Source organism: Falco biarmicus, chromosome 12, assembly GCF_023638135.1.
Source record: "Falco biarmicus isolate bFalBia1 chromosome 12, bFalBia1.pri, whole genome shotgun sequence".
Taxonomy (NCBI): Eukaryota; Metazoa; Chordata; class Aves; order Falconiformes; family Falconidae; genus Falco; species Falco biarmicus.
Window position 1 is genome coordinate 31,954,875 of NC_079299.1, and position 288,358 is coordinate 32,243,232.

Genomic DNA, 288,358 nt, shown 5'->3' on the forward strand with positions numbered 1-288,358 from the left:
GGCAGGTAAAAAGTTGGAGAACTACGCTTACTCAAAATAATGTTATTTTGCTGCAAACTAGTGCACTGATATTTACTTCCAGCGGAGACGATGTTCAGGTAAGTTGTTCAATTGCCCTAGCTTATGGCTTAGTCCCATTGATTCTGCTGGATTTATTTCAAACAAAAAATATCTATGTCAAAATATTTGACAAAATAACTGATTTAATTCCTTCCCTCTCTATTCTTTGGCACTTAATTTGGGGGGGCAGGACGAAAGCAAGGGCAAGTGGGGAGTGAAGGGAAAAGGAAAGCTAAGAACAGCAGGAAGAGAGAAAACTATTTCAGCATGAACTTTTGCACAAAAAAGTGGAATTACGTTTGAAGACATTAGTTTCAGCGCACAGGAGAGGTGACATTTTAAAATAACTTTATTTTTGATCCTCTTTCAAAATCAGGGTTTAACATCATCAGAAATGAAATAAGAAACTTAACCAGCATATTTAGTTTTAAAAGCATTTAATGACATAGCATATATTTAACAGATAGGGTAAAAGTCTAGAGGTACAGTTCGATACAACTGAAAGCCAGTTCCAGTACTACTCTTGACTACAGGCCCAGTCATTGAAAGTTCATTCCTATTAAATGTAATTTTTGATTGTGCAGTAAGATGGAAATTTTTCATTACAATAGTTACAGTGACAGAGAAATGCACACTATGTATCAAAGAGCAAGGTAATGTAGCAAAATTATAACACACAGTGCTGCAGCTGACAAGCAAGTAACCATTTGAGTAACATTACTTTTCCAGTAAATGCTTCAGTTCCACTTTTACACTTATCCATGATTTTAAAGGGTTTATTATACATCTAGTCTTATTATACTTTGTACTAGAATTATCTGAAACATACAATATAATGTATTTCAGCAAAAAAAAAAAAATTTGAAATTACAGATTATTTAAAACTGTATCAGTCTGCTAATCCACCTTGTACACCAACATTCTTATCTGTCGTACTTGATGCAGAAAAGCTTCAGGTTGTGTTAATAACCAATGCCAGGATATAACTGGTTTGTCTGTAAGTCAATGCATACCTGCACTCTGTTACAGCAAAGATAATACACTATCATTTTAATAAATGTTAGAATTGTAATGGGAGGCTCTACTAGTCAAGACTCAGCATAACAACCTTAAATGGAAGTAAACGTTTTTGAAAATTTGTACATTGTTTTTTGATGTGCACAGTAGATTCGAAAGCACCGCTGCCTTGCATACCAATAGCACTAGGAGTGGGTTATTTTCCAAGACAGCCTCACAAAATTGAGGAACAGTTTAAATATTAAGATCTAATCTACATTAACTTCATTAAAAAAAAACAAAACAAAAACAAAAACAAACCCCCAAAACCTGGTCCTCCCTCTCCTACAGAAGCTGCCCAATGCACCTCATACATTTGTAACTTTAGATTCTTTTTTGTTGGCTTTTTATTTTAAAACGCTCTATAAATAAAAAAATGTCAATCACATTGAGGAACATGAGGCACAGAGAGTAACGTATTGGTTCTGAGCTCGCATGCTGGAATTCCACTGGAACGGTCAGAGAAGTGCAGTGTGTGGAGATGGAGTTCACTTCTTTTTACCAAAAAGGCTGAATCTTTTCTCTTTGTCTTTCTCTTTGTCCTTCTCCCGCTTGCCAGGGCTGGACTCGCTGGTTATTGTGACGCTGGCAGGCAGGGTCTGGGCACGGCTGGAGGCTGGAGTGCTCTGGGTGGTCGGGGACACTTCGATTTTATCAGAAGAGATAGCTGATGTGATGGCCTGAATCCACGTGTTCATCTCCTCCTTCAAGAAGCACCAAAGGCAGAAAGCTGTTACAATCTGCGTGTCACGCGCCCTCTCTAATTCACTCAGCATTGTGGAAGGGGAACAGACAGAAGTGGGAAATGAAAGGAAACACCGTCCTAACTCGTCATCTGGCACTCCTCTGGTTACGCACTGGCAGAAGGCATCTACTAGAAGCTGCACCTGAAAAGCCCAGCTGCCCAGGTGGTGCCAGTGGGAGCTGCTGAATCTACGCATTATGCACACGTATGCACAAGACTAAAGACCAGGAAATCAAAGCGCACCCCTGAGCTCTTAGCAGCTATTTTCTTCCTGCTGTACAAAAGATCAGATACCACATCTGTAATAAACAATATGAAAAACAAACTTACATCGTCTTTGGCTTGGAAGAGGTATTCGTTGCCATCAGTCAGTCTGTAAAGAAAAACAACCATCACGAATTTAGTTTAGCAGTAGTCACACTGCATCAACTCCTCCTTGCTTAGCTATGGTACGTAATCGGACTGAGACACACGGGACTGCACGGGACAGTCGTAACACCCACACGTGCACCAATACACCCCGACAACTCGTGGTTTGGTATCTTGCACTCAGGCAGACACAGCCACACACCCCACACGTTCGGGTCTCCAGACACGCTTATGACAGTGGATGTGTTCCAGTATGTCAGGAGGCACTGCAGAGGCTGCGATCTTCAGCAGCTGACGATTGCTGTTGCAGTACTTGCTCTTTCAGGCAGATCTTTTGGTTTTTTTGCAAAAGACAGTGTAAAACTTTATGTAATACTTCAAAAAGACAAAAGCCACAGGCAACACCCGGTTTTCACAGCTTTTGTGGAAACCTAGCAAAATTCTGCAGCTGCTCTGCTGTCATAACTACTGTGGTAGTGACTCTAAGAAACTACACTGTGTATTATCTATGAATAGCTGCCTCCTCACACTGAATGCCACAGTCTCCTTTCTCTTTTCCTTCTGTGCTGATTTGACTCAGATGGTTTAACTGGGATACATTTAACAATGTATGTGAAGATATATATTAACTAAAAAAAAAGACTGAACAACACAGGAGGCAGGGTCAGTGGGAGCAGTGTTGCAGGCTTCCTGATCTTCCCCCACAAAAGAAATAATTTTAAAATAATCTCTTTACAAAATGAAACTAATTATTAAATGGTAAAATACCAGCACAGACAGATACTAAGAAAAATATATTTCCTTCCTTTCTTCTTTAAAAAAATAAAGAAAAATTTTTCCAGCGTACTCTCCAGCGATCACAACTAGACATTTCTGTGAGAGATGTGCCTGCACACGAGGTCTGTGAAGACCTTAGTCATTGCAGAAGTGAACCTCTCAGATGTTCCACAACGTACCCTCTCTCAGCTGGGAGAGAGAGATTTGCCATGACAAGCTGGTGAACTCTCTGGGGACTCTCCTAATCAGAATGAGTAAAGAAAATATGCTACATGCCATTACCCGAGAGGCCTGCTGCAGGTGACAAGGTACTGTGAAAAGAAAGGCAATTGATTTTTCTGCTTAACTTTGTATTTGGAACAGCATATCTTTACATTATCAATTCAGAGATGTTTAAAATAGTATAAAGGATGAATCATATAGCTGCAGGCCTGTCCTTCAAGAAAGCTTAATTTCCCTAAATATTTGCTATATATTTCCCTATATATTTGCTATAAAGCAAATTTTCCCAGATATGGATTCTACCATCTCTAGAGGATTCCTCTATCAATATAAAACTACACGCTCCCCCTGCTCCCCAATCTCTATCTTGGAATACACAAACGGATCAGTTCATGAAGTGAGCCTCCTTTGGCAGAATTATTTAGTAGCTGTGTAATAGAAAAAAAAAAATTTAAATGTTGGCACTAAACGACTGATTGGTAAAACACACGCACAATTTTGGAACAAAAAGCCTTTTTTTTTTTAACCTCTGAACACAAAGGACTTCACGTATTTCAAAATTAGATGGTCTGTAACTAAGCTCTAGACCTGAAAACGTGATACATGTCTTCAGCAGTCTCCTACATTCATACTGAAAAATTAAACAATGGGCTTGATTTTGAAAAGAGCAGAACCACGAACATTCAGCTCTTTTCAATTACTTCCAGAAGGAGCAGCTGAAAAACCAACATTTTTAAATGCAGGCTCCTAACTTTAGGCATACATGTCTAGTCTTGTCCCAGCCATAAATAAAGTGCACTGATTATTTCAAACCTGTTTTGTGCTTGCTACCTTTGATAAATATACCATGTTTCAGTGTTGGGAAGAGCTTGTTCAGAAAAATAGATGCTGCAGTTAATATTCATGATCAGTTCTTAGGCTGGGTCCTCCCATGAATTCACACAGTGAACATACCCACCAGAGCTTTTACGGATGGCAAAATGTTTCAACAGGTTTACCTTAGCTTGAACACATGCTTTTTCTTTTTATAATCGACCGCTATTTCACAGACTGCTTCTTTCAAGCTGACAGGAATCTCGTTGTGGTAGGGGATGCCAGAAGCAGCAGCTTTCGAATCCTTGTAGAAGCCCATCTCTTGGTTGTTTATGACACAGTACACATTATGCCATGATCTTCAAGACACAGAAAACAACAGAAATATTTATCAATCTAATACTCTTACTTGCGGAACTGGAGAATCCAAACGATTATTTCTATAAGAAGTGGAGGCTCATTCAGTTTGAGGATGTGAATACATCCTACGCTGTCCTGTAAGCTGCAGACAGTGAATTCTCGCATAAAAGCACAACTTCAAGACAAAAGCACTGACTGTGAGCCAAATGGAATAGAGATTTCCAGCGCTCTGCAATAGCACACAAGCATATCCTAGCAGTGGGAGGACTGCTTGGCAGACTAGGCAGTTTGCATACGTGGGAGAGAAAATGATTGACCTTTTAATGACGGTGCCTTATTGTATAAGGAATTCTCATTGTGCTGCAAACTATCGAATGGATCAGATGTGAAATACTTGATTGTTACAAGTAGTCTTACTGGCATTATCAGCCTCATTCTCCAATACAGCTACAAAAGTCAATGATTACTGGAAATAAGGAGTCCCTAGATATTAGTATTGGTGGCTGTCACTACTTCAGAGTAGTCCTCTGGTGTGAACAACCCTAGGTCAAAAAAAATAATCATGGTAGTACTGTACTCATTTGCAACCTACACTCAGCTGTGCCGAGTATGTCGGTTCCTACCAAACCCTTAGAGATGTTGGTGGAGCTCACTGGCTTGCTAGTCAACATTTTCCTTGTCAGACAAGACATAAATCTGCTTCGCAGAGCTCTCTTGGGTCACAAAGGAGCCCAGTCTGCTTTTCCAGTGCAGACAGGAATCTCAGAATTTTGCCTGTTTGAGAACCGCAGGACTGGGTCCTTAGGAATGGAATCAACTATGGCACACAAATCATCTTCACCTGCATTTCTCTTCTGAACAGATTAGAGAGTAGGTGGGAAGTGCTAATGTGCAAACAGAAAATGTCAGAAGAATATGCACATTTCTATTCTCACACCTACGTGGTTTTCTTTTCTTGTAGTAACATACAACTTGAGAGATCTGGAATCAAATCCCACTACTGCCACAGATTCATCATGTGAAGTGGGAAACTCATGGCATCTTTACCCCTCAGTTTTCCACCCTCCAAATATGGGTAGCGCTGCATTTTCTACCACGCATCTTTAGATTGCAACTTCATCAAATATACTGTTCAGTCGTGCATATGCAGTTCCTACAACAACAGGAGCATAAGCCTGAAAGGTCTTTAGGAGCTGTGAGAAGACAACAGCAGCAGGGCTAACATTTACTGTCTTATGTCCTGGTGAGTTCGGACGCCGTTATCTGCGTTATGCACTGAGTACTTTACCTGCTCGAGGCTTTCTTGCTGTGCGTCTCCCATTCATGTTTGCGATGTAAGAAGCCCTCCATCTGAGCTGAAGGAATCTCCTGTGTTTTGGCTGGTAGGGTAGCAGCAGTCTGGGCCTGGATGGCCGTCTTGGCTTTGCGGTCTGCCGTTGGAGAAGGAACAGGACTAGACTCTTTCGAACTTGTCCTCTGCTCTGCAGCTCCATTGACCATTTCGTTTGTTTCTGCGGTTTCTGCCACCTAGGAACAGTGGGAAAAAATGTTCATCTAGAAGCCTCACACCACTGAGTTATCTTGCAGTTAATCTGTTTCCCTGCACAATGTGGCTGTGTATAAACTTTGCCTGGAGAATGACACAGGCCAGTAAGTTCTTTCTCACACTCCATGGAGACACAGAAGGCCAAGGAAATTAGAAGGTATGAATGGATTAGTACCCATTTTATAGGTGGAGAGACGGGAAAATAAGAGCAGCTAAACATCAGTGTGAATTTTACTGTGCTTTGCTCTGCTGGTCAATTCATATTCTTTTATATATTGTTATTCCTAAAATGAGAGCATTCAGTTCCGTTGCCAAGTACTCAAATGTTTGGAACAGTAACAATCACACTTTCTGCAAACCTAGAGGAACAGTAGAAGTTATACACATCAGCCACCTTAAATACATTTATGGCATTACTGGGATATTTCAAGTCCATAAAAGATATTAACTGTGAGTCAGCAGAAAAATATGTCAAAATTGCCCAGGAGCATTTACAAAAATGTGTGCAATTTATTGTTTCTGTAAAAGCTCCTTTCCCGCTTTCCCCATTCCCCTAGTGACACAACAAAATCAAAACATGCAGAAATTAGAAAAGATTACACCATGCATTTCATCTCCACCATCCCAGTTAGGATATTGGATCTTAAAGACAAGGGAAATGAGGTCACGTGTCAATTCATCAAGGTCTTTTTCAGACTTGCGTTATTAGGTGGATTGGATTTTTGTTAAAGGAACTGAAAACCACCACAGTCACACAACATCACACAGCTATTTACTCCCAAACAAAGACAGAACCAAGGCCTTGCCCATCACTTGCTTTGTTGATCGCGTTGCCTGTCGCACTGTGATCGAGATAGCCTAGAGAGCAGCCATGTTTCCAGCAGCTCTGACTGGTCAAGCTGTCGACGTCTTCAGGAGCCATTCATCCAAAAATCATTTAAATTGGAATCCTAATGGCTATAAGCTTTTGAAATGCAGCTTGGTCCCAGTTTTGGTGTGTTTTTTTCTTGTACCATTACTTTGACATGTAGAGCCGTTGGTAGCAGCTCAGGAGTTACACAACCAGTGTGTAGTATTATTATTATTAGCAAGTTACTAAAGCTTAGTGCTGCTAATGCTCTAGTAGATTACAAACGTTCTGGACTGGTTTTATGCAGACAAGCAGGTATTTGTGAATGGCACAATAATTAGACATTCCCACTTCTGCACATGGCCTGGACAATTCAAAAGCAGCCGAATTATTATGCAACAAACTAAATTTTGCCACCATTTGCTAGAACTTCTTATACCTGCCAAGTATACGTTATTGTACCTCACACCTTTGTACCTCACACATCGGCCTAGGAAGATCTAAGTGTCGACTTGCTATGAATATGGGAAGGATTGGTTAACTGCCTTTAAGCAATCTAAATCTCCAGAGTACAGACACTACACCACTAAAACAGGGAAAGAATCACAGCTCACATTCCAATTCAGTTGTTTTTTCACTCTGTCCCTAAAGACATGTAGCCTTACAGCCTAGTCTGCAAGAGAAAACATCTACGCTGCACTGTTATCCAGTGGAAGTAAAAATCAATGCTGCTTCTTCACAATTAATAAATCTAAGCCATCAAACCTCACTATTTGTATCCAAATCTCAAAACAGAACAAAAATGTTGCGTTAAAGGGGGGAGAGGGTAAATAAATAGATGAGGCTGAAGATTATCCAAACACTGCCAGCACAGCTACTATAACACAGGTAATGAAATAACCAGTGATTCACCAAAGAAAGCTCAATTAATCAACCACCGCCAGTGCTGATCACCAATGGCCAACAGACAGCGTTCAAGAAACAGGAGAGCCCTTGGCAAATCTTTCTGACCAGAGACAGTGCCTGAACCGCCAACTCTGCTTCTCAGCGGCTGGATCCCTGTCTAAGCCACATGAAGCCTTTGTGACCAGCAACCAGGAGTTACAGAGACCTCCGTACCTTATCTCAACAACTTCCATAAATGGCCCAGAACTACCTGTCACCTAAACCGATGCTGAAAGTAGCATGTTTGCTGTAGTGATACCGGAAAGATGTGAAATTACTGGTTTTGGGGTACCTATAACCACTAACCTGAAGCAAAAGAGGCCAGTTTCAAAACAGCTGCCACTGCACAGCTTCTAAACATGCTTTTATGGGAAATAACTTGTAATTCAGTGCTGCAGTTTGCAACCCTGTGTTTCTAAAAGATAACTGCCAACTTTAATCACACAATCAGACCTGTAACTTCTACTTAAAACTCAACTCTACTGATTGTAAAAGGGCTACGAAAGCCTTTCTGATGCTCTTTCAGGTTTTATTTCCTTTTCATGTGTTATCTACAATTAACAGAAAACAAGCAAAATGAATCTGAGTCATCAAAAGCTATGCGAAGAATGTGTCATGAAAATAGAGAAAAAACAGGAGCTAAACAAACTTTAATGGAAACATGCATCGGGCATGCAGAGACAACGCAACGGAGGACAAACATTAATAGCAAACTGTACTGTTACAACAAAACAGTTCTCACGTACATGAATTCAGTTTTCTTAATCGTGACTGAGAGGTTAGTTGCAAGTGCTTTAGTGGCTAAAGACTACTCTTGAGATACTTAAATCAGGACTGTAACATGCAACAAGACAGCTGGTGACAATGACTGGAGACATCCCTTCTATTCTCGTAGTGCATGAAGCAACTTTATATTCAGTTCACCAACTTAAGACTCTGCACCACAGCTTGAATAACAGAGATCTATTTGCCTTTTTCAGATGCAAAGAGATGACAGCCCGTATATTGCTCTGGCATAAGTACCACTTCAATGTTTTAAGCCAGTACCATAGGCTGTAATAAATAGGTGAAATCTTACACTTCTTGTGCCTGAAATGATGACCTTAATCAATAACTTAATTCATTTTTCTTCATCATAGAAGTGTAATTTTTATATGAAAGTGTACTAATACAAGTAAAAAAGTGCACCTATATAAAATGCTTTTACATACTACTTTTTAGCCAGAACACATCTAAAGGCTTCCCAGATGGTGGAGTCTGAAGCTACAGCTATACTGCTCTGAGAACTGTCATACTCTTACAGGCACAGAGAGCCAGCACTGGTGTAGGTAGTCACCAGATCATTTGCATAAATTTGTAACTTTTAAAGGCATTAAGAAGCTATATGTTGTTATCCTGACAAAAGAAAAAAAAAACAACACATGCATCATGAAGTGGAAAGACAAGTTACAGCAGCAGTACAATTACTGAAGCACATCCTTTCAATCACCTTTCTCACTTTGCAAGCTCAGCCAATACAGAACAATTCAGCTGCACCGCTCAGCTAGTTGTCAGAAGTCGAAATTCTGATCAACAGCAGCATATCTTGCACCTCAAATCAGAAATAACACAGCTGTGCACATCTGATGTATTGCAACAGAAGATTCAATGAACCGAGCTAAAAAGGTCTCGTGAAAGACTGAAGCGCAGATGGTGAAGATTAACATGGAAATGCTTTATGTATCATTGTATTAAAAAAAAAAAAAAAAAAAAAGCAGCACATGGGTGATGTATAAGGCTGTGGCAACCAACAAGATGATGACGATGATGATCTGGGATGTGCTTGCAGGCCACCTCACGTTCCTTGCCACAACTATATGTAATTCCATAAACATTAGAATGTACAATAGACAGCTCACTTCACAACTTAAAATTACAGATGAGCCAAAAGGCTTTAAATTAAAGAAGGAAAAGGGCAGAACTGCTCAGCATCCTGCAGCATTGACAGAGTCTGTGTGCAGACCCAAAAGTTACTGGGATGGGCTTTTTGAAAGATAAAGCTTATGCTGAAAGGCATTTCCTCCCCGAGCCCTAGACTGAGGCCGGTGTTTCCTTTGCAGTATGGGTAAGAGCTCGAATCTCCACCACTCTGAGCCCACCAGGAGCCCTTCCTGCACTTAGTATCACCTCAGAGAGTGAGGTTCAAAATCGTAAGAAAAAGAAGTGTCATTTTTCTCACCACTGAAAGCATTAATTGAAACAAGTAGGCTTTGCAGGAAGGTTATGGAGAGGTAAGGCAGTTTTCAACTACTGTGTGGCGTTAACTGTATATACATATTTACTGGTATTTTTATGGCTGCACATTAGGATTATTGGCATGCATCCTGACTCCACTGGGACATCCCCTATCAAGAAGGAATGAGTAAGGCATGGCCCATTCAGCCTCCATCTATACAAAATAAAGAGCTGGGATCTTAGACCAATGTATTTTATTTAGTTTTTAAAGATAAGTATCACAGTCTCTCCATAAGGGTCCGCACCCTGCTCTCATTTCTACCACTGTCTCTCTGATATCATAAATCAAATTGCTGTAGTGTGAATTAGACAGGACCAAGGCAAAACGGGGCCCCCAGAATAGCTGTTCAGCAAGATCACAACTCTTCATGAGGACTAAATACCAAGATAAATCTAGATACTAGTTTTTAATGTTTTATTTCACGTTTATTTTTATCTGCAGTCAATGAGTCCATTCTGCATGGAATGTTACACAACTAACCTTAAGGCTTTTATTTGTCGATAGTTACAACTCTCCCCTCCCTCCCAGCCTTTACTGCTGAGCTCACCTGCATGTATTATCTTTGGCCTTGTAAATAACTCGCTTGCTAATGCAGCTGATTTAATAATGTTGCCGTGCTGAAACCTGTTAGTATAACTCGATGCGTCATACCTGTCAGATTCTAGTTCTCTTCTTCATTATGATGTAATCTCATTAAATCTCAATTACTCATATAAAGGACGATTTAGCTGGAAAATCTTAATACTATTAGCGACATGAAAAACTCACAGTAAATAACATGAAATAAATGTGTCACCTTAAAGGAACTGAGTGTCAGTGGGGAGATTCAAATAAACAAGGATTAAAGTGAAGCAAATATATCTCCAAGGGGCTGCTAATTAAATAAAAGTCAACTGATGGGAAGGAAGAGAAAAGCAGCAGGGAAATCTGAAGTCAAAAGATTAAACCAGTACCAGTAAACCATACTGAAAAAAGGTGTCTTTTGCTGCAAATGATTCTGTATGTCACAGTCCAGACCACGACCGGTCATTGGCTGTCCGTCTGCTAATAAAGTTTTTGTAGTTTTGGTAGGTTTGGGAGCGGTAACTAACCCGTGGAGATTCCTGGTCTGATGGCAAACCATTTTGGGAAACCTGTTCTCCTTTTGTCCCATCCCTGTTGGGAGAGAAGAAAAAGAAGAGAAATTGTATTAAGTTCCTGAAAGTCACCCAGCTTTTTCACCAAAATGAGATCTTTTGACTGAACACTGCACACCTCAGAAATTCAAGCAAATTGCTAAAATCCTCAGGCCCAGCTGAATAACCCCAATGTTACATGAGATCAACCCAGACTTTTCTGACAGTTACCTTACAAATAAGCCTACTCCTATCACATAAGTAATTTTATAAATGTTAGTGTTCCATGGACACGGCTTGAATTCTACCTGTAACTGATGCTCATCAAAGAAAAAAGCCATGACTGTTCAGAAATCTTAATTCATAACATAGGGGGTGTAAAACCAGCATTCTTACTTTAGGGCCAGGTACACTTCAGCAGTTTTAACACTGCATCGTGATGAATAATTGGAACATTCAGCTTGGGAGTGAATTCAGGTGTCTGGAAAAGGTCCTGCCCCTGTAAACCAACAAGTCTTCTAGAAAGGGTCACATTACAAAACCATACAAGCTCCAGGCTCTCCCTTTACAGTAATTCTTCAGCCCAAGAATTCTGCCTGAAGAAACCACACGAAGCACGCAGCTCAGCTTCCCGCATCCTGGGCTTACCATTGCTGCTGGGAGTCTGCATCCTCTGCAACCTTTGGGCTGGGCTCTGGAGTGGGCGGCTGTCTCTTCCTCTCCTCTTCCTCTTGCTGTCGACGTACTTCCAGAAGTTCCAACTGAGAAATGCAACATTTTGTGCATTTAAAAGCACTGCACATTTTGCAGGAGCATTTCTAGAACTAAAAGTTACTCTGTACATTTTTCTGAAACATTATGGAAATTAAAGCTAATTGGAATAAAACTTGAAGGCATCAGTCTTTAAAAAATCATGCAAAGTTTGTTGCACTGAATTTGTCAGTAAAGACATACAGTATCAGACCCTTTAACATCAAGTGGAGTGCCCGGGCAGCAGCTCACCACTGTCCAAGTTTCTTTTCTAATTCATCCTATTAGAACAAAAAACACAAACAAGAAAGCAGCCCAAGCTATTAGAATATTGAAAAGTGACATCCTCTTGTCTGCTTGCCACACATAGAAATAGTGCTCCACATCTAAATCCCTGAAATTAACCACCTAAATAAAACCAGCCTGATTTTTGCGGATGCTGAGAAGCATCAAATTCATTTTGTCTGCAGCTGTGACACTCAGTGCGTGTGAAAAATCAAGCCACTTCAATTTTAATGTCTAAAGTAAAATTATTCTCCAAAGATGGTAACATGCTCTCCAAACATTAATTACTGACATGGCAGCTGTGCTCAAAATTTTTGGGGGCTTTTTTTTTCTTCTGCTTATTATGTCTTTCTAGGGGACAATAGAGCCTTGTACTGCAGCAGTCAAAACACAACAAACATTTTTGTTGAACCCCCCTCCCCTCACCACTGTCTCCTCGCACTGTCATCTTTAACCAAAAGTAATTTCAAGTGTATGGATCTGTGTCTTCTCCACTCAGAATCCCCCTTCCCTTTTAGCAGCACAACCCGTATGGCAGAGGGCTGGAGCAAACTGCTCTGCTCCTGCATTGGCTTCCGGGTCACCATCACTCCTGGGCCCGGACAGCTCTTGCTGACTACCAAGGTCATTTACCATTTGAGTTTTTTCCTTGCAGATTGTTGAGTTCAAACTAACCAGAGAGGGTTTTAGTATTGTTGGAACATGAAACTTCAGGCTCTGGGTGATTGGCTAAGGTTGGTCAACAAATGGAGATTAGGCTGGTGATGCTGGGCGTTATTCCGAACAATCAGCTGGCACCAATATGAAGGAGAACGAAGCCAAAACAGGTTATTCTCGCCCATAGCACTCACCGTGGTCAGTCTTTCCAGCGCTGCAAATCTCTCATCCCAAGTAGCTGCAGATTTTTCAAATGCTTCATGCCGCTTAATTAATTTTTCCACTTCATCAACACTTTGACCTATTTCACGACTAGACAGGTAGGGTTCCTGTCCCAGCAGCCAGGCCTCAGCCACACTTGCATCTCTTGAAAACTGGTGTACCTCCAAAACTGAGCAAAGAACGTACAGGTATCAGCACCATTAATGTCAAAAAAGTAAATGTATTTGGCTAAGTATTTTCCTTAACTAAGCTCACTAATCGTTTAAAAGACAGAAGATTATCCTGTTGGCTTGGCTTTGGGGAAAAAGAAAAAGTTAAAGCTCACCCTCACTCCTCCTACAGACTATTTCATTTTGCAAGTCCAGTGTTTCCTTTTTTGTTTCCACTAACTTCAGAGCAGAAAGCCTGTTATCTGCTGGTTTTCTTCCTCAGACTGCCCTGCCTACAGAACAGCTAGACTGTAGGCTGTAGTTCCCTGTGGCAAGCAGTATTTCTGTACTTTGTGTCTGTCTACAGTGCTACAGTCCCAGGTTTCCTTCCTTCTGTCTTCGCAGCTGAAAAAAAGCTTCCACTGTTTTTGTGAACTGGATCAAGCAATTTTGAAGAGTAACATGGCACAAACACCCAAACTGAGGGACAACTGCCCATGCTATTGTATTTCTTAAAGCCTGCTGAGGCTCAGAAAAAAACAAAGAATGTATACGTAGCGGCCCAGAACCCCACGAAACAACCACACTGCACTACATGTCTTGAGATCCTGGACAACTGCCTGCTGCAAAGGCCTCAGTCTGTTTATGAGATGTGGATCACCTTGTTAGGAGTATCAGAACTGGGTGGTTGCTGCTGGCATAAAACTTGCAAAACACTGCAACGCTTAAAAGTACACCTTTTGTCAGTAAACTGCTCATCAGCACCCTAGCCTCTCAGGTAACACTGGCACGTTACACGTGTGAGGTAGCAGGGCTTTACATCTCCCTATTTTTCAGTAGTGCATCCTTTGCAGATACACGGTTGGAATGTGACACCTGCAAAATATGGTAGATCTATCTCACCTAGCTCTAAGTTTGAGCATATAGACTAAGACCTTTGGTGCAGGTTTCCTGGTTTCAAATTCTCCATTATTTTACAATCAATAGGTGTGAATCTTAAAGCAATTACTGTACAAACACTTTCAAGCACTGTTAATAAAAAAGTAAGGAGCTGCAGTTGTCAACGCTCAGAAAGATGCAGTGAAGAGAAAGTTAGACATGGCTCTGCCCAAAAGAAATCCAAGGATGTCCTTACTCAGTCTCAGCCACTCCCATCTGTCTTCCCATTTGTCAATCATTTCTTTTCTCTTTTCTGTCAGCTGCAGCAGCTTCTCCTTGATCTGGATGAAGAGGAGAATGCAGGACTGTTACACAAGCACCAGACAGCAGGCTCACCCGACCACACCGCGTAAGCTGTTACCACCAGCAAAAGGCACTGACAAAATCCATTGTGCTAGATTGTCAGAAAGCGACTTAACACATGAATACAACAGCTGTTTTTCTTGTCAAAGTATAAATAAATATGACATTTGCATTAAAATATCACATTTGCATAAGCATTCAGTATCTGTTGAGAACTATGGCACCAAGAATATTTGATAAAAAAAGAGTATAATGGACAAATCTAAATGATGCAATCATGCATTTTATCTTCTGCCCTTTTCTACCTAATAATGCAAAATGTGCTGCTCATGACTTACAAAAAGATTGCAGCTACCTGTGCTAACAACATTGGCATGCCAGCATAAGCCCCTTGTTATTCTCAGGGTGGACACTGGCTAGCAGACCTCCCAGTGCCTGAGGAAATGTTTCTCCAAGGATACTCCACAGCACCGGTGTGTAAGGCAGGCACAGAAGATACCACCTCCCTGAGGGGACAGTACGTTATGACATTTGGTTACTCCCCCTCCACCAAGGGAGGCAGGAGGAAACATGGGTTAAGCCTCTATCCTCTGGCCTAGACAAATCAGAAAGTAAATCAAGGCCTTAAGCAGTTGGATACATTTTTCTCTTAACATTGCCTGGATTTACTCCCTGTGAGAGAAACTTTTTCCTGCCCCTTTCCCTAAGCAGGCCTTTTCGTAACATTCCAGTTCCCCTGTGCAGAATTCACGTTGTCTCCTGGCTACCTCTCCTCTTGTTCAAAGAAGTCACCTTTCCAAACAGCCATCCACGAGCCTTCTCTCTGCAGAACTGCGTGCAACAGCTTCTTTGCATTTCCTGGACTAAAAATGATACTTTAAATTTAGGTGCCATCTCTGCTACCCAGCATAAATTCACAGAGTTAAATTACACACTAATTCCACAATAACAAATAAGTGCAACAGTCCCTGAAGTCATGCATGTCATTATAAACACGCAGCTTATTAATCTGTAGATTCAACAATGCAAGTTTCTCCAACTGAAACAAAACCTATAGGCCAGCCGCACTGCAGCTGTTACATGTTCAGGAAGCACAGTACCTCCTCCGATGCGTAGTGTTTTCTTGCCAGAAGAGACTTGCCGAGCTCAATGCAGGTAGTAAAGCTGTCATTTCGGGCATCGATTTCGGCTTTGATACCCTGGTGATTGTTCATTAGTAGTTCAACAGATGAAACATCCCTACAATGACCAATCCATGGTTCAGAAACACATATTCCAGATCTAACAGTTGTTACATTTCAAAACTAGTAAACTAACCCACAACTGTATGATAAAAAAATTAATTCCTAGATTGTCTTTGTAGTTCAGGAAGCAAGATTGCTAGCAGCCTTTCCGTAGGAAAGGCACCATTCTGGTCCGAATCAGAGATCAAATAAAAACAAGTGTGTGAGAGAATCTCTTTGAACACAATTTAACATTGCAATTACTTCAGTAGCCCGCACAGCCTCTGCTGGGCAACGATGCAGAAAAGCAAGCTGCTACACCACCACTCACTTCTGACTGCCTCTCTCTCAATTTCTGGCTCAGTGATACCGAGTCTTATAGACGTTCACTCAGCTGACCCGCAGCCTTATCTTCTGATGGAGAACAAGATACTTCACATTACCTGGGCTTTTCTTGGGCTTCTATCTGTCGGATAACGTCTTCCATCCAAAGCATGAGATCACGAACCATGCTGAAGAAACGGAATTTGTCTCCCGTATCCACCAGTCTAACCCTGCGGCCCTCGCAGGCATCCAGCAGTGCCTTCCACGCTTCTAGGACCTCGTTTTCCCTCTTCTGGATGTCATCAGCTTTGTCTCCAGCATAGGCAGCCTGAAGGCGTGCAGCATCCTCCTGCAGCTGTCTCACCTGGCACGAGATGTAAGAGAAACACATTAGTTTTTGGATGCTTCAAGTTACAAATATGGTGATGTTTTAGCTGCCAATTCATCATCTGAATGGCTTTCTAAGGTCACTGTGAATATATTTGGCCTGTCAATACTAAAAAGGTTTGTTCTGTTACTATGTCAGTATGTCCCTGTAAGACTATTTCTTAGAGAAGACTGCTGGGTCAAGGGGCCCCCAAAATCGCAAAGATTTGCCACTGCCTAAACCTCCTGTAAATCTGGGTGCCAATACTAAGTGACTGTTTAAAGTCAGGGCAAAAGGAGACCATTTTCATAATCAAATTTTCTTCCTCTCACAAGTGACAATGCCACTCAGGAACTCCTCTATCAAAACCACTACTCCAGCTAGATGATTTTTCAAAAATCTAGATAATGACTTCAGAGAGAAGAAAATTTGGAAATTCAAAGATCCTTCTACTATTAGAAATCTCTTTTTCTTTCAAACACTGCATCAAATGCTATTTCTCGAGTGTTTCACATCTTTTTCAAGATAGGAAATAGTCTATTAGCTCATCTAATAATTTAATCTTATTTTTAAAACATCAAATTAAACAGCCTTCTAGCTACAGGCACAGAGATCATGCCACTGACATAATGATCCATCTCGGTGCTCTAGCTGTTTCACCCAAAAGTTATCCTAAGTGCTTTCACCACAGCTCTGTGCTATGATTACTTGTTCCTTCATTTAGGTTTTGATTATAATTACCTTTTTGAGAGACTGGGATTGGTGTTTTGTGAATATCTCCCATTTTATGTATTAAATCTACAGCCTCTGAAAGGAAAACACTTGAAAAATCAAATGCTTGCTATATCCCCTTTATTCTAGTGTAAACAAATATGTAAATTGCAACATAATCAAGAACTGGCAGGCAGCTTGGCCATAAAAGCTATCTTTTCTGCCCTACTGGGGATAAATGCAGTCAGTCATAACTCCTCCATTCCTTGAGTAACTTGTTCCCTTCCAAAATTCTCATTCTGGCAGCTGAATATTGTTTTTTGGTTTAGAATCCCTTGTGTGCTGTACAAGTGGCTGCTGCCTTCTATTTAACATACTTTAGCTTCAAAAGATTCAGAATTAGATCAAGTTTGGCTGCTTTTAAAAATCTTAGTCTGGACTATGTACTTTAAATCTCTTCAGACTGCTGTTAGGAAGCATCATAAAAAACAATATTTAAGTCAGAATGCCCAGACTCATAGCCAAACCAGAAAACCTCTGCGTAGGCCTTCAGGCTTCCCTTGCCTCTCAGAAAGGAAAAATAGAAAGTGCCTGACAGAACACAGTTTGACAGGGGCTTTTTGTGTGTTTTTTGAAAAAAAAAAACACCCAAACAAACCAAAAAACGCCATCCAGACTGACACATCCCTTCATATTTACACCTGTCCTCCAAGTATTCTTTGGAATATCATTCCTTCCATGGGACAGGATAGCTGTGTCTTGTTCACCAAGGTGAGCAGGGCGTAAGAAGCAGGGAAATCTAAGGTGGTTTCCAGCACAATTAACATAACACCTAAGAACAACGTTAAGGACAGAAAAATCTGAAACCTGTATTTCCTCTTACCCCTGGTATATTAAAAATTAATTACAGATTTAGTATCTGTTCAGCATCTTTCAGAAACTGACTAAAGAGACAGCAAGTTAAAGTCAAATGAACCCTTTTCCCTTCAAATGTAAGCTATTTTCCAATTGTATCAGCCACAGTGTACTGCTGGTGCTGCTGCCTGAGGTAATCAGAAAAAGGTCCTCTGAGGAGCTGAAGTGTGTTACCCTTGTGCCTCTCCATCCACTCTCCTCCTCTGCACACAGCAAGCTGAGACTGTCTGGAGCTGCTTTACTTTAAACTGATACAGAAGTTCTCTGCCTTTGCAAATTCTTCTTCAACCAAGGACAGGAACCGGAATGACGTTAAACAATTACCTACATATTCAAAAGTCTGTGCACTTATGGATGTCTATTTTAGATAAACTAATTAACGTAATGCAATGACAGAGAAGCAGAAAGACAGATAAAGTGACGCAGGTGAAGTTTTTCCCACAGAAATACACATAGACAGCAGCTGGCAGCACTCTGTCTCCCAGCCACGGAGGGACCAAGAGCAGGAGCAGAACTCTGCAGCTCCCGTTCCTATTCCCACAGACAGCACCATTCGCTTGCCACACACCTGGGTGCCGAGCGCCTGGATATCATGCTCAAACGTCGTGTGCATTCTCTGTAGTGTTTCCACTGTGTTTTGGTCTCTACCGAGCTCTTCAGGCAGTTTCTTATGTTTGTCTTGAATACGTCCTAAGATCTCCTTGGCATCATGGTAAAATTTGTGCAGTTCATAAGAGGCTGCTAGAATTTGTGTTCTCGTGTCAATGAGCTCCAGCAGATCAGCCCAGGCCTCATTAAGTCCGTCCTTCCACTCTGCAATTGTCGCAGCATCTGAATGTCCAGAGTTGATGAGTTCATCTGCCATGTGGTTAACGGTATCAACGCGCTCCTGTCCAATGTTTCCAGTGTCTCGGGCAAACTCTCGGAATCGCTCCTGCAGCATCTGAAATGCAGAAAACCAAAATCACGCAGTGCTGCAAGCGCAAACTGATCTGAGCAAACCAAGCAAGCCAGCCACCCATTTATATCAACCATCTACTGTGGGCATCATCCAGAAAAGGAAGGTCAACCTGCAGCCAGTCCAAAGAACTTACCGTTACATGTTCATAATCCTGTCCCAGCTCGTGGGATCCTGCCACCACTTCCCTTTCAGCAATCCATTGTTCCAGGTCATCCACCTCGCGGTTGAGCTGGAACAGCCTGTGTCTCTCATCCAGCTTGCCCCGTCTCTCTTCAGCCAGATCCTTCAGGCCTGCATATAGCTTATCCACTTTGGATTGGCGCATGCTGATGCGTTCACTGAAAAAAACCAAAGAGCACTGAGTCCTTTTTGTCTTTTATAAATAAAAGTAAATGGGAGAAAGCTACAAGGAATAAAAATCACTTGGGGTATTCAATCCACAGAATGTATGTCTGCTGCATGCATGAATTTGACTCAAATGTACTGGACCAGTCTTTTGCTGGCCCAGTTGACTGCACTAGCTGGAAAACTCTGCCCTGTACGTGTGGCACCCCCTCCGGCGTTAGAAAGTGAAGCTGGGAACAAAGCTCCCCATTTCTTTAACCACAGAGCACACCAGAGTCTTCTCCCAAAATTACAGACAGGATCGGAGCTGCTGAGGCAAGCAGCATTTCATTTTCATTTGAATTCCGTGTCAAAGTTCAGAAGCACTCGTGGGTTTCTTACTCCCTAAATCTCAGTATTTCTAGAAGTGATTAGTATTTCTACTTGCCGTCTCTTTTGCCTACATTTTGTCTGAGCCATGTAGCCAGATCAAATTGCCTTCCCTCTGCCTTGTAAAGTTGATTATGTTATTCCAGTACTCAGTCAGCTCAGCCAGGAAATTCACTCTCATCAGAAGCTATCGTGACCACAAGAGAGTGCTTTTGAGTTAAATAACAATCTTCCACCAGAGGTAGTGTGCCTTTCCTAAGACAGTCCTATCTTCCCATCTGTGAAGGCAGAGCAGTTCAATACATCGGCCTCACAGTCAAATCAGCCTTGCAATCAAAGCCAACGGAGAATTCTAGTCGCTTAGCTGCAGCTCTTACAGCGAAACAGTTCTTAAGCTTCCTGAATTCTCCCACAGGGAAAGCCATTTATGGAATCTGAGATAAATTTACCCAAACCAAGATGTTAATGTGCTTAAAGCATCGGATTCCAGTCTGATTCTACCAGAATCTCAAAGGGAGGAGGCAGATCTGGGGGAGCACTGCGCTAAGACAGAAGGATAAATGACTGTGACCCTGTGGGCTGGACATAAGCTGAAAGAGTGAACATGGACCCTTGTCTCTCAGGATTGCTGTACCTCTGTACGGTTCAGCAGTGCTGCAGACCTGACACTGCTGGCCTGTATAAAACAGTCAACAGACTTGTACTGAAGGTGTCACTATCCAGAAATTGGCAGCTGTTCAGGACCCTGCCTCTGGCCAAATCAATGCGGTCCAACATGCATCTTGAGCTGAGTAAGGATGAACTCCTCTTCCTCTGTATGCTGTTCTGAGCTACTTACTCTTTGCTGCAGTCTTTGTGTGTCAGAATGACCCAATGAAGGGACCAAGCTACTAAAAGAAATTGTGACCCAATTACATACGGCAGTTAATACCTTTCTGGGTGATTATCTGCCACCAAAGTTCTGCTGGTCTTCGAAAGCTGGTGCACAGTTTCAGCATAGTCTTCTACAGCTTGTTCCAAAATCTGGTGTTTCTTCAGCATGGACACTGCACTCTGTTCATCCTGCAATGGTGACAGAAAATGACAGTCAAGCCCCCCACTCCAGAGGAAGACACCACACAGCAAGTTCAACTCAGTGCGTGAGCAAAAAGTGGCAGCCAGAAACATTTATAAAGAACTGCTCCCAAGTACAGCTTGAAGACAAGTTGTTCTGACAATGGTGTATTAATAGTCGAGTTCACAGCAAATGGTATCCACAGAAAGCAAAATAACAAGTCAAAGAGTGAATGCAACCACCCCTCTGGGATGCAGAACAAAATTACATCAGCTGTGCATTGAGCATGTTGAATTTCCTCTTCTATGAAGCTCTTTGTGTGTTTACACAACACTGGTGATTGTGCAGGGCTCAGAAAAATGGAACAGTTTTAGGCACATCACTTCTCAGACTCTTCAATGACAGATTGGGTCAAAGAAAAGAAATCCTGCAGAGCCCATGCCAAAGGATTCTCCCCCAAAGTCCCTGAAGAAATTCCAGTCAAAATTTTCTAGGCGTTGTTATGATTAAGAAAAACAACCCCCGACTCTCAGTGTTAACTGGTATTGTCAATAAGCCTTTTCATTAAAATATTTTCCATGATGAACTATTTGAATTAATACTCCCTTCTGTCTGCATAGCTTAGATATAAAGAAGAAAATAAACCCTTTTTAACTGAAGAATGAACACCCAGAGAATGTGTTATACTGATACAAAACAAAACAAAGAGTTGTATTTTATCTGGGCAATGAACACAGTGCATTTATGTAAATCACAAGTAAGATACAGCACTCTAACACCGCCTTGAAAAACAGGAGTTCTCGTACTCTTTGGTATGGTCTGATGCTGTTCTGATTTGATGTCACTGCGAATAAAAGCTGGTGACTACTGGCACCAACTGACTGACCACCAGGCCCCGTTTCACAGACCCATGTGTTGTGTTGCCCCCAGTGATTCAAAACTAACAGAATCCTTGACCTAACAGGACTGTGTTGGTAACTCTGACCTTACAGCGAAGGCAGGCACACAGTTGCCATCCACAGTCTGAGGATGCTTCGCTGACTCAGTACAGCAAGGCCTATCCCCCCCACTATCAGAGATGCCACAACAGATAGAAGAGATGATCTTGAGGTTCCACAAGAGAATTAGATTTGTTTACGTTACCATTACATTAGCGACATCACAAATTATGTCACCTGCCCCCTCTAGCTAAGCAATTAAAATCAAAATAGTGTCACTGTGGAGCTGCCCACCTTGGCTTTCTCTTCTGACATCATGTAGAGCTCCTGCTCACTCATCCAGGCCTCAGCCTCAGCGGCATCAAAATAATACTGCTGTGCTCTGTGAGACTCCTCTAGGCGCTTGTGGCGTTTCTCCGTCTCCTCAATTAGGAGGTTCCACAGCTGCTGCAAGTCTGCAAGTCTCTGCTGAATTGCTTCAGCATTAGGGCTACTCTCTGTGATGATGTTTTGACTCCTCTCAAAAATATCATCGATACGAGGCTGATGTCCCTGGATTTCTTTCTGAAGGGTCTACACAGGAGAAAAGCAGACTGATGAGACACTGCATCAAACAAAAAAGAAATGGTCGTCAGGGTCTTAACTCCAGAAGGGCAGCAAAACAAATGCCATCAGCTCCCATGGACAAACTGGAGCTGTGCCCTCCCTGAGCATGCCACTGCCCAGTGATCACACCATCGCACCCACCGTTTTACCCCAAGCTGTTCCTTCCTGAATTAGTCAAAGAAATAACAGTTATGAGCTCTAACAGCAACCACTTACCTGATTTTTCTTTATTAGTAGCTGCACAGTCTGGAGGTTGTGTCCATGATCAGTAGATGTAGCTATAGGCATCCTCTCTCCAACCCACAACTGAAGTAAAAGAAGAAGAGCACACATGATTTCAAGCAACGCCAGATACAGTTTGGGCAGCAGAGAGAGGCTGGTGCATGCAAGATGCAAAAGCAGCATCACTCAAACATGCTATTGAAAGCCATGATCAAAGGGTTTCTTCCTGTGATAGCTCTGCAATAGGTGTGACATTTTCCTATTGCCTGGGGAATAGGATTTCTTTTATACTCACAATCTCATCTTCCACATCCCGGTTGAACTGGTGGATCTCTTTGGAGGCCAGCAGGTTTGCCTTTCTTTCATTCAAAGGTTCCAACAACTCCAAAAATTTCTTTTCTACAGTAAGGCGTTTGCCATCTACTTCATCTGTACTCTTCCCTTCTTGACTTAAAGCCCTTGCCTGGCTTTGCAGCTCCTCTATTTCCTTCTTACGAACATCCATTTGATTCTCTAACATCTAAACAGAAACATGCCAAAGAGGTCCTGAAAACGGGGGTAAAGGCAGCTGATACAACTAGGGTACGTCAGCAGCTTCATAAGAAGGAAGAACAGATGCTAGTCAGTAAGGATTTCCCACATTAATAATTACCATAGCATTCATACTGCAAGAACAGGGCTTGAATACAGATTCACCACTGGGGCCGCCTACTGAGATCCCTCAGTGATGCCTGCTTGTGTACAAGGGGAATCTGGCCAACACAGAAGAATCTCTTCTATCAGTCATTCACAAGTTACCCTGAACAACTCTGGAGCACAGCTAACTGCACACAAGAACTTCATTGCTCCCCGCTGCCCTCGCTACTCCTTGCTGCCCGTACAGCAGGGATCAGGGACCGACCAGCATCGGACAAGTTTGAGTTATAGGCAGGCAGCCACGTACAGAGAGGGAGTGACCAGTGACTGGAGGACTACAGCAGGAGACAGAATAGCGATATTAACGTGGGGAAGGAAGGCAGTACGAGGTAGAGATTGTATCAAGAAATTTACAACTGATTTTCCTTCTGGGTATATTTCTGGTTCTTCTTAAAGACACATGAAATAACAGGAAGACAGAAAAGCAAATAAATTATTTTCTAAACTGAAAGAATCCCCCTTCTATTCCTTTGAGTGCAGGTATCTGCTGTCTGCCCACTCTGCAAACTGGTGGTCCATTTACCTGCTGCTTCTTCAACAGGATGTTGACACTGGTGAGATCTTTTCCGTAGTCATCCGATTGAATTTGACTCTCCAAACCATTCAGCCACTTATCCAAATCAGCACAACTCTGGGTAAAAAGCTCCGCCTTGTTGGCATCAAAGAGACGCTGAGCCTTGGTCTGGGTAGTGGATTCAAGCTCTTCCCACATTTGATGGAGTCCTGTCAGCTTTTCTTTCACTACGGCTTCAGTCTCTGGTTTCTCTGCAATGAGCTGCATTCCCTCCTGCAAAGCAAAGAGCAACAAAATGGAACCTCCCCAGGAGCACTCACAGACTGCTAGTTAAATTATTCTGATTAGGAAGCACTCAGGACTCCTCATCTGCTGGCAGCATCAACCACTCATTTTCTATCTCCAATTATCCAGTGACTCCTTCCAGAACATCAGCTCCCAGGTCTGTCTGTTGCCAGGAAGAGGGTTTCTTGGCAATGGGAAGGTCAAGCAACGCCTCCTTTCTCTTCCCCACTACATGTTCCTTTGTGGGAGCTCCTGGGGACACTGCTCAGATAGGAGTGGAGCAGGCCACACGCCTGTGTGACAGCGGAGGAGGGAGCTGCAGCTGAACAAGCTGTGTCCAGCTTCTGTGGGCCACTTCAGTGGGAGAGCGGTGAAAATCCAGTGTAATGCTGGGAGAGGGAGCTCACGGCACCAAACCTGAGCTGTGGGACTGCAGAGGCCTATGTCGACGGGTTACAGCACTTACCGTGGGTCTAAGCTAGCATCAGAGAGGAACAACCTCCCTTGGGAAGCAGGAACCCTGTACCTAGCACCAGCAGAGCCCTTAGACTCAAGGCGTCTTTTTGCCTTTACAAAGATTCTATTAGTTTTGGCAATATTTTCTTAATTTGAATTATACTTCTACCTCTGCATCTGGGCAATGCTGACAAAAGACAAAACCTTTTCAGATGTGAATGCTACTCACAACCCAGCACATTTAATAGCTGTGACCACTGGTAACATTAACCCAATGATTGCTGGCTGTGCCTCGATATGCAACTTTGGCACTTTGCTGCAATCTGATTTTTTTTCAGAGGCTAAGGGTGAGGATGTATTAGCATCACTAAAAAAGTACTTCCAGTACTAAGAGCAGCCTTCTAATTACACCATTAAAGGGTACTGCTATTTGCAGATCACAGGAAAGCCTCTAATGGGATACAGAGTGCCAAAGTGGGAGAGGAAGCGAGCAATTAAGCTAACTTACACTGAACAGAAACCCACTGTCAGAGCTACAGACGAGACCTCCTTAGTGTTCCAGAGCTGCACATATGAGAAATGGGGGAAAAACCAGTACAGCTCATCACAGCATATTAAAGCCTTCAAACTAACTTGATACAGAGCTGTGAATCTTAATTAATCACAAAACTGGCTGTACTTTACCTCATGCACTAATTTTGCATGGGGAAAGGCAGCCCGATTGTAGTCTGGAATGAATGAAAACCAGCATGGGAGGCTAAATTCAGTTACTCACCCACATTCAGTTATTTCCCAGGAAGTACTTCTACTTTATCAGCTCAAATCACACTCACCCCTTTTACCCCTTGGGTATGAAAACTAGGTTATGCCGTACTACACAAATAATTAGCAACTTAGCCAATAACTATTCTTTGAGAATGTCTTGGATATAAAACATTTAACATCAATGAGGAGTGAAATGGGTTAGATGGAGACACAATATAATAGATACTTATTCTAAAATAACGAATTCTCCTTTTGCCTTAGCTGGAGAGACAATTCAAGAACCAGTCTGCAGAGGAACAGAATAGTGCGTAACCATCTTCGACAAAGATGAGGGCACTTTTCAGACTTTCTTTAGTTACCTTTTCAATCTTCTCCAGCCATTCTTTGTTGGATGCAAGTTCTGCCATAAACGCCTGATGCTTCAGCCATTTGCTGTGCAGGTTCCTAGCCTCATCATAGGACATATCCTGGGCTGTAAGCATCTTTTCATTGATCCAGAGTGAGAGCTGAAAAGGAAAATACACAGGTGTTTGTGAAAACATCTGTAGTGTGAAATAATGCGAAGTATCACAATGCCTCCAGATCAAGGAGAAAGAGATGCCTCTACAGAAGAGTTGTGTGAGATTCAGAGACTGCTTTTACTCAAGGTTCAGTCAAGGATCCACCTCTTTAACAGTAAAATTTAAACATCCATCTCCAATGTATTAATAACCCATGACTCAAGCAGAAAGGAATCAAGTCCATGACGAGCAAAATCAAACACACTGGCTTCACCCAGTTCAACCGCAAGAGAAACAGGTACGTGTGCCTTACACTGTGACCAATAAGTATTTTTGTGCTGCTTTTTCCTTGCAAGATTACTCAATGTGCTACTCAGGACCAGGACTTGAACGTCATCACCACGCCCCTGTGGAGCCGTACTAACTTCCTGAGGACACTGCAGAAGTACACACTAAGGAAGTAGCACACAAAAGGCAGTCTCCAGAATTAAACAGAGCCCCAAGGTAAATTTTTCAGGGAAACATTGAATGAGAAATTCTGTATTTCTACTCATGTTGAAAGTCTTAAGAATAGAGATGGTTTTGTACCATTAATTTACACCGCATTTGCACTTTTCCCCATAGTCTTTCCTCTATATAGGTATACATAAATAAACTTGTTTATTTGTCCAATCTCCAGTGCGGTTTTGGTACTTGAGGCTTTCCTTTTCACATTATATAAAACTCAAGACTGATTCCATTCTGATTTTCTGCAAATACAAAGGCACTGAGAACAATTTCCAGATCAACACTAGAGAAAATCAATACTTAAAAACATAGCTTATTCACCAAGGGCAAACAGAATGTGAAAATGATCATAGCAGCCAACATCAAATTTCCTCCTAGGGTAACTGCTTTATCTACCCCTTAGGTGTAGATAACAAACCACATTCATAGGAATGTTTATAGAATTCGAAAAAGATTCATTTTCTGCATATTTAGAGTCGCCTACCCAAGTGGAAAATGTCAAAACAAATCTAAGCTTTGTTTCTAGAATGCCACTTCAGCAACACACACCGTACTGCCAGGGCAGCACCCTGACAAGCAGAGTAACAGCACAGGTGAGACTTGCAATTTTCTGCTCTGTGCTCAGGATACAGGGCAAGAAATTCCATTTAGCGGTCACAAGGGAAACCTCAGAGCAATCAGAGAAACTCTTCATCTGATCTTGCTATCAAGTCTGAAGAGAAAAATGCTCATCAATAAAGACTTCTGTAGGCAGTGAAGTTTACAGTTATAACAGGCTGCCGTGCTACTTAACAATCAAAGGATATGTTAAGGATTACTACATAACCCAAAATTAGTGGGTTTACTTCTGCCTTTCCGGGTAGGAGACAGCTGCTATACCCTGCAAATTGCACTGCTTGTCCTTCGTTGTTTGCTTTTACTCAGTCACATCATTAGGTCTTCTGAGGATTTAAAAGTGCTTCCCAAGGAAAGGTTCATACTAACAGATGACTGAGATTAACAGGTGAACCGAGACACAGATGATACATGGTTGGTACACAGCCAGTGGCTGTCAGGATGGAACCCTCATTTCTGACTCTCCCAATGCTGGTATGCTCCTTCTGGTAACACAAAGCGCAAATAAAGCATTTAAGGGGTGACTATTAGAATCTAGGTTTTGTACTGCTATAGTCACTGGAAGTCAGTATCTTCAGTGCAGAAAAAAATTATTTAAAAAATAATACAGTAATTTCCTAAAACAGTGCCTCAGAGTGATGCTTGGAGTATTTATTTGTCCAGAAAACCATAAGTCAGTTGTTAACGTCAGCAGAGCTAAGCTGTGACGCTTCCTCCCATCCTTTGCACCTCTGCCATGAATTTTTGGTTCTGCTCTCAGCTCCCAGAAGACTGTTAACATTCTGCAATAAAAGCTAGGCATGAACTAAGAGAAATGCAGAGACAAAACCCTTGTAAATCTGGCAGAGCAACAAGGGAAGGTGAAAGAGCACTGGCTGCTGCTGCACTTCCCAGACATTGCAAATACCCAAGTTGACACAGCCTATCTTGCGGTGTAAGGTTCACAGACGTCTGTGCTGCATGACAAAACCTGCCGGCACACTCCATGAACAAGGCAGAAAACTTCTGACGTGTGGAGTCTCGCCAAATGCTTTCACTCTGGCGTCCCTAGAGAAATTAGCCCAGACAGTGCTGAGACTTCTAAGCACTTAGAGGGAAGATCAGCTTTAATCTCTTCGAAGGTGAGCTGTGAAAAAGCAGGAAGTCAAAGGAAACTAAATGGCAAAATTTATCACATCTCCTCTTCTCAGGATTTTCTGCTGTCACTCTTTATTTCACTCACTCCGCACATTTAACACACTCGTATTTATGAATGCGAGAAACAGACAAAAACCAGAAGCATCCCAGGATCAGCCTGCGACAGTGTATCCGACTGCTAAAAGCAAGGAAATCTGCTGTGCTTTCCCTCGCCTGTGACTGGGAGGACAGGTTTATCATTGCTGAGCTGCTGTTCCAAGCAGGATCCTGCCACCTCCTCGAGCCACCGACCCTGCTCACTGCCTCGCCTGAGCCAGAGGCAGGAAGGGGCGAGGGGGAGGAGGCCACACTCACAACAATGCTTCAGCACCAAGTGACTGATGAGGAAAGTGGCTGTCCTGGGGAAGGAGCACACTGCAGAAAACACTCTTCCTTTCCTCAAGTTACAGACGGACAGGAAGCCACCCCTAAGGCGGCGAGGCAGGAAGGCCAAAGGATTACTGCCAGGTGAAACAGAGACTGGCTCAAACCTTGTTTTCTAATGATTCTCAGCCTCATGGTCATCACTAATGAAAAAGCAAAGGGCGAACTACTTCCTTGGCTCCCTTCCAGCTCACAGGACAGTGGTGCTCCACTGCACAACCCCTCCAGCCCAACACAGGTTATCAGTAGGCACTTTGTCATCACCCTAATGCAAACTCCAAGTCTCATTATGGCTGTCTTCTCAGAAAACAAGCATTCAATTATCGTCAAGGCTAATGTCCTCTCAAAAAGGATTGCAGAAATTTGTAACATTTGGGTATTGTAAGTTCTATCTTTGAACCGTACAGTCGAGACATCCACGCTTTAGTGGCTGGAGAGAAACCATTGAGAGGCAAGGCATTCAGGCAGCCAGACACCAGAGCTTTTATGTTTTCCTTTTTCCTTCAATGATACAGGGGAAAAAACCAGATCCTAGGGAACACAACCACATTGACACAGTGGCTAGAAGAGCTCCAAGAGCCAGGGGAATTTTTGTACCAGAGATGTTACAGAGGAAGGAAGAAGCTGCTGCTAATAACAGCAGAATTTTTGCTAACCTGTCATGTTTTTACTACCAAGGAAGGAGAAATTTAAGCCAAGTTTATGGTTGACTTACACAATGCAGGAAAATAGATTGCATCTAGGCAACTGAGCAGTAAACATCATTTGCCCAGTTTATGACTGTCATTCTATTCATTTCTTGTACGAAATCTCAGCTGTGGGCAATTCCATTCAGACATACTGCAGTGACTTCCAGTCTCTTGTAGCTGGGTAAGAAGTGCAGCTAATGTAACAACTCTCGAATTTAAACACACAGCTCTGTCACAGCCAGCCCTTTTTGCAGGCTTCAGATAAGGATAGATGGTTTTTAATGCATGTCACAGGCAAGACCCTTCAGTGTCTGTCAGTACTGCATGAAATAACCTGAAATTTACTCAATTAATTCCTCATGCTAGGAACAAGATTATTCCTAACTTTAAAATGTTGCCTTCAGTGTAAACAGACCATGTAAGTCACTAGAAAATCTGGAAAGGATTTCTTGTTTTCAATGTTATAGTACTGCATTTTTAACACATGCAAACTATCAGATAAATAACACACTAAAAATGATCCAGTTTAATCCTGCTCCCCTCTTACTCCTAACCTCCTATTCTTCTGACTAACATTTTGTAGAAATCACTTGAAATCTCCTGCACCAGGCTGCACACATATATACAGCTGCAGACAAAGTCCTTAACGAGTTCAGTGCTAATCCCACCACTTTCCACATGATTAATTTACACCACAATAGAAAATCTTCACTTATTTTGTCAATTTCCCCTGTCTTCAGCTTAGATGACAAAAAGAAATGCAATTGATTGGGAAAAAAAACCCCAAAACTGAATTTTTGCAGATTAATTTTTGCAGGGTTTGGGGGGTGTGTGTGTATTTAATTGTTTACACTAAATAATACTGCATGACTTGACTGTAAAATGCTGAGTATACCAGTCCCCATAAAATATGGGGTAAGAATGCTCTTTCTGCAGGAGGCAGCTTTTAGTGGTAAAAGTGAAAGGACGTAATTTACCTCTTGGCAATCCTGAAGAAACTTTTGAAGATCCCTGTTATCTTTCAGTCTCATCAGAAGTTCACTGGCTGCTTCACGATTCTTCCTATGTCTAGTCAAAAAAGCAGAGAAAAAACCCTTGAAATGAGCACTTCATGCAAAACTCTCATCTGTTTGTTTTCTGTAGCCTCTTTGGGATACACATATTGAGTAATTATGTGGTGTGGGTTTTCTATTGCCTTTCAAATGGAGGACATTTTTGAAGCTGTGTTATTTAACGTGCTTACTTAAGTTCAGCATCTACTTGTTTTTGTGGCCAGTTAAATACACAGAGAAAATTTTGAAGTCAGTGGGGTTTCACAAGTGTTACGTACAGAGTTTGGCCCAATAATTTCAAGACCACAGGGAAGTTCAGACTGTTTGCCAAAAACCATAAGAAAAATATCTGCAAAATTGCAACAATAAGATCGCATGTGATGTGGCTCTTGCAAAGCGTGTACTTGCTGTAATGCTCTTCGTAATGTACCTCTGCTGTAGCTTAGCACCTCATTCTCCTGAGCAAAGCTGGCGTGGTTTACATAACCTTCCAAATGCTGTACTGAACAAACAGCGCAAGCAACACACAGGTGTGTTTCTGCAAATAGAAGCTTTATGCGCATTGGAACATATTCTCCAAAATGTTTAAGAGCAGACAGAAGAAAAGAAAAGGTTAGTCTAGAAGACTTATTTTTAATTCGTAACTGTTTGCCCCTTGAAGGATGGGTGAGTCATGCTGGCAGTCCCAAAGGCCTTGGTGGGTTCTTCAAATGGCACGGTGTCTGAAGAGCAGACTCCCAAGGTATCTCTGAACTTATTTTTAACTGATGTTTAATTTGGAGTAGTTATCCCTGTCCTTCGGTACTTTCATTATTTATGAGGCGATTTAGATGGAGAAGGCAAAGATAATTTTTATTTACTGCTAATTGCGTTAAGATCTATTCAGATTTCACTGTACAGGGTGTTAAAGTGAAATACTGCTGGTGTTTTTAATAACCTGAGATAAATAGAGAGTTGGAAATTCTTTTAAAAGGGTTGCAATTCACAATGTGATCTCACTACACACTGGCAATAGCTAAATAAATCCATGTTACTGGAAATCTCCAGAGACTCATGATATTCTAGAATGCTATAAATTACACGTTGATGACAAAAACTGGATTAAGACACCACGACTCCTGATCCACAATAAGTTACCAGAGTGAGCTCTCTGGCACAGTTAGAACACACAGAGCACTTAGGGATACGTTTTACGTAAAAGCAATAGGTCTGAAGGCCTTCACAGGACTTTACAGGACTACAAATTGCTTCTCTTTTGTCTCAACAGCTTCCTCTGAATAACCAGGCAAGCACCATCTACATAGCTGTAGGTCAAGAAAACTGATTTACAGATCTGATGGCAAGGAAAACATATGTACCCATCAAAGCAAGAGGCTGGAGTCCAAGCCCCGGTAGTCTTGAAGTTTTGACAGGCGTTATCAGAGGGCACAAAGGAAGGGATGCGTAAATTGTGCCTTAGGAAAAATCTCTATAATATAGCTAACATCATTGGGTTTGGTTCCACTCTTCCTTGGCTGGTTTTTATATGCCTGGGCAAACACAGCGCATTACTCAGTTGGCTAAAATGAAGGAAGGGATTGCTTGGGTGATTTTATTACGATGATTTCATAGATTTTAAGGCTAGATTACATTATAGACTCATGCATTCTGGAGAGGACACAAGTTACAAAATTAAAAGGAGACTTTTCATGACACTTATTTGAATACAGTTAAGAGTAAGCAGAGTTGTTCTTCCATTGTTTAAAAAAAACTAACAAAAGTATCTCCCAGAGAGTGCTGGAAATACTAACTTCAAGAACTTCGAAGGGAAACCATGCAGGGATATCAAACAGATGATGACACAGCATTTTTCTTTTTTTTTTTTTCCCCTCAGCATAACAAATATGATTTTTGGTACTCAGAACTATTTAACTGTAACAGGTTGGTCAGCTGTCCGAGATGAACTGGAGTGGGACTGAAAGATGAGTGTTTTCTGACAAAGAACAGGTCTGAACTGTAGTAAGTTTTAAACTGGATACTTGAAGATGTGGTTGTAGTATTTTGAGGATGGACAGTGCTGGAACAGGCAGGAATTCCTGTTATTTTCACAACAGAATTTATGTTATTTTTTATGGGAATAAAGGGCCTTAAAGAAGTCTTTTAGACTGCTCTCCTGCCCCAGACTGTCTGTATCAAAACATTATTAATCCCTTGTTCATGTTTCCCTAAATTCTTTAAAAGCTCCGATGACAGAGTTTTCAGAATTCTCTGTGCGTAACTTCCCCTACCACTAGGAAAGCTTCTCCTGCCCTCTACTACCAGTACGTCAGAAGGGCTTTAGGTAGAATGAACAAGCAGACAGACTGGAGAACAGAACCCCTTCATAACACAATTTTTTACCCAGATACTAGAAGAGTGTGGTGTTAAGGAGGCTGCCTGGTCACCCTGCTTCCCTGGCCATGCGTGCAGAGGCCCCAGCTGAGCTAGCCAGGCATGTCAGGGTGGTGGACAGGCTGGACTGCAGCTCTGCTGAAGGCTACAAGCACTTGGCCATGACTGAAGGGTGGAAAAAAGTGCAAACCTTACTGTTTAACTGCTGATTGCAGTTCTAACTATTAAAATCCTACTCTTCTGAGATGCACATGGCAGAGAAGGGCCAGAAACTCTGACTCTGTCACATCTAAGGTTGTCAATGACTGCTTTTTCATTTGCTAAAATAGTTTGTGGAAGAATATCCCACACTTGCACAAAAGAGTTTGCTCTACAGACTCTAATTATTTAGAATGATTTTGAATTCGTATGCCTGTTTACATAAATAATCATATATACGACTTACACCATAGCAGGGCCCAGGCCTGCCTTAAAAGGGGGCTTCCCCACGCATATACTGAAGAGGCAATCTCAGATCCAAAATGTCCAAGCTAAGCCAGATCTACACAGTAAAAGGGGATAGGGGATGTACCAGTCAGTTAAAACGTGGGGGCATCTTCCTTCTGTGGCAACATTACGAAGAATCTAAAACAGGAAAATGATATCTGTTCAGCACAAGAAGGTGTCTGACTCAAATTAATCCAAGGGCAGAGCACCAAGATTTGCCACAGCGTTCCCATGCTGTCTCCCCAGAAGCCCCTGAGAATGCTAACAATGCTGAAAACTGACAAAGTCACTTGTGGTTTAACTGTAAGCCTGTGGGTTTCTAAGTCTGTGCAGGAATAATAAATCTTACATAGCATGAATGCATCTGCCTGCTACGAATACTGAAATATATGCAAGGCAGTTTTAGCTTCTTTAGTTGTTCCAGCAAACAAGAGGCACTCTCCTTTCTGAATAGGCAAGAACAAAAATTACTTATGTTGCCTGTTGAGCAAACGTTGCACAAATGCAAAAGCTGATGAAAAACAGACCCAGATCACAATCTGAGTCAGACCTGCCACTGTCTTTAAATCTCACGTGCAGGCATGCAGACTAGGGCAGCCCTCTCACACTCTTCCGAAAGAAAATGGAGGAGACAGCACTTCCCCCAGCTGGCAGAAACAGCAGCAGAAGTCACCAAAGCAGTGAGAGTTGCACGGGAGAGACCAGCTTGTTTCCTAGCTGGAAAAGCTAGCTAGTGGTAAGCTTTATTCAAACCCATCTTCTCCTTCTCACATTTTCTCCATGTCCTTATTCTCATTTATTCTTCCCTGTGAACTCCGCTAAAAGATGGAAGTGTTTATCTCCTACTGCACAGCTCCACTTTGCTTCTGCCCTCTTCTCTCCTTCCTTAGCCTGATGCCTACCACGTCTATTTAGACGGTAACGGTTTTAAGGCAGGATCTGTCTGCTGTACCAACAGGCAGTAGGGTCTCCTCTGGAATAGCTTGAAAGCATGACTGTAAAAAACCACAATTAACAATACTAAAAATCTACAAAGAGCTCCATATGGGAAGTATGGAGCCACTGCACATATTTGTACTTGTTTGGTTTGGTCCTTTGTTATACGTCCAGGTGGAGCTTGGTTGGGTAAGCAATTTTTTTTTTTTGCAAAACCAAAGAGGCTTCCTTTGCTACCACTCCCACTACACCCAGCCCTAAGACTTTGTTCTTGAGGCTTATCAGCCTTACAGACTCAGAGAGCAATCACACGGATTTCCTGAATAGCAGTGCACCGGATGGTTTTTGCAGCACTCTGCATAAATAGCTCTGGAATTGAGGAAATGCGCTGGAAAAAAGCTGGCCTAAAAAAAGTAGTTTCTAGGACTTGCCTGTCATTTAGAGTAGGAACTCCAGCACATGTCCCACAGGCAGGACAGCCCAGCTGGCCGGCTGGAGGGCCACAGGACAATGGGGACACCAAGGAGTAGCTGTACTGGGGGGAAACAGTCACCAGAGCACCACAGCTGGGGCAGCAGGAACCTCTCTGCAGAGCACATGGAGCAGAGGCTGAAGCTGTCTCCCACTCCAGCCACCTCAGAAAGGGCTGCAATAAGCAGCTGACCGTTTGCTACTGTGTCCTTGGATGTTATCTTTTACTATTCCCACAGCTGCAGAAAGAAGACACCTGACCAGAAGGCCAGGATCAAGTCCTCCTGCTTATGAAGTGGATGGGAAAACTTACACCAGGGGTCATCGAAAGTCAGAGAGGGTAGATAAGGAAAATAAATTTCTTAGCTTTCACCTTGATTGCCTTCATATAATCTCCTCTCCCTGACCTTTGCAGATTATCTTTGGGATCTAAAGAGTCAAACTGGTTAGAGAGAGGATGAAAACGTGAGCTATCCTTGGGGTGAGGTTGTCAGAGGACTCAGAGGCCCCCAGCCAGCTCTGGCAACAAGAATACCCACCTTTCTTTAAGTCATGAGCCATAGCTGAAGTGGGTGCATACACAGCGGGGCATGTTTCCCAAAACAGGAAAGGCACATTTTCTGAACTACTTCAGTTTCTCCTTGGAGATAAAGGCATCTGGGGAACTGAGCTTACTGGCTGTGGGAGGATGCAAGTCTGACAGAAGGGTCGTCAGCAACATTTGACATAACAGTTCTGTATGAGCTTACTGCTGTGTTCTGATATCCAATGATTGAAAAGTGCCTTGAAAGACTCCAGTATTATTCAAACCAAAAGCAGAAAGAACCATGAATCATAGTCATCAAGACCAAACATTTGGTTTTCAAAGAAAAAGGAACTCTTAATGTTCTATAGCATCCATGCCACAGCTAAAGAGACAAAGCAAAAGACTTGTTCTAGGATGAAAGGCAGATTTGTACCAGTGTTTCCTAATCTGATTTCAGAAGGGCTGGACAAGTTGGAAAATGCGATCAAAGCCAAGCGGGTGGGGTAGATACCATGCCAATTACACTCTAGAAGAGCCACATTCCTTCCTCAGAGGATGGACAGGAATACATGATTACAAGTAAATCAGCTAGGAGGTAGCAGAGGAAAATAAGACTTGTGGAACCAGATATAGCTAACTGCTACAGCTTCCACTGTAATATAAAATCTGTTAATATGCCAAGAATTACATAGCAACATTCATATAGCCAAATTCTGGGTAGTGAGCTCATTACCTAGTAAGTTGCTAGAAAATGGGGAGAAGTAGTATTTAATTAAGATTAGCCCGGCACATTTTTGAAACATTACAGTTTCTGTTTTTCCACAGGACAAAGAAAACAGTCTGCAACAGACATTTTCTAACATGTTACTTGGCCTTTGGAATTTGGTAAAAGGTCATCTCTCAGAGAACGGGATTAAAGTATGAACAGCTACATTCTGCCATTATTCTGACCTTACCTGTCATCAATAGAGTCCACTTTCTCCTGGATTTTATCAGAGTTAATGTTCCCATCACTAACTAGCCTCCTGCCAGTCTCCACAACTGCATTGATCTTTTCTTCATTGGCATCCATTGTGGTCATGAAATCCTCCTGTTTTTTAATAGCAGCTTCTGCTCCTTCCAAGGTAGTGGGCATTTCCGTATGTGCCAAAACATACTCCTGTGATTAAAGCATAAAGCAGAGAGATAAAAGTATTACACTCAGGCTAGGCTGTCCGCTCCAACAACAGGTGCATCATATATGAAAAGAAATGTCTCCCAAGAACAGTTAGAAGTAAAATACAAAAGACATTATAGTTAAGAAAGGACAGTTCTCCTGTCAAACAACCTTGTTTGTTAATTGCTTGCAGTATATGGTGCCAACCTGTAGAAATGAAATAAGGTATATCTTGACTACTTGCCTGGTTATTAAGAAACGCTTCTGCTTGCTTGGTATCTCTGAGAAACAGCTGGTAGGCATGAGACTGGGAAAGGAGATTTTGCCTGTTCTCCCACATTTTGTGAAGCTCATTCCATCCAGTGTCTAAAGCTTGTAGGCGCTGGCGCAAGAACATGTACTGAGCATCAGTTTGCCCTTGTGTCACCATCTCACCCATGTCCCTCATTTTCTGATAGTCTTCCTCGTAATTGTTGATTTCATTCTTAATATTCTCATGTTGAGTGAGCAGCTTCTCAGCCTCTGTCAGTGTGTTTGGCATATCTTCGGATGCAATTGCCGTCTGTGTTCTGGACAGCCAAGACTGGAAGTCATCCAGATCTCTCAAGAACTGCTGCAGTTTGCTTGCCTCTCCGAGCGACTCCTCTCTGTTCTTGAGGGTGGTCTTCATTTCTTCCCATACATCGTTGATTTCTGCGAGCCGTGAAAGAATAGCCTGTGCCTGGTCAGGATGCTCTGATTCCAACTTTTCTGCCTCTTTTTGCAGGTCGCTTAGCTTGGCTTCAATGGCTACCAGGTCACGTTCCATGCCTGTCAGCTTCCTCTGCAGGGCCATCACTCCAGCTAGATCATTACCCAGATCTTGTGTGGATTCGATCACTTTGGTCTTTTCCCTGATCCAGGATTTGGTTTCATTACATTCAAGATGGTAGTTCTGGATACTCAGAGCAGAGAGCAAAGCATCCTTCTTCCTATCTACCAGTTCTCTGAATTGGCTCCATCTGAAATTTGTGAGGAGAGAAAAGGAGAGAAATTGAGATTTGCATATAATAAGGAAAAAGGATATGGCAACATTGCTGAGTGAGCAGTTGCTCACATGAGCTTGGTAAGCCATGAAATAACCTATTTGTGTTTTTTCAGTCCTTCTCATATCACCATTAGTTTTAGCAAAACAACCATTAACCAAGCTACGGCATACATTAGAATTTAACATGTACTAGGCAACACCAAGTCCTTAAAAGTATTTTTTCCTCAAATGAAAAATTGCTAGTTACACCTAATTCTCACACTAAATGTACTCTTCTTTGTTGATTTTGGAGCCTAAAAATAAGTGAATTTACAGGAAGTTAGAATGGTTTCTTTTCCATCGTAATAGTCATTACAGTAAATTTCCAGCTCTCAAATCAAGGTACTGATACACTCAGGACCTGACTGAATTCAATAGCAAAAGTCCATATGTGAATCAAATACTTGAAAGACACAGCTCTTTTTCCTTCTGAAACTTTTAAGGCCTACCTTGAAGATACTTCAAGTAAAACTATCAGAGTATCTTAAAAAAACATAAGAAACACAAGTGACCCCACAGTACTTGTTTCAGCCAGTGCCATGTTTACGAGCATGAGGCCTTTGCCTACCTTGTGTTGAGTTTATCTTGCTGTGCTTTGATCTCCTTCTCACTTGGATGGCCGCTGTGCATGAGCTGTCTAGCGATTTGGTTCACTACTGCAACACGGGATGCCTGATTGTTCATTTCTGGTTCTAAGCTTTCAAATCTGGAAGCAGGGGGAAAAAAAAAATATCACACAGGCATTAGAGAACCTGGGCCACAGGCAAGCTGAGAAAGGTAGCGGGCATAAAAAAAGCTTCCACCCAGTATTCCCCAAAGTTCCTGGTAAGGCATTCTCACCTGTGCTGGATCACTTCCAGGTCCTCCAACTTCTCTGGAATCTGCATATTATTGAGCCACTTCTCCTTTTCGTCAATCCAAAGCTCACAAGCATCTGCCTCACTGAACATCTTATAAAGGGCAAGGGTATCCTGCAAGGCCTGTTTACGCAGCCGTGTCAGCTCAGCAACCTCCTTGTATCTTTCCTCTATTCCAGACAACCTGCCTTGCACATCCAGAGATCCGGCATGTTCCTGTGGTAGAGCCTTTGCTTGCTCATGAAGCGAGTCAATGGTCGGCCGGTAGCTTGCAATCTCTTCAGCCACATCTTTGTGCTTCTTGACCAAGGACTGGGTGGAATATTCATCATGGCCAACATCATTGCTAGAGACAATTTTGAGGATGTCCAACATCCATGCATCAATGTCATCAGCGTCAGCCTGGAACTGGTGAAGCAGAGAGGCTTCCTCCAGACGCTTCTTCCTAATGGCAGATAACTGTTCCAAGTTAGCCCATTGCTCCCGGATATCCTTAATTCTTTCTCTGATTTTCTCAGACCCAAAATGCTCCTCCGCAATCATGTCTTCACCTTCTTTTATTGCCTGCTGAAAGTGGCCACTACGACCACTCATTTCGTCTTCAAACGCCTTATGTTTACTCAAGAGACGGACGACACTGGTTAGGTCCTTCCCATAGTCATCAGACGACAGGATCTGTTCCTTCTCCCTGATCCAACCCTCTTCTTCAGCCATTTCCCAGAAGAATTTCCAGAGGCGCCGGGACTCCTCCAAGCGGGCCCGGCGCTCAGCTGCGAGCTGGCACAGCTCTTGGTAACAGAACTCCATGTGAGCAACACGGTCCCTGATAACCTGCGGGTCGCACGGTTTGTAACCTGTTCAGATAGAGAATGTACGTTACAGCTTGGACTGAATCATTTTCACCCCTACAGCTGGAGCATACACAGAGTTCTTAACTCCTGTTTGTTCCATCTGTGAAGTTTATGCAAAAGAATGCATAGTCTCCTGAAAGTGACTGTGAACTATTCAAGCTCCGCCATACAGTAACACAGATCAGAAAACACTATTCTTTGCATAATGACACAACAGCTGCCAACCCCCTCTCCCCCCTGAAAGATATTGATGACTCTCTTCAGTGAAACAAAATTCACTACTCAGATTCACTCACACAACTGCAAAAAATGAACATCGTTTACTCTAGTTAATGACACTGGTTTAGTGGAATTGCTTGTATATAGCATAAATGGCAACAAATATCAGACTGGGTCCAACAGTCTGTATTGTTTGCATTAGAAACACAGGACAGAGAATTAATAGTGACTGCTATGAAGTTACAGCAGCTGCCGGCTAGAAGCGTGACGTCCCATGCAAACACAATGCCACAATGAATTCCTGAGCAGGTACCGGGACAAATTAATCATTGACACAGTGAATAAAGGAGGAACAAATGAAGCTGGATTCTCTGATTCTGAATTTAACCTAACGTGCCTTGCAGAACTAATGAGGCTCTTCTATAACCTCATATGTAATTAAGACAAAAGGAGGACATGTTGGCTGGTAGTTACCTTCTCCATCAGTGGCAAACTTCTGAGCAGATGCATTGACCCCTCTCACTCTCTCAGCCTGAATCGCAATGTCAGCTTCCACAAGAGCATGTTTCTGCAACAGGTCTTCAACTCCTAACAAATGTTTACCATAGTCTTGAGACAGCAGAAGCACCTGATCAAAATGTAAAAGACAAGTAAAACAGGCTGAAGGCCATAAGCTGTTTGTTTCTTAATGACTCCAGGCATTACACTGTGCTCTGTTGTTACACTGACTGAAGTCCAGAGAAACACCAGGCCTATATGGGGAGAGATTTCAAATGTATAGAGGCATCGATGATATGAATTTGAGCCAGTATTTTTAAAGTCACTAGCAGCCATAAAGAACGTGACTGCTTTTTAATGCAGTTTTACGTCTAGGATGATGAGAAGCAAAGTTAGCTCAGCAGGACCAATGAAAAACACTCAGTCCAGGTGCTGTGAGCTGCCACTGAGCTACACACATCTTTCTTTCCTCTGACAGCTTCCAAGTTCTGCTGGCTGATGGTCAAGAACAAAGCCCCGGTTCTTTCCCTTCCCAGATCCCAGGAGAACAGACAGGAAGAAATTCATCCTTTTTAAAGCACAGAGGTGAAGAGGTGACTTGTTCCCCATGTAAATTGTGGTGAAGAGAGATTATTTAATCCCTTTCACCAAAATCATCATCCCTACCCAAGCACTGTGACCAAATCCTCTGGCCCTTTTGAGACGTGTGTGAAGCTGAAAAGTGGCCTTTTATGGGAGTGAACTTGTTCTTTTTTCTTACTTGTTTTTAATCTTTCTTTTAAAAAAATCAACATAAGGTATAAGGAATTTGTTCACTGCTCTTGAATGTGGATCTTCTGCATTTGTCCATTAAACCAGATGGGCAAAATGAATCTTAAAAAGATTTACAAAAAAGGACATCTACTCCTCTCCAGACGTTTGGTCTACGTTCTGAAATGGCTAACACTTACCTTCATCTCATCCATCCAGTCCATAATGTACAGCATTTCCTGGAAAATCTTTTGCAGACCAAGATTCATCTCCAGCCGCTGTCTCCGTGCCCTGAGCAACTCCAGGAGATACTCCCATAGGCGTATAACGTTGTCCTTTCTCGCAGTAATGCGTTTGATATCGTGGTAATTTTCAGTCTCAAGCTCCTTTGCAACCGCAACCACGGCCTGGACTCGTTCTTCGTATGCTGCAATGTCCGTTTCAATGGCCTCATGCTTCTTTGTTGCAGCCTCTACCGCTGGAAGGTCAAAGCCAAAATTATCCTGTAAAGAAAGAGACGCTTCTTCAGTAATGGCTGCTGAGGAGAAAAGACCTACTGCTCCTGATCTCTGATTGCACAGCATACACTTGTTAGCAAATTTGGGATCTCAAAATGCTCTGAAAAGTCTTCCTTAATAGAATAAGAGACACTTCTGATAACCACTAATAATCACTCAGACAACCACTGATAAAACCAGAGATACTGTTTACTGCCTTTGGGGAAAAAATCATGGTGGCCACCAGGATTAGGCTGGGGCTTTGGATTTCTTTTAAGTTATCTCTATTATTAGAAAATAAAATTAATTCCTCCGCTAATTCCACTGAATTGACCAAAATATTCAGATAAAGAAGATATTGACTGTGGGTGGCTATTTCCACATCAATATCTTCTGAATACAGACTAATAGATTCAAGGAAGGTATAACCCAAATGCATTAAAGATAGGACATGCAGTAGATATACACTAAATATATATTTGCACACACATACAATAAATACAAATATACATAAATTCACTAAAATAGGAGGCACAGGGGAGTAAATGTTCTCTGTGCAAGAACTGTAGCCTATAATTACTCATGGGAACAATTTTAGTCATGCAGACAATTTCTGAAAGCAGCACCTGAGAAACGAGACGTTGATTTTCACTCAGCCAAGTTTCTCTCATAGCTGCCTTGCGATCAAATCTGCGTGCAAGTTGTTCCAGTTTCTCTTGTCTGATGAGCTCATTTCGCAGTGCCAGTTCTCTTTCATGTTCAGCTTTTTCCAGTCTTTCCCAGGCCTGAAGATGTGGAGAAAAAACATGGGTCTTCTAAACACACATTCTTACAGGATTATGATAAATCACATGTTTTTGCATGAAATCAGGACTGAAGTCACTACAGCCAGGTTTCACAGAACCAGCTTATTTATTTATATGCCAATAAATCTGGTTTGCACTGGCTGACCTTACACCTTGTTTACCAATATAAGCGTGTGGCTTCAAATTTGTTCTCAATCCATTCATTCATTTTCTGAGCAAGGAGTATAAGACTTGTTTATGTCAGATGCATTTTCTCAAGTTGATTTGTTTTTTGTCTCCCACAAAGCCTAAGCAAACCACCTGGCTTGAACATTTGATTAATTTAAAAACAAAAAAAATTTTTTTTGAGTGCTGCTCCCAAATAAGCAGATTCTATCCTCCTCCTTTAGGAAACAAGAATTACAGATTCATGCCCTTCTCACCTCTAAAATCAACATACAACTGTTGTTCTTCATTACATCCACTTTGGAAAAGAAAAAAACTGCAGAATTTGGTTACTTTTGGTGCATACCAATCCTTTTTTCCCCCAAAGTCAAAAGCCATTCACATGCATGACATCAGTATTACAAAAATAAAAGTCTTAAGCAGCATGCTGAAAGCCAGCTAATCACCTTTCAGATCTTCTTACAGACAACAAAAATACCCACAATTAAACACAAACTACCCTAAATTCTTCTAAATCCTAACAGATACGAAACTGCCTGAAACCCAAGTATTTCAGGCATTCACAGGCACAGGGGGTTAATGCAAACATGAGAGCTGTGCAGTTTACTACTCTCTAGGATGCAGACCGAGGCCACAGACACCCACGACAGCTGCTCTGGGAATGCCAAGCATGATCAAACACAAACGAGGAAAGCTCACAGTTTTGAGTTGTTTGTTATCCTTGAGAGAGCTTGTCAGCTCTGCTGCTGTTCTGCCAGCTGCACCAGCACAAAAAATGGCTGCATAAACCCCGAGCGGGAACCCACAAGATCAGTCATGGTGCCTCCTTCACTCTCCCACACTGCGGGCAGTGGGATGAGAGGGCTACTGTACCCTAGATATGGTGCTGCTTTCTGTCAATTAACTCTAATAGCCAGGACTGCTGAGGAGCAAGGCAGGGTGACTAGACCCATAACCAGAATGACTGAGCATTTTTCTAGTGCAGAAGATCTGACGGATGCTGAGGATACCCAGGGACTTGGTTCAGAACAGTTAGTGCCACCTGTAAGAAAAGGTCACCCCAACTCACCCACCCCTTATGGTTTCCCACATCAAGGCTGGAGATAGCAAAGATGTTTATTCCCAGCATGCCAAGAGAGAGACTGAAAGAAAACAACAAAATCCTGAGTTGCACAGGAGGAGCTGGCTTAGTTTACCTTGTTAATGTCAGAGATGAGTTTGCCCTCCCTTGGCATGTACACTTTCTGATTGTTTGCTCTCATTTTGCTTTGGATGGTAAAAAGCAGCACTTCTAGGTTTCCTTTTTCTGTAAATCTAAATGAAATTTTGCAAAAGAACAGAGTTACAATAAAGCTTTCATTGCTACTGAAGTATAATAAAGACTTCCTTAAAATATTGACATTATGCATGGAGCATTCAGATAAACACCTTTATCTTGTGTGAAAGCTGGAAGCAATTGAAATAGCCCACACGTCCCCTGGAACCAGTTGGGTCAAACAGCAAATGAAACTTCACAGAAGTCAGCTGTTTGTGTGTTTAGATTTAAACCCCCCCTGGGGGACAGAAGACTGCATTTTTTTTGTTCTACTACATGTGTTGTCCTAGTTTACTCTATCAACACAAGAAATGGAAGTTTTATTTAAAGCCCACTGTAGTCAATAAACTCTTCCCACTGTTTTCCCTGAGTCGTATGCCTGGGAAATAAACTCCATAGGCATTAGGGAATAGTCTGCAATTCTAGAAGATGTCTGGATACTCCATAATGTTTTAGATTTTGATTATTATCCACTAGAACTTATACTAAAAATAATAAACAGATCTGATATCACAATGTTAAAGAAACTTTCCAGAAATAAGTTGCCCAGTCTTGGCTATATCAGTTTTAGTAAGCATAGCTGTGTTTTACAAAGCCAGACACACTTCCTCTTGATTTTGGATAAGCAGTAAGGTTCTTTTAATAGCAGCAATAGTATTGGTATTATACACTGCTAGCAAGCATGACCGGTGACATTACTATGCTAGCATGGTATGCTATTACCACTCATAAGACAGGCATCTCAGTGAAGTGGCAGCTTCCAGGACTCTGAGATCCTGCAGGCGACACACTTGTTGTTGTTGTTGTTATCTGCACATTGAATAACATAAAGCAAACGGGCCCCGAGTAAAAAAGGATGACTCTGAGATCCTGCAGGCGACACACTTGTTGTTGTTGTTATCTGCACATTGAATAACATAAAGCAAACGGGCCCCGAGTAAAAAGGATGAGTGCCAATTAGAAATATATCTGGGTTTGTTCAGAAAAATAAATTCTTAAGCCAAGATTAAAATTACTTGGATGTGTTTGTTTTTAAGAAAATCAATGACTGACTAAACAAAACAAGACCACTGTTGGTTTAAGCTAAGATTAAAATTACTTGGGTGGTTTCTCTACTGTACGGTAAGTGTTGAATGCCTGCAGCTGCTGTTGCACACCAACTAGTGAGTTGGCAAATTTGCGATTGTTGAGAATGATAATGGTTTGCTCAATCCACTCAAGAAGGTCAGAAGCCAGCGATTCGTATTTTTCAATCATTTTCTCCGTTTCAATGGCATTGTCAAGCACCTGCAACAAGCAGCACAACATAACATGAGTAACAAAGGCAGTACTCTTCAGTCATTTAAATCCAACAAGCAACAGAAAAGAAACTGTTGGGAGACTTGACTTATGAATCAGACCACTCACTCCCGAGCGCCACAGGGGCTGGGATCCCTGAGGAATGAGGGCTTTGCATTTTTCAGCAGTGAATTCCCATGATCCCACGGCAATAGGGGGGCAGAGCTGAGGCTTACAAAAGGATTCATGTTCAGTCTGCCAGCTGTAAAGATGGGGGCAACTTTGCCAAAGGGCAGAGAATGACTGCACATTTTTTTAAATGAGGGACTTTTCTGGGCTCCAGAAGAGACAGAGGACCCAGAGGATGAAGAGCAGTTAATGAGAAAGGAAAAGCAAGCAGCAATGATGCCAAAGTAACAAGCAAAAATAAAACACTGGCCAAATGTTTTCTAATACAGGCACCTGGAAATTACTCCTCACAGTTGTCTGGAAATATTTAAACACATTCAAGAAAAGAAGTAAAACCTACCATATAGCGGATTCTTAAAAACTAATACCCAAGAGGGGGAAAAAAAAACCACCGCCCAAAAAACCCCTGAAAGATTTCATCTGCTTTATAAAAATTTCTAATTTCAATTTGCAAACCTTTCCAATACGTTTTCCTTCAACAGCTAAAGCCTTCATCTTGGAGAAGTAGTGGTAATATGTCACCACATAGGTGATGATTGACTTTTCATCGGGATGATCAACACTGATATCTGCAAATCAAACAAGAGGTGTCTTAGCATACTGAGGGTGCATGGGTTAAAACCACAAAGCTAATAATGCAACAAGGATGCATTCAGAAGTCAGAGAGATAGGTTCAGTGGCAGTGCAGCTCCTAAGATTTATGTCCTAATCAGAAACAAATTCAACAGCTTTAGATAGGCTCTGGATTACTTGGTGCTGTACAGTATTGAACTCTGTCACTAAGAAGTGCTGCTTTATCCCTTCGCCTTAGTGCAGCCTGTGGTTAAAGCACGTGTCTGTGGGTTAGGGGCCTTTGGGCCTTACAGTCAGACCTTGCCACAGCTCGTGCACGGCCACCTAACTTCTCTAGTGTCTATGTGCGTTGACAGAAGTACTGTTAATTGAGAACTTCAATTCTGTATCAGCATTTGGAAAGAGAAATTCAAACCTAATATTATGTCTGTCCAGGCAAATCTTCTGAGAGATACAGATGGAAAACAAGTAATTTCCTTTCCTGCAGCAATTCTGAGGCACTGGAAAACAAGCAAGAAGAAACTTGCCCAAACACATAGCCTCTATTTGCCCTGCGACAAGAAAGTTTCTTGTCCTAACACTGTGAGCACACCTTTCAATTCACGAGCATGTACAGCACTCTCACAAAAGCACAGGCTAAAACTCACTGACAGCCTGTGAAATAAGCTGCTAACTATTTGCTGAAATCCACATTATTCATCTTCCAGCTCACAGAGTGTTTCTCAGAGCAGATCAGAAGGATGCCTCTAACTGGAATGACCTGGTGTATACACAGCCAGTTCACTGATCTTGTCAGATAGGGGAAAATAAACACAGGATTAAGGGCTCTCTGCTCCTACTGCTCAGTCTTCTGCAGGAGACACCTTGCATTCTCTCCTCCTCTCTCTGGCTGTATCAACCAGGTGAGTCAGCAGCATCCAGCTGCTCTTTAACACAAAAAGCTATCACAAAGCTGAACCTTTCGACAAGGAGGGTGGGAGAAAACAGCCCTGAAGTGCTGAAACACTGCAGGAATTCTTACCCTCGGGGTCCAGGAGCTTAGTAAGACCAAGGTGTTGCTCTGCAAGGTTAAAAGCATTCTGCAGATTGTAGTGTGCATTTGATTTCTTCAGCTTGTCAAAATCAATCAGATCAGGCCTAGACAGGATGGAAAATTCTTTAGATTTCTCAAAGCACAGTGCAGGCACCCTCAAGTGAACAAATGAACCAAAATCTGCAATCCTCATAAAACCTGGCCCCTCACGCTACCAAGGTTTTGCTTGCCCAGTGATTCTGTGTATTTCAGTGGCAGTATTAAAGGAATGAAGTGATGCCTAGCACGTGCCATGGCAGAACCTAGCCCATGGGACAAAACGGAGAACAGCTTAATAGCAGTAAAGGTGACCCTGGAGAAGAAAGTAACAAAGTTGCGGTCACACAATCTCTCCTCAGGCCCATGTAAGTGTGCAAGCCATCCCAGTAACTTCACCTGAGCTTACCGACGAGCAGCAACCCCAGCTATGTCAGTCTATTTTGCCATCCCTGTGCAGAGATTTCTTTCCCCGCCAGGCTGCTGTTATGCATGGTTCCCCACTCCTGCCCCTGAGTTCTAGGCAACCAGACCCGATCATCGGCCACTCAGTAAAGTGCAGGTTTTCTTCCAACCTGGTCTGTCACAAACCAAAACAATCACGCATATAATTTATTCTTTTGAAACTAAACGCAACCTGTTTTGACTTGTGATGTGAGAAAACGTTGCCCAGATGAGCTCACAGTGACTGCAAGAGCTGTAAAGCTCTATAGCAAGGCAGATTGCTGTAAAACTCTCAGTAATTACTCTCAGTAATTCTTCAGCTTCCTCCTCTTCAGGTTTTAAAATCAAGCTGCAAGGCAACTGCCAAACCCAGTGCACATTGCAACAGTCCAAGCTTTCAAAATCCATAAAGACATTTACCCACACATACCTGTGCTTATGAATTAGTGCATTGAAAGCCATCCCATCCCTCCAGCTTGTCGTAAAGTTGTGAATGTTGACATTGGGGTAACTGGCAGAACCCAAAACAAAGAGAACACAATCAATATAGCATCCCTGCTGCAGCTCTGCACGCTGTCACTGAAAGCTGGTTGCAGGAGTGCTATGTACACTGCGAACCTAAGGGTGGGATATTACCATCCCATGACCGACGATCTATCATCATGACAGTTCTCTAGTCACAGACTGACACCAGAGGTAAGTGCATCTCACTTACTCTCATAAACCCCGTGTAATTGATATTCAATCCAGAGAAAAGCTCTAAACGTCCTTCAAAGTAATTTGAAGCTTGAAGCTACTGTTTTATAACTTCCTGCCCAACCTGCAGCCTGTGAAGTTTCCCTTCAAATCTAAAGCCTGCTCTTGATTCATCTGCTGGCAAACAATTATTTTCAGGTACTCAAAATATTAAGTTCAAGAGTGAAGCTGCACCAACTGCAGGAACAGAGAGGAGCAAAACCTCTTCTGATGGCTACAGGTACCACGGGAGCAGTGATACATTAAGTTCTCCTTGAAACTGTCTGCTGTCCTCAGGCATCTTCAAGGACTGACTCTCATCACTGTCTGACTTTTAAACAAAGCACATATGATAGCCAGCTTTGTGCCAAAATGGATAGGCAGATGCAAAATTAATTTGTTCGGTGATCTGGGTATTTGGCAAGTCTCCAAAAATTTCAGGGTGCTCACAAACCACTACCATAGAGTTTTCTTGGAAGAAGATGATGAAGTACCACTAGAACAATGCTGAAGTGCCCCAAGTCATCACAGGGGCCTCCAGGTTTCATGGGGGAAACATACTGAATCTCCACAAATGGATATTTAATTATGCAAGAAGGTTACTGTCAGAGAAAGACATTTTGGAAATACTTTCACATATATGGGAAGAGGGAAAAGCCAGTTGCAAACATCTGAGGCATCATTATTTCTTCAGAATAGGATGAAAAAGAGTCAGTATATTACTATATGTTCACAAATTATCAGATTGTTATGTTTATCACACAGCATTAATATAAGAAACTCAGAATTTTCTAACTTGTAAACAACAATTCACCTTTCTTAGTTGAATCTACTTAAGGAGAGATATGTGTTTGCCCACTTGAATTTATTTCAATGAAAACTCAAAATGCTGTAAGAGCTTTAGAAATAATGACTTAATCCACACTCACCCAGCTGTCTTCATCTGGCACCACAAAAGCAAAGCATCTTTAGCAGATTTCTTCTCCTTGTTGTCCTCAGTTTCAACACTGATGTCTTGGATCTAAAATTAACACAGAAGTATTAAGTGTTTCTCTTGAGAAAACACATTGTTTGCCTTTTTTGAAAAGATGAAAGAAATTAGATCAGAATATAAGTAACAAATCTACAATAACAGGCCGGGTGGAAGTAGGTGAACACTCTTCCTCATTTAAGAGCATTCATGTCAAAAGAAAGCTTCATCTGCCCTTATTTTACTGGAGGATTACTCTTTGTTTAGTCCATTGACTAAACAGTTTAAACTTCACAAGAAAATTTATCTCCAATTGTCAAGGCAAACCCTGCCCTATACCGCATTATGGTTTCCACCCTGCGAGAAGTCTCCCGCAGGAAGCTGAGAATATCCAGGAGCTGAGGGGTGCAGCACATAGGGGTCCTCCTGAGGGGATCCACAGGCAAAAGCTAAGCAGGAGTTTCATGGGAGCAAACAATTTTTTGTTTGTTGAATTCATGGGAACTTCAAGCTTGGAGAAAATAGTGTTTGCCCTTAGCAGTATAAAAACCATATATTCTCAAGTCTAGGCCGTTATATCCAGGTTTTTTTAAAAAAGGTCGGGGGAGGGGAAGGAAACCACTTTTTACTTCATATGGACAAATATATCTATTTCATTAATATAGTTCACTGCTTTTTAGAAAGAATATTGTAGCTTCAGCAGAGTTCCACCGCTGTCACTGAAAGTTAGGCAGACACTTTCATATTAGGAAAACAACCATGCAACACCAAAAGTAAGAGAATGTTAAATTTATTAAATATTTATTACTATGTTATTTATTATAAATGATATTTTTATTATATAAGTTATTACCCTTTCTGCAAAAAGAATTTCCAGCTTTTTTTAACTGAGGGCAAAGACCAACGAGCAATTTGCTGGAAAACAAGAAATCTCAGCCTTTAGCTGGGGCACTAAAACAATTCCTGTGGGCACCCTTAATTCACTTCAGTGCAAAATCAGCCAGGTTATCGATAATCACCACAGAGGTGAAGAGCAGCCAAGGGTAGAATTTCCTCCTAGGTCTACAAGAGCACATAGGTCTGTGACTGGAGCTTAGTATTTATTAGCAATTTAAAAATAAAACCATATGACTCTCCACACAGGAAACTCCCATTGGCTGCCACTACAGATCAGCAGCACCATGAAGACTGATTTATCTTCTCCCCTTAGCTCTGGAACATGTCCTGCCAGACACTAAGCACTTTCCACTCCCATCATCTCGGAGGGCCTGGGAGCATTCCACTCTTAAAAAGCACAATGAAGTTTGTTATAAACAAGTATGGAAAACTCAAATGTGTGTATATCTGTGTATGTATACATCTTTACCTGGAATCTCAGGATAATTGTCCAAATAAGGCCAAGTGTCAGCCTGTGATTCCCATCCACTATATCATGAGATCCCATGTTCTCTAGGTGCACTCTTTGCTCTTTCAGGAACTGGAGGGCTTTATCAACGTTCTCCAGGCAATGGATGCGCATCCTTCCTTTGGTTGGTTTAGGCTAGAAGGCAGAAGGGAGAACAGAAACGTGTATTACTGTAGATGGAAGGGAAAAAACCCAGAAAGTTGTTTGCTAACTCTTCAGTCCAGGCAGGTGAGTCCTCACATTGTCAACTCCTGGACAGCAACACTGTATGCATTTGTTCTTCAAATTCAATGAACAAAACCACTCCTTGCACCTTACAGCGCATTTACACACGGACAATGGTAGGATGTGTCAAAACCACGGTGGAAATGCCAACATCCTAGACCGCATACACCAGGCACCCATTCCATTTTCCTTTCAAAGTATTTTGCCTGCTTACTTTCTTCATTTTTTCTGTCTAGTATATCCATTCACTAGCTGGCAGATAAATTATTTTGTTAGGTTCATGCCACACCTATTACATTTTCCCAAGATGCTTTTTTTCTCCAGTACAAGTTCTTCAACACTTAAAAAGAAGATTCTGTAAAGATAAGGATATGCAACAAACAGATAACGGGCATATGGTATATGCACGCAATAGAGGGAACTGGTAATGAATGCTCCAGAGAGCATCTGTAAATATAGATACATACTCTCCAAAAAGGCAGCTCAGATTTGGACTGTTAGCTACTCAATAAAAGTCCCTGAGAAAGAAATGTCATTGTTTTTTTTCAGTCAGCTGAAGTAGGATAAATAGTATGAAAATAACAGAGATTTATTCCAAACAATTTCTTCATAGGAAAAGAAAGTAGAAACAATAATAATAAAAAAACAGCCACACCAATGTAACACAATTTTATGAAGGCCCAGTGCAAACAAAAAAAGCTGTGAATATATTAACAGCATGTAGAAGTCTACTAAAAAATTAAATAAAATTATAGCAACTCTGTTCTGCAGACAAGGACTATAGCTGAATAGCCCGTTCAGTGCGCACTAAGATGTTACCAAAGGTACTCAGCCAAGCTACTAATTGACATAATTCCCTTGTTTTCTGCAGTGAATGTAATTAACTGGCCACGGAAACAGCTCAGTCAAAATCACTGCCTCAGACTGCATTCAAGGGGAAGACTTTCCGCCCCAGCCATATTATGGACCCTAGAAACAGCAGCCTGCGTAACAGTGTATAAATGCTTGCTAGAAAGATGCCCTTCAGGACACATAAACCCCTGAGGTCATTAGTTTCACTTCAGCTTGCAGTTAGCACCGTTCTCCTCCAGAGGCTGGGTAACGATGTGGAGAAAGTCAACCCACCACTCCCCACAAGGGAGAAAATCAGGAACCTGCCACCGCTTCTGGGTATAAAAGTCCCTCCAAAGAGGCACAAATGGCACGCACACCCTATGCACATACGCCCCAAATGCTGCCTGTATCGAGTGAAGAGCCCTAGTGTAGCGTGAGTGGGAGCACGAATGAAGTTACATGGTTGGCTGAAACCAGCTGGAGGTCCCTCGCTATCGGTGGGGACAATGCAGGATCCATCCTTTCGCTGGTACCATCAGTCACCCAGAAGTGTGGTAAATTGGACCACAGGTTTAATTTAATCTTGCAATATATGGGTAGGAAGGCTGTTGCCAGGGCGGGAGAGGGAGCAGCCAGCTGCAGGGGAAGGTGGAGGAGCTGCCTGGCCCAGGACAGCTCAGCCCAGCCCATTGCCACACCTGAGAGCCTGAGATCAGCTTTACCAGGTGTGCTCACTTTTATGATGATGATCCCAAAACACAGGACTGACTGTGACTGTGGCCATTTCTAAGCAGCAGTGGCAGACCTGAACCTGCCCCCTTAACGCAGCCCTCCTCACCTACCTGAGCAGTAACTGCGCTGCCTCTAATGCCTCAAGTGACTGGGCAGAAAATGGTTTTTAAAACTTTGTGCTCTCAGAATCTCCACAGCACCAAGGTGGCAGAGCTAACACCCTTCACAACAGATGTTTTATGTAGTTCCCGAGACAGCCCGCTCCCACCCGCATTCTGTACAAAGACATGCTCCCCGATGAGGAGTCCAGCTTATTGGCAGGATTTTTTCTCCCACTAACACAATGGCTGTATGTGAAGCAGCAGAGCACACAGAGTAAACCTGAGCAGGACACTGCTCCCTGCAGAGCAGAGGCAGGCTGACATTATTTTTTTAGTGCTCCAGCACTTAGGTGTGTTTTCTGGGTCAGAAATTCCCTATTAGGGCTGTAACAGCTTATTTGCAGTTTCATCTAGGGCTGTTCAAACTGCAGTTTATTAACGGTCCGAGAAAGCACTTCAGACTTCTGCACAGACGAGAATGACAGTGCCACCTGGCCAGCCCCACAGGCAGGCCATACAGTTCAACCCACCATTCTGCAACAAAAAGAGGAAGAGGCATCCAAGTCCGGCTTGTACAAGGTGTGGCTGTACCTGCCACTCCCCTGCACAGCCTCAAGATGAGACACAGCGGGACATAACTTTCACATTTACTGGGCTAACATGGATCCAGATGTTAACCAGAGGGAAAGAAAGCCCAGTGAATCCATCGTTTATTGTATTTATCTAAAATCAGTCTTCACATTATCACAGCACATTATCAGGAAAATTTGTTTTACATCAAAAATCTTCCCTTTTCCAACAGAAAATGTGACAGAACTCACTACAGAGAATATGCTTAAATGGTTTGACATTTGAGCATCCAGGAATTGCAAAGAATTTCCTAATCCTTTATATATAGTTATGGAAGGAACTGAGCTAAATGCTTAATCTTATGCTGAAAATAAATCTGAGCTGTATTTCTCTGTTGGGGAGAAGCTGGTTAACAGTGTGTGCAAAAAAAATCACAACTGTCTTTTCTGCGTGGATTCTTTTCCACTTCGCTCAGTGCTACTATTGCATGCTATCAATTTCTTTCCAAACAGTGTGCTCTACACAGGACCTCATGTAGTAAGGTCTCAACTAAACACGGATTAAGAATCAAGCGGAGTAAAGACAGGAAGATGTAGATGTTGCTCTCACTGGATGCTCTCATTTTAAGTTCCTCCAACACACCTTCAAGGACTCTGGGTTTTCATCATCAGAAATCACAACAGCTTTTGAAAAATGCAGGGTTTGTGCAAATAAGGCTGGAGGCCTAAGAGAGCAAAGAGCAGTCCTGCTTTCCTGATTAGTATCTTAAAACCCAGATTCTGATCCACAGGCATACGGCTCCAGCTCCAGAATCTGAATCCCAGTTTCAAAAGCAAGAAAACAATTCCTGTTTGTTTTACTGCATCGGTAAACACAGCATATTACAAAAAACATCTAGGCTAGTTTCTGCATTTGTTTATTGCCTTCTTACCAATTGATGTTTCTTGTCTTGATTTCAAGCTCTCTGTATAAGATGCTGCCTTTAGATTTGTTTGTGTGTCATGGAGATGGCAGAACCTAATAAATACTAGCTAAAATAGATTTCAAAAGGCTGGAGAACATCAGCAAGTGGATGCTACGTGCCAATCCTCCTGGAATATTTCTGGTGTGTGTAATTGTCTCAAGGTTTAGTGCATTGCGTTATCTGTATCCTTGTTTGCAGAGGAAGGTGTGGTGGAATGTACTGTTCAAACAGAGACTGCTGTCCTCCATCCTGAGATAAGGAAGCTACCGAAAGAATTTGTGATGGTGCAGGCAGCTGCCAATGTGATACGCAGATGATGATGCAAGTGCAGACCCAGCATTCTCACCGGGTGGCTCCTGCACCCTCCCCACCCAAGCAGCTGAGTAAGCTCTGTTTGCATTTATCAAAACCAGGAGTGAAAAATGTAAATGAACCACACAGCAGGAGTCACGTGGCTGGTCTGAGCTTCACCGCTACTTGACACTGAAAAGTCAGATCTCGGCAGGCAGATACGAAGATTTAAACAGAGGTGGCACGGTTGCTTTCTGAATCCTCAAATAATGGGGCATGGCTGGTCTCAGTTATTCCTGTAGGAATAACATCTGCTACCTGCACTGAACACGTCAAACCAAATACCTCACTGAAGTAAATGATTTGGCATAGAGAGAAACATGTTTTGAGCAAATAGTAGTTGACAAACAGTGAGATTTGTTACCTCCATCCACACAATGCCTTCATCCACACAGGGTACTTCTATGCACGTTAGAGCTTCCTTACCCTCACAGATGCATTTAGAAAGCTCCCTCTCTTGCCTTACTGTACAGACAATACACTGTGGGCCATATGTTCAATTCATTAACCAGAGTCTTAAGCCATGGAGCTTCCATTAATAGGAGTGCTTGATGACAAGTGATTATACAGTTGCATCCTCTTGCAGCCTTAGGTCTTAGCTAAAGACCCGTATTTATTTGAAAAGATTGCTTTAAATCAGGTAGTTAAGAGCACAGCCATCATTTAAGGAACTGAAGGAAAAACTGATACCCAGCCATTTCCTGACACCCAGCCTTCCTGTCACACAGCAGCATTTTTCACAACAGGGATTTTCTTACTCACCACTCCCTTGTGCTGGTATCAAGGGGGCTCTCTCAGGATACCCAAAGAAAGTATTTGACCCATTTATTTGAATTCATTTTAGATATTCCCCTAACCAAAGAAAATCCAAGCCTTATCTATCCCAGTAAAATCAATTACATCCAGGGGCATTCCCGAGCAGTGGGGTGCCATGACAGCACAGCTAAAACTGCTGCAATGCTTCTTCCCAGGGCAAGCTTGGCCCTCTCCAACCAGCTGTCCTCTGCAACCCCCAGCACGCTCCGGGGAAGGGAAACGGGATGCTCCAGGCCTCGGGCCGGCGTGCAGCCTGCGCACAGCCACCTGCATCCGGCGGCTGTGTTTACTAGCACAGAAATGGGCCAGCTGGCCACAGTGCCCAGGAACGTTCCTCAGCCCATCTAAGTCTCCATTACTGAGATGGTCTAAGGGGCTGGAGAACATTTAGTGCTCTGTGCCTGTCAGATTCAGGAGCAGGGAATGAGCTGCTGGAAGCACTCAGTGTCTCACCAGCAAAGAACCTCTGAAGGAGACTTCCTTTGATTCCTACTGAAACCAACAGGAAGATATTTTAATGGTGTCTCCATCCAATTGAAGCAATAGACATTTTTTTTTTTTCTTTTATATGTAAAAAGCAGCTGAGGGAGCTGGGTTTGTTTAGCCTGGGGGGACCTTATTGTTCTCTATAACTATGTGAAAGGGGTTTGCAGGCAGGTGGGGTCAGTCCCTTCTCCCAGATCACAAGCGACAGGACAAGAGGGTACAGCCTCAAGTTGCACCAGGGGAGGTTTAGATCGGGTATCAGGGAAAATGTCTTCACCAGAAGGGTGGTCAAGCATTGGAACAGGCTGCCCAGGGAGGTGGTGGAGTCACCATCTCTGAAGGTGTTTAAAAACACATGTAGATGCAGTGCTTAGTGACATGGTTTAGTGGCGGGCTTGGCCGCGCTGGGCTAACAGTTGGATTTGACAATCTTAAAAGGTCTTTTCCAACCTAAATGATTCTATGACAAAGACATGTGCAGTGCTCGGTATTCAGTTTTGCCATACTTCAGCTGAGCCAAGGATTCACCAGAAAACCACCCAAAACCAAAACAAAACCACACAATAAATATTAATAAACACTTACAAGTCTCTCTCCTGAAAGAACTTCCAGAAGTTTGATGAGCATCCTTCCATCACGAAGGTCAGTGTACAAATCTGTAATTCTGCATGATACGCGTGCCAAATGGGAATTAACCCACTTTGTGAAAGTCTTCTTCTGAACTGCCTCACGTTCATCTGTTAGGAAAACGTCACAGTGTTACTCAAAATAAATCACGGTTTATGTACTTACATGAAAACAACATGTTCAAACATGTCTAATATTAAATGAAAGTAAGGCTTGTCTTCTTAGCACAATCATTGAGGAAACTGGGACTTTACGCTGAAAATCCATCTTCCTATTTTATGACATTTTCTAATGTCAGTGGGAATTTTACTGATTTTACACATTTTACTACCTATGGAATAAATCTGCACTACGGATTGCAGACTTACTTGCTGCTCAGATAAGCAGCTTTCTCAAGGTGTCAAGAGGTCTGTTATAGAGCTACAATGTAAAAGCCCCTTTGGATGGATCAAGCCGTCCAGTAATTTCGTTAAGAGTTATCTTCCACCACTGGAAGAACAGGCCAACTTCTGCTCTCAAATAAGCACACAAATCCACAATAGATCCCATAACAGATCCCCTGAAATACTAGAAGCCACTTTGGATTAGGATAGGTACAAAAGAGAGTAGAAACCAAGGCTTCCCATTTACTTTTCCCCCTTCTCATTACAATATTTATTTACAGATTCAACATTTGTAACTGTATTTACACAATGTCAGGATGAACTTTTCCATAACTGCATTTTTTAAGTAGACTTGCATTTATTTAAAGCCATATAAAAATAGGCTCTCTCCACCTTCCCTTCCCAGAGTCTTTCACAACTGTTTACACATTAAAGTACTGGCTATGAGAGCTCTCTTAATGCACAGGCTCACTACGGTCCACATTAACTCAGAAACTCCTGAACAGCTACCTGCCAAGCCGAGAAATCTCAGACAGAAAATATTATACATCTTTGCAGTTAAATTCTTTTGCCAAGGGCTTTGGATGAAACCCTTCCTTTTTAGCAAAAAGTCCTTTCGCTGAGCTGGGAACTACTACAGACCGAATCTGTCCAAACACAGGTGCTCATACTTGGACTGCTTTCCCAAGCAGCTGAGCACCTAAGCCTCCCATTGGTCTCTTTAAAGTTGTTGGCACATTTAGAAACAGGACATGAAGACTGGTAAATCCTAAATCAAAATTTAACGTGTCCAGTTCTGAAGTCTGAGCACGTTGTTTGAAACGCAGAAACTGTAACGACTGTGTAGATCAACGCAGAGTGTGTATCTGACTACCCAGGGTTTGAGTGGATGCTGTCCATCAAAAGGAAGGATGTCCCCCTTCCTGGCAGCGCAGTGTGGTGGGGCACAATCCCAGTGTGCTCATAACCAGTTAGAGCCTCCACACCTGCAGGACCTTGGGGACAGCAGCAAAAATCTGATCTTGGTGACAAGGAATGATAAAGAAGCTGAGGCCGAAGAGGATAGAAAGTTGGGAAACAAGTAAAATAAAAAAGATGGTAAGAAAAGAAATCATACAGTGGAATCTCACAAGGAGTGGGAAAGCAGACCAGCATTTTCAGTGACAATTTGCCCAATTACACAAACCCCACCCTAAGATTTCAGTTCCTCCCATGTACTTCTGAATTTATTCTTGCTACCCATGTGGTAGGATGTGACTAAAGCTAAGGCACTGAAACTATCTCATTTGCATCAGCTTTTACCTATCTCTAAAGGTGTTAAATTAAAAAAATGGGGCTTGGAAAGATGTAAAGGGTGGGTTTTGTGATAGAACATCAATACGCTTTCAATGAACTGACAGTTTGATCAGTCTTGTTTGTCCTCACTCTGTACGAAGCAGAGGATTGCTGTGATATAAGAAGCAAACAGGAAATCTGCAATAACTGCAGCTTGCTTTCCAGTGCACCAAGAGGAGCCAACGGCAGTTTTTCAAAAGCAGCAGCACGTGCACCCCCTGGTCGCACAAACCTCAGCCCCCACACTGCCCCAGAGCCCGACAGTGCTACACGATGTATGTGCCCTTTACTGCCAGAACAGCACAGCAGCGCTGGGCTCCACTGTGCTAATAAGCTCCGTGCGAACAGGAGAACAGCCAGCCGGTCAGAAAGCCCAAATCTTGTCGCAGCAAGGCAATACTAGAAAAATAAGTATTATCTTTGCAGTCAAAAGCTGCAGTGCCTCCTAATCATCTTGCAATTCATACCAGTGGTGTAACGACATAGCTCGTTCCACTTGGATCAAAGCAGAAAAAGTCCAGCTCATCCAACTAGTGGAAATAGTTGTCTATCCAAGTAATGATTTAAATATAGTGTCTACTAACCTTGAATATATATTTTATGGAGTATTTATAGCAAGTTCCTGGGAATGCTGTATCTGCATATCTGCTTGTCTAGTAATACATGCTTTTAGTTGAAGTATTTTTTTGAAATGAGTCACAGAAGAGAAGCCTTGCAATAGTTGGTGCTTTTTAAAGAAAATTCCAACAGAAATTACCACATCTTCATTCACCAGCTTGAACAAGCCCCAGAACAGCTCAGCAAGTTTATATAATCTCTGCAGTCTCTATACAGAAGCACAATATTCAGACATGCCTGTGGTTACATTCATCCCAAAGACAAATATGGATGTATAAGATCCTAAAAATAGAGTTGGATATACAAAATATTATGTAAAGCAAAAAAGCTATCAAATATCATAATGAAGTCATCCATTAAAAAATCTTTGGTCAAAAGTTATAGTTATCAACAATCCTCCCAATTTAGGATCATAATAATAGTAATGGGTGGGAAAAGAAAATCCATGTGGTCTTAGTAGAAGGAAGGGTCAGTGCCTAATTTTGAACAGATTAAAGACGTGATGCGGGAGACGCAGTGACATGCCAAGTCAGGTTCTGAGAACTTCGGTGCCGTTGTATTAACTGACACCAGCTTAGGATCTTCTGTTGCTGAAAACAGGTCAAAGGAAGTTCAGCAGATCAGCCAGCTCCAGGCAGCCCCTCCAGGAGGGGGAAGATGGGTCCCTCCTGCAGACAGCACCAACACGGCCCAGGGTCACTTTTCCAAAAAGGCTTTCCCACCCCAGCATGACTGGTGACCCTGAAAGAGGACGTGAATGTGCCTTCTTTAGGCAGTGGGGTTTCAGGGAAAAGCCCTGAGAAAGTTCCAGTGACTCCTTTTCTTCTGAGTGGCCTCAGAATCCTTAAGTGCACTGAATTAACAGTGAGGAAGAGGACGGGAATGGGAGCACAGCCTCCCCATCTACCTGGAGGCCCTCTGTGCTTTGGTAGCTGTTGCTTGGTGCCATTCCACGTGTTTTCTTTACTCTAGCTCAAACGCAGTTGCTGCCTCTCCCCTCAGCCTTCCCGTTTCCTCTGCCCTGCTCTCTGTGGTCCCCAATTTCCTGTTTACGGTGAGAGGTTGAAGGGTTCAGTTGGTTTTTCTGGCTCCTCAACCTCCGCACCCACCCCACGTGGTCTCATCTTTGCTCCTCTCACCTGATCCCCACCCATCCTCTGCAGCGCTGTCCCCCCACCCTGCTCGCCCCACTAAACACAGTGTGAAAATCTCTACTGAGACCGCAGCCGCGATGGTTTCAGCGCTGATTCCGTGTGCTGAGCCTACTGTCAGCTCTTCATACATGTCTGAGCAACTTCACTGCTGCAGCCATTAATGGCTTTTCGTTCTCTTCCCATCTCTCCTCCAATGCACAGCAAGAATGGCCAAGAGCAGCGTGATCCCTGGTTGCCCGGGTGCAGCACCCAGCCCCGTGGGAAAACCCTGCAGCACCGCACAAGAGCCAGGCTCCCACCTGCTCACTGCCAGCTTTTGGGGACAACCAGCAACTTATCTCAGAAAAATGCCACCAGAGAGACACAGCAGCTCTTTCAGTCTCCTAATGGGCCGGTCACCCAGGAAGGCCACCCTTTATCACGCACTTGGCACAGGCGAAGCGTGGCTCTCTAATTCCCCACTGACACTATTAGCAATAGAGACAGCAAAAGGGGGAAGGCACAGCCGCTCTTGCCCCCGCACCTATTAACTCCTGTTGTGCTCCCACAACGTGGGAAAGCAAAACAAGCCCGTTTTGAAAGTTGTGTGACTGGGGCTGGTCATGTTAAAACCTCTCCTGATTATTTCTACATGGTGTTTCATAATGACTGGAGGTTTTTGCAACACTTCTACCAACCCTTTCAAACTGATAAGCTGTATTTTTCTGCCCTAGGTTTTCAGGTTAAAGCATGCACAGAATTAAAACCGATGAATTTTGGTTATGTTTCAGAGAAAGAAACGTACATACAGAAAAGCAGTGCTTACCACTCTGACAATTCGGCTAAGCACAGCACACAACTATGACACCTTTAACATGCGGTGCTGTGCAAAAACAGTATGGGCCAGCTGCACCCATGAGTGACGATGCCAGGGATTTAACATCAGTGACAGGCCCTGAAGCACTATTATGATCTCAAGTGATCATTTTGACAAATGTCCTTCATACTTTCAAAAACACAGTTTTAGATGTTGAAGATTAATTAAAACTAGAGGATATGGGTGGAGCTCCAAGTGTCCTACAGCTTGCGAAAACATTTGTTTCCCAAGGGTAAAGAGAAATGCGCAACATGCAGAACATGCACAGCAGGAAAACGGAAGCCGGTCTAACAGCAGTATCGATAATACAGAATCCAACTTATCTTGAAGCAACACTGGGAAGGAAATTTCCTTTATGCGGAAACCCCCATGACAATACGACTAGCATACAGTGGCTCGCAAACTCCAGCTCTGTGATTGTGATAAACCAAGGACTGACTTTGTTTAGGAGTTTAGTAAATAAACTGGAGTTTGTACACTGAAATGCGCCTAAGCCAGGGCTGGATGGGATCACAGGCAGGCATCTAGCCCCTTCCCTGCTGGTGGAGAGTCACTCATTTCTTCCTCTGCTAATCTGATGAGATAAAAATCCCAACAAATACATAGTCAACCTTCTGAAAGACCAGAGCATCAGTTGCCAAATCCCCAGCGTGGGACAGCAGGAGTGGGGGGGGTCACATACACCATTCCCCCTTGGTCACACGCTCAACTCCACTGAGTTCACTCCAGTGAACTCAATGGGGCTGTGCCAGAATAATGGTGAATTTGTCTTAATAACTGCCCTGGAAAACGCACAGCTGCAGAGGCTGGCTGAGAGGAACGTGGGCCCCCGTGACCCCTTTGCTACTCCCACATGCCAGAAAGCGTTATCAGCCCCAGTCCCTTTGCATGACTGCAGCACTAACTGCTGCTGTGGCAAAGGTTACCTGTGTGGCTGCTTGTTTTCTAAAAACAGCTTGAAGTCAATCTGCTCCCTTCCATACCGGTCAAACCACATTTTCAACAAACTGACCTTGAACCTCTTTCAAACTGAATGGCAAATATGTTTGGCGCACACTGCTGCCAGCCCAGAGCAGGTAAAACTACTTCAAGCATCCAACAGCTCCTGCCAGCCCAGGACAGCAAACGCCTCTGCACCCAGTCAGATAAACAGCAAAGGGGGTGCTCTCAGAGGAGCTGAAATGCTACTGAAGAAAACGGAGAAATTAGAGCACAAAAGGCAAGCTGAAAGGAGCACCAAGTGTCTAAGGCTGCTGCTGGGCGCTTAGTGTGAGCGCAGCCGCCTTGGGACAGCCCAGCCGTCAGCAGCACTGAAATCCTCCCTGCTGAGCCCAGCGGCGCACAGCTTGCTCTATGCATCACCACTGTTCGCGGATCCCTGTAATACCTCAAGCAAGACAAATTAAGGATGAGTCTTAATCCCTAACTTCAAAAGCTCTGTCTCCGGCAGGTTTACATCTTTTTTGATTTTGAAAGTAATTTTTCCAGGTTAAAATTATTATTTTTCACTATAGCAAATGCAGCCAGTGTGCACCCTATGTGAAGCATTGCTAAACACACTGACTCAGACAAAGATCAGCTGAGCGTTGCTCCAGGCGCACACCACTTTTGCTGATAACCAATTATGCACAGCTTCCCAGAGCTCCCCAGATCGTAACCTACGTTAACCATGCAAAAGGAAAACAGAGCTTCATTTCACAGGACGATATTCCCATTTACTGCAAGTTTTCAGGGTGCAGGATATCACTCTACATTTTCTCATAGATGCAAGGACATGGAGTTAAATAGCCAGTAATCTTCACAGCTTCACAAATTCCAGCCATGCCTGGAAGTTTTTCAATTGAGGAAGATGCCTGGCAGAATGGCAGATGAGCTCCTGTGACCAGAATGTGGTGATCTAACAAGATTTTATCAGGAAACAACATGAATGCATGCACTGTGATAATCTTCACCACATTACAGTAGCAGACAACCAATTCTGAACATGAAATAATTCTAATACAGGTCTAATCTCTGTTGTTTCAGGCAGGCTTGAACACAGACTTATACAAAATAACTCCCCTATACACAGACCCCTCAGCAGATCAACAGGACCAAGCAAGAGCTCCTTCAGTCACCCTAGAACTGCCTTGAGGAAAAGAACACCACCAGTGGCTCCTGGTCCTTAAATTTCCTGTCCAAACTGAGGGCTGCGTGCTCAGAGGAAGGCTAGGGACTACCAGCAGCCTTGGCCTGCGATCCATGCTGGGGAAGGACGCTGAGGTTGGGGCTTGTGTGCTCCTGAGAGCCTAGCAGGACCCCACACTGGGGCGACACCCTCGGCTGGGACCCTCCGTGGGACTGCTGGCCTGCAGGGCTGTGGGGCAATGCACATCAGTCAACTGATGCAACGCTAAATATAACCCAAAGGGGGAAAAAAAGCATCTCTGTGTATCTGTACTGCATCAGCTGAGGAGAGAAACATCTGGTCGGGTAAACACGAAATGATGGCCTTTTCACAGGGTCCCCATACACTCTATATCAGTACACGTGGCAGTAAGAAGCCCAAGAGAACAATGCCTAAGCAATGCCTAAGCATGCACAGTCAGGCACAGAAAGTCTACATTCAAGTGTATCGGAATCAATCAACAGGGAAGAAAATTATGGAAGGAGGAAGGAACACTCACTCAGGAGGACTATTAGGTGTCTCTAGAAAAAAGGAAATAAAACTCATTTCAATATTCAAGTGTCCTATGACTCCCCTTTAGCAGTAAGGCAGTAACACTGAACAGTTGTGCTGCTTTTCTCCAGCTGCAGGTAACGGGTCAGGACTGAAAATGGGGGCTGACGAAAATGGACAAGAAGGAGCTTACTGTAGAAAACACAAGTCTGTAACACACATGTGCAGAGGTAAGCAACAGCCTAGAACGAAACCTGCAGGAAGTCAAACAAACACACACCTTCGACAAAAAACATGAAACATGTGGGTCCAATGCTTAGAAACAACAGGTGAACTTTAAAAAACCAGGCATCTCCATTTTTACTTCAATCTTGCAGACAGTTTAACATAGAAGAATGACTGCAGCTGATGGCTTTGATGCAAGTAGGACGTATTTGTTACGGTTATTTTATGACATGAAGTAATCTGTGGAGTGACTTCCCCATCAAAAACGGTGAGATTATGCCAAAGCTTTTACATGCTCAAACATGACTTGGACAAGAACCTGAATGCGAATGCTAAAGATGACAAAGCAACGAGGCGATTTTGTTCATGCTGTGTTTAGCTGGTGATTTTCATTAGGAGCAAAATCCTTGCTGCTTTCCCGACTCTGCTACACAGACACTATTGTTCAGAAGTCAGGGGTGTGTTTAGCAATCCATTCTCTTTTACTAGGAAGCACCGTCCAGCTTCTAAATCCTATTAAATATCTACCCTTCTCTATTAAACGCTACAGCATGTGACTACTTTCACTACTGAAAATGCTCTGAAAAGAAAAAAGGGAAAGCTACATAATGCAGCATGTGAAAAAACCCAATTCTGCTGCTTTCTCTCTTTGATGTCACTAAACCTCACTCACACAATAAAATGATGCACAGAACAATGCCCGGTAGCCAGCCAAGCATTACGGGGTGTGGAAGGGCAGGTCCCTTCATTGTCTTTATTTTTACACAGAGTTTATAGCAGTTTGGTGTCAGCAATACAAAAATAAACCTCCTGAAAGCCAGCTTCGGATTCATGTAGAAGGATGATTATGTTCATCTGTACAGTCTCCCACAGTAAATAAATGAAACATAAAAGCTATGTGGTTTAACAGATTAAATTGGTGGAAGAACTCAGCCTATTTCTTTTTTTATTATTATTAATTCAGAAGACAGAAGTGACATATATAAGCAGATTTAGAGAACATATGTGCTCAGCACTCCTTACATTGGTGTGAGCTATGTGAACTGCTTGTTTAACTTGAGGAAAACTGGAACACAAATTTGTGTAAATATCTCCCACATATTGACCACCAGCTCCTTGCTATGGAAAACACCGTCACACAGCCCGTTTCATAAACATTAACCATTCAGTTTTTTTCCCCTGGTACTCTAGGACACCAGCTGACTTCTTGTTCTTTTGTATGAAATGTAAAGCAGCTACAGAAATGCAACCTTTCTAGTGGATTATTAAAATGGTTTAACACTTCTAGGTGCTGCTCTTGAAAACACCTACACCCATCTTCCGGCTTCAAATATAACTACTGACGTTGTTGAAGTCCATTATGAGAAGAATGCTCAAGAGGACCAAGGCCTGATCCCCAAACTGCATTTGGAGAAAGATATTACAAAACCATCCTTACAGCAAAATAGTAAAATTACAGTTGAATAAAAGAATAAATTTATGGCCTAATAAGTGTGCAGTATAAAGTTCAAATGGACCTCCCTTAAAAACCAGCATGAAAACCACCTCAGCGTTGTCAGCATTTAACTTAAAGGACACAAATGCCTTATGGCTGATTTGATGCTAGTGGTTTACACTCACTGCCGTTTTTCCCTCTGCGTAAAAGACAAATCACTTCAGTTAAAAGGAGCATGGAAAAAGCATCGGCCTGTCCCAGGACACTGACTGCGAAATTCCCACAGAAGAACAATGAAAACCTGAGGTCACTGCACTATTTCAAGTGCACACAATCTTGTGGGGTCTTTGCTGTTTCCTTTAAAAAACATTATGAGCATAATGCAGGGAAGTGCCAGGGGGGTTCTGGGGAGGCAGGGGTGTAGTGCTGTTGTTTTCCATACTTGCCCAAACCACTGTCTGATTGGCAGCATTAGTGAGGGTAAGAGGAAGGCTTGGCACAGGCACTTCTCTACATAAGGTCCGTGTTATTTCTTCCCATTTTCAGCAAACCCAGCAGAATGAAAGATTTTTACAGTGGATTCCCGCTTGTCTATAGGAGAAAAAACAAGCGTAGGAAGAAGGAGTTGGTTTGGTTTTCTTTATGACTTCTGTTATTCTCTTTTCCTTTCAGTACTCCTCCCTCTCCTGCAGGTAATGCAACAGTACTCACAAAAGACAACGAGCACTCTGCTATTTCTACAACTCAACTATGTGACCAGACTAGGATCCTCCTTATCTGGGTATTTGGAAATATGAAATTGTAACTGTTAACCAGAGATGAGTCAGTAAGGGATGGGCATCAGGTCTCAGCATTCACTGTGAAGACAGCAGAATGGATGCTGAAATCCATCTTTTACAGAGCAAACCCAGACACTGTGGAGAGAAGCCTAGAGAGGCATGCACCACTCGGGAAGAAGACAACTTGCTGGTGCTGCAAGACTGTGTAATTCTGATGGGGTACCAAGAAGAAAGCTGTTACCATGAGAGTGTTCAGACACTGGATCCCCCACAGGCTGTGGGATCTCCATCCTCAGGGATATTCAAATCTCAACAAACCAAATCCCTAAGCAACCAGGTCTAACACTAAAGTTGACTCTGCTTTGAGCTGGTGTGCTGGACCAAATAAACTACTCGTCCAACTCAAAGTATTCTGTGATTCTGTGAATTTTAGCAAGCTTAAACAAGAATAGGACAGAAGACTGAACTGCTAGTATTCCTATGGAAACCCACTGAGGGATTTCAGAGAGCTCTGGGATCTTCTCTTTCATCTCAGGCACAAGTTGAGACATTACACGGAGAGAAAAGTCGAAGCTGTGGTATGTTTTGACCATGCTTCTTTAAAAACTCATTGCAATCAGAAAGAAGAATAGATGAAAGAAATGCCAAACCTTTGTTTGTTTCATGTTTAAATCTAATTTCACTTTAATGACAGAAAAGCATGAGTAGAAAATAAATAAATCTATGATGAATGAATTTAATCCTTTCAAAATATTAAACCTCTGTGCTAAGAGATGTTATCATTATAATTAATTGCTGTTAAATTATAATTTTCATTATCACAGACATTTTAAATGGAAGAACATGTATTTAAACAACCACTGTGTTGATCAGGGATTAATAGCAGTTGATTTCATAGCCTTGATGAACAACATGTTGAGTTCATCCAGTTTCCATGGTTACACAATAATTTACTATTGTTAATTGCACGCTGTATTGTAGAGTCAGATGCACTATGCTGACAGGTTGCCGACTAAAAGCAGAAACACCACAGGTAGGCCAGGCAATGGTTCAGCAAGTCTGAGATCTAAGCTAAATCCCAAAGGTGAAAGCTGAATGAGCAAGAGCAATAAAAATATTGTAGCTTACTATAAAAATTACTTGTATAACTGAAGGAACTATGGCATTTACAACATGCAGTTATTTCTAAGAAGGGGGTTTTAAAAATGCATGAATTTTAACGAGATTTGAAACAAACTGCTAATAAGAAGCATTAGAGCTAAAAAAAATCCCTAATCTTCTCTGGCTCTAATCTGCAAACCCATCATGCAAAGCACCAGCTGAAGTCCTGGAGTTGTCTCTTGAGACTGGCAGAATTGATGCCTCCACCTGTTTGCTTGCTTAAGAAAAGCTCCAGAAAACTGAACCACAATGTAAACTTTAACACACACATTCCTATCAGTCACTCAGTATATTAAAGTTCTTTTTCAAGAAATCCACAGGGCAATTAAAAAAGTAATAAATCTTTCTTTTCATGCCATACCTGTTTTCTAGGGACTTCTGAGGAACAAGTTGCACATACATTCTAATTCCTCACCTCAAAATTTTCCTGCTGGTCTGTTTGATTCCAATCCAAAGGTCATTTACTGATCTGCTTTTGTGGGACAATGTGGCATATTTAACCAAAACCATTTTAGCCTTTGGAGTTATGCAAGAGTGGGGAAAAAACGATACCTTTCCAGCACAGTATTTCCTGCCCACGTGGTAACTTTCAAAGCAGTACCAGAAAAAAAACCCCTTTGTTTCAAACTCTCAGAGATGTCTCTGAGTTTTAAAAGGTGATGCAAATTTGAAGGAATTAGCTGGGTAAAATTATACTTTCAATGCTTGTATCTTCATCCAGAAACATCACTTGTTTTTCTGGTCTTAGAAGTGGACCTGTGAGTTGTACTGATTGTGCAATGCATTGACTACACAAACCGAAAAGCTCCACGTGGGTACAAAGTTGCAGCTTTTTGTTGAAGTTATCCATGAGAGCTCGCAATAATTTATCTTCACTCACTTTAATTTTTAGCACACTGAGAAAATTAAGTGCCAGACATCATCAGCTCAGCATAATCAATATATAAGAACAACCCAAACACTCCTGATTCAAAGTAATTTCACGGATGTCTCCTTAATCACACTGCATGTGGGCTCTATGCTCTGGGCTTTTCCCTCCCTTAAAATGTGAACGTGTTGTTTGTTTAAAAAACAGACTATGAAACATGCCAACTAATAAAGGAAACACAGCTTTCAGAAGTTTTTGTACTCTGATTAATGCTCCCAATTATCTGTTAATGTAGTATTAATGTCATTAAAAAAATAATTCCAGTATTGATTAAGCAAAATCTATTTTTTTTATAACAAAAATAACAAAACTATTGCAGATTTGCCTTACATATGCAAATAGGTGCTTTGAACTAAGACCATTTTTGTGTCTATACCCACTTACACACCTTCATAGCCAAATCACAGATACACATGTGTACACAGGCATAAAAGTGCATTTATGGCATCTTACACAGATCGTGCGTGCCTCATTTGTGTTCCTAAAGCCTGAGACATGACAACTCTCTGATTTTCAGGTCTCCAAACCTATGGGCACATTTCAGCCCAAGTCAAATGCACAAGACTAATGCACAGGAAAAAGCTCCGCGAATACACTTATGAATATGAAGTCCACAGTGACTTGCAGCTGGTGCCACGGAAATGTTTTTAAACATGGCAAAGGAGCTAAACCAGAAGGGAGAGATGACTTGTGTAGCACAGAAAACAAAAGGTGTTCTGGCATTAGGTGGTTCACAGACGGACACTTAACAACTGCTAGGAACCAGCTGGGATCAGCCACACTCGGGGAGACTGGAGGAGAGGCACAGGACAGCCCCGTACCCAGCCCACTGAAACGGGTGCTGCAGAGACTGCACCAATCTGTCTAGTCATTCTGGTGATTCAGGAAAAATGGGGGAAAAGTCCCCTCTCAGCAGCTGTATTATCCTGCATTGCTTGTCCCACCCCTGCCATACCCAGCCCAGAGACAGCAGCTCTCCTGGAACCAGTGCAGAACTGTGTTTCATCCCTATGGAGGATGCCACTGCCAGGACACACTGCATGGCTAAAGATTTTACATATTAGGCGTCCTTAAGTGTTGTCTGTTCTCCAGGACAACTTGCAACTGCTTTTTGTTTAGGAGAAAAAAAAAAAAAAAAAAAAGAGTATCTGCAGTGAGGAACTGGCTGGAACACAGCTGGCCCCAGGCACAGAGAATACATAAGCATCTTTCAAGTGGCAGAGCATTATTAGCATCGACGTGCTGGTAAATATCAGTGCAACTCACCTGTTAGGAGCAAATGTTCCAGTAAGTAAGGTTTTATATAGTTTATAATTTACCATACCAGGCATCACTCTTAACATATTGATTTTAGGACAGAGACAGAGAGAGAAGCATTTAATAATATGTGAGCAGCAGCGGATTTATGGAAAAAATGTGTCATGATTTCCGTATCTTGCTCTGTGAACTCCTTCTGTATGGACTAAGGCAATCACGTCCAGATGCAACCAGCACATAATCTGCTATTAGAGGCTGATGGATTAACAGTGCACCTGTGGAAGTGACAGCGGCCAGGACACCACCTAGGGAACAGTCAGGAAATTGTCTACGGGCACTGCCAATTCTCTAAGATTACTTCCTTGAGCTAAAAGTGAAACACAGCTTCCTGTTACCAGGCGAGGCCATGAGGATGAAATGCAACACTCACCCCACAGGGTGAACAAATCCTGTGAAGAGAGAGAGGGAATGGGGTACAACTCACCTCTGAGAAAGCAAATACAGCAGTTCCCACAGCCACAGCTAAAACAGTGCCTGACACCCTTTCCTTCTCCTTTGGGCCCACGATTAGAGCCTCAATCCAATTAGACGTCATCCACTTAACCAAAGACCTGCCATGTACCCCATGGCTTTCATCAGCGCCTCCAACTTTGGCGTGCAGGGGCATGGCACAGCCCCCTTGACACAGGGGGCGAGAGTGGGTGTACCCACCTGCACTGTGGGTGCAGACACTGCCATCCCAAGGAATTACTTTTATTTAAACAACATGAGACACAGAGAGGTTAACACAAATTATTGAACTCCCCATGCATAAGAATAACTGAAAGGTCAGAAGTTCAGAATGAAACCAACATCTGATGTTCCTAGACACCTCCCCTATTTATTCAGAGCCTTACTTAATTGCCATTCCATAATAGCTATTACTCATGTTAAATTGTAATCAAAAGCTAGTCACATCCGTGATTTCAGAGCAGTGTCTATCATTATATTGCCAGACAATTTGGAAAAGCTGAAAAGAAGAACACACCCTGAAAGAAATGGCCACTGCACCACCCGAACACTCTAGTTTCCCTGGAAATAACTGTGGAAAGATACTAAACTAGATGCAGAATTAATTGTTACCCAAAGTAAAACACAGTTAGTTGACTACAGATGACAGCCATGATTTCACTTTCCTTTTTTCCTGAAAACAAATCACAATCACATCATGTTTTCAAAAACTGGAAACACTGCCTGGACAAAATGAACACTAAGAACTGGACTTTGGGATTTTTTGGAAGGGGAAGGCTGAAGCCAACCATAGGGGAACCAAAGAAGAGTCATCATTTGAGAAGAATGAAGGAGCAGGCCTGTAGGTGGGAGAGAAAATCCCACGAGCAAGTCCCTTGGCACTGTATTGTTGCGCAGTTTCATTGCCTTTAATGGGACTGTCTTGGTTTAGATTATCTGAGAAGCGTGATCCGCATACTGGCTGATTTTCTGAAGAGTTTGCCAAGACCTTAAGTTAAATTTCCCTATCTTTTTTAAACCATAGGGGTTTTTTTCCAAGAAAAATCTGGGAAGCTGGCATTTATTTCATTCAGAAAACCTCTTAAATCTGTCTGTAACAGTACATTGTTTTGTTTAATCTTTGCAGGCATAAGGCCACCCCTCTTGCTTGTGATTACAATGCTGTGGTAATACAGTTAATTTTTGTACCTTGCCACTACACTTTCCTCACTGTCTCTTGGGTATGTAATTCTCTGGCTATTCTGCCTGAAAACTCAGTTCTGATAGAACTAAAACAGACAAGAAAAAAGAAGCCAACCCCCAACAACCAAAACAATCCTCAGAAACATATGCCTGGCCATTCTGACAACAGCCAAGGCAGAGATGTTTGCAGTCTGTGCAAGCCACCAAATAGGATTCCTGTGCAATGCCATTTGGGATGATACTTTTCCTGTTTGCTAACATAGGAAGCATTCAAAACCTGCAAATAAGAAACCAAATTCATGACCTCGTGCCCACTCCACACCCCCAGCCTTAATACACTGTTATTAAAAGCAGTGCAGGATCGTGCATTCTGATATAATGTCAAACAGAAAACTGACCCTGTTCAATGTACGTTTTGTCATGTACATGTAACTGGGCCTGTGCTTTCAAGGGTTCCAGTTCATATCATTAGGAACAAAACAAACTTGACTGAACATGGAATTACCAGCATTTCCAGTTATCTCATGAAAAGGCCACTTGGCAACGCCAGATCTTTCACAAGACCTTTGAAAAGCCACGAACGCGGCCCCTAGACTGTGCCACAGCAACTGCCTGAGTGTCTGCTTAACTGTACTGTTCCCCTCAAAAACTGAAGGGCCTTTTTCTTTAAGCTTCTCTCCAAGTCAAACAGTGGGGCATTCAGCACGTCTACGAGACTGGTTAATATTAGTTTGGCTACAGTAGTTCTCTTTCAACAAAGGAGGCTCTCAGCCCGGGATACCCTCATTCCAGCAGCAAGTGTACAAGGCCTTTTGTGTTAACGTGGGTTCTCCCAGCCATCGCGACCTTAGGCTCCACATCAAAAGTCACAAGCACGAGTGCTCACCATCCCTTTTGCCTTTTCTCCTCTGAGAGAAGCACAAGGACTCAGTCATTTTCATTTTTAGGAGCAGCAAGCAATTTGAAGCTCACATGCCCTCCTTAATTACATGCAGGCTATCACACAGGACAGTAGAGCCAGAATTACTTTGGGTGCTACTGTGTTCTGTACGTGAATGAAATTACATGCTCAAAGCTGAGTTAAGAGCAAGGCCCTCCTCCCCAAAGCATCGGGTGGGGAGCACACATCATCCTCTGCTTCTGCATGCCAGGCTGCCACCTTTTCCTTGTTGCACTGAATCCCAGAGCTACTGAAATGCAGAGTAATCCATGGGTTTCTTACTTTCCCCATGGTTGACCCTTTACTTTGAGAGGACTGATTTTGAGTTGGGAGGGGAGTTATTTACCTATTAATTATTAAATAATTTTCATCTTTGGAGTTATGTCACTTCACTTGGACAACACTGGGAAAAGGACCATTACCTGCCAGACACAGCTACAAATTTCCAAACTAAATTCCAGATTCGATTTTTTTGTGGGAAGGGCAAAGCAGATTCTAAACCACCTGACCTTATTCTATCTCCTTCGCCACAGCTTTTAAAGTTTACAGAGACTAATTCCCAATATTTGGCTTAACAGTTTTCCCAAACCTGTCTATTCAACAAGATAAATTCATTTTCACATAAGGAAAAAATATGTCATTGTCATACCCTGCTACTTAATACTTCTCAGTTCAATTTAAACAGGAACAAAAAGACCTTCAGAGCCGTTAGTAACCAAATACTCTTTCAGTGAATTCTTACATGAAATTCAGGCTCCGAGCAGAAGGGGTGTACCTACCAAACCCCACATCCTGCGCTGGGATATCACGGAAGAGTAGTTTAGTACAGAGAATAGGAAATGGGGATTTTGTGAATCATGCTGCATATTTGTGATTTTATTTTCTTCACCATTCCTACTTAGGTTAGGTAGCATTTCATCCACTTTAATAGACAAAGCATGCATCCAACAGAAAACAGAAAGACAAAAGAAACGGAGAAGAAAAAGGAGGAAATCACAAAACAGATTTAAGGAAAAACTCAGGAATGAAAGCCTACCATTGTTCTGGCTTTTTATCACCACTTTCATCTCAGTCCATAGTCTTTTTTTTTTTTTATTGCCTCACTCTCCACACAAGTTAATGGCAAAACCCACAATCAATTTGAATAGGGCTCTTGGATAGCAAAAATATTTGGAATAGGAGCCTGTACTCTTTCATGGTTACAACATGCCTACAAAACGTTGGGATGGTCTGTAATGTTTAGCTTATTTGAGACATCCAGTGCAGAAACACAAAAGGGCCAGTTCCTGTCCCAGTACAAACAGCTGCGCTTCCACATTTGCAGAGCTATGGGACTGACGCCAGTTAAGAACATCATACAAATCATTTTACTGTTCTAACTCCAGCGACAAATCACCCCAGGGTATTCAAAATACCTTACTGTCTCATGTGAAAATATTTGCTTACAAGCTTAGTTTACTTCACAATTTCAGAGCCACAAAAAGTAACAGAATTGCCCCTTTTTAAACAAAATTCTGCTCCAGAGCCTAGAGATCTGTTTTAAAATTAAGCTTCTTAAACACACAGTTAAAAATATATATATATTACAAACAATCTAAACAGAAACTGAAGAAAACAGACTACAAAAAGCCCAAGGCAACAGCTTAGACTTGTAAATTTTACGTTATTTCAGTGAGGAGTCAAATCCAATTTAAATGTTTACTTTCTCAACTGTATCAATACTGATCGTAAAAGTAGAAATACCTTACCCCTGTTCTTTCAACTTGCCTTCTGTACATTCAGAAGTGCCAAAACCTATAACCAGAAAAGTAAATTTCTGGAAATTTTGAAGACGTAAAAGAAATTTCAGAGCTTTTTGCAAGAGAAAGCAGGAATTGGAGACAAGCGTTGCCTTCAGTAGCTATGGGATTATAAAAACCTGGTTTATTCCTCTAACAATGAGAAATGTCTTAGTCATTTAATCTTGAGCCATGGTAACAGTTTATCTAGCAGTAAAGATAGCATTGCCGTACTGTCCTGAATAGCCCTTCAAAACAGGGAAAATACAAGATAACTTTATTTCTCACTGTCCATCCTGAAAGAAAGTCTTTCACAAGACCTTTCTGTTAAGTTTTCCTCAAAATCTCGTATTTAGTTTCATGGGGTTCTATTAATTGCAGGATTGGGAAAGAACAGGAGTGAAAGGTTTGAATACTTTAAGTTACTGGGTGTTTTTTAAGTTTATCCTTCACAGACAAAATTATTCCAGAACCTTCTGCAAAACCTTCTTCTATGGGTTTGCTATACATCATCTAGGCAAACATTTAAAAAGCTCAGAGGCAAAGCTAGATAGTTTACATGTATTAAAATTAACAGACAACACACATAGATAGTTTACATGTATTAAAATTAACAGACAACACACATAGATAGTTTACATGTATTAAAATTAACAGACAACACACATGGTCACTGAAACATGCCTTTCACTTCTGACTGTACTCATGTCATCTGTCCTTGTCCGAAGGAAGGGCATGAAACAAATTCCCCATGCCCTGCTACATGTCATTTCAAAATTTCTGCAATGTAACTGTAGGTTTTACTTCTGGAAAGTGCAGAAATTATAAGGTGGTTCAGAGTAGCCTTGTCTCACTCTGATTCTCTGCATTGGTTCTGAGCTACAAGGGGATGTGCAGAGTTGAAATTTGACCAGTTGGTTTTATAAGTAGACAAGTAGAAGCCCTAGGCAAGTGATTTGCTACAAATGTCCATTTTAAGGAAGAACCTGGGCATGTTAGTTACAACACTTGCCCAGTCATTTCCTCCAAGTAAACCCCTAAATTAAACACTCAATTAGTTGGCAAGAACGTCTGTATAACCTGCAAATTTGAAGTATTTCTAGACAGAGAAGAGTTTCACCAAAATGCCCTAAAGCTGAGTCTAAGATTCAGATACGTTTGCAGGAATCTTTACATTGCAAAGAACAAAGGCCCAGCTGTCACAGAAATGCACACTTTAGTGGATCTGAGAGGGTGAAGTAAAAAAAGTACCCATGTAAACCAGACATATTTCATCTGGAATGAAATTCAGCCTTCCCTGCATTTCACCTTTAACAGAAATTACCATGACAAGAAGTGCCAGTGACCAATTTGGTAGGCAAAGTAGGATGTCCTTCATTCAGTAATCACTGCCTGTAGCTATGCAGGTCACCGATAGAAAGAGACTGAAATCCTTTAAAAAGTAAATCTTGCAACAGGGAAGACAGCTGTTGAAACTGTCTTTTCAAAGGTCACCCATATAACTTCAGAGGATCCTGGGTGCAGCAGCCTAGCACAAGACAGTAGTTCAGCAACTCCTGCAAACCTGTCAGCTCACAGTGGGAGCGCAATGTTTATCCTTGGGCATAGGCAGGGATGTGGGGATAAGATGTTATGGCAGGAAAAGCTGTGGGGAAGCCCTGCTTCAGATAGAAAAACAAACAGGAGAATGTTCCTGCTGTTCTGCAGCCTGGATGGGAACCAATCTATGCATACAGATCCCAATATTATCGAAGCCGATTATCATTGACCACTTAAAAATAGAAACCATGTGTGTGTCTCTTTATGCCAAACTGGAACCCAGACCAAACCTATTTGGATCACTGCAGATCAAAGGATTACACAGCCAAGGAGCTCCCCTGCTGAAGAGCACTGCTATCAGAGCAAGGGGTTTGCCCCAGACTCCCAAGATACTCACACAATCGCATTATGTTTTCTGGTGCAGGTAGTGCTGTGTAGCTAGTCAGTCTTTCATCTCCGTGAAACAGAGTTTGGGGTTGATCTAAAGCTGGCTTGAACAACTGCTGGGAAAGACAGCTCACTTTTCCTAAAGGCTTATTTCAGTGCTCACTACATTAGGTGTCAAGTTTTTCAAACCATACTATTTCTAACATGGCTCAAAAGTAGTAACAAAATAAGGTTCCCACTAAAAATGAACAGTTTCTAAACTGAAAGGCAACATTAAAAAAAAACATAAAATCAAAATGTACCACACAGAAGGGTACATCACAGATCTCCTTTGAAAGCTGGCTTTCCTCTGGGGATTTATCAGGAGCACAAATCTAGCTCACCCCCATCCCCCAGGATTTTACATTTGTAATTACCACTGGAAATTTCACACCTAGGGCACAGCATTAGAGCTGAGACCCAACTTTCCAATGACACTGCGGGAACTAATAAAGTCACCAAGCTACTAAATGCCAGAAATCTTAATAAATACCACTCTGTCCTGTTAATCAGGTGGTAAGAAGGAGCTCACGAGCAGTGATGATCGCAGCTTCTCTGGGCTGGTGGCCTCTTCCCTCCACCTTAGCTGTGGAAGGTGATTCAGCTGCAGGGATCTCCTTCCAAACTCCTGGCTTGCATTAACCTCTTCCTGCCAACTCCTACAAACTTGCCAAGCCAATCCACAAGACTGCCTGTTCATGTAGCACAGGTGACAGCCTTGGTTTGCAATTATAACATATATTGTTTGCTTTTCAGTTAGTTCCTCAGCTGAGCTGGACAAATTCTCTCCACTGACGCACCCTGCACAAGTTACATGGCAATGCATTTGCCACAAACAAGTTTTGGGGTCCTGTCTTTACTTGCAGAGAGCTACTCCAGCCCTGCAACAGATCCCTTTCTACTGAGCAAGTGGTCAGGAGAAACACAACTCCACACCTAGGTTTAAGAAGATAGCAACTGCTGATACTATCTCTCCCTTATCATTCCAGGACTAGGTGAGCAAACATAAGAAGAACTTACTGAAACTTAATAAAGGAAACAGAACTTGCTAAAGCATTTTTCTCCCCACACCTTTCCTGACATTCTCACGAGCACAAGGACTGAGTACGCTAATCATCTTGATTATCATACACAAGACTTCAAGGTTTCTTTTGACACAAAGCCTCAATTCACTCGCAGGCAGCATTGTCTTCTGCCACATCCTGCTTCACTCTGGCCCACGAAGGCAAAGAGGAGCTGGGATCTCCTGTGAGGCAGCCCCTTTCCCAGGTGCAAAAGAAGCCAGTCTGGTCCCTTTGGCGCAGTCCCACAACTTGTGCTGGCTTCACACCTCAGTCGGGCAGGGCTGGAAAATCTGCTTTAAACACTCCTCAAGTTGAACAACTTAGTTTCCTTACAATCATCACTTCGAGGCATTTAAAAGAGGTGGAATGTAGGAGTGCCTAGGTGATCACATACGATCTGAACTTGCTTTATCCCTAGCATTTTGGCTCCTCTTCTCATGTGAAGTTGCCAGTGCAAATCTAAGGTATTGCCTTGGGAAAGGGGAGATCAGACAGGGTTGTTCTCTGCTCATTGCTGATTCACATTCCTGCTTCGCACAAGGCCTGAGCACTTTCTCTCTTTATTTTAGTCAAAACAATATGCTCCTAAGTGCTTTTTTTGAGGAAAACTCCCAAGCTTTACTAGATCTGAACAGTACCTTGCTAGAAGCTAGTGCAAAGCTGTGGATTCACATGAAAACTCTAGGAACTGTGAAAAACAAGGGGCAAATTCAGTGTGGGAAGAACTTGAGTAGAGGCTACAGTAAGCCTGTATGGTGCTAATACTAGTGGCTGCTCTAGAGAGCCATCCTACCGGAGGCAAGAGGGGTGAAACACAGGTATAAAGGGGCGAAACGCAAAAATAAGAAGGCAGGAAAACTTCAAAAGGTACCTTTTACTACAGACCTAAGGAGGTTTGAAACATACCTGCTCTTACTTGTTTGTACACCTCCACAGTGAAGAAGGTAAAACTGGTGATAAATTTGTAATTTAAAAATATTACATATATTCAGCTTATCCTTGCTAGGTCTGAGTCCAGGTGCACTGAGCAATGCCCAGTGCCGCAGAGCTCCCAATGTTTTCACCAGTGCCTTCTAGCAAAAGGACAATAACCAGCTGAAAATTTTACAACTACAAATCAATGGCTTTTTAGATGTTCTTCAAAGTGCCATTAATCCAAGGAAAGACACCTGCATTGGCAGAGTTAAGCCACCCTCTTTACTGCACACAATATTTTGTAAGGTCATTTAGCGTTTTGCGGAGTATCTAGTGCATAATTTAAAACATTTCCTGTACCTAAGCTCCACCCTGAACAGGATCATTGGCAGAACTTAAGATTTTTCAAGCCTGCCTGCCTTCTCTGCAGTGTAAGTAAACAGCTATGGGATGGTCTACTGCAAGTCCTTCCTTACAATTGCAGGTGAATTCACTGCATTTTCTCTCTTTTGTTAGAGGAAATTGCAGTACATTTAGGGAAAGCATTGCAAATTTTTTTTTTTAAGTCAACACAGTGCATTCCACTGAAGGGAAAACTCACTTTCTGTGCTTTCTACACTGCAGCCTGCTTTCCTCTTTCAATGTGATGTCAACACACAGATAATGGATTCCTGAAGCAGTGACCCTGAAAATGATAAAATCTGCCTTCTTTAGACTGCTAACTTAACCAGCAAAGAAAGAGGTGTGAGCCACTTTTCTTTTTTCTGTGCCACAAACTTACCTCGTTCTTTTTAAAGCAAGTACTGCAGCTTAAGATCTGACAGATGTCCAAGATAAAGCCTCTAACATATTCCCTCGTGCAAGTTCAGAGCCTGGATTTTCCATGCCTTGCCTAAGGAATGTCTATGTTGCCAGTGTTTAAGATGCTGTCATTTTATCTTATTACATCCAGTATGCAGCCATTACTGTGAACCCGTTCACAAGATAAACAAAGTATTATGAATGAAAGATTTTTTTTTTCCCCTCCCTCTCTAAGCCAACAAATAGGAACATTCTTTGCGCTAACCAGGCTCTTCCTCCCTCTCTGACAGGAACCGCAGGACCACACTTGTGGCACAGACCAGAGTAAAATAAGAAACATGCACAGGAGGGCTGGACTTCACTGTACTCAGGCTGCTCTCTGGGATTCTTTAAGGAGTCACACGGATGTAGAGAAGGACATTTGGTTTTGGTTAAGAATTCTTTTTTATTTTGAAACTGCAGTGCTAGAGTTCATTCATCGTTGGGACCAGCCTTACACAGAGAAATGACAGCATGTTTTACCCTGTCTGATTTAGAGAGGTGCTGGGCACAATCCTCCTCCACGGCACTGCTAATAATTTGGGATTCCAGCACAGGTCAGAGGCCTACCCTTTAGAAAGGACACGACCATTCCCCAAAAGAAACCTCGGTTTTCTCACACAGATAGAGAATTTAATGGGAAGACATTAAAGGACACTCTCTCTCTCTAAAATGAGAAATATAAACGAGAAATAAAAAATTAGGAAAACTGCTAATGTTAAAGTAGGTTCATGCTTTCTCAGAGATCTACAATGTGAGCAAACTAATTTGTTTGGAAATTCTGCAACTGTTCTTCCTTTGAAGAACTTAAGCCACCCGCCATCACAGGAAGTATGCAGGGAATTAGAAAAGGCTCACACTGCAAACTGCACCCAAACAAAGCTAGGATTTTACGACGAATTTTCAGAGTTATGAGTGTGTTTTATTTAAGGATAAAATAAATAGAAAGACCACATCCTCCCTCCCCCCCTTACTGTTCTAAGCGACTTGGGTTAGTCCTCATCTGTAATGCTGAATGGCTCAGAGTGGGACACGCACCCTAATGCTGTGTAAGACTCAGGACACCTTCAGTGAGATAAAAGCCACACATTTTCCTACAGCACCACGTTTGGCCTCTCTCATTAACACCTTGATGCAATAAGAACAAGCCCAGACTAAAATGTTTACAGGGATCATATCATAGCAACAACTACCAAAAAAAAAAAAAAAAAAAAAAAAAGCACGGGCTTACCTTGTAACTGCTTGAATCTTCCTTCTAACTGATTATAGTTATACTGTACTTGAGCTGCGTATCCTGGGGACAACGGCCCGGGCATACTGCTTGATTTTTGTAATTCCATTTACAGGTAACACAGGGATACGACGAACTGCAGCATAAAGGAACCACAGGTTTCTCTACCGTACATCTGAGTAAATCCCAGCTTCTTCAGTAGTTTGGCTTCGGTCCCTAGAGAAAACGCTCTCACTGAGCCCTAAGTAAATAACAGCTTCGGTTCAAAATCCAGCAGTGTGGGTTGGCGGCAAGTTGTCTGTAATGGATTCAAACTTAAAGCACCATGAGGGTTTTTTTGGTGGTGGGGTTTTTTTTTCCTCCTCGCTCCACTACAGGCAACTCTCAAGTGCTCGAATCTGGTTTCAAATGCTTGCCTGGCTCTGGCGAATCTAAATCAAAAGCAAGCCTGCGATTCAGCCCAAAGTAAAAGCAGCATGGAGCCACACGCTGCCGTCCCTGCCAGCGCTCCCAGGAGCCGCGCACACCTCAGACCTTTCTGCTGGTTTGTAATATAATCAGCAGCCGCCCGGCTGCGAGCTGATGTCACTTGATTACCATACAGCACCGTGGAGGAAACGAAGGCTGTACCAAGGGCGAAGGGGCGGCGGGGCAGGGGAAGAGCGGAGCCTCATGCAATGCCGCTGCAAGCTCCTCCGCTGGGGCAGGCCGTGCTGCCCTGGGCCCAGGGGCCAGAGGGGCAGCGGGGTCTCCAGCCCGCCGCTCCCGCCGTCCCGCAGCACATGGTGGTACTTTCCCGAGCAAAGCTGGTGGAATTACAATCTTTTGTTAAGAGCCTCATGTAATGGAAAAGTCTCAGATTACTATCACATGAAAAGGAGGGCACTTTATTTATCTGCAAGACTATTCACTTGAAGTAACACGCGCACACAGAAGCACTCATTCAGTATTCAGAAACAGACGAGGAGGGGACACGGAGAGATGTACGCTCCAGCACACTGGGAACAAACAAAAGCTTTGTGAAAAGGTTCTTTAAACAGCCAATTCCTGTCGCTTCGTTTTATGTTACTTGTCGATACCAAGGATTTTGACATCTCCTATGCATGTGGCTCCTTGCCCATTTATCAGTGTGCTGGGTGTTACTGCAAGAGTAATGGTTGTCTGGGCTGTGCACTGGAGGGGGAGGACTGTAAAGTAAACCCAGATGCCTCACCTCTGACTAGCACCTTAATACCCTGCTGTAATATCAAGGCACACAACAGCAGCAGGGCTAGGTACTGGAAGTCAGTACCTGCAGGTGGTATTAAGACAGAGGATGGCAGTTTTCCCTCAGGGGCATGAGCTCCTAGCCCTCACTCGTTCATAAGTGAAATGAAAATGTCAGTTACACATTCATATTCTCAGTATGTACCATTTGCCTGTTCATTTTTAAAACTGCTGTTCACACAAATGTTTTTTCGTCTTGCATTTCCAAATTCCTTTCCAATGGAATCCATGTTCTCTTCTCCTCCCACTCCATCCCCTCATTAAACATTTCAAAATGTTGCCTTTGTTTTGATACTGTTGTTTCACAAGGTTTTAGTCAGATAGTAATTTATGTGAGGACCTTTTCTGTGGGAGAAGTGCAGTCCACCCCCGCTGACTTGCTGCAGACCTAGCTCCTGCTAGGCATCAGGTGGAAATTCAACCAGCTGTGACCAACACACCCGGGAACAAACTACAGGAAGTCCAACCAGCAACGCTTCCAATTTAGGGAGATGTGATGGAAGTCAACACTTCTCAACTGAAGCTGGGGTTTCCAAAAACACACCGACTGTTGAAAATGCCTGGCACATTGCTCCCGAGGTCATAAATACACTTAAAATATTTATGGCTTTTAACTATACTGTTTTACGTAAAGCAACAAGGTAGCCCTAGTCCAGAGTTGCTTGTTACGTTGATTCAGAAGGGCTTTTACTAGTGTATTTCAGTGAACTCCTTTAGATCAATATAGCTGTATTTACACGAGACTTTCAGTACTACAGCAGACCTCAAGTAGAGCCTAAAACATTTCTGAAAGTTGGCCTTCAATCTTTTCAGCACTACCTACACTTGGCCACTAAAGGCTATTCAGCTGCCCAAGCCAGAGTTGCCAATGTCAGAGATGAAAGCGATTGTCCACAGGGGCTGCTGAACCACCGCTGTACAGGGGACCCCAAGGTACTGCAGGCTCGTGCCCCGAAAGCATGTTTGTAAGGCAAAAAGGGGATCTGAGGAAGCACCTGCACTTGTCACCGCAGCAGGCAGGATGCTGCTCTCCAGACAACAATGCGCTGATGTGGCACTGTGAGTCCCTGTTCCTGCTAAACCTTCCCCTGATAATCTTTGTACAGCCAGCTGTCCCCTCCAGCACGCAGGGACCCACACACTGCAGTTGCAGCCATGGGATTTCCAGGCTAGGGTGGGAGGGAAGAAGGGCAACACAGAAATATAAATGGCTCCAAAATGTACACAAACAGAGCTCGGTAAACCAAGCCGTTAATATACAAATGCAAACGCCCCCAAAGCTCAAGGAGCATGTTTTACCCAGCACACAAGTACAGGCTTATTTCCGTCCCAATTTTTTTTTCCTGCAGCTTTCTACCAACAGCAGCTTTTGCCTGTAATGCCTGACCTATGTTATAATTAAACGAAACCCTTCCCCTCAAGAGCAGGCAGGCAGCCAGGCCCTACCTGCAGGCATATCAGCTTATTACTGTCCCACCTTGAGCAAACAGGTGTTGCTGTGCGAGCTCAGAAGGTAAAACTAAAGTCCAAGTGACTGACAGGAGAGCTGGAGCATTTTTAACACCATGAAGGACATAAATCAGGAGCCAGGAACTTCTCCCCAGCTGAAAGCTTTCCCTACACCTTTGGCAGGCGACAAACTAACGCACGTGGCCATTATTAAAAATATTAAACTGTAAAATACTACAAAAGCAAAACATTAATAACTAATCATTTGGCTTTGACCCATTTAAAACACAGACTGGCTTTCCCCACCCGGTCATAAAACATTAACACCACATACACGAATTTACACTTCAGATTTTTCAGTGTGGAATAACTGAATCTAGTAAGCTTAAGATTCCCAAGAAATACTGAATAAAAGTTAGGGTTTGAGGATTATTTTTTTATCCGTGTCCCCTCTCTGTCCCTCCCAGTTCTGGCCTGCCCGAACTAAATGCTACTTTAAAAAGAGAAGGATTTGCAGCAGGTATGGAGCACTGCAGGCTACGCAGCGAGCAGGGGGTGAGCTAAAGGAAAAGGGAAGAATCAGTGCTTGAACTAAGCTGATTTTGCTCAAGGTCTGAAAAAGAGACACAAGACCCTAGCACAGTGTGGAGAACTCGGCAGCACTCGCTCTGAAATTCTGACCTCATTTTAGCTGCCGTCCAGCTCGGCATTTGGGCTGAACAACAGGTCCCCAAGCAACAGATGTGACAGACTTTGTTAATGATCCTGTCAGCTCCTGGGGATGGCCCTGATCGCCAGGTGCTGCTGACTCATCTGCCAAAGCATTACTGCTGCTTTGCTGGGCCTCTGGCATACATTTCGAAGGCTCCACTTAACAGGTTGGTGGTAATTCTGTAGAAAGAGCAAAGCAAAATGGGGATCTGTCTGTATTTGTGAAACGCTACACCATATGTAGCAGGGCTTCTTAGAAACGGGCATCCTGCCAGTTCGCATTTCTGTTTGAGTCACAACAGTCCTAATACTACATTCGTTTGCTGTTGACTCCAAATTAGTAAACCTAAGACTTGCTTATTGCTGTTATGTTGCAAGGCATCAAATTGGTCACATGGCTGTCACATGCACAAAGATGGTTTTTATACCTGGTTTCTACTAATTTTCTTGGTTTCTCTTTAACTGACTGAGCCCTTGACAATACTGACTGGATAATATGTTATGGAGGGGAATTAATGCTGTAAAGCCATAGATCAGATAATTTTTGAGCACTGGTCCAAGTGTAACTGATCAGTTCAACAAAGTTTGAAATTCTCCATGGTGTAATTAATCACTGATTACAGCACTGCAGGAAAATAAGGGCCAAATCATACATTAAGTTTAGTATAGCAGGGAAGTAGGGGGTTTTGTTGGGGCTTCCCACCCCCAATTTTGTTCTCACTTTTTTCCCCCCTATAGCTGTGAAATAACTTTTGCTTGCATTCTTTGAGCGGTACCTCTCTCATAGGACTTGACTGGTAACGATGGCTTGCATTGCTTGTGTGCTTGTTAAAAGTAAATAAAACCGCAAATGATTATCCACTTACCAATAATGCAAAGTGTGACTCGGTTGCCATGATCAGAGCTTTGCAAAGCCTCAAGGAGAACAAGAAGTTAATTATAAATGTACAAGTAACATCTGGAGGTTAAGCAGGTGCTTACCCCAGAACAGAAAAATATCTGTCCTGGGATCTGTCTTTACCTGGCTCTGAAAATTGCTGCTAAGTGAACACATTCCTACCACAAAGAAAAAAAAACACGTTTCGAAGGAAGAAACTAATGTTAGATCTAGGAAAAATCACTATCCAAATTCCTAATTATCAATGTATCTAAGATGGAACAAAGCTATTCCTTTCCTCAGCCAAAAGAAATCACTTAAGAAAAACTTTAGCACATCCTCAAGAAAAGTATAAGAAAAAAAGCCCTCTAAGAAATTTATGGCCAAGGACCCAGCTCATAACTCTCTTGCAGGAAATAACCAGTAGGTGCACAGTGCTAATATTGGTCACACAGCCTCACTAGAATTAGAATAGCTGGACATTCCCCATCGAACCACACTATCTTCCATCAATCAAGTCAACCAGTATTGGCTGGCTTTACTGGGTCAACAATGAAGATAGTAGGTGCAGCGGGCTCCGTGCCCAGAACAGACCCACCCTCAAAACATGTTCAACCTAATGCGTGCATGAAAACCCAAGAAAGCAATACACAAAATGTTCCCTGGGTACCATAAAACAAATGCATGCTTTGAACTGTTGTGTTCTGAAAGATAGATGTGATTTTACAACTCCACAAAAGACAATTATCCTTCTAATGGGAAGCAGAATGCACACAAGAGCTTACAATAATTACAAGTCTGGTTAAACATCACCCTCGTCTTTCCTCTTTACTCTTACTTGCTCTTGTAAATTCTCTAGTTGGTGACTAACTAGAAAAAAATTACAAGATAAAAAGGATGATTTATTAATGTAAAATACCACAGAAATCACATAACATTTGCTCTTCTCCTGAAAGAGGGTAAAGTTCTTACACATCCCCTCAGCGCCACAGTTAAGAACCGAAAACTCATACTCACATTTGCCTTTCTTGACTTCTCTGCTGATATTCCTGTCTACACAGTAAACACAGAATGTCTCCCTATATATACAACAGAGTAAGGAAAGACTGAGTTTTCTGTGGATTGTTCTAGAATGTAATAGGAAATAGTTATTTTTATCATATTGGACAATTTGCATAACATTAATCCTGAAGAATTAGCTTTTTTCCCTCCAGTTTGCATCTAAGATGCTGGAACACAGAGAGAAGCAGCCCACACACTAAGCAGAAATTAGCGCGCCAACTTAATTACCTCTTCTGCAGGTATTAGCGGGAACAAGAACCATTCATCTTATAAACCCGCCATTTCCTGCAATACTTGGCAACTGCCTCAGAAGAAGGTGAAATAAATACAAACAAGACCAGAGATCTTCTCCTAAGTAACATTTCCACTTCAGAAAGCATTTCCATTTTTCCTGTTTAAAGGTGATCCTAGGTCAGTGGCAAATACCATGGCATTTGGTCCTCCAAGTCCCTTCCAGCCATATTCTCTGTGACTCACATGGGCTTGAGAAAGCCAACGCAATCATAAGCAAGGGAAAGAGGCAGATTAAAAAGTAGGAGACAAGGATTTTTAATACAGAATGGTCCGTTCACATGTTTTCCTTTTGCCAAGCCCAGGCTGGCCTTCCAGCTGCTCCGCACCAAGTCCCAGGCACAAACCAGCTCTGGGCTCCAGATAAACCTGTACGTTGTGACGTCCATGACCCAAGCAGCATGAAACCTTTGGGAATCTTTTCACAAACCAGGCCAGAATATCAATTTATTACTGAAACTGGGTCAGGTCCACATGGTTTCAGGTTTCAGTTTACAAAAGTCCCAGATTAACAGGAAAGTTGACATTACTTTTGTAACAGTATGTCCTTGCTAACTGCAACAGCGGAACGCTTGCCAGGGGAGCCACAGAAAAGCACTACACGAGGCACTCATATTTGGAAGAAATCATGGTTTGCATTGGTTTGTATTCCAGTCCGAACGGGTTCTTCTGAACTGTGCTGCTTCCCATACTCCATGAACTCATCAAAGCAGGGAAGCCATCCCTGAAAAACTGTAGTAAATATATTCACAGGTTTTGGTCATGGCCTACGAAATGCACTCTATTTGCTCCCTGACTTAGATGAATAACCCTTAAAAATTCTATTAAAATCATGCGTGGTGCACAGGTACACACTAAAAATACCCTCCTCCTGTGAAATTTTTGGCATGAAAACACTTCTTGATTTTCATCCAGAAAATTCTTTATGAGTTTTAATTGTGTTTTTTTAGAAGCCGGAATTTTCATTGCCTCTCCCTCCCTGCTTTCCTCCTCTATCTGAATTGCATCTATGTTTATATGCAGGAAAGAGAGAGCTTCCCACCCTCCTTTTGCTTTTCATCCTTTTGTACTGTTTTCTTCTTTTTTTCCAGTTTGACCACGAACACAGAAGATGCACTGCTGCTACACCATAATCACTCCAGCATGAAAATTCAATCTACTCCTGAGCAAAATGGTAATTGGGTGAAAGCAACAAGCAGAACACACCAATCTTAAAAAACCTCCATAAGCCAGAGTATTTATTTCAACTATTTCCCCTGCTTCACATAGCTAGAACAGAAAGTGTATAAACTGTATTAATGTTCACAAATTGTGACCAGCTGCATTTCCATGTGGTCAGTTTAGGGGAGACGGATGAAAAACTACCTCTCAATTTTGACAGTTCCATAACTGGAGAGGCTTGAGCCCCTAAATTAGAAACTTCTGAAGTTAATTGGGCTCCCTACAGAATTTTAGATCCTCTTATACCTGAGCAACAAAGTTCCAGAAAAGCCAAAACGGTACAGGTTTGCGTTGATCCTGTAGTTCACACGAAATGAAAGAGAAGGAAAATGTAAGGGGAAAAAAAATAATTGTTGGAAGCTTTTTTATAAAAACAATATACTTAATGCAAAAACATGAGCTGAAAGCCTCATTTTTAAAGCCAACACAAAAGACACATCTCTCTGTTTATTTTCAAAAAACTTCTTTCATCGAATCTCACCCACAAAATTTCCCCATCTGGGAATTGCCTGTCTCTGCAGAAAAGCTTAGTTATCAGTTGACAAGTACTAACTGTCTCAGACTCATTCCAGAGCAAAACATGTTTCATTTTTATATTACACATAGAAATTATGCACTTAGATGTAGTCAAATACTGTCTACGCTTAACGCCCATCCACCTTACAGGCTTAGTAACATTTAAAGGAAGCAAAGCTTCAAAAACCAATCATACAACATACAAAGTGGTTGGCAAAAAAGTAGCGTTTGCATTGCTTAATAGAAGAGTTCAAAACTGTTACAAAGAATGCTAGAAACTCAAAAAGTGGAACTTGGAAGTGGATTTTCATCACCCTCTCTACTTGTCTGGTCCTCATCCCTGTTCCTGTTTTTTCTGCCTCTACCGCATCAAGACAATTTGTCTCAAGGCAATCTGGGTTTATATCTCTCCAGGATATTACCTCAAGATAAGAATCAAAGCTCTGATCTGAGAGAATGATTTCATCCCTAATCTTTCCCCATTAGAAGTGCTCCAAGGTTAACAGAAATTAGTAAACATTTTTGAATCCTGTATTGAATTTCGCTTTGCAGTATGCTCTGCTAGACATTATTTATACTTCAGGGAGTGCTTTCATGCAGTATCCAAGCAACAAATAGAAGGAAAAACACGAGGCACATTGCAGATTTGGCTGAATAAATAAAATAAATGCAGAAACATCGCTAGTTAGATGCTAAAGACATGAGATGAGAACATTCTCTTCTACATATGCATTTTTTGTGGAAAGACTTTTGGATTACAGGCTCATGACCAGGTTTTGAAATGTATCCACAGCCAAGCTCATCCTTGATAAAAGGCATAATTTAAAACAAAAATAAAATATTGCCATTATTGGCAAGTTTCTATAAACAAGAAATCTTTCCCATTAAGATGAGTCAGCAAAGTATCCAAAACCAACGTCATCAGTTCAACGAAGGGTTTCATAGTTTCTCTGTATTGTGTCCCTAAAACATTGATTCCAACAGCAAAGAACATTATAGTCTCTTCAGTCTTCAGGTTTTGCGTGATGGGCTGCTATGGGTCAGATTTCCAGCTGGTGTAAGTCAGTATGGTCTCACAGAAGCCAAGGGAGAATGCCAACTTACACCAGCTGACAATCTGGCTGGTAGCTCTCCTCCAAAATCATCAGCCTCAGCATGATTTTATCCCAGCTCTACTATTGTGCCTGGCTTAGCTCTCACCGACTATATGGAGGGTACCTCACAGTGAGTACTGTTCCTTTCCTTGAGCAGCTGGTGCAGCCAGAGCATTTTACCCCCCTTCACAAATCCTACCCTGTCCCTCCCTGCTTGAGCTGGTGCAGAACGCTGCATCTCACTCATCTCAGTGTTGCAGGCAGCCAAAAGCACGTCCCTCAGTGCTTTTCCTCTTTACTGATGCCAAAACGAAAAATAAAATAGACAGGAGAGAGCTGTGCTGTGCCAGCCTGGGAATTAAGGCATAGTTCTCACCTAAATCAGTGAAAGAAAGGAAGCACGCTATGAAAGTTAGCGCAGTGCCAATGTATCTAATACCCAGGTATGATAAAGCAGATTTACCTGCTTTCAAGATTATCCTCATGCGTATTTTGTATCCTAAAAGCATATGCATGTATGCACACGGAGCCAGCATACATGTATGAATTTTCTATTTTCTTCCTCTCTGTGCAAACAGCTTTTTATATTTAATCACTTCGTAACTACAGTGCAGAATTCTCTTGTACCTTACTTTGCTAAATTACTGAACTGCTGTCCAAGCACAGCGTCAGCCCTTTGTGCATAAAGATTGGCGTATGGCTGGAGCTCTCCACCAGAAACAGATATGGTACCTGTATTCCAGTCCAGAAGCTTAATGTACAGGAATTCAGAGATCGAAAGATCGATCAATACAGGCTTACTTGCTGGCAAGATGCTGGGTTCTCCTGCATACATGTCCAACTCGATATTGCTTAGTCTTGAAAGAATTTAATCAGAGATGTAAAATGACTGCAGCTGTCAGACTTTCCAGAGTAAGGCTGCCAGCAACCGCTCCTATCCTGCTCCCTCTCCAAAGAAGCAAAAAGCCTATTTTTCCAGCTCCACTTGTCCTGCCTGAGCGATGTGTGCCAGATTACAGTTATTCACCAGGATGCAAACACTTTCATGCATCACTCTGTTACTAAGTGATCACAGATACTACCCATGAAGCAGACAAGCATGCATGATTCCAGAAAAGTCCTAAGCTACATTCAGCAGTACTTTTTTTCAGCAGTTTTGCTCTATGCTCCAGAAGCTACATTAGACCACAGATCTGGTACCTAATCAGACTACAAAGAATCTGACCTACACCTCCACCACACACTTTGCACACTATTTGTTTGATTCTAAAGAGAGTGAGCAAACCCTGAAACTATGCATAACTGATACCAAAAATCATGTTACCACAGCGATGAGATACAGATGATCTCTGTACCAAATCACATTTTTGATAGGACATCATTGAATACAAGTTGTTCACGCTTACTTGAAAGTTACTTTATGCACCACAGACATACCGTGACACTTTTTTTTGGTCAGTCTACTGATGAACTTGAGAAATAAAAATGCTAAGAACAAAATATAATTTATTGCCTGGTTTTTGCTATTTGCTTTAGAAACGGTTCTCCACCAGCAGCTTTAAAAGCTAACACATTAATCAGCAGTGACAGATGGGTTAAGCTTTTTCTTGTTTTCTGATAAGAGCACAGTGTTCATCAGTAGTTACAGCAAGCACTGCAGGTGACATGCGTAAGTACAGCAGCTTCTCCGCTGCCATGCTCCCTCCTCTTGATGCCCGCATGACACAAACACACAGAATGATACTCCTGTTTTTAACACCAGCCTCCTACAGGTTCTGGTAAGGCCCTGCAGCTGAGAAGTTGTTGCAGAAGTAAAATCCAGAAGCAAAGCATTGGGTGAGGTCAACATTTGGAAGAGCTTTTCTTGAAATCATTTAATCAGCTTTTATCTGAGCAAAGTAAGATTTTTCAAAATAAGCCCTTTCATGCTCACCTGACCACGTCTGTATTAGGCCTCCGGCTGCTAAACAAAAACACAGACTAAGAACCAGCACAGCCACACCAGTGCTGAGAAGATGCAGCTGCAGTTTCACTGCTGTAAGGTTTTTATTTGTTTAGTGCCAAGTGAATTCTTCACATGCCCTTCACACTTGATTTACAAGCATCAACATACTGCTGGGCCCTCTCCCCTTATCCACTTGCTGTTATTAGAATTAGGCTGTTGATTTTTAAGTCCCAGATAGCTCAGTACTGGATATTCATGAAACGTACCTGCAAGAGATTATTCTCAGTATGCTCTTTCAAAGTCAAGGATAAAACATAGGTTTATCTTCTTCAGCTCTAAATCATTGTATTTTGTCCTTTTTTATTGATTTCAGACCCAAAACCTCATTCTGACCATGCAGATTTTTTTTGTATCTTTAGTGTGCACTCAGAGGGAAACAGCAGAAACTTTGCTATGAGAGATATACTAGTCAGCAGGGACAAGCAGGTGCACAACACTCAAAGAGTACTACAGGCAGTATCTTACTTTCTGCTTTTTTGGGGGCCTGTTCTGCTGACTTTTTGCACCAGAGCTGTGGGGAGAAATGGCTCAAATACCAAGGCCAAAAGTGCTAACTAGCCCTACATATGGTACTCAGCACTTTCCCATTGCAAGTTTTCTCTGTCTTTTTTTATCCTTAAGAAGCAGCTATTCCACTATATTAAAAAGAAAAAATTTTCAGTAGCGTAACTTCAGTAACAATTTCAATGGTTTTCCCCTTTTGCATCTATGAGAATTTAAGTTACTGGTGTGAATTACAAGCCTGGTTTCAATTTGTGCAATAGGGATGAGTAAGGAAAGCTGCACAGCGAATGCAGTCTCCTTACCTGCGTTCCCCTGTAAGGTTCACAACCACTGTGACATGCAACACTAGCAAGTGTCCCAACATAAGCACAATCATTTAGGTGGAGCTGAAAACAGAATGCACAGCTTCATCTGCCCTGCGCTGAGAAGATACACCTCTTATTTAATAAACTTTGAAACTTTTTAATTCATATGCCAGACAGCTGAGTCACAGACCTTCTGGTCAACTCGGGTGAACCCAGAGGACAAAAAAGCAAATACAAATGAGCAGAAAAGCAGGTAACTTTAGCTAAGCATTTTTTAACACAGAATTAGCTAACTAGAGAAACGGAAAGTTTTGGAGGTGACAATTCTCATGCTACCTGAAAACAGCATCTGAGACAGCAAGCATGGTACATCTGAATGTCACAATCCCAGACTGAATGTGAAAAATTCTGCTGAACAACTGAACTGTTTCTTAAGGCTTTCATAACAGCTCAACGCACCAAGGCGCTGCACAGCAAATCTTGTTAGCTAATGGTCCTTGACAGACGAAATCCAACACTTGAGGATTTGTGAATGAAGAATTTTGCACAAATTTGATATCTTTCTAGCTCCTACAGAGCAGGTAGAATTACCTGGTCTTCCAGCAAGACCTTCCAAAGAACCACAGAGAACAAGGACAGGTGAAAGATTACTTCCTGCAGTGGGGTGTCTTACTTTACGAAGCAGGGATCAGTTACCTTCTTCTCATATCAGTTGCACAGTGAGTTAGCTCAACATGAATGGCAAGCAATCTGACTGCATACCCCTTCAAATCTGGATTCTGATTGAAAGCTGAGTTCCCAGACCATTTATTTGTTTTAATCTGAAACAATCCTTCACATTCTGGTCTTCGTGGTATACAGACCGCTTTAGTATTATCACTCACCAGCTGCTGTGATGACAGTAGTGTTTTTCTACTATTATATCATACCTGCTGTAACTGAGCTTTTCTCTAATACGTTGTCTCTTCTGATCACAGACTACTCTGACCACCATCTCATGCTTTGCTGTTTAAATATTTCAACATCTTGATGGATGCCATTACAATTCTTTCTAAAACAGAGTATCAGACTCTGGCTAGAGAACTCACTTCTTGCCTAGTCACTCTCTACCTTTCTTTACCTTAAAGGAGATAAGTCTTATTTCAATTACAGTAAACAAGAATCAACACAAGACGGAAGCTTCACAGAAGAGACACTTCACAACTTGTTGAAGAACGTGGACGGAAGATACTTGCACTAACAGGAAGATTCACATTGAGTATATAGCCATTAGTCAGGGAGTGTAAAATGCCCACGGCTGTTCTACTTTTGAATGCAACGGGTTGCATCTTATAGATAGGGAATAAAGAACCACTGCCTGGTCTGTTCATTTGGAAACCTTTCATACTAGGACAAGAAGATACTGACGCATGTGCATTGCAGAGTGCAACACATTGATAGTCTTTTGATATATCTTGTCACTTCAATGAAAGGCAGGCATTCTGAAAGAGTTGGACATCCACAGGCAGCCTTCAGGTACAACTAACCTAGGACCCTGGGAAAGAAAAATGCTGTTGCCAGGAGGCCTCAGCAAAGAAAAATGCTGTTGTCAGAAGATAGCCAATCCTGGAGATGTGGGAAGAAGCTCGTGCCCACAAAGAGCCAGTGCCCATCTAAGTCAGACTGGAGTGTTATTCAGTAAATCTGGGCCCTGCAGGTGGTACACAACTCCTTCTGCTTCAGCGTGCAGTGAAATACCGGGAGAGAGCAGTTCTGCAATAGAAAGTCAAATTTGTGGGGATTAGAGCCTAGAAGAGCCTCCTGGTATCACCCGATGTGGCTTTGTGTGCATTACCAGCCACAGGCATTTTCACACAGTGATTATCGTGTCTGATCCTGTGACAAGCAGCTGAATTAGAGTACACCTTTCCAGAAAGAGCCTGTCTCGATTTAAAGAGTACGATGGCTGAGATTATTGCTCTCCCAGCTCCAGGCTGCAGCTGTTAAAAAACTGCAAGTGCCTTTCTGGAGAGATGCAAGGGAAGATTGCCCACCAGACAGCATATCCAAAAACATACATTGAAAGGTGCCAGGAGTACCATGGCTCAGCCTTTAACTATATTGATCTGCAATACAAACAAACCACTCTTAATTCCTGTCTCCCTGCATGATGATTAGGCTCTCAAGCAGTGCAGCAGCAGTGCAGTACGCTAAGCCAAGTTTTGGCAGCACACAGCATTCTCAACACTAACAGAGAATTACAGATATGAAATACATCAAATTAAAATAACTGAGTAATGCTTATTAAGAACAAAAAATAAACACGCTGGGAAAATGTTTAAATATGCCTCTGAATTGAATCTTCAGCAAAATTATTTGATTTGACATCAGTATTTGTTTTAGGCTATCTAAATAATTCAAGTACTTTCCTTACATTACTTCTCCTTGAAATAAGAGTTTCGTGTTTATTATTCATTACTCAGGTGGGGACCTCTGCTTGCCATAAAACTAAGTGGAACAACCAACTGCAACAAAGGCTAGATCTTGGACCCAAACGCTGCTAATGAGCTTTGTATTAAAAGCACTGCCCACCCAAGGAATAGAATATAACCTGCAACCACTAACGTGGCAGGAGTAAAATAGAGTTGCTTCCTCAAACAAGATCAAACTGTAAGAGAACCCAAGTCAAGATTCTTCTTGTGTACCACCAATCTATCACTAGGCTGCTCCTGACCCCACTTAGCACAGCCCCATTCCAGGTCAGGCATTTCATCAGTAATTTCAAATGCACACTGTGATGAGAATTGCTGTAATTAGAAGTCTTCTAAAGATAGAAAAATTTAACACACATCTTTCCATGGGCAGTTCCATTAAGTCAATAAGATTACTATCCTCAGTAGGAGATATGTGATCTGCTCTCTGCCCACCTGCGTGAACTACTTTATTTCCCTGTTGCTCAGCTCCAAACCTGATCCTGCCCTGTGCCTGACATGTAAAAGTTTCTGCATCTAATACGCCCCCATGGCCGGCACCAAGAGGCCAAAGGGCACTCTTCGCTCTGGAATCAGTCTCATCAGAATCACAAATGAAACAGATGATACCTCTGTCTCAGTATGGTTAATTTAACAAACCTGCTTCAACACATGATAAGGTGTTGGGTTTAAAACTGTCCTTGTATCTAAAATTTCACTAGCAGAAAATTCAGTACATTTTGAGCTGGTTTCCATGCTTATAGTATGTCCCACGTTACTGAGGCATTTTGTTCAGAGGTCAGGAATGTGGGCATGCTACCATAAGAGTCAGGAAATCATTTACAGAGCGCATAAAAATTTCTTTGCAGGGCAATGCCTCAGAGCTGAGAGGACATGACATAATCTCTTTGCTGCATAAACAAATCTAGTTAATGTACAGCCTTTAATATGCAATAATCAAATGTTAAAAAAAAAAAAAGACCCAATCAAATTTAATTTCTCTGCCAATGAGAGTGTAATTCAGCAGAAGACAGCAAGTATTTCAGAAGCTCTGCTTCCTCAGGAAAATTTCCAGTTTCAGCATTATTTACTAAATGACAGCTATACCTACTACATTCCTCCATTTCAGGACAAGTGAGATGTTCTGAACACCTCCAAACGAAGATATTTTGAAGCCCTTCACAGAAACCCAATCAAAACAATTTAAGATTCAGCCAAACAGGTTAATATCTGATGAGACTGATGAGGTGAGAAACTGAGTCAGTACAAACTTCTAGGTAATAAAAAAAAGTGCTTGGATTAAATCTCTTCTGTCCTGGATTAAATCTCTTCCGTCCTGTGCTTACAGTAAAGAAGTCTTAACAGCAAACCTGAACAGCCAAGTGTTTGCAAAACGTCAGATATGAACACATCCTGCAAAGCAACATGAGACCATCGTGTCCCACTAATGTCAGTGGACAAAACAATCTCAAAACTTGTTCAGGCAAGCTGCACTTGACCTCAGAAGAATTTCCAGCTCTCGTTTACTGACAAGGCACAGGCACTGAAGACAGACAGTGTCCGTACTGTCACATACATACGGCATCAGAGTTTCGCTCATGTGGTCAGTGCTTACCAGCTAGGGCCTTGATGCGGGATCGTTCAAAGAGTCGAGCAGAACTATTTTCATTGTCCCAGTCATCGACATCCCAGCGGTTGTTGACATCGCTGTACTGCTGTTGGATTTCAATATTGTCATAATCTGTTGCTACTGTTGTCGTCATCCTGAGTCTTCTTAACCTATTCTCACCATCAGATTCTTCTTAAAAACCTCTGTAAAAGAAAAACACACATAATAATTTAGATAATATACGTATATTGAAAGAAAGTGATAAAATTCAAGCTCAAGACTTCTGGTTTCAAAAACCAATGACTTTTACTTGAAGCCCGGGCACAAGCTCAAGAACAGGTTAGATACCAACCAGTCCTTCAGAAAGCAACTGAATGCTCAAAGTCCTCTTAAAAAACGAAGCGCCTCACAAAAGCAAGATTTCAAGCCAGCAGCTTTGCTGCATACACATATCCCGAATTGTCATGTCCAACTCTGCACAAAGTGGAACACATATGAAACGTGCAGTTAAATACTTTCACCACTGTTATGTTCAAAATCAGCCAGTCAGTTTTACAAATCTGTGAATATAGGCTAAACCATATGGAGCCGTGGATAACTCGGCTACGAAAAAACTGAAGCGTGAAGAAGACCTCAACATCTTTACAAAACGGTGTAAATTCTGATGAAAAAAATGCAAATGCTTAAAAAGTCACATAAGCATTTGACCAGCAGAAGCCTTTTAACATGTATCTGAAGAAACATTTCTTTCTTCACATGCAAATGCTGACTTTGTGAGCCACCCTGGGAATTTAGTTATGAACTAACCCAGATAAAAACAACTATCTGAGGCATCGCTTTGAACTCTCCCTAGCAACAAAATGGTAGCCCACCAACGCAACCCTTTACACGAGGTTCTCCTCTTTCAGGCAGCCGGATACTGTTAGCATATTCATACCACTTTCTGATTGGAATTTGCATGTACTTATCAGCACTAAATATAAAAGAGCCTTACACCTCCTCTGAGGGAAGAGGAGGGAGGTTATAGACGGCGGCTACACTGGAGGCCCTGAAGCGAGGGGCACAGCGGCGGGTCCAGGGCCGCCCTCAGCCCGTCCCTCAGCGCCCGCGCTCACACCGGCCCCCCACAGCAAACACACGGTCCGCCTTCACAAAAACGTGGTAGTTACTAAAACAATGCGGTTCAATGTTTGGGAAATGGGGCACGGCCAGGTTCTAGTAGCGGCGGTCACATGACAGGAAGACTCGGGAGCGTGCGTGAGAAACGGCTCCGGCCGTGTGGCTCCACCTGTGTGCCGGCTCCCGCCGCGGCTCCTGCGCGCCCCCCGCCGCCGCGCCGTGCCACAGGCAGGCAGCCCCGGGGCGCCGGCCGGGCGCTCCCTCACGGACGTCGGCGGCTCCCGCTCCCCCAGCCCCCGCCGCCAGCGAGCCGGTGCATCCCCCGCCGCGGCCGAGCCGGCAGCGCCCAGCTCACCTGCCCCCGCCGCCGCGGCCAGCGGGGAGCGCCCAGCCCGCCAGCGGGCCCGCCTCAGGCGGCCACCTGGTGCCACCTGCCGGCGCCGGGCAGCAGGGCCGGCACGCCCCGCCGCCCCCTCGGCCCCGCCGCCCCCTCGGCCCCGCCGCCCCCTCGGCCCCGCCGCCCCCTCGGCCCCGCCGCCCCCTCGGCCCCGCCGCCCCCTCGGCCCCGCCGCCCCCTCGGCCCCGCCGCCCCCTCGGCCCCGGGAACGGGAGGCTGCGGCGGCCCTGCCGAGCCACCCTGCGGCCGACACGGCGCCAGCTCACGGGGGAAAACTGGCCTAGGCGCCATCACTGCTCCCGCACTTCAGAGGCATTAACTTCCCAGAGGGGCCTATGATAAAAAGGCTGGGTTGACATGACACCCTCCTGTTCCCCACCGCAGATGAGATTTCTCATCTATCTCCTTCAAAAATAATCCCTCCGTTTCACACTGAAACAGAAAACGGGCTGCACTCGAGGCTCTCACATAAGACGCTGCTGTCGAAGCCTGTTTGCGAGCGATTCAACCTTCACAAAAGGTGGGAAGAAATCGCTTTAGCTATGGTAAGCTGCCAACAGACTGAAAGAACACGAAGCAAACTTGCTCTGGGAAAAGCCTTTTGAACGACCCTCCTTTGCTGCAGCCGCCTGGGCTGGCGCTTTCCAGCAGGGAGCCCGGGCGAGGGCCAGGCCCTTCCCCTGCCGGCCGCGTTCTGCCGCTGTCGACAGACAAAAGGATGGCGCCCAGACCAGGACAGGATTAAGTCCCACTCGAAGCCTTTCTGCACAGCATTCACCAGCTGATCCCCATCTAGTATCAAGCTTAGCCAAAAACCTCCCATTGATTCCTGTACACAGGCAGAAATCAGGGTTAATTCCAATTAAATCCATGGAGCAGCTGTGGTATAAACAACGCGTGGAATCAGACTGTTCTGCAGCATCAGTTTCAACCTTTTCAGCTTTCAGTATTCATCAGTGCCCAATGAGGAGATGATGTGCCACTGCAAGAGCAGCAGTTCAAACCATAAAAATTAAAGCAGTCACCCTAAAACCAGGATGCTGCATCACGCTAATTTAGTATAGACGCTACAAGCCATCGATTCCATTTATTTCTGTATCATCTGTGTTTAGATGCATCAGGATCAATTTCAACTATAACTTGTGCTTTATCTCTTCTTTTACCCTTCCTGAGCATCACACAAGCAAAAATCTATCCCACATAAAGCTTAATTGAGCATTAAATGGGCCTGTTATCGCACACCTATAGGGCTAGAAAACTTACATACTTGTTGTGATTCTGTAGAGACACTGAAAATAAAAGCACTGTCTCTTTCACTGGCTGACATCAAGGTCCCTTTTCTGGGATGCAGCTCAATGACACAGGAACAGCAGAGAGAGGTAGCAGACACACACTGCAGTGATAAAAATAAGTACCTTGCAGCAAAGCACTTCTGTGGGGAGGTGAGGATAACAGAGCTGAATTCTAACTGAAATAAGCTGCCCTGCCTTCTTCCAAAGAAAGACCCAGCTACATAATGTGCAACCACCACGCTAAGCCTCTGCTCTGCTGAAAAACAATTTCTCTTAAGACTCCTGCTGCAGCTCTGACCCAGCACAACCCCCTGGAGCCTCCAAGAACAGAGAGGGAAGATAAACACAAGCTCTATCAGAAACCTCCAGTATTCATACTACAGCAATGAGGTGGAGGTCCTGCGGATGGGCTCAGCTACAACAGCAAATCTTATTTCTACGTTACGGATGCCCCTATTTGACAAACAGAAACACCAGTGCCATCTGCAACTGCCCAGAGAGTAATGGGGAAAAATGGTTCAGAATTCTTCTGGAGCTTTTCACTATTAATGACCTCAAGCGTAATCTGTCATCCATAAAATTAGCCCTACATTGAAAGACATATGCTGAAAAAATTCTGCGTGTGTATATACACATACATGTAACATATGTATATTTACATATTTATCTTAAGCCTGACATGTTACTTGCATAATTGCTGCTCAAGATGCAGCATAATTTTATCTGGTCAGACCTCCACTGCAGGATGATTTCAACAAGTACTTTGTGAGTACACATTTGTTTTATTGACTGTGTAGTCAGCACAAAGCAGGAGCCAGTTGCATTGTGTGCCATTAGCTTACTGCAGCGCTCTCCACTCATGCGCAAAGCACCCACTAACACCCTTGGAAGAAATCACTATAGAGTATGTAGCACAAGCAGAAAGCACAGGGTCAGAAGACAGCCTGTGCTCCAGCGGGAACAACCTTTGTAATTTAAACATCCTGGCCTGGCTTTAAGCTGAAATACCAATCTAATAAAGAAACAATGTTCTCTGTGGAGAGCCAAATGTAACATGAATTTCAGCTGTCATCCTGAGCAGTCTTAATACAGAGGACTCCAAGCCAACCCATTCTCAGAATTTGATAAACATAAGCACACCAATAACAAGAAAGCATACCATTTTAGAAACAGCAGGTCCCAATGTCATTACCATTCGCAATTCAGGCACAGGCTCTACGTTACGGGACCTTTATATAGGGCTTAAATACAAAGAACAGGCGTTCAGATTTCTCAGCTAGTCCACATCCCTCTTACATGCAGCACTGGGTGCACCTGGGCCCTGGAGCTGGTAGCCGGCAACTACAGGGATAAGCAACCACACAGGTGAACTAATAAATAGCATGTAACTGCTTCAAGTCCCCAAGGCAGCACAGACCCACCACAATGGGGAAAGAAAGGTTTTGTAAATTTGAAAACTTCTGTCTTCATTCATAAAATGTAACACACTACTGCCTTCTGCAGTTGATAGAACGCTGGAAGACCTCATGAGACTAAAGAGATCAAACCATTTCATTTCAAAGCATTCTTTAAAATATATTGCGTAATTTGAGGGTGGGTGGTGTTTGGCATTATCTTCCAAAAGAAGAAATGGCTCAAAGAAAGAATCAGCTACCAGGAACAGCATTTTCTCAGATGATTTTCAAAGGCAATATCCAGAGGTCAGACCTTTTGTATTTACTTTCATAAATAAACCAGATTCTGGTCTGTTTGTTTCTTAGATAATAGAAAATAAACAGTTTTATTCAGACGATTTGAAGAATGAATTCATTTAAAAAAAATCCATTGGCTACTCTTAAACGCAATAATGTAATTCACTAAACAGACTGAAACTATAATCACTAAAATTCTGCCATAACCACACATCTGGAATTACTTCCTAATCGTTACGTTTATCTTTAAAGTAAACATTATTTTTTCAAGAGTCACTATTCTTCCATGAAGCATTCTAAGCTGCAATTGGTTTCATGTTACTCTTACTATCTAAGCATTGTCAAGAGGTTTTTATGGTGTTATGATTGAAGAAAATGTATTTTGAACAGCAATCCCCAAATGGTCTCATTTCTTATGTAAATAGACTATTCCCTGGCTAACGCACAGTTCAACCTATTGCCATTTTTCTGACAGTTAAGATAAATTGTATATGACTGAATGGCTGAGAGGACAGAAAATGGGATACAGACACTTCCATCTCTTGGTTACTAGACCACACGGGTCCAGAGACAAGTACAAACACAATCACTGTAAGAAAGGGAACGGTTTCTCTCCATTTCCTACATATCAGACATGTACATCAAAGAAACCAAAATTACAAACCGCCTCCTTTCTGGTAGCTCTCTCAGAAACCAAGGCTGAACAAGCACAGAAATAAATTCAATTACCCTTCCTGCAGGACTTCCACCTCCAGATACTTTCACTCCTAGTGTGTACTGCTTCTTTCCTACTGATGACTTGGACCAGGGTAATGAGTCCAGCTCTTTAGCAACGAATTCACTTCAGAGTAATTATTATTACTAAAAGGAGGAAAATCTAGTTACAATGTAACCAAACCGTGCTCGTTCTGAGCAATATTCAGTTCCCTCCTAACAGCAGCACAACAAACATTTTTAACATTTTTTAACAGACATTTTTTAAAATGTCGCTTTAAACTCATATTTAAGCTGGAGAACGGAAATTCTTCTGAGCTCCCAGCACCCCGCCACATCTTGTCTCCCCATCAGGGCAAGTTTCTCACTTTAGCTTCCACAGAAAGGAAACCAGCCCAACCACAAGTCGATAGGGGCACCTTTAAAGAAACTCTAGACTGTATGCAAAATGACACACATATTCAAACACACCTAAAAATCAAATTCTGCAAGTATTTAAAAAATACTAGTTAGAAACTCAGAGCTCTACATAACACCTGAACTGAAAAATAGAAGTCCTGAGCACAGAGCTTAGAAAGACAGGAAAACTTAACGTGAAGCCTCAGAAGCTGCTTTCCAGCCTGTCCCCAGGCTCAGCCCGGGGCCCATTGCTTCATGCTGTACGAACCCCGACACGCTTTTCAGAGGCAGAAGCTTCCCCTGTCCTCACAGGGCAGCGTGGGCAGCACAATCGCTGACATTTTGTCTTGCTTCAGCTGCTAAAACAATTGTAAAATAATAAAGGTACTAATACAGCAAAGCTTTAACTCCCTTGAACTCCAATATCCTCTCTCTTGCATGCAAGGTCTGGCCCCCCACCCCATCTTTCTTTCGAGAAGCAGAATCACACTTTCTGCATTTTCCAGCCCAAGAGTACTCCACGTGTTTTGTCTGTTTTCCTGTTTGCTTCCTGAGTCAACCCACTTTCTGGTGCCAGCTCCTCTGGCTGTCCATGCTCAGGATGTGGAGGCTGAGAGCTGGAAGCACCCTGAAAGGTCATAAGAAAAGGGCGGACAGGCTGTACTACCAGGGAGTCAAACACCACAATCAGCATGTAGGGCACAGATGCTTCAGGAATGCACAAGCAAAGCGAGACTGAAGCCTCTTTATTCCCAATACAGGCTGGAAAAGTGTGCAAAGGTCATTAAGATCATGCTGCCTGTCCTTCATGAGCAAGGTCTACTTCCCACAGTTCGGATAACCCATCATTTGAAAGCAGCAACCAGGGAGTTAAGAGTGGTTTACAGGCTCTTATTTTTCTTCTGAGGTCCCCAGGATATCATGCTCTAGCTGGGAGACTGGTACATATTACATAAGCACTGAAACAACTTCAAAAAGTGTTTGCACTCTTCACTGTAAACAAAAATACAACTCACTGTACTGGAAACCCAAGTGTTTTTACAGCAGGGGTGACCGCTGAACACCCGTGACCAACATGTGCAACGCACAGGACAAAGATTGAAACTGGTTCAGCAAATGCAGTGCTTATAACACTAAGCACCCAGCATCCCAGCCAAGAGCACAGAGGAACTAATAACAACTGGAAAAAAAAAGTTATTTAGTAAACCTGAACCACATCTCTGCCTCAAACCTTTCAGTTCCAGCAAGGATCATTAAAACCTAGACTGATTCTCTGCACATTTAAAGCTACAAAATGTCATCCAATTTCTCATCCATTACCCAGCAAATCTGGATTCCAGCATTTTTTCCTGAAGACTCTAGAGAAAATTAATTGACACGTAGGGTCCAAATTTGTCCTCTGTCATCAGAGGTAGTTTCCACTGAGCTGAGGATACTACCCATAAAGTGTCAACGTTATTTGAAAAGCTTCCTAAAACCAGAAAGGGGGTGGAGGGCTTCATATTTGTTTCATCCGAATCAGACACGTAATAGGAGTTGCGGGGTGAGACTCTCTAGGTTCTTGTAACTCCCTGTGGAGTGTCCCAGATTGGATATTGCCTCTGAACCGTCCTCTAGAGAACCCCATGCCCCTCCACCAACTACATGCAAACCATGAAAAGACTAAGCCACAAAAAACACTGAGACATTTTAGGTAAGAAGTGGTGGGGTTTTGAACCAAGTTAATAAAGAGGAGTACAAAAATCAAGCAGAACTGAACGTTACCACACATAACACTTAAGGGTGGAGTAAGCACCAGATCCCTTCTGGGACTGCCCTTCCTTTTCCCCTCATCATCTGAAGAATGTAAAACACATTTTGTCAAGCTGCTGAGGGAGGTGGGGAGGGCTCTGGTAATCAGCCATCAGCATGCTTCTAGCCAGCAATGTTCTTCCATCTCTGCTGAAAGGGAAAGTCCACGGGGATCCAGAGACTGGATGGTGGCACAGTCTGCACTGAGTTACACAGAGAGGCACGCAACACGCATGAGGATTGTGTTAATAAAACGCCACATACTGTGAATGCTAGTACCAGGCTTAAAGAATACCACCTCCTTACTCAGTTCTTAAGCAAAACACAGAGTACTCTTTCCTCATGTACTCATGGTTTTCCTTCAATGATCACTGCTGGGCAAGGTTTACACAAGCTCAGTCAGGGCTAAAGGCAGTTTAGTTCTGTGAGAGTAAGGATCAGCTCGAGTAAGTACATCACGAGCTAGTCCATGGCTGCTCAAGTGAGACCCATAGATTGAATACAGCTTCACTCCATCTCACAAGCCACCTTTATATCCAGCGTGGCCAAAGGAGATGTGACTCAGCACCCAAAACCTCTTGTCTGGTGGAACATCAACTGGGCATTTTCTAAAACCTGTCATCCTATTTTCTGCTTATAATTAAGTCAATAAAGAAACTCCTACAGATTTCAACTTGTGCAGCTCTCAGTCAATTGCTTTTAAAAACCATTTTCATCACCCTCAGAGTCTTTCCTCAGTCAGTCAAAGGCAGCCTGTTGAACTACCTGGGAGTGTCCTGCTATGCAAATGGCTTAGCTGGAAAAAACCTGGGGGGCCAGATCATCAGCTGTGCTCTATGGTTTCTCTCCCCACCTCCATTCCTGCATCTATCACTCGTTAACTTCCACATCCCAGTTAACATATCTCCCACCCGCTTTCAGAAAAAGCTGTGTTTCTGCGTAGGGTAACCATCCAGAAGGTACCTTTTGCAAAGCCTAGGCCCCATGAAAATATTCAAGTGCCAATTTGTAAGTTTTAAATAAATATGCCAAATCCACTGTTCTAACTTTGCAGACATGTTCTGGTGCTTGGCCATCCAAAAGCAAATGCAGCTGGTCTCTTCCAAACTGAAAAGTGACAAATGAGCAGCAAAATCAGGGACCATATTTTGGACAGTGACTGGAGCAGCAACCTGAATGTTGTTAGGGCTTTACAAGACAAGTAATACGTGCTTGTGCACCTGTGCGCCCTGATCTGTGGGGTCATCTGTAAGGAACAGTTGGCATGCCAATACTTTTTCTGAGGAACAGGATTGTCAGCAAGCCAAGAGCCCTTCAATTTTACAGCCCATGTACTTACTTCACTATAAAACACTTACAGAGAAAAATTTGACCATGGAATTGCCTGAAATTTTTGATAACTGAACTAACATAACAGGAAAAACCTGCTGATAGCAATAAATTAATATAAAGTGATTAAAAATATGAGTAGGCTGGATTAACAATATGTTCACCATATATAATCCAAAGGGTTATCATAGTTGTAAGTTGAATGAAATCAACAAGAAGAAATCGACTGCAGTTGAAACCAAAAAGGCTCCAGGTCAGCTCAGTCCCTTCTGGAATTACAAGAAGGACCTTGCTTACGTAGGCTCTCACTGTCAAGATAACATTTATTCTGATACACATTTTAGCTCTAGCACAATTCAAAGGTTTCATTGTTACAACAGAAGAGGCAGAGAAGTGAAAAGATGGCTGTTTCCGTATTATGAATGGACGCCTACCCCGGCAGATTTTACGAGATATGGCATGTAGATAGGATCTTGTTTCAAAGAAGCATTCAGATTTCAAACAACGTTGTAAAGTCTCTGCATTTGAGCCTTCTCAATTCTGATCACGGAGCAAGGCAAAGGTGTGCATTCCAAACATCTCTAAAAAGTCCAACTGAAAGTACTCGTGGATGAGTGTGTTGGGTCTTCAAGCTGGTGAAGGATACCTGGGACATCTTTTCCTCATGGTCTGGCAGGAACGAAAGCTGACATATTTCAATAATTATCAGCAGGCTTCCAAAGCAACTACTAAAAAAATTCCTTCCACAGTCACTGAGAATTTAAAGGACAATATTTAGTATTACCATGTTCTAGGGGCTATCTGCCGGTTGACCTTCACCAAAACAATGTGAAAATGTAGGGCAATTGTCTACAGCAGTATTTACCTTTTTCTTCAGTGGAACAAAACAGAAAGTCTTTTCTACTATTTTTCAAGTGCTCATGCAGAGCAGAGTTGCAATAAAACCCAGCTACCCTCAGAAAGGAGCCTACCATTTTCTGGTCTCTACTCTCGCATGACCCAGCTTACGAGAAACAGAGCACTGAGCTTTGGAAACCAGCTGTGTGTCAGCGAAGGCCTGAAAACAGAGACGCGCCCGCTGCCTGAAGCCCCTCAGAGATTTGGTTCTTCTTTGGATGAAGGCATCACTGTCTGTGCTCGGAGAGCAGCAGAAAAACCTTAATCCCTTGACCTTAGCCATAACCCTAACTCGGCAGGAAGTCCCAGGCAACCTGAATGCCCTCAGCAACCAGCACTGGTTATTTCGACAGTGCTCCAGAACTGGTGCTCCAGCAAGCTGGCAGTGCCAGGCGGTGTCCAGCCCATCGCAGACAGCTGAGAGCCACCATGGAAACAGCACTGGCTGAAGTGCCTAGCTAGCCTGTAACCTACAGTGGAATATTCCTTAGGAAAAAGTGTGAAACTCAAAACCCACCTGATCATTCAACGAGCACTGTGATTGCCTGTGTGTGACCATGTAATTTATAGATAGATACAAGTTTACATCCGTTATATTAATCCAAATGAAGAGAGCTACAGCCAAGCTTCTGGGGATGGAAGAGGGACTAGAGATGTTGCACAACATGTCTTCTTCAATCATAAAGCTGGAGCCGGAGGTTTCTGCCTCACTCCTCTCTCCTACCAAGAGGGGCTCATGCAGAAGCAACGGCCCTGTATTACATTTGCAATGAGAGGACGAGCATACTCCTCCTCCCGTGGCATCTCTCCGGGAAGCTGAGATGCAATAGCTCTGACCTCCTTACAGGAGGAGGGCTGCCAAGTAAACAGGCCTGAGGATTTAGCCAGCCAACTGCTGTCTCTCTTGCACTTCTATTTTCCCTCTCCATTTCCACACCCCACCCTTCCTAACCTTATTAATATATCTTCCAACTTCTTTGACAATTAATAAATGCACATATGCGACTTTGTGACTGAAACCACTGGAGGTCAGGGGCATGGACCAAAGATACAGCCTGTACAGAGAATACAAAATGCTCTTTTCCAGTGCTGTTGCCCAGCTACTGGAATGCTGAAGTAAAAAGCACAGAATAAAAAAGGGGTGCAGCAAAGAATTACTTTTTGACCTAAGCAACACTTCAAGCACTGAGACCTTTGATGAACTCGAGCAAAATGAGAATGCAACAGGCTCTAACAGCTACTTCAAGCTAGAGAAAGACAGACATCTGTAGGCCCAGGCTACCATGCTCTAAGAGGTTTGGATGTACATCCAGGCTTACTTGCTGGGGAGAAACAGGGTAACATGCAGGTCCCAGCCCTGCCCAGCCCAGGCAACATACGTTCTACCTGCAGATGAGTAGGAGTGAACCAGAGCCTCTGCCCAGGCTCTGCATCATTTGCCCTCCCCTGGATCCCCGTGAGCTCCCAGTTTTCCTTCCCACAGGGAGGAGGAGGACGCAACGCCCACCCGGGTCATGCTGCAACACTGAGTTGAGGCACAGCCAGAACAAGATGCAGCTGTGGGAGGCTGAGCACACTCACAGCTTGGCAATCCAGGTGTGTCTATGAGGGAGAGGACACAAAACCAGGGAGTAACGCCAAGATAGACTGCTTTACAGCTAGACAAACCCCCTCTGCATTGGAGCTTTTTGTTTACAGGCAGAGAAAGGCTCCTTTGCTCCCAGCCAAGGAGAAATTCAGGAAAGACAGACTGGGTACAGGCGGCCCCCTCCCTCCTCGGAAGTGCTGGTTGGGGGAGGCTGCCTGATGACAACTTCCAGGGCTGGAAGAATGAGAAGGAGCTGTTTTGGCTCTGCCTCTGAACTGCAGAGCAGCGGTGGGAAACCGCACCCAGGGAGACGCCTAGGGAGAAAAGGATGTTTTGTTGTGTAGGCTTTTGTTCTGGGCTTTGTTTATTAGTGATATTCCACAGCCAGAGCATGGAAGCAATTTAAAGGGCCAGCGTGGAAGAAATAACCTGTTACACAGTCAGCAGGTTTTGAATTAGCAAACAAACAAACAGCAAAAAACAGATTCTGGGGGCGTGAACGGGGAAAGATTTGCTAACACACTTTGTAAGGCAACAGCAGGCAACATAGCCAAAGCAACAGCTGGTTTCAGCAGCACAATAAGCTCCAGCACCAGCCCACGAAAGAGCAACCCCAAAGCCTGAACACCCAGCGACTCTCATTAAGAAGACAGCACTAATTACTCCACAGCAATGCTGAGATGATCTATCTGCTCTCATACCTGCACTTCGCCCAGGTACCAGAGATTCCTGAGACCTCCCTAGCTGTGCTTACTCTTTACTTTAACAAGAGATGCTTAATCAGCTCAGTGAGGTCTGGACAAAGAACTGGCCTTAGTAAAGAATTCTTTTTTGGACGGTGTGGTGGTCTCATAGGAGGCTTGTCAAAGACAGCTCTGAACAAGCATTTCCTTCAGATGTTGAAACCCAAGTCACAGCCAAGATCATGCAAAGCTTTGCCTTTCGATGGCCAAACTTAGTGGAGCACTAGAGTATGTTATAAGCACCATATGAATTCTAGCTGTTACTTTTGTAATGAAAATAAAACCAGAATTACTAACAGAATGGGACAACTTTTGCTTTGGTGAGATAATGTGAAGACAGTGCTTGACTGCTGGTTAGGAAACGCCAGCATTTCTTTGAATTCAGAACTGACTGGAAAGTGAACTGAGAAACAGAGCACAGCAGTTTGATATTAAACACCCTACTTGAAAACATGCATATTAAAAATTGTTCTGCAAATTAGCACAAACTGTAACAGTTTCAACACAAGGTGGCCAGCATACCCACCAGTGAAGACCTGGGAAGAAACAGCAGTGCCCCAGTGCATCTGCACACGAAGCCTCTCAAGCTGACTACACCCTCTGCTCCTCTTCAGTGGAAAGCTATCAGAGTATTGTACCATCTTTACAGTATTTTCCTCAGAGTTCATGGGTTTTCCTTCTCTCTTTACAAGGAGCCTACAATTTTTTTATCCCAAGACATTGGGATGACAGGTGCCCCCAGCAAGGCCTTGGACTAGGACGGGGCATGCCGACAACACGCGTGTGTCTGCTTCAGCCAGCAGCATCATCCTCACTGGTGTGAACCTCGCAGGCGCAAGCCCTGACGGGTACACACAGAGCCCAGCGGGCACAAACCCGCTGCCTGCAGCTGTTGCAGCACTGAACTCAGGACTTATTTCAAAACTCCACAGTCATTTCCCCTCCAAGAGACAAGGTCCCCTTTGCGCACGTGCATGTTTTTGACTATGCAAAGCCAGACACATTGCTGAAAGCTATTTGAAAAAATGATCCCTCCCCAGCATAAGAGGGAAGTAGCAGCCGTCATACAAGCCAAGCACCAATTTCAGACAGTGTATGGCATGATTCTACCAGGCCAACAAGATCTCTGGTTCAAGTAACCACACGCTGCTTGAGCAGCTGATTCCCAAAGAGAAGGAAATGTGGCTCATCCTCCCCAGCGGTAACAAAACACACACCATCCACTCATTAGTCACTTGGCAGAAGAATTAAGAGCACCACATCCAAATGGGTCTCCTCACTTCTACACTAACCTTTAGTGGGTTAGTGGGTACTAACCAGAGGAAGACGACAGGTAAAACTAAGCATACTGCCTGCATTTGCTCACATTGAAGTTTTAAATGGACACCAGCTGTTAATTCCTTTCTACATTCTTCACATTTTTTTGGCCAACTCCCAACAAGACTAACAGAAACCTTTCCCCTTAAACCTTCATCTGATGGATAGATAAAATAGTCGGGCATTTTCAGGCAAGGAGGAGAAATATATATCATTACTGCCTTAATTGAAATGCATGCCTGTAGGTCATCGGTGCATCCCTGCTCTTTAAAATAGGTTAAAGAGCCTTAATGACATCTAAATTAAGTCAATTTGTTATTCAAGACATTTGTGACCAAACAATTTGAGATGCATCCTGGGAGGACAAAGCATGCGGGCCAGAATTTAAAACCATGGGAAATAATATGATAGATGTTGAGCAAAAGCCCAGAAAAGCTGGATCTTAAATAACTTGGGTCAATAGTTTGGTTCTTTGATGTTTCAAATATGGTTAAGGTGCTCTGTCTGTGTGTAGGTATTTTAGTGCACATCCTTATATGCTGTTTCATGTGAGAGAGAGATGATATTTATCATTTTATGTATGACAAAGTGATGACTCTTGCCAGGTTTCTCATGTCAGCTTGGTAAAGCATAAGAGTACCACCTTGTAGGCTTCTGCCCTTTCTGTGAAAAGGGCTGGTACTCCTGCAATTACCCAAGTTGCCTCAGCTGCTTTAAAAGGCCTGCCACAATATTCTTCCCCAAAACTTCACATCAGTACTCATACTTACGGACAGCATGAGAAAAGCCTAGTAAATAACTTTGTAAAAAGCCACGGTGTCAGACCAGATCAAGACAACAGAGTTTTACTTGAAAGACCTCGTCAGTCTCAGACACCACAATCCATTTTTGCCCGTGCGAGCCCCAGGGACTCTGCAAGGCCCTGGCTTTGTTTCAGCCACAGCCTTGCTAGCCCCAAGATGCTACTCCCGGCAAGCACAGCTCCTCCAGCCACGGAAGCTGCACCCCGGGCAGCAGCACAACCCCGGCCAGCCCGGCCCAGCCAGCTCTGCCCCAGCTGACCCCGGCAAGCCTGGGCCTTGGCTGGCTGGCTGGCTACACCACCAGCATGAGATGTTTGCCATGCATCAGGGTCAGGAGAAGGGCTCCCCAGCACCCGCGGCTCCCCGGGGTCACGCACGTGGGCTGCCCCAGAAGTGCCCAGAGCAAAAGGTACCTTCCTCCGAGGTGTGCATTATTCACAGTTCTAAATACTCTCAAGTAAAACAGGCAAATAAACCAAGTAATGACATTTAGCTCTTTTAAAATAACTAACTACTGTTATTGGCACTTTGTTATAAACAGCTTCTGGCTACATGTAAATACAGCTTCATTTGCATACAGCGGCTCTGCTAGCCCTATATACCCAGGGAATTGAAACTGCTTTGCGGCAACAGAAAAAAATATCAATGATTTGGTCCAAGAGTTTTATGGCTCTTTGCATTGACCTCACAGGGAAAGCACTATTGTCCAAAGTATTTTCACACTAAGGTCTCAAACCCCGTGTTCTGAAGCACTCAGGTAAAAACCACAGGCAGATACATTTTATTTCTTCTGTGATCACTTGGTTTCAACTGGTCACCAGGTGCAAAGCCCAAAACCTGCCTCCAAATCCCACACACTCACAACAAGCAGCAGCAAAAGCTGAAGAAAAACCCGCATAAAGTAATGATATGTAAAATATCTGATTATTATTTCATTCTGATTTGAGGGGGTTTGTCTGGGAAGTAGATCCTCAGTTGGCACGTATCCAACCCAACAGCTGCATTGCTTTTCTACTTCCACAAACACTCTAAAAGTTAGCCAAAACCCTGTTTGTGCTGGCAAACACCCAAGACTTTATTATTATGTACTATTAGTTCATAGTGAGAAATGTGCGCTACAGGAAAAAAAAATGTCCTGAGAAGCTAAGTAATTGGGTACAGATGTTGAAGATTTATGAAGTTCTCTCCACTGGATAGTATCTTACATATTGTTTCTATCACCTGTTTGCTTTCTGAGTTTCTAATAAGATAACTATGTGTGCTATCCTTGAAGAACATTCTAGAATTCCTCCTTCAAAAACCACTAACTTTTGATCTCCACTTGTCTTCTCTCAGTAATGATCTCTCTTCATAGTTCCATAAATGCCACTTGATAGCCATTTCATATTTAAATAAGATCTTGGCGGTTGTTTTCATTATCTGGCAACTTTCAAATGCAATCAGACTATTTCATTCTTACTTCATGTCCCAAAACCTAAACCTGACACACCATGCCAAATCCCCAGCATTTAGAAATCATGATAAAATATCTCATCATCCCAAAGACACTGTTCTAAATACCTAACCATTTTCACCTTCCCCCCCCCCCCCCCCGCCCTATTTACTGGCAAACATCATCTGTTCAACATCTTTGGGGACCACTGCTTCCCCAGTACTACACAGATGCCCAAACCTCACTGGGGCCAATGCTCAGGTTCAGCTGCCTACAAAAGCAACCCAGTCCCAGCCAGATTTCTGAACCTTGGTTCATTAAATTTATTCTACAAAATAGTTGGAAGCTGGAAAGTACTGCAGCTGACAGCAAATACTATGAAAGAAAAAACACAAGAAAATCGCTGGCATTTTTCGTAACTGACATGTAATGGTTTTGCCATTTCAAATTACATCAGGAGTGCTTTCTTTCCGCCAGCATAAAATGGCAAAACAAGGTACGTTTGCTTCGTTGTTTTTCCAAGAATTTAAAAAAGAGAATAAATCACTGGAAAAGGTTGCAACTCTGCAAACCAATGCACATGACCACTGACGTTTCTGCTTAGGCACTACCAAGCAAGCATCATCCAGGCTCCCCCCCGTCCTTGCCCAAAACCCCCCTTGACTTGGGCAGATAACCTGACATTTCTCTTCACCTTTCCCACAGGCCACGGCTGCTGATAAACTCTTCCTGAAAAATGATTTCATCCTTTCCGATGATGTGGCTTACGCAACACAGATTATATGGAGGTTGTGACCTCATTACAGATTTAGACACTCAGTTCCCATCTGAAAAAAAGTAGATCTGGTAAATTTGGAAGGTTGGAAAAAAGTCTACAGAGGCTAAGTTTTTCCTACAGCTCTGAAACAGACTTTATCAGTCACAATTGTACTTTTGGTTCAAAAGAAGTTTAAAGAAGAATGTTGACAATCCCTGTCTACACAAGCACAGACAACTACAGGGTTTTCCCATGTTCACCAACTGGCTGGTGTGACAGATGCCATGATGCCACGTACAGCCACCCCATGTCTACTAAACATGGGCAGAAAGAAACTGAAGAGAGCATGCTGGTAGGGTCTGCCGACTCCTCCTTCTACCCCAGGGAATTCAGATGGCAAAAAGCAATAATAAGTAGTGAAGAGTACAGAAAAGTTCCATTTTACATCATGAAGTGACGGCAAGCCAACATTTGCTGCTTCAGACCCATTCTCTCCACCTCCTTTGCGAATAAATGGAGGAAACGCTTCCAGTACATACTGACTCCATTCCTTGAAGGCTTCTTGAGCTGCCTTCTACCATTTCCAACAGATGGACTGCTGGCCTGGAATCCTCAGCCAGTTTGATTTTGTTTCTTTCAAGTGTGTAAGAAGCGGCTCAGATATCGTGGAGAACAGTGCCACTTCCCTAAGAACCTGCACAGACCACCTAAGCCCACTCCTCTAAATTCCAACCTGAAGTGTGAAGTAGAATTACATTGACTTTATCGGGGGGTGCGGTGCGTGTGTGGCTGTTCTATGGTTTGCTTTTATCATCAGATTTTCATCTGACCAACTGCCTCCAAGGACAAAAATACTGCAGCACAGTCTTTATGGATAGTAGTACTCAGCTTCACTATAGCTCCGGTTTCTTGATTCACACTCCCTGCATATTCAGGGTTTCCTATGGAAAACCATCTTTTCCCTGAAATTCAGAACACCTTAGCACATTTCATTGTCTTGTGTTATGGAAACATCGGAAGCAATTGCCACAGAGGAAGAAAGAAACTGAAAGAGACATATGTCACTTGCTTGGATACTGAACAGATTGGCGATTACATCAATATTATCTTATTTCATGTACCTGCAACAAGAGTAAAAAAATAAGAACAGTAATGTACAGCCAGTCTGTGGGCTGTACAGAGCACTCAGCCACAATAAACCTATTTCTATTCCTTGACTGCCTTGAGATAGATGTGATCAACTGAAGAAGAAAAAAAGAATCCCGGACTATTTCTTGTTGCTTAGGGCAACAGCTTAGGGCCTATCCAGAAAAAGACAATCATCATACCATTTTCTTGAATTAATGGCGAGGAAAAAAAAAAGTTACCATGGATACTAAACGTTAACCCCAAGAAGGATTATATCCCAAAGATACCAGCAGGGAGATGCAGAATCTGGCTAGTTACAAGGCAGAAATAAAGTCCAATGAGTGGAACGCAAACGCTTCCAGAGCATAGCTCACTGTACTTGAGATGAGTGATTACATCCCATGTTTAAAATTGGTACGCGTACCTGAGATAACCCAGGTAGTAACTCACTTTGTCACACAAGACATCTGAGCACAGAATTTGACGCTGCAAATACAATTTAATAAATTATCCTGTGAAACAGCAGCATTGCCTCTCACATAATTTAAAAAAAAAATAAAAAATCAAGATAAAGGCTCTGAAATTGTTTAGAAAATAATAATGGCAGGGGTTTTTTCATTTTTCTCTGGGTCTTTTAAGGATAAGACTGAGATGGTTATGAAGGAATACTTGCAGAAAAATAGTAGAAAGTTATTTATATTTTAAAAGTAAAAGCAAAGATTCTCACATATTTAAGATTTACACCTGCAGATTTACAGTATAAAAGAAACACCGTAACAGCCCTGAAGCAATTTAGAAAGTGCTAATCCTGATCATTTTCCACCTAATGACTGTTTACTATACAGCTCTTTTAAAAGCTTGGCAGCTTTCCAGATCTTCTTGTTTTTTGGTTCTCCTACACATCACTCTAGACAGCCATCTTAGGTGAAGAACAACCTCCGGAGGAGAACCCTCTCTGCAGTCTTTTCAGGCTCTAAAAGCTTTGTTTCCCAAGGGAAATACTGAGCATTGTTTCACTTTCAATGCAAAAAAATAAATCGTAAAGCTTTCAAAGAATTGTCAAATAAGAGTACAGAGAAGAGAAGCAGGAAAAAACCCACAACCAAACCAAACACAGACCATAAAAGTTCTTTTTTGAAGAATATCAAAACCACCATTGGTTTTACAGTTTTAAAGGCAGTGGGACTAGTTTTACAACTCCTACCAGCAATAGATTTTAACATATTGTACAGATCCACCCCATCACTTGTTTCAAATTACATTCACTGTCATTTGGTGTTTTTTTAAAAATAGAACCATTATTTGCGATCAAATGTTCTAACTCTCCCCGTTACCAGCCAGCTGTGCTTTGATGTTAGCACTGTAGCTTGCATGCATCTGGAGACAGCCCAACTCTCCTCCTCACCAAAGATGCAACATAACAGTTCATTAGTGAAAGTGCAACACTACTGCAGGCTTCCAGAGACCTCACAAGTTGTGCTGGCATTGCTCCTTGTAACGCTACCAGATGTCTCCTGGAGCCCTGACCACCGTTTTCTCAGTGGCCCTCCACCCACGATGCAGCATGCAGGAGTCCGCTACCAACAGTAAAAGCGAGAAACGACACATAAAAGCGCAAGAAGTGTTTTAACTGAGAAGACCAGGTTGATCCTGCATTGACGGGAAGGATGGGAATGGGCTAAGACAGGCAGACATGGCATCAGATGCTCAGGGGCACCTGCAGCTCACAGAGGAAAACTCAAATACAGAATGACTTTTACATAGCTGGCCTGAAAATGTAGTGTGTGTAAAGTTTCAGACATTTTGTTACCGATTTGGAATTTTAGACCCTATTAAAAAGCAGTGCAATTTATCCTTCCCTGCCACAACTAAGATGCCTATGTGCAGTAAAGACAGAAATAACAAGGTGATGCAGCAACAGGACCAACTGTTACTCACGTGAGGTGCAGCATGCTCAATACGCTGCAATCCCCGACAAAACAGAGCGCCCCGTCATTAACAGCACGTGACCAAAACCACTGATAGACAGGAACGAACAGGACATACTCCAAGACCCTGAAGTGGGCAAAATCCCTCCTCCCAGCACACGTGTGTTAAAGCTCTCTTTCTCTGGGCATCACAGAAAAAGTGAGATCTAAACTCACAGGTTTGAGCAAGGATGGTAGCTGTTGCAGGAATAAAGCAAAACCACAACCAAGCCAATGCACTGCGATCAATATTTTAAATTAAATCAGTCAAGCCCCTATTCGAATCAGGTCAACATTAATTAAAGCATCCTTATTTGGAATAATAAAACCAGAAAACGTCTGGATCAGTACATTCCTTGAAGGGAATATATTAATGGGAGTGTTTTTGAAATGTGTGATGCACTACTAAGAGGCTTTAATATAAACCTCAGGATTACACTATGCTAGCTTTTCAATTATTATACCCTCCACGAAAACCCCTGTGCTGTAAAGACAGCAAGAGGTTAAAACAGACCTACAGTCATTGCTTTGCCCTTTCTTTTCCTGAGGACACTGCTGTTAGTTTCTACTTGTGCAACACTTGGTACTATGGCCTGACAGAATGAAGCACTGAAGGCAGAATTTTATATAAAGCATTTCTACTAGTGATGGCATCAATGTCAACACAACATACAGAAAGAAGCTTCGTAAGTTCAACAGCGACAGCAAAATTGCCCCCTCTTATTTCCAGAATGATCTGCTTGGTTGACTCCATCTTAACACACTGCCTCACCACACAGTGATTCAGCCATTTTAATGCCTGAACGACTAGAGCTTGCTTTCCCTTCAGGATGGCACTGCACATCAGGCTCAGCCGTCTTGAGAGCAGGAATCTCTCCGCAAAAAGCACATGCAAATGAAGGTTAAAGAAAAAATTAAAAAAAAATAAATATATAAATGACGCTGGGGAAGGTGGCGAGAGGAAGAGCGCAGTAAGGGACTGAGTAAGTGAATATGTGAAATATGAATAAGTGAAAATGCAGAATTTTTAGATTGTCCCTGGCTTCTTTTTCCAAACAGGCATCTCAGGAAAAACTCTGCAATCTGGTTCTCTTGAGAGGGTAATGATGAACACAGGCTGCACCTATGCTGCCTTTAATAACAGCCCCAGAGAGAAACGTCAAGTTCCCAAGCCGTAAGAGTGAGCTGGCACACACCAGAACGGAGGCTGGGTGTGCAGACACTTGTAGGCAATGCAGATGTGGCACAGGAGCACCAGCGCTGGGGTGCAAAGCTGACGGTTTGCCAACACAACCTGCGAGTCACGTAGATGCATGAGTCACACTGCCACCCCGAGCTCCTGAGCATCCCTCCCGCAGGCTTACCCTGCACTGCTCAAGAGCAGGGGGTGCAACCCACTGCGGCAGCAGGAGCAGCCTGCCAGCATGGGGACGTCTGGCTCGCTCCTACACAGCCCTCAGCAGTGAAGGATTTCTGAACCCTGAACATTTCGCTATTCTCTGCCTCAAACACAATCACATCCATGTGCAGAAGATGGAGGCAGAAGGCAAATCATCAGACAATGCCACAGCGCGGTATTTATACAACCACATGTTAATGCCCACAGCACACAGAGCCAGCACTGCACGAATCAGAGCTTCCTTCGCTCCGACAGGAGCTGCCAGTAGAGCTACAGCCACATTAGTGTCCTTTGTAATCCACAAGGACGTATGTCATTGCATCAGTTCAGTTTTGGAAAGATGTCAAAAGAAAAGGTTACCTGCAAAATTCAAGGTTTATTTTTGTCTTACTGCAATACTATTACTTGCACTCCTGCAGCATTTAGAAGGGATGGCTTAGGGCTCACACAGACTGGCAAAATGAAATAGGAGCGAAACAGTAAGTTCTTTCAAATACTCATTTTTGACATTCCACAAAACTAATGCAAGTTCCAGGCAAACAGATTGAAGCCTTTCCAGGGTAGCAGTGGATCAACAGAAAACAAGATCTAGGCAATAGATGAATCTACACTATCCATTTTGGTGCTTGCTACCCTGCAAGTGCCTGAAGCACAACCCCTTCATTCAGATATTTCACATTAATATTGTACTCTAACTGCTGCAAAGGTGCTGTAGCGGTAAAAGCACTCTAGCCACTCATGACAAAAAGATGTATGTGCTGACTGCCACGTTCTTGTTTACCAAATAAGTTATAAAACTAGCAGGAAAAACATGTTTATTACCTGAGTTAGAAACAAGAGAAAATTATTCATTGACCAGAAATTTTCACTTAATCTATGCAGAACAGATTGCAGGAGGACAGACCCAAACAAGCCATATTTGACACAGATAGATTAGACAGATGGTACAGTGTGGTGTGGAAGGGGGATTTGTGCTTGCTTGACTTTGACATGGCTGAGTTACTTATTAATTGCAGGCACAGAAGAGTTATGCTGGGTATTTTACAGAGATTTAATGCCAATTAAAACTTCATACCATTCAAAACTATCACGCATTCTGTACAACAAAATAGGGATTGTTTTGCAACCTAATTCTGTTGCATGCTTTTCAGAGCCTATCATGATGTATTTCAATGTAAAATGGATACAGGCAGCATAAATAGTATAGTGCTATACTGTTCCAGAATCTTTTTGCGACCTGTGAATTTATGCAAGAACAGGGAAATTAACTGAGAGATGAATAGAAATCCTGGTTTAAAATAAAACCTCTGAATTCCTGAAGGCTGCTGAAAGCCTCCAACTTCAAAACGAAGGCACTCAGCACAAGAGCCCTCTGTATTCATCTGCTCACTTCACCAGCGGCTGCTATCAGATCCTCTTGGGACCCTGGCAAAGCACAAGATTAAAAGATGTTATTGCAGGGAATACAGGAGGGGGTGATACTCCAAATCACTATCACATTTCTGGGGACTGTCCAATCCCACATTAACGCTGGGAGCCCATACATATGGTGGTAACAGCAACACTGAACACATGACACTGATCTAAAATATAATAAGCTTCAGGGGAAATGACCTGTTTTAAAATAAGCATTTCTGGCACCTACTGTAAACATCACAAGTCACATTCAGCATTGGTGTAACTCTATGGCCTTAAGCATATGCATACCTGGGTGGATTTGCTGTGTTAAGAGAGCTGTAGTGTCGAACGATAGCACCAGATGCAGAAAAGCACGGCACTTCTCCAAACTGGCCAAAGCCAGAACAAAGAGTCGTACGGGTGTGGGTTACAGAGCGGGAGGGGAATCAGGAGAGCAGGAAATTACAGAGCGCCTCAGACATTCCCTACACGCCAATGGTTGCCAGCGATCACCTTACCTCCAAGGCGTACCCAACTAGATACCAGGGCTGTCATTTCATGGCACAAAAATCACTCCTTACTCACAGTCTCCTCCCGATGCCAAACGGTATCACCTCCCACTCCAGCCAGCACGAGGGGAGGGTCTAAGCTCTCACGTACAGGTGCCAGTCAGGAGAAAGACCCAACCGCAGAAAGCTCATTAGCTAAAAAGGAGCAGTCATCATTGTCCAAAACGAGAGTCAATCGTTTAGAGGAGTAAATGAACAAACAAGGTAACTGGCTGCAGATTTGCAGAAATGGATACTCATGTTATCATTTTACCCCCACTAGTGTAAAACCTTTCTCTACTGACTTTTGCCACTGGATGCTAGAAAAGCTCTATGCCTGGCTCGCTCGTGTTAACAGAAGGCACAACTGCTGGATACCAAGCGCCCCTTTGACACACAGATGCGCGTGCACACGCTCCGAATTGGCAAGAGTTCACAGAACAGCATCTGGGGAGAGACAGCGGTTACTGCACAGGGAGCCCAAGAACACAAACAACAAATTAACCATTTCAACTGATGATTCAAAAATTAGCCCCATAATCACCCCTTTAGCAAAAAAGCTAGCAGAACATATCAAAAGTAATGCTTTTACCCCCCAAAGTAACAATCTCTGCAAATGCTCTATACACCTCATTTGAGATAAAACAGCACCAAGATTCAAAACCAGAGTAACTTTCTCACCTGCAGCGTAATGCTAGAAGCCTAATTTTTACAGGTGTTAGACACCAACAACTCCCATCAAAATGAATTGGGTCTCCGATGCTCCAAGCCTAAGGCAAAACTGCCATCGCTCCCCTTTCGTTGACTTGAACACTACAGTGTACAGCAGCTGAGTCTCCAGCACGGGGCTTTCAGGACCTCTCACCCTGCCGAGGCCTTCTGAAGGCTCGCAGAATTGGAGCAGGCTGAATGGGGTTGTTACCTTCTCTACAAGTCCAGGTAATTCCCACAAAGATTTTCACCAATAAAAAATCACATCGATCAGTATTTTTCATTTTCTGCGAATCAGATGGAAAAGTGGACACACTCGAAGCCAGGCCACAAAACATCCCCAGGAGAAGAGGGGCCCCAAGAGAATCAGGTGGTCACAGGGCTATGCAGGAATTCTCTAGCTCCATGAATGCTGCTAGGGCTTTTTTCTGTCTTTTTTGTTTTGTTTTCCTTCCCCCCATTTAGGGCTTTTCCCTCAGATCACATGGCACCTGAGCACAGGTGAGCCCATGCTGGCCCCGCGCTTCTCTGGGCAGAGCTCAAGGGCTGGCTGCTGCACCACTTGCTGCTCCGCACCGTTCGGCACCCCAGCACAGAGTAAGAAGGCTGTCCCGTCTGCATACTGGGAGCTCAAATGTCTACCATAACCCGAACGTTTTTTACTCTGATTGACAAATGAAGACACAGACAAATTTGCCTTCAGATACCCATATAAAGATTAGGAGAAAAGAGGTTCTGGATCAGCAAAATCTAGGGATATTTTAGAAGCTCTGTAGGAATTACCGCTTGGGACTGCCTGCTCCTTGGGCAGATTTTCTTTCATGAAGGCTAGCACAGCTCCCTCTCCTTCCTCCTGTTTGAATCTGCTATTAATTTAATCAAAGGTGGTTTATGAGCAAGTTGAGGAACAAGGAACCTGCAATTTAACCCTACAGAGGACAGCCAGCCACAAATCTAAACAACATTATACATACATTTTTTTCTTCTCCAGAAAAAAACATCAGCATTCTTATTCACAGAATTTTCAATTTTGCTCACCTTTGCAAAGCTGGTCTTGATGTTCAGCTATTTGAAAAAGTCAAATGTGTTGCAGTCATAAAAATCAAGTTATTTATCGTAAAGGCCATTGTTTCCACCTTTGAAGTACATCTCTGTTAGTCTGGCAAGAATCAGCTTGCCTTAGTTTTTAGGCCACACCAAGTAAGCAGGTATTTTACCAATACTTGTAATTTTATAGAACAAGCGAGGCTATTTCAGAATGGCAAAATGCGCTAGCAAAATGACCGTCACAAGAGCATTTCATGGCAATCATGTAGATTGCAGTAAGAAAAAATGGGGAGACAGAAAAATAGCTTAGAAGCCACGGCTCAGCTGAAATGCACGCTGTGCAGGAGCCCAGGGAGAGCCTTGTTTCAAACACAGCAGTTTTTCCGAGATGGCTAATGGATCAGTTTGTATGTCTTTGCAGAGCAAGTCTAAGATTTATGTGGAGTCCTTTGGTAGCAGAGCACACATGCTCGCCCAGCCATTTACTGAAACTGCTTTTCTCACTATCATTGAACCACTGAGTCTCAGGAAAGAAGGAATGGGAACTGATCCTAAAATAAGCCTCCCAAGATCTGATTTACGTTGCTAAAAAATTAAGTGCATGTCAATGAAAAACGAGCGCTGAAGCCAAGGTCCTTCAAGCTATTTCAGCTACTTCTACTTTTGTACACACCAAAAGTCATTTAAAAAAATTCAAGACCGCTGCAGAAACTTGGGCAGATACCGGCAAGCTCATGAGGCCCACTACTTGCTTGTAGAGACACGTGCCACCACACACTTCTGCAAACAGCATTTAGAAATGAACGTCTAACTGAATGAAACTGAAATAGACAAAAGATGCTGGGGATGTCAGAGAATGGTGAAGCTGGTACATGACAGGAGCCATCAGGATCCATCACTGACAACGGGGACGCGCTATCACATCCTCATGGAAATGCACAACCTGCAAAGGTATACCGTCCAGAGCTGACGCTGTTCAGCTGTCGTCTTCTTCCATGATAAACAAAACGTAACACAGAGAAGAATAAGAATTAAGGTATTCGGGAGGCCAGCCCTGCGGTTACAGCCTATGAGCGTGTTTTGCTCAGATAACACTGCCAGTGTCCAGAATTTAATCTCTTCAGCATGCTGCTGAAATAAAACAATGCACTTAACTGCTTGCCCAAGTAAGCGCTAACATGGCATTAAAAGTACGTCAACATCTTTGTATTTAAAGTGATTAATAGGACTCAAGTAAAGACATTACAAGGGAAACCAACAGCCTGCAAGTCAGTTCTTTGCACGACACACCGCACACACAAACCCCTGACATACACTGCACACACATTAGCGTTACCTTCCAAAGGCATGCTAAATTCTACCTTGCTTACTAAAGGCAGAGTAACTAGTAACAGATTCATTGCTGTCTATATTCAAGGCAAAAAAGCCACCCTGAGCATGAACGTGGGCACAGCGTTAGGTCTCAGGGATCTGAGGCAAACAGACACGCTTAAGTAATACTGGCTCCACTTACATCAACGGGTGATCTGGTCAAGAGAAGAATCACTGGCTAATTTAGAGACCCTGAACAGCAACCAGAGGCCACTGTAAGCAGGACCAAACTGTGTGGGCTAGGTGTACGGCCCAATCATGATTTTTTTCCTGGTGTTTCACCTGTGACTGCAACTCGGCTTGATCACGCCCCTGTGGGCTTACATGCTTTGGGCTTTATTTTGGTTAGAGAACAAGTTTGGTGAGTGTAAAGCTGTGACCAGAGAAGTATGGCTTGGTGCCAGGATAGGTGGGAGAACACAGAGGGACACCTCCCCTTTCTTGGAGCACCTCTAAAGGTGGGAACTCCAAAGCCAGCTGCTGGGGCACAGAGGGAAAGTGCTAGCACTGCTGAAGTACTGCGAGTCCCCTGCGATGCAGCCAGACAGACTGACGACACAGAGATTTACCGTGCCTCTTCACTTACCGCCGGCAGACAATCTGACAGTACACGTCACCCAGTCCAAAATGGCATTTCTCCTGGGGTAAATCCAGGACAAGCCCGTTACGCCACATGTAATAGCATCAGAGAGCAAAATCATTCCAGTTTTGCCTTGCTGGGATCCACCCTGGCCAAGTATGAGCAAACGCCAGCCAGCAAACACCCACCTCCGTGCCCCAGCAGCACCAAGTGGCAGGGCAGGGGTGTGCTGCACTCACTGGGGAGTGGGGCCAGGCGGAGGGCTGAGGCGAGCCCTGGACACTCTGGGGCCTGACGCCCAGCCTTGCCGCGATGAGCTGGCCCCTCTCTGCCTTAGTTTCCCTGTTCCAGAGAAGGTCAGTAATGCCTGGCACACTGGCAAAGCCTTTGTGAAACACAGCTGGGAAATGCACAGCACGTGCTCCAGCTGGGGACTGTGGGGAGATATCCTGCTCTAGTCTTCTTCCCCAGGAGGACTGCAGCTTATAAGGGCTCACCATCAGAGCGATCTTCAGCCAAATGCAGCTGGCTCAACCGAAGTCAAATTGATAAATGAAATATTACTGCTGGTCTCCTCCGTACCCATAGAAGCCAGGATAGAGTACAGAACAGAAAAAAGGATCTCCCTTCACTTTGAACTTCAAAAGCAATTAGAAGAACAGTACTCCCATCACTCACCTGGACCAACAGCATTATGTGGACAAATTATATTTTCTTTTACAGCAGATGACAATTCAACCCCTTATTTTGGCTAAACAGTGTTTGTTGAAAGCCCTTCTGGACTTCATTTCCATGATAAAAGGTGTGCATTGTTTGGCTCCTTTCCTTGCCTCGTAACATCATTAAGATGACATTCAAGCCACATGACAAGTACATTTTTCCCCCCCATTAAATATGCAATGGTCATTGCTGTTTGTTTGTCCTTTATTTCACCCTAGAGGAAATTCTCTTTTCCAATACATCTTTTGTTGATGGCAAGTTTAAGGAAATGATTGTGCTGAAATGGTATTTTATTATTAAACTTTACATTAGTTAATGTACAACAACACTGGGGGGGGGGGAAACACCTGCCTTTCATTTGTGCATTCTTATAGCATGTAGGCTGAGAATCAGCACTAAGTGAACACATTTGAACTTGCCAAGCCCTTGATCCTCCCACCAAGCTCAATCATACAGATTGCATCTACCCTTGTAAGTGGCCTCCCAAAAGGCAATTAGTGGCTTGCTACAGTTTTCAGTCCTCCTGCCACAAACAGACAGGGTTGAACCCACAGCCTCCAGAGAGGAGGCAGGTCTTTCATACACCCACTGAAGAGGGTGCTGCCTCTGCCCAAGCTGCTGTTACACATCCGTTTGCATCAAAGCCAGAATCAGACTTGTCCTGATGAAATTCTGTGAATGCAGTTTTCTATTTTAAAATTGTATTTTCACGTTTGCATTCCTTCTGGTCCCTCATTTCCTCCAAGTGATTGCAGATACTCTTCACTTTCTTTTGATCCATTTCCTGCTTCTTTATTTCTCCCACTCACTTGTACTCTTTGTTCAACAGTAACAACAGATTAGAGCTGAAGAAACAGGGGTGAGGAAGCCTCGGCTCAAGTCCTACATAGCTCCAGCCTTGGGAGAGAACTTTTGACACACTGAATATCTAACTTCTCTGGTGAAACCAATGAAAGAATTAGTCTATTCACAGCTATTCGAAATGTCATAGAGAAGGCTTAATATTTCAATATTGGAATTGTAATAGCAATTGCAAAAGGAATGGCCTATTTTAAGCAATGCACTGACTTTATGGATGGCTTACAATCATGGCACTGTAATACAGTGAGAGGCAATCAAAGAAGAGACTGTGATACAGTCAATTTTGTGCACAAGGCTTGCACTTTCCATGCCATTTTAGATTCTGCACGGAAACGGAGTTGGGGAGATTTATCGTAGTCTCCAACAGAAACCACCATGCAATGCAGCAAAAGCATAAAATTAGTAATTATGACAGATTCTTAGCACATCCAGCTGCTAAAACCAGCCAGGTGTTACCTCAGGCTACAGCTAAAAACAGGGCTCGGAGGTAGGCACATACTGCAGTGTGACTAACTGAGACAATAGCTCCTTTCTTCCTCATCCCTCAACAGTCCTTGAAATTAAGATTTCAAAAAAAAAACAAAACCAACTCAAACTCCATAGCTAAAATCAACTGTAGGCTTGTATAAAAATTCTCTCAGCTGCATTTCTTCTGGTTTTCGTTTGGTTTCTTTTTGCTATGATATTCAGATTACAAAGCCTTCTCCCCCTTTTCGTTGACGCTACAGATAGCCTTTAGCCTTCATTCTAAACCCGGTAACTCTGGAAGAAGCCCAGAAAGTTTTGCTTCTTTGGTTTCTCCCCCCCAGGAAAATGCAACTTTTAAAGAACATACTGTCAGACACGATGCTAACAGTAACGATGCTACGGACCACGCAGATCAATCCCACTGTACTTCCTGGCCGGTTTGCATGGCTACCAGGCTGCCAGCGGCAGGAGCCCTTGTTCAGGCCAGAGTGAAATAACTCAGCACCAACAGACCTAGGATAATTCTTCATTGTCAGAGTCCTGGCTCCACTAGCAATAATCAACAACAAAACATGCCAAGTGCCAGTCATCCAAATACAGAGGCTGCATCATTCCCCTAGCACGGCACTTTTTCTGGAAATGGGCTCATCACTCCTTGCTTGTATGAGAAACTCAAGTCCCAGGCAAGACTTACTGGGTCGCTCCACTGATACAGTATCAGTGCCGCAGAAGCAGGAACCAGCTGTTAACAGAATTACTTCACAGTATTATCATTAAGAACAAAATAGGCTGCAACAAGTTTGGACACTAGGCTGTTAGGCTTTAACCTCTAAGATCACATCTTTTGAAAGCAGCACTAACAGCAGAGCATTTTTCAGATGTAAAAATTAACAGTAGTTATCTTGAACAGATTCCTGGCAAGCAGAGGTTCATGCACTTTTCTTCTGCTGTGACCCCACATTTGTGTGGCTCCAAATATCTGAAAAAAACCATCCGTGACCCTGTTCAAAAGCATCAAAGCCTCCCAAACCCACCATAACCCCCTGATTCAGAAACCACCCTGCCAGCAAACAGGGTGCTCTCTCTGGCAAGTCACATCATGTCTCCAAGACAGCTCATTCTCAGAGTAACAGCAAAGCGTCTTCTAAGTGATCCTGGGGAACAAATTCCTAAGGTCCAGTATTCAAGGATCACGTACCAGCACAAGAAATGTTTGCATTTAGAACCAAAAAACCAGTAACCATCTAGCCTCTGATTTCTGATACACTCTGAAGTCTTGACTTGAAAACTGTCTGGATCACTGAAGTGAATACTGCAGGTTTTTTCCTGGCACTTATGTCCGAAAGCCAGCAGATCTGGAACTGCTAAAACCACGGTCACTGCAGTTTCAGCACCCACCAATCTTCTGCTTGGCACTTCCCAAAGGCAAACTGTGCCCTTCAGGTTGACTGAAGAAAAGAGTTCCAGTACTCTGAAGATAAATGCCTGCATATTCCAGGCAGTAGTTAATGCAAGTCAAAACCAGAATGGACAGATTTTTTTAAAGGAACAAGAATTTATTGCTCCCGATGAGAACAAGAATGGGAAGTTTTCCTTAATTTTAACAACATAATCAAGGAAGGAGACTATGTATAAAATGTTCCTTCTGCTACTATACACTGAGGCCAACTCAGAGAAAGAGAAATTAAGTGGTACATTTCACCAAATATTTTTCAATATACAGGTAACTTGAGTACTTTCTGTTTTGGGAAAACAAGATTATCAATTTTTAGGACACGAACAAAAAGATGAGTTTGCTACTTGCAAGAGCAATTCAACGAAAATCTTCAGGAATGTTCACTGGAACCACACTCCATGTTCCAAAAACTGTGACTAGAGACTTGCTAACATCCCAGCCTCAGCCTGCTGCAGTGCCACTGTTAGCGCCTTGGCACAAACACCTCATTGCTTGAGAAAGCAACCCAGCCAGAGTTCGAAAGGTTGGGATCTCAGCACACTAACACAAAGCACAGACAAAGCATGCTGTGAAGTTAAGCGTGCAAGTCTGTCTCTTGCATGGTCAAGAGGTCCAAGACCCAGATCTTACACAACAAAGAGTAAGTTCACAGCAGGATGGCGTTGCCCACCTCACCCAGCAGGTCCTGAGCTCCTTTGCCCAACCAGACCCATGGTCGTAAAGGTCAGAGAGAAACATGAAAGCTACAATCTAATACCAACACACACGCTCCCTCAAGACCTATCAGGTTTATATTGCAAATACTTCTGACCAGTGTGTGAACCACTGTGAGGCACAAAGCAAATTCAAAATACGGTTTGTTATTATAGTAATATTTGCATAATAATTATTTATATGTATTATAAGCATAAGTATAGTTTCAGGACAGTTAGCTCAAGGTGAATCTCCCATCTCTTTAATCCTTTAATAACATGCTTGGAATGCAGTTTGGAAATTCCCCTCTGATAAAGCAGTCATGCTGCCCGCATAGTGACCATTTCTCAACATTTGTTACTGTCAAGCATTTGTCTTTTAAAACTGCAACGTTTTGATCAATCCACAAAACAGAACATTAAAAATACATACAAAGTTATTTTTGTCCTTATTTTATATATTTACATGCCCTCCTATCTCCCTTCAGAGCATCAAGTGATATTACAGCCAAGCTACTAAATATCAGAAAGGAGATGCATTTATATCAAAAAACACATAAAACTTCTAACGTTAAGATTGCTACAGGCGCCAATCTAATCGAGTTTGCTGAAAATTAATTTCAGGCCCAAAGCTCTTCCATGGCTCCTTGGCATCCTGCCACAGCTTATGACAACCAGAAGTAAAAAATGAAAACAGCTGTACTACCGTTAAAGGCACCCTGGGATAACGTGGACACACTGCTCTGCAAATTGCCCCTAAGGTGGCATATAGGTTCATCGGCCCACGCCAGGAGTCTGAGGAACTTTGCGACTCTCTGAACTCTCACAGCAAACTGAGCCACTGCAACCCCAAGTGATTCACATTATTTTCTGCTAGTCAGCAACAGCTGTAGAAACATCTCTAAAATGGTTGGCATGCCCTCCACAGACTCAGTGCTCCACCTATCACTGGTATGTCCATGTGGTCCTCACCTGTCAGCTCTGCTTCGGCAAACAGATCATCAGGGCTTCACCAGGTTTCTTTTCCACTTGTTTAGAAGAAGATCCCAGTTAAAGCAGTCAAGCTTCTGGTTTACCTCAGCCTATCAGCAATAAATATCTAAACAAGCATCTCCAGATCCTGCTATACCCCTACCGCGTATCTAAACGCTGATCTTTGTACACACGCTCCAGCAGCATAATCTCACTCAGGATTTACTGCCCGATTAGGATTACTTAGACTAAAAACACAGACAAGAGCTATGTGCTCCCTGTCACTCACACCTGCCCACCAAGAGGGAGCATCCTCCTTCGCTCCTAGAGTTAGTTACCAACATTTTGGTATCTTTCCACGTTTTTTACAATCCTTATGTTTCCCAATGGTTCAGAAATGTAACTCAGTGATGTAAAATTATCTCAGATATGTTCTTCTGTGTATGCTTATATGAAGACAATTTAAAACCTCAAGCGACAGACTGTGATGATGTAAACCAGCACAGCTTCACATGCTGGGACGTAGAACCTGGTACAATTGGGGATTCAGATCCTCCATTCCTAAGCATCTCAGAGAAAGAAAAAGCATAATACTGTAATAAGAATAAGCATAGGAGGTCCCTCTTTTCTTACTAAACAAAGTGAAGAATACAGTTAGGAGCTTCCTTACTAATCTGGCAGAGAGTATAGACCATTACTACACTATGGTTACTTTGATACTTGCCTGGAATTAAAGAATATCTTCCGTTCTTTGTGGTGTGTGTTTAACTCAAAGTCATCTCATTCTTGTTTGTCTAGCATACAATGGGAACAGATCTCTACAAAAAACCTACTTCTCCCATCTTGCAGCTCCTCAAGGCAGTTTAACTTATTGCTAGCTGTTATTCAAATCTCTTACATAAACTCTGCAATTTCTGGAATTTGTTATGCCTCCTAATACACAGAAACAATCTGAAAGCGTACAAAACCAAAAAAGCCAAAGCTCAGTGAGACTTGATTGCATTGTATTTTTTTTTTTACTTTACCTCTATTTACCTTTTACCTGAGTTTTATGCAAGCATCACTGCTTGGAGCCAGATCCTGACCAGCAATAAAGCTACTTTACACACTCCAGCGATGGAAAGCTGCAAAGCTGGCTTACCGGGCCAGCTGGGGTCAGGGAATCCCCTCGTGGTGCAGGGCGGGTGTATCTGGTATGCCACATCCTCTCCCAAAACAAACCTTGGAGCATAACCACTGTGCCCCACTTTATCCTGAGCCGGTGCAACAGCCTTCCTTTCTTGATGTGTTGTAAACCAGCATAACATAAATCAGCCTTGCAGCTGCTGCTGCTACTGTACGGCAGGCTGTGCCTCCTCCCCACGCAGAAGCTCAGGGACTGTGGCACAGGGGACATAAAACTGCTCTTCCCCAAGCACAGGCCATATGGACCTAAATACTGGGCCCAGAGATTTCAGTTCTGGCACAGGCGCAATGCAAGTTCCATCTTGTGGTCCCCAAGAGCTCAACTGATCCTGGGCTTGTAGTGCAGACCAGAAGCTGACGGGTATTTTTCCACAAATGAAGTAATCCCTTTGCCTTTCAAAAAGTGCAGCTCATCACTTGTCCTGAAATCCGCATGCACTAAAAGGTCGTGACTTACAGTAGCCCACAATTTTTGTTCTGAACCTCATTATTCCATAACATTTCCACTTTTATTTTTCCTTTTACTGAGTTCCTTGACCAGGTCCCCGCAGCAATGCAAACAGGCATCCAGGGAACAGTTATTTCAATCTGTACTTTCCTACAGCAGATTCCCACCAGGGCTAAACAAAACCACCTGCTGACTCACTGTATTACAACCTTGCTCCAAACAATCAGCCACCCCAGCCCCCGCACTTTCCTCACACTATCCCATTTAGAAGCTAACTCATCCTCTTTCCGTAAGAAACTAATTTAGGCATCACAGGTTTTAAGTTTAAATGGCTTATGCCAACGACTAAAGCTGCACAATCAGATTCTTCCGTTGACAAATTTGACGCAGGGACAACAATCAAATTTGTTTATTTTTACCCTTAAATAAAACCATATACGGTCTGCAGTGGTAAGCCGCTGTTCATTTTAATATCCAAATACTGATTGCTTGCATCCAGTGTCTTGTGCCAAAATCCCATCACCGACAACCAGTCCAGGCATGTCTGAGGCTGCTGAACTCATTTATCTCTACCTTGATGCTTCCAGACAGTTCAAGAGGCATTTGAAGACACTACTACTAACCTACACTCAGATAAAAATCCATCCCATTTCTCATTCAGATAACAATGAATGTTATATAAACAGCTTTCCTTAAGCTGAGATTGTGGGGTTTGGGCTTCACTTGTATGGTTTTAACTTTTCCATTCTCACCTGCAGTCCTATCCTGCCTTCAGCTAAAGACTTGAGGGACCTAAACATTCTTCAGATGCAAACGCAATATATTACAAAAAAAAAAGAAATTAAAAAAAAAAAATTCCTTCTGAACCCTCAGTCAATAATCCATTTTTAGGCAAGAATTTGTGCTAAAATGAGGTAAGTGATAACTTTCCAGATCTCCTGTTATCCAGAGTACTATTTTAGGGAGAGTGTGACTGCATTCACGCTTGTCGCATAGTCCTGCTTCCAATCTCCTGGCAGATCCCCAGCACATTCCAGTATTTAATGCACAACACTTGTTGGGATGCAGTCCCACTTATCTCCCAGACACTTTGACTAAGACTTTCCCACCATGAACTGACCCACCCTTTAAGCAGCAAGAGGTCACTTAGTACAATCAGCCTTCAAATGAGAAAAACGATCAGGAAAAGGTTCTCTGATGCCAAAAAGTCAGAAAGAATAAAATACAACATGCTCCAGTGTTAGTTTTAACAAAACTTAAAAGACTGCAAGACAGATTTTCAACTGGTGCAAAGCAGCATAGCTCCACCAAAGACAACCAGATTTTTCTCAGGCTTAGAATCCGGCCTCCTAAAAGTATTTAAAATTACAGTAAGAACATGAAACTAAAAAAGAGGGTAAAAATAAGAAGTTAACCGTTAATCCGTTCACCCTTGACTATCTTGAAACTGTAGAGAATTATTCATAATAGCATTACGCCCAGAAAAAAGACCACGGTAATTTAAGTTACAAAAATAAAGCAAATGCGAAACTAACTAGGCTATCTTTACCGCTTATGGACCCGACATGACAAGGAACACCTGTTAAGGTGAACTGCAGCACAGTGCCTTAAAGCCTATTTTTTTCCCCCAGCTCATCACCTCTGAGCCAGGCTGACCAAAGGACCGTTCCAATTTCAAGAGATGCAGACCCTGTATTTTTTGAAAGTTCAGGCGCCCAGAACCAGTGTATGCTGCTCAGCTCCCTTGCTTTCCTGCTCTGTACAGTTTCTGTGGCCGAGCGGGAAACAAGATGACTAGCTTTCCTGACTTCCTCACTAGACTCCCACATGATACAGGGTCTAATAAAGGGTGCTCTACTGAACGATCCTCCTCTATCAAAACACCCACTGACTTCCACAAGGCAGATTGAGGCCCAAATTACCCTTCTAGAAGCACCAAGGCCAGTAATTTGCTAGCGAGAGGCAAAAGCTGCTTCCTCCAAGCACAGACCAGAATGATTAGTTTCATGCTGCATTCCAGTGCTGCTATAAATGTATATGCCACTAGCATACTGGAGCACATACCCACCAGTGCAGAGCTCTCCATCTGCAGAGACTGGCTACAGGTCACCCTTAAACACTTTAATTAAATATTTGTTTGCTAAGAGAAAAGTCAGCAAAAGCCGTTGGGAAGAAAAATCTCGTAATTAGTTTATCTATAGACAAAAGCCAACACTTTCAAATGCAGACGCCCAAACTAAAACCTGTGGGTGTTAAAATAAATTTATCTACGTTAGGTTAATTTAGATACAGCAGCAGGCAGCACCTTTTCCCTTCTACACCAAAAAAAACAGAGGAGCTACTTCCTATAATTAGCTGGAGTATTTGTGGTGTCTAGGCACTAAGCAAAACCGATTCAATGAGTGCAAAAAATAAGCATTTGGTCATACTGCACAAAACTAAATTTTCTATTCTGCGTTACTGACTGCAGTAACCACAAATCAACCCCACTGTAACCCAGGCTCTAGAGCTGCCCGGTCAGCCAGCACTCACCATGCCGTAAGAAACAATATATACTGACAGCTTTCTTGCCCTTAGAAACACAAGGCTCCCTTTCATCATGTAAAAGTAAGAATCCAAAGCAGATACTCCATGCCATTCTCTAATAAATCAATCAACAGAACAACAGGATTAATTCAGGATCAAACGGCAGTGACTTACAAAACCAAAAAATGCAGATCCCGATCACTGCTTGGTGGTAAGGAGTCCCCACAACGCCTTGTAGAAGACCTCAACCACGTACTTGGGACTGTAACACTACTGGAGACCGAGTCCCACAGTGAAGACTAAAGACCTCCCAAAGGTGCCTATTGGTCTGGCTTGGGAGAAATTTCCACCCGCTGTCAAATTCGGCAGTCAGTGTAACCGTGAAACGTCAGGGCCAAGCTTCCGAGAGGAGCATCTACGTCACCCCAGAGCACCTCCCACCCAGCTCACTGCCTCGTCCCAGCCACCAACGCCCCCAAGAAAGTGGAAAAAGAGAAAGTAAAGCTCCACAAAATTTGGGGTGGAGGGTGAGCCTTCCTGACCACTACAGGCACCCAACTGAAGCCCTGAACCATGAGATTTTAGCACAGGCATTATCTTAATGTGATGCTGTGTTTTAAGAAATCTCAAGGCAAACGTAAAAAAAGAAGTCAGAACAAAAGGTCCGTAGCCCCTATGGACTAAGGCCAGAAAGGATCACAACCACCACTCACTCAACCACTTTCTATAGTGGTACTGCACAGATGAAGCGTAAACGCTGTATTCGTTAGGTTGGCTACTTCAAATATATTAACCAATGTGCCATTCAATCATGTGGGCAACAAAGCCCATTAGGTCTGCGTATCTTCATCTCTGATTACATCTTCCACCAGCTGAATGAAACCTTTTTAACTAGGTATACAACTTCGGTGTCTTCACAGACCGGACATACTGCACACACCCTCCTATAGACCCATTTACACAGAGGACTAGTGACTGCCCGTCCCTGACCCAAGCCCATTTCAGGCATCATTCCACTCTCACAATTGTGTTGAGTCGTGATTAACAAAACCAAGCCCAGTGGTCACTTCAAAAAAAACTGAGCTGTCAGCCAATCCCTATTCCTTTCTTAAAAATAAACCAAACCAAAAAAAACCCAACAACCTTGGCTACTTTCTCTTTGCGAGTATTTTTCAATGGCAAGTCCACAGTTACTCCAATTACTTGCAGAAGCATTCTTGTTTCATGTTCTTACAACTAAATTAACTCCAACCAGTATGACTTTAACAGAGAAAGAAAAATGGTTTCCTCTTGTGTACAGCTGTGGGTACTTGAACAAAAATCCAAAAACATCATTCCTGAATGCATTCCACAGATCATGGGCAAATTGCTCAGCAGGTGTAACTTCAGGATCTGGCCATTTCTTCTTAAAAGAGAACAGCCTATGTCTGGAACCCCAGTAAACAGAAAAGTTACTTAATTTGGAACATTTACCTGTGAACAGTTTCATAGCAGCATATTTTTAGACCTATGAACAGAGTATTAGTGGCATACCTCTCCTGTTCCAACGGCATGACTGATGTGACCCGCTAGGCTATTCGTAGTGTCTAACAGGTGTGTGTTAGCATCTGTTGGCACACAATTTTCACACCGAGTGGCTCTTTTGTTCAGTTCTTCCTGCCCTCTGGATGTGAGGGGTTGCTGAATAAATCAAACCAACATATCATTTCTTTTTAAAGTTCTAATGCTTAGCACATTCAAAAGATTGCGAAATAAAAATGACTGCACAACAGCATAATATGTATTTCTGGTGGCAGTGGTGACATGCCAAAGACATTTCTGGTGTGCTAAAACAACATGCAGCTTGGAAGAAAGAAAAAAAAAGTTTGTGCAATATATTAAGAGACCAACAAGAGTAAAGTGAAAAGACATGAAAAAGTAAGGACATCCTGAAATTTTCACCCTTCAACAAGAAAAAAAACCCAAAAAAACTTACAGAGAAGGGGCTGATTAAAATGTTAATGGTGCTGAAACACAACAGCTCAAGATACTCCTCAACCTTAATGTGACCTTGGCCATAGGAAGATGTACACAATCCCTGAACACAAAGATTATAGAATTGGTGTATATCTTCTCCCAACCACATACACTTTACTGCAAGTAGAAATAACCCTTTCAGACACACTCCACCCTCCCTAGCCATCTTTCTCAAACAACTGTAAAATTTGTTATGAACACAATCATCAGCAAACAGTACATGCGAAAATTTTTTTTCATGCTAAACCGGGCTTTTTAATGAGGAATGGACAGAAAGAAAAAAAAAATGTATCCGAGATTAACAATTATATGAAAGAAAAAAAAAAAAAAGCTGGACAAAATAGAAAAAAGCTGCCTGCTTAAATATATAGAATTGATCTATATTGCTCTGTTAAAGATGTTAAATGAGTTGAGATCTACTAGGCATAAAAAATTCCTTACATGTACTATCTCTGTAACCCTTTTTTCATTAAAGGAAAGCAAAACCTCCAAAGGTCCAGCTGTAACTGCTGCAACATTGTATTCATGTTCATTAGAAAAACAAATTCACAACAGATCATTTTAAGAGTAATAATAAAAGTCTGACAAATGAAAACCATATGTGGAAAGGAGAAAAAAAAAAAACAAACCACCACACGACCACTGGGGAAAGCAGTCTTCAATGCAGTCTCCGCAGAACACTGATTATACCTCGGTGCCATTTGACGGTGCACACATTTCAGCTCCAACACTCACTTCAGCAGGAGAGCGTTACTCGGTGATAACAATCAAACACAAGGTAACTTCTACAGTGTAAATACACTAGAAATCAAGAGAAGGCAACTAGATGTTCACATTTAACATCTCTAGGCCAGATTCCCACTGGTTTAACTTGGGAAAGTTGCCACGAGCTTAAGCAGAGGTAAGGGTCCAACGTACTGGCAAACTCACCAGCTACATCAGTCAGGAACGGGAGCAAGCTCCTACGTCAGAAAAGCCCTGTATGGCTCTACACAGTTTATATCATGGACCAGACCACTGGCCTGACCTCATCAGAAGGTTCCACAGCACCGTGTGCATCATGCACCACAGAAAATAACCTGCACTGCTCTACTTCACACCCCCTCGTTCAGCTGAGTGTCAAAAAGAACCAGGAGGTTGCTGGTGGCTCCTGGATCTGACATAAGGCTGCCCAGCTCCCGCAGCCTGAGCACCACAGTTTGCAAAGGTCTTCCTAGAACCATGAAATGGTGAGGAGGAGGCCTGTGGTCAGAGATACCAGCCTGAACCAGATTTAGGAGCTGACTCATGGGTAATGGGCAATGATAAACTATTGTACTGGTTTTTAACTTGTGCCCAGATCAGATGACTAAGGAATTTATGTGCCTACAGAGATGAACTGTCTAAACAACTTTTGCAGTCTGAACCTTAAACGTCTGCATAAATACACCTTCTCATCTGTGTTCCACAAAATATGTCCATGTACTCCTCGCTAATGAAATACAACGCTTATTTTACAAGTAATCCAACTACGAATATTAAATCCTGTAACTGACCTGCATTAAAACCAAATCCTTAGTCAAGTGACGTAATATAAATGAGCATTACAGGCCCACCCAATAAATGGGGTTTAACTGATTAAATTTTACAAATGTCGAAGGAAAAACAAAACATCTTTCATAAAATGGTTTGGTACGCCTACTTAAAAGGAGCTGTCGGAGAGACCTGCAGCAGCGTTCTGGTCTCCATACATGCAGCATGAGCGTTTTGCCCCCTTCTCTGTTCCGGTTCTGTGTACAGGCAGAATTCAGTAACACACAGTTAATTCCAAAAGCTGCAGGATTCAAGCCACCAGAGATGAAACAGCATCCGTAACGCTTTTTGCCACATAACTGCTGCAAGCTCCTGTTTCACCGAAAAATCTGCATCCTGCTTTAGCGAATATCATTTACTGTACTTAACCTGCATTACAGAAAAACATGAAACAGGCTGCTGTTCTAAAACCTGACCTCTTTTTTAATACTAAGTTCATGCTACTGCATGAAGTAACAAAATATTCCCTACCTATTTTATTTCTTGCCTGTCTAGCGCTGGTTGTGACACATTAGCGAGCCTGCTAGTGCATCCCCATAGCCCTACAACCACTGCTAAGTCATGTAGGCATCACAACAGCCATTTCTGTTTTACTGAGAAACAGCGAGAGAAAAGAACGTCAAGAGAGAATAACAATTCTTCAGAAATCGCATCTAGCTGCCATCACCCATCCTTCCTGGCTCTTTATCCCATTCCATTCTCAACTCCTCTCTCTCCCTCCAGAGGCTTCCGAGTATACGCAAGTCCTTCATCCAGCAGAGATTTCCTGCAATGGCCTGAGGAGTCACGGTCTCCCTTGACGCTTTCACATAGCTGGTATCTCTTTGAATAAATTATGCTACATGACCTGCCTCTCTACCCCTTAGACTGGGGAGCATTGTTCCCCAAGATGTCTTTCAGCACAATAAATTCATAGGGCTGAGTAACAGTGGGGTTTTTTTCTGAACTGGCTAGACAGTTCAATAGCAGGTTTCATAATATTTCTATCCTGTCAATAAAGGTCAAAGGCTGTACTGAATGCTCCAGATCTTGATAGTTTATGTTTATTTCCTTTTACAGTAATCCTGTGTCTGGTTCTGAACATTTAGCACGTATACCTATGGACAATGTCGAGCGAGTACAATCTAGAAACACAGATCGCTACTCACCTTCTTTAAACAAGAACACGATTTTACTCACAATTAAGACAGCAAAATTACAAAGCTGGAGTGAACGACTGAATTTATATTATTGCTCCAAGAGCAAGAGGATCAGCCTTAACAGTGGACCATCTACCTAAAACGTCAGTGCCATGAACGAGGATTTTTCAGAGCTGCTGCAGTCCTACAGTATCTAGCAGGAGTCTGCCATATTTTTTTTTTGTTAACTCAGGCCTGCATCCCTCTAACTGCAAGAGCTATCTTAAAGAGATAATGCAACGGGGGCCACGCATCGTGCCTTTCAACCGGCATCGGCTCAAGGAATACAAGAACCTATAAAAGCGGCGGATGAAAGCAATCAAAGCAACGCATCTAATTGCTGCGAAAGGCGACGCCGCTCCGTGCCGGCATTACGCCGAGGTCGCCCAGCACAAAGCCCCGCAGCGGCGAGAACCTGCCCGCCGGTCCCCGGTGCCGGGCCGCCCCCGCGCACCGGCCGCCCGCCCGCCGGCGCCCCGCAGCCGCGCCCGCACCCCCGCGCCCCGAGGAGAAAAAATATCAATATATGTATTAAAAAAAATACTGGAAGGGGAGCGCCGGCGGGCGGCGGGGCGTGCGGCTGCGCGGCAGAGGCGGCCCCGGCGCAGAGAGCGGGCAGGGGCGGCGGCCGCGGCCCCCGGGGAGAGGCCGGGCCGGGCCGGGGCCGCCGCAGGGCGGGGCGGGGCGGTTCCGCGCCCTGACAGCCGGCCGGGGGCAGCGCCGCGCCGGGGCGCTAGGGAAGGCCGCGCTGCCCCGGGGCCGCCGCCCGCCCCGGCCGAGCGGGAGCAGAGAGGCTGCGGCGGGGCTGCGGGATCCGCCCGCCACCCCCGCGCCGCGCCGGGCCGCCGCGCACACGCACACCCCGCACCCCGGACAGCGGGGCCGCCCCCGGCCCGGCCGCCCCTACCTCTCTGCGGCGCGGGCGGCGGCTCCGCCTGCTCGGCTCGGCTGGGCTCGGCTGGGCTCTGCTCGGCGCGGAGTGAGCGGCGGCGCCCGCAGCCCCCGCGGCGCTGCGCTGCGCTGCGCTCCGCCCGGCCGGCCGCGGCGGCTGCGAGGGGCGAGGGGCGGGGACAGCGCGGCGGGGCGGGGGCCAGGCCCGGCCCCCCGCCCCCGCGCCCCTGCCCTGCGGAGCCGCCGGCAGCCGCCGCCCTGCGGCGCGGGAACGGGGCCCGGCGGCGGCAGGTGCCCCCGGGCCGGCCCCGCTCCCCTCTCCTCGCTCCCCGCCGTGCGGGCGGGCCCAGCCCCGGGGCGCGCAGGGGGCCGGGGGTCCCGCCTCACCTGGCGCTGCTGGGGGGGCCTCGCCCTGCCCTCACCCCCGGGTCTTCCCCCTCCGTGCGGCGGCCGCCCCGCCGCGCCCCGCTCCCAGCCGCCCGTGGATGGCACCCGCGGCCGCCGCCGGCTCCCGGCGCTCCCTCCCGTTCCTTACATTTATCTGGGCATTGGGTCTCTCCAGAGCTCACGCTCCTCCTCCTCTGACACCCTCTGCTATCGCACAGACAATGTTGGCTCACCCCCAGCATCCATTTCCTCCAGCGCTACCCTCCCGCCGCCCTGCCATTCCTCGCGGAGATCCCCGCCGGGCTCTGCCTTCCTCCCCTGCTCATCCTCTCCCGCTTCGGCCCGGCCACGCTTCCCCGCAAGCTGCCCCTCTCTGCCAGCGGAACCCAATCCCCCTGCACCCAACCCCAGCCGCCCTTCTGCTGCACTTCCCCCTTCCTCCTTCTCTACACGGAGGTCTGCCCGTTTTTCCAGAGAAAATTGCCAATAGGCCGCCAGCATGGCCTCCTCCTTCCCGCCCGCCTGTCCTCGCCATCCAAGCCCAGGGGCAGACATTTCTGCTCCAGGTTTCCTCCGCTAATCCCGGCCCCTCTGCTTGCTTCTGTGTCCGCATCCTCATGCCCTCCCATCTGCTACCCCTAATGTCTCACTTGCAATATAGCTATGGACAAGCATTATCCACTTTTTAAAAACAAACAACAAACCACAGTTGGTTGCTTTGGCCTCCTCAGTTATAATCCTCTTCTCCTCTGCTCGTCATCCCCGCACTCACTCCTAGCACAGGATTTAACCGCTGCCTGCAGTTCTCCTCTGCGCCTGTCTTAAACGCCTTCTTATCTGGCTCCTGCCCCTTCCCACTCAGCTGCTTTGCCAAAGTTCCTAATAGCCACTTCCTGGCATAATCTCTGCAGTATCGCTTCATTTCCATCCTGTCAAAACTATCACCTCTGATATTTTATTTTCCTTCAGTTTCCAAGACCGCTCTCCCAGCATCGCCTCCTTACCACTCCCTTCAGTGTATCCTCCTCATACTCCCGGTTCCCAGTGGGAGTCTGAATGGGACACTTAATCTGTCATTCCCTCTGTACTTCTTGTTAGGCGAACTCATGCCATGAAGAACAGACATGGAATGTACGCATACAGTAACAGCCTGTCTGCAATCTACCTTTCTATTTCCAGGCTTCTTATCTTACCCAAATTAAAATCGCATTCTGCCCATTTGGCACCCGCAGGACGGCAGGCTTCAGCACATACCAAAGAGAGCTCCTAAACCACCACCAACCAGTCAGTGACTTATCTGCTACCTCCTGCCCTGATCACCGCAGCCGATATCACTGCCCTAACTCATCATCCAGGTCCCCAGTCTGGACACCAGCCTTCGCTGGGCCGGGCTCATTTCTCTGCACCCAGGCCAGGCCTGGAACGCCGCCCTGCCCTGCCCTACCCAGCCGTGGCCAGGGCTCTCATGCAGATTCCGTCACCTCACTTTTCAGTTCTGGCCGCACCCCTTTCTGTATCCTTTACAGAGGCACCTTTGCCTATCTGAACTCACTCCCAATGCTGCACATTTCTTCTCCCCATCTGTCGCTTGGGACAAGCCGCCCTCTTCTCCATATCTTTCCAGTGGGCTTCACCTCTCAGATCAGGCATACACCAATAATCAGCAATTTCAGCTCTCCCTGTACCTGCCTATATTCAGCACCAGCACCTGCCTTTGACTTGTCCAGGATATGAGACAAGTAACATCAAGCTTTCTTTCATTCCCAAGTCCCTCAGACTTGGGAAAAGTTCCTCGGGCGTTCAGAAAGCCTCTTTAAAATATTCTGTCACCATAAATGCTACAAGAATCTTGACAAGAGTTAAGCATGTGCTTCCATGCGTGTCATCTGCGATGGCTCATACCCAGTTCTTGGGATGCAGGAAAAATAAAACAGCTAAGGGGCCGCCCTGTCCTCCTCCCTCTTTTCTTGCTCCTCTCCTGCACTGGTTCTGGTGGTCCACTAATCCCCCTCCACCATGGTAAAACCTAACTCAGCAACAACAAGAGCACAGTTCTCTGCTGGCTCAGTGAGCTGAACTGGCTTTCAGCAGCAAGCTGTTAGATCAGCTCAGTCCTCTTGCCTAACTGTGCTCCTAGGTGCTAAAATACTCAAAACAGGCCACCTTTGCATTCGTTATTTGTACACCATCTTGTACAATAAGAGCCCATGATTAGGGCTTCCGACAGATACTAGAAGGTACTTGCTTCTACATAATATAAATGGTAAAGAGGTAAAAGAACATTTTTTTTAAATTTAACAATAATGATGCCAAGCAAAACACTTCTTAACTATTACTGTAACAAAGGGCGAGTCAATTGCTTCAATCACTTAAAAAAGTTATATACACAGAGAAAAGAAAAACAAATTATAAACCATTTTCCATCCTTTCTTAACTCCCCCCCCCGTCAGTGGTACTGAATTTAGCTGGAATACCTGCAAATTAGCTGGAATACCTGCAGGATGAGACTACTCCCAATCAACAGGCCCACCAAATCTGGCTCAAATAACATGAGAAGTTCTACACAGTTTATTTTTTATGCGCACTATAGGTTAAAATATTTTACAAAACAATTTCTGGTTGCCCAGCTCAATTTTCCTCTTTGAAAAAGCTGTGAACAATAAAATTTGGCTGTGAGCAATAAAAACTAGCAAGTGCCTAAGTATATGCATTCTCTCACATTTCAGGCTCTGAAGGGTAAAACTTCTCAGATTTTGATCCAGCATAAACGTTGCTTTTACTTTAACCATCAGTAACAGGAAATCAGAGAACTTTATGTGTGTGTGTATATATACATATAAAAATAATTATTCAATTGCATGGATGTTAAGAAACATCAGGGGAAAAGATCATCCTTCACTCAATTATTAATCTCTCTCAAGCAAATTGACAAGAAAAAAAGATTGTAATATCCTTTGTGAGCAAGAGCATCCACCATATTTTAAGATTCTGTCTGTCTTAACCCATATAGCTCAAAGATGGGTGGGCCATTGATTATCACGGAAATAACTGCGTAGGAATGAATGCCTGAAGAAGCAAGAACCAGAATAGCAGGGGCATTGTGGGCTCCAACCAGTTATCCCAGTTACCGACAGTCATTTTCTTCTTTTTAAAGAGCCCACATTTTGTAAAGGATGGGGCAGGTACCAATGTTTTGCCACCGACAGTTAAGAACAGCATCTCCAGGTATGACAGAGAGGATACTATTTTCATTTCAAAAAATTACTGCAAATATTTGTTAGTATTTTCAGCATGAACCTTCAGCTTGCAGAGTCAGAGAGCCAAAACCCACAACTCTGTGACAATTAAGCTGGGAATACATACAAGTTAAAATACCAGCACTTCCTAAATACCAGCAAGTAAACCCAGCTAGACAAACAGGTTGTTCACACTCATGGCCACGTTCCCACTCCTTTAATCAAACTGAAAGAAGCAGAATGCATGGCTGTATTAGAAACTGTTGTTAAATGAAATGGAAAGAGTCAGCCAAGCAATGTTGAGCAAAGTCACTCCGCTCCAGCCCATTACTTTGTAGTTAGCTTAGGCTTGGAAGGCCAAGGTTTTTCCTCTCGTACATTCTGTCCACGCTGCCATGGATTTCTTACAACTGAAGAAATATTTAATCTTTTTTTCCTTTGGAAAAATCTATTAAGCCACTGTGCTCAATAATACTCTCTGGTCCTCATCACACAGAAATATACCCATACATGTATTAACACCTTCCTTGAGAGGCAAACACTATGTAGGTGTGTAAAGGTAAACATATTCCAAAATTTCTGAAAGATAATTTTAAAATAAATTATAGTTTGAAAAAACTAATGCATTGTTCAAAACAAAATGAAATCATTCAGCGTAGACTTTTACTCTTTTCAGGATCTAGGGCATTTCAGTCATCTTTGTGTGAACTGAAATTGCAGGAGGGTATTTCCAAGCAGAAACAGAAGCAGTATATCTAGATTAGATATTGAGTCACAATTGTTAAGGCAATACTAAAACTAGAAAAATTCCATTTAAGGATGGTGGCAATTTCCAAAAACACAGAAGAAATGCACACAAAGAAATCTGTGCTGCAATAAAAAAGTTCCTAGCTATACCATTAAAATGAAAAAGCATCATGTTATCAGAATGTTCCAGTTACACAGGTTCACAGCATGCCTGAGATGGGAGATACATTCCTCCCACCAGATACAGCTTTCCTCCACCCATAACACCTACTTTTAAACACACAGGGATGCTGAAAGGCAGAGATCTGGTCTACTGCTTTGTCTCACAGCAGACTTGGCCAAGATCTTGAGAGGAAAATCAAAGATGGGCAATAGTCTGCCTAAAGGACAAATTCCTACCTTCCTCACTGTGTGCACAACTTGTCTGGAAGCACAACAGCTTCTCTACCACAAACATCTCTTCTTCACATCACTCTTATTTCTTCTCATCATCTTAGGAACACCCAGCTCTGTGCTACACCCTTACCTTCAGTAACACCGTGTAGCAATGCATTTCCTGTGATCTATTTACAAGCGTATTTCTGTTTCCCAACAGCCACTGCAAACAGAAATGTGTTAGAGCCTCACTCCTTGGCTCCTCTTCTCTCTACAAGCAGGCCACGAAGCTGAAAAGCCCAGAATTCTGCATCAGGAATTAAACATGCTTCCAGGGTTATCTCCATGCACGGTACTCTGCGCTAACCTAGCCATGGCTAAGAAAGGTGTGCGTGACAGGGGCAGGGTCTCTGCTGGTAAGTAACAGACAGCAGGAACGTGGATGCCTGTAGCAGCTTTACTCTCAGGTAGGGTATTGGATGTCTAGGAATATTCTCTCGCTGAGAAAGTCCTATTTGTCCCTATTAACCTAAATGCTCCCCAAACACCTCTAGTACTTTGTGCCTACCCCATCCCCACAGTACTCATCCTTAGCCATTTTCCCCACCATCAGCTCCTGTGAGCTTAGGGCCTGCTTCTCTGTGTGCCCAACATACCGAACCCGGGAGAACGACTGAAACATAGGGCACTTACAGAAGCCTTTGCCTTGGCCTTAGCCAGTTGCTGTCTCCTTCCCACGCCACCAGAGTCAGCAGTGGAAATCCTGACAGTGTGAAGATGCCTTTCCTGCTCTGCATGCCAACATCACAGCAATCTTCAGCGTCCGGGAGGAGTCCTGGCAGCAGTCCTGGTGCTGGGCCTGCAGCACTGTGGAGGGACAGGAAGCATTAGCGAGAACTGGTAGAGGCACAGGGCCAGCGTACCACAACATCCCTTGCAGACATTTTCATTGTGTTCAAATCAGTACATTAAAAAATAAAGTAAGTGTCTTGGGACCTACTTGTATGTCCTGCAGGCTCCGTACGGAAGAAACCCTATCAAAGGGAATGTCTACAACTGCAGTCAAAGGTACGCCTGAAGCTGTGCAGACAGATACAAAGTAGGTTTACCCCAACTAGCTCATACACCAATAAGTATCTCGGCTGCAGCACTGAACGCCCAAGGGCAGCTGCACAAAACCACCCTGGAAAGTAGGGTAACACATCACACACTAAGCTGCGTCCTCCCAAGGCAACCCTGCTGCCAGCACCGACTGCTCTAGCAAACTTCTATCTGTTGCAGGGTTGCACGTACAAGTTAGAGATGTGCATTTGCAGACTGTTCCCTGAAAGAGCCTGACATTTAGTAAGGAACACCGAACGGGCAGGTGCAAGTTTCTTGCCCCTTCAAATCACCCTTTGTGGTGCAGCAGTCTGAGGACCGGTCCCGTGTGTTAAAGGTGTTAATGCAGCAAGATTCCCTCACATGTACCAGAAGAGAAATGGGGAGATAAGCTGACCACAAGCCTCAGCATTTATCTGTCCTAGAAAAATCTGCATGATTCAGTTTAAAAAAGCTTTCCCCCTTTGTTGCTAAAAGTTATTTTCTTTTCTTTTTCCTTGTGTTTCACCATAATTTTACTCCTCTATTTCTTCTAGGTGCATTATAAAAACACATCTTAGCCAGACTGTGTGCGTTTGACAAAACAGAAAGTTGTACAATGTATTTGGACAGGTTATTCTGGAACAGCTCGTCCATTAACTACTCAGTGGGGTAACAATGTCTCTATTTTTAACACCCATATTTGGATATTGTTCTTTTAAATTAAAAAGTAACAAGAAGAAATACAGACGGGGAAAGACAAAAATGGCTGAAGAAATCAACAGTGAAGTAGCCTTTAGAAAATACAGATTTCTAGGGTGGATACAGGATAGAGAAAAAAGGGAATTTTAGGGAACCTAATGTCATCTTCACTACATGAAATACAAAACCAAACCAAAACAAAAAGTTAAATCTTAGCTCCTCTCCCAGATTTTATTTGCTTTTCTGTCATATGCTTACTTTTCCTATAGAAACTGAAGCTGGGTAAAGGTCAGGTTAAGACATCAGCTCATACTCCAAAAACCCATCAGCATAAACAAGTTAGACAAGTTAAAGCACTTTTAAATGCTTTCAGTGGTGATTACCTTGCTCCAACAATGTTTGATTCTGATTGTTCAGGCTGTGATTCCCTGTTCAGCTCCACACAGGTGGACCACGTTCGCCTGTATAGGGATGTGTCTGATGCCAGTGGAACCTCATCCAGGTGCAGTCACCTGCTCTCACTGCTTTAACACTAGTACCATATAGATGGATTAAATTCTTCTCATCAAGTCATATTAACAAGAATTATTTACCAGAAAAAACAGGCTGCTCTAACATTCAGAGCTTCATCCTGAAGTTGCTACCTCCCACACACAAAACTTCCATGTCAGATCCTGCACACACACCAGACCAGAGCTATTACTCAGGTTCAGGTTTGCAAGTGCAATATGTTAACTTTTAATTCTTTGGGAAGCTTTAAGAAGATTCCCCTTTCCTCATTTAGCAGATGTCTCTCACCCATTTCCATGAAATACTGATTATTCTAAAAATGTCCCAGCCTACAACATTTGCCTTCTCTCAGCAATAAAGACCTTGAATGATGAGTTTAAGTGTAACTCTGCCAGTCTCTGTCCGATGGGCAGGTTCATTGCTCCAATGGCAAAGAACTTCTAGCGATGTGAATCTATCTTGGAAGGGGTCTGGAAAAAAAAAAATCAAAAGCAGCCAACCACAGCAGATTTTAAGGGCTTAAGGTATGGCCTGCAAGATTTCTTCAAAATTCCACAGAGTAAGCCATCCTTTCATAATATTTGACTTTCAAACTGCAGTCTGAAGTTCTTGAGTGTCTTTGAAGCCCGAAGTCTCATTTTCAAAAGTGTCATCCGCATTCTGTCTGTGTGCAGGCAAACAGAATCCACACTCCCTCATCACCTCAAAGTGGGACGGGAGATACTGTTTCTGCAGCATTTGCTAACTAGGAAGGTGAATCCATTGTTGAATGCAATTTTATCAACTCTATACCAATGCCCAGCCACAGGTTCAAAAACCACCAGCAATGTTCATCAAAACAATGAGGGGAGCATGAAACTGCAGTTTGGAAAATTCTGGCACAGAAGGAAATGTACGCTCATCTATTTATAAATGAAGTCTGGAGCTAGCCTCACTGATCATCCTATAAATAGTGACTTGCATGAAATCCAGAGTAGTGGATCTGATATTTCATACATCCTTGCTCCTTATTCTAGAGCAGCAGTTTTCTGCAAAACATCACTTCCCCAGTATTGCATGGTACTTTTCAAAAGCTTTTTGAAGCTTACTCTACGCGCTTGAATTCAAGGTCCAAACATGTTTTTCACACAAGGAAAAAAAAAAAAAAAAGTAGTCAAAAGTACTATTTAGTCCTTTGCAGAAGAGATATGATGGGAAGCCGCCTTCCTCCAAGGCTGTACCTAGCAACTTTTACTTAACCATTTTCACTACTTCCTTGAACAGTCACTTTTGCAAGAGCGTAAACACATCAAACTGTTGCAAACCCTGCCTGTGGTTTGAGGGAAGATTGCTGCCTAATTAGCACACTAGCTAAGGTAGGAAGAAGTTTTTAAAAGTCTGCTAATGTTCTGGTAATAACAGTACATCCACGCTGTAAGACCCAAGCCATCTATTAGAAATTTCATCACAAAGTAGAATTAGTGGACGGCTGAGTGAAATGTTTAATTGCAAAATTAAATCCTAGTTGTGGGCTAGTTTCCTTGGCTCTTACTCTCAACTTTTATCTTTATTATAATTAGCCAGAGGGCACAATGCTTTATTCCTGTCTTTCAGGGTATATGATATTACCAGAACTGCCAAAGCCTAGAACAAGTTAGAAGGCTATTGTTTAATACATTCGCCCTCTAGAAACAAAAACAAAATCATAAAAAACAGAGCAAAACTTAAACAGCAGGTGATGCTTCTTGCATACTTCCTCTCCAGGAATCCTGTCTCCTGGAAGACGGCTTTATTTCCAGTTAACTGGGTATTCACCTCATCTTCAAAGGTTATGACTTTTTATCCAGGTTATTTTTATGAGCTGTTGATATTAGTGAAAAAAACATTAATGTAAATTTTACATAGCCAAACAAATTGTGATAGGCCGCAGTAACTGATGGAAAATTCCCTAGCAGCCTGTCAAGACAGATTGGATCATCTGTATGTCAAAAGTTATGTGTCATTTTTGTCACTACGAGCCGCAGCTGCACAAGGATGCACTCAGCAGACCTATTCTTACCTATCTAGAAAACACCACGTTGTGCTCTGGTCCTGGGTAAACAACAGTTCCAAACCCACACAGGATCCTTTGCAGCAAAACTGAGGTTTGAATGTCATGAAAAAATCCAGAGGTTTCTGAATTTGCAGGCAACCCAGTTCCTTACAAAAGGCTTTTATTTTGGGGGAAAAACAAAATGACTATTAGGAAAGTTTGAAAAGTCAAGTAGCTGATGGGAAGGAGAGGCCCTATAAAATCAAAGACTGTCTATGGTGTTTCTCTCAATCCCCAAGCGCTTTTAGAGCCTTGGAAAAAGTCAGCACAAAACCAGGTGACAGCATAGTGATTTTCTCAGCCAAGAGATCAAGTTTCATTTAAGCACCTGACAGACCAGAACTTGATTTTTTCCTGCATTCACACTCAAGATATCACAAAGCACTTTATGAATCAATGCATTACAGTGGTTCGATCATTTCTAGCAAATGCGAGCCTAGAATAGAAAAATGGCCTTTAACGCCAGAGGAGCCTGATGCCAGAATTTCAAGATGAAATATGTAGGGTGGTAAAGATACGTGATTGCACCTTTCCCCTCAAGTGCCTGGATCTCACTGGAAAATGTATATCTTACTCAAAATACATATTGCTGTGACAATAGCTTAAATTCACAACGTTTGTATCTTACTTGGGAGATTCTGAGGATGCAAGAATGGTTAGATCCAGGGGTTAGGTACAATGTTGAACAAAACCAAAGCTGTGGGTTACATAAAATATGTTTTGTGGTACAAAGAACCATACCTTATGCAACTCTGGTAAGAAGACATTCTGGAAAAAAAACACTGAGCTGGACAGAAGTGTTTTAAATACATGCGCACATCTGCCTTCTTAGTAGAGCCCTAAATAAGACCGTGTACCTACCCAGCCTTGCTCCCAGCACAGAGGCTGCTGGGAACTATTTCCAGCTCAGGCCCACTCGTGGCTATGAGGCAGCTCCACTGATTTCATGGGGTAACTGGCATCAGAATCTGACCAAAAGTTTTTAGAGAAAATAAATGGGGGGATTTTTTGAAAACGCACAGGCCACACTATATTATGGTTCTTCCCCAACCTTATAAACACAGCGAAACACTATAGAAACAAACAGTAGCTATGTTTACACTGGAGGAAGTTGTAGCTTGTCAGGATACAGTTGTATAAATAATTTAAAAAATAACCCAGTACACATGGCATGTCCTTTTAAAAACGAAAATAATGGAATGGAAAATTCTATTTTCCCACCATGTGCAGAAAGTCATTCTAGTGTCTGTGACACACTAATGCCTGTTAAAAGTTTCCTTCCTCGAGCTTTCTATCAGACCCACGGTGAAAACAGAGAAAGTAATGACATCTTTCCAATTAAGGTGGAAGAATTCAGTTTGTGCTTTTCACTTGGAATACAAATCCGTATACAGAGCAGTTATGTTTTTATAATGTACCATATGAAAGGAAAATAAGGGTTAAACGTAGCACCAAAGGAATACAGCATGAGAATGCAATCCTTTTTTGTGATCTTCAGCTATTTTTATTTCACTTTAGAATGAGAGATTCACAGGGACCTAAAAGAAACAAAAATAATTAAAAAAACCCCACAGCACTAGTAGTGGTAACTTCTGTTTGAGTAGAAGCTTTTTTTTTTTTTTAACTCTCACAAATACAGTGCAAGTCAACAATAAAAATACACATCACAGGACTATTTTCTCTCTGTGTTTTGCTTGTAAAGCCCTTTCACCAAAAATCACAGTTCTGTCTAAGCAACTAATAGGTTTGGGGATGGGAAATATATTTCACAGCTTTTCACTCTTCAGATTCTAATCTAGAAGAGTCAGGAGAGAGGTACTGCTCCTAGCCAGCACTTTTTACAGCCATGGAACATCTCCCACCAGCCAGATGCTCGTAATACACTACGATCACTGATAGTAACCAGTACGCACGTAAGTGGTCCCAGCAGGCAGGCCAGGCTACGAACAAGTTTCTTCTTTCAGCAAAGATACCCCAGGAGCCAGACTAAGGCTTATAAATGAAAGCATACAAGGGGGTAAAAATAATAATCTCTTGCTCCCTGATGCCTCACAATACCAGACATGCTCTGTTATCACAGTTCTTCAGCTAATGAAACAACCCAGCCCATGACACCAGATGTTTGTTCTGTAGGACCAGGGTATGTTTTCCATGAAGATAAGAGATTTTGTGGTACCTCGTTAATGCTGCTCATTAGTCCTTTTAGGATGCACATGGCGCCGGACCTCTGTAGAAAAGCGTTGAGGGGAAGACTCAGGTCACGGTTTTGCCCTGAGATATAAGCCAGTGATAACGCTGTATTGTTACTACTGCCTCCCAGGTTCTCCTGCTGTGTCAGAAGGAGACACAATCCGTGGAAGACTTGTGTAACAGGTGGTCAGCACCCACCCAGAGCAAAACATTGTTACTTTAGGAAGCACCCTGGGGTAGGCAGCTCAATCCCAGACCCACTTTACCTTGTTTGTTCTCTGCCTTGCACTGGAATGTCCTCACAAATCTTTACTTTCTGACATGCTCCATGGAATCCAGAAAGGTAATGCAGAAGAGTGTTTGCTTTATAATCTAGGCTTCAGCTCTCAAATGCAAATCAGTCCCACAGCAGGGGACAGCTCAAGCTGAGATAATACAGTTTCATTATTTAACTAACAGGGACTACTCTTTTGCCATGTTCCACTGCTTGCAGCTCTCACCATTGCTAGGCCAAGACGTCAGGAGGGCCTGACAATGGTAGAGTGATGGCAATAATTCATTTATCCCTCTTCAGGCACTCCAGAGTATCCTGGTCTGTTCGCCCTTGGAGTTCTGGTCAAATTTTACCCATTTTTCCCACATGCTTTGCCACTTCTACAGTAGCTGATTATTTATTGACTTACAACCTTCAACTGCCTGATACAGGAAAGCAGCCTGGACAGTTCCCTGCTCTGAACAGTTGTTCCTTAAGAGGCTGAGATGGAAACAAATTCCAGATTCAGATCCATTCTCAAAAGAACGGCAAATTTTTCTAAAATTATTTTCACAGATGAATCCATATGGGTCAACTGCACTCCGCAGAGCATTCCCATGTAGCAACAAGCACCCAGGGACAGCTGCTTAGAGGATGCCAAGGACAGGGGTGCAGCTGTGCAAGGGAAGGGTCATTTCATCAGCAAAGGGCAAGAGCTGGAAGGCTGCCAAGCTGCAGACCCCATGATTGCCCCACAGGTCACCGAAGGCACTGCTGGTCCCTTCCATCAGAATCAGTGCTGCACATCTTGCAAAGTCTGGGAGAAGCGTTTAAGCAAGTTTTCGAGAGATGCACTGAAAAACAGGATGTCATTTTCTGTGCTGGCTGACAAGAAAGTTGCACACAACAGGAATGTGCTGAGGGCATCGCATATTGCCCAGAACAGGGTGAGAACCTGGGGCTAGATTAATTTAGGCAGTTGAATTTGTCATTCTTAAAATGCTGTCATTTGATTGCAACAGCCACAGACAGACACATCACAGCAGCATAGCCAAAACTGGTGTATTTGCCACCAGCTCAGGCCTGGTAAAAGAATTCAGCTGCAACTACACTTGCAATTGATTGCACCCAAAATGTAAATTACACTTCCATGTTGTTTAAGGGTCTCCAGTAACAGCCCCTCCCTGGCTGTGTAAATCACTACATGATGCTGCACACAGACAATGACTCATGCTCTCAGTGAATGGCTCTCAAAGAGGCTTTAAAACAGCTTCAATAGTTTGTAACAAAGTGCTGATTTTACCAAAAAGTTTGGATCCTTTCAGAGGCACCTCATTTATCTAAGTGCACCCCACCTGAAAAATCACTCTTCATCCCCTTGAAGAATCTGGTTGGCACAAACTCCTCCGAATTTTTTTTTATTTCACAGTATTTTAACTTGGTGGGGTTTTTTTGGGTTTTTTTTTTTTGACTGATCTATCTTGGGTCAAAGGAGCAGAGAAAGATGCCTAAGCCTTCCATATTTCAAGAAGGAGCACACTGAAAAGTGTGGAATTTGTTTTGTCTTTTTATTCAGAAGGCTTTTCTATGAATCATATCCATGCTGTTTTCTGTCCTACAATAGACCTAAATATTTTATCATCAGAGGCCCAACTTAGATAAACATCACTGAAATCAATGGAGATGTGTTGATTGTTTTATCAGTGTTTTCCTTATAACTTTAAGTAGAAGAAGTAAGAGTAATGTAAAATTGTACATGTTCAGAAATCTTCGTAACTGACTTTGACATTATGATAAGGGAAGAATCTGGGTCAACACCCCCTCCTGCTCTCCTTTGTTTTCCAGGAGAAAAGGATGACATTACTTCTGTCATTACTGTGAATGCTGCTGGAACACTACATCTGCTTTTGAGGGCTGTTCTTGAGGAAAAAAAATACAGGGAAAGGATCAGAAAGAAATATAACATTATTTTAGATCTAAAAAGCATGCCATTTATCAAATCAAGATATTAATTCTACTTTATCAAGTAGAGGTCAAGAAATTTAGTCAGTTTTCTGTGTACTAATTACAGAACAAACTTCAGACTTGAATCCATCAGTGAAATACAAGGTCCATCTACTGAAGATAATGGTAGATAAAGCCACTACAAATAAAGCGCAAATTTTTCCACCCATGTCAGTAATTAACTAACAGAACCATTCACTTTAGGATGTACTGAGATGTCATGAATTCTCCAGCAAATACCAGAATAAAACACATTTCTGAAAGCAATCCAGTGGCTTCAACAGGAACTTCTAGCTAGATGAAAAAATTACTCACTGAACTTTGACGACCTATGCTGTGAAAACTGTACTAGATAATCAGGGTAGTTCCTTCTAACCTTAAGAAACGTACATATGCCTCATTCACTTTTGACACCTATAAACTGAAGTCACCTATTGATAGGTCAATGCAAATAAAGACATATTTTCGTCTCCAGGTAGAACAGTGGAATTTATGTCCTTTGTTCTTCCTAAATCCTTAGCACAAAACCCTCAAAGAATCCATGCAGAAGGAATGGGTAAAAGGATCAAAAGATTTATTAGCGGCAAAAGTACAATGTTCAAATCCGACTCCAGTCTCCCTGACCTCCTATTTTTAGGAAACTGGTAACAACTTAATTATTGTTGGAAATTCTCCCTTGCAGTCAAATGTTGCTGACTTTGGTCAGCAACTCCAAAAGATATTGGGAAGAGGAGGACACAGATGTGTAATTCCATGTGAAACCAGGCTAAAAATCACTGTAAAATAGTCCAAGTTTGTTGTTGATGTTATTCCCTCTGCTTCAGTGGAGGTGAACTAACAACTGAATTACAGGAGGAAGCTGTAGAAGCCTTCTCTGACTCCACATACCTCCAAGACAGTCGTCCAACACCTTCAAAGCACTGATGAAACAGTCTCTTCACATCCCTTAGTCTAGAGACTGTAACGTCATAGCCTGCCTCTTTAATTTTAATTCACAGCTGAAAGTATGCGATAAGAAAAAACAGGAAACAATCTTACAAATAAACAAAGACATGTTCAGGGTGGATCCACATCCACCTAAAAAAGGAGACTTTCCATTACAGAATGTACCTAGTAATAGTCCATATCTGTTTTTCACAGTAAAGGCATATTCATTCAATGTATTTTTACACTCTGAAGTACAACAAAGCCTCCAATCAGATCTTTGCTACAGTTCAGAAAGCCAGTGGCAAGGACCGATAACCTCAGTTTCCCTTCCATATCTCTTGTTTGGTAATATCTTACTCTATATTAACTAAAATAGAGTTATGACAAATATACTTTAATTGTGCACATAATGACAACAGATAAGACCACCGTACTTAACCACCTCTGTGACCCACCACAAGCCTCTGCCTTTTAAGGTATTTACATTTTTTTAGTATCTCTAACAGTTACAAAAAAGCTGTTTGTTTGCTACTTACCATCAGGTCTCAGAAACATTTATTTTTTAATTTAAAAATGTAAAAAAAAATTGAAAGGCTCAATTTCTTCCTGCCTTGTAGCACCTTTCTCTAGCTGGCAGGACTGGAAGGAATGGAGACAGTTTGCTTTAAAAGCTAGGCAAACAGCAATGGCTTGAAAACATAGGTTTCTAATAAATGCTCCATGCCATAACTAGCTCACTGCAGGCCAGGTCCCTGCTGGCCTCACTGGAAGTTCCCAGCACAGACCGGCTGCTTTGTGGGCTTGATTTGCTCCTCACACATAGGACCCACCCCCGCAGAGCTGGGAACCTGCAGCCTGGGCAAGCCAGTTCAAAACAATATTTAGAAACCTATTAGCACAAGAGACTTTAACAGCTCCTCTTCTAACAAGCCACAGACTGATCTGGGGGTTGAGGTAATCTGTCACTGTCTAAGTACACGTCTTCACGAGTCTCACCATCCACACAGCAACACATGAGAACACGCCAGCTTCAGGGACGACTCCCTTCCTCTCTGCACTGAAAGAGGTTGCAAAGGTTCTCAGCATTGCCCCACATGAAATGGTTGAGGAAATAACAGCATTTCTGAGAGGGACTCGCATCACGCCACCCACGACTCTAGCTGCAGCTTCGGCAGCTGCGCCTGCCTTACTCACCCACGGGCAGCCTGTTCCCAAGATATGCCACCAGGTGTTCACAGGTGACCAACAGGAAGCAACTGGTCTTTGCAAGGCCTGACAGTAATGCTTTCCGACAAAATACCATTTCTTCAATCTATTCTCACAATTCAGTTTTCCAGTTGTCTCATGTTAAAGAGTTATAACATCATGCTTTTGGGCAAGAACTGAGGGACTAGGTGAGAAGTTATATTAATTAAAAAGAAAAGCAACAGCAGGCTCTCTCCTGGTGAGGACATTGATCTGGGAAGAGACTGCTGTGCACACAGTGAACTCTGGCTCATGCTCCAGCCAGTAAAGAGGACAGGTGTTTTCCTGCTTTTCCTGACAGCTGATAGAGTAGCCATGTTGCTAGTGCTTACAATTTTATGAGGAACTGTAAGATATTCGACATTTTTTCTGAGGACCCTGCTACTGAAATCAATTGATTGCGTAAGATATCAGATCTCTTTACAGGTCATGCTGTTCTACCCATCAAAGAGAAAGTAATTTTATTTTCTTTTTTTAGCTGTTGAAAAATGCTTTAAAATGTGTTCAAGACCTCTAAAAGCTCAAAATCTGAAAGGCAAAAATAAAAGGTTCACCTGCCTTCCTTTCTTCTTCAACTTCATAAGATTTAAGTCCATCTCCTTTTCAGGAAGATGTAGTTTGAGGCATTTGGAACTTCGAGGCTAGCAACAGCAGCAGTGAAAGGAGTGAGTGGTCCAAGTGAAGAGGAGGACATCCAGCTCACATAAAGTTCTCTTCTCTTCTGATTACAAACAGGAATCAACAGAACTGCACAGAGCCAGGGAGAAAACCCCTAGTCTACGCTGCAAAACACCTGGTGTTATCTGGCCACTTTGGCTTTTGGACATGAGATCTTCACACCCACATCCAAAGTGAAAAACAAAACAGAATCCACCACAGATGAAACTCTTGTTAGGAGAGTGGACATGGAAATCCAATCAGCTCTCTCCTTCTCAGATGAACCCCTCAGGTCATGGTTGAAGCACAGTAACATATGACGGTGAGAAGCCTGCAAAGCCAGTCCTACAGCTGCATCTGCACTATGCATAAACAGAGAGCTTCAGTTCCTGGTTCTGTACTTAGTATTTTCCATAGGGTACTGATTTCATTTTAAAATGAGTTTCACATAACTAGTACATTTTGTGCAAAACTGGTTAACTCTACACTCTCAAAATATCATGCGCTTTCCAGCAAATAAATCCCAGACCTTGACATCTAAAGAATGCTTGGCAGATCCAACAAGATGCACAGCCAAGCTGGATGTCAAAGGTATTTGTTAGGTTTCCCGTCAGCCAAGAATATTAACACCTTGCCCATACTTAAAAGGAGTAAGATTTTTTCTGGTGCTGGAGACAGTGCATGAAGAAATTATTATAATAAAGATTTGATGTGTTCTGCAAAATGTTTGTGTGCTTGGTTGGCTTTGAACACGTGTCACAGAGAAAACTCTCCAAGATCTGCAAATATGAATTCAGTGCTGGCTGGACTTGATAACCTCATCCAATTTCTTAGGACATTATCTTTTTCATGTGCACACATAGATGGAATTATCTGGAATCCAAAACAGCTAAAAGGGAGAGAAATTCTCTCAGGTGACAGGCTGCCATATCTCAGATGTTTTTCACTGCATCTCTCTTCGAAAAACCGCCATCGACAAAAAACAAAACAGAGTCTGGCTTTCCAGTGCCTTGAATTCAGAGAAAAACAGGAGTGGAAGGGATCCCTGAGGACTGCTCAGCCCATCTCCCAGCCCTAGTGCACAGTCAGACCTGTGTTTGGATTGTTATTTTGACAGGCTTTCAGTCACAGCCTCCACAATGTTCCCTTCCTTCTCTATGCACCTCCTCAGCTATTCTAATTCTAAAAGTTTGCCCTAAAATCCAGCCCAAATGGTGGCACATCCTAAAGCAGGATGGTGGGATTTTCATGGAGTACTGACATCCTCAGATTTTTATTGGCATGACTTCATCACAGACAATGGAGCAGTTTTGCACCAGCTAAGGGCCTCACCAACAGCCGATGGCATCAGTGAACAAGCCACGGGCAAGCAGGCCTGTGCAAGTGTCCTGGTCCTGGCTGGGATAGAGTTAATTCTCTTCCTAGTTGCTGGCTGGGGCTAAACCACCACAGCAGAAAAGAATCAGCTTTTGCAGAAATCAGGGCACCTTGTCATGTAAGTTCAGTAGAGAACTCTTAAAATCCAGACTAGATTTTGCTGGATTTTTACACACACACACCCCCCCCCGTTTACCGTGGGTGCAGCGAGGGAGCAGCATACGTTGGCTGCAAGAGCTGGGAGGAGCAGAGCCCTCCATGCCAGAAGATAGCAGAGGCCACAGGATCTGGCCCCAGCCCACTGGCCTGCTTCCCATTCCTCAGGGCCAACAGGTCTCCACCCAACACCCAGCCCAAGCTGTGGACTTCCCACCTCTTCCAAAACACCAGCAGGCCCTGTTTTTTGTGCTGGAGCCCCAGACGATACAGTAGGCTGGCAGGCATGCACCTTCACCTTCTCCCATCTGCACTCCCTCTTCCCTGCTGCTCCAGCCACAGGAGGGTGGATGGCAGAGGCAGGCAGGGAGCTGGCCTGCCGGCACCGGGTCACCTGCCTGCACCCTGGGCTGCTGGCTCCTGGCACCCCCAGCGCAGGAACTGCCTGCCTCCCCCAGAGATGGCTGCTGGGGATGGGGAGGGTTGTCCCCTCCTAGGAACAGCTTGCTCCCAAAGCAGGACGGATGGGAGGGAGCGAGGAGAGAACTGGGTGCAGTAGGGGGAAACAGAGGAGAAACAGAGGGGAGATCCTCCTGCCAAATGCATTTGCGGTCTTTATAAACATGAGAAATATCCCTCCCACCATTGACTTAGGCAGAACGAGTTAGAAATCCACACTAGGACAGGGATAACCCACCTGGTACCAGATCACAGCAGTAAGGAGCTCTATCTACAAGGCAGTTTGGCGTTGACAGGACATTATAGGCCAGATTCTGTTCTTATTTTCCACATCTTTAACTACACCATGACAGTCAAAAGCAGAACTGTGCCATCCGGACACAAAAGGCCTTGCAACTGCCTCAAGAGGTGCTGATCCCTCAGCAGCCAGCACTGTAAATGGTACAGGCTCAGCTGGCAATTGCAGATTCTGCCTACAAGCTCTCCAGCTGCCCCCTGGCCTGTGCATGAGCCCCACATTTACCTTCAAAAAAAGATCCATGTGGAAGCACTGCACAGTGTGGTGAAACACTTGCACGATACCTGCTGTGACACCACCACTCAGAGCCCACAGGCCAGCCACTCCCTCTGCAGTAGATTTTTCCAGTGGTTTCCTAAATTGTTTTTAAACTATTTCATTGATTCAGGCGTATTGCAAAGCTCCAATATAACGGTCAGGTTTGGAAAAAAACCCAAGAGATTCCCTTCTTTCCCACCAGCCTTCCCTATTCTGCTCCCTGTTCCTTTGTCACACCATTGGTGTGGTGCAGGAGAACTTCTTCATCACGAGGGACAAGCACATGCCTGAAGGTCAGGGTCAGCTTCCTCTTCGCAGCCAATTCACACAGGGAAGCCTGGAAATGGGACCAAGCAGGCTCAGAACCAAAAGCATCTTCTAGCACAGTCTGGTCCCTGCTGACCTTGGAACTCCAGGGGAGATTTGGGCCCTACCCAAATGACCCCTCCTCTGGCTTTTCCTGCGATGCTCACACTGCCAGGCCACGCCTGTGCATCAGATAGGGGCCAACACAACTGAGTCAGCTGCCACCAAGCCAGTAAATGTTTTTTTGCTCCTTTCTGCAGCTCCACAGGCACATGGAAACCTGACTGTAAAAGGAGCAGCACTAAAGTAGTGGTCAAGCACACCTCACATAGAAGTGCCAGAACTTAAGGAACAGAGACTTCACAACTAGGAATATGAGTGCCCCCTCTTACCTAAGTCACAGTGTCCCCCCATCATCATTTCCTTCACCAGCAATAAATTCTGGGTAAAACAGATTACATCTTGGTTAGGTTTATCTTCCTAGGAGACTCAGTGGTTCCAAGGAGAAGAGGATTCATTATTCATTCATTATGTACCCTATTACATTGTTGCGGTAATTACTTACCCTCCTTGTTGAAAACAAAAAAACCTGCGGAACAAACAAAAAATACCAAACCACTCCTCTGACTTCAATTTAACTTTTCAGCATCCTCTCCCACCTCCACAGATTACGAGCTGCTTGCACAATTTTAATTCAGCATTCTTTGTATTATGGACTATTACACACTGTTTTTAGCGTTGGCCCCAGCCTTCTGTCTCCAGGAAAAGTGGTCCCCAATAGCAACAAGTAGATACTCTGTTTTCTCCTCATTTTTCTACAAGTTACTTGATGCCTGCCTTTTGCATTTCTTATTTCTTTGCCTTTTTTTTTTGTTCGTTGGTTTGGGTTTTTTTTTTTCCCTGTTGCTCACAATGAAGATACCCTGCTGCATCCTAGCCATCACAATCAATCCCCAGTTTTTGGTTTCCAATCTCTACCTGTTTATCTAGTCAGACTCGGGCTCCATGAAACCTCTCAGTTTCATTCACGATGATCTACCAAATTCCATTCTGCCAGACCTTGCTCTGATAGATCTTCAAAAGGTCCGTCTCCTCACTCCTCCATTACAGTCAGACTGCCTTGCCTGGCTACTTGCCATCCTTCAGGAACATTAGATATCTGAGAGCAGCCTGTGCAGCAGCAGCAGGAGGTTAGAAAATGCCTCAGTTTGGCATCCAAGCTGCTCGTCATTGCTGGATCAGGCCATTCCCAGCTCAGTGCTCAAGCAGTCTTGCAGTTCTCACTCAGTGAGTCATCCAAGGCCTGTTTCGCCACACACCATCCATACCTTGAACTGTATCCAGGACAGCACATATCCAAGCACCTCCCCTACATCAGTGAATCAATGGCAGCTGTGAGTACTCACAGGCACAACGCTCAGTGGTATCCCAGGAAAAGCTTTCAGTAGCAGCAACTGCAGCGCTGGAAGACTGCTGTGCATTGCCTTCTAGCTGAGCCTCCGGCAGGAGAGGGAGTTACCCACTGCCGAGGGCTGCAGAGGTACTTCCTGATGACACAGCAGCACCAAGATTCAGGAACATGCAGTTTCCTTCGTGGAAAACATTTCAATGGTTTTTAGATGCTCCTTCCCTTGGTTGTCCTCAACCTAATTCCTCTCCTGCCTTTCTCTGTCCCAATCCCAGATTCTTCCCTCTGCCCACCTCTGGTGCTGGATTTTACCCCTCCTGAAAAACCAGTACTGGCCCCAAACCCCAGCTCTGCACCCATCTGTGCCACATCTTGGTCCCTTACCTACTCCTCTGATTAGGCCACCTTCCCTCCTTATTTCCATCTCCCAACTAAGATCAGTTGCTTTCTCTTTTCACTTCCTGCAGCTGATGTAGCAGCTGGGGAATCAGTAAGAGAACAGGAAACAGTGTTCCCCTGCACTTTATAACTCACAGCTTTTGACCATCAGTAGGAGGAAGAATCGCCATGATGGTCTGCTCAGAGGTGGGCCTGTGCCAGGTCATGCTCAGTGCCAACAAACTCTCCCCTGATTTTAGCTGACAAACTCTAACGAGCCTCTCCCTGGTAGATGGCGTTACAAGTTTTCTGAGGTTTTCTGATGACTAAATTTGGGCTACTTACACAGAAGCTGCAAACCACACATCTGTGGTAACTGCCTTCCTAAACAGCAAAGTCAATAAAGTTTAACCGATCTACTACAAAAAAAAAAAAAAAAAAATCATATAACATGGGATACACTTGTGACAAAGAGCTGAAGAGCTTTAGTTGAAAGTTTAAAAACCACAGCAAAAGCAAGTTCAATGTGAGCCTGACACACAGGGCAAAATACTTCAGTATGAAGAGTTCAAATTGACATTTACAAGCTACTGAAAACAGGGAATCGGAAGTCTCTCAGACAAAGTTTCTGTGTCATTTATTGGCACAGCCACCTGAACTTTCTGTAACATGTTTTCTTAGCAACTGAAGCTTTTGGGAGATGTCAGTGTGGTAAGATAGCATGTTTGAGTTTTTTTGAGATGCTTTACCAGTTACATTTTTTGGTGAAAACACAAAACCTGTTCCCACCCTTCAGATCTCTGCTCTGCTGCAGCCATTCACACTTAGGCATCACCTCAAAGAATTACAGGCAATTAATTCCACCAGATGCTCTCCTCTCTTGCAGCTCTGTTTAGGAAATGCTCAGCCATGGTAAGCTCTTTTGGCTGTTTTTCCACTGCTCAAAGCCAGGCCCTGTGACTTTCACATCCAACTGCTCTTTTGCCCACCTCCAGTGATACTAGAAAGGGTCTTCCTTAAACCCAAATGTCCTGCCTTCTGTTTTCTGAAAAGAACTACTGTAAACTGATTGCTAAGCCTGAAAGTCTGTCACTGACATTTCCTAGGACAAGAACATTTATTTATTTTCTCTTGAGACACGCAGCTCAGCTGTGCAAACAATGAACACTTCTGAGCAAGCTAATAAGCCTGCAATTAATATCCAAGAATTGTCTAATGGAGAAGACAGTTATTCCTACAGCCATAAGAGAAAGAAATGTATGTATATGATATTTAACCCACGAGCAGCCAGCTGAGCGAAAAACTACAGTTATTGCAAGAAACAACAAGGTTGGTGGAAAAATGGCCTAGCAATGTAAAGCAGGCCTTTTGCTCATAATTTAGAGGTGGAACAGTGCATGGGCTCCAGCAATGCGAATGTCCTCTGTGGATATGGATCTATCTATGACTTGTTCTAGCCCTGTATGTTGCTCTCTTGGAACCCAAAGCTCTGAGATCCTATACCCTCCACTTAGGTTTAGGCACAATAAATCACACTGTCACAGTCACGCACCAAACACTGAGGAAATGGTTAAGAGATCTCCACACCCTGTTTTCTCCATCCCTTTCCTGACTGCTTGGAGCCTCCCAAATCCCTCTTTAGTCCCACCAAAGTAATTGCAGTAAGATGTCCTGTCATTGCATAGAAATACTGCATTTGCATGTTCTGCTTCTGCAGCGCTTCCGCACCGACTTCCAGAGGGAGTCCCACAGCAGCGCACAGTTGCTCGCAGGCTCTGCAGCGTTTTTCAGCGGTGAAGTGACCTCTTACTCATCAGAACTAGTAACACTGGCTTATAGGCTTTGAAGGTTATGGATGTTGATATGAATATACAGCTCCTTTGAGACTGGTAAAGGCCTAGCCAAATGTTGAAAATTAATTTGTCTAAAATTAGCAGTAAGCCCTAGTAACCGATTTATCATCTTAATTTTATAAAGTTAACGTTTTTAACATCCCCACTCCTTGCATGGGAATCTCTGCTCATTACTAATGAAGACTTGATATTCAGCACAGACCCACCATTTAAGCACTCTCAGTCATACCGCGATCAAGACAGCACCAGAGGCTGTACCGCTGAGACCCCCGTGCACACCCCACCCACTTTACTGTACTCGTTTTAAGAAGGCAAAAGGGATAAAGTATATGTGGAGACTGGACAACACTGCAAAGCAGCAAGGCTGATAGTGCTTTAGCACCTCTGAGGCTTCACAGCTCTGAAGATAAGTTTTTCAAGGGTCCCACGTAAATCAAAGTGCTGATTTTTAATTGCTGCAGAAAGAGCTCAGTACACAGACATATGCCTTCAGATCTGCCACTTTGTTCCTAGTGCCCAGATATCATCAACACCGCCATAAAAGCTGTGAACTGAAAGAGCAATGCGGACATTGAAATGTAAATGAGCATACAATCATCTCTCTTGGCTCCAGGATCCATTACTTATCCCCACTGACTTTTGAACTAGTAGAGGGCTTAACAAAGCAGGGCATAAGCACTCAATTATTACGGACATGTGTTTACCCTGCAGATGTATCTGGATGGCCCAGCAACTTGTGTTGTAGGAAGGATATGGGATAATTTATGATAACAAAGTCAAGTGTGTGTTGTTCCTCTAAACTCTGCTTATTGGCCTCAGATCCTTATCTCCTTGACGCTCAAGAGTGGTGCCTTACAGATGCTGAAGTGCCTTCAACTCAGCTGGCATTGTGGGAAATCTCTAGAACTGGAATAAGAGGCTTCTTGCAATGAAAAACACTCCTTGGGCAAGCAGAGATGCTCTCACCCATCCCTGGAAAATAATCCATGCTAAACTGGACCAACCTCTGCACAAGTCTGAACAGCTTCAGCTCCCACTGAAGTCCATGTGAGTCACTCCCACTTATTTCAGGTTTGAGTCTGTGTCTTTCTAGAACGCTCCCAGGAACATGCTGTCCTTTTCCACACATTTCACTCTCTCTGCTTGCTTTGATTAATTTCAACGCTGCTGAAAGTTTCTGATCCACCACTGCTTGTACTCACCCATGTACCCACAACATTCACTTCCCTGCCCTGCCTCCCTGCTGCATCGTACCACAAGGATCTCGTGCTCATCCTGTCTGGCCAAGATGGTGACATACATCTTGTGGACACCTCACCCCAACCCAGCATCACTTTCTGCCAATGGAAAGACTCCCAGTGACTTTGACATCCATTTTCTTTAAGGTCCAAGAAAGCTGCCACGCCATTTCACCAATGTAAGTCTGCAGCGCTGTTTTTACCCTTTGTTGAATTCAAACCAGAAGTGCACTCTGACCAACGGTTCATTCCCAGCCATATTCATCTTTGCTTTGATTGATGAGGCTTCACCTCATTCTAATCCATATGAAGCTGCTCAAGAGATGGATCCATTCCATGTAGGCTTTTCTTTTAATTTACCCGGGTGCCCTTTGATCTTGTGAATCTCTGTATTTAATTATGTGAGTTGAATGAGCTTCACATCATATCTCCTGCTGCACTTTGCTCAGGTCTGTCTTTTTTCTTTTTTCATTTGAGGAAGGAGAGTGCAATTCTTGGAAGCACAGCTCTTTAATTTTAATATGCTATAAAAGTAAGCTCACCTTCAATTGCTTCTCATTGTTGATCCGTGAATAAACAACTGGTAGGGGAAGGAGAAAAAGATGCTTCTAGAGGAATAGATTTGACAGCCATAAAGGGCCCCAGTGATCTCCTGGGGCACAAAGGCCTTGGTGGTATTGCTCTGCCACTTGCAATCAGCATAAATTTAGTACTTTACAATCCTCCTCGACTGCTAAAAAATAATACAAAAAATATAAACAAGACAGAATTATGAGAAACAAAGAAAAGTCTACACTGCACCCCAAACTAGCGGTCCAAAGCACGGAAGGACAACTTTCATTTTGCAGTGAGAAAAAACAGGTGAAGAAGCGTGATACAACAGAAAGCAAAGGTGGGAGAAACTCCTTTTATGGAATTTCTGTCTTTTTATTTAGCTTGACTGAAAGTTTGACCTTTTACATTTGTACCCTAAAACATTCTGGGATGCCCTGACAGTAACGTGATCACGGTAGATTTGAATTATCTTGCTGGCAGGCAAGGGCTCAGATCACTGGTCTTCAGAGAAATGGAATTACTTGTCGGGACGCCTATACTTTATGCATGCTTTATACCACCAGAACATTAATATCAGCTGGCTTGAGGATTTCACCAAACAGGTTGGATCTCTAACTAGAGAAGCACCTCATTTCAACACAGCAGCTGTACCGTGGAGCTCACCTTTGGGCAAGAGCTTCAGTCAGTAGTGCCTGGCACCCACCGCTGGGCTAGAACAAGCTATCTAGGTACTAGGTACTGTTATCAATGCAACAGTACAGCAATCCAGCTCAACTTGAGGGCCCTGCTCCTCTGCTTATTAGCTAAGCTAGTACCACTTTCAGATGGTTTATTTTTAGTCCCTGCCTGCAGGGAACTGAGCCTGTAAGAGGCTCTGGAATGGGCCAACTGAAACAGACTGTTATATTATGTATGCAGCAGCTCATACTTGACAATATCTATCATCTGGGATTTGGGCATCAGGAGGACCACCTTCACCTGCACCTGGGTCTTTAAGCCACCACTGAACACCACATTTCTTGTGTCATCCTAACTCACAGCAGCAATTTACGTGGTTCCCTAATGCATAAACCCCAAATCTGTATCTAAAATTAAGTTTCTGCATTAGCTATGCATGGTATAGTGCATTAAAAATGGATAGTCCTTTCAAGCTCTGACACATAAGTAGGGAAATATATTGCTCAATATGCACAAAGTACCGAAATAAAATATCCATTACCTGCATGCCTCTGTTTCAGCAGAGTACTACAGAATGTGATGGTCCTGCCACAGACTGTCCCCGTCGTCGGGTTATGCTTACAAAGCTATTAGGAAGGTGGAGGAAGTGAGGTCAGTGAGGTGGCTGACCATCCTGTGGCATACAGTCTCACGCCACGGAACAGGCCATTGTACAAAGGAACAATCTAACTTTGTTTCTCCTTTGAGGGTCATACTGAACAGGAGTGCAGGAGCACTGGAAAGCAGCCAACTTCAGAGTTCCCACGGCAAGCATGAAACAGTCATGGGTACTAAAGAGAGTTTCGCTGTGTACTCCCTGCAATAATGAACTCACAAACTCGTTTCTCCGCAAGCAACAAGCAGTACTGCAAGGCCACAGCAGAGCCCCATGCCACAACCCCAAACGCAGAGGGTTTCTCACACCAAGAATTCTCCCCATAGCCGAATATTTACTGAAAGCCCAACTTCATTAAGGAGGCCCCATCAGACAAACCCAACCCTTACGTGTTTCCTTTTTGATGAAGCAAGGAGGCTGCTCTTCTCTTTCTGAGTGTATTGTCTCACACGGAGAAAAAAAATGCATTGTTTTATTGGTACATGCTTCTTCTAGTCCAGATCTCTGCTACAGGTTAAGTGTATGAGGAAAAATCACAACCAAACATTTCAGCAAACTATCCCCATCTGTGTGACAGTTTGTAAAAAATAGTAATAAAACAAGGCACAGGTGAAATGAATCTCAAGTCCTAGTGATACAAACTGCAAAATGTAATACTCATTTGCTGTGGATCCACACTTTTTTAAGATTAGAAAGACCGCTTACAAACCTGTTCCTTAACATCTGTGAATAGTGCACAAACTAGCATTATTGAAAGAAAAACAAAAAAGATTATGCCTTTTGTGCTGTAATAGGATTAAACTGTTTTTCAAGCTCAGATAGCTGACTCACTATTTTAACTTGCTACCAAGAAAGCATCAAAGTAATTCATGGGATATATAGCAAATACCTACTCTACTCAAAGGATGAATTTTGCAGCACTGTAAAGGTGCAGGCCTGTGCATGCAAGGCGAGCACAAAATAAGCAGATTTGGCTTCTCAAAAAAATTTGGTTTGTACCAATGATTCGGTCACAGAAAAGACACAATTTACCAAATATGGTTCTTACAGTGATCCTGCAGCCTGAGTCTCTTCTTCAGAGTCACTCACTAGACAATAGGTCTGTGTGAACAAACACAGGAATTTATACTAGACCTTTATTAAATCCTCTGTATACATGCCCAACTGTCTGTTCTCACTGCGCTCTTTACAAAATCTCTTAAGCTGTAATTGCTATGCTCTAGCCTCATCTATGTCATCCTCCGTGCTGCACACTCATTGACCAATAATTAGTGACACAAGCTCCTGTAACCTAGGAGATCAGGAGGCAGCATTTTAGATGACTGTTAGAACATTCAGAGACTTCTCCTGATATTTGGATTTTGGCTCTGTTTAATATTTTACCACATCAGCAGATTCACAGTATGGCTAATTAAAGCTAGATATGGCTGACCTAGTAATACTGCCACCACTACCATACTGCCTTGGTTCCTTAAATTAATGATAAACTTCCAAGACTCCTGCAAAATAGAAAAGCATCATCCTTATTGAGCAAGCGCTGATGCTCATAAAAATAGACTGGCTCACAGTCGCTATATGGACGGGGGAGCTGAGAGCCAGGAATCAAACAGATCAACAGATCTGAGTCCTAGCCTAAAGCCAGATGCCCATTGTTCTGTTTAGGAAATTCCTTCTGTTTCTGTTCGGGAGAACCAAAGCTTCCAAAACCATATGCTTTCAATGGTCTGAGAAATCACTCAGCCTAGAGATACAGTTCATAATGATACTGTCAGGGTACCTTGCCTTTGCAGTGTTAATATGTAAGGTGAACACAAATCATGGAAAGACACAGTGTATTGATCCATTTCAGCAATAGGAATAGCAATTGCTAGATGTAAATGGTTTATAGCTCTGTAAAGCATCCCAAATATGCAAAAAGCATTATAAAATCATTCACTATTAATTATTTAAACAAAACACTTTTTCTGTAATTTTGTATGACTGGAACTATTCTGATGCTTATGCTAATAAATGAATGAATCTACAAGTTCACTACAAAACAGTCCAGAAGTATTTTTTTTTAATTGAACAGAGCTTATACCCCCCACTACATTAAACCACCCTTGTCAGCATGCACTGTACCAACATGTAGCAGTGTCACAGGAAGGGGCCTTAATTTTTGTTGATTAGATTTCCTTCCATGTGGTAGAACTCATTGCAGCAATGCAAGAAAGCCAGACAACGAACAAATGAACATCTGAAGGTAATTTAGCTGCCTATGTGATAAGACTCCTGAACATGATGCAAAACAATGTCAAGCAAAGCACCTTCACTGACAGCAGTTCTGTTACATCAGCCAAATGTTTAGACTGGGCTAAGCCATACCTCTCAAGCTAACTGTCTTCAGTTCAAATCAATATCTATTGTTTATCATGAGAGACATTTTCTGGGCATTTGTGTGCATTATGATCACTTTGCATAGGGCTAAAAGGGAGCTCACTGGAGTTTCAGCAGATTTAGAAATGAAAGTAAGGTGATGAGACACTTTTCTTATCAAGCAGCTATTCGGAAACTCAGCAGTGGGATGAATACTGCCTAAATTGCCCACAATCTACTTTGTCATTTTATTAATGTTTTAATTGGCATTTGCAGTTAATAAGTCTTTTACTGTTTTCTCTGTATTATTCCTTGCATAAGAATAAGCACAGAGCAGCTGAGACCAGCGTCTATGTAGCACATACTACCTTCAGAGACATTCCACTGTCTAGAGCTGCTTCCAGACAGTCAAGGGAGGAACAGGGAAAGATTAATGAGAATATGAATGAGGAAGATCAATGCCAAATCTGTGTGCAACGCTCACCTTCCCTGAGCATGAGGCAGCTTCTTAACTGCTTCCTGGCATCTGTAAACTGCATGTTCTCCCGAGACGTTAGAAGTTAAACAAATAAAGACTAGTATTTTTTAATTATCCCATTGCTCTCACATCTCCTCAAGTACTGACAAATAAGCTTCATGTTGAAAAACGTCTTTCTTGCAGGAGAAGTGGAGGGTGATTGGAGACAAGGGAAGACCACAGGCACAGTTGCACTGAGCTGTGCTACGAAGGAGTTCTAGATCACCCATAGAGCTCCCAGTATATCTCTCTATTTAGGTACTGTTAAATTTAAATAAAATCTTGGTCAGGACAGTGATCAGGACACCATTTCCTAGAGTAAACTTCCTAGATAGTTTCCTAGAGTAAACTTTACTTGTTTTGGCCCTATTATGTCCATTAGCCATTACATTTGGTGTTTATTCACTTCATATCAGACATTCCCCACTTTCACCCCTGGTTAGAACCGCAGTGGTTCATAGACACTCTGTGGTTGCACAAACCACTTCCCTCCCATGTGCAGTGACAGCAGTTGTATTCACAGAAGAGTTCTAGTAGGAACTTCCATGGGTTACAGCTTAATCCCCATTGATTTGTGCCAAAGAAATGCAACGACAGGGCTGTGTCCTTTTTCAAAGACCGCAGTTTTGTCCTGCTCCCATTACTTACTACAAATGGGAAACGCATATTAAACTAAGGCTCCATGCCTTTTGTTAGGCTGGAACAACTGACTTTGCAATTTCATTAACTTGCAACCAGATGAAAGCCACAGTCCTCTGAGACAATTAGAACATAAAGTGCCATCACAGAGCTGGATCCAACTACAGTTAAAGCCTGTGGTGGCATTTCCATTGACTTCAACCCCACCCTACAACTCAAGATTGACTGGAAAAGACTTAATAGTACCTTACAAGTTATTCTGACTCTAAAGTGTATTCTGTTCCTACCAGTAGCTGCTGCTTTATTAAACATGCTGACCATCCACCGCCACAATGCAGAGCGATAATGCCACATGTCACAGAAACATGAGGGTATTACTGCTTAAGCTGGCATGTAAAATGACAGTGTGGCGTAATGGTTGAATCGTGCCATCTCAGGCTGCTCCACTGCCCTTCACAAGTAGCCACGCATAGAAAAGAGGTGAAGCTCTAAGAGATGCAAGTAGCAGCCAGCCTGCCGTATGAACCTAGCCTCAGCGCTGCAGTTTTGTGTCCCAAAGCCTAGTGGAGGACACCATTCCCAACCTGTGACTGGCCGTCATGTCTGGTAATAAGCCATAATGTCATGTATTCCAGCTATTTTGGCATTCATATTACAGAATGATAAAATTGATGAACTTGCCACTGGACTAGAAGCAGACACGTCCTCATGAAGCACCAGTCAGCTGAGTGCAACACAACATTTTAGGCTGATCAGTGACAGACTAATTATTGCAATTACAACTGCTGATTATAAGAGGTTTCTGCTCAACAGTACTCAACAGTAACCGCTCTAAGAGGTTTCAGAAATTCACTAGCCCAACCATATAGATTAAATCTCACAAGTTCTGTTAAAACAGTGCTATAGAGACAATGATATGGCTAATCATTCACTGTCTTCATTCCACAACGCAAAGGTCTTCAATCATGCTACCTTCAACTTACCTAGAATGGCGTTTCCTGCACAATCATAGCATCTTCTCCCATGTTTCTTTTTGAGAACACCCAACTTAACAGAACACTCTGCCCATCCAGGTGTGCAAACAGATAGGTAATACATCGAAGTGACAGACGAGTGACCCAGACACACTGAGTAGCACAGCTTCTAAAGGAATTCCTCATGACTGAGCTCCTAACAACATGCACACATGCCTGTCTACCTAATTCCTATTCAGCATCCTGAACTGTATCTTGAGGGGAAAAAAAATTATTTAAAAAAAAAATCTGTCCTCCCTGAAGCTCCTCTTTTATTTATATATTTTAAAGCAATGTAGAAAAAAACATTGATACCTCACTGACAAGAGCTTCTGAAGGAAGAGTGTGCTATGGAGCAAACAATGCAGCCAGGAACTGCAAGAAGCCTCAGCCATAAGTTTTGCCATTTTATACTGGACTGTACCAATCATAGACTGAATTCACAGCAAGGTTCTGCTGCCTTCCATCACATAAACCAGGACAGAGGGCTTCCTAGCAAGTGCAAGAACACTTCTATAGCTGGATTTTGGAGGCTGCTAGTGCATTCCTTACAGTGAAAAATTCTCTTCGGGGTTGAAAGATGAGGCACTACACATTCTGTAGTTACTCTACTAATAGGATCCACATCACCAGCAAAAACAAGTACAGGCTGTCTATTTTGTAAGGGTTGAGCAATTCAGATCATAGCTGGACCAACTGGATTTTAGGCTTCTCACTACACTAAATTTCACTGCAGAAGACGGTCAGGAAGAGAGGAGGGTGGAAGCAACAACTGCAGCCACCGATTATTCTTTATCCCACCACTTTAACATTGCTCAACACTTAGACTGATTTAGTTAGTACAACTCTCCAGACCTAAGCAGACACACGCACATTCAGACACAGAAGTAACCTTAAAGACCTGGCAAATGAAAGACTAAACAGCACAGCAGCATGAAACCTGAATGCCAGGCCAATGCTTGCTCGCTTCTTCCTTTATTGTGACTCATGAGAGCAGCACAAGACAAGCCCAAACCCCACTCGCACCCCACAGAGAATAGCAGCAGGGACACTAACCTCTTCTCTCAATGAATTCTCTCAACTCATGGTAATCATGCCTTCTTTTTTGGCACAGGGGGATAATCTGCATCTCCTCACCATGCCAGTATGGGTGACTGTAGGTTGGGTTGGTGACCTGTGAGAATCTAACAACTGCTTTTATCATCTCATTGTTGCCTTGAAGGATTTTTTAGCTCACAGACCAATGACCCAGGCACACCGGGTAGCATAGCTTCTAAAGACATTCCTCATGACCAAGCTCCTAACAATACACGCAAATGTCACAAAAAGTCAGTAAACACTCTGAAGACTAAAGTGTGCATTCTGGACAGCAATACTGGTAAATTCTGGTTTTAGTAACCACTACAAAAACCCCTAAAATGTTAGCACGTTTCAAAGTTCTTACTATATTTTTTTTAAGTCTCTAGCTCACAAAATGTCTGATTAAAAAAAAAAGAGAGATAAACCAAGTCCCACCTCTCACACATTGCATTTATTTCGTAACAATAGTCCACACATGCCAAAATCTGTGAGAGAAGGCTTAGAATCCTTCTGCTAGAGCTCTCTTACAAAATTCCTCCCTTGTAGTTTCCTTCTGGACTGAAATTTGCCACCTGGAAACAACCCATGAAAACTGTTTCCAAGCCTCAAGGAACAGAACAGCTCTCTGGGGATGCATAGGGACCAAATACTTTGGTTTATGGCCAACTTCTATGTGGCCTTCTATTAAATCTAGCAGTGTGAACACCTCAGTGGTAAACTCCTCTGTTCCACCATGCAGCACTTGGCACAATGGAGCCCCAAATGATGACCAGAGGCCCTGGGCAACAAAGAGTACAGCAGTTTAGCCTAAGTTGTATATATCTGAACAGACACAGAACAAGAAAGGATGAGGAAGACTTACCCCAGATTTTTTTTTCCTTCTATGACAGGAAGGTTCTGTGTGTTATATGATGCCACTTACAGAATACAAAGCTATCTTCAGAATATAGAAAGGTATTTTGTAAAAAGTTCAAATGAAATGGAACTTTGATTTCTCCATATGTACAATGACTAATGAAATGCTTTCACTAATGCTCAATGAAAACTGTCACCAATGAAACAGCAACTCTGTTAAAGTAACAAGCTTAGAAAGCAGAAAAGATGAATATACTTGGATAATAGATCTTCCAGAGTGCACAGCAGAGGGACACAATCAAACAGCCAGTACAGTTACTATGAATTCACCAGAGATGCTCAGAACAAATGAAATATCTTCAAAAAGCAGATCTGATATAGAGAAGAAGTCATCAAAAATATTAAAGTGCAGGTATACGGGTGTGGTACAGGGTAGGACTGGCATCGGTCTGTGTGTTTATAGTCTGGGTAACATATGAATTAAACTACTGTGTATGAAATAAACTACACAATATGTAATGCTTTTAGGAAATATGAATGAGAGCCTGGAAACATTTACTCATGTAAGCCATGAGTAGCAATCTTACTCCTAAGTAGAAACCAGTCACACTAGTAAGGATTTAGGCAGTCTGATCCTTCTACTGAAGTATGGACAGTAATAACATGAATTATTAATTTAAAAATTATTTTCATTGTTATGAAAGAAGTCTAACTCTAAGCTTGTCCATAGCACCTGCTGATTCTTTAGATTGTAAATTCAAGAATGCAAGTTCCCTCAGACTGTTCTTTTGTTGACATGGGTTAATAGCCCAATTTCTTTTTCAGGTGACACAGACTGTCCTTTAATGAGCATCATTATCCTGCCTTAGTACAACTGAACAACATATATGCCTAATAGCTGTCCTGTGTCAACAAATTTTCTGATTTATCTTGTCATGTATGTGTCCTCTTATCCTACAATAGGCATTTCTTCATTATTTAAAATAATAATACCTGCATATTTACTCTACTTGGAGAATACAGAATTAATTTATTCAGGAAGGTGAGCTGGCATTGACAGAGGCTCCAGGAAACTCCACATGGGAGAGAAAAATATTCCAGTTGGGACAGAGAAAGTACGATTCTGGAAAACACAGTTGATGTGCACTATGTGCTACTTGCACAGGACGACAAATAAGATAATCCAGGTCAAGGTTCAGGTGCTTCTGAAATGATAAAATTAAAACCGGTTAGTGAACACGCTCTGTGCATTTAAGAGACTGACAAGGCATTAGATGCAATGGCAATGTCCTCTCTATCATGTTAACTTGGTCTCCCATTGATTTTAATTTTGGCATTTTGTTCTTTTAAGATATCTTGTCTAAAATTGTACTTTGCAAAACTTAACAGTAAATTATCACGGGTTTGGGATTTGTGTGCGTGTTATACAAATATTCAATTAAATATAACATTGGGCTTCTGCTACCTCATGTGAAAAAAATCCATCTAGAGAAAGTATGCAAGAATTCCAGGGCTGCAGAGCTGCTTTCCTCTTCTTTAGCTATTAAGGTATTTAACTAACTGCTTGGAATATACTAACTGCGTTCACTGTGACTGAAGGAAGAACTGAATTTATAGAGATTATCAGATAGCTTTACTAAGGTATTCTTATTTTACTGGGATGACCTCTGAAGTCTGACATAGTAGGTTTATTTACAGTGTACTAGATGTCCCAAAAGGCTGTTACTCGTTTTAGGATTGGCTCCTTGTGCCTAATGTCTGCGTTGGTGTTTGTACAGAGTGTTTTAGTTCTTACTGATTTTACCCTCTCTTCTACTCCCCACACTTTGCCAAGTTACTTTAAAAACTTACAGCTCATTATGAGAAATGAAAAGTTTTAACGCACAGGATCAGGAAAATCCCGACTATATTGCAAACATATCTGATCATTTTGGCAAGACCTGATCTACAAATGCCAATGTACTATCAATATGGCAATGATAGTAGAAACCGAAGAGGTGCAGCTAGTAATCTCGCTCAGTTTTTACCGATACAAATAGAAGGTGAGTTTGCACAAGGGAGGGCTAAATTAGAGCAGTTTCATACATTTTTCGTCAACCGAAGAAAAACTAAGAACTATCACAGCATGTGGTATAAAGGTGTGTTTTCCTTTTGACTGTAACACAGGATCTAAAGCATTAAGTAAACACTATCTCAAGTATTTTCCCCAAAACGTTCAAGGATTATTTTCCCATTCTGTTACCAGTACTTGAAAGAAAAACTTACCAAATGTGTAAGTCTAGTAAAATGATATATAGTTAGGACATGTCTTTCTTGATGCAGAAAGCTGACAGTTGATTTTTCATTACTCTCATTGCAGCAAAGTGCATACATGAACTGCTCCAGCATGTCAGAGGGGCCAATTTGAGTGCTGCAGGAAATAACTTGCTCTTGTCTGTTTTATGAAAAGCTGCAAGTTAAATTTTTGAGTTAAAACGTTGAATCTCTCCGACACATGAATACAGCGAAAAATCTGTTGTGAATACCAGTGAAAAGTACAGGGAAAAATAATGGAGAAATATTCTTAGTAAAACTTGTCCTTCAGTCTCTTGAACAATTGTTTTCTTTTCCTATGGAGGGAAAGCCTAGAGTAAATTAGCTGTTTTCTTGTTTAATGTGCTCTAATATGAAAAAAATTATAGACTTAAATCTTATGTAAAAGCATTCTATTCTCCCTCGAAAGGGCTTGCTTCAAGCTCTTCATTAGCTGTAGAGAGCAGTGATATATTATTTTTGCATTCCTGTGGACTGCAGCAAATTGTCCCTCTTGGCTGTCATTGTTTCCTATGGAAGCAACAATGGCTTCCATTTATCACAAGCTGACACCACATGGCATGCAAAATTACGTTTCACACTGCAGCATCCAAAGAGATGGTGTAAATACAAACCATTTACATAAAACACCTAGCAACCAGCAAAAAAATAAAAGGACAAGTACAACTGGCTTGAAAAATGAAGTACTTTTTCATGAATTACAGTGAGTTCTAACCAGCAGCTCTGAAAGTATTTACTAATGTAAAAATCATCTTACGTAGAATGTATAGAAAGAATCAAGAGGGCTCCAGGGAAGACAGTGAAATTTCACCATAACAAAAAAAGACTCTGATAAACATACAGTTTTCTAGAGACATCAAAGCATAGTGCAGCTGTTAGTACGTCAAAGAAGTATTGTGTTCCCTCCAACAATTCACTGGTGTCAGCTTGTGTTTGGTGTTATTGATATTAGAATAAGCAAATGCAATGGCCTAACAGTGACTCTAGGCTCTGTTTGTTTCAGCTGCTGATGGTGATATCAGTGTCTGCATGTTTTTACATACCGTAGGTAACCCCCTCACTCATCTATCAAAGGCCATTTCATTGCAGGATGCAAAGGACTCCTCCCCAGCAGTGCAGTCAACATCTACCTTGCTTGTCTGAGAAATGCCTGAACTTTTGTGTCCTCTCACAGGAATTCTGGGGTATGCCTTGGCTATTTCTCTGACGTCTGGTTTTGATAAGTGATTTTCAGAGCCTACTGTCTCCTAGGAATTCTGCAGGAAGAGACTGGGTGAGGTCATTCGGCTTTCCACTGAGCTTCCTTTCTCTGTTTTTGGCCATTCTAGTGAACATGACCCTCTAGCACTCAGGAATATTTCTGTTCCCTTAGGAACTATCGACCACTTGCTGGTTTTATCTCTGCACACACAAAAGCTCCATGTCGCTGGAAGGGGAAACAAGGTTGACATTAACCAGGGGAACATAAGCAGCTCGTAGATGCAGCTGTGAACTGAGTTCATTTATTAGCTCAAGTGCTGGCAAAGCTTACGCTTGTTTCTCGGCCTCTCCACTGGCCACTGGCCTAGGTCCGAATAGCTGAAGGCAATGGAATAATAGCTGGTTTGTCAGCCCATTTTATTCATGAAATGGGGCACGGTAGGAATACTTGGAAAGAAGCAACAAGAAAACGCATCTTATTTTCTGTGGTTCACAACCACTCTGCCTCAGAGAGTGTGTGACTTGCATACAGCTCTTCTGTACGAGACTATTCATATCAGATTTCATTTCTTGCTACATGGGTTGCTATGGATACAATTCTGAACTGCTGCTTTTGTAGGCCAGGAGATTTACGGCTGCATCCTGAATTATTTTGCTCATCAGAGCTACATAAGATTTTTTTTTTTTAAACAGATAGAAATGCAAACAAACATACCTTGCATTTCTCAAAATATTTTTCACAACTGAACCCCATATTTTGGATCTTCTTTAAGTCTATCAGAGTCTGTGGATCAGTTCCCTATTTATACGAAGCTACTGGTTTATAAGAAACGCATAACCATACATACAAACCCCTAAGAGGCAAGGCCTGGCAAAAGAGTCTGTATCGAAACAGGCCCTCATACATTAGCCCTTGCTCTAATCTTACTCATCCCAGCTTTTTCACACAGAGAGGCAGTCAGGTTCAGTGAAGTCACAGCATAAACAGACTCTTTAGAAATCCAAATCATGTGATTTATGATTAGGTTATTGTTCATCAAAACTACAGGAAGCCTGGGTGCTACAATACACAGGAATCCAAAACAAAGCATGTACAAGTAATACAAAAGAGCACGTCGTTAATATTAACTGCTAACAATTCTAAAGCATCCGACAACAAATCTTCATATAAAACAGACAGTCGGAAGCTCTGGGATAAACGTACTCCTCCACCTTCCTGAATGCTATTAATCATACAGGATGCACATTGTCTTACCTTTCCTTGAATGGGTTCATTAGCAGAGTCTCTGGCATCGTACTGATGGCTAAAGGAGGTCTGTTCCTGTAAAACCTCTGGAAGACCTTCGGACGCCTCTAGGAGTTGCAAACGGAATTGAAAAATATTATATCGTTAGGAAGCACTTGAACTACATGGTCCAGGGTAGCCCACACAAACACGCTACATGCTGCGCAGAAGATAAGTGATAGCTGCTTTTCTTGAACTGCTCAAGTTTCCATGCCAGACAAGTGGAACCACAGCATTTACCACCAGGGGAAGTGGGCACAAAGGAGTCAGATACTCAGCTGTGCTCGCACATGTCAAACATGTCCCTCATGTTTGTGCTCGCACATGTCCCTCAACAAAAACAACAGTTTTGTTGAGGGACAGCATTGCTGAGGTGGCTTCAGAGCAGCGGTTTTACAGGAGTCAAGACGAAGGCCAGGTTGGCACGTTTTGGAGCAGCATTTCAGTGCGATCATTTTTGAAGCACAGGACAGGAAAGTCCTGTCGGATCATTTGGCAGGTGCATGAATACTTCTTACAGTATGTTCCTTCTTGTTTTCTCATGGACGTTTTACTTCATATTACCTGTCCCCTCTGCAGGACGGTTCAGAAACTGCACCATCAGTACCAGTTGCCACTACACCTTTATCAGCAGTCTTCCAGGCAATTTTCCATCTACTAACACAACAGTACTGCCCTCTAAATGAACAAAATTTTCACTGTTAATATTTAATGAAACACAGACTGATCCATTACACTGAACCACGACACATCCAGGCACAAGAGGAAGAAAAATGTCCAGCACAATTTAAATACTCTGTATTAAAGTCTCCAAAATTACTAGAAATTTTTAATTTTCAGCTTGAGGCATGGTATAAAACCAGATTCACTGGTGAACAAGCGCTCAAAGCTTTCTGAAAAGCAGGGCTGCTTAGAGCATTTCAAGCAGGTCAGGCTGTCTCACTAATCACTGTTGAAATGTAGGCCACTGCACTTCCATTTGCACAGCTGTAACACAGCAAAGTTGTTGGGAGTCACTAGGACACAAAACACTCTACATAAACCCTGAATGTGGGAGCAGAGCTTGAATACGGTAAATTTATAGTTGGCATCCCTATGACACAACTAGCAGCATATCAACAGATGCTGGCTTACTGCTATGCCATTGCTGGACCAAGACCTACATCAGCTGAAAGATCCCACTCTTCTTGTAAAATATATATGACAATAACGGTATTCCATTAATATGTTGAGAGGTATCTATTATTAACTAGGCAACTAGATAATTAATAACATCCAAAGAGCATGTTTTCTCAAAAAACACATACAGGAATATTAATTAGCTGACACCAAGCTCTCTGCTGCTACAGCCAGACTGCTCCTAATAACTGAACTGGCTAATTTAAGGACATTTATTTGGGTAACATGCAGCATCGTACAGAAATAGTGGTCTACGGGCCCCTTAGAGCAGCAAAGGCCAGATCAGGTCTTTTAAGTGTGATAAACCTAAAGTCCTTTGTTAGAGTAATAGCAGAGCAAACAAGATACGCCACTGAGAAGATAGGGAAACAGAGGTCAGCAATATGAGTTCCTCAAGGTCAACTTAACTGACAGCCTGTGCTTAAGTGCTTGGCTGCCAGACATAGCAGGCTAGGAGGGAATGAGTATCAGACCACTAAGTGATATGTATCTCCCAGTCTTTTCACAAACTGGTCGCCTCAATGAGGTTGTAATTAACATGGAGCAGCTTGCTACATTAGCACAGGACTAGTAGTGAGAAATATACTGAAGACCTTTAATATGCTGGAAGTGGTTAATTAGTACTAACGTGATTCTGAAGATAGAGCAGATCTACATTCAAGTACAGTGCCAGCAGTTTTAGGCCAATCATCTTCTACTCAGCAATGTTCAAGCAATCCCAGGCAATGATGTGTAAAATCTCACGCCTCGGTTTCACTAGCTACAGAAGGGGAATAGTAATACTTACAGCTTGGAAGTGCAAACATAACTTTTGAAGTTCCTACAAAAGTACGAGCAAGTAAAGACTTATTTGTAGCTGTTCGTGGAGCTCTACAGGCTTCAAGCATGCCTGGAGCTAGCTACAACTTTCTGTGCATTAATTATATATGTTTAGAATTAACTCTCCTTTATTTGTATAGATAAAGAAGTGTATTTTGGTAGAACTATAAACTGCCTATCTGATTACTGATCACAGGTGTTTAATAACTGAATCTATATATGAAATTGAGGAAGACCTTGTGTGAAAAATAAAATTAGATAGAAATTCTAGTTTCCAATTATCATACTGGAATACAGAGGTAAGAAATATATTTATATCAACCATGGTAGTAGCTGCATGTACAACATTGCTATCCATTCCGCAGACTCTACTTTTGCTGCATAGAAAATGCCACTCTTCAGACATGAGTTAGAATCTAAAGTTGCTCAAAACCACATGTGAATGCCATTGTCGAAATTTTGAGTATGCATGTAGTTCACAAAAGTAGCAGGGACTTTCTCTTCAGTATCTGAACACCTGCAAAGACGATCAAACCCATTTTCTTAATAAATTACTCAGTAAGTTTTGTTAGCTCTCAAATACATTATCTATCTTAATACATTTCAGCACACTAGTTTTGCACATTTGTTTTCTATAAAAATAGATTAGCTCATTTCTCTCAGTGGAATTTTAGGTATCAGAAATCTATTCATAATATCTTACATAAATATTCCAGCAGAGAGCCTGAATGAGTTAATATTTCCAATAAATAACTAAAAAATCACCCATGCACATGACCGAAAAGGAGAAAAACAGATTTCATGGTAGTGTTTTCCTTCCACAGCACTGCAAGTCATCTTGGGAAGAAACGCACATCCTTGCCGATAAGCGTTCTGACATTCACTCCATACATGTACAATTCTTGCACAATGAGGATCATAAGGGTGGTCAATACACATCCCCACAATGCTCCAATGTTATCACTGCAAACATTCCTAGAGTTAAAATGCTAATCTAGTAATTTCCCTAGATTTAATGTGCGTTGAAGAGTGATTTGATATGTTCGTTATTCTCAGCAAGAGGAATTAGCATTGCTGCAGTGGTTTGAATGATTCTGCCCACTGTGTCTCACAGTTGCAAAGGTTTTTTGGCTGCAGAATTGAAAGCTTGACAGTTGCTCACAATTTAGGGAGTGAAAGAATGCATTTTTTTTAGAACTCTATACTGAGATTTTCCAAAAGGACTAGCCTGGCTGTGACACAGAAAGAAGTCTGTGTGCCTCTAACAACCTGCCTGTATGTTTTTCAAACGGGGTCACAGACACACATATGCAACATCCACTGCAGGTTTTGTATTGCTGGTGGAGACGCTTCAGGAAGGGTGCAGTGATCTTTCATTGGCTGGATCATAATCAGACAGCTTTGCTCCATTGTTGGTGGTTCAGGGAACTGCAGATACCTGGGGAACTTGCAGAGTATTTTAAATTGGTGGCTTCTTCACATATTAAAAATACCCTTTTCCAGCAATCTTTAACTTACCACCTCCCTCGGGTACATACTTGTGCTTGATACAGAAGTTAGCTTGGGGCCTTGGCATAGAGGAACCTCATTGCTGAAGCCTAAAAATTAGTAATCTATTTGTGTAGACTAGTCAAACGTAACTAGTTTGACACTACAAAAACAAAAACACACACACAAAAAAAACCCCAAACAACCCAAAACTAAAAGAAATCCCAAAGAGATGGTTTTAGTAGGTATACAGCATATCTAAAGATCCATTCAAAGAGCCTGCACTCCAGCTGAGAAACTTAACAAAACTAGATCTAGCTATTAAAACACCTCTAAGGAGTCGTGTTAAGAAAAGGGGGAATCCTTACAGGCCTCAGCAGGCAATAGCCCATGCAGCTAAGTTAGCACATAAAACAGCACCAGCTATTGTTTTATTGGATTCCTTGGGGGGTACGACAGGGGGATGCTGAGCAAGAAGGAATTTTTATGCATATATGCATACACAAAAGGACTATTTTTTCATCTATGTAAAGTCAAAACATACTGGAACCATAAATTACATCCTGGATAAGTGTTCAGAGTTTATATCCTTTTAAGGAATACAGCCTGAAGTTAGCACCCACTTCCAAGGTATAATCTTCCATCACTGTTAGATGCTGCTGCCTGATCACAGCCAGACAACTGGCTCAACACCAAGATCACAAGTGTGCCAACATATGGAAACAATTGCTTTCCTTTTCATTGGGAATGACATATTCTGGGTGTGTGCACAACATCCCCCATCAATCATTCAAAATGGCTCATTATTTCAACTTAAACTTATTATCCAATAGAAGATCCCTAGAGCCTTGTGTGAAGGGTAGGAATGATATTTACACACCCTAGAAAGCAAAAAAGCCTCTATCTGGTGATAGCCACAGTGTGCCCTGAGCTTGATTCCTTCTCTGTACAAGGCTGTTTCACACACCAGCATTGATGTTGCTCAAGTTTAATGCAAAAGCAGCTAAATCTTGAAATTATGCTTGCATAGTAAGGCCGTGCCAGCTGCTAATCATCCCTGGGACTCCAGAAAATCTCCACGTTAGCTGTCTCAGCAAGGAAAGTAAGGGGAAAGGTTTAATAGTGAATATTTGACCATAGATTACATTTTTTGACACCAGTAGCAGCCCATCTGTCTCAAAGAAGTTACAATGACAGAAGGGCTGCAACATGAGGAAAAAATCAGGGATTTTTGTTGAACCTGTGTGGCTGATCTGGAGACAGATCAGGAAGGGAAATTCCTGCTGAGAATGCAAGTAAAGTCTAGTTCAAATAGTTTTCTGGGTTCATACAACAAAGGATAGCAAAGGGAAAAAAGAAAGGCAAATAACTTCCTAAAGAACTGCCAGTATAAGTGAAAAGAAAGCAAAGGTCAGGGTTTTTAAATTGATAAACACTAGTGATGGTGGTACTTTTGGAGTTAGTCTGGGCAGAGGCGTTCTGCATCCCAGGAACAGACCCACAAATTGAAAATGAAGTTGTAGCTCAATGGAGGTGAACGTATACTTTTCCATTGCTTTCAATAAAGCTAGGGGCTTGTGGGAATGTTTGAAGTCTACTGGTGTTGGGACTGACTATTTCGTGTTAATGTGAATTCTGAAATTAGTCCTTCTATGGATTATAGAACAAGAGAGGCCTTCACATGGAGGACAAGCAGGCAGAAGCACACCTAGCTGCAATGTATAGCAGATAGAAACCACCAATGGGGCTTTTTGGCAAGAGGAAGACTATTATGACGATTAAGGTTCTATACATAGGCAATCAAGAAACAGACTAAATTTCTACCTCTGTATTGCCTTCCTGCAATAACACACACAAGTCTCTCAAAGGCAGATTTTTAAATGTATTTAGGCACTCAAAGATGCAGATGAGCACCGTGTAGGATTTACAAATGCATGTATGCAGGCTAGATGTTTATCAGCACCTGTTTGTGTCCTTTGGGTCCCCTATTTGCAAGAAGATTACAGATGTCATCTATTCAGATCACAGCCAAATTCTGCCTTCACTCATATGCCCAACATTTCCATGTAAGTGAAAGAGAGGAGTGAGCTCATATCTAAGGATGGGACTTAGCCCCAAGTAAAATAGGAAAAAGGATTTGCTGCATGACAAAAATAGGCCGAGTGCCTTGTCACATCTGACAAATGCCTCAGATAGCATAGCACAGACTTGTGGTGGTGCTATTAAAATAGATTATATTTCCACTGAATAAATTGACTTCTTGTCACAGGTAGGTTGGTAACCACTTTCTCACTGGCAGTGAAAATGTGTCTCAACATCAGTGGGTAGCAGGTAACTAACCCTTATATTGTTTTGAGAATGTATTTCTAATGCATCCCCTTGCTACCATTTGCTGATGAGCTCTTCCAGGCTGCATTCTGCAGGCCATGGCGCTCCCCATCCACACTTGCTCATGAGAGCTGCTCAAATATAAGGAGAACAGAAAAAAATTCTAGCCATTTAGAGCACAGGCTGCCAAATCAGGCCCTTTCTTGCTGATGATCTGCCTGGGTTTGGATGTTTTCAATCATATAAAATAAAATTAGGTCAGACCCTCACCTAACGTACATTCATAACGTCAATGGCCCCTGCTGCAGATGGGGACCTAAGTAGTAGCTCTGATCCACTGCTGCTGCCTACTGACTAGTAGTTAGTATTCCTTTACAGTCTTTCTGAATTTATCTTTTATAAATAGAAAGGCTGTATTAACAAATAACACTCGAGGAACTGTTTTAGTTGTTAGCATAAACGGCGATGAGTCACACAAAACCCACAAGCCAGCTGATGAGAAACCAGCTTGCTTTTCCTGTAACAAAAGCTGACTTCCCAGATGAAAAGACCATGGCCTCCAACTTATTTTGGTTTGAAAAACCAGAAGTGGGCAATTACGTTTTCCAGCAGATACTACTCTGGCACAGGAGAAATATTTGTTGATCTGACTAACTGGCAGACAGGCAGTTGTTGGGTGTGTACGACACAAAGAATACTTTCATTATTTGGCATGGTACAGCATTTCTGAGATACCAAAGACCATGGCTAATTAAGTGGAGTGATGGAACAGAATGATTTGATGATAAGATTTAATTGGTATGAACATTCTCATAGACTAGTTACTGTAACTGGAAGGACCAGACGCTCAGCTGCGTTGAGCATTGCTCAACTGTAGCAGAGGGAGTAAAGAGCACAAGGGTGCCCTTTACTCGCTCTTGCTCCTGGGACTGTTCAGGGTACAAATCTGAGTAGATTGTACAAGTCTTCTGCAGCCCCATTCTGCTGTTGCAGTAACTGAAATGACCTGGATCAGTCATAACCCCTTGCCCTTACCATGCCCCCACGCCGCCTGTTGGGGAATGAAGCTATGTGGGAGCTACTACAGCACACCTGCGCTGCCCAGAGCCCACGCCACAGACTGCTCAAGCTGCTTCACAGCAACAGATGGAGCACAGCACAGGATCCAACCACCAACCGTATGAGTGTTGCTGCTTTCAGTTGATTATTTTGATTCTTTCTTAATAAACCTGATTATCTTAACTTTCTCAATGGGAAACAACACTTGGGTAAGCCACTTGGAACTTAACAAAATGATACTTGTCCTGCAGTTCGGCTGACATCAACAGAACAGGTTCCCCAAGTATTCTCTGTAAGTACCTCTATGAAAGCCTTCCACAAGTCTCCCATCTGGGGCTCCAGACTACTAAACGGGTAGTGCTGCAGCCTCCAGAGACACAAAAAGTCTATTTAAGGGCTCCCACAAGGCCAAAAATCACTGATCAAAGCCACGGAGCAATGACCAGGGTCATATTAGGACCAGTGAACTGGTGTCGCCAAGGGGAAGGGCTTGCCTTTCAGAGCATTCTCCTTCCTTGGACACAGATGGATGATCACAGCATTCTGTTACAGGCCACTTCCATCTGCCTTGACACATGGCCAACATCAAACAGGCAAGAGAGCCAAGATCTTTCCTAGAAGAGCCTGAAAGATTTCTGCCACAAAGGTACATATTATTTGTGTTCAGCACATGCTTATGTCACTAAGTCAAGCAACACAACACACAGAAGAGTGTCACAGGCTTTAGGATCCTTCAGGTAAACTTAACTACCACACTCAAAAGTCATCCTAAATTTCATTAGTCGTCTCTGCACAGCTCTAACTTTTGCTGCAGAGAGAAAGAGAAAACTGAAAGTAATTCCTTAATTGTGTCTCTCTCCTTTCTCCTCAGCATTTAGCAAAAGCTGTCAGGGTTCCAAATGTGGCTTTTTATTTTCCACTACACAGGCTCAGCTACATGCAGTAAATCTTAAAACACTGTTTCATAACTCGCTCACATTTGGCTATGGTTTTGATGCAAAATGGTCTACACAATTGAAAAACTTGCAGCAGTTAGGCTATAAACAACACTCATTTGATCTCTTAACACCAAGCGATACTGTATATATCAAAACCCACACATATAAGTTAACTATTATCTCTGACTTTCATTCCTAGATGCTAATAGTTGGATGGAGACCTCTTGAAGATTCAAGAGCCTGATATGTTGAAAGATTTGTGCCTATCTGTATTATAACATTTTAATATGTTCTTCTCCTCCACTAGCAGAGACAAAGAAACAACTGCCATTCTCTTTCCCCTCCCACTCTGGAGGAAAGCAAGCCAGCACACAATAGTTCTTGCTGTAATGTAAAAAAATTTACTTGCTTCAAATGCCATTGCCCTCCCTTTGCTGCCAGAGACCTTGGGAACTCCAGCGTCTACCCAGGCAGCATCACCTTTGCTTCTGGCTTTGTGGTGTCTTGCAGAATGAATCTGCTTCATCATTTACTAAAGAGAAAGAGCCCTGAAGCAGCAACCCCAGTCCTTAGTCCAGGGGAGACAAGAAATTATCCCTCTCTTCAAGGCAACATCTCCCCTCCTTCCTCTCCCTTATTTTCTCCCTATAATTGCCGAAGTTTTTTTTGGAGAGATTTTAACACTGCATAATCTTTGCCCTATTTCCTGCACATCTCAGACTGTTCTGAAATTGCCAGCTAGGGAGGAGCCTCTCTCCAGACTTCAGAATCTAAGCTTCCTATTACCTCACAGTAACCATGCACCTCAGAGCATCAGAGCAGCATTATACTTATGTCAAGTGTATCAGGCTCTCATAACTGAGAAAATGCATTGGGTTCTTGAACAGAGTATAAGCTGTTGTGTTTCAAAGTGTTATCTGGCACTAAAAAAAGTAATCCACATAATTTTTTTTTAGTTGAAGACAATGCAGTTCAGCCATAACACTCTAGTCTTCAAGAGTGCAGTCACATGCTTGCCATGCTGCTCTCTTGGAAAATCCTTTGGTGACAGCAGCAGTCCCTTTTGATCCTCCTGGCACAGTCAGCGAGGGTGTTGGCTTATCAACCAGTTGGCTCAGAATAAATATGCGTGGAGTTAAGAAATGCAGAATTGCAGCTGCTCTGCAGCAAATTCTTCTCATTAAAATAAGCGATGAAAATCACAGCAGCAGCAGTTTGAGTTCACTTGCTGATAACACACTGCTACTAGGCACATAAAGAGATACATTTAACCAGTACTGCTTTTCCAGCCAGTCCGCTAGCTCACCTGTTACAGACATGCTTTTAGATGAGTCTTTCCCCCTCATGTAAGTCTGATTTTATAGAAGACTTAGATCCCCAAATACCCTACTTACAGAGAATAAAGTGCCAGTCATTATACTGACAAAACACTAGCAAGAGGGAGAGCCTGTCTGAGCAGTTTTTTAAAAATTGGTCTAGACTTGCTCTCATTAATTTGCTTTGGAGGTGTCTGGGAAAAAGGACAAGAGAATGTATTCTGCTTGCCTTGAGCCCTGCTGAGACAGCCCTTCACTAGCACTGTGTTAGTCTGTGCTGCAAAGTGCAATGCAGCAGCTCAAAGCAAGCACTCAGGCAGGAGGACATTCTGTCAGCTAAAGTGGACACTGCAAACAATTGTCCTCTGACAGCAGAATTCAAACACTCAAAAATAGTATCTCTACCTATACATTAAAACAGCTGAAGGAAGAGTCCTACAATCTTACAGCCTCCAGATGGAGATTTTTAAAATAGAAGTATTTCCTCATGTGGTAACTCAAAAAGGTTTGTTTTTACATACCAGAAGAAAACAGTTGTTACTAATATAGGGTTATTTAACAGGTGAAATCTGCTAGCAGAGACATTCAATTTTTATAGATATTTACTCAAGATGGCAGATAGTCAGAAGGAAACACCTTGAGTGATATCAGTATGGTAATTCTTAACACATACTGTTACAAGGAAACAAAAATCATATCTGCGGACAAGCGCTCCCCATAAAGTGTAGTTAGAAAAATGTATGTTATTTGCAATTTCTGAATACAGACAAAACCAAAGCACAGAACTTAGGAATCTGTTGGCAGATAACAACTATTTGACAGTGTATACAGTGCAATCCAGTCAGGTAACGTTAGCTAACATTGGAGAAAAATTCCGAGGGTTCTCACCTATTCCACATGAAGGCTGCTGCTGACTGAACTCAGCTGGCAAAACCAACTCACAGTCTGGTTTCTGAAGATTAGTTTTGTGGGTGCTCTGTAATTCAGTGGAATATAACGATACATGTGGGACTCCTCAGCTGCCCACCAATGATGCTTTAATAGCAGAAGAAGGAAGAGGAAATTGCACATACACAGTTAAACACAAAGCTGCTCTTATTACAATGCTTCTAAAGTGTCCCCTCAGAACACTATCCACTACAACAAAACCTTGCCACTACTGCTAAGCCCATTCTGACACCTAATACTAGCTTTCCGAGGAAATAAATTCTGTGGCTACATGAAGTCCCAAAGTAATTTTAAATCTTAATTATGGATTGTTCTAGGGCTGATGGTCTCACTCAGATGTGTAGAATTTTTTTACTATGGGTTTCTCATGCCACATACATATCTACACAATATTGAAAGAGGAAGTGCAAATCATTCATACCTGTTTTGTCCTGGTGTCTTTTGCTCCCATAGAGTACATTGGCTCCTTTAGTAACCTCACAACAGAGCTAACTAATCTTGCATAATGGGGTCGCAGATTATTGTACCACTGATGAACATAAGCAGCGTTTACTTGAAAAAGATTATAATGGCTCTGATGACAATTCTTGTGCATAGTCAGTATTAAAATTTTATATATATTTATACAAACATAAAGTAAGTATTTGGGCTGAAAGACATAACCAGACAAGGAAGAAATTTTTACACCAATATGTACTCTACTCACTGACAATAGTTAAATGTATTTACACCAAGCAAATGAAAAAACATATTGGTTAAGAAGTCAGCAACCTCTAGATGATATTATTCACTGCTCCGAAAGCAGAACAAGGTTTCAGTGCAGTTATTCTGGTATAATCTGGGTTTAAGTCTCAGCAAATACCAAAAATTAGATTCTGTTCCCATTCACACCCATTTTGTTCTAGTTACTCCTGAGTCATACTAGAGAAATGAAGGTCAGGTTCTACAAAAAGTCGCACTTAAAGTGTTAATTTCTTGGTTCCTCTAGATTAAGAATATGAGTCATTCACATCTACTATGTGATCCTGAAAGCACAAAACTGATACAAATTCCTGGACTAGATTACTTGTTTTTGAGATTCTTTAACATTGTTCAGTTTTTTATTCCTGATTTAATTCTGTGGGCTGGGTTTTGGTGTTTGGTTTCTTTTTTAATCTGGCCATGGTGCCAGCACTCTCAAGTGCTAATGATTTGCACTAACTGCCAATTTAAAAGGTTTTGGCTATTCCTATCAGCTGCTTTGGACACTGATTAGTGAAGTCTACTACTGCCTCATCAAATACTGTTTTTTCTGATTCTGGTTGCCAGTGGTTTCTTTCAACTTATCTTAGCCATCTTTCCCAGAATCCCTCAATTGCCCCTCTGTGACTCTTGCCAGATCTTCTCAGACTTCTACTCCTTTTTCCTATACCACCCCATAATGACATCTCCGATCATACTACTGACATGCTAATAATATGCATTACTATTGTATTGTCTTTTCCATCCTTTCCTCTGTATTCTTATCATTTTGATCCAAGCCTCCTTTTCAATAGAAACTAATTAGAAGCAATTAAGTACTTAAGTTACAAAAGGAAAAAGTTCTCTATTACAAAACATTCACCTAGCCAGATCAGTAATTTCAAGGAAATAGTGAAGTGTACTTTTATAAACAGAACTGATACTGAAATATGCCATTAATATTTAAAAAAAAAAGAAGTCCTGTCCTTCAAAACCAAATGCTATTTTCTGATAAAAAAGTTTTATGTATGCAGTGACTTGAAACCATAGACAAGAAAATCAACTTCATATACCAACAACTCAGGTCTTTTGTCTCAAAATATTCAACGGATAAAGAACCAGTAACAGTGTGAACTTCTAAGTTTCCAACAGCACACTTTCATACTGAAACATATCATTAGTCTTATTGCTGTACCTGAAGGACTGTCATATAAACTGGGCCTTATGTCACTCAGTATGCAAATGTGCCATGGAAAGCCAGTCTGACTCATCCAGCTCTCAAAGTAGTAATTTCTTCCACTGTTTTCAATGGAAAAGGTGGATCAGCTCTCTGAAAAGTTTCCTGTCTAGTTTTATTCTATACATCAATTCTACTTACATACAACTGTCTTTTATTAACAGATTTTATTGAACTCGGCAAAGATCACAGCTTTTCCTTCAGTAACTTCCTGGTGTGTAGCTACAGCAGTGTGTGTGTGTGTGTCAGTTCAGGGCTGCCTCTCAGGCACTTTTGTTTGTAAGTTAAGTCATGCGCATACCTATTTTTATTTTCGTATGCAATATGCATAAATTGTTTTAGGGCCTCAGGAACACAGTGTTGATAGGACATCCTGATCATTCAAACAAACCTGCTATTGCAGGCAACTCTGGTATACAATCCCAGGTTTATGTATTCACTAAGTCTACCTCAATAATAACAATACTACAGGTTTTTCCCACTAGTCCTACTCCTGCCATGCCAGAGCCTCACTGCCCAGAAAGTCAAAAGCCATCTCATTTTCAGAGTGATCAATTTCTTGGGCTAATAAAGCCCCAGTCATTCTTACCCAATTATTATCCTTTAGCTAAAATTAGTTATTTCTTTCTGCTGTGACCCTGAGCACTTACCCCTATAACACAAGCAGAAATAACAATGACATTCTTTAATATTTTTGGTTTTTTTCTGAATAGGTTTAAAAGAAGACAGGTTATGTCTCCTCTCCCATATGTGGTTCTTGCATCCCATGATTATCATACTCATCCCAAACGAACCTGCTCCATTTCAATTTCTTGAACACCTTGTACATTCTCAACTGTCAGACAGCACACAGAACAACAGTATTAACACTTCTCTCTCTCTTCTGGGAAGACCTCATACAGCGCTATTACTACAGACTTCCAGGTCGTTTAGGTCTTTATGTTCATCATGCTGACACGCTCTCTAAATTATGCCTCTTAATAAGCAAATTTTCACTTCTTCCCAATGTTTATATTGAACATGCACATGTACTCATGTAGGTGTGCATGAGTCCAGTAGGACTGAATTTGGTGAACTTTCCAGTTCAACTCAATGTTCCAGACTTGCCATACGACTGTCTCTGTTCATCAGCTCTTCACCCACTTTCCAGTTTTTGAACCAGGGACCATCTTTTTTTAGTTTTACTTGTACGTTCTCATGTTACCCAGGAATTACTGCATCCGTTGCTTGTAAGTAAAGATTGATTTCCACTACCATGTTTTTCCGGTCTAGAAAATCAGGTAAGATTAACAAAATTGTTAGAAAGTCCAGGTTAACTGTTATTCATTTTTCCATTTGTTCTAGAGTCCTAAACCAAGTAATAATGAAATCTTACCACTGGATGAAATTATCTCATTAAGCGAGAAACTTGTAAGAACATTACATACCGACCTGGGGTTTTTTTAGATATGGACAAGACAAATCACCCTTTTTACAGGAAATCAGACATTTTCTTATCAGGAATTCTACACTTCCATTTGAAGCACAAACCTTTTTTTCTTGTGCATGTTTTGTCACTGCTGAGGGTAAGCCCTTGGATCCTAAATGCTCAGCACCTGTCAGCAGTTTCCACAGCATGCATATTTGTCAGGCTGCTAAACCTTAAGTATTCCAGCTTTGGTGTATCTTGCACATATCTACCTGATTTGATAAAAATGAGTATTCATGTTCCTGTGACTTTATTCCTGGGAGTATTTTTAGCAAATTATTTATATTTTCTTTCTCTTTGCAGTTCAGCTGGAGACCAGATGAGGCAAAGCAGGAAGTTTGGAATGGTATTAGGTTAACTGTTATTATAGAACAACCTCGACATAATACAGGCGTTACCTGTATTACCTTCACAGGGAAAGAAAAGGGCCTAGAAAAGGCTGACCTTTCTTTTTGTTTACAGTTAGTCATTGTCCATTGTTCTACCTTTCTCCTCATAAATTCTGGACATGCACAGAAGTCTCCACAGACATCTGTAACAAGAGAACACAGTACCATAATAGTGACCATACACTTTCAGAGATCACAGAATAGAAGCTTTTCCCTGCATGCAGTTACTAGATGCACGACTGGACCCTGAGGTCTAGCTCATAGGATGGAGAATTCAGTCCTATTTCGTTGACTCCCTTCTGCTCCATAGTAAATCACTGGGATTGCAGTGACGACTTCCGTGGAAGGCAGAGATAATGAACTGGAAAAAGCCTGGCCAATAATCTTCTCATTAATCTTCCAGCAGATGTTTTTTGTTTTCGACCTGATACACATCTCCCTGCCTATCTGCTAAAGAAAAGTTTTACTATGAAGCATTCAAATTCTACAGTAGTACATGAACAGAAAAGAAGGCAAAAGAGACAAACTCCTTTATGCCAACTTTGAGCCCTCAGAGTCAGGGCAATCTGCTACACTCTCCCTCTTCAGGACCCTTTACTGGCCCCATATTGGAAAGTCTTGACATAAGAGCATCTCCAGAGGGTCTGGTGTTCACATGTGGACGCTACTCACCCAATTTGCAGATTTAACAGGCCCAAGTTTTCATTAAAAAGTTAAATCCCCTCTCAAAATACCAGTAGTAGATACAGTATGCAAGACGTCAGAAGGCCAAAACAGGGTTATTCTGCACGATTGAGACTGACTTGAAGTCAATGAAATTAATCTACTATATGGCCCTGTGTATTTTCAACTATACTTCGTGTATCATAGTAAAAAAATAAAAGAAAAATAAAAATGAGGAATTCATATACTTTCCAAGCAAAGATTTTCCTAGCCAAAGTTCCTAAACGTAGTTGATTAGTGTGAAGTAGTTAGTGTTATTAACATTTATATTTCTGCCAGAAGGGGCAAGATCTGTGGTACTTAGAAAAACACATAAAAGGTCTTATGAAAACCTAATTTGTGGAAGAAATGAGGGAGGAAGGAGCTTAGCTTTTAATCCTGTAATGAAGGACTCACTAATGAAAAATAAATTCCTTTAGAAGGCTTTCCCAGGAAATACCTTGCTTTGTAGGATTAATTTGTATAATGTCCCCATCTTTTGGGGTTTCAAAGGTCTTTGAAACTCTGTTTATCCAGTGTGTGAGTGGCTAAATAACAGGGGGGGAGTGGGGGCGGGGGGAGAGGTTAAAAGGTTCAAAAAGCTAATTTGATAGAGGAAGTCCCTTTAAGAAGGATATCTATAGAAAAGACAGGTTGCAGGCCCCAAAACAATGCTCTTTAATTTCAACCTCAGCTCCTACTTGAACTACAAGGTTTATGGAACAAATTTTTCTCTTATCTTCTGCTTCTTTTACTGTTTCTGTTCACATTTTGTCTACAAACTGCCAAGCCTACTAGCACCCAAGTTCCATGCCTGGAACCTACAAATTCTTTTACAGTTCACGTAAGAAAAGCTATTGTAAGTGACAGATACTTTCCCATATCCTGACGCTTCTCCAAGACAGTTACAGCTTCTCAGAGACCCGTTGTAGTACCCACAGCACAAGGAGCGGAACTCCCAGCTGAAGTCAGGCTATGACTTTGTGGCCTAGCACACAATACCATGCACAAGCAGCCAAGCTCAAGTTCGAGAAGCACTGCAGCGCCAATAGCCTGGACAATTTTCCCTGTTTCTCAAGAGAGTTAAATAATTGGTTATGGAGATACCACTTTGCAGAACTGCCTTGCACATACCTCCTCTGCCACACACTCTGAGGGTTCAAGCCTCATCCTGCACATCCCTACATGACCTCTATCCCAAGCTCCTGACACTGCCAGACCTCAGTTACATACCTAAAATCACTCTCTGCGTTGCAAGTCACCCCTCCGAGAACTAACGACCTCTCCAGTAAGAATGGGGAGCCCTGAACTGGAAAATGCTCAGGCAGAACTCCACCCCATAATGATATTATACTGCTTCACGTTGGACCCAGGACCAGCAGGTGAGAAATCTCAGCAGTTCACTCTGCTCCCGCAAGTATAGAGCCTCGGGGAGAGGGCGGCAGCAGCTCTGCCAACAAAGGCTCCAGCCCAGGCAGCCCCCCTGGGCACCTCCTCCCCACCTTCCCCCTCACTCGCATGTGCAGTTAGTGCCTATCCCAGCTTCTCACCCCAGCCTGAAACACAACAGCGGTTAGTGCAGACCTGGAGACCAGCTCAATACGCAGCACTAAGCAGAGGCTCCCTATTTGGCTGCACAGAACCGGGGCTGTTCATGCAGACTGCTGCAATTGCACAGAGTGAAAGAACATATATTGATTGAGATAAATGGCCTTGATAGACTAGATTTCTCCCCCTTCGGCAGTTCAGGATGGAATCTAGGACAAGACATACTTCCTGATCTCACATACGCAAAGTTGTGTGACCCCACCATTTTCAGTTTCCCAGGCTGGGTAGCTGCAATACTACTTTGCAAGGAAGTCAGTGAGGTTACCTTCCTGCACTGCTCAGCATCTCCAGCTAGCTGATTTGACACTTCTTGAGTAGTATGTGGGTGCTCACAGCCCAGGAAAACCTATAGAGTGTTTCTTCTGTAAGTCCAGTTTACATCAAAAGGCACCTTGCTACTGTTTCAGCACCAAGCAGAAATGAGTTAAAAAGGAAGAATACAGCCTCCAGTGCAATGTTTCTACAGCCAGACCCGACTTCCAATTCCTGATGGGACATTTAACTGCGGCATGTACCATGACACACACACACACACAGAGATTACATCACTCTTTTGGAGGCTGCTCCTTTTGTGGCTGGAGAACTCCAATCCGTACTTCCTTCACAATCCTCACCTAGTCCTGGGAAAGAAGTTATCTGAAGAGGAAGGGACAATAAGTTTAAGTGCAAGAGAAAAAGGGAATCTATCAATTTATTAATAGCTCACCTGCAGAAAAAAAAAGTTTCCTTAGTAAATTTCCTCAGTATACACTGAGACCAAGTTCAAATTTTCCTGCCCATTTCTTCCCACAAACACATTTTAAAGAACATATAAGCATACCCCAAGAGGTATGTGAGGGTTCAGGTTTTTAAATTCACAGCCAGCATTTGAAGAAAATGGCTCTTGACGTGTCACAGGAGTCACTCACCTGATCACAGGTGGATTAAAGTTCTCCCCATGACAGAATCGTCCCCTCCATAAAGAATCACAAGTGTAATGTTTATGTAAATGTAAGTGGGTGCACTGCAGATCTCAGCACTGCATATGAAAGCATGGAGAAAATTGTGTACTGTATCTATACTGAGAGTTAAAAATAAAATAATTTGCTAGGCTTGGTATCTTGTGGAAGCATTTAGTCATTCTGGTTTCCTGAAGAGAAAGCAGAATAGCAATGAGGTGGCACACTGGGCTTCCACTTGTCTGTTGTAAGCCAATTGCTTCTGAAAGGACTGTAGGATGTGTTCAGAGAGGGATTTAGTGGGAGCTTCACGAAAGGAGCTAGAGGTGGTTAGAGATGGGTAACTAAGTTTCAGGATCCTAATAACACTATATTCACTGTAAAGTGGGTTGAAGAAAAAATAAGATTGATTCACCTAATTTTGTTTTCTTGGATTAAATTTACTTGACTCTGACCTTAAACTGATTGGTCAGTTTTGAGATTCAATTTCCCTAAGCCTGTGCATACATGACTTTTTCCAATATTAAAATTTTCTTCATAATGAAAGAGAAGAGCAATCTGAACAGAGGAAAGCCCACTAGATGCCTACAGAACAAAAAAAATCACAAGCTTTATGGAAAAAGCTTTCAGATTAAAGGAAAATACTTTAACCAGTGACAGCTTTACTACTTCTGACTGGCTGTGAAGTTTGTCTCCTTCATCTGTAGCATTGCAAAATAGACTTGTTCAAGTCACTCCTCAAGGAGCAGGCCAGTCCAGAGCTACCTTTTATCTACCCGTAGTTGCAGTTGTGGCATATGTTATGCCACGGTAATGCCCAATTCAGCATTTTACTTATGAACTGGTTATTTAAAACATTTGTAATTTGCCATTACAATTTTCCCCTGTTCGGGGTGTATCCTCCAAAGCCTCCCCCTGCAAGAAACGCAGCACACACTGTGCCCTGATGAAAGGGATCAGATATATTGATCCAAGCAAAGCTCCTTTTCCTAGCATTTTCTTTAAGAAAAATAACGTGAAGCCAGAGACTATATTAAAGATACTTATGTAGGGAAGGATTTTTGAAGCGGAAGCCTATATTGGGATTCATGAGTGCAGCCCTAGCTCTACCTCTGGCTTGTATTTTTCTACTTGTGTTTATTTTATTAGGCTAGACAGGCACTTTCTCTTTTCCGCATGCCTGGGTAATGCAATCCCCAGTGGTGTCACGCTGTCAGGAAGTATCACCCCCAAGCATCCAATGGAGTGTGGCTGTTGAGGCAGGACTTCTGCAAGAGACTAACTACAGCACAAAGAGGAGCCTAAGCTATTAGCGATCACTATCAGCTAAAATGGAATAGCTAGAGGAGAGAATGAGGAGTGGAAGAAATATAAGGCTGTTCCTGGATTAGCATTATACAGGGAGCTGTATCAGTGGTGAAAGCCTGAAATAAAATGGAAAGACAAATCCCAGAGGGACAGAGGAGAGATACAAAGGTTTCTGAGAGTCAGACTATAAAACTCTAGCTGACCTCAGACTCAAGGGAACTAAAAAAGACTGTCAAGAAGGGAGTGTCTTGGAATTAGCTATTAGGATATGACAAATCTAATCTGAAGCAAGAAAGAACTGGGGGGAAAAAAATAAAAAGGAAAAAAGGAAGCAGCTCAGCGCAGAAAAGCCTGTAAATAGTCCTCACGCTTTATGCTGCAGCTACCATCAAGATACAGTTTGGCAATGTATTTCAAAGGACATCTAGAACTGCTTAAGGTGCTTCAATTCTTTAAGTTGCTCCACTTGAAGTTTTAGGTTGTCAATATCACACATCCGAGCATATAGGTCTTGGGTGAAGGAAAATGGTAACTAAGAAACAGAAGTCTAAAATTCCATCTTGAACTAAGAATAAACATCTCTGTCAGACAGATGGATCGCAGCTCAGATGTTCAAAATATGAAAAGATTTTGAGGAAAAAAATTAGGGGGAAAGTGTGAAGCAGTAAATTGGTAAGATTTCTCTTGTTAAGACGAGCATTATCTATAACAACTGTGATACACAGCAGCATAACCAAGTAGCCCATTAACCATTGAGCAGCAAGTAGTACATGTACTAATCAAGACCAAAAAATACACTGATATTAGGGGTGGCAGCACGAGTAAAGTAGTAAAGATTCCTCTAATAGTTAGCAGGGAAATTTCTTTTTCTTTCTGAATACTTGTTTCAGTTGCATTAGTTTAGTTGCTGCTTCAGGTTACTTTTAAATAGGTTGTTATAAGGCGTTTTTCTCATAACCACAAATCAAAGACCTGCATCTATTTTGTTTACTGTCTGAATGAAAGCATATTTTGAAAATTCAGAGGGTATTTTCCCTTGTTCTTTTATTAGATGCATCAGCTTTGATACTAAATAATGTAGAGCTGGCATCTCGTCTTTTTATTTCAGTGAATACGAGCATCTTATTCTGCCTCCTAGTTTCCAGAAGTTAATGCATCCTGTATTGCAGTGGAAGCACAGAGAAAAATCCATTTTTTCTCTTCTGCTCTGCAGTGACAGCATAGATAATACATTATTGCTAAGGTTCTTCAAAACTGATAGTTGTTAAGATTTCTAGCCAAATGGCCCTGGTTCTGCAAACTGGCTCCTTTAGACCACTCAAAAAATCTTACCCTATGGGCTTGCTACAAAGCAAAATAACATATCCAGGCTCTTCTCCTAGGGACTGAACACAACTTGGATTTCTACGTCTATTTGCTTCAAGGCAAGTCTGTATTAAGCATATCATGTTAATTATCACAGCCATGTCATATCCACTACAGCTTTTAATGTCTCCATTCTCCCCCAAACAGTTTTTTAAAAATGCAAATAAGTCCTGGCTATGTCTTTCAGAAAAAAGGAAAGAGAACATTAAAAAAAGAAAAATCTCTGCTTTCATATGCGATTTTGTTCCCTGCACTTCATTAATACTACCTAAAAATTTAAAAATGCAACCAGTGAGTTGGGAGTGCTACTCAGAGGAAAAAAGCTGCTGGTCAGCAGAGCTGCCAGATAGGAAGCTGGTTTGCTGCTGGGCTTTATGTCTTCCCCTTCTCACTACTTTCTTGCCAACAGGATAAAAAGGATGGTATGTGCCTGACTTAAAGGAAACTGGTCAGGGCTGGGCGGGAGGGAAAGTACATCACCTAGAAACAGAAGGTGAAACTTTGCACTGCTGACATAAGAGGGATTCATTAGGCATACAACACAATTCTTCCAATTCTCTTTAACCCAATGCTATATTTGAAGATGCAACACTGAAGTGATTCACTAGCCATTACATCAGACACTAAAATAGCTCCTAGCGTTCAGTTGTACCACAAACTGTCTGAAAATTTAAAAGCAGCCACTGCAGCTCACCCTGCACGTGTATATAAAACACTTGGCTAATTTACTTTGGTATTAGATAGTATAAGCACCAAAATAAGCACTGCCGGCCTTACCCATTAGGATCTGCCCTTTTCACCTGGCTGAAAACCTGTTGGCATTTCTCACAGGCAGAAATGTCACCTTGGTATTTTCAGAACCATTAAGTTAGTTCATTCAGAACACATGTGCATTTTAAACATACCTTGACCAAGTCAAAAATTTCAGGAGTTGTGGCTATTTCTGTACCTTCTTTTTCTTCCCAAAATACTACAGGATTTCCACTGAAGAAAAGCACAGGTCAGAAGTGCAACATTTCCTACCACCCGAGGACTACATTTTATGGCTAGGTGAGGACAAAATTTTTTTTTCATACATAATAATTTCTACAAAAAATTGTGTCCAGAGCTGTAACACTCTGCTCAGAAGAATCTCAGGAGTGAGTATTAACACCATAGAAATGCACTATTGTTTATTCCACAGGACAAAGTGGTCACAAATAGAAGCTGGTAGTGCACCCATGCACTACCAGCTATTTGAACAGAAATGATGCAAGCATCACCAACATGTTTTATATGTAGAGGGACAAACCACTATATCCATTAAGTGCAAGTATACAACAGTTTGCTCAAGTCTTGCTTATGAAGGTACTAGGCTCTCTTCCTAACCTGCACCTTGGTGCTGAATGAACAGCACAATTCCAAAGTCTAAGGGCTGCAAAGGTATAAAGATCCCTTTTCACAGCTGAAATTACTATCTAAACCAGAACTTCTAATGTTTCTGTGCCCTAGCTTCCACACAGGGCAAATCACACTTCCTACCTTTGATAAAGTAGTTCCATGACTGGAAGTTGAAAGGCACTAAGTATTGTCATTCATCTGGTGGTTCTAGGCAGGAAAGCTTTGGGAAGGCATTTATCACAAACATTGCATATTCTCTGGATCCAGCAAACTTGAAGAGCTACGTGTAGAAGAATGAAAAAATGCACTTCTCAGTTTGAGAAACATCAGCTTCAGACTAGGTTAAATGTCATGTTACTGAAGGACCCATTTTCCACCTTTGGTCTTTCATCAGCCGTGTGAATTTCACAGTTCTTCTAAATACTTTAAACAGTGGAATATAAGAATTCAGTGGGTTTAATGGACTTCAATTCAGATAAAAGCATTGTTACCAATGTTAGTATCATATCTTAGAAATAAGAGAAAGCACAATCATGTCAATCAATCTCTGCCTACAATTCAGTTTAAAACAACAGAAATAGTTTCTTCCTTCTCACAGGCACATTACTGACTGCTAGATTATACTGTCTGCATAATGAATTTAAGTAATCAGCATTATGGTATTCAGGCTATGGCTTAACTGTGATAAATAGTGCCTAAATCCTATTCATCTTGGTATATCACTCATTCTTTGGAGTACACATTACTATTTAGTCATCATTTTGTTTTGAAAGTGTCAGCAAACTTAGATAACTGAACAGTTGGTGGTGGTTTGTCGTTTTGTTTTTTTTTTTTTTCCTCTGAGTTATATAGTGGGTCATTAACTAGTTTTAACTTGGTCTGCAATTTTTTTGTCTGCCTATTTCCAGACTGCAGACATGGTTATTTCTGCTAGGAGATGTTACTGTGAGCCCCTCCCTTATCTGGAGGGACCCACCACAATTCACATGTATTTTCCTACGGGGTACTAAGATTTCTCCTCCCAAGTAAAGCAAGCTGCTCAGCAGTACACTAGTTGTACAGTTCAGTACTATATGTCATAGAAATTTTGAGGCTAGTGGCTTTTGAAGAGGGAAAAAACTACAAAGTATCAGTGAACAGTTGTATAAAACTCCCAATAAGTCTAATCTGTAATCTGCCCAGAGCACCAAAAAGGCAGCCAGCTGAACAGATGATTCTTACGAGTTGATATGTTATTTTGACCTCTCTTTATGCTCCAAATGTTATCTCCTCAGCTTTTGCTCCTGAATGACTTCTCAAGCTCAAGGACTCCTTCAAGGTAGGACCTCTTCCCCAGCTAGCCCTTTTCTCTTTATGCTGCTCACCAAGAACTGGTTTCCAGTTACATCACTAATCACAGATCCAAACAACTAACTTCAGGTAAATTTCTCCATGTTGAGCTTTTAAGAAGTCCAGTCTGTGTACCCTTCCTGCTCTGTTTACCACCCCTATGCCTCAGCTGGAATTTCATTGTTATTACTATTAATGCTTTGCAGGGTTCTAAGTATCCGCTTATCTCTGCTCCCACTTTGCAGAACAACTTTTAACTGCAAATTGGTAATTACTTGTTTGCTTGGGATTGTGCAGTATCTGGCATGTTTTCAAGTGGTGAACTTCATGCAAGAAAGTTCAGGCTTTTATAATGTTCCTGAAGCCACAGCGATACTTCTTTAAGTAGGAAAAAACAAAGCTAGAAAGTGACTTAGTGTCTTTATCTTATCTACCACTTTTCAAACACTGTCCCATTAATAATGCATTTCCTTGCCTGGTCGTGTTCCTCCAGTTGCATGACCAATTACTGTTCTCACTGAAGTCCGTGGCAGTGTTCCAATGGAACATGTTAGTGCCTCAAGGACAGAACTTGTGTCTCTCCACTGTTTGTTTTGTTATTTCCCTGCCAAATACAAGTGAATGCCAGGTTACCTTTCAGCTAATGGAGAAACCTCAGGATTCTGGGTATACCTCTAATTCAGCCTGGGCTTAGTGTGCTATGTGTATCATATCCAGGAAAGAATTGGTCTCAAAAAGCCTAAAGGGCATTATCCCTGTTGTCTGGGCTAGACACCAGTGCATGGTTATGACTGACAAAATTTACTTCTTGACATTGGTCAAATGTCTGTGAATCAAAAACATGGCTTAAGGCCTATTGCCCACATTCAGGAAAAAGCTTAAATGCAAAAAGAAACATTTCAACACTTTACTATTTCTAAAATAGAGGAATCATGGGCATTAGTTAACCCCAAGAAGCTACTTGCACAGCTACAAAAGAGCCCACAGCACCTTTTCAAACAAGCAGATCTCTTCTCTGGTGAGACTGGGTCAAACTTCTCATACTCCTCCACATTAATGCCATTTAGAGTGTAATTCTTCATGCTGCCACCTTCTGATGTGGACAGTTACATTTCAGAACTGATTTATGAAGCAATTCATGGGAAGATATTTTTATGTATTTGTGTTATGTATATTGTATATTAACTATTATAGAAATACCACCTAATTGCAGAAGACAACTAGTATCCTCATACATAAAGCATTCTCGAATTTTGACTAGCAGTATCTTTCAATCCATTTCTGCAGTCCTTTCAACCAAATGTGAGGTTGCTCCTTCTCTGATCTTCCATTTCAGTATTTCTTACTCAGTTACGTCAGTATTAGCATCAAATGAATTGGGGCAAGCAGAGTTATTTTGTCTGTGCAACGGCTTTTAGTTTTGATGCAGAAATAACTTCTGACTCTAATACTAGTACTCCTATCCACTACACAAGATACTGTGAGGAGTCTTGAAGAATGAACACTACAGAAATTCCATCTTACAGCATCACCCTTATATAAACAGATTTGTTAAAAAAGTTATAGTATACCCCAGTTTTTGCCCTCTTCATCTTTCATTTCAGCATTCCCTTCACGTTAGAGTACTTTCAGCAGGTAGCAGTACGTAGCTATGCATTAATCACTAAGCTCTCCTGACTAAGCCAGTTCATTCTGTCTAGTAAAAGGATTCCAGCAAACATGCATACCGTTTTCTAAGAAGAAAGCCAGCCAAGAAGAGCAGCTCCAGAGGATATCAAGAAAATAAAAAGTGACAGATTGGTGTCACATAAGAGAAAGTATGGCAGGAGATACTATCATGCTTGGCTCTGTATGAAGACTCAAGAATGAGTAGGTATAAGAGAACATTCCTATTCTGCATTACAACACTAAGTATTGAGGGTAAATTGAGTAATACAAGATTACATCATTCCTGATGAGGCAGAATGCTCTCATTCTGTTCACTGCTTAGGGAAGATTTAATTTTTTTATTCTTTAATCTAATATTAAGAAACCCATAAATTTTTGAAATTGTCTGGCCATTAGGAGTTAAGCTCCAATTTCAATTAACATGCCTGGTCTTAAGGTTTAATGATGTGAACTTTCCTAAATTACAGTAGACTAGAAGTCAGGCACAAAACTTTCCTTCGAGAAAGTCAGCATTGTCTAGCATTCACACATAACTTGGAAATAGTGGGAACAGACTTCCTGAAGTCTCAACTCTTTATGTAAGTAGAAACTGTTTCTACTTACAGCAAGACTGGAGCTGGCCTACATATCATTCATTCTTGCTGCACCGCATTTTAAAAAAACAAGTAAAAATAAAATTAGCAGATATCTACAGCTATAACCGAGTGACATTAGTGTGTAGTAGAAGAGGAAAAAGTAATCAGCTTAGTTTTGATGTCTAATTAGCCAATTGTTCTTGCATTTTTTTTCTATCTTACCATTGGAATTCCTTCTTGGCTCCTCAAAATCAGTGAGATGTTTCCATTAAATCTAGAGATACTACGCTGATATTCTGTACACGCTGTATTGTCCACAAATTAAGATTATTTTTGGACTCATGATATTTTAACAGAATCTGAAGATTAAGTAAGATTAGAAGATTAATGCGTACAGTGCAAGAAAACATTCATCAGTAGCAGTAACACAACAACATGTAACTTGCAACATGAAAAAATACTTCCAAGCAACCAAATTCTGCAGAAGGCTCCACTGTCCCCAAATGTGAAGGTGTCTACATGCCCAGACGCATCCAATTCCTCCGACAAGCTCTTCATCCAACTTCAGAACCCCTGAACTCACCAGCACATAGGCCAGCCTCACTAGCCTCCCCAGGAAGCTGACAGATGGAAGTTACCACTATCTCCTGCTATGCCACAGGCTCACCATTAAGCCCTGAGCTGCCTGGACTATAGGGCTGCATCCTGCCTCCATCTGAAGGATCTTTCAAACAGCGAACAGAAGTTATTTTGAACAGTCTTCAAATATCTGGATTGGAAAAAGTCACCCAAGTTATAAAAAACAAACTGGTATCTGTTCACTTATAATAGCCTTTTCAGGAGAGCAACAATGACACACTGTCTTCTAGACTACTTCTTTTCAACGTGTTTTTGACAACACCGTCTCAACTTCAACTACAACCTTCAATCTATTTTCTTTCTTGCAGTCAGTACAACCCTCCATTTTGTGTGCAGCATACCTCCAAGGAGATGCAGGGTTATTTGCTTATTGCTGCTGATCACCTGGGCAAGAGTCCTACAAGTTTGTATTTACCCACAAATAAAGCAGGTGCCACTTCGTGCAAATCAAATATTTCCTGTTCCATAAAGCAAGCTACTTCAAGCTAGCTATATGCCTCGCCAAATACAGGATCCTAACTGTACTGCAGGCACTTGCATGAATAAAACACGTATATGCAACACAGTTAAGAACAGATATATGATGCATTGAAGTGTGATTTCAGTGCAATGTAAAAGGAACTTAAAATGTCTGTAAAGGCATTTCTCCATGGCCACACATCCGGATGCTAGCAGGCCTCATTAAGTCAAGTATTAATTCCTCAGCTTGATAACAGATGGGCTTTGGCCTCAGTAACCCCTAAATTCACAAGGACGTACTTTTTTCCCCCCCTTCTATATTATGCATTATTGTTAACCTTGGCACCATCTTGGGCCGCCACCTTCAGCTAGAATGAGAAAGCATAATGGACAAGATCGCTTTGCCCCTTGGAACTCCATTCACTTCAGAAAATTCTCTGTGTTAGAAGTACAACCAGCTACAAGAGTTTCCAAAACTCTAAAGCTATGGAATATCATACTTATTCCCTTCTCCTCCAAAAAACCTGCCCAGGGTTTCTGGGAAACATCAACACACATGTAATGCTTATTTGCTCAGCAAAACCTTAACTTCTAAGAATGAAAAGCATACTGTGAGCAATTTATTTAGTACTGTTAGGAAACTGTTAAATACATGATGGCACCACACAAAGTACATGTATTTTAGTTTTGAATGTCAAAAACACTCAGAGCTAAACTCACTAGAGAACCTGCATGTATTTTTTGCCCCTTGTCATATCACTGATGTTAGGGACGTGCATTTAAAAACAGAAAACATCAGTATTGCTGACTTACAAACAAAGAGGAAGGTATTCCAGAATCAACCTCTTCATCAAATAGACTCAAATCAAGCATAAAAGCAGATGCCAAGTGTTATCACACAGACATAGAACAAAACCCCACCTTGTGACACAGATGCAACAAGAGATCTAGCCTACAGCATACAGGCCACATATTACAGGAATTATATTTAATAACTTCTGCCAAAATACTACTAGGTTGGCAAAAGCATTCTAAAGTCCTTGGTGTAGAGCTCATATCAAAACTTCAAATATTTTCTTGATTTTCAATATGTCAGAAAGTTAGACACAGTTCTTCATCTTTCAACTTTGAGAAAGTTCTCTACCTGCACATTTTCTCTCCCATAAAATGAGCACTTTAGATGGCTGCCTCCCCCTCCCCAAGCCTTGCATTTCTAGTGGAGTCAGCGTAAAATTACTGAGTCCTCATAAGCATCCAGCTCCACCCATGTCAACACATCAACAAAAGAATTTCATCTTTGGCTGCTCTTCCTGTGTATCTAATGTCCCATTTGTTTTCTGCTTTTCTCTATCTTTGTTGCTCAAAATATGAGCAAAGCAACTTGGCTGGAAAAGCCTTTGACCGAGGGGGTATCTCCTGCCAGGTAGCTTCAAGGAAAATGCAAACTACTGTTCAGCAGGATACAATTTTCAGAGAGGATGTAACAGCTATTGAGCTACCGCTACACTTGAACTTTGCCATTTACCATTCAAGTTGACCAAGAGTTATTGACACTTTAACAGAGGATTCTTGTGTATAATCACAGAAGTCAAGAGCAGTTTGAACTATAACAACTTATAAATAACTCCTGCAAATTCTAGAGGGGAGATTTTACTGCTTAATGCACAAAGGCCCAGTGAAAATAAATCTAGTAGTCAGTTGAAATACCCTTCTATGCACATCTTGCTCTGCACAGATGAAAAAGCACAATGCTTAAGTTAAGTCCTTTCCTAAAATTAAAAAAAAAGTTAACCACAAACTTGAGGATGTTGCCCAAATTGACACTACCTATCCTTAGCAGGGGTACAGAGCAGCTAGCAGAAATACCAGGTTAAATGTCCTCATGAAGGGCATTCTTAGAGGATACAGCCCAGGCTCTGCCCATGCCTGAGCCAACCTGAGGCCATGTGTCACATTCCTGCAGTATTCATGTGCTTTATTATCACACACGCCTCACAGGGACTTACAGTGTAAGCCTCCGTCACAGCATGAACACACCAACCTTGGTTAACTGGGAGTACTGCTGCATCACACTTGGTTAACTGGGAGTACTGCTGCATCACACAGGTGCCCGCTTGGATACATCAGAGATCTAACCAAAGTCTTCCAGTATGTACTAATCCTGACACAGAATTACTCTAGAAGTGAGGATACAGGTCTGTTCCGGCCCTGACAGACTACTTGGTGCCTGTGAAAAGAGCACTACATATGAGAACTAGATCCAATACTACAAAGAATTATCCACTATTTATTGTAAGCACATAACTCAAGTTTCTCAGGACCTTCCATGTACTTGATATCATTCATATATGTGGGTGCATCACATTGAGTCAGGTTCCAACACACATTCTTAACTAGGGCGCAAATACGCATCCACAAGGAAAATAACTGAAATCTTCAATGTTAGTAAGAACATCAAAAGAGCAAAATGATCAAAACATCCTTTATAGTCAGTACATATGCAAGCTGTAGGTAGAAGACGAAAAAGGGGTGAGAGATCACACATTTCATCATCTTGTTTGAAGACTTATCTGCGTTATTATAGAGAACTTTAAACCAGAGCTGGTTAGATAATCTTAGTTTAAGGCAGTATATATTTAAATTACCACTATATTTTAATTATCACAAACAACATGATCTATAATACAGAGCTGCCACAATAGATCTGTGGTCCAGCTCTGTAGTTAAGTATTTTTGGTGAGATTACAAACAGTAGAACAGAAATGCATTATTTTCATTCAAAATTACGAATCACAGTGTAAAGATTAGATGCCATATGGTTATATATAACAAGTCTCATTGTGCACAAATAATCACTGACACTTTTAACCATTTATCTAGCTTTCAAGATGCAATAAATTATATGTTGGCATTTTAGAGACTAGCTATTGACATTCATGGTGTTAAACGTTCAATTACATCAACTAAGAATTCCTACTTCATGTGAACAGGGACCATTTATATTATCTCTAGCACAGAAAGCATCCAAATGCTCTTGTGACACTGTAAGGAGGCACAGAAAATTTCATGCAGCAGAAACGTTTTGTGCTTAGTGATGTTTTCTTCTGTTAGTATCTAGTGCTAAATCCTGAGAAGTCAAGCTTGGAAATCTCCTTTTCATTGGAAAAATTTGTTCGATCTATGCGAGAACTTGGGCTTCCAACTTTACTCAGCCATGATTTCCTGCAAGAAAAATAAGAGAGGGTTAGCATATGAAGAACGGCACATGTGGGATTTCATGTCCTGTCACACCTTTTTTTGTTAAGATCCATAAGAAGCAGCCTTCTGGTGAAATAACTACCTGAAATATGTTTAGTTCTTTTCTGTTTTGCGTCCCTTACTTTTTTAAACAGTTTGTTTTGCTGTTGATGGAGAATCAGCACTACAAAGAGCATTACATAATATTACATCAAAATACATCTGATAAAACACTAAAGCAGATTTACAGTAATGATCCCTCTTAAGTGCTTATTAATAGCATTAAAACAGGTACAAGCACCTTAGCAGATTCAATACTATACTTATAGCAAGGACCTAAAGCCATTCATAACTGAAAAATATTATGAAAAAAAATAATTAACAGCCAGTTTGCCCTTTGACAATGAAAAAAAAAGTGGAAAGTGAAATGAAAATAAGTTCAAAACCACCAAAAAGACATAAAGCAAACAAAAATCAAAATTATGTCAAAGCAATAATAAATTGTAATAAATACTCAATTTTATACAAGCGTTCTTAAGTGGGGATTTTGCATGTATTTGCATTATGATCCGATCTCTAATTATTCTGGGGTTGCCTTCTTCCACAGCACATGAGAAAACTGTATTGAACACAAATTACCATAAAGTAACCAAGGCTGGGAGCTGACAGTATGATGGCTGCTCCTACATGCACATCCACTATATTCCTATCCCTGCAGCAATTTGCTAATTTGCAGTAGTGATAAGCTATTGTGTGATAAACAGAGGTGCATAACACTTCAAGTGCAGCACACAACACTGCTTAGAGAGGTTTATTTACCAGAAATACTTTCTCAGCATTTTCTGTTGTAGTAAAGTCTCAGAAATTGAAAAGAGAAAGTATTTTAGTATACCTTATTTCAGGAGAAATATATTTCCACATAAATACCTTTATGAAGCATAAACTGGTAGAGATACACAACTATGATTAGTATTAGAAAATGTCATTATTCATTCACATTTCAATTTAAGACCATAAAAGTTGTCTTATTAACAGTTAATTAATCCTTTGCAAAATCACACTGAGCATTCTAAAATGCAATATTCTTGCAGCAGGACTTAATTTTGATGTCTTTATAATGAGAATTGTGCATAGAGGTTGCTTACCTTGAGCTAGTAAATAAAACACACCTTATACATAGAAATGTATGTTGTTAGAAACCCTATGTGACAAAGATTTTTTTAGACAATTTGACACTGCATAACACCACAAGATGTCTCAAATGTCTTACCTGGTTAGCAGAGACAAGTAATTTTCTCCAGACCATGCCAGTCCTTTGTAAGACTGGTCTCATCACTAGCACAGACTGTTCCACACCTGCATTCAGAACCTACGCAAGCAACACTGTTCTTGAAACTCCACACACAGTCTCTTGATCAGGAAGAAATAGATATGCTTAGGAAAGCAGGTATGTCCTCTACTCACATATTCTGAAATGTAACCCTAGGAGAACACTTGGTGGATTACAGTCTTGCAGTGTCAAAAAGCTATGTGAGCTCTTTCCTATTTGACCACTAAAATAGAGGGTCTTTATAGAAAGACTTCCTAGAAAACACAAACCAGATGAGTCTCATGTTCAAAGTATGACAAGCCTTAATATAGTACACAGCAACTAAAATTAATAAATATTTCCATCAGATGCTTATACACCTTCACACCATTTGTTCTTTGCTTCATGTTGTGAACAACCTCCCTTCTCATCCGTTTTAGACGATGAAGCCTTTCCAGCAAGGAGTGTAACACAGGAATAGGAGTACATGAGTGAAAGGCAAGAACCTAACTATCCACTCTGCTGGAGCCCAGTGCAGACCAGATATTTCAACAGAAGGAAAGAAGTCTCATAACAGACCAGTACATTTTGCTCCGTATTATTAAAAAGAAATATCAGAAAAGTCCCTTTTTTATTTAGCATAAAAGTATCTAATACAGTTGGACGTCCTCGAGTGAGAAAAAAGAACATGTACTTGAAATACTTAAAATAATCTGTGCTATTTTTAGAAGACTAATGTGATATCCACAAGTAAATAAACTGCTTCCTTTTCTTCTCATTTTTAAGATGACCTTGTCCTGAACAAAACCAGAAGAAATACATTCCTTGCTCAGCCTTCACAACTGGACCCAAGACCAAAATTCATCCATGGCTGCTTCCAATTCCCAAGTTCCACTGCATGAACGAAGAAACTCCGCAAGCTTTGCACGGAGCAAACTTCATTCATTGCCAACTCCATATATTCTCACATGTATAAGGACAAAGCACAAATTACAAAAAATCAATAAAAAAATTCAGCTCCATGGAAACTATAGGATGCATGTATTTTATTCCTTCGTTAATGTAGGAAGTAGAGAAGGAAGTGTGACAGAACTGCTCCTTACCTGGGATTTGCATGACTATAGGGGCTCACTTCTTCGAGATGCTAACACTTTGCAAGAGGACTTTCTTCATTGATCTTCCCTCACTTTGCTCGAGACAGAACATTCACTGAACAGTATGAAGCAGCACACTTTTTTACAAGCTAAGAAAGCAGGAAATCAGTCTTTGCAAAGAATAGTACACAGTTACAGCTCCCTCATTTATCTACAGAGCAGAAAATGTCACCTCTGATATTTCATTTGTATTCAGATCAATAGGCCTGAATTAAGAAAAGGTTCTGTATTCTCCTCTTCCTTCACTCAGCCTTCTTAGCTTTATTTCACTTGTCATGAATTTCAGATCACCCAATGTATGTAAGAGATTAGCTACAATTACTAGTTTTTTGAAGTTTTTTAGCTTGCCATTTATAGCATCCATTTTAACATTTACTGCTGCTACCCACTTCTCTTCCGGAGTGAGAAAAGACAGCCTCCACCTCACTTGTCACAAGGGGTAGGTCTGAATCAAACGAGGACATTCCTTTACTCTGCGACAGGACAGTATATAGCTTACTCTTCAGTTTTAAAGGATGTTTTACAGCTACGCTGCTTCAAGTATGAAACATGAGCTCATCTCCAACGAGCTATTTCCTACAATGTTTTATTTCTGAAGTACCACATGTTCATGCACCCGCCTTTGGCCATGCTCCAGCCTCACCATTCAAGCTGGCAGTGGGGGGACTAGACCGACCCCCACGCACTTTAATCATGATTTACAATTTACACGGTATACAACCTCGCTGCGCGGGGGAGAAGCCAGGCAGGTCCCGTGGTGCCCCGGGGTCTCTCCTCAGGGCATGCAACGCTCCTGGCACTCCCGCCACAGGGCTGAGAACACCCACCTGATTGGTTCATTCAGACAGGTGGCACCCAACAATTGGCTGTAGCCAGTGTGGGCCACCCACCCCCTTCTGGAAGCTTCTCCACAGCTCACCAGCCAGTAACCACCCCAGCCGGTGCGCTGCCACACCTGGGCGGTCTGCTCACAACAGTACCCCAAAACCGAGCTGAGCAGCATTCCCAAGCAGAGCAGGCACACCAGGCTTTGTTACTGGAGCAACTGGGAGCACCTTCTCTCACCCTTCTGGGCTTTCCTTCCTCGGCCCGGTGAGGACGGCCTGCCAGAGACAGCTTCCCAGCCCAGCCTACCCGCCTGCTCTACACCCATAGTCACGGTGGCTTACTCCTTGGGCTTTAAAACAACCATATCTATCATTCTTTTCCTTTTATCATTTCATTAACTGAAACAAACCTTGCCAAGCGGCTCTGTCTTGTTACCCAGGCAACGGGCTCTCTCCAGTCAACATATTATTGGAAAACAACGTCTGAAGAGCTGGGTTTGCACCATCCCGATTTCGATCCTTGCACAAGTAGCCTGCCTGTGTATATTTTTCCAGGCAAGCATCTTTCTTGCAAGATGCCTAACTTAACTTGTCAGAATGAAACATGACCAGGTCAAATTCCGAAGAGCTCCCTGGAAATACTATTTAAGGAGCCTCACCTCTGTAAGACAAGATAATGATAGCACAGCCCTAAAAACACTGCACTTTGAATACTACAGACAGTAGAGTAGCTTTATGTTTTCCCTGAGTAAGATTTATTAACTAAAATCTACACTATATTGATTTCCCTAAAATAAAAGCCTTGGTTGGCATTACTCTCCAACTGAAATCTTCTGCTTTGATAAGGAAACAGCACCTCTGATGGAGGAAGAAGCAGGCGCTGGCATCTTTACACAGCAGGCATGCCAAGCAAGCACGTGAAAGAACAATGCCATTTTTCCTGTGCTAGACTCTGTATTGAACCATCAGTACAGATCAGACACTTCTGCATTTGTTGTATGCAAAAATCCAAACTATTCCATCCTGAGATTGAAGCAATTTACCATCTATAGTGCTAGAAATGGACCTGAAAATGACCTACAGCATTGATACCAGGAGAGCTGGGCACAGTTTAGGAAAGTTTCTCTTCACCTTAACCACAGTGTCAGTTACAGTGGAACAAGAGAAATGTCTGCTTTTACTTAGCAGGAGAGAAAATAAAGGTACTGGTTTGTTTACACTCTATTTCCCTTTGTTTAGGATAAAATACTGGGGAGAATGTTGCTTTTTGAAGATTGTATTTACATCTGTGACAGCATATAGACAAGGATTGCAAATATTTATAAAATACCTCCAAAACGTTGTCGTATTCTTAAACAGTACTGCCAAGTTTTCATAAATCTTGATATTTAAATGTTTGTATAAGAAATGTGGAATTTTTCATTCCTGTCTGGCTTCTGAGCTTTTGGGAAGAACTTTAGCCATTGTTTTCAAGCTTTTCTCTACAATTGTAAAGGCTAGGAACATTTTACTTGAAACCAATTTTTATAAACCTGAAATTCACATCTAGGTAAAGCTTCTAGTAGCCTGCATAGTAAAGATAACTCATAGCTAACTGTAGAACCATTCCATGGTCCCCTACACCGCTGCTCCTGCTGCCAGAGCCTAATAGTAAAATAGGAATCTGGAAACAAAATGTATAGGGTTTAATGTTGTTGTAGAAAAGTAGCAGGAAGGATAAAAACCTTTGAAGCATGTTTGAAAATACCAGCTTTTGACATGATTTGAATCAGCGTGGCCTGAAAAAACATACCACAATTAGCATTTTAATTTAGCAGAAGCAATCAATGTCTTAGTAAGGTGAAGAAAACTGGTTCTGAAGAAAATACACGAGGGATCCTGGAGAGAATCCTGGGAATAATCACTAATATTCTGGTGCAGGGTTAGGTCAAGAGGACTCAATATGTACAGTCGACTTGCTCCTATTGGGCTTTCATCCTCTGTTCCCTGTACTTTCATTAGCTCTCAAAACTAGGTTCTAGCTTGGGGTAGAAACCTGAAGCCACCTAAGCCATAAAGCTGCTGCCTCTAAAGCTCTGCTCAAGAGCCCTCTGTGCTGCACCTCTTCAGGCAAAGGGCACTGGCTGGTTTTTAAACTGTTGTGCCTGCTGCCTGATACACCACCAAAACCACTGCCAGCAGCAGCCCACACTAGGTCAAGATCAGGGGTCTGCACTTTGTTGCATGGCTGTGCCTTTTGCATATAGATACCTGCAAAGGAAGGGGGAAGGAGCACTAGGAGAACAAGGCCAAGAGAAGGGAAGGAAATTTTAACACATTTATTAGGATGACCCCACCACAGTCAACCAAATTAAAGCCAAGTGACAGGTCACTTCAGAGGATTAAAACAAAAAAGAAAAAGAGAATGCCAGCAGTAGTATAAGGCTACAGGCCAAGAAGTAGGTGGGCTAGAAACGAAGCAACCTGCTCAGGCGTAGGCATGGTGCCCCAGAATAGAGCTGGAGCCTGTAGATGTGGGGAAGACTGCATGCGCTGCTGCTTCTGCCTGTTCACTAGCTCCTCCAGGCATCTTGACAACAGGAATTTCTTGGCCCTCTGAATATTTAGCAGAAGTTCTGTAACTGTTTTAGAAAGGGGGAAAAGAGATATTTAATCAAAACTAGTGTTTGACTTTGCATTTTTAAACACAGCTGTCAGATGAATGTTGTTAATTTGTTTATATTTCTTCATTTTCTATCAAACCCTGCTGCACTCAAGGCCAGTATTTCTCTAGAGAATATATGATGAGCTTTTCTTTGAGGTACGATTTGAAAGTAATATCCACAGCAAGGGCAAATCAGCAGAATCCGATATGTTAAAAAAATTGTGTGACAATACTGAATAAGCTCCAAATACAACTTTGGGTGTCACATTTCTATTTATAAACTTGAGAAAAAACTTGTATGGTATTGTTCACCACATTGTGTATGTTATTGGCAAGATTTTTTCATGTAAAAATGATCATTACTAGTTTGCATTTGCACTGAGTTCAACCCTATGTACCTCAAGTTCACTTTATTGTTCATATCAAATCTATATTAAATGTCTTCACCTCTTAAAGAGTAGGAACTATCCCAGAATGAATGAAACCAAGGCTGAAGTTTTCCTGTATACAATGCAAAGATCTGTGGTGGGTTTTCCCATTGACCATTTTTGAAAACTTCAAGTCGAATTCAATTATTTACTTAAACATGAGATCATAAGAAGTGTATTTTTATTAAAAAGTTATCAAAATACCTCTTTGTTTAAACCATATTAGGCAAGTAACATTTGGCTTCTTTTATAGATCTTATCAGAAAAAAATAAGCAATGTTGCAGAAATTTGTTCCAACAAAGAGGAGTAAAGAAGTAAATGAAAAGTAAAACCAGATTCAGCCATTTCAGTAACTCAAAACAGTTTTTATATCCACACTGACCTACAGAAAGTACAAGACAAAAGAGAATTTCCTGTTAAGCTTGTGTCCTATCTTCCCAAATCAGTAAACATACCAGAAAGCCAGAAGCAGCTAAAAGGCTTATTGTATTTTCCCCTTGTAATATGTCTGCCTCTACAGGGTACAATTTGGCTCACAAGGCAGACTAGGAATTTTGGCTAACCCCACTCCGTTATACAGAATGCAATTGGAAGTTATTTCTTATTCCACATCTATTAAATCTAAGGCCACAGGAAGCTTAAGTGAAGAGGAACCGTTGCTGTACCAATTCAGGCCCCTGGAAAAGATGAACTCATTCTAATGCTTAGAAACTGACTAGCACCCATCACCCACAAACTGTATTTAAAACAAATAGCTGTATTATAGAGTTGAACAAAGAGTGATGTACTATTGCTGCTGACCATCAATTTTATACCTAAAAAAGTTAATGAAACCCTTACCTAGGCCATTTAAAACTAACCCTATTGGATGACCATAATGAATCATCATACCTTGACCAATTCAGTTTTACTTAAAATCCATTTCATTATAAGCCTGGTAAAAATAAAACAGCCACTATAGTAAAGGAAGCCCAGATAACAAATGCAATCAAGAATTTTGAAGACAACACTTTTCTGTTCTCTGGTAACAAGGTTCAGCAAGGAAGACAGACAAAAGCTGCATGAGGCCCAGCCCCTACATTTTACATTACCATGCTTGCTGTATCCTCTATGCAATTCTCAGAAGACAGATTCACACAGAAAAATACAGATTAATTTATTATGCAAGAACTAGAAATAACACCAGACCAAAACACAGCAAATTCCTTCAAGCACCACTGGGATTCTTACTACTTTCCTCAGAAGTCTCCCTTCCTTTACAAAGTACTTAGGATAGACAAAAGACTGAAAAACAAGAAGACTCACTGAGAAGCTGCAATTTCCAATTAAAAAAAAAAAAAAAAAAAAAAGAGAGGTATCTTAAAAGGGAAGCATTACTATTTTTAAAGCACTTCATTCTAGAGCACTGAGCAAGTCTGAGTGAGAATATTTATCATATCCAGCGTTGCAGTGACTGTATATGAATTCACCTTTCCCTAGAATACCAATGTTTGAATATTTCAGAGGCTAAAAGGTTGGCTCACTTCAAAATATGCAGGAGTGACCGTTTCCAAAGAACCTTATATAAGCATCCACATGGGAGCAGATTAGGCAGTTTGTTGTCCAGCTGTTCCTCATGCTGAAGTACATGTACAATTGCTTTTGAATGCACAAAACATCTGCCTGTCTATTTTTATAGTAAAAAAACAAACCCCACCCCCTCAGATTGTCACAAAAATCTCAGCTGTAGCAATTCCAAGCTGAAATACTTCCTTTGATTGTGTTGGTATTTCACATACCTTGATCAGTTGGCCTAATAGTACCAAAGTGTATGCTGGGACTTACAAATTACCTTTAAAGAAAAGATAACTGCAACACACACGTGTCTGCCCTTTAGAAATGGATGCTGTTGACAGAAAAACATGTAACAACTGAGAATTTTATTTTTATTTATAGCTCGCTAAAGTGTTTTGAAATTTTCTTATTAAGCATTCAGTTAGCTCAGCTCCATTTTTTCTCACTGACTTTACATGATTTAATTTGTTAATTTAAATTGCACACTTAAAGGAAGGAGTTACACCCATCTTTTTAACCTGCAATCTCAAGGAGCTTTTTTTTAAACCAACTGTGATATAACATAGTAGACATTTTAGTATACAAATCAAAACAACAGGAAAATGTTGTACTAATGTTAGAGAGCACAACCGTTCAGAAAAATACCAAGTAGGTTATACTAGCTAATAGTCTGCTTAAATTTTACACAATGAGAAAATTTAGGGGTTGTCAAGACTTAACTTTCTATTTTATTTTGCATTATGAATATAGCTACATTAAGGAGGAAGCAAAAGATTAACATAAGGATGTTACAGCTATTACGCTCTTTATTCTTATGGTTTCAAGCACGTGCTCCTGAGGCAAACCCAGCATGGTATGCTTACAATGAAGGTAACCTTGTACCCATCATATACTAGATGAATATATAATAGTCCCTGGAAATTAAATCCCCTTCACAACTGATTATCTAACAAAAACTAGGATTTGTTGATATGTATTATTTATTGTTTCTATAAATAACAGAAATAGATCTTGTATTTAAAAACAGTCACATACTTCCCAAAGACTAGCCTGTCTCATCTACCTTGAGGTAAACCTCCAGACAGCCCAAGGCAGCAGAGGCACAAAAGTGAGACACACCAAGCCTCTGGCATGCTGTCCCTGAGGGAAGGGCACAGACACCTTATGGAACTGACTGCATCTTCCCACATTGTCACATCCCAAAGAACTGTATTTCATTTACAGCAAGAAAATTATTTTCATTCTTTAGCATATTACTTCTTCATGTTTTTCTTATGACTTCACATACATTAAAAATACCATTCCTGAAAGTTCTAATATAAAGACTGCTTTTCTCTACTGGCTTTTTAAGTTCCATAGATATAACATTTCACTTGTGGGCACTTTGGTCTCAAGCTCACAAGACGACACAGGCTATCTTCGCAGGTAGGTATTAAATACATAATCTGAAGAAGCCTTTCAAGCCATCATCCCAAATACCCTGATAGCAGGTATCTTGCATATACTAGCTGAGATTTTGAGTAAGAGAACCAAAAACAATTCTCAAGCACAGGCTACCTGATTTCTTATGTGTCTACATTATTCAATCGGCTTTGTAACATCTCTGATTGTTAGGCTTTACACTTTCTATCAATATCATGAAAAGCTCAATAGAAAAAAGATTTATGTGAGTTGCAACAGTGCTGCAGGCACGCCTATGGCAAAGTCCATTTCTGTGGTATAAACTGTCATTATGAATATACTCATTGGTAGGAATAAACACTTAACATCAAAGCTCCAAGCTATATAAGGAAGCTATCAGAGCACGAACACATATTTTATTTCAATGGTTTTGTGTAAAAATGTTATTTTAACAAGGCTTTTAATGTTTATTGAAATAAGATCCGATGCATGTTCTTGCTATTCAGTGGTTCCTGTGCCACATGATATTTTTATTAAACCCGATTCTTGCAGTATTCATAAAAAAAATGTCTTCCTGTGCAACAATTTGCAACTGTGACAAAAGAGAAGATACTTTTTTCTAGAAAAATTATGTATCTTTTTTTTCTACAGAAATAAACTGAGACTTGAAATCCCAAATTATCACCTTTAAGGCAGCTACGGTACATGCTACTTAAAGTTACCACTTACAGAAAGCAAACCAGCAGATTTATGGATTATTTTGATTTGGTTTTAATTATGAGGTTAATGTGCTTGATCTTTCCTCCTACACTTTCCATTAGTTTTGGACATCTTCCTGCTGACTCATTACAGCCTGCCCTTTATCAGTACTTTTTTTTTTGGTACTGACAGCTTCAGACTTCAAAAACTAGAATAAAAGCAGAGTTCTACTGAAGATAGCATCTTATTTCTACTACAGTCAACATCAACGCTTCTAATGAAGACGGCGAGATCGACTTGATCACTGTTAAAATTTAAACCAAGATCTACAACTACTTACAAAAAATGAACGTCAAAAAAAAGCCCAAACCAAGGAAACCATCTCTAGAAGACAATTGGTCTATAGTATTGTCAAATATTCCTGAACAGGTATTCTGAATAATAATGAGCACCTTGTCTTGCACAGAGTTTTAACTTTGTCACATATGCTTCATGTGATGTAAGGTACCACAGCAAAAGTGTGCATCAGGAGGAAATTTGGAAAAAAGATGCTTTGGGTTAACACACTAACAGACCCAGGAAACACTGCTCAAACTCATTAAATGTGCAGTGAGCTGGGCAATATTCTCCACTACAATGAGTTTCAATTTTAGAAAACACTGATCTGTTTTTAGGGTAACTGCATATTCTTTTCACACGGTTATCACCTAGCTAAATATCTGAGTTTCTCTAATGTTTTCTAGTCCAAATAAATTGTTTGGTTTCCATTCAATTGTTTAAAAACACATTTTCAGAAGAATTATGGACAGTGAGCTAAGAATGTATGCTTTAATAATGAAACACTAAGGTTTTAAGTAAGCAGTAAGAGTCAGGTAAAGTCAGCTCTCTGCTGATTATATAACTAAGCATATCACCTTTTAGATTTTCAAGAGCATTGCTCAGGCAATGACACCTTGCGACCTAACTACTGTCTCTCAGAGGTAGTTAATAATAGCAGAGTAAGAGTAATATGGTGTAATTTCTTCATGTACAGCAGATTTTGAAATTCTGTGAAATGCTTGGTAAGAATTACAGGCAAAGTATAAATATGTTCCTAAACTTGTAAGTCTTCCCATATTTTCATCTTTCCTTCAAGTTCCAGGTGTCATCAAGAACTATCAAGTATCTAATTTGTTTTCTGTAATTTATGCCATTTTCACTCCTTTTCTTCCTGCTCTTTTGATATTTTATTCTGCCCAGACAGTTAAAGCAGACAGATCTGTTTCTGATCACTTTTATAGACTGCTACTGGGACTATGTATGTTTTGTAACATGAATTGAGAACTACAAAAAAAATCATAGTAATTTCACTAGCAGCTGTTTTTATTGAAATGTATTATGTACAAATATGCCATTAATATCATGCTTGACAAAACTTAGATTTTGTAGCTAATTACCAGCGCCTCATAAAGGCACAAAAGGATAAATACTGAATGCTAACAGGCTAGTCACGATTCACCACTCAGAAACAAATATACAATATAACTAACTCGAGGATTAAGTAGTTAATGAAATGTGGATTCAGCTTCTCAGACAAAGAAATCCAGTGTGAAATTGAAGAGGCAACACCTTTTTCAATCCAGACAAAAAGCAGTGCGATTACATTTGAAATTCAGAATATTTAATTAAATATTAATATCTACTGCTTTGTCTTGCTCTTACAGCAGCAGTAAAGTGATAAACCAACAAAGCCAAAAAATCTTGCCCAACTAAAACTGTAATTGATGATTGAGGAAAAAAACCTTAAGACTCCTCTCCATATATTCAAACCTAAGTTACAGCACTGGGCCTATCTACTGCTCCTTCCCTGTGTCTGGAGACAAAGAAAGATCACTCAAGTTGCTAGAGCAGGTTCTCTCCAAAACCCACAGCACTGACGTATCCGAAAGGCTGGACAACATCCAAGAACTGGATAAACGGATGACAAGTTTCTTACCTTTCACAAAATGCAAACCCATGGGTTTTTTTAGGAAGAGAGTCATGAGTTTTTCCCAGATATACAATTGATACACCACTGGTATGAGCAAATGCCAGCTAGGAAACAGACAAAACCCTGAAGCAACAGGGCATTTGGAAGATAATAAAAACTTTCTTTTACCTGAACATGTACACAACCCTTACAAGATTAAGAAAAAAAAATACAGTGGAGAGAAAAAAAAGTAACAGAGAGAACTCAAATGAAGACAAATTACCAGAACAGAAAACTATGCATAAACAATTCAGACCTTGATCTGTATGCATAGTTTTATTACAATTACATTTACTATGAGCACATGGGACAAAAATGGTTACATGGCTGTAGTTTTAACATGAACCATAAGCAGTTCAAAGTTGCTTCATTTAAATAGAACAGCCACACAACTCTGATAGAAACCTGGCTGGACACCAGACCCAAACATAGACGCTAAGGGGGATGCAAAGAGCACTTCTAATTTGGAGTAACAGCTAGCTTTTCAATCCATTTATGTGTGGGAAAATCATTGTCTTTCCAATTTTTCTTTATCTCTATTACTGTTACCCCTACAAATCAAGGCTGCCTTGCCACATACACGCTCCATGGCACAACCTGAGTACTGTGGACACAGCTCTAACTTAGGCTGCTTGCCTTTTGCTCCATGACCAAGTTTGACAGTCAAAAATCATCGGTCCTTGTTAATGCAAAGATGCAGCTGCCAATGCTTCCTTATGAACTAGTGGTACACAAGACAGAAAAGAACTACTTATCAGCAAAAAGGACAGGAAAAACAAGTTGTTTTAAGGAGAATTGCATGTAGCAAAGAGCAATAGGCAAGTATGTAGAGTAATAATGTGCCTAAATATGCACAGTTAAAGACAGAAGAACTCATTACAGCAAAACTCTGCAACACATCAGCATTCACACCCTCTAGTTTTCACTATTATGCTAAAAACAACCACAACCTGCATGAACATTGGCAGAAGAGTCCATGGAGGATGAGGACACCACCTTAAGCCTCCTGATGAGGTTTACTTGGTTTCTGGGTAGTTTGTAGATAACAGGAATTAAGGACACACAGTAAAGCCTCACACCAGGGGTAAAACCTGAAACAGAACATCTCCAGTGTATGATGGAAGATCAAGCGAGAGGTGAAGATGAATAAAAGATTCACTTTGATCCATATGCTCAAATGTGGAAGCAAGAGAAACAAAGAACTATGCACATTTTCAAACAGGACATATATAAACAGAATCACTCATGAGCTCCTACAGAAATCACTTTGTAGGTTGCTCCAAAGTAACATGCTCTTGAAACTGGGGATTTTGTGTAAAATATGATAAAGAATTACTAAATCTGTTCTATGATGCTACTATATAACGTTCAAATTGCACTCCTTCCTTGTATTTTCAAAGTAGATTCAGTTTTAAAGAAAAATCCAAGTCCCAAGAAATTACTTATTATTTACTGTTCTTCAGGGCACCTCAAAATTTCTAAGAGGAGACTGTTTCTAAGGAATGCAAACCACATCCCTTAGGGCAAAATTCTTTCAGATAATGAAACTGTTGCATGACAGACACTGGATAGAGGCCACAAATCATTCCAGCTGATAAAAAGAAGGATTTTAAAGTTCTTTTTCATTAATTACTTTATGTACTTTCACCGCTTTTAATAGGTATTTGAGACAAAACTATGTTAAAATAATATACATTCAACATCTAGTTTTGTCAGCAGTATCCATGGAATATAGCCCATGTGACTCAACGCTCACCCCATATGTTAAGATCAAGGTCTCAGCACAGCAGTGGTTTGCAAAGTTTTTAACAGGGTTGGTATCAGTCAGCTACAAAGTAATAGTAATGGCCCTGTTAAGTTCCTTCCCTGCAAATAGTTACTCAGTGTATAAATTGTCTCTTCAACTGGTATTAAGCCCTATGAAATAACAAAATAAACAAAGCATAGCTACAAAGACCACATTCTACACACACCTTCCAGGAACCTCTAGTCACAGACAGGACTAAGCCACCTAAAAATCACAAATCAAGCAATTTATAATGTTAAAAGAGTTCAGAAGTATTTTGAGCTACAAGTGGAATTAGGCACCAAAAACCCTTTCAGTATTGTAGAACTGAAATCCTAGAATACTGTGTTTTCAGGATGATACATTTCTACACAACAGTTGCAGTCAGAGTTTCAGTTGTACCTGGAAGTACCAGGTATTGCTAGAAATACCTTCTTTAGCTTCAGGTTGCCATGATGAAGTTCCCCCTTCCCTTCCCAGCTAGTCTGCACTCACATCTGGTTTCAGTTACATGCTTTTAAGGTTGGTCCAGGCACCTGTAATGCTGTCAGACTGGCACCTCCAGAGTATTAAGTATTCAGCCTTGAAATTCTAAATTGTAAAGCAGTCAAGGCAGCATCAACTGGGCAGCATTACAGGTCCCTGAAGTCATCCCACCAAGATACTATATACAGATAGTTGAGGATCAGCCAGAGATCTGTTACCTATTGTTACATAAACGCCTCCTCTTTCCCCTCTTTTCACTTACTCTGTTCTATTCACATCATATACTGCAGTTTGTTCTTTGCAATATGGATCCAATCTTTTCAGTTAATGATGTATTTAGTGAAATTCTGATTGTTCTTCATTATAGCATAAAATAATGAAAGATGCTGCCACTCAATTGGGACTACATTCCACTCTGAACTTAAAATTCAATTAATCTTTTTATTCAAAGTCGTAAGTCCTCCCTAACCTTACAGCACTTCCTCTGTGAGCTAAAAGGATTTTCTGACCTTGTAAGAAGGAACATTAATTAAGAAGTTAAAGTTAATTGAGGTTTTTTAGAAATTCAGGTCCACCTCACTCTTCATCTGCAATTAACTTCATAATGAAGAAGAACAAATTCTACAAGGCTCTGCATATTTAAAATTCTTAAATAATTTTCGAATAGGTAACATGAAGAAATTACATTCTAAATTACTATTGAGGTTTATTATATAAGTATGCAAAGCAGCATGGCCTGTCTCTTGGCACTGGGCCCTACCTTGCCTTCACTCTCATTTTTTCTAAGGGTGCTTCATGTCAGTATACAGAGGCAGCAATCACCCAGGTAACTCACTACAACTATAAGCCTGGTGCAAAAAAAGGCAGCTGCAGCTACACATTTTGGTTACTCACACCAGAGATTATGCAAACTGAATGAAAACACAGTTTAGCTATGCCATGATGCTCTGCCTGGCTTTTCTGTTCTACTCTCATGTTGAATGTATTCTTTCACGGCCAAACAATATATATCACATCTCCAAATCAGAGAAACACTGGCCAGCTTGGTTCTTCAGTGATGTTTGAAATGTTTAATCTCTTGAATCTTTTTAAAGAAATAGCAAAATCTTGAAAATTAATTATATTAATCATAAGGTACTGATAGGTACTCAAAAAATCAAAAGAAATCACAGGGTATTTTATTTTGCCCCAAGGCACTGAAAGCTTTGAAGAATTCAGTAGTTAATACAATCAGTGAGGATGCAATTATAAAGCATATTAAACTTAAAAGTACATGAACTTTTACTCATTTATTCAGACATAGAAAAGTATTAACTCTGATCCATACAGGTAGGGACATGCAAAAACCAATATGTTTCTGTAAGAAGATTTTTACCTACATTGGTATACCACTAATACATCCCCAAATTATAACAAGACTCCTGCATGATATTAAGGGCAGAATTACTGTTTGAATGCTTTAATCTGACAGGAGTATAACACAAAACATCTTCATGGTGGAAATAATTTGTTTGACTATTTCCAACTAGGGTCAAGTTCACCTTATACAGACATCAATTAAAACATGTCTAAAACTGCTTGACTAGGAAAAAAAAAGGCTTTTGAACTCTGGGGTTTAAGCTGGGACATGTGGCAACCAGTAGAGGCAGTTCAGGTGGAAGGCAGCTATATGCCATACCTTAAGAGATGCCAGACACTGCTCCAGCCCACCAGGCAGGCTCTCCTGCCCATGGAAAACCTCCACAGCCATTTATAAGAGGTAACTGCATTTTGGAAGCCAGCCAGGATCCAGATGGCAGAGATGACAAAGCGTATTAGCAACAGTTTCATATTGAATCACATTTACCTGTGTCAAGCTATACAAGCTGTTAGACCAATTAGCTACTGCAATGGTATCTAAAAATGTGCTAGGTTTCTTTCAGAAGACAGAGAAGGTCTGCCACAAAACTGGCCTTACAACACAATGGAAGAGGTTAATGTAATGAGGAAGAGTTATATTGTTACAACCACTATTACTCACTCTGTGACTAGAAACTTCAGTGTAACTCACTGAATTCTGCTAGTAGCTTTCATAGCAGTAATTAGTCCCATTTACTTCTGAACAGTTACCCTGAGTAAGATACTAAAGGTATGCAGAAAAACCAGTAGGAGGCCAAAGCTTCTACCTGTACTGCTGCCAGTCTTAAAAGATTTTCCAGTCCTCTTAATGGCTCCACAGCATCAAGGTGGGCAATGCTTTTATGAGTGGCACTGAAGTACTCAAACAGGCTAACTAGAAACAGTGTGGTCTGCATACACCTGCATTAGCCAGGAGCACAGACCAGCAAGAGCAGGTTTGTAGAGTACAATGGTTGGTACTGAGGACCTGACTTCCATACAGTATTATACACTTCAAACAACTACTTTTATTCCCCCCACCATTTCTTAAATTACAACAGAAAAAAGAAGGTACAACAGAAGCAGGATTTGATAAAACATATTAAAACTGAGGGTTTTTGAAGTGTTTCTGTTCTTCCTAATACTCCTACCTCTTCAAAAGCAGTACTTAATCACTGAAAAATTTCAAGATTTCTCTGGAGTTAAGAATAGCAGTTAGCTGCAAACACCCCCATCCAGAACATTTCATCCTTAAATCAGTACAGATGTGAGCTAAGACATCTCCTGGCTTATAGATGAATACCATGTTAAATGGACTTCAAATGCCTCATCATGTCTGATACTGTAAAGCCTAGAACTTTGTTTTGCAAGCACAACACAATATATCAGTGTTCCTCCCTTAATTCAAAAACCTTCCCATTTCGGTAAGACCTTGCAAGAATGGTATTTGAAAAGAGGGCAAGAGATTTAAGCAATTAGCACCAGAACAAGTTTCTCCACATTTTTATGATTTATACATTTTTCTATACAAAATAGTGGACAAGATTTGTTGTATGTATGTTTATAATCAATGTTTTCAGACTTCCAAATGATTCATACTCAAGTTTCCCTCTCATTCTCACCGTTAAAATGGTAGCGTTCCTACTAAGTTCACGTTGGCTCATCTTATATCCCTCAACACACTGCCTGCTACAGGAAAAGAGTAAAAAGTAGACCAGAGGTGGGGTGACATGAGCACACATCTATGATTTCCTCTAGCTTAGCATCCATATTTCTGCAATCTCCATTTTCTGGGAACCTAGAATTTTTCTTCTTGCAAACAGAAGTTTTACACAGCCAACAAAAAATTAGTCACACAAATATTGAACCTTTTTCCTAAATTCAGTACCTACAATGCTCAAATAGCAAGTGACAGCTAACAAATATTAATAGGTATATTAAATAGCTGTTCAGCAATTAGAAAAGATACTTCTACCTAGGTCTTCAAATTGTGCTTCCATGTTGTTGAAACTTTATTTTCCATTTAAGCTGTCAACCAGACTTATTGAAATCAAAGATTTTCATTACATTTGGTAATCCCAAAATTCCTGTCTTATTTTGAAGAAGTGTTCTTCAGTATCAGCCACCAAAAGAAAATTGGTATTTAAAATCATCCCTTTTCTCATGGCATCAATTCCCCTGCAAAGTAGATGGAAAACATTCTACTAGCATAGCTGGTGAAAGAAATATCTAGAAGGCAAAAAACAGACAGCAACTTCTACATACGCAAGAAGATTGACATCTAGTGTGAAAACACTGAACTACAAAGCCTATACTGCATATCAACAATTATTAATTTAAAATAAGTAAAAAATACATATCTATTTAAATGACAAGAGAACCAAACCCTCCAAATAAAAGCACCTTGAATTTTTTTCAAATAGCTACAAAGGGCCAAAAATTGTTACAATGACTGAAGAAGTGCAGCTTCTAAAAGAAGAAACAAGATGTTAGCCATGAGTCCTAAAAGCCAACAACAGAATCAGGGAAGAAACTCAGACCAAGGAAAGTAACACACGCTAGCTGGTTAAGCAGAAGTGTTTTCTAGCCTTGAATAAGGTGAAGTAGAAAAGTTAGACAAAGGCAGAATGACTGCATGATTTATTTTAGAGTTTATGACTGAAAAAGATCTTGAACACCTTAATTTCTGTGATGTAGGCCCAAAGACTGATAAGGAGCGTTGTAAGTAGTTCCTAGGCAACTATGTTCTTTAGCACAATGCATATAGCCATGAAAGACAGTTGATATGTTGTGGAATAAACAAAAGGCTTTTCATAGTTAAGGACTAAAGATTGAACCCTAGTATCAACATCATTATCCTAGTTTAGTTTTTTAAATACCTTTAGTCAAAGGTGCTTTCATTCCTGCAATGTAATCTCAAAAGTGTTTGTGACCTTTTTATTCTTAACAGTATCACATCTAAGGTTACAGTAGCACTGGGTGAGATTTTGGACCTAAGCATGTTTTCCTGGCACTTTCAGTTATTTCAGGCCTATTTGCACCTTCTTGCCTGTAGTAATTTTGTAAAAGTTCCATCTAAAAAATAGTATCTTAAAGAGCTGACAAAAGTGCATTCATACTACAACTCCCAACTCCTTTATGATTCATCTACTGTAACAATATTAAGCTATCTCTTCTGGCCCCTGCCAAAATCTCCTCAAGCCTATTCATCTCATACTCGTAAACAGTATCAGAAACTTTCCAGATAATGTCAGCCTATTGCTATTATCTGTGCTATGGCCCTTGTCTGCAGCCCCGCTTTAGTGTCAGTGTTGCAAACAGCTTTTAACAGAACACACACTTTTAACCAAAAACAGTTTACAAGCTTCCTGCTAAATAAGAGCGGAATTACACAGCAGCAGCTGGAGCCATTTGGGATGTCATCTGCATGTATGTTCTCACTCCAGGTATTTAGAGGCAACGCTCATAGCCTGTCCACCCCCATCCTTATGCTCAGTGTACGAACACACTAGATGGATCACAAACATTGATGTCTCATTTCCCCCTCAATCACAGAATTCTGGAATTAAAAAGCCTTTGAAAAGGCCTCGAGAGAAAGGCGCAGGAGCATGGAAATAATTACACACAGGGACAAGACAACCTAAAGGTACTGATAAGAAAATTTGGTTTACGTATTTGATTGACTGTCTACATTCACACAAGGAAGCCTTCAGGCCACACACACTACTTTATTATTCTGCATTTACCTAACATTACCAAACAGGTATTAAGGAGCAGTCAACAGCAGAGAAGTGGTACATACAAGCATCTAAAATAAAAGTTACCTCCTATTAGTTTCTATATTTCCCATTACTATGCCTCAACTCCTAAATTCTTTCTTTCTGTTAACTGCATCAAATCCAAAAAGCACTGATGATTAAATTGTGTTCTGATAACCACTCAGGGCAATTTGCCAAATTGCCAAAAATAATTCTTTTTTACGAGTAAATAAGATTCCTTCACTTGACTGACTCAATATGTTAATCATTAAACAACTGAAAGTTTCTAATATTGTAGATATGACCAAAGGCTTGCTTTTACTCAGGAAAGCTTAAGACTCAAAGGAACCTCTGCACAATGAGTCAGAAGTGAATGACTACTTCAGGATAAGCTCTGGAAATGGTAAGTACATCTGGAAAAACGAAACAAATAGCTGCTCACTGCTATTTTTTGCAAGGGCACAGAACAGAGAACTGTAAGCCTACACAAAGTAAAACTTTCCTGACAGTAACTACACTGTACATGTCAAGTCAGCCGGAAAATAGTTTCTTGGCATCATTTAAACCCTACAGAGTTCTAAAAGGAAAGCTAAGAAGAACTTGCTCAATATGAAAGACCTCGCCAATCTCCAGTTTTGCACGTCCAGCTAAGAATTTTCAGAAACTGCAGACAAGCAGACCCTGAGGAAAAAATCCTCATCTTGTCAATTTTGGTTTTGCACTAGCAACCCAACAATACAAAACTAACTGGAGAAATGCCCAATAAAGATCCATGACTGCACCCAAGGTAACTGAAAGCAGATGAAAATTACATATTTTGAACAAACAGCTTAATTTTTTTCTTTGAGTATAACAGATCTACAGAGTAAGTTTCTTTATACTTACTCAACTCCATTATATTTTACATATTAGACATGTAATTTATAGTTCATCATGTTACTTTAGAAGTTTATTCCTACCAAATGCAGTTTGCGTCTCACCTCTTCACACACTAATCCCAGCACCTTAAGACCTCCTCTAGCAGCCCTACTCTCTACACATGTATTTTTTCACTAGACACAGGCAGTGTGAAGAATTTTAATCTGATAGATCAAGATATATCTGTATGCAACTACAGGAAGAGAAACACAATGCAAACCACAAATTACACATACCTCCCTACATCCTAAGATACAAACACTCCACAGTTCAGAAACAGACTGCAGGAGATGAAGAAAGGAATACTGAATGGATGGAAGAAGTGAATGCATCCACAAGTGACACCTGAGATTCCCACTGTGGAGAATCGCTAGTTATGAAGCAGTTGATATTTCATACCATACCTTCTTGGGTCATGAACTATGCACACCACACTTAACTTTGTTGTGAGGCTGAGAAATTTAGGGCCCCTTCTCTAGACTCAATTATAGCTCTAGCTAAACATTACCCAGAAAAACCATTCAGAACTCAGTTTCAGGATCTGCTTTTTATTTGTCATTAGTATTACACTGGGTCTGATTAAAAAAATAATTAAAACATATCATGGCATTACTTGATCATAATTGTTTTATTTTTACCATCCTTTTTATTAGGAGAACTAGATATCAGAACAACAAAATGTGCAATGAACCGGAACAGATATGGCATAGAACAAGAAATATCTGGAAACTATTCAAAATACTTAGTATCTCCTTTTCACTAAAGATTAGTAATAATACCACATGTTCAGGTTTATTAATCAAGTGCCAGAAAATCATGAGACCAGCTGAAGTCTTATGAGATCTTTAAAATAAAATCCAGAGGTTTTGCTTGCTTCTGGGTTTTGGCATTATCTTAACAGTGCCAACATTTTCTCTGCCATACACAAGGCTGGAAGCCTTTCTTTAAAACAGAATTTCAATTCCTACATAACAGTTTTCCACCAAGCATTGGGGCTTCAACAAAAAACATCCAAGTACCGTCACAAAAATCTTTAACTAGCAATGCACTCAATCAAGATGCAATCAGTCATTAGTGAATTTAGTATTATCAGTGTACCTGAAGACAAGCTTCACAAAACAGGCTGTTGTTGTTCTCTATAATTAACTAAAAACTAACCTCCCATTCTAGACATTTTATTCACCAAATGAAACACACCAGAAGTTACTTGCTAGTGCAATAGCCCTCAGCATAATTTCTCAAGTCATAGCCCTTTCTCTTAAAGGAATTTAATTTTTCCACCTTTATTGAAAAAAAACCTTTCCACCAAGATCCATATGTTTTGAAAAAACCCTTTATGAGGCTAGCTGGTTTGATTCATGTATCACTAGATTGCTTGAATTTCATCAAGGCAGAACTTCTTTGTCATCCAATCACTTTGTCCCACTATAGTGTCATAAACATAGCCAAAACTTCAACTTAAATTGACACAAGAGGAACTTATTTGCTGTCAAGCTGTAGTAGAGCCAGGACAAGCGGGAGAGCAAAAGTACTCATCGATTTCAATGTCTGGTGGCCTCAAGACAACTGCTTTTCTTTCTATTGGAGAGTGACACAATCAAGGACAAAAAAAAATATATATATATAACTAAGTACTTCTAAACGATTTCTCCTGCCCATCTTACTCTTTCCTCTGAGCTGGTTACAGAACCAGTACTAACATTTTCTTTTATGTCAGCATTGAGAGTACTTCATCTTATGCCTTCCTCTTAAGTGAACTTCATCTCATTGCCCCCATCAACTCCAAAGCTGAGAAAAAGATCTTTTGCTTACTGTACCAACAATCCTGTAACCTTAGCAGAGGACAAGCTCACAAGGTCCTGTTTGAAATATTATCTATAACAGTAATAATAAATAAGTTAAGGTAAATGTGGTCAATTTTTCTTATATACTAATCAAACATAAATGTTTGTTTTAAACCAAGAGGCTTATGGCACACTGCCATTGACCTCAATTTCATTTTTTTTAAATACATGCACTTTGGAAAAGTTGTTAAGTTCACTGTGAAGACCAGGATGTCTGTACAATAACAACACAGGGTATACATTATGCTTGCCTACAGCAGAGTGGGGGGGTGAGGCGTGTGAAATGTGTAGCACAGCTCTTCCATTTTGTTCTCCTGTATTTAGATATGCCCTTGAGATTAATTACAGAAGTCACTGGCATGTTAACACTGCTGATCCACTTGAAGAGCAGGGAGGCAGCTTAAGAGCAGGGTTTGAGGGTTACTGGCCACAGTGTTCTAAACAAGTGGCAGCAACACTAATTTGAAATGGACTGTGTGTTCCACCTTCCAGCAAGCCTGTGTCACCTCTGTTCATGTTCATTTCACCACTGCTAACTTTCCTTGCGGATTTGCTTAGTCTTGTGACCAGCTGAACATGATGATTCTGGATTGTATTTTAGGAGGTGTAGATCAGAGAACTTATTTCTACATAAAGACAGCTGTTTAAAATTAACACTTGCTACATACCAGATATACTTTATTGACATCAATACATTATTGAAATTATCTGTCCTTTCTCACTTTGTCCTTAGAGGTTCTTTCTAACCACAGCAACAATAAGCAACTGCCTACCAGGGAAACCACCAATGCAAACAAACACTTCACTACCCTAGAACACTGACTCACAGTAACCAAAAGGACTACCTAGTTACTGCCTTCAGTGCTCTGGCATTTCTGTCCCTTTTCTTCACCAAAAATACTGGGCTAGACAGTACGTATCACCTGGCAAAGAATAAGAAAATATGCTATTTCTGTCAAGTCTCCTGTATCTCAAAGCACATGCTGTGATTTTGAACAGGCGATGAAGCAGAGTAAGGCAAATGTTTCCCATAACAAGTGCCATGATGCTATCAGGGAGATATGTACAGACAGACTCTTGCATCTATAGGGTCCCACCGAAGATACCTGGGCTCCATATTCATACAGAAGCTATCAATTTCAAGAATAATGCCAATATTTTAATAGCCACATTAGCTGCAAAAACAATTAGAGCAGTTAATTTTCAAACTACATAGTAACTCAGACCTCTTCATCTCTTTCTACAGGACGTCATGTTTCCAGTAACACGATCCCCTTGGGAAAAGACAGGTTTCCATGTAAGACTCCAGCTAAAGCCGCTAAGTTCATTTTTTTTTATCTCCATTTGGAAGGCTGGTTAAAGCCCAGTCAGGAAGAGAAGAGCCAATAGCACAGCGTGGCTTCCTTAGGGGCACTGTTGTCAGGGTAAAGGCATCAGGCAGGTGCCTAGTGGGAAGGATTCTGCAGTGATCCCTGCACAGGTCATGGCACTGTCCCACAAGCTCCAGCATCCCCTTCCACATCAATCCTATACAGCAATGTGATATTTTAACTCACTGGGCAAGGCAAACACTGGCACCTACCCATCAACATGCTGCTTCATACCCAGGTCCTGTATGTGCTCCGTACTTTGCAATTTCCATTTGTCTCTGGCAGGCATACCTTACATGCCTGACAACTAGAAAACTCAAGATGATTTTTAAGTCTATTAGATTGCTCCCAACACAATCAAGCAAAGCATTCAGCACTTCTCAGAATATGTGGAGGTCGATATTTAGACTGTCAGCCTTCTACATGTTTTGGGTTGAGAATAAGGAGAACATCTCTTAATATTAGCTAAAATAGTAAACCTGACACTAAGTTGAATAAATTTTTGCTAGCCTAAATTCACTGAATAATTAGGACTAAACTCAGGCAAAAGAACAGCTTTCAGAAGATTAAAATAATATACAGTTTCAACAAAAGACTACAGGTCTATCTTTTTAAGTGTTTATCTATGGGTCTGCAAGTCCTGAGAAATCTGCTGTATGCACTCAAACAGCATGTCAGAGAAATCCTGCCTGCTGTTCTGGTGCTACACCAAAACCCTTTAAAGGATAATGAAGACAGCATCACATTTCATAAGAGATTTCCTGAATGCCTGCTGAGCTGACCTTGTTTACAAGTACTCACTGAAACGATTAATTGCTCGTACTTTCCACTCCACACTGCTATGGCTCAGAGTCTTCTGCCTATACTATCCATATGGACATGAGCCAGAAAGAAACTTTCTATGTAATTATCCAATTATTATTAATGCTAGCATTTAACAAAAAATGCCAGCTGGCATACACAACAATCACTTCACTTCTATTCTGAAAGAACTAAAAAAGGCATTTGTTTTCTTATTAATAGCTATAAAATACAGACAAAGTTAAACAGTTTTGTTTTGTTTTAGACTACAGGATCAGAAGGGTGAAGAGAACACAGTGGTGAAGGACTGGGAGTCAGGAAACAACTTTAATTCAGAGACTGCAATAAAATTACCGTGTCATTGAGCCAATCAGTTCACGTCTGTGCTACAGGTTTCCATTTGTAAATGAATATTTCTCATTCTCTGCCTTTATTTCTTAATTTTACTATCTGTTCTTTGGTAGTAGGAATCTCTTGTAACATATTAATAAAGCAGAACAGGGTCCTGACTGATTACAGCCTATTTATTTTTTTTCTTTGTACTGTTCAACACAAAGGTGATTTTGATATCACAAAGATACAATTTCTTCTGAACCCAGCAAAAACTGACTGCTCCAGCTGGTCCAGAGAAACCAGCAGATACAATAATGCAACAATATAGCTTGAAATAGTCCAAATGCAGTCACTAGAACCTAGATAAAAACCTACTATACCCTGAAATTTAGAGCAAGGTGTTACTCTTCAGTGCTTTATTGACATTAGCTAACCAGTGCGCAGAGCCCCCACAACTTAAAGGGAGAAACTTTGTTCTAATGATTAGTTTAGGATGGGGTTATCAGTCCCACACCTCCCTCTCAAATCCATCACAGATTTGCCGTATGAGATTGTACTGATGCTGCTCTGTGCCCCAGTTTTACAGCATGGGAATAATCCATATGTAGCTACTAAGAGTTGTTTTCAATTTTAACTCACATCTGTGCCAGGAATTTAAAAAGACAGTTTACCAAAATTTGCCTCAGTCCTCACTCCAAATACACATAGTACCTTCATGGCTATCCATTTCAGCTCCATTACAATAGCAAGAAGTAAACAGGAGCTCTTAACTGGTTTTTGAAGTTGCACTATACTGCTACTGATGTATTTATGACATCACTTACTGCAGTAACAAGAGCAGCAAGCACCCGCTAGGCTGGGTAGGTCCTGACAATGGAACTTTACAAAACCGTTGATGTGTTGTGTGAATTGATCTTGATCTTCAGAGGATCCCAGTGACATCCCTGGCACACTTAGCATACAAAGCACTTCAAGCTAAAACGAAGCAGAGGTGTATCTCATGTCATTCATGCTAATGTTTAGCACTTTCCCCTAATTGAGAGGATATAGCAGTTAGAGGAAAGCTGAAAACACAAATAACACAACTGTGCTAGCAGGGTTCATCAGTAGGACAGCCAGCATTCAATCAGCTTTGCTCTCCCTAGCAGGTCTCATGGAACACATTGTGGGGATTACTGTTGACTGTTCATGGGGGCAGCAGGATAACATAACATAGCAATTCATGGTCTAACAAAGATCTGGAAAAGCAGCCAAATGGACAGCACTCATTTTGCAAGGCATCATGGGAACCCTGTTCACCTGAACTTTTGCAAAGCTGACCACATCCTAGCTATGACTTTTTTAAACTTAACTAGACATCACTTGTGATGTCTGTGACAAACAGCAGGAAACAGCAAATGTGTTCTCCTGTGGCTGGAGCTGAGTAATACTGCTCAAGCACAGCTTCCCAGCCAAGCAGGCATAGGACACGCAACAGTAAATTGCAGCAGCACAAGTAAAAATTCTGCCTATATACTCCCAACCATGGATAGGTTACAGGTGCGATCCACTGGCAAACAGGCAACTGACATAAGAGCTTGAACAGACTGATCTCCAAAAGACACTGCAGTTGCACTCCAACAAAGTGTTTTTCATCAGAATATGCTGCCAGTTTGTCTATCCAGCTGCTAAGGAGCATGACCTTTCAAAATTCACAGCCCCCAAGACAGCTGTGCTATATGGACTTGCTCAAGATCAATCCTTCCCAATACTCCTGGCTCTGCACTAGCCTCTGCAGGGCTCTCACGGCTGATCTCCTCGCAGCCCCCAGACTGGCAGGGAAGACCTGTTGCCAGGCTCCAGCTCCTGACCCACAGTCTGCAAAAGCAGGGCAGGACAGGGGAGATCTCAAACCACAGTAGCCAGCTACTCTTCTGCACCCCTCCCAGAATACAGAGCCAAACAGTCTCATTTTCCTAAACACTAAGCCATCTAAATTTAAAGATTATTTGAAACCTATATAGACTTGACAGTGGTGCATAGCTGTGCTGTCTGAAAAGTGTCCCAGCACTATCCCTGAAATCTAATTTCAAGGAACGGTTTATATTATGTAATAAGCAGGGCCAGAGGCTCAGGATTAACATTTGTGCAGTGTAACAGCATTTCAGGTGAGTTCCTTTACAGTAGGCCAAACCTGCTCAGATCCAAAAATATGATGACTAAAATCTCATTAAATGATTGCTGGGAGATTCATGAGCTGGAATAGTCTGGGATTTTTGCTCCAGATGGTTTGTGTTCTAGTATGTATTAAAATTCTAGGGTTTATGGAGTTAAAAAGGGGAAGGAAAACTACTTGTCCAGGACCCTCTCCCACCAAAATGGTCATTGGTAGTTCAAGGAATCTTTTTCCAAACATAGTATCAGCTGCCCACTTCAAAGCCTGCTTTTCTTTCATTAAGTTTTGAACACTTTCCAGACTGATTTTCTCTGTTCCTTTAACAGCAGGGAAACAAGCAGGAAGAGCCCACAGCATCATTACACTGGAGCACAAGTCTGAACACCAGTGGAAAGCATTTAAGGTATACAAGCAGCACATTCATTTTAGATTAAAACAGCCAGCTGTTTTACCCCAACTATGGAAAAAACATCACAAAGAATACCAGCTTCAGAAAGAAATCTTCTAATCCAGTAACATAGACTAACTATAGTAAATCAACTCGAGAGTAAAAGGATTTCACATGAAACCCAGTGTCTTCTCCAAGTTTATATAAGTGATTCTCTGTAAAGAGACTTCAGTATTCCCTTCAGAGGGGCCACATTAAAAGAAAGGCAAAGATACAAAAAGTAATTTTAACTCTGCAGGATAGCTGGTAACATCCAGCATAGTTCAAGGGAAAAATCTCAGGGCACTACATTAAGCAAATAAACACTGTATTTCTCTGGAGTGTAAAACAAGGGAGTAGAGGGAGGAGTTTGGAAAAAAAACAAGGTAAAATTGAGTTACATACTATATAGTGACATTACCCAGAAATACTTTTTTTTCTACTGCTGCAAAGCATTAACAGCAGCAGAGAGAAGAGCAATGTATCAGAAGCAATTTTTGAATTTTTTTTTTTCTCCTGTTGGCAAAAAATGTGTCTTAAGTACGTAAGCATGAAACACATTCATCTTCTATAAAAGTATTGTAAATAAACTGAACAGTTTGCCCATGAATCAAATCAGTACTAGAGTAATTTGTGGAATAAAACAAAAAGCTATCTCTCAGCAACACAAAAAGGCTTTGAGCTCTTTCCCCATAAACCAAGCTCTTACTAGCTTCCTTTTCCTTTTGGGCTATCTGTGCAGTTACAAAGATTTCACTTAGAGTTCTAGATTCACCTAGCTAATTAAGTGCATAAATCCTAGAGAGATGTTGCTTTTCCAAGTCAGTGTGTTTACCACCAGAATGTTGGTAAGATCAACAGCAGCAAGATCCATATGATATGTGCATAATTACATTAGTGAATTCAGAACTAGATCAAATCCACCCACTCAACACAGAATTCATGGTTAGCTGTCTGCCCCCTCCTTCGTATGCTGTCCATTTGGAATACACAAACTTTGCATTCTTAGAGAAGAGCTCTCACATCTGGTACTAGGCACATAATGTAATACATCTGAAAGATATTCCCTACTGATTTGTCACCAGAAGCAAGGGCTACTACTAGCTTAATCCTCAATCTGTTTGCTGCTGCTTCCCCAAAACAAGTGTTATGAACTAGGCATTCTTGTAGACATCTCCTCATCTTTATATTATGCAACCTGAATTTTAGTTAAATGTTGCTTTCTCCTGTGGACTATAAACACAAATCTCTAGACCCAGAGTAACATCCTTCATCCCTTTTAAGATAGAGAAGTGGTCACAACAGCCTTGTTCCCTACTTACTGGACCATTAACCTCCAAATATAATCAGCACACACAAAAGGAAAACAAACCTCTCCAACCATCAAGTGGGAAGATCAGAGAGCAAAACAGACATCATAGTGCCCTGTAGCACAACTCATTTCTAGTCTAAACTGGCTTTTGAATGGTTGGCTTTACAAATTCACTCATGATCTTTTAACATTGCTCTGCACATTTAACTTCCATTTTTAGACCAGTTAGCTGAATTCTTTTCTTTCTCAGTAAGCTTCTATATGTTAGAACATCAAGTGGACACCCTTATCAAATTATAACTTTGTACAAACACTGTTAGCTACCCTTTCAGCATACAGAAGAATTATTAATTCTTACGCCTGTGCACCTTTGAGAAGGCAAAGATCCACTATGACATCCAGCTACAGCATAGGTATCCTTTGCTATTTCTTGGTTCACGCTAATGTTAGCGCCTACCTAGGAAGAAACATCAGAATTTACATGAATCCAAACCAAAATTTTTCATACCATAATTTATACCATACTTTTGGCATGACTTTCTGCCATGGAAAAAAGTCACACCAATCCCACACAATCTTTGTGCCTAAACTGCTGAAACACATTAGCCTTAAGCAATGCAATTTAAATTATTTTTTTTTCAAATGCCCCAATTAATTTCAGTAGAAAAAACACTTCAGAATTTGAGGTCAATTTGTGTTTTGAATTAAAAAAGCAAACCAATAAGTTACTTTCCTGGAGTTGCTCTTTAAGAACCGCATTAATTGTTTCAGAACTTGTTTGAAACATCACGTGGCCAAGACGCCTGTATATAAACTCACTGCAGTTTATATACAATCGCACATGTAACCCATGTGCATGAATAAATTCAGTCTCACCAGCATCTAAGTCTTTTCTACATAGGAAATTATAGCAAGTTTCTCTGTTTCTTTCCCATTATGTTTATGCAGTTTCATATAGGCAAACATAATGAAACTCTACCATGAGCTGAGATGACTGGAAGCTACAGAGTATCATCTGTGAAGCACCAAGCTCAAGCAAGAAAACCCTGCTGAGAAGCGAAGTAGAGCAGCTCAGGTTCACTGCTGTGAAAACAGAGTCCCACAGCTTTTGGCTGCTTCAACAGGCACAGATAAAGAGTGTGCCTTAGGAAAACAGACATTGTCTCAGTAATCTCAACAGAATAAGCCATATTCTATTGTACAAACATTTAGAACCTTACATCACTCAAGTTCTAGTTTTGCTTCATGCTGCAAAAACCCAGGCAGCCTTGTCAAATACAGCATACAGAATAAGTTTCAAAAAAACCCCTAAGTCCATGCTTTTATTGATAATTACTAGCTGTTGCCAGAGATCTGTTTTTAAGTGGGTACATAGTTACTCCCCTTGATAAGCTGGAGTGCAAAATCCTCATTTAAAAATACTAGTTTACTCATTAGTGTTTCTGTGAATGTTGTGTTGGAGTAGAGACATGTTGAATGCTTTCTTCAGCACAAAAAGCCAGAATAATGGCATTGAAATGTACCACATCTTACTGTATCAACAGTAAGAGAATACTTCCACCTTGAAAATATCAAAACATTACACATGGTCCCAATAATATCAACTATCAAAAGCATAAATGCTTAGAAGGCTCAAATGGCTAAAAAGCTTCCAGCAGAAATAACTCATCATACTGGAATTTGTATTTCAAGTGTCTCCCAAAAAGCTCAACCAATCCTGCACAGAGCTGTTGCAGAAGACTTACTGTGGTTTAATTACAAAGATTAGAGTCAAAATAAGTTTGACTTTTCAGTGTGGATGAAAAAGGTATATCACTTCCTCTTATGCAAGAAAATGCCTAAATTGAGTGCTCAGAGAACAGTTCCACTTGCCTGTTTATAGTACAATCCAATGTAACCTCGCATTCCTACTTGCTTTCAACTGTGCAACAGAGATTTGAGAATTGAATGTTATCACAGATAGTCATCAGCTAAGCAAATGAAAGTCTGGAATTCTGTAGCAAATTAGGACTTCATGTACTAACATTGCTAAAGGTCTTTGAAGCATTAACGCAACATCCCAGGGGAACCATTATTTCCAAAGCAGCAAGCCATCAGAGAGACATAGTACAAAAAAAAAAGAAGTTAAGCACCTTGTCCAAGATCACATACTGGGTTTTCCAAGACACTGTACAGACTAACACTTCTTATTCCAAAAATTCAGTCCTGTTTAAATGCAGGAATAAGTAGATGGTCTATAAACATAAGAGGAAAGCAGTTTTGTCTTCTGTGTATCTAACATTAAAACAAATATTAATAATCCCACTAGTAACAAGAACAGGAGACTAGATATGTACTAGAGGCCAACAGCAACTTCCCCCTGACTCCTTTACAGATACCTACAAATATGCAAAGCATTGAATACCTTAAAATTTTAAGGAACAAAAGGAGTCCTATGGCTCTCAGTAAAGCAAGCATTTCTGGCAGCTTCAGAGGGAGATGGAAGGAAGAAACATTTCTCATTGAATCACTTCAGGCACAAATACCATAAGCTGCTGAGAGGTAGCCCCCTCCCTCCAACAAATGAAAATACCTCAGCAGACTTGTGTTTAGGGTATGAGACTAAACTATAACATGTATTTTGGAATAATTTTGTGGGAATTTTGGGAAATTTGGAATAATACTGTGGGAATTAAACCCTGCCCTAACATAGCAACCCTAAGTGTCAATGACAACATGTGATCTCCAACAGGAACTTTTGTTTTATTCCCAAAACTAACTGCTTAGCCTGCACTCCTTCAAAAATCCAATACTCAAAAGCTAAAGAAAACATGAGTATTAAGCTCTAATAAGACATTACTTAGTAAATCTTAATTAACTATTTGAATTATAAGCCTACACTTAGTGTGAATTGTTAATTTAGAACAAACTATAATTGTTATCAAAATATTACGATGAACACTTCAGTGATTAGAAGTGGAAGCAGATACTTTATAAAGAATTCCAATTCCACTGAGCAACTGCAAATTCACAGCAACTGTAAAAATTACTGGATTTGAAAAAGTCTACAAGGTCATACAAGACAGCTATCTTTATACCCAACAGAAAAAAATGGGGGTGTGGAAAGCATTCTTTTTGCACTATTCCATATTCAGAAAGACATAACCACGGTTAAAAGCTTTAGTGGTTTATGGCATTTCAAAGTAAAGAACAGTGACAATCCAGCACAGTCTAAAGGACAGGACCTGAGCCAGGAGTCCACTTCTATTTCTGGCTCTGCCACTGGTGGGCTGTGTGACCTTCAGTGGAAAGCTACACCTCTCTCCCTTCAACTGCTCCTGGTCCACAGGGAGAGAACTGCCTTTTGCTCTTCCCCCAAGCCACTAACAAGAGCAGGCTTCACTTAGGGGCAGTCAGCACTGCTGTACAGTATAAAATAGCAAGGGTAGAACAAAGGTAAGCCACAGGCCTCTAGTTTTGTGTTGGAAGCATGCAGCTCTCTCCTTCAGCTAAGAGTCATTGATGTCTCACTGGTTTTATTCTCTGAAGACAGTAACAAGAAACTAGTCTTCTGACTTACCTACCCGTTCCTTTCCTTCTCAGCCGAATACACTTGCTACAATAAACTGTAATTAGTTCTTCATTTATCAGTTTTGGTAAGTGAAATCATCTAGTTTTGAACTGCTAAACCCCCAAAGAACAAGGTCCATTCCTTCCCATGTCACCAGCAGTAACATTTCGTAAATTCAATTTACATGACCAAGCTCAGAGCCTGCATAACTTAATAGTTCAGTTTAGCCTGTCAATTTTAAACAATAAACAAATAATCACAGATAAGATATTAATTTGGTATGGAAAGAGATGGTCACACCTACCATTATACTAGCCATAAAAATTATAGCTTAACGCGATTTAGTTTTCAAGTTAGGTTATTTTACCTTTAAATGAATGAAAAGTAGGCTTGTTATACTTGGACCCACACTGAACCACAAAAACCCCATCATATTTCTTGTCATCAGACTGCTATTGAGTCATGAAACATTGTAAATGACCTTCAGCAGTGATTACCATAACAATTGTACTTCATTACGATCATAAATGAGAACACACCCAAAGCTTTTTTCACTATTTTGCATTTTAGCAAAGTAGAAAAGAAAGCTTAAAGAATGGGATTTGAATTTCCCTCTCCCCTTTCCTTCAGAATGTATCACTGTTAGCTTCCCAAGAACAGCACATCCAGGAGATACTTCAGCCATACTATTATGGCACATAGCTGCCTCATTGACAAACACAAGGTAAACATGAAGTGCTCTGCATCAGAGCAGCTGTATTTTCATAGAAAATAAGCATGGCAAAAAGAATTATAACTCACAATTTTATAAGTATTTTCTATAACACTGAAGCATAGCATACAGTGACCAGTGTTCTTTGTATGATCAACTTGAAATTGTTGCTTTAAATGAAGCAGTTATTATTTTGTGTCTTTATGCTCTTCTGGATATGTGGGATGCAAACAAAAAAAAAGATACAATGGAATTTCAGCCAGTGTGCCCATTAAACATAGCTAGTAATTAAATCAGCCCAGTAACAAATTTTTACAACCTTTTAATCATACCACCCTGAAAATGTACACCTGTGAATTTGGAGCCTATTCTGAGAACAACTGCATTCATCTTTGAATAATGGTAAGAGTTTCTCATAGCCTACTTAATTTGTTTTAGAAGTACTTGTATTAAGATTGTCTAACAAATCTCTTGTTAAATCCTCTCTACCATGTTTGACCATAATATTGGTTTCAAACTCCCCTTGGCGTTTCACTTCCACTGCAATTAGCTCATCCCTCTGATATTCTCCTCCCCCACAATAACAAATTTCAGAATTCTGCTTCTATCTCCAGGACCAATCTCCCATCATGATTTTTTTCCATTATAGCACACCTTTAGTTACTGTACCATGCTGCCTCTGCCCCTTAGACATAAAAGGGTCTCTGGAAGTTCTGTACCTTTTCTACTAGTCTGATGTTACTCAACACTTCTTGAATCTATTGATTCCTAGTCCACAATCATTATTTTACTTACCAGCTGTTGCCAAACTCAAGCTGACATCCATATTCTCTTCATAATCTATCAATACTTCCAGCCTCTCTGAACTTCTCACTCAACTGCCTTTGTCTTCTTTTGAGTAACAGGCTTTTGCAGCTTCAAGAGCAGAATATATCAGATGCCTTTAACTTATTTAAAAACCTAAACCACTTTGTTGTCTGTACAGGTGTCCCTTTCAGATTAATTTCTACCATTATGCCTAGCTTTATGTGCAACAAAGTGTTACAGTTTCTTCTCCTAAACATCTAGCTTGAGCTGAAAAATTAAAAATATATCCTCTTAAAATGAGAAAAATCTCAAAATACAGACTAAAATCGTTCTATATCTCAACATAAATTGGGTATTAAGATCTGGGATTTTGCTCAAGGAATCCAGTCACAGTCTAAATATGGAGGGCTTTTCTTACTAGCATTTAGTTCCATTTCATGCCATCAGGACTATTCTCTACTATTGAGAAATAGTATTGAATTATATTTACTCAATGCCAGTTGGCAAAGACAAGAATCTTGGATACACCTGGCTAACGAAAGAGAGAATGAGAGCTGCAATATTAACTGATACAGAGTTCCCTTCTCCTCTTATGTGGTAAAAATCTAGATTTTTCTATGCAGCTACACACTGAAGTAATTTTCAAGTCACGTATATATTTAATATTACTTCTCGACCAAAACTGATATTAAGAATAAAATTCAAATTAAATTAGCATTAATTTACTAATTAAAAATAATTTCCATGACAAGCAATCTATATTTAACATCATGCCTTTCTACAAAGACAGAAATAATATTTGCTACGTTATTATATACTACCAGAGCCTAAAAAGTGTCCTAAGGTTTTATATTTTAGCATGTAAGCCTGATTTGAAATCTTTGATTTTTGGAATAAATTCTGAAGTTGACAATCTACACATGTCTTATATTCCTCTTTTAATGGATAACTAATATGCCATCACTCAAAGTTAAAAAAATTCTCATATGAAAGCAATTTCTAGCCTGTCAATGCAAGTTGCTATGGCAACAACCACAAAGGCTCTAGCCTTATTTAATGAGGAAAATGGAAAAAATATCGCAAGATACTATAACGAAAAACCCTGTCCTACAAGTCGTCCTGAAAAAAAGAAACAAAAGGACTACCTCCTCTACTCCATTTAACAATATCCAGACTGGCAAAAAGGCTTTCAGCTTACCATAAAACCTTATGTCATTATGTTTTAGAAATGCTGCAACTGCTTTTCTTGTGACTTTAGTATTCTTTGGCTTACAGACAGGTAAAAGACTGGAAATGAGCTTTTAGTATCTAAGGATAATGGGTGTTATCTATGTGGAGCAGTAACAGCAGACAGAACAGAACTATAAAATATAGCAGGGGAAAAGGTAGTGAAGAAAAATATGGATTCTACCACAACAGTCTAAAAATAGATTCACCTCAAATAAGGCATGTATACTTGAAAGTTTCTACAGAACAAACAGCTCCATCTAGAGGTTAAAAAGCAAGAGATATTAAAGCAAGCTTACAGGTAAAAGGTTCTCAAGATTTCTTTAAAATACCCTCTAAAATAAAAAATTGGTTTCAAAATACATGATGTAAAATTTGCCTGATCTTTGAGAATCTAAAAGTTTCAGATTAAAAACAAACTGAAGGCAAATCTTCAAATGAAAATACCCCAAATCAAAAACTGCTCATTCAAATCTTAAGCTTCTTGTATTTCAGTGAAACTCACTGAAATCCTAGCCTCAAGGAAGTCAGTAAATTTTGCCAGTTTTCAGCGTGATCAAGATTTCACCACCACAGAACATAAATTAAAGAAGTCTGCCTCCCAGCACCACTTCAACAAAAATTTATACCCATGTTCAACACTAAGCAAATGGGTCAATAAGGAATACAATCACTAGCACATGCAACATTTTTCAGGCCCCAACCCTTCATGCCTACTTATTTTCCACTTATTTATGTAAAAGTCAGAATGCCCCTGCTAAGTTGTTACATTCTCCAGAGCAAACTATTCTGCATGTCATCTTTCAAGGCAATTCATCATAATCATACTTCATGTCTGCAAGAAAACAATTACTTCCACATTTTAGGAAAAAATCCAGGCTTTGGCACTCTGCTGAAGAAACTACACCACACTTGGGTAAGAGAGGCCAGTTCTTTTCTAGGGCAGGATGGGAAGGAACCAAGCACACAGCCGACGCTAGCAAACACTCTTCTGTGCTGCCTCTGCAGCAGTAGATACTTCGCCTCTGGCTGCCCTCCTACACCTAATTCCACAGTTCTAATGCAGTAAAGTTGTATTTGACTACCCAAAACTCTCCAAAGATCATCAGTTACCTGGCCAACTGATTTTCAGACTAGACCTTCCCTAACATGCTCTCACTTCACTAGAGAGCTTTAAGTATGTGTGGACAGTCATGCTGCCAACTCTCCTGCTTTACATCTTATTTTCTCCACTTTATACTGGTTTGGGTCACTCTTCATCTAAACTCCACACGTGCATTACAATAACACTTCAAATAGATCACCAGGACCATCCTCATAATTCCTCCCAGATTATATTTTACCTTGCAGCCTGTGTAAAAAAAAAATGAATCATTTAACAGCATTGCTTCTTGAGCCTGTACTGGATGCTTCATAGCTGTGCCTCACAATACAAGCAGTGATACAAAATAGAACAAAAAGGGTCAGAAAACAGGGAGCAAAGGACTGCTGCTGGAAAACCATTGCGTTAGAGGTCTGCCGCATTACTGCTCCAGAACAAAGGCACGCTTTGTGATTCACTCCATGCTTCTGGTAACATTGAACTGCCTCATGTTGTTTTTCCCCACATTTGTTACACTTTCCCTATTTTTATCCTCCCCTCAAACTCTTATCCCTCTTTTCTTCCATCCCATATTGCTTTTCCCATTTACCTGTTCTAGAACTATAGCATCTAGAACTATGGCATCTCTACTCACTTCATAGTTTATGGTTTTGATTTTATTTAGCATCATGAAAAGATAAACATTGTTTATGATTGACCAAAACACCCCTTCCACCTTTCCCTAAACAGTACTATCATTAACACGCCAAAAACCAGTAAAACTACTGACAAATAATTTTATTACCATTGATATGTAATTTTTTAAAGTCCAAGTGCTGCACCTCTGAAAATCAGACCTTTTGGGCCTAAAGTTTAAACTAGAAACTTACATAAGTCTGAAAATATCTGTCCAAAAGACACTGCACAAACTATTCTTGAAAGAATTCTACAAGGTAACATACTGCTCCAACATTTGAAATAGCACTTTACCAGGAACCTTTCTTGAAATATCTTGCAACATTGATTCATGTACCATATTTCTCTGAAAAGTGTTCAGTTTCTTTGAACATATGAGATCTCCAAATTTTTAAGTGTCTTACACATACAGGCTCAATTTTAAGTTCTAAATATCTAGCAAATACAAACTAGAGCTTGCATAGGAAGTCGGTGCCAGAATTTCCCACTGATTATCACAGTTTTAATACAAATCTATGTTTAGGATTACCGGTTTATATTAATTTCCCATAGCAGAAGCAAGCCTCATTTTGTTTTTATTTAATATAGCATTTTAAATAACAATTGAATCTAGAACACAGTATTATGAATTCCCAGGGAGCACGACTGAGCATTACAAAAAATGCTGTAAGCTCTGGAAAAAAACTTGAGAAACTCAAGTCTGTTTTGATCTCCTATTAACATGTACTAGCAGAGAGAAATAAGAGCCTTTCCAAGTAGCTATTCATACACAAGAGCTCCTTTTTCATGTGCAAGTTCACCAGTTTAGTGCTAAAAATAAGCTCACTACCCTTGTGATATATAAGAGCACACACAGGGAACAAGGAAAAGTGAACTGTTTCTCCTTCAGCATTCTACTCTAGGTTCTCCAGTTTAATAATCCATATCTCTACGCATACTTCAAAATTGCACTTCAGCATTGCAACATTATTCCTAAATCAGAGGAAAATTTATTTCCAGCATGAAATGAAGCAGCAGCAACTCAAAACAACTTATTATTTGTTCTGAATATCAAATACAATGCACATCAAAAGCTTCAACAACTTTTTTCTTTGGTGTCAATCCCACTTGCTGACCCTATTTAAAATTGTGTAACAATGAAAAATAAAAACTGATTTCCTTTTCGAATAGTCTGCATGCCAACACATCTCTGCAAACAAGCCGAGTCTTGATAGTGTAATTTTGCAGCTCTATTGCAAGATCCCCTATTATGCACAAACTATCTGGTGTTGCGAGTAAATGTAGCTTCCTTTAAATCCCATTGACATAACAGGAAAGGGAAAAGGGTGGATGAAAACACCGCATTCTGCAGCAATCCTAGTTCATGCAAACGCAAGAAGTATCAGCTGCTAAGCTATGCTTTGACTTCAACCTGCTTAATGAAAATAAATCAACTGACTAGAAATTTTCAAGTGAAAAAGTACTCCAACAAACAGAAACCAAATCCTGATTTCTCAGTTGTCCATTTTCAGTGCTCTAAATTAACTAGAGATGGCACCAAGATAACTAAATTTTAAAGATATTTACATCAGGCTATGAACAAAGGTCTTAAAGAAAATGAGTATAAACTTAACCTAAGAGAACAACTGCTATTTCTCTGGCTTTGTAAATGTTTTGCAGCCCAAGATAAGCAATCTAACTTTGAGCTCCACACCAAGAAAATGGCTACAAATACTTCTGTCACATTAGATAATCATATATAAATCTCTTTACCTGAAAGTGTAACACATATTTTCTCTGCAGAAAGCCAACTTCACTTAATCTAAGTTCAGTTCTGAAGCAATTCCCTTATCAGAAAGTGCTGGCAGAATTTGCACTAATAGTTGCCCATCCATAATAAAGCTTACAAAGGAAACTTTTACAATCATTCATTCTTTGTTGAGAGCGCAAACCATTGAAGGATTTTTTAAAACTCTCAACAATCTCCCTCTATACGCTTGCAAAAAACGATAGTTGGAAGCAACTGAATCGGGCTTTGTGTTTTTTTCCAGGCATCGTTTCCTCAGAGTGATAGCTTCAAGCTTTTGGAAACTGGCAATTTAATAAAGAAAATAATTACCAATTCTTTTAAAGACATCAAAATACTTCAGAATATATTTCCAGATGGTAGAGAACACTGACATTTGCTGAAATGCGTATTTATGTCTTTTTTAAAAAAAAGCGGGGGAAAAAAATCATATTTAAACTCAGTTTAAATTGATTTAAGTACATGCTGAGCAAGCATTTTGATAAATTCTTCAGTGTTTCGTAACAGAGAAGTTTTGAAGAATTAAACCCCAGGTCTTTGCTCACATGTAGGAATAAAGGCTTTTTCTTCATTTCACAAGAGAAGAGTACGTTAGGGAAACACACTGACAAATTGTGCGACACTAGAAGTTAAAACCGGCTAATGATACACACTATTTTTAAAGCTTAAAGACTTTTTTACTGCTCAAAAAAGAAGGCATCTCCTCAACTCCACAAAACTAAAACTGATTATTTAAAGTACTGTACACTACTGATATATGAATCTACTAGTCACTTTGTATCAAAAACATTTCTGTAAATTACTTTAGTAAGACTAAAAAGCCACAAAAATACTTACATTGCATTTACTTTATCTTCTGGGCCCTGAACTTGGCCCGTTACAGTTCCTTGACTGGTATTTTTAACCCAGCCAACCACTCCTAATTTCCTAGCTTCCTCTTCTGTGTACTGATTGGAAAAAATAATGAAAAATCAGTGTTAACACATACACAACATGTACACCACTTAAAACCCCACTTTCATTTTCATAGGTTTAAGACCTACGCTTAAGAAAAATATCCATGGATGCTGCTCATACTCAGACATTAAGATGTTTCTGCCAGCTCTGAAGTTGCAGCAGAAGCACCCATTTTTTGAATAAGAATGACATTTCACATATACGTAATAAATGCACAAATTAATTACCACTTTCATATTATATATGCTTATTATATACTGCTTATTAGCTCAGGACTGGCACTCTGGTGTATGTTCACATGGCTCCAGGTCAGCTCCAAGTAAGGTAGAACAAACTTGCACCTGCCCACCGCATCATGTGTGGACATACGCTTTCCACCTGATAGTGCAAAATTGAAATAGATAGAGGCTTACAATATAGTATGTCTTGAATGTAATTATTCTATTTCATCATACATATAAACAATGCATAAAAAATTTTAAGTCTAATATTAAGCATGGTACACTAGTTTCAGACAAATAATTGTTGTTCTCTCTTGTTTCTTGGGTTTCTGTGAACTGCACGTGCTGCATGTTCAGAGCTTGTGGAGATATTTGGTTGTGACATGAGCCACAGACTGTGTGTTTGTAGCACATTGTTACAGTAAGTTTCCTTAAATACAGGTACCGTAATTGCCATTAAAAGAATGACACTGGAACACACTGTTTCAGAAGCCAGTATCAAGAAACTTCAGATGTAACCATTTAAAGTTTAACATGTTATAATGCTCTTGTGGCTGTTTTATCACAAGTAATCCAAACAATCTTTAGAAGCTATACAAACAGGCAACACACATTAGTAAACTTTTTAAAATCCACTTTAATACAACCTTAATGTAAAACAAGTATTTTTTTCCTTTAAAATTCACTTGCAATATGTAACCATCTAACCTAGAACTCAAAATTCAGGCTGGATATGTTTATACCCTGCCGACCCGTTGCCATATTTTTAGCACTGGAAATACTATCCTGTAAAGGAGAACTGGTAAACCAGTCATTGCCTTACCATTCTGAAACAAACACCTAGAAAAGAAAGAAAAAAAAAAATCCATTGAAGTAACATGAAATAATACCAGTTCAAGGAATTTCACTTTGATATAAAGTTACCAGAAATTGCACACAAGTCATCTATGGCCTTTTCTTACAGAAGTTTCAGCGAGCGGTTGTGAAATTTTAACACCGGGCAAACTCCACAGAATTTGGGTACGAGCCGGCCTCCAGCCTTCCCCTCGGCAAACCGCTCTCATTAGCGCGGTCAGCGCACAGAGTTTCCCTCACCGGAGGCGCCGCAGTGCGGGACCCGCCTCTGACCGAACTGTCACCTCAGGGTTTTGCCGCCAAATCGCCGGGGCGGAGGAGTGGGGGGGGGGGGGGGGCGACATTCCCACAGAACCGCGCTCATTCCCACACCACCGTGCTGACAGGACGCGACCATGAATGCAGGTAACGAAAAGCGCCTTTAACAGAACAGCCTGCGCTCCCCAGGTAACCGGGCGAGCCTTAAGGCGGGGGCATCCTCACAACTTTTTTCCCGTCGGGGACGATGGCGGTGGCGGCAGCGGCCGCCCCTGCACCCTCAGCCGCCGCCACCGCCTCGCTCGGCCCCGCGCGCATGCGCGCCCTGCCACCGCCGCGGCAGCCGCCCCGCACCCCCGAGCCCCTCCTCACCTTGCACCCGCCCGAACACTTCGTAATCCACTGATTTGAGCGCGCCGGAGGCCTTCGCTAGGGCAGACATGGCGAAGGATGAGCAGTCAGGCGCCGGGTGCTGCTCTGCAGGCCGCGGCCGAGCGGGGCGCGGACGGCAGCGCGCGAGGCTCAAGCTTCCCGCGCGAGCGGCCGCCTCACGCGGGCCTGCCGCCCCCTGCCGCCCCTCTCCCTCCGCGGGCGGGAACGCGGCGCTGAGGGGAGGCACCGCCCGCCACCGCCGCGTTGGGTGTGGGGTGCGCAGCGGCCGGCCGCGTGTCGTGAGGTACGAATTCAAGGTGTTACTCCCTCATATTTGAGACTAGGAACAATGTTAAGAGAATAAATGGCCGACCGAGACTGTCTTCTCTTTGAGGGCTGGTGCAGTAAGGCGCAGGTGCCCAGCTGGGCTTCCCACCTCAAGCATCCACCACACAGGTAACCAGCCTTTCTCAGGGATTCACAGGAATCATTGAAACAAAGTATTTTCCTGACATGGTATGAGGCAACTGATAAGGTGGAAAGTTGAGTAGTTGAAAGCTAAAACAACAAAAAACCCCTCAACTTTATCTTGGGCATCCTTCTCTGGCAAGGCTCCATGACTGATTTTTCCTCACACCTTGACATTATTTAAGCTTTCACCCAGAATTTTAAAAGCTCATTTCTCTTCCCTGTTCAGTCACTGTGCTGAGGCAAACACCAAGCCAGCAAGGGGCTGGACTCTGCTGGAGCAGCAAGCCTTGGAGGTAATGAAGCTCACCTCAAACTATTCACCAAAGCTTCAGCGGTATCTGTGAGTGCTCATGTTTTTATTAGCAAACCTTTCCAGAAGGGTTAGCACGTAACTCCTTAAGTAGATGCTACATGTGCAAAAACACCAGCCAGAAGTTAGTTATGTAGTAGGCCAAGTCTCCAACCAAACACCAGAAATATTTTTATCTGGAGTGTTCTATGTCTGCTTGCGGTTTAACTCTACACACACACCCTGTATTTGCTTTTTCTAGAAATATCTAAGTGTCTTCATGCAGAATTGTACACTAGAAACAACATTTAACCCACCTTAGAAAATGAACTCAGCCTTCTCTTACCAACAGATAAAGGCAGATTAACTGTGACTTCACAATAGAAATGAAAATTTTATTTGCTCTCTCCATTAGGCAATTCCTTCCCACACACCACGTCACATCGTAGCAGTAACGCAGCATAACCCAAGTTGTTTACATGTTTGGATCTCAAGACTAGAGGGAGGTTAAAAAAATAAAATTGCTTTTCCAAGACACATCAATTAACTAGAGAAACAACCATTCAATTCAGGCAGAACAAACATGCACATAGAAAGCTGCCAGTATCATAAAGAATAGGAACACAATAGGAAAAGTTTCATCATTTTCTTTCCCTATATAATATGGTAAATCAAACCCTTGCCTTTCTCAGGGGTCATACATTTTGCTAGTGTAGAATCAGCACCATTTTGTTTTTAAAGAAGAGGATTCTACAGGAGTAACAGAATGCAGCATAGACTAATATCTCTTGTTATTTGCTGCCATCTATCAGCAGTGAAGAACAAGACAGTTTAAAAAAATTTACAATAGCAGCCTATTTATAGTATAAGGCATTGTAACACAAGCCTTGAAACTAGAGCTTATTCTGGTACTGATTACACTTTGCTATCTGCAGATTCCAGTACTGGCAATGGCAGCCTTTGTTTATCAGGGGAATCTTTGACCTTTCAAGTGAGTTCTCTCCTTGAGTAGGTCTCCTCACATTTGCACTGACTCATTCTCAGGATAGGAGTCCATTCCTGTTGCTGTCCTTGACAGCTTCCTGGCTCAGAGATACTCTCATCTCCTGTGTTCCTTTGCTGTTGTCTTTTTTTCCAGAAAAATCAATTAAGATTTTTTTATTTGCCACAACAACATTTTGCCACTCTCTCCCTAGGCAGGTCTGAGTTTCCTTATTTCATAACGAGTAGCAGAGATACCGTGCAGAGCCTGAAGAACTCCAGAAGACGATACCACAAAACACCTAATATTTTACAGTCTAAGTAATCAAACAGTATTCAGTTACCCTGATTAGGAAGGGAGCTTTAGCATACACTATCCACTAATGTAGGCAGTCTGTATGAAATCAATGAATTTCTGAATCCTCCCCTCCCCTTTCAGCTGTTTACTCTAGGGTGGTGATACTGGCCTAAGAAGAATCAGCTGGTTGCACATCCTAAAGCTACAGACAATCATAAAAAATGCTAGAATACCTACATCTCTTAAGGCATAAGATATATTCCTCGATGGTACTGCAGAGGAATGCAAGTGATTACAAACATTTCCTGAAACAAAGCATTGTACCTTTAGGATGAACTTCAGGGTGAACAGAAGATGTAATATCATTAACATCTTCAGCTCATCTGGAGATAAAATACAGAGCCTTTCATACTGCTGCCACCATAGTTACTACCACATGTTGGATTAAGTTTCCTACTCCATAAATAAGGGTGACCTTTTTTATTACTAAAACAAAGCAGCAACAGTCATGATTAATATCTGAGTGAGAAATTCCAGGCTGCAGTGAACTCCAACAATGACAGTGCCAGTTTGCTCAGGCTTTTGCTATGCTTACAGTAATTGCTTTTTTTAAGATTAAGCTCCTATTTCACAATACTAATTTAACTTTTTCTTGTCCGATTATTATACATCCTCATGAATTCAAGCATGTGCTAGCCAGCTTGTAGTCTTCTGTCTCTTTCAGAAGCTGTTTTATGGTTTTACTTTTGATAATAGACTGATTTTCACTCCCAGCACAGCATCATCTAGTAACAATTATTACTGTAACTTAAGCTTGTACAAAGGGCTGCTTTGTTCTGAAAGCTACCTAAAGAAAAGATGCTTTGCTTAGCAACTTTCTTTGCAATTGGGGAAAACTATTGTAGATAGGACCAGTTTCACTACTAGGTCATCTGCCTCTGCTCTGTGATTAAGCCTTTAAAAACTCCTCTCAGTAGTTGCTCAAAGTGCAGTTAAGTTTTACCACTATTCTGTTCTTAATCATAGCATAAAGAAAGACTAAAGAGCATTATTATCAGAAAACATCAAAAGCCTGCAATAATTCTATTGCAGCTAAATATCAGGGAATAGCACGAGGTTGACCCTAGCACTTAAATGACCCAATCTCACAGTACCTGAGCAAGGCAGGTAAAGCCAGGAGAAGTAGAAGACCAAAAATACAGCTATAGTATAGAGACAAAGTGTATCCAAGAGGCAGGGCTGAAGACAAGACTAAAGACTAGTCTGCCTATGACTCAGAAGCAGATATGATGAGCCCTGAGCTTAAACGGAGCTTCTGGACCAAGGAGCAGAGAGGGTGTGGTAGGATCCAAGGTGAGACTGTTCAGGATAATTACACCTATTAGTGCCCTTGACATTGACCACTATCAGTAAAAAGGTTTTTTATAAGATTCTATTATTTATTGAGGTTTTGTTTTGGTCATTAAAGCTATTTTGAAAGTTATAACTTCATTAGTTACGCTGTTTGTTCATCTCTGGCCCAGAATAGTGGGAAAACCATTAAAGCCTTTTTCTCTTTCAATACCCACTACTCCTGCTTTCTCTCTACGTGGCTGTCACCTCACACCTCCATATCTACTTAATGTTTTCCGCTCCTAAAATTACTATCTTTGAACTTCACATGGATGTCCTATCAGGCACATAACCTCACACTTTACTGTCTTAATTCATCCTTCAACTTGTAACTATGCTGCTGGTCTTCTGCACCATTTCAATTTAACATGGCTCCTTCTCAGACATTGCATTTCTGCTTTCCTGCTACATTTTTGTAGAGACTCTTGCACCATCTACAAACAATTAACATTCTTGACTTCTCTTTGGAGTTCACCCTTCTTAGCCATCAACTTGTTAGTTGGTATCTTTAGCTATATGTTTTCTTTAGAAATTTTAATACTTGAGTAACTGTCTCAGTTTCATCACTGTTTACCTCAACCAAATTATAAACCTGATTCATATGTAAATGGTCCCCAGCTGATTTTCATGAGTGGTTACCCAAACGATACCAAAGCCTCTAGATAAAAGAAGCTACTGCTCCTCTTGCTTGGTTGTTGGTATTACATAAGGAGCATTACATGCCTAGGAAGAAGGTTGTAAGTTTAGCTTGTTCTCTTTTAGTGTCTTGTTTAAAGTTCTTCCTTTGTGTTTACTTTTTCAAGTGAAGTAATAAGTTTTTTCTCCTTTTTCAGTGTCCTTCTTACTCCCTTATATGTTTTCTGCTTAATTTTAGTGGCCTTTTTTTTTTTCTTGCTCCTTCATCACATTTCTTCTAAATTGCATTTGCTCTTATTATTTTATTTCTGAATGACAATTAAGAGGATTTCCAATTTTGCAGACTTTATTTCAATGCTGTACAAGCTTTTCCAGGGTCTTTATTTTGTAGTCTTTATTTGCATCATATCTAAATACACCAAAACTTTTTGAAGGCTTTTTCTTGACCGACTGGGAAATAAGAGATGGCCTTGCTTCATTCATTTTTTTTTCTCTTTTTTGCAGATCACTGACTATCAGTAGCTGTTGTCTTTTCTTTAGCACTAAAGCTTGAATGACAAGATAGGCACACAACTGGATTCTTGGAATAGCCTTAGTTTGCTTTCTTCAGTATAAGATATTAAAAAATTTGTTGTAGAGCTACTGAATAGAAATGTTGTAATTGTGCAGAAATAAACAAAAAATAACTTTTATTCCAAGCTTTTATAAAGCTTTGAATATAAAGCTATTATAAGCTTTGACACAAGACAATGAAGTCTTCTTAGCCTGTCAGAGCCTGGTTTTGCTGGTGCTATTACCAATATCTATGAGTCAGCTTATTTAGAGGAAATTAAAAATCAAGTAGAACGGATGTAGAAGTGTCAACTGAAGTAAAAATTAAAGCTTTATATCCTTTTCATGTAGTACATTCATTTAGCGCACAGAGTCTAAGCACTCTGTCAAAAAGCATAGAAAAAGGGTATTTGTTAAGGGAGAGCATCTGGATAGAAGTTAACAAGCAAAAAGCAAAGTACTGTCTGGCAAAAATCAAGCCTTATGTTAATATAGAACAACATATGAGGAGGAAACTGTTTTCTTTAGCTGCATCATAAATGAAAAATTACTTTGTACTGTAGAAATGCAAAACTTGAAGTTGAAGAATATAAATTTTATGAAGTCTTTGGTAATGATCTGCCTGGTAACCTAGAGAAAAATTTTAAGAGGATAGTTGAAAGTACTGCTGCATTTGGTTTTGAAAGAGGATTCGATTACTCTTCTGAAAAAAAAAAACCAAAAATGAAAGATTGTTGAAGTAATAATGTATGGACAAAAAAACCAATTGTTAAAATATTCGTTTGGTGGCTGATTGATTACATATGCTATAGATGAACCTACAGTGTACCCATAACACAGGTAGGTGACCTGGTTACTGTGTTTTGTTTTCTGATCCATTTATAATACAAGATCCAAATCCAGCTGATCTGTGTGGGAGGACCTACACACCTGTGCAGAGGCCCACTTAAGCAAGTGGAGTCTTGTGCAGGGGAAGGGTCATGCCCACACAGATCAGATTACAGGACTACAGCCAAACTTTGTGTGGATGGGACCTAAACTTGTCTCTCTCATGCTTTGAATTCATGGACTGCTTACATAAAGTAACACAAGGCAGATGAGGACATATGAAAGACTGTGAAGCTATCATTTTACTGTGACTAGACCATGTTGTGTACTCTTTGTGTTATATTGTGCTTTTTCAAACAGTTATTCTGAGAGCCTACATGTAGAACAACCATGTTCTTGTGCAGTGAATTGCATGGAAGACTGTTTAATTAAAGCCCTGATTCAGTACATCTGTATTCTATCTAGAGCATGAAGAACTATCAACTTTATTTTTCTCTGAAATTAACTTTATTTTTTAAGTTAAAGTAGTAATCCCCAAAGTTCTTTTGCTTGTGATCCTATTCACAGTTTGATAATTTTGTTTGACGTAATATATAGATAAGAATATTTAATGAAACTAAACTTCTGTCCGCTTATTGACAACTTTTTATAACTGCCATGTCAAAGTCCTTAGTTTGCTTAACACTCCTCCACATAAAGATCTAAGGCAATAAACCACTAAACCTCCACCAAGAAAACCATATGAAAATTCACATTTTTCAGTCTAAATTAAGCTTTAAAAGGTATTTTCAGTCATATATAAAAAGAATCTTCAGGTAAATCAGTTCTAGTTAGTAGTAGTACAAATTTTAATCTGAAAAATAGTAAAAAACTAAACTGCTACATACAAATAAATGCTTGGTATGAGGAAATCGGCCCTGAAAACTTGCATAATCATTGCAAAGTTCTCTTAAAGTGTTGGCAAATAAAACATGAGAATGTGAACTCATGTATCCTACAGCAAAAAAGATCCATCTCAAGCAAAAATATGGCTGATAAAGTTATACTATTGAGTTCTAAAGCATAAGAATCAGAGGGTGCAATTTGGGGTGAAGTCTGTCAGTTCTATGATGGATCAAGTAAGTCTTCACTTCATGATTAAATCTAAACATAAACCCACCTACTGTAATGCCTGCAAGGATTTAAATTCGCTGGGTATGATTTCATTACGGAAGATAAGTATAACTTGTCTTTATAAGCAGTTTGTGAACAAAGGAACAATTTAACCATAATAATATTTTAATTTTGTGAATCCAAGACCTCGGAGTTTTATGTGAATTAGATTAGATCCTAAACTAACAAACATGGAAAAGCAATTTTATTCGGGAAAAAGTTTATTCTACATGCAACCAGAATGTTAAAATTTTTCAACTTGGCAAACTGCTCTTTTGGCGTTGTCTTTATGATCTCTGTTTTACTTGAATTATAACTGGACAGTTTGAAATGTCATACTTCCTGGGGCTTTACTGGAGACATCAGTGAGCTCCAAAGGAAAAAAGTGCAAAAGGATTGGGGCTTATTGAAGAAGGGAGCCCAGGCCATCCTTTTATATGTAGAAGGAGCACATTAGAAGTCTTTAGTCACGTGGTTCAATAGGAAAGCAGAAGGAGCTCTATCTGACGTTTGATTTATGAAATATCCATTCACAGGAAACACGTTGAAATTTGGGGGAAAGTATTGACTGAGATGCTGCTGATAGTTATATTTTCTCTTACGTGACGTGCTGAGGAGGAGGTGTGGTCATTTAAGGCAGTTAGTCCTTTATTCCCATTAAAATACGGGAAATGTAAGCATCACCTTTCCCACAGCCACTTGAACAATGATGTCAGATTTTGTGGAGGATTTAGGGCTCTATGAAAAAGATGTAGGAAAGCACAAAAGAGTGTGGGTTGGTGAAGGGATGGTTTATAATGGAGGTGGGCTGACAGCTATTACATTTTGCAGTTCTGTGAAACTGTTTGATTCATTATCATTAATTGCATTAGCCCACTATTTCTTCTCAAAAGCAACAAAAGAGAAACCCTAATTAGTATTTCAGAATATTGAAATGTATTAGTGCAGCTTGTACCATCAGGTATTTCAGTCAAGTCTTGCTGACTTGATTACCGGTTTAATTCTTGGAAATGGGTAACTTCAAAGGTTTAAGTTACAATTTGTGTTGAAATAGATGAGATGATCTATCTACTATTATTACCAGGATATCTGAGAAGCAGTGATGGCTAAGCAACTGGTGTTGATGGAGTGGGGGGGTCAGAATAGCTTCTTAGATTTAACAATAAATATTGTCTTTTTGTAATTTTAATTCAGATGTTCTCTGGAAAAGTGAATAGTCTGTTCCAAACATTTACTTAAGGAGGCAATATTATGGGAACCTTGAATTGGTACATTGAGTTATTATTTCTGCTAGGAAATTAAATGGTAAATTACTAGCAACAATGAAAACATGTTGATATGCTTGTCTTGCCAAGATAAAAAGAGAAAGCATGAAAGGCAGTAATATCCATATTATATATATATTCATAGATATAGATATATCTATGGATATAGTAATATCCATAGATACTGTCTATACTGTAACACATGAAAACTTTTAGATTGTTTCAGGTAGTCTTTCTGTTCTTTACTCATGGTTCCCTGGTACAGGACCTTATGCTGGTAAAAGCTGATGAGAATAACAATTCTTTCCTGAAAAAGCCATATTTGTCTGCTCATTGTGTCCATCCGCCTGTCAGCCTCCTGTATCTTTCTCCAAGTTGGAATTTGTTGGCCAGCTCCAATCAAATGAGTAGAGTATGTTTCAAAGACATTAACTTGTGATGGTGAAATCAGCATCTGGATGAAGAAAGACACTCTTTTGCCTCTGAAGGGTGGGATGATCTTTAAGGTCCCTTCCAACCCAAACCATTTTATGAAGCTCTAGAAACACTTACATTATCTGGATGCAGCAGGCAGACCTACTGCATGCGAAAGGTAATGAAACAGACCCCTACAGTGGGGCCTTGTGTGCCCTTTCTTTTGTGCTAACTTGGCAGGGTTTATGCTTAGATAAAAAGGTTGCTGCTGTTGGACCCAAACTTCTATCCATTCCTACCTTGATGCCATCTTCCCAATCCAGCCTAGTAAAAGCAGTAGTTGCCCTGGTAAAACAAGAGGAATCGACATGATTTTTATAGCAAAAATTCATTTTTTGAATCAACTTGAATGCTTTTGAGAAATCAGTGATTATGTGGAATGGTTGATAGAGTGTTTATTGCCAAATTCTATATTAGGTTACTGTGGACAATAAAAGCAAGCGACATTGTGAAGAATCACAGAAGTATCTCAGTAAATGACTGGGCATTAAAAAGTCAGACTAAATTTCGTGTTATTAATGTGCAGAGCAAAAGCACATCAAACTGTGCAAACAGGGCAGCAGTTTCTAGATGAGCCACTTATTATTCAAGAAAGAGATTCTGGAATTGTTGTGAACAGTTTTATAAGATCAGTGTAATGTTCAGGGGATGTCAAGAAGAGCTCTTAGGAGAAGAATGTTAACAGGGAACAAAACAGAAGATACCCTCAGGTCACTGTGCAGAGCCTGGCTGCAGCAAATATCCTGCTCTAGCTGTTCCTCACCTCAAAAACAACAGAAAAGGTAGCAGACAAAATCAGTAAGGATGGTCTGAAGCCTGGAACAGCTTCATATGAGGGACAGTTAAATAGACTAATATTCTCCTGTGTCTTCTTGAGACAGAAGAGTATTAGTTTGTCTAGCAGAGGATACCACACAGGTCTGTAGAACCCTAAATGGTGAATAGGCCTCAGTATTTCTCACATACACTTGCAGGCATCAAACAAAATTACTGGGTAACAAGTTTGTGACAAACAAAAGGGAGCAACCTTTCACACTGTGTGTGAATCGGAAATTGCGGCTAAAGAATATAGAAGCCAAAACATAATGAGCTTAAAAAGCAGATAAAGGAGGGGATGAAAAAATAATTTATCACAATTGAGCACAATGAAATAGCCTGTTATTCAGGATGTCTGCCTGTGAAAAGGGGAAGTGTACAGAAGGGAAGTGAAATTGTACATGTGTCCAGTTCTTGGTCTTTAGCTCTTAGTTCTAGTCTTGTCACAGGAAACTATTCTTGGATGCTTCCACAGCAAAGACTGAGGCCAGTCTTCAAGAAAATTAAAGCTTTCCTGGAAATAAGAAAGTTTGTGTGGGCTGGAGAGAGAAAAAGGCACAGAGCTAGGAATCTAATGATAGAAGAAGTGAGTATCCAAGTTAAAAAAAACAAACAAACAAAAAAACAACAACCCAAAACCAAACAAAACCACACCCAAATCCAAAATGAGGGGACCAGGAAGAGATACTAAACAAAGCAACTCTGATGGTACCAGTCACTCTCTGGGAAAAAAAAAAAACAAGATGGGAGAACTGGGGGATGCTGTCCCATGTTTTGTGTAGAGGCAGGATAGCATTAGGTACACAGGGCTGATGGTCTTAGCCGGTACAGCTGTTCTCATAGCCTACAGTCTTAAGTGCTGCAGCTGATGTGATGCAGAGGTGTTGTGCTCGGCAGCTGAAGCACATCAAGCCACTGTATCCTCTGTTGAGATCAGAAAGCAATCCCTACTTGGTAACATCTCTGGTATCACTGACACCATGCCAAATTCCCTTTCCTCCCAACTTCCCATTTCAAAATGCCCTGCTTTTCAGAGGTGTTCATTTGCTGGGGGTAACCAGAGTGACTGACCTGGTTTCCTCTAATATTGGAACCTGTCAGGCCTCCTACTGATACCATTCCAGATGCTGATGACCAATCCCATTCTCCATTTTACCCAGGCAAAGAGGGCTGGAATCTCCAAGGACAACCATGTCTCATCAGACCTTTGAGTGAGCAGATTAATTCATAGCATGGTTACAGGATTTGAGCATGTATTTGGCAAAACCAAGAAAGCATGAATCAGTTTTTGTATTCATCCATTGCAAGTTACTGAAAAAGAAAACACGTGTGTTGTAGATAGCGGTATCACTATCTGAGGAAATAACAGTTAACACCTGCTGTATTAACCTGCAGAGCTCTCATTTGAGATTACAAGCTATCTTTTCTGCTCTTTTTGTTCAAGACAGATTCTCTTTCCCACTTGAGTTTTTTTAAGCCTCCTAATTTTTTTCACCCAGTTCTTGGTACCTTGCCCAGCAGAAGGGCTTTATACTAAATATGGTTTATTTTTCCACTTATCCTTTAAGTTACAATATACAAGTGTGGCAAAAGTGACTTTTCCCCTCTCCCTGGGCGTTCTCTGTATTTACAGTCCTATTGTGTTCCCTAATTGGAACATTCCTTCTATCCTAAATGGCCTTTTTGGCAGTTACATTTCCAAGGTTGTTATGAAGTGTTAATTTACAGTCATTGTTTCACTTTGAACTCTTCTTAACAGGACACCTGACACAATAATAAAACCCAGCAATTTACAGTTCCTTGAATCGTACTTCTACTCAGCGGGACCTGCGTTGCCACAATTATGCCCCTGACACAATTATATTTCTTATCCCCATGTTACTAGGGCATAAGCACAGTTTGCCACATTAGACAAAATGAATGCTAGATAGCTCAGAGCTTGTTTCATGTGATCCTCTCAAAAGTTTGTTAACCTGCTGAATGTCTTTGCAATACCCTGTGAGAGAAGCTGCCGCTTTCGAAATGTGCCAAAAAGTCTACTATGCAGATACAATGCATAAAACCATGCCAGCCAGAAGCAAAGTATAAATAATTCTTCAGCAGAAGAGAAAGAACTGGTTGCTTAAGGGAATATTTAAGTGAGTTTGCCTCTCTTCCAGAATTCATAAATATTTCTGATCCACATGTCGAATCAGTGAATACACAATCCACCCCAAGAGTTAAAGCCTGAACAACCACCTGAGCTATGGCTGTGATAAACAGAACAGTTATTTGTGCTGAATGCTGCTTGAAACAAGGTTGGAAACCTGAGCAAATATTTTTGGGGGTTTATTTGATTTATTATGGGTTGGGAAAAGAGACTTCATACTTCTTTCTTTTTTTTAAATAGACATTGCCGATATTTTTTCATAACTGGAAAAAAAATGTAAGATCTTACATTTTCAGCTAATGCCCAGTTCAAAAAGGAAAGACTACAGATATTTTAGGATGAAGAGTATGGTTCACAGGTTCCATCCATCAGTGACACCCAAATGGGCTTTGTAAGCTTTTCTGAAAGAAAGACTTACAGTCTCTTAATGTGAAGAAGCACACTGCTGTGCGTAGTCAATGGGACTACTAGTAAAGTAGGATATTATTAATCAAGTTGGTATTTCACAATTTTTTCCTATTTGGAAAGATAAATCCTGTATAGTTGGCATTTTGCTAACCCAGGAATTGGAAGGAGACTGAAATGAGAGAAATGAATAGACAAACGTGAGAACAGAGAAATGCAGATGAAGATGCAACAGATGCATTTACTGCTGAAAAAAAAAAATACCGTTAGCTACTCAAGCACTTGGCGTAAGGTCTGTCACAATTCTGCTTTGGCAAACACAGGGTAGCTGTATGAAACTGCAAAGTCCATAATGAGCCGTCTCTGTGTAAGTGACTGCAGGCTGCCAAGGGACTGTGTTTCCTTGATTTCCTAGAACAGCAGAATCCCTAGAATTAACCTTTGCGAGTTCATTGTTATCACATGCTCCTCTGCAGCTGGTTTCTGTTTGGCAAGACAGTGAGACAGAAAAACCCATCTCAGTGCCTCAAGAGGGGAAGAAAACAAAAAGAGTAATGTCTCTTTCACCAGCATTGGCTGCATGTATTTCGTGTCCGAGAAATTATTATTTATTTCAAATAGCAATGAGTAATTTGGAAAGAAATCAGCACTAAGCTCCTATAATGAGCTCAAGTCTATTACTTTTTCTCCCTGCAGGCGCAGTAGTTTCCAGGGATATCTTCAGGAGTTTCAGATATGTAGAGGAAACAGACTGTCAAAGCCAGATTCTCTTGTGTGGATTTGGGACAATTTAGCTTTCCAAATCTTAGGCAATAAGACACCTAAAAAGAACAAGTGGAGAAGAAAGAACAATTTTGCTATAAATTAATTTATTTCACCAAGGAGGATTTTGGTTCTCTTCTTGTACAGTGACTCTCCATCCTTGTATGAACAGCAACCCACTAATTCTAGCTGGGAAAGAGAGGAGGCCAAATAATAGCTTGTGAATTGGTATGATTGAGGATGGATTTAACCGCCTGAACTGTCATAAACAGATCCACAAAGAATGTAAAATGAAGGATAGCAATGTTGCACAAACTTGGTCAGCCTTGTCTATGTAGTGAAGTTTTACAAATTATACAGGTGCCCATATTAATGCTTCAGCCCTTTCACATGTGCCTTTTATTTCTGTTCAATATAGGCTTAACTGAGAAACGTTCCACTGATGTTAGAACATGTGTATCTAAACAGGCATTAGAGGAACAGAACAGTACCAGTGTTCGGTGCATGTGCTTTAGGCGATATTGAACCCGGCCCCCATCCAAGAAACATGTAATAGAGTATTTAGACAGCCTTACTTTAGACACCTAAAATTAGTTATTCTGAATCATGCTTTAGCAGAACCTATTGTTCTGTACTATACAGGAAGCTATACAAGTTCCTTGGCACCTCATTCAGATGCTGTAATCACTCTTGCCCCCATCCTCCAAACAGATAAGTTCTCTGTAAAATAGAAGTTTATGCAATGGGTAGATTTCTAAGTTGTAGTCTTCTGGCTCATGAAAATTTCATCTATATTTAGGTAAAGCAGTGTTTCTCATATATTTTTTTAAGTAAGGCAAAGGTCACACATCTCCAGATGAGATTTTTCTAACTACAAACCAGCATATGTAAGTTGTTTTTAGAATCAGTGTTCTGTTTCTTGGACTTAAAACTAGTGATTTAAATTGCATTCACACACTTCAGAAGGTTGGTTAGACTGACTAATTCTACTGCCATCTTGCTCATTGTTTCTGAAGAAATTAGTAATTGCAGTTAAGTTCCTAGGTGCAGGAGGAGAGAGAAGCAGCTGTAATTACTGCTCTTCACTGTTTATACCAGACAAGGAACTTCTACTGCCCAAAATCTTTAGAGCAACTCAGTTTCCCAGGGACAGGGGAGTAAACACTTTTGCAGCAGGCTGTAATTACAGGCTCTTCTCATGTCCCCATCCTCAAGGGACAGAGCAGATCCTTGCAATGAAAATGCTCTTGTTAGCTGAAAGACTTGCAGCTAGTAATCGCAGATGCTTTTCTTGGGGAAAGAAAGTTACTGCCATCTTGTCTGAAAGGCAGCGAGCAGGATGGCAGCAGCTTCTTGACTCTTTGGCATCTTTCAGTGCCTGCTTTGGGTGACTGACCAATTCAGAAACACAGGGATGAGAGAAAGTCTGATGATCCTCATCACTGACAACTTCAAAACCCAAGCTATTCTTCTTTAGTTTTGTAGTGGGGCTCGTTGAGATATGGGAGGTCCTGGACCAGGACAGGTATGGTACAGGTAATATGAAGCTCCTGTTGGATTTGGGTGCTCTTTTTCCAAATTGTAAAATATGGAGAAGTCTGTAACTCAGAAAATTACTCAACTTTTAACTTGGGTCCGAAAGGGCAGATGGGTCACTAAGAAAAATGTCTACATAGGAAAAGTAGGTGCTTGAGAGCAACTGTGGTTAAGGTTGAGTGACAAGTTTGCTAAATACTGATGACAGTGGTGGTGTTAGTTGACCTAAGGCAGCAAGCCATCCAGCAAGGGAATGTGTGAACAATGCACAACGTGACTTAAGCCACTGTTAACAGTTGAAATTTCTCATGAATGGAAAGATTGTATTTTTTTCACAACTACAACACTTGGATTCATCAATTCTCAAGATTTGATGCCAAAAACAACAGGTGGCAGCCATATTTGGGTTGCTCTTGATTTATATTCCTCCTACTTAATAAGAGAGGAAAAAGCTGTTGATGCAAGTAGCACAGACGGGTTCCTTGTTATGAAAGCTAGTCCTTCATCATATGACTTGGGAACCAAATGTGCTTTTACACACTGCTGCAGCCAAAACATATTGCAAACTTGAAGAACAAATCTATTTTTGACTCACTTGGAAAAATGTGTATTTTTTTTTTTCCTTTTAAATAGCAGAATGCCAGCATACTGGGGGGAAAGGATTATTTTTTTAAGAATTAGTAAATGTAATTAATAATATGCAGAAAATACTTTCAAAATACAAGTACTATATGTATGCTTACTACTGTAGTTGTGAATGGATGCAGAATCTCCTTTTTCAGGTTTTGAAAATGGGAATCAAGTTTCTGAGAACAAGGAGGTCAGATTAGTACAATGACTGGCTGAGGTGCTGATGGCATACTTCGCACGTTTTTCCCCAAAAGAGAAGTGTGTAATTCTGGTGGAAGGCACTTGTGTGTCTAAGGTACAATGGTCACAGGTGAGGAGGCTTGCTGGTTCGGATAAAATAGGCTCCCAGAGGTCAGAGGTGCTTATTCACATCGCAAGATACTCAGAAATGTGTGAAGAATCAAGCTTCAGTTTTAACTTAGGTTAGAAAGGGCAGAAACTGCAGGAGTATTTTTTTGTGATAACGTAGCTATGAAGCAACAGAATGCAGCTTTGAAGGTCCTTATGTATCTGCCAACTTCAATTTCAGAAAATTGGACTGTAATTTTGGTTTTTTTTTTTCCTCCAAATCCAAACAGACTGCATGCAATTTAATAAACACCTTCCCACGTTGGAAACGGCTGTTTGGACAAACCGCCATTGCAATTAAGTAGGAATAAGGAATTGCCTGTAAGTGACAAACTAGTTTTAGGCTGTTCCGTTTCAAGGCACATGTATTTTCACTTATCTTGAAACATGGATTTTTTTTATTACAGCTTTGGGGCCAGTTATCCAATTTATCCTTGTCTGAATGGAAGGTGAAACTATTCCTTTCATAGTGTCTAGTCACACCTTTTGCTTATGCTCGTTTTCATGCACAAACCACTGAAACAAGATAACACTTTTTCCCCTTAGACATTTGGCCATGATCAAGTTTCATTTTTAATTTAGGCAGGAAAGGACAGAAATTAATGTATAAATTGTTTTGCATAATGTAGATATGAGGCAATAGAATTTAATTGTAAAGCTACTGTGAAAGATGTCAACAAATACTCTCCAAATGGCAATAACAGAGTGACATCCAACCATTTTCTAATAACGCAGAAATTTATATACATAATCTACAAGATTATGTGATACAAAATCTTCTAGGAATGGAAGGGTATTTCCAAAGTATTGAACGCTAAACAAAATTGTCGTGCTTCCTTTATTAAAAGTACAGGTCTAGGGAAGTGAGAGAAGGTAGCACTAACTGTTTCTTTGATACTGCTTGAAAAGGCTCGGCCTCTGTAACACTTCAATCAAGGGAAATTAGCAAAGTATCTGTTTTATTCTAGTCTCATCCTGTAACCCAGAATGGTTAGTCACTGGAGCTTTAGGAAAAGGAGGTAGTTGGTACACTTACAGTGATTATACACTTTAACTTTCCCAAGATATTACAAGAAAAATACTTGATGGGAGAGCAATGAAGTAGCATTAGGCCGTCTCTGGGCACCTGCAAAAACCTCATTTACATGATGCTGATTTATTAGTACGTTTTGTCAGAAGAAGCCCACAGTGCTTGCGCTGATTATTTTACCAGTGACTCTTAAGCCAAAGCAGTGGGTCTCTGCTCGTACAGGTGTACGTGAACGTTAACTCACAGGACCATTTCCTGCTGTGGTGGGCTGGAAATAAAAATAATACCCAATATAAAAGGCATCTAACAAGATGGCATAAATGCACTCTTGAGGAAAATGCCATGACAATATCTGAGCATTATGGTCTTTGGTTATCGTACTGGGTTTTCTGTGGCACTTCTCTGCGTAATGCGTTTCAGCATTTAGTTAGCTTTTTTTTTTTTTAATTTTAAGCGGAGCTAGTTTGAGCATAAAGATCAGAAAACAGGATTTTCCCTTGTCAGTAGCTTTAAATCTAATCAGTTTGCAGCTGTTGTACAGTCACGATGTAATTCTTCAGGGGAAATTCAATTAACAATTACATTTAGGACAGCTGGAGAGAGCAGCCACCAGCGCTGCCAGGGCTTTTCCCACTATTCATGACGAGCTTTACGCCCACAGCCCGCAGGCGCGAGCCCGCCGGCCTGACTAGCGATATTATTTCCAATAAGCCTCTTAGCCTGCTGGCAGCCCCCCGGCTAATCGCCGCCCGGCCGCGGAGCGCTGGGCCGCGGGCCGGCCCTCGGGGCGCTCCCGGGGAACAGCTGGCAGGTGGATGTTTTCGTTCCCGGCTCGGTGCTGGGCTAGTGGCAGCTGCACGGCAAGGGCTCGCTCCAGAACCGCGAGGCTACGGACGGGGGGCTCAGAATGCGAGCGGGGGCTACAGCCTTCCGCCACACCGCCTGCCTCACGTCGGTGCAGCACGGGCGGGCGGCGCCGGTCCTTCCCCCGCAGCTCCCCGGCTCTGCCAGCCGGCCCGGGAGCAGCGGGGCCAGTCCCGCCGCCGCGGCCGGAGGGAGCGGGAAGGGTGCGGAGCCGCGCGCGGCCTCACCCCCGCCTTCCGCCGCCGCGCCGGAAGTGAGCGGGGTGCGGCGGGGCGGCCGCTCGGCCCGTCCCTCGCCGGCCGTTCCCCGCGCTGGCGTCACGGCGCGCCGCTGGGCGCGCAGCTGGGGCGGCGGCGGGACGCGGAGCAGCGCAGCGCCGGCCATGGAGCCGCCGCCGCCGCAGAAGGAGATCGTCTACAACAAGCTGCTGCCCTACGGGGAGCGCTTGGAGGCCGAGGCCGCCCGCTTTCTCGCGCAGATCAAAGAGAACCTGGCCCGGGCCGTGCAGCTGCAGGAGCTCTGGCCCGGCGGGCTCTTCTGGACCAGGAAGCTCTCGACGTGAGTGCCCGGGGCGCCCTTCCCCTTCCCCCGGAGCCGCGGCTCCCCGGCGGGACGCGGCGGCCGGGCCACGCCCCGGGCTAGGGCGCCTCGCAGCGGGGCCCTGCGGGCGAAGGAGGAGGCGAAACCGGGCCCCCGGGCTCGTCCCTTCCCCGCGGGGCCGGTGGGGCGGCCGGGGAGCGCGGCGGGAGGCGGGCCGGCTCCATAACGGTTCCTCCCTGCACCGCTTAGTCAGAGCCGAGCGGGTGCCGGCCGCCCCGGGCCGGGCTCGGGCGGCTCTGCTGGGGCCGGACCGCGGGCCCCCACCGCCCCCCGGCTCCGCGGGGCAGCGCTGGCCGCCCGCGCCTCCCTGCCGGTAGCTCGGCGCCATCCCCGGGCTTACGCAAGGCCCGCGAGTGCTTCGGTATAGGAAATGGGGGCAAAGGTGGCTTCGTTTTCCAGAGCTCGCCCGTCGCCGCTTAAACTTGCCGATTTGTACGAATCGAGCTCTCGTGGGCCGGTTTGTTGACTTGTTGTTTCCTTCATGCCTGCTTGGCCACCTGTTTCACCTCTTGCCTTTTTGAGCGAGTTGTACGAGGTGCCGTCTCTGCGTAACTTCTGCTGTAGGAACATGAATCCTTGCTCAAGGCAGGCTGATAGTTCAGTGCCGACGGGATTAAATTCTGGCTTTATGCTGTGTAAACACTGTTGGTGCCCTTGATATCTTGCCTGTACCGTAGCACGGTGTAGCTCGTGTTGATGTTGGCTCTGCTGCGTGTGCTGGCAAGGTGGTTTTAATACAGATAAACCCATGGTGATTTCACAGCACCGAGTAGAACACAGGTTTCTCTGAGTGAATTTTACAAAGCATACTTCGTTGTCTTGGGCACTCTGGCACTGAAGTGGCATCATGTGACAATGACTCCTGTAGCTTCAATTAGTAGATCCTGTTTCTGTGGATGCTTACCGTGGGGTGGTTTTTTTTTTTCCCTGAACGCTCAGTGTGCCTTCATAAATGGTGTTTCCTGTGTGCTAGAAATGATTAAATATGTGTGTTTTGTACAATTTTGAGATCTTCACTTACAATTTTCCTCCTCACATGAGTAATTTTTTTAATATTAATTCGGATTTTAGTACCTATTTGGCAGTCAAATCTGTTTGATACATATGTATTGAAATGTAAGTGTCTTTATATTTGCCAAGAGGCATTCTTAGATAGAATTACATTGGTGGTTGCAAAATGACTCACATGTTTGCGTTATGTGACAGTTTGAACCTGCTTGGAATGAGTTCAATGCTCTTTCCCTTCCTGCCCCCCCCCTCCCCCCAGCTATCTGCTAGCTCATACTGGTTTCAGTGGTAACTGTTGGCTTTGTACCCGTGGTAGAACTTCATATAGTAATCAAGTTGAAATAAACTGTAGCAGTTCTTACTACCAGTAGCCGAATAGGCTAAATGTGGTACTTGAGTCCTTTGAAAATATGCAGGGATGTGTTAGAATCACCCTGTTACTCTGTAAACTGCAATTACTGCGACCAGTTTAGGCTTCAGGGCAGTGAATTTAGCCTATTGAGAACCGCAGCTATGCTACTTTATGAATCACAGAAAGGTCAGGAGGCTCTAATTTGTGGTTTTCCACCTACTCTTTGAAGTTTGAATTTATTGCCTACGTTTGCAACTTGTCTGATGCCTGTTAGTCCCAAGATTTCTTTGTGGCATGTTACATGCACCAAGACTGAATATGCCGAGATGTAGCAGGGAAGGAAACAGTGGGATTGGTTTAAAAATAAGCTGGTGTAGTTTACATGAGAGATGTTTTACTACTTAGTTTAACTTGACAAGGTACTTCTGTGGAATGACATACATTAATAAAAGTTTAGGCCTAGATGAAACACTTCCAACCATATGGTGTTCTGATGTCATACCTAAGTCTAATTATAGGATAATGATAATAAAATCAAAGTTTTACTGTCTGTTGATAGCAGGTGATTAATCTCATAATCAAGTTAATATCTTTTTCCTTGCTGGCCAGCTATAATAAATAGCACATCTGTTTGATAAAAAAAAAAAAAAAAAAGCCAAAAAAGAAGAAGCCCAGAATCTTCATAATGGTATGATTGCTACTTAACTTTGTTGCAAATGTCTGAATTAGAAGAGCCAGTTGTTCTTGCAATGTTATGTGAAATAATTTGTAGTTCAGAACTGTGGGTGACGTATCTTTTAATTTATTTCTTGCACAGGTATAATTGTTAATACAAAATTGTAATATGTACATACCTATCAATAAGTAAAGGAAAAAAATTGCATGCAGATGATATACTTGCTTAGTTACACCTTTTCAGGTACTCGCAGCTTTATACAACCTGCATTAAACTCCGTAGTTTGAAGAATGAAAGTGAAACTCAAATTATTTTTTTTAGTTAAAAAATTTAGTATCGGCTACTATTTCTTGATGACAGCTGAACCCAAAATCTTTCATTTCTTATACTCCCAACAGCTGAAAACATGACTTGCACATAGTTATCTTAGGGGCAGCTGTTTTAGCTGTCTGATGTCACGAGCTGAATAGGGCGTGGAAAAAAGCAGAATTGGAGTTTATCAGCTATAGTGTTTGTAAGCTGATTTGCATAATTTTCATACACATAATTTTCAGTCATGCAAACTGGTTCTGTGGTTGGGATGGTTGTGTGGAGTACGGTGAGAGAACTTTCCCGTGAAGACAGGAATAGTGGGGTTAGTTAACTCATGACTTAGTGGGACTTCTTAGGCAAGTAAAACTGCTTGTCTCAAAGGTTGCATTTAAATCTGTAATCATCACCCCAAGATTCCTCCAACTTTGGCTAGTAAAATCTGTATCTTATAAAACACTAATCCGATTGTGAAAGCAGAAGACTGAACCTCAGTTGTATAACTTGCTGCAGTGTGTGTGTGGCAAAAGCAGGTTGCATCAAAATAATTTGCTTAAATGGACTTGCGTCATACTCTTTTATGGTCTCTAGGTCAAAACTAGGCTGCTGTTTCAATTTTTCCCTCTTTCACGTTTTACATAGAAACTTTGTGTGTAGATTTTTATTATTTTTTTTTAATAGAACATAGCCTGTAAATGAGCATAATAGTATAATACGAACATGTAATAGTTGCTGTACAAGTAGTTGCCTCTGCAGCCTGGAAAACACACAGATCTCTTTCTGTGCTTTCTACTTCAGTAGGCAAGGCTAGAGCTTTTAGAGCTGAGGGACACAATTTCTGTTCCTGACAATGTTATTTTATGCGATTGTTGGGTATAGGCCTGTTACGAAATGACATTTAAGTGCCTTGCTGTAAGGTGTGGAAAAAATGCAGCTTGACAGTTTTTAATTAGAATGACAGGATGCAAAGTTACAGTGAGGATAAAAACATCTTAGTGGGACTTTGCTGAAATATTTTATTCACTATTGCATATAAATACTGTTTTACATCTATTTCTCTCTCATCTTTATCAGAAAAATACAGGGTTTCCTTTTGGATGTATAAGGGGTCTGTGTGTATACTATATATGTGTACATGTGATTTAAGTAGTCCTGTTGAGCATGATTCATTGATTTTCATATCATTTGTCAAAAACTGAGGTTTAGACCAATCATAATCCTGTCCTGTGAAAACAGATAGCTAGGAATGTAGGAGAGTGCTCTATTTGGCTTTGTAAGTGAAGGCAATTTTGAACTGTGGCAAAGCGGCCAACTTTCTAGGGCATTTTAGGATGTCCACTTGATATGATAGTACATTTCCTAAAAATAGATCTATTGTAAAGGCGGAGCGAGAGATTGGATACCTAATACTTTTAGAACAGGGAACTGGCTTTCCGGTTCTGTTGGGTTTTTTCCCCCTGCGTAATCTCCAGAGATCCTGTACTCTGTATGGAAAGGATGGAGCTCCAAACAGAATTTTCACTTCCTAATCATGATTGATTGGTTGGTTGGTTTTTTAGCGTATGTGGATTTTGGTGGGTTTTTCCTCTGTTTAGTTGAACTCCAAATCAGAACCCAATGGACTAGCACAATGAAGGACAACTTATTTATCCTTTTTGCAACTGACTGTTAGATGTTGACAGCTCATAAAGCCTTTGACAGTTTTCTTCCAGGAGGAATCAGAAGGGCAGTGGAATTAAGATTTCCAGAATTACCTCAGTGTGGCATTACTTGCCTTCATATAAGAAGTCTTATTTTTTGTTTTGCAGCAATTTAGTTTTAGAATTATTTTTTTCCCCAATAATGCAATTAACATTTTCTTTTTATCCTGAAGAGCTATCATTTATATGATGATCATGCATCTGTGTGATCAGCCCCTAGGCATCCTTCAGGATGCTGGAAGTTCTGCCTATATTCTTTAATTTAGTAATGGTGCTGTTTCATCCTTTGTGAGGGGGTATTCTGAAAATACTGCAGCTCCCTTCTGTAGATTTTGCTCATTTGATCTTGAGGAAAAGATGATTAGCCACTTTCTAGAAGTAATTATTTTCTGTCATTGTCTTAATGCACAGCTGGATTAAGACAAGTAATTGACAGTTTTAAAATCTGCCTACCCTCTTACATAAAGAAGCTGTAAACAGTGGAGCAATTTGGCATCTAGTTCTGCTTCTTGGGCATAGTGACATCTTTGTGTTTAGTACATTTCTGTGTACTTTACTCCTTATTCTGTTTCTTAATTAAACAGCATTTTGTATAATAGAGTTGCGGTTAGCAAATGTCAAGAGAGGTAACCAGCCAAACATTTTATTTTTGGTTATATATAGCAACGCTGACAGATTAATTGGCTCTCTTGTGTAGTGTTTCTTTGTAGTTAGGACTTACTTTTCAGGCTCCTGAAGTTTGTGGTTTTTTGGGTTTTTGGGGGTTTTTTTGTTATACATGAAGACATGAATCCAGTATTCTTTGTTACTTTATACCTAGATTTGAGAGTGAAGTACATGCAAGGGCATATGACTGAAAGATAATGGAATGGAAATTTTTAAAGGTTAAACTTATTTCAGAACCTTCTGTTTCCACAGCAAAATGAGCCCTTGGTGCTGCTGTGTAATTGGTGTTTTCCTTTCCAGATGTGTACTGTCATGAAAAGTACAAACACTTTTGTTTACAAACTAACTTTAAAGTTTGGTCATTGCATCAGACTGACTTTCATTAAACAGTAAGTGAAGACTTAAGGGGAATGACTATGTGGGAGTGATAGGACTGTGTGGCTTGTCATCTCTCTCATGGTCATGGGAAGTGATTTGCCTGATCAGTTTAGAAGACTTTTCCAAGTATGTGCTGTTCCTTTGAAAGTCTGGGAATAGCTCTTACGTCTTTTTATGAAATTTTTGTGTTGTCCTGATTATTACCTCATTTATCTTGAAAAAAGCTTCCAGACTTTCACATTGGGTTCTTCCCATACAGCATATGAGCAACATATACTTCTAGAAGGTAAAATACCACAACTAAAATAAGTTTAAGTTATATCCTCACAAAATCAGGTGTCACACCCCCCACCCCCGAGGATTCTTTTTGCTTGTAGTCTGAAGCATGTGAAAAGTGTAGGTGGTCAGCTGTTGATGGTGTAATTCTATAGGTAGATAGTGTTTCTGGCCCATCCAGGTAATTTAGGTTCCTGTGGTAGAGGGGTGGGTTATCCTGTATTTTGTTGTTTCCTTCTGTATTTGAATTAAGTAAAACATGTTGAAATGACCATTAGTGAAAATACTGCCCGTCAAATGTAAAAATCTGCCCTTGAAGTCAATGGGGAAAGAGAAGTGGAAAATTGTGCTGTAGAGTGGGTTGGTTTTTTTCTTTGTTTTTCTGAAAACTGGTGATTATTGGTTTGCCAGAGCCCTGCAGCTGTTTTGCAGTGTCTTCAAAGGAAACTGGAGGAAGAAGGTTGGGAAAAAAAAGATCTTGTGAGGAAGGAGCCAGGGGTCTTGGTATATGTATATTTAAGGAAACTTAACTCCTTTTGGTAAGATTACTAGCTATGGGTGATCCTCAAAGTTCAGAGATGATTTCGTTTTGAATTGAGGAATGGGGATGTGGGGAAGTGAGAAAAAAATACTCAAGCAGTTGAGTTCAGGTCCCACGTGCCCTTGTGTCACTGAGTGAAGTGTGCTTCATGTCAGCATGTTTTATTAGGGGATTTGAATTCTACTTCTCAAGCAGTCAGTCCTCCCACTGGCAGTGCTGCGAGGAGTGAAAGTTTACAGAGGAGCATGAAGCATTTGAAAGTAAACTAGATGTAGTGTTAAACTAAACTTAATGTTACAGGAGTCATTTTCAGAAACCAAATTCAGGAATCAAGACAGTTTGTTTTTATTGTTTGGTCAGTAGCTGCTAATGTTTGCCCCTTTAAAATTAACTGGCCTCTACTACTTCCAAGTAGGTGTCCTTCAAAGATGTTTCTTTCCTAATCTTTTCACGTGGTGGTTCCGCTGTAAGGTTCTGCAGTGTGTGCTGCCCTGCATACCAAATAAGCGCGTGAGATCTGGCATTCTTCACATTACCAGAACAAGCCTTGATGCTCTGTTGGTGTATGTTTGGCAACAAATCAGTCCACCCTCTTCTAAATCTTAAACAAAATCAATGAATAGGCTTCTCAAAAAATTGTTTTATATAGGTTCGTATGTTGTATGCTTTGTCTAACTGCTGCTTGGCGGATAGTATATTAGTGAGGTTTCTTATGAATCTTTAGAACAGTTGGAGCAGTAGTAAAAAGGAAAGTGTGCTTCCCAGGCAAGCAGTAATTTACAGCTGTGTGAGGTGTAAAATGCTGTGGTTCTGCTGGTATGGAATATTTTTTAAGACTTTGAACATGGGGTGGTTTTTTTTTTCAATCTCAACTTGAAAATAGCAAGCACTTCTTCCAGACTTAGTCCTAATGGTTCTATACTTTCTTAAAATAGTAAATGTAAGGGATAGCAGTGGGACACCCCACCAGCAAAGCTCGGTGTCTAAATCAATTGTTCAGCCTCACGGGAAGCTATCAGATTTGGACTTGACTTAATTTATTATTTTTTTTTTAATTATCTTCTGGATTGTGTCTTGTCTCCTCCTTAAAGTGCCCTGGCTGAAAAGGATAGAGTATAATACGGCTAGTTGTGACAGTTGTTGGGTTGTTTTGTTTGTGGTTTGGTGGGGTTTTTTTAAATGAGAAATTTTTTGAGCTGAGGTGAAAGAGTATAATCCTTGGTTTTGTGGCATCTGGTGTGAGCATGAAGTTAATGCTATTTGTAGAATCTTAGAAGACTGTGGACTTTATTTGGACATTCTTTTTCTTTCTGTAGATAAGTTTTCATTGCCAACCTTCCGTTGGCATATATCTTCAGATTCTTACTTGTGGGACTTGGGAACCAGGTTTTAGTTTTTTGTTAAACAGAGTGTCAGATGGAGTCTGGCTCAGGTCTTAAATAAAACAGAAATGTTTAAAAATATTGCTGACTCATCTTTTGTTTGTTTGTAGATATATCCGACTATATGGGAGAAAATTTAGCAGAGAAGATCATGTGCTTTTTATCAAATTGTTGTATGAGTTGGTAACAATTCCAAAACTGGAGATCAGCATGATGCAAGGATTTGCACGCCTGTTGATAAACCTGTTAAAGTAAGTACAGGTTTTGCTGACTACTGAAACTTCCATCTCTTAGTAGTTGCTCACTTCTCTTGCTTAATGTTATATACTGTAATGTAATAATATGTTCTGTTACAGGCTACTTCACTTAAGCTCCTCTGTACAGATGATGTTGGCTAAGAAGAGTTCTCACTATGCAATGACCTTTCAAAGCTTTAGGAGTGTTGTTGAAAGTGAAAGAATGTCAGGTTCCCCCACCCCTGCTCCGCCATTAGGAGAAGGAAACATCACGGAGAGCCAGGTGTTAAGGTTGAATCTCAAACAGGGAGAGGATGAAAACTGTCTCTTGCAACTTGATAATGTTTATTTCACTTAGTCAGACTTTTCCTGAAAATCTTGACAGCTTCTGTTCGTGCAGGAATGCTGCAAATGGCTAGCTTTTTTCTTGCCTGACCTTCCTGCAGTTTGTGCCAAATGCTGAAGATAAGCTTAATTCAGAGCAGTGAGCTGGGGTATTCTGATGTGCACTGTGTCAATGTAAATATTTAATCCTAAAGTGCTCTTTTTTTTTTTTCTTTTTTCTCTCCTATTAGGAAAAAAGAACTGCTTTCCAGGGATGATTTAGAGTTACCATGGAGACCACTTTATGAAATGTTGGAGAGGATATTATACTCCAAAACAGAACATCTTGGATTAAACTGGTTTCCCAAGTAAGTTTGCTTTCTAAAACATTTGATAGACTATAAGTACGTGTAATGCTTGAAAGTACTTTGTAATTTGCTTTTAATATCTGGAATTTGAGATATGGTAAATATTTTGCTTGTATTTTTGTGAAGTATATTTCAAATAATTGCATGCAAGACTGTACTAAATCTATATCCTTATGCCAATGAATTGTTTGTTGTGATGTTTCTTCATAAATGTGATTGAGTTAACGTCTAAATATGCTGGAACACAGGTCTTCAACTTACTTAGGAAGATAACCCATGGTTTAACAGATTTTATGTTAAATTTTTAACAATATTCACGTTAAGTGTCTACTGTTCTGTTTTATAACACAATAAGGATTTGGGGATAAAACAGAAACGGTACTGTTCTTAAATATATGTACTGTAATTGTTCCCAGTATCTAATCTAGGTGTAAATCAGTATGTACACAAAGAAAAACGAAGTGCCTTCTATAGAAAACACACCTATCTGTATCATCAAAGTGATGATATGATCTGGACAAATCAATTTTTTTCCAGTTAATTTTAAAAATGTTCTACTGGTTGTTTTCTTTGCTTTTCTTAGGCTGCCAATCCTTCCCTGTCTGACAGTTTTCCTCATAATTCCAATTAGAGAATGTCCTGCTCTATAAATAATTACAGATTATAAAAGTTATTGCATGGCTAACTCATTATGTTTGTTTGAATTGAAACTTCAGATAAAGAAATGCAGGTGAAAATACTTAATTAGCTTTAAAAAGAATTTGTTTTGCCCAGGGATATTGAAGTACTACCACTGATTCCTTTTACTGAGTGGAAGATTCTATTGCTGATAAATGACACAAACAGAAAGTATATGTAGCCTTGTAACTTGTTACAGAGCATTTCATGCTGAAATTCTCTCATGCCTACGTAGCTGGAAAAATAATTCTGCTAAACTGCATTATTTTGCTAACTGCAGATACTACTTGTAAGTGAAAATCCGAAAGAGCAGAGCCTATTTTAGTTTGGTTTTGTACGCATATGCCAGCACCTACTGAAACTGCATGCTTTGCTCTGTGGGGATGTTGTCTAGTCGCTTCTCATTTACTGCGTGAGAAACTTGTGTAGTGAGGTGGGACTTTTCCAAGAGAGGCGAGGAGGTTAAGCTGGGAGGAAAGCATCAGTTGTGATGGTCTGTCTGAAATGGTTTACTTTTATTAACTGTATTAGATATCAGACACTCCATCTTACTATGCAGTGCGATTTGTTCTCATACGGTGTTCATTCTTTTTTTAACGTCAATTTTGAGGGGTATCTTTTTGGTGAAAGTCAAGAGATACTTTGATTTAATTTATAGCTGTTAATTTAACTACTGTTTTAATTTTATTCTTTTTCTACATTCAGTTCATATCGACCAGGCTTGTCTTCACCTAAAACATTTGTGCTTAATGTATTACATAGGTGGTAAGAATGACTTTTCGTTTTGTTCAGCTCTGGCCGATGTGTAATCTTCTGCATGTTCTGTTAGATTGTAACACTTGTCACACAGGTGTAATTTTCTGCATAAATAATTGTATTGGAAAACCAATGTTAACATTACACCACTGTTTATGAGAATGTCGCACTGTATGTGAACCTTTCTAATTGGGGAACAAGATAGCGTGTGTGAAGTGGCTGATAAAGTGGCTCTGTGCTAACTAATTTAACCAGCATATATATATTTCAAGGGTCAAATGAAAAATAAATTTTACATTTGAATAATTGCTGTGTCTGAATATGGACAAAATCAGTGTTGGTGTAGGAGTGCATGTTACACAGAGTAAGTGTACCTTACTATTAAAAACGATGAAATCATGGAAAGTGCTTTAGCAGTGAGGTCATAGGTTTTGGAAAATACATCCAGCAACAACCTTGTAGCTGTGAAGTGTGAAACAAAACTTACTTTGTCTCTCAAAGAAGAGTTTAGTGTGAATTTTTGCAGTGAAAACCATACCAGGAGTTTTGGTGTGTATATATCTATAATTTCAGAAAACTGGTACAAGTGCAGTGGAATTGCAGCATTTTTTGCTTTGTTTGGGTTTTTTTAGGAAGAGATTTTTATTTGTACTAATCCAGTGAGATACTGATATTTGGCTCACTGTAGTTTGAAATCCACTAAAATAATTTGTGAAACTAGAGCTCGCTGCTCTTCATTGTCTGAATTTAAACTTTTGTAATGGAGTGCCTGCTGCAGGGTGAGAAGCCACTTGAGGCCTAAATCTGTCCTGAAAAACTTAAAAATGTGCTTTTACTGCTTTTTGACAATAAGTCAACAGTTATCTTTTGATAAAGAGTTAACAATGTTAGTTTATATGTTAATTGTTTTAACATATAAACTAACAAACAAAGAACAAACTAACAAAACAAAAACAAAACAAAATTTTTCTTTGAAAATGCAGGGGGAAAAACTCCCAGATTTACAAATATATGGTCCTGTTCTTCCCAAAAGAAGAAAATAATCGTGTAGTTCCAAAATGAGGACTAATGATAGGGGTTAATAGTATTGTTGGGTGTCTTTTAATATACCCATGCAGCAAGACAATAATAATAATATAATGGTGAGCTAATAATATTTCAGGTAGTAAGGAGGAATTAAAAGAAAAGGAAACTGAATGGGATGAGAAATTTTTATTTATCTCATTAAATATGCTGTTGTTTCAGTAATTAATAGGAGATACCTTCCAGTGTAAGTAGCTTCATTATCTCTTGATTTCAAAAGTTTTAATACCTTATCCAAGTGGTCAACATTAAATACTGAGCAAGGAGTACAAACTACAGTGGGCTGATCAGTCCAGTGTGGTTTATGTATATAGTTGTTTGCTGTTGTGCTCTGTTAATCCATGGATAGGTTCAGTGGTGGAGTACTGTACAGGAATACACGAGTGCGATAACTAGATGAGCAATTAGTTCTGCAGTAATAGTTATGCAAAAAGCCTAGCCAAAAGTGGAACAGAAGCCACTGTGAAAGAGTTCGAGAGTTGGTTCAAAGTGGTAACAAAAGCAGTAACCAGCAGTCTCTTGTTCTCCTCGGCTGTGTTGTGCTGTCCTTTTCTAAGTTGTCATCAAACAGGAATCTGACAAGATGTCTTCTGTAGTCGGTCTGCAGTTGAACTGTGTCTTAGATGGAACTTTCTTTGTGTACAGTTGTCTGCTGTTGTTTTTTCTTTCTAGCTTCCACTGTAAATTTGTCATCAGAAGACAGGAGGGGACATCCCTTCCAGTCCTTCTTTGTTCTTTTACACTAACAAATGCTGAGATCTGACCAGAAGCTTGTGAATTTGAAAGATGATCTCTGGCATCAGTGTTTCTTAAAATTCCTCTTTCTTTCAAGTTCTTAGTAATAGTTTACTTCAGTGGAGTGCAGTAGTATGGGGATAGCTTTTTTGTTTGTTACATTAACTTTTTTCATGTTAATCTTTAATGCTATTAAGGAATGTTACTGGTTCATGCTTTATTTATCAACGCTTGGAACAACTGTTATCTATTTCCTAACTCTTTCAAGAATGGTGTTCACTTTAGCCCAGGATCTTTATGAGCTTCTTGCAGGGTTTAATCTTGTTTTTGTTTAATGAATTGTTATGCATTCTTCTTCAAATTTTAGAAGCTATCAGCCAGCTCATAATTACCATTCTGGGAGAGGTCATGAATTTACTTTGTCAGTGTTGTATGAAATGTATAAATTTTGCATCTTCTAGAGTGCTACTTGAACTGAAATAATGTTATGAGGGCTGGGTGGGCTTTTGTTGGCTTCATTGAATGTTGAGGTGTTGAAGGGAAATAGTGGGTTATCCATTTTATATTTCTCCTGGCTTGCGTGGGATCAGTTTATTTTGTGGAGGACTAGAGAGAGGGTGTGTGCATGCTCATTATTTGTGTCTCTCAAAATTAATTGACCTAAGCTGATCTTTGGTAAAACTCTATAAAGATGATATGTTTGCATCATCTTTTCTGATCAAAATAGCATTTCTGTATGTTGTTTTTTAATGGTGGACTGAAGGATGCAATTTTTCTATTAAGTCTACAGGAGATGTAGGAAGTTCTTCTGCCAGAACACTCTTTTTTCATTCAGGGAATGTTTTTTTCGTAAAAATGCAATTTAGTCTTGAGCTTGTCTTGTAATAAACAGGAGGTTTGAAGAACATGACAATTTACTACCTTTATGGTTCAATTGATATCTCTCTCTCTCTCTTCTCCCCTTCCCTTCTAGTCTTTGAGTTTATTCTGAGGTTTAGTCTTTTTTAGATAGTTTGATGGCATCCTGTAGCAAGTCATGTGAACATGATTTCTCAAGTAAGTTTTTGCTATGTATGACAACACTCTTAAAATCAGCTGTGAATTGTGAAGGAAGCTAATGAAATACCCATTTATTTGCAGATAGTTCACTTCTCTTTCTTAAAAACATGGGACAAAACCCAAAAACAGATTGAAAAGGACAGATGTGGTGTTTGGAGTCTAACAATAACAACTGTCTGAAGTCTGTTGCCTTTATTTATCTTGCAAATATTTAAGAAGTCCATAAACACATTTTTTCTGTTTGTGTTTTCAACTTCCCCAAGAAGCTACCTTGCTGTGTGGTTGTTCATGGATAAAATGCAGGATATTACTTACAAGAAGTGATAATAATTCTTTTCACTTAAATGCAATAGATACAAGAGTAGTATGTGAAAAGTAGAACTGGGAGTTTACCAGAGCAATTTTAATTGTTATGATCAGGTCTGTGTAGAAGCCAATTAGCTACTGCATGTTCACAGAAGACATCTAATTGCATCAACATTAGCTTAAGTTCTTGAGGGAAAAATCAGCAAATATTTATTTTATGTTGTCACTGAAATTTGGTAATGCGCTGTCCCTAATGTTTCCTTTCTTGTTTCAGTTCTGTAGAAAGTGTTCTGAAAACACTTGTGAAGAGCTGCAGACCGTAAGTGTTTGTGGGGTGTTTTTGGTGGTTTTTGTTTTTCTTTTTAAGCCTGTATCTTTAATATTTGAGGGGGATGAAAAGTGTTAAAAAAACCAAAAAAACCCACCCTACTAGTCATTCTTTAGCTGATGTTGTCCCAACTCAGTAAGTTTGGGGTGGAGTGTAGAGACTTTTCTGTTTTACTGCATTATGAATGATCAATACCTCGCGTTCATAGGTTGCTTAAAATGAAAACATAATCACAAGTAGGCTCCATGTTATAATATTTAAACAAAGCGTAAGGTTGTTCACGTCTTTTTTGACAGTCTTGGTTGAAAATCTGTTAAAAGTTAAGCCAGGATATCACTAGATAAGGCCACTGTTGCTTTTGCTCTTTTGGGCTGTTCACTGGGAATGTGTGTGCCTGAACCAGACTTGCTCCCTGCACCAAATGACTTTTTTAGCAGCTTAAGATACTGCAAAGATGCAGAGAAGGGATTTGTTCTCTTTTGTTTACCACTCATATGGCTGTTTGTCATTAGCATCTGCTTTCATGGAAGCAGGTGTTTCAGATACTGATGTTACTCCATTGAGCATTCCTGTAGGAGATGCTGTTCTAAACACATACTGTTAGTATGAGGAACATAAGAATAAAACCACCTTATACTTCTCCCATATAAATAGGGGTTTGTAGCTAAATAAAACCCCTTAGTTTTCCGTGTTGATTTTTCTGTATCTGTAATAAATACGTAAGTCACTGAAACAGATTGTTTTTAAAATGAAAAAGTTGTAAATGCCTCCTGAAAATTCTGATTTAAGGTTGGGACACTGATAATACTGCTTTCAGTTGGCCCTGTATCAACTGCAATAATTATGTTGTGTGAACAGTTGTGTCTGGTATGCATTTTAAATACTGCATTGCATGAATATTTAGTTTATTTTAAAATAAATAACTAGCATTCTTCTAATGTTTTGGTAGATGTCCTTGTGCCTTAAGTAATCTTTTTTTATGTTGCCTCACATGTGGATAGTAGTTGTTTGGTTTTGACCAGCCTTCACACTGAAATGGTTTTGCATCATACATAATCTTTTCTGGTTCAACCAGACAAGAATCATCTAACATTTGTGGTCTTAAAATGATGCATCGTAACGTTCTTTATCTCCCTGAAACACAGTTAGGGTTAAGTGGAGTTGAGGACTGCCTGTCTGTTGACCCTGGGTATGCAGTCTTACTGTAAAACTAAAATTTATGACAAATGCATAGATAGTTTAAAATATATTTTTATATAACATCTGTATGTTAATATATAATATTAACATATATATGTTATTCTTGTATATATTAATATAAGAACATTTTTAAAAGACCCAAGCTCTAAAGCTAAGTCTGCGTATGTTTAATGGTTTCTTTGTTTTCAGATATTTTCCTGAAGATGCCACTGCAGAGATGCTAGATGAATGGAGGCCTTTAATGTGTCCATTTGATGTTACCATGCAAAAGGCTATTACCTACTTCGAACTATTTCTACCTACTACCCTTCCCCCTGAACTTCACCAGAAAGGTTTCAGGTAAGTGTAATTCAATATCTGTTGATACAGTATTCTGTTGCAAATGCAAGCCGTTATCTTTTACAAGATGACTTGAAGTCAACCAACAAAATGAATGGCGGCTTTCAACAGCGTTTTTGGAAGGAGTTCAAGACAGAAATTCTCTCAGCCATTCTTTTGTAAAAGTAACCTGGGAGAATCTTAGTACCTATTCTCTAATAAGTTCTCCCTTTTGTAGAGGAAAGTGCACAGTATACTAACAAAGCAAACTAAATTGAGTTAAGTGCACTTTAATTCTGAAGGAATACTCTCACAAGTAAAAATCATTAACCATAGCACAGCTTTTAAGTCCTGCTTTCTATTAAATTTAGGGTAGCTTCTGATGAGTCCTTCATGTAGGTTAAAGTACAGCTGTAACTAAAAATAAGGGATTGTGAAGCAGAAGTCTTCGATTCACTGTCAAGGTGTGGCAATGTGAGATGGTCAGCAGACCGCTATAGGAAGTGAGTTAGAGAATTAAAGGAGAAGCATTTGCAGGACGGGACAGTATCTGGATCGTCTTTAAGGTAGAACTATTGAACTTAGAAACGTAAACCAGTGACGTTTAGTGCATGTAGTGATTATTTAGGCTGATTAGGTTAAAAGTACATTTGTGCTACAGGGCTAGTGAAAGCTTCAAGGAAGGAAGTGAATTTAGTTTATAAAGGTGAATTTAAGCAAGGGACTGGTATAGAGGGTTTACATCCTTGGCTTCAGGTGAATTCAGTATAGAAGCTAATGACACTTGTAACTATTTGTCAGTTGGGACAAACTTTAGGTTTTAAGGTCGAGGGAAATGAAGTGTGATTTATTTTCATTTGGTTTACCTGTGTTGGGATGGCAATATGTAATGAAATGGTGAAGCTGAAGTAGGTAAGGAAACTCCTGGTGAACCACGTGTGTGAAAGGTGGGGTGGGTCAGAAAAGGATAAGAGGAGGAGAAGTAAAAGAAGCAAGGACTGAGACTCAGGATCAGAGCGAGGGTAGGGGGGAATACCCTGCGAGGCAAAGTGATACTAGTCTGTCCATGTTGATCCCTGTTCTTGTTGAATGAATTGAGGGGCAGGTGAGTTCGTGTGACCACCTGGTAGAGTGAGGGATAAATATCCAGTGAGGGAGCTGCTTTTACAACATGAAAATTACTTTGATTCTGTTCTCTTGCAGGCTTTGGTTTGATGAATTTATAGGCCTTTGGGTGTCAGTTCAAAATCTTCCCCAATGGGAAGGGGTAAGTATTTACTCTTCACCTACACTAGAAGAAATCCATTTAAATATTCCTACAATGTGCTTGCAAGGCATTGATGTCAAACAATGATATAATGGATTGTTTTTCCTTCTGCTTTAACTAGTACAAGAAAACAGAGACAATAATTCCATGATTGTTAGCAAGCAGTTACTGATTGAATAAATGAGACTGCGCTTGTGCTTGGTGAACACTGTTTAATGGCTAGCTCAGCCAGCTTTTCTTTCCAGCATTGGGAATGCTGGCATTTTCCAGACTGCCTGCTAATGCTTACAATGATGCAAAGTGCTATTGTGATTTCTGTAAATTATAATTTTGTAAAGTCCCATCTTTTATATCTAAACACATCTTTCCTGATCCCTGATTTTGAATATTAATGCTTTGCCTTGACTGCAATGAGTTGTTGTCATCCTTATTTTAGATACAGTAAAGAATCTGTACTCCCCTTGGCCAAAATATTTTTCAAGGAAAATAGTCTACCATGTACCTGTCTGCCTTTTTTGTGTGTCTCATATAACTAGATACAAACTTGGGAAATAAAATAAAATCTCATGCTTGAGACACCACCACCAGCAGCTTAGGTGCTGTTGTTGTCGGCTGACCTGTGCCTTGGCTTTACTGCAGTGAAACTTGGCATATTACCAGATTTTTTCCATACTCAGTATGAACATAAGCTTATTGACCATCTGGCTCCTCTTGCTAATCTCCTGCCTATATTCACAAGGACGAATTCTCTGAGTCTTTGGAGAAAGTTGATTTCCAAAACACTGTTGAATGCTACCTTTGTAGCACTTTCTGTTTGTGGCAATTTCTTTGTGAAAAGGCTTGTGTGTAGGTCTTTCTGGTTTGAGTTAGTTTCCTCACAAATGAAGGCAGGCAGTCTTTATTCCAACAGTTGGCAATTGTCCAGATTTGAACAGGAGTGATTGCCAAAGTTTTAGTTGAGATTGTCTGTAGACACTTTTGCATCTTTCTGATGGCTATCCAAAAAATCATAGTTCTGTCTACTCTTTCTGACAGAAGGATGACAGCCTACACTTTAATATCATGATTTGGTTTGTTTCTGTCAAACAGACTAACAAATAACATAAACAATCTTTCATAAGTGATCTCTGATATTTTTTCCCTCTCCCAGTGTATTCTGACAGTTTTCACTACTTGTTTCCTCCTCTGTCTTGTCCACTTCTTAAGGGCAGGCTTGTTCATTTCATCAAGCTTGGATGCAGATAATTAGACATATGGGTTCTGACTATGCAAGCCAATTTAAGCCTCTGTATGCTGCAAGCTTTTTCTTAGCTTGCTTTGGCAGGAGTTAAGACTTGCTGTTTGAAGGGAACCTATGGAATCAATTGCCTTTGTGCATGATAAGGGTTTTTTTCAGTGGGTATTTCCTAGTATCAAATGAAAAAGGTAGATCATTTAAGAAAATGTAACGCTTGTCTTCAGGCTGTGTCAGATGTGACTGTCCTGAATTGAATTCATAGGTTTTCCAAAGCTATCATGTTTTCAGACTGAGAAGGGAACTCTTGTGTGAAGATCTGTCTCTGAATTAGGCAGGATTATTTAAGGTTCACACTTTTAGCTTCACGATACTGACAGAAGCATCAAGGTTGTTGGAAGCCTGATAGGTATTTCTGTGTTTGGACAAGTTCATAAAAGGAGCGTTGGTGGATTATGTGCTTTCTCCTGGTTAGGATATGGGAGTGAGACTTCATCTCCTTTTTTATTTATTTCTGAAAACCTTCTTTCCTGAGGACATATTTCAGTTCCCTTTTGTACTCATGAGGCTGTTTTCTAGCGATGGAGTATCTAATTCTTCATAGTCACATACTGCCACCCCATCTGACAGCTACTGCCTGTGACCTTTACAAGCCACAGATAACATATAAACCAAAGTTACAAATGCAACAGCCATCACCACCGGCAAACACACTTTTAAGTGGGATGGATCTTGCAGAAGCTAAATAGTCCTTCAAGATGTGGTGGTTGAATTTCCTTCAGTGTCTATATATAGATGCTATTTTAGGCTGGTATCCATGTTCAGCTCACAGGAGAGTGCTCTACTGGTGAGGAAGCACCGTAAGATGAATTGACAATCATAAGGGTTTGCTAAGCTGCTCCAACTCAGAGTTACTGTAAATTGTGTGCATGGTGTGTCCATTTCTTATGATCGAAGTTATTGAGAACCAGGATGATGCATTGGCAGCCACAGTGGATAGCGCACTTTGGGCCCTTTTCCTTGCCAGAAAGTGGATTGTATTTGGATACCTGTTTATCCTCTTCCCAAACCTCCTAATCTTCTACAGAGCCTCTCTCTCTTATTCTTGCATGTAAGAGGGTTCTTTATGTGTGTGTTGGTAGGCTCACGTTCTTCAGAATACTCCTTGGGGCGTTTTCCAGGAACCAATCCCAATAGTCCTCTATGTAAAGGCTGCAAAAGTAGGTAGCAGGTTTCTGTTAGAGAAGTCAATGAAATCACCAAGCTAGAGCCTGTTCTGAGTTTTTCACTCTATTTAAGCTGTGCTGTGGGTCTGCTGGGAAATCTCTCTTCTGACTGTCACCTGGAGTTTGTGCCAAACCCTCACTGCAGAGATAGTCTGTTACACCCAGTTGATAAAATAGTGGTAGTGTTTGAAGGACTCTGAAGCTTAGTACAGGTGTCTTTCTGTAAGCTACTACCAGGAGTCTTCTGGTCTCTGGAAGCTGTTCAAAAAGGGGAAAAAACTCCAGGCTGCTCAAAAGAAGAAAAGATATTTCTTAGCACAAGCTGGTCTTTGACAACATACAGCTCAGGTATAAGTTTGTCTGTTGTTCATCTATTGTTCTTCAGAGTTGTTCTAACAACAAATGGTTGAGAATTAAAATGGCAGTGAATGCATTCTGCCTTTAATGTTAATTAATAGAGCATGGGGAAAGGGAGAGTATGAATACAACTTCTAAAAGTACTCTTAGTATGTCTTTACATTGGAAGAAAAATTTTTTTTTTTTTTAATCTGCCAGTGCTCAGATGAGTAATGAAGTGGACTCCTGAAGGTAGGAATTCAGGTGCATTATGAAATAGGATATTGATGGCTTCTGATAGAGTGAAATCTCCCTTCACAAATTATATACTGGCCATGGGTAGCTTTTATCTTGCATCTGTCAAGTAGCTTGAGATGTTTGTGCATCTTCTATTATGAATATGTTTTAATGAATATTTCCTTCTTTTATGATTGTTTTCAGCATCTAGTAAATCTTTTTGCTCGCTTGGCCACTGACAACATCGGGTACATAGACTGGGATCCTTATGTACCAAAGGTAATATTTCTCATTTTATGAAATTGTTGTCTATTTTGAGACAAGTCTTCAGTGTTACTATGCTAAGAAAAAATCATATTTTGTGTATGGATCTTACACTGCCATGGCCCAATTTTTCAAATTAGGTGTATTCATTTGAAGACCTAAGTTTAACTTCAAAAATGTGAGCCATCCTTTTCTAACAGGCAGCACTGGAAGTTGTTACTGTCATCACCGGACTCCAAAACGAAGCAACAACACACTGAAGTAAATAAGTGCTCTCTGATTGTATAACTAATCCCATGTTCTTGTGGAAGTGGCTCTTAATGATATTCTTTAGATAAATAGTATATATAAGCCTTTGAATCTTTCAGCTTACGAACTTTTTTACAGATGTTTGTGGCAGTTATATTGTTTAAAAAAAACACCAAACATCTTTTGATTAGAAAATTAATTTATGCCAGTATTTTTTTTCCAGATATTTACCAGAATTTTGAGGAGTTTAAATCTTCCAGTGGGAAGCAATCAAGTTGTTGTTCCGAGATTTTTAACAAATGCTTATGATGTAGGACATGCGGTAATGTGGATCACTGCCATGATGGTTAGTATTTCATAAAGTGAAACAAAACCTAATGCAAAGCTTTAAGCAAGTATGTATTTAATATTTGTTCTGTTTGGCTCACTGTAGAAGCATGGTTTTAGGCTATCTTTTGCTGAAGTTTTGTGTTAAACTACATTGTTTCACTGTCAGTTTGGAATGTAGGTGAAAAGGTTTATTTCCCAGCTGCTGTCTGTGGCATTCTGGAAAGGAGTAGCCAGCTGTAAGTGCCACTGTGGATACGCACTTGGGACCTGCTGAACAATTGAATCCCTCTTTTAGGGTGAACCTCGTCAGATTAAATGGAGAAAGCTTGCTGAGGGTGGGGAAGGGAGGGAATTTGCAGGTGTGATTTGATGCTTTGAGGTACTGCTGTGTTTAGTGAGTATGCTCACTTGTACCTTGTACTGCTGTGTTACATGTTCATTTTAACTTATTCCGTGTAATAAAATTCTATTTTTTTTTATTATTTTTTATTTTACAGGGTGGACCAAGTAAACTAGTGCAGAAGCACTTGTCTGGATTGTTCAATAGCATTGCATCTTTTTACCATCCTTCAAATAATGGGCGCTGGCTGGTGAGGTTTTTTGCATGTCAAGAGAATAACTTTGGCTGTCGTTTCAATGGTCAAACCTGTCAAATCAAACTTTGATAGATGCCCTGTGTGCTCCAACAGCCAGATTGTCTGATTGCTGTATAATGTTTTGAGGCTTTAATTTTCAAGATACATGATTGTACTGTCATTCAAATCATACTTTCATTCCGCAGTTTTGACCACAGCTAATAGGAGTATTCTTCAAACATCTAACACAAGTGCAGTTTAGAAGTCCAAAACTAGGTATCCAATTCCTATATAGCTAGGAAAAAGGAGTCAGCACTTCAAAGGAGGGTGATACACCACCTCAGTATTCCTTGTGTAACTTGGCTTTTGTATTACTGACCTACTGTCTCCGAGTTAGCGAAATCTAGCTTTGAGTATACCGAAGCCAAAAAGATTTTTTAATGCGTATCTGGTTTGATGAAGCATAACTTTTTGATGGTGTAGCTTGGAGTCTTCTGCTAGAGAATGTAAGAATCTCCCTGTGATAGCTGGTGGAAAGTACAGATTAAAATAGCATGACTGGTTAAAGCAGTGCCAAAGGAGGTGACTTGTTCTAGAATAGGATATTTGTTTATCTGTGAATGTGCAGAGAATGCTCTCGAAGATGTCTTTAATTACTGCGAAGTAATCTTAATTCTTGACTATATCCTTTGTATGTTTTGTTTTCATGGTGGTTTGTTGTTTTTTTTTAATCTTAAGGTTTAGTGCTGGCAGCATAATTGCTATTTTGGTAACCGAAGTTTAATGACAATTTGTAAACATCTTCTGAATTTTCTTTTATTGCAGTTGTGTAATTTCAAGTTACTGGCTTATTAGTTGTCTATTGTACGCTTAGCGACTCATATTCTGCTACTGCCAATTAACTGAATAGCATTTCTTGTATTCAACAGAACAAACTGATGAAACTCCTTCAGAGGTTACCCAGTGGTGTTGTCAGAAGGCTGCATCGTGAGCGCTACAAGAAAACGACATGGTTAACTCCTGTGCCTGATAGTCATAAACTTACTGATCAAGATGTTACAGACTTTGTAGAATGCATTATTCAACCTGTTCTTCTGGCTATGTTTAGTAAAACTGGAAGCCTGGAGGCTGCCCAAGCTCTGCAGAACCTTGCACTGATGCGTCCTGAATTAGTAATTCCACCTGTACTTGAGAAGTAAGTTCTGCAGAAACATTGCAACTTCCCTGTTCCCAACAAATAAGTAGCAAAGCAGTCATATTAATTGATAAACAATTTCCTTGCTGCAAACAAGTGCTTGCAGTGGGAGGGGCTGCTAATACATGCTCCCCCTGAGTCAAGACAGGGAGTGAGGGAGGACTTAGGTTTTTATTTGGTTTGGTTTGTTTTTTTTAAACATCTGGCAAATAGAATAGTTCTGGAAGCTGTTCATAGCTTGTGCAAGATAGAGTAGTCCTCAGGTCGTTTGCATTTCTGTTAGCATTTTGTATAAGATAGTGGGTGGAACAGTTGAAAAAGCAACTTTGAGGCACCTTGTACTTTTCCACTAGGTTTCAATTGAGCCAGATATAAATGATGGCACTGTGGGTTTATGTAGTAATAAGCATAAATGTTGTATTTCTGTTTTGTGTCTGAGTATGTTACAGTTACAGATTGTTTAAAATCACTGTCATTGCTTCTGACTTCATAAGCGAATCACTGAAGTATGTGCTATTGTAAAATACTTAGTCTGTACTATTACTAATGCCTTGGTGCCTAAAATTCCAAAAGAAAAATGTAACTCCTTCCTGCCCCAATGAAAAGCTTTCTTCCTTGCCCCTATCCATGTTCCTCCTCCTATGCAGACTTTTGTACTTGAACAACTCGTATTGTAAAAATAGTGAAGTGAGTTTGTCTTGAAGAGCCCTTCCTGAATTCCATACCTTACTGACTCAAGTGTTTGTAAAAACTTCATAAACCTGCTCTTATATAAAAACATTTCAAGCATAACAGTTGTAAGAAGGACAGCAACACAGGCCTATATTGGGTATGACTGCTTTTTCTGTTTTGAGAGCAGACTGAATGTCTGCTCTGCTCTGTAGTTCAAGCTATCACTGGTCTGTTTGCCTTGGCTGCAGTTCTGAATTCATTTTGTTCAGTAGATGTAGATAGATCCTTTGTGCTTTGGATGACGTAGAGCAGGGGTAGCACTATGACTCTTGCTTGAGCTGTAGGTTGTGGATTACAGCAGGAACTGTTAGCGGTTTGGTAAAAGTACTTAGTGTAAGAAAAGTGTTTCAAAATTACGGTAACTTAGGGGTTTTTATTAAAGAGGTATGGACTTTAATGCAACATCAAGTACTGTATCCCTTCTCTATTTAGAGGCAGTCAAGGCAAGATCTCACACTTGCCACAAGAACCTTACACTTTGAAGTATACAGCTAGCTTTTGCTTAAAGCTCAAACATGAAAATCATCATAGCTTTGAACGTAGGAGCCCATGTAGCTGTTAATTCCTGTGCTGCAACTGCTAACAAATTATTTAATCCTGAATTTGTTGTAAATAGGACTGACAAAATGAACATTTTCTAATAGAGCAGTGTTAATAAGCTCATTGGAAAAAGATGAGAAAAAACTGTTGGAACCATTTATTAGCTTGAATTTTTCTTGCAGAAATTGTGTAGCCTTACTGTAGAAAATAACACATACAATCCACTTTTCATTGAAGACTTTAGAAACATTATTGTTCCTAATATGACTGCTTTTAAACTTTATAGAACGTATCCTGCACTTGAGACATTGACAGAACCTCATCAGCTCACAGCTACTTTAAGCTGTGTAATTGGAGTAGCTCGTAGTCTGGTGTCTGGGGGCAAGTGGTTTCCTGAAGGTCCAACACACATGCTACCTCTACTGATGAGAGCATTGCCTGGAGTGGATCCAAATGACTTCAGTAAATGTATGGTGAGTATATAAATCTTACCTTTTTTTTAGAAGATAGTTAGCCAACTAGTTCACTCTGATAGCTTTTTTTTACATTTGTATGACAGTGAGTAACTCATCTTTCCAGCAGTTCTTAGCCTGGTTTTGTTCCTGCACAATTTTAGTTGTAAAAAATTAATATTACAAGCCTCTAACTTACGATAGTGCTTTTGGCTTATTCGACAATGCAAAGTGAATCTTTTAACACCAAATTGTGATACTCACTTTACTTGACTTTTTGGGCAGCTCTAAATAAACAAGATAAAATAGATGTTCCAAAGCTCCCAGCAGATATTCCTAGTTTTTTAAGATGAGTAGGAAGACCTTTATCACTAGGTTTTTGTTAAATTAGGTCCTAAAAGCCCACATCTTCTGGAATTCATATTAATTATCTATTCAAACAATGTAAACATTATAGGGTTTTTGAAACTTTAAAGTTCAGCCCAAAATCAGTGTTACTTTACTTAGAAAATGGAGGCATGTTTGCAGTGCTGACTATGAAGTTTTATATATGAAATCAGAAATAACTATTGAATCTTTGCAGTGGAAGAATTAGGCTCTGGAATTTTTTTAATGTAATGATTTGCTTTAGCTCCCATACCTTAATTGCAAAAACTTTTTAATTTGTAGAATACAGTAACACTTACTAAAGAGCTGTTTGCAACTCTCAACAGATTACATTCCAGTTCATTGCAACATTTTCTACTTTGGTGCCTTTAGTAGATTGTTCATCTGTATTGCAAGAACGAGATGATCTTTCAGAGGTAAGAGTGCTTTGCAGTTATAAAAACAAAATTAGCCTAGGTTTGAGTTTAATTTCTAACAACGTAGTAATTTCTTCAGAACTGTAACAGATTTGCTGCTGTCTCTCGTGTGCGTAACTGTGTTAAAGAAAAATGCAACAAAAACCTCGAAGATGTGGCTCATGTTTGCTTCTGGTCAGTGTTGTAGCACTGACATCAGCGTGCAAATTGGCCACGTATTCTTACAATTGCTTCTCAGTCATAGATTGTCACATAAATATTTTTTTAAATTGAAACACTAATATTTTTATGTCAAAACTTAGCTGCACAAGGCCCTGTGTAGTGTGATTTGATTCTGAGCTTGCCCTGCTTTGAGTAGGAGGTTGGATTACATGATCTCCAGCAGTCCCTTGCCATCTAAATTTTTCTGAGTCTAATAAAATAGCAGCTTTGTTACCATTAAATTTTTGAAACTTCCTGTCACCATAAAACATTAAGGTAACAATAAAGAAAAAAATAAAGCAGATGATGTATATACATCAGTTCTAGTTCAAAACTCGTCTGTCTTAGAATGAGTTAAGAGGTAACTTAACTGATTGGGGGACTCTGGAAAGAGTTTGGTCTCCTCTTGAAAACTTCATAGGTGTTTAAAAAAACCCAAACAAACAAACCCAAAACCCCCCCAGCTGTTTGTAGTTATTTTTGAAAAAACTAATGTTCTTTTTCACTTTTCAGGGCTGTTTTCCTCCTGTGGGAAATAATTTCAAAATGCTTGCTCTTCTTTAAAGTGTTCCTGCAGTCATGCTTGTCTTTTCTGATTAAGATTCTACTGTTTTCTCTTCAGATGCTTATTAATCTCTTCCAATCAAGAGATAGTATTGTCATAAGACAGCGAGCCCTCAGCTCCCTTTTCTCCTTTGCTGCGCCTTTGTTATTAGACACAGTCAGCCCACCTGTTTGCTGCTTTGGAGGGCTGTTTGCAGACATCTCGAATTCTAGATCTCCTTGCACTCCTTTTCTCTGGCATTGTTCTGAGAAAAAAATACAGGAGAGACTGGGAAATAGCTTTTGTTTCTACTCATCACTAGATTTTTGCTTCTGCTTTTAATACAGGAGTTCAGGCACAAATAGTGAAGCTATGTCTGACATACTACAAATGAGGCAGCAGCAGTGTCCATGACGGTAGTTGCAACTGCTGTGTAAAATGTCTTGTCTGCTGCTAGAGGACTCTTCTTGTAGCTCAGAGAACAGCTAGTAGCTACAGATGGCACAGATTCTGAATGCTCAGCTACTGGAAGATTAATTTCGTTGTCCCTGAGCTGCAGCACTCAAAAACTCAGAGCAGTTTGTACGCTGAATGTTTAATGTAAATATGTCAGCAGAGCCAAGTCTGTCACCATAGCTGGCACCCACTGACCCTCTGCTGGAAAGCTGGATCAGTAGTAAGAGCAAAGGTTGTATCCGTAGAGGCAGACCCGATTTCACCCTGAGAGGTTATTTGGCTAGAGATCAAGGCGAGGAAATTGGACAGGACAGTGTAAAGAAAATTTAATAATTGTTTCATGTAGTGTACTTGAGACTGTACAGACTTCAATGCGAAAATGTGCTGTAGCCTATATCGCTTAAAAATTGGAAGTGTTTTTGAAGTAGTTAATACAGAAAATAAAATTTATCTTATGTTTCATTAAGAAAAGCCAACCTTTTGTGCTTCTTTTGCATTGGAAAACTGTAGGTGGAAAGAGAATTGTGCTCTGCAACTGCTGAATTTGAGGATTTTGTACTGCAGTTTATGGATAGGTAAGTAAGCTAAGGATAGCTGAAAGCTTGGGAGCAGCTTTATAAAACTTGCAAGTTCTGCTTACTAATATTTCACTCGTTGTATTTGTGTAGATGTTTTGGACTTATAGAGAGCAGCACACTAGAACAAACCAGAGAAGAGACTGAAACTGAGAAAATGACTCATCTAGAGAGTCTAGTGGAATTAGGTCTCTCTTCTACTTTCAGTACAATCCTTACTCAGTGTTCAAAGGATATATTTAAGGTATGTAGAGCATTGGCTTTTCATGTCTTTGAGAGGCTTAATTTTCTGTTTTGAGTTACTGGTACGTTCATATTCTTCCTTCCTTCACTGCCCTGTTACAAACTTTCACTTTTAAGCAAGGAAGAGGAGGGGGCGAATTTTAGGACTTCATGACAGGGGTTTTTTTTATGATTTCATATACATCAGTACCGAGCTCTCAGGTTCTTGGTGCTCTCTTGCCAACTGATGATAAATGTTAGGAGAAATCATTTTAACAGTGTATTTTATCACTTTATGATTTAGACTGTGGGTTTGATGGCAATGTTAACCCAATTCCCTGCTTTCCTTTTCTCTCCCTCTCTCTACCACTTCTTCAGCTGGGCAAAAGAGCCATGTGGCTAATGGGATCAGGAAAATTACCTGGATTAAAATAAACTCTGAAGGATGGGGATTGAGAATCCATGTTGTTACGTGGACAGATTCTTTCCTTGCACGTTGGGTTAACACATTTTATTCTGTTTACATTACATTATGTATATATCTGGAGGTGCTAGGTTTTATACATTTTGAGCCATTACGTTGGACATTTTGGTATGACCTTGTCTGGAATCTTTTGGTTATTGTAAGTCTTAACTTAATTCTTTGTTTATATTTTGTTTATACTTTGTCTAAGTATTTACTTTGTATTTTTCCTGGTGTTTCATTATTAAAGTAATCATATGTAACCTACGCTGTATGTAATTCAGCTTGCCTTGCAAGTTACTGGATGGTAATAAGCTGCTTTAAAACACTTAAATGGTTGATAAGTTAATTCCCTATTTATTCATTAGCTAAGGGGTGTCTTAGCTTTACTTTGTATGTGAAATAGCATAGTTTTCCTTTCAGAGGACTGTTGGCTTACTCAGGGAAAACTGTTCTGTGTAGTTCCTCAGGAGCACCACAAGCTTTCATTAGTCAACAAGATTTATCTGACTTTCTTCCCAAAGCCAACATTTGAGAAGTGTCTCCAGTCTCCAGCTGAAGGCGGTGTCTCATTGTGCCACCAGTTAAAGCATTCAGTGTGTTTTGTTTATAAACTCTTGGGAGGAGGAGGGGAACATAGACCTTCCTGTAACTGAATTATTTTAGTGATAGTCGATGCTGTCATGTATTTTCCTGTTACAATGTGTTGCTGTAACGGAGTGGTGCAGTAAGAAAGAAGAAAAAAAAGTGAAAAATCTGTAAACAAATTATTTTGACAAACCGTGTGTCATTGCGACTTCAGTAGCAGCCTTTATTCTGGTGAAGGCAGTAGTTGTACAATTAGACATAGGTTGCATAAATTGCAAGTCGTGTGTAATGATCTCATTTAGGACTTTTTTCCTAAGCAGTTCCTATTCACATAAGTTTTTAATCCTCCTATTCTATAGCATTGTCAGCTTTTTAAACTGTGATGGTAGTTACATTTTAGTCAGCTTTAGGCATTCTACAGGTCAGTTTTCCCTGTCTCTCTCTTCTGATTTTTTTTTTTTTTTTAATGTGAATCACAGTTGCAGTCTTCTGTTTTAAAAGAATACCATATTATGTACAGATGCTGCCTTCTGTATAAATCAAACAATTTATGATACCTAGTTTTCTTTTTTTTAAAAAAAGTAACCTCTGTCTTTTTGTACTCATTTTTAGGTTGCCTTGGAGAAGGTTTTTAACTTTGCTGTTTCAAATATATTTGAGACTAGAGTTGCTGGTCGAATGGTTGCCGATATGTGCCGAGCTGCAGTAAAAGTGAGAGAAAATGCTCTGACTTCACTTGATCTTTAGTTTAAAAAAGAAAAAAAGCCAATACTACTACTTTTTCTTCTGCACAATCTTTAATTTTTCATGTAA

General features: G+C 41.3%; 4 protein-coding genes across 11 annotated transcripts in view; 1 reads left to right on the forward strand and 3 right to left on the reverse strand.

The window, feature by feature from the left end:
• Positions 1-391: 391 nt before the first annotated feature.
• SPTBN1 (spectrin beta, non-erythrocytic 1) lies at positions 392-136,642 on the reverse strand. Of its 5 annotated transcripts, none has more exons than XM_056356902.1 (36): positions 136,520-136,642; positions 94,032-94,228; positions 55,409-55,560; positions 49,706-49,879; positions 48,299-48,390; positions 47,065-47,145; positions 46,143-46,258; positions 45,005-45,117; positions 44,181-44,368; positions 42,963-43,080; positions 41,422-41,580; positions 40,499-40,801; positions 39,525-39,678; positions 37,964-38,834; positions 37,692-37,829; positions 36,302-37,058; positions 35,858-36,060; positions 30,038-30,128; positions 25,549-25,695; positions 23,693-23,956; positions 22,769-22,993; positions 22,468-22,557; positions 21,940-22,218; positions 20,585-20,715; positions 19,073-19,277; positions 18,547-18,921; positions 16,105-16,349; positions 15,539-15,677; positions 14,332-14,416; positions 13,020-13,216; positions 11,782-11,894; positions 11,110-11,173; positions 5,691-5,929; positions 4,228-4,401; positions 2,192-2,234; positions 392-1,820 (listed from the first exon to the last, which is right to left on the reverse strand). In XM_056356902.1, exons 2-36 carry the CDS (start codon positions 94,177-94,179, stop codon positions 1,605-1,607), a joined length of 7,089 nt encoding a protein of 2,362 aa, XP_056212877.1. In that variant the 5' UTR covers positions 94,180-94,228; positions 136,520-136,642; the 3' UTR covers positions 392-1,604. The 5 variants fall into 5 exon arrangements, with proteins under 5 accessions (XP_056212877.1, XP_056212876.1, XP_056212875.1 ...); XM_056356901.1 differs by lacking the exon at positions 136,520-136,642 and adding an exon at positions 135,816-135,949; XM_056356900.1 differs by lacking the exon at positions 136,520-136,642 and adding an exon at positions 135,445-135,597.
• A 30,852-nt stretch (positions 136,643-167,494) lies between these two features.
• Positions 167,495-185,303, reverse strand: C12H2orf73 (chromosome 12 C2orf73 homolog). Its single transcript, XM_056357567.1, is given in 6 exon segments — positions 167,495-169,095; positions 170,156-171,587; positions 171,590-171,629; positions 172,659-172,756; positions 182,704-182,829; positions 185,234-185,303. Coding segments are annotated over 5 exon segments (657 nt in total). The 3' UTR covers positions 167,495-169,095; positions 170,156-171,264.
• A 15,504-nt stretch (positions 185,304-200,807) lies between these two features.
• On the reverse strand, positions 200,808-243,120 carry ACYP2 (acylphosphatase 2). 3 transcript variants are annotated; one of them, XM_056356772.1, is made up of 5 exons: positions 242,900-243,120; positions 242,238-242,254; positions 241,074-241,183; positions 207,539-207,696; positions 200,808-201,770 (listed from the first exon to the last, which is right to left on the reverse strand). In XM_056356772.1, exons 1-4 carry the CDS (start codon positions 242,967-242,969, stop codon positions 207,543-207,545), a joined length of 351 nt encoding a protein of 116 aa, XP_056212747.1. In that variant the 5' UTR covers positions 242,970-243,120; the 3' UTR covers positions 200,808-201,770; positions 207,539-207,542. The 3 variants fall into 3 exon arrangements, with proteins under 3 accessions (XP_056212747.1, XP_056212749.1, XP_056212748.1); XM_056356774.1 differs by lacking the exon at positions 207,539-207,696 and having other exon boundaries at positions 242,900-243,106; XM_056356773.1 differs by lacking the exons at positions 207,539-207,696; positions 242,238-242,254; positions 242,900-243,120 and adding an exon at positions 242,377-242,559.
• Positions 243,121-243,606: 486 nt separating this feature from the next.
• Positions 243,607-288,358, forward strand: part of PSME4 (proteasome activator subunit 4) — an 85,637-nt gene continuing 40,885 nt past the window's right edge. Inside the window, exons 1-15 of one of the 2 annotated variants that reach the window (XM_056356771.1) lie at positions 243,607-243,710; positions 267,776-267,916; positions 268,477-268,593; positions 273,485-273,529; positions 274,928-275,077; positions 276,260-276,323; positions 279,561-279,635; positions 280,093-280,215; positions 280,697-280,789; positions 281,704-281,969; positions 283,528-283,714; positions 284,407-284,496; positions 286,208-286,272; positions 286,366-286,516; positions 288,158-288,256. In XM_056356771.1, coding sequence (XP_056212746.1) covers positions 243,667-243,710; positions 267,776-267,916; positions 268,477-268,593; positions 273,485-273,529; positions 274,928-275,077; positions 276,260-276,323; positions 279,561-279,635; positions 280,093-280,215; positions 280,697-280,789; positions 281,704-281,969; positions 283,528-283,714; positions 284,407-284,496; positions 286,208-286,272; positions 286,366-286,516; positions 288,158-288,256 — 1,710 coding nt within the window. In that variant the 5' untranslated portion in view covers positions 243,607-243,666. Of the gene's footprint in view, positions 243,711-259,805; positions 260,336-267,775; positions 267,917-268,476; positions 268,594-273,484; positions 273,530-274,927; positions 275,078-276,259; positions 276,324-279,560; positions 279,636-280,092; positions 280,216-280,696; positions 280,790-281,703; positions 281,970-283,527; positions 283,715-284,406; positions 284,497-286,207; positions 286,273-286,365; positions 286,517-288,157; positions 288,257-288,358 lie in introns of those variants that run through there. The other variant, XM_056356770.1, reaches the window with a different exon arrangement.

Excerpts from the sequence above, each read along its gene's own strand:
- SPTBN1 (XM_056356902.1), bottom strand. The coding sequence starts at position 94,179 with ATGACGACAACAGTAGCAACAGATTATGACAATATTGAAATCCAACAG. Across the intron at positions 30,129-35,857 it reads GTGGACTCTATTGATGACAG|ACATAGGAAGAATCGTGAAG; the intron begins GTAAGGTCAGAA and ends TTTTTTGACTAG. Across the intron at positions 18,922-19,072 it reads AGGATTATGAACATGTAACG|ATGCTGCAGGAGCGATTCCG; the intron begins GTAAGTTCTTTG and ends TCTGCATTTCAG.
- ACYP2 (XM_056356772.1), bottom strand. The coding sequence starts at position 242,969 with ATGTCTGCCCTAGCGAAGGCCTCCGGCGCGCTCAAATCAGTGGATTAC. Across the intron at positions 207,697-241,073 it reads GAAGATAAAGTAAATGCAAT|TTACAGAACTTCTGCTAAAT; the intron begins GTAAGTATTTTT and ends TTTCTAAAACAG.